This window comes from Hemitrygon akajei, chromosome 5 (genome assembly GCF_048418815.1).
Source record: "Hemitrygon akajei chromosome 5, sHemAka1.3, whole genome shotgun sequence".
NCBI lineage: Eukaryota > Metazoa > Chordata > Chondrichthyes > Myliobatiformes > Dasyatidae > Hemitrygon > Hemitrygon akajei.
Genome location: NC_133128.1, coordinates 32,593,540 through 32,881,897, shown reverse-complemented (window position 1 = coordinate 32,881,897; position 288,358 = coordinate 32,593,540). Strand labels below are relative to the sequence as shown.

General features: G+C 41.6%; 2 protein-coding genes and 1 non-coding gene across 13 annotated transcripts; 2 read left to right on the top strand and 1 right to left on the bottom strand.

Moving 5' to 3' along the window:
• The first annotated feature begins 37,365 nt into the window (after positions 1 to 37,365).
• Positions 37,366 to 151,864, top strand: LOC140727610 (type 2 lactosamine alpha-2,3-sialyltransferase-like). 7 transcript variants are annotated; one of them, XM_073045168.1, is made up of 12 exons: positions 38,528 to 38,624; positions 48,003 to 48,168; positions 53,850 to 54,018; positions 90,509 to 90,617; positions 115,049 to 115,120; positions 126,416 to 126,528; positions 130,179 to 130,242; positions 137,464 to 137,559; positions 140,562 to 140,748; positions 146,449 to 146,586; positions 148,823 to 148,975; positions 151,542 to 151,864. In XM_073045168.1, the coding sequence occupies exons 4-12, from the start codon at positions 90,520 to 90,522 to the stop codon at positions 151,629 to 151,631; spliced, it is 1,011 nt and encodes a 336-aa protein (XP_072901269.1). In that variant the 5' UTR covers positions 38,528 to 38,624; positions 48,003 to 48,168; positions 53,850 to 54,018; positions 90,509 to 90,519; the 3' UTR covers positions 151,632 to 151,864. The 7 variants fall into 7 exon arrangements, with proteins under 7 accessions (XP_072901264.1, XP_072901266.1, XP_072901270.1 ...); XM_073045167.1 differs by lacking the exon at positions 53,850 to 54,018; XM_073045163.1 differs by lacking the exons at positions 38,528 to 38,624; positions 48,003 to 48,168; positions 53,850 to 54,018 and adding an exon at positions 37,366 to 37,625.
• LOC140728644 (U6 spliceosomal RNA) lies at positions 76,380 to 76,481 on the top strand. Its single transcript, XR_012099133.1, has one exon. It is a non-coding gene; the product is annotated as a U6 spliceosomal RNA (small nuclear RNA).
• A 5,997-nt stretch (positions 151,865 to 157,861) lies between the features above and the next one.
• Positions 157,862 to 283,561, bottom strand: col8a1a (collagen, type VIII, alpha 1a). Of its 5 annotated transcripts, XM_073045157.1 has the most exons (5): positions 203,994 to 204,044; positions 203,489 to 203,530; positions 182,563 to 182,661; positions 174,615 to 174,918; positions 157,862 to 162,288 (listed from the first exon to the last, which is right to left on the bottom strand). In XM_073045157.1, exons 4-5 carry the CDS (start codon positions 174,913 to 174,915, stop codon positions 160,355 to 160,357), a joined length of 2,235 nt encoding a protein of 744 aa, XP_072901258.1. In that variant the 5' UTR covers positions 174,916 to 174,918; positions 182,563 to 182,661; positions 203,489 to 203,530; positions 203,994 to 204,044; the 3' UTR covers positions 157,862 to 160,354. The 5 variants fall into 5 exon arrangements, with proteins under 5 accessions (XP_072901258.1, XP_072901257.1, XP_072901259.1 ...); XM_073045156.1 differs by lacking the exons at positions 203,489 to 203,530; positions 203,994 to 204,044 and adding an exon at positions 283,455 to 283,561; XM_073045158.1 differs by lacking the exons at positions 203,489 to 203,530; positions 203,994 to 204,044 and adding an exon at positions 283,295 to 283,313.
• Positions 283,562 to 288,358: the final 4,797 nt, after the last annotated feature.

Sequence of the window (288,358 nt, the reverse complement as noted above, 5' to 3'; positions counted from 1 at the left end):
GTCAGACACCCACTGTCTGCGAGTCCGCAAGTCCACTGGAGACCTGGTGGGAGTGAGGACAGGGGCTTGTTTCGCTGTTGTTGTCTTGTTGCTTGTCGTGATCTGTTTTGTTGTGTTCTGTGCTGTTGTAGTGAACATTGTGTTTATGCTATGTCGGCGGAATGTGCAGCAACATTTCTGGGCTGCCATTAAACCATCATTAAGTGTGCTGGTTGTTAACGCAAACAACGTATTTCACTGTATGTTGCAATGTACTTGTGATAAATAAATCTAAATCTGCATCTGAACCATCTTCTTGCAGCTACCATCAGGCAAGAGGACTTATACAGACGATGCCAGCTACCTAGAGCCATTTGAAAAATAGTAGATGTTAGGTTTATTAACACAATTAATGCCTGTGGAATAAAATGGACAGTAGCAACTTGAACTCAGAAAATAAAGTTGTATTTATTATATGATACCTCTCAAATGATGATAAATTTCAGATATCCCTGTGTAGCAAATATGCTATTTTAATAACTGTTTAACTCTTCTTTGAAGTGCTTTCTAAATGTGCACAAGTAAGATTAATGCATTATTAATAGGGCTGTGTTTCATGGGAATATTGGTTTCATTAGATTGCCTTATTTTTTCATAGAAAGTTATGTTCTCATGCTCCCTCAAACAAAATGCATGGATTTACATGGAAAACTGAATTTGTATGATAGATTTGTGTCTGGCACATTTTCACCACATCAAAGGTCAGCTTCCAAATGACTCACACATGGGACCTGGTGTAGGGTGGAATGAGATCAAAGGACAGTTAGAGAAATAATAAATGGACCAACAAGAGGCTAAGATCATTAATGAAGCTAACAAGCATAGGGACATGGTAAGCTGGGAGATGCTGAACATTGCCACTAGGTGAGAGAGTATGGGTGACAAGATCCTCACTACACAGCAAACAAGTCAGAGAGACAAGAGGTAAGATGTCCTCCAAACAAACCTTCTGAAGTTAGATAGTCCTGGTAGTCAATATCAGAACGTGGCTCTGGTGTTGATCTATAGTATAACTGGAGGCCATACTGTATGAAGTTCAATAATCTCACTTGGTCAAGATAAGTAAAAATATTTTTGTATTTTTAGAACAAAGAACATTAAATATTGCAGCACAGTGGAGGCTTTTCTAACCCCCACTCCTTATCTAAAACCCATGCCCTTTGGTTTCATACATCACTGCTGTGTGGACTATTTTCTTTTGTATATCTACCCTATCAATGCCTTGCATAATTTTGTATACCTCAGCCAGATCCCTTCTCAACTACCTCTGCCCCAAGTTGTAAACTCTATATGCATTTCTGGAGCTGACACAGTTTTCTCTGAACTTTCTGTCACTTTCTGAACACTGGGAATGAATAATTCCCAAAAGATAGAGATAGAGAGAGAGAGAAAGGTGTACTCTGAGGATTGATTTAGGGCTGTGGGGAGAAACTGGGGGAGTAGTACTAGTTTGAACACAATCACAAAACTGTGGGAAGAAAATGCAAGGTGGTGAGATTAGTTCGGGGACTGACATAATGTTTTGGAAATAGAGCATGGCATTGTCATTATTTAGACATCAACACAGTGCTGTGGGGAGAGAGCCGGGCAGTGGCATATGTTTGGGTTCTAAAACAGTGCTTCCTGGAGGGGGATGCTATCTGGTATTAGTTTGGGAACCAACACAAGGCAGTTGTGTGGGAATGGGGCAGTGGGATGAGTTTGGGGACTGACACAAGGCTGTAGGTAGAGAGTGGGTTTACACTCCATTTTGCAGCAAATGGAGTGAGACGCGTTTTCACTGCGGCTCCAATTTTTATACCTTACATTCCACTGATAGATCTGTTTTAAGTTTTAAGATTAATTATTTTTGTTGAAGGATTTATGACTTAACTACAATGGCGGGAAGTCGATCCGGTATTGAATTGAGAAGCGGAAAGAACTTTCCTGAAATGGAACAAACGGAACAAATAAAGAAATCGGAGGAACTTGTTACTTTAGGAAAAATACTCTCTTCAACACAAGATATGAAACTTGAATTTGGTTCGCCTAACACTAAAATTGATAAACTGACGGATGCTAACGGAAGGCTTGAAAAATTTCATGGATATCCGCACAGAACCTGGTTTGATTTAATTTTTTTTGTCTTGCTTGTCTTAATATTAATATAGCTTTGGGTTTGATATATATTTTTTTGTTACTTTTTTTGTATGATTTGTAAGTTTTTTTTAAAGAAAACTTCAGTTGTAATATATCATTTGCTTGGATTTATTCTTTTCTGAATACATGATTAATATACTTTAGATGAATTTAAGATGGCCGTCGCCAGTTACGTTTTAACTATTGTTAGACATAACATTACAATATTTGAAATTTGGTCATCTCTTTTATTATGTCTAAAATTGGTGGGGTAAACATAACTTTGTTAATACAGCTGCAAAATGGAGATTGGGGTCAAGGGTCATAGGTTTAGCATGTGACCTTCCTATTGGGTCACTACTCGGGCTTTGGGGGAGAGGGGTGGGGCTATTAGAATACGTTCTTTTCTCGACTGGGCACTTCTGAGAGGTTACATTTTCTATCATGTCATCACTCCTGGTCAAGTCAGTGCTGTTTTTTTCCCTTTGTACTTTGTAGTTTGTACTTGCACAATAGCTTTCTTTATAAAATTTTAAATTAAATCTTAAACCTGGATGCTAATAAAATTAATATAATTTCTTGGAATTTAAATGGCATGAATCATTCTATTAAGCGTAAAACGATTTTTAAGAAATTAAAAACACTTCATGCGGATATTATTTTTGTGCAAGAAACTCATACAGAGACAGGATGAAGATAGCTTTTTTAAATTCTGAAAGGGACCTTTATATCATTCTTTATCAATAAATAAAGTTAGAGCTCCGGTGTAACGAAACCCGAATTAAACGTCGAGTTAAACCGTAGTCAATGAAAACAAGGTCGCAGTAAGATTAACCATTTACTGTTCACTCTTCACATTAACGTATGGTGAAAAAGCGGCATTATCAGGTGTTTCAAGTGCAGCAATGACAACTCGGTCCAGCATCAAGTCGTTGCCATCCTGCGACAGGGGCAGTAGGGCATCAAGTAAGGCCACCCAAGCAAGAGCTAAAGCAGAAGCCACCAATGTGCGAGCGCGCTTTGCCAAACGAGAAGTAGAAATAAAAATGGAAGCGGCTGCCAGAGAAGCCGAAAACCAGAAGGAAGAGGCTGCCAGAGAAGCCGAAAACCAGTTGGAAAGAAAAAGGGTAGAGGCAAAGTTAGAAGTGCTGAAGCTAGAACGAGAAGCAGCTGCTGCCAGGGTGGAAGCAGAGTTAATAGAAGATGCTGAAGAAATGCATGATCCGGTTGACGGAAAATCTACTTCAGAAAAGATCAGGTTGGAACGCACAAGAGACTATGTCCAATCTCAAATAAACTGTAAGACTTGTTCTTCCGCTCCACACTCATTTGATAACGCCCCACTTCATGAGGAGTCTCAGAGAGGCCCACCCGCATCACATCCATCCGAGGAAATCAATTTACGCGTGCAACTTCGCGACGAATCCAGGAATGAAAGGGCTCACGACAAGTACTTCTCGACACCAAACTTATCAGATTTTGGCAGAAGAGAGGCAAAGACCGAGTCCAGAACAGCGAATTCCATAACAGATGTACGCTCTCAGTCGTATACCCGCAGCCATGTTTCCTCAGCCCGCATGCCACTTGCAGTCGAACCCGTAGCACGGTATTTAGCACAACGGGATCTCGTCACTTCAGGACTATACCAGTTCGACGATAAACCTGAAAATTACCATGCATGGCACTCCACATTCACCAACGCTATCGACGGAGTCCAGCTCAGAGCAACCCAGAAGTTGGATCTTATGGCGAAATGGCTGGGCAAAGAATCATGCGAACAGCTGAGACGCATACGTTCAGTGTACATCAACAAACCCGAGCTAGCATTGAAGAAAGCATGGGAGAGACTTCAGGAGGGCTATGGGGCCCCCGAAATTATTGAAGCGGCGCTATGCCAACGTTTGGGAAATTTTCCTAAGGTGTCAGCCAAGGACCACACTAAGCTAAGAGAATTCGGAGATTTACTCATGGAGATTCAAGGCGCCAAAGAAGATGGCTACTCAGCTGGTCTAGTATACCTAGACACTCCAACCGGGATTAGACAAATCGTGGACAAACTTCCATTTGGGCTGCAGGACAGGTGGTTGTCCGTTGCCTCAGAGTACAAGGAAGATCACAGAGGTCGATTTCCTCCCTTTGAGTATTTCACTAGGTTTGTGTGCAAGGAGGCGAAGAAGCGAAATGATCCTAGCCTCATAGGTCCAGGAAGCAGTACAATTTACACCAAGCCAGATAAATCCTCTCCGAATAATTTCAACATTATTAAACCAGTCTCAGTGCTTAAGACTGAAGTCTTTACAACTAACAACAACCCTAGCAAGAATTGTCCATTGCATAACAAACCCCACCCCCTCAAGAAATGCAGAACGTTTAGGGAAAAACCCCTTGAAGAGAGGAAGGCCCTTCTCAAGGAGAAAAGACTATGTTTTAAATGCTGTTCCTCAACCTCTCACCTTGCTAGAGAGTGTACGATCGCCGTGAAGTGCCCGGAATGTAATAGCACTAATCACGATGGGGCCATGCATCCCGGCCCGTTACCGCAAACCGACAAAGCTCCTTCACCCCCACAACAGGATGGCAGGGAGGGAGAGGCTCACTCCAGGACAACTGTTGTCAGCTCGAGCTGTACAGAAGTTTGCGGTCAAGCTCAGGCAAGCCGTTCTTGTTCAAAGATCTGTCTCACTAAGGTGTACCCTAAGGGAGCCAAAGACAAGGCCATCAAAGCCTACGTAATTCTGGATGATCAGAGCAATCGCTCGCTAGTTAGTCCAGAGTTCTTTAACTTGTTCAACATTGAGAGTGAGCAGTTCCCATACTCCTTAGAACTTGCTCAGGCAACATGGAAACTTATGGAAGGAAGGCTGAAGGCTTCCAGATCGAGTCCCCGGATGGTAAAGTCGTCATCTGTCTCCCTCCACTCTTAGAGTGCAATGAAATCTTGAACAACCGCACTGAGATCCCGATGTCAAGTGCAGTGCTACACCAGCCACATCTCCACCACATCGCCAAACACATCCCAGAGCTGGATCCAAGAGCAGAAATACTCCTGCTATTAGGGAGAGATGTGCTCCGGGTACACAAGGTTAGGCAGCAGGTCAATGGACCACACGACGCCCCCTTTGCGCAACGCCTGGATCTGGGTTGGGTGGTGATAGGAGAGGTGTGTCTCGGCAACGTACACAAACCAACAGTTAACACACTCAAGACCAATGTGCTAGAGAGTGGCCGCCATTCAATTTTTCAACCCTGCACAAGTTTCATGCGTATCAAGGAAGCACGGCAAGGCTTCAACAAATGTAAAGTAACCAACAAGACGCTGGGTCAGTCAGTCTTCGTGCAAACTGAGCACAATAATAAACTTGCTCCGTCAGCTCAAGACTTCATTTTCTTAGAAATAATGGACACTGAGGTCTTCAGAGATGAAGCAAATAATTGGGTTGCCCCACTACCTTTCAGCGAACCACGCCAGCGAATGCCAAACAACAAAGAGCAGGCAGTCAAGCGGTTCACGTTCTTGCAAAAAACCCTGAAAGGGAAACCTGAGATGCAGCAACAATATGTAGCATTTATGGAGAAGATCTTCGCTAATGGACATGCCGAAGTAGCACCTCCACTGAGGGAAGGCGGGGAGTGCTGGTACCTCCCAACATTTGGGGTTTACCACCCACAAAAGCCCAATCAGATCAGGGTGGTCTTTGACTCCAGTGCTCAGTGCGCCGGCATCTCCCTTAATGACGTGCTCCTTACAGGCCCCGACTTAAACAATACCCTTCTCGGGGTCCTGCTACACTTCCGGAAGGAGAAGGTCGCAATCTTAGCGCATCCAGCAGATGTTCCATTGTTTCTTAGTAAAGGAGGACTATTGCGATTTCCTCCGTTTCTTATGGTACAAGGACAATGACATTAACAAGGAAGTCATCGAGTACTGGATGAAAGTCCACGTTTTCGGCAATAGTCCATCACTTGCCGTGGCCATCTATGGGCTGTGAAGAGCCAGCACAGGAGCACGGCGACGACACCGTTCAGTTTGTGGAAAGACACTTCTATGTCGACGACGGCTTGATATCACTACAGAAAGAAGACGAAGCAATCGATCTGCTCCAACGTACACAAGCCTCACTCGCAGAGTCAAACCTCCGCTTACATAAGTTTGCATCAAACTGTCAGGCAGTAATGGAGGCCTTTCCACACGATGACTGTGCTCCGGCAATCAAAGACCTAGATTTAGACGGAGAAACCATACCCACACAAAGGAGCTTGGGTCTCCTCTGGGAGATTACGACTGACTCATTCACCTTCTCCGTGCCGACCGTGATCAAGCCATTTACCCGCCGTGGAGTTCTCTCCACTGTTAACAGTGTTTTCGATCCCTTGGGTCTACTGGCACCAGTTACAATCCAAGGAAGAGTCCTTCTCAGAGAACTTAACTCTGAGCTCTCTGACTGGGATACTCCCTTACCAGAAGACAAGCTAAGCAAATGGGAAGCTTGGAGAGATTCACTTCAAGACCTAAAACAGCTTCATATCCAACGTAGGCATACTGCGACCTCACCCACCAAGGCAGCACACACAGAATTGTGTGTTTTTTCGGATGCGTCTACCAAGGCCATCGGTGCTGTGGCTTACTTGAAAGTGGTCAAGCAGGGTGGTCAAGTCGAAGTAGGATTTGTAACCGGTAAGGCGAAGCTCACTCCCCAGTCCAAGCCGAGGCTTGAACTGTGCGCAGCTGTCCTGACTGTGGAAATAGCAGAGATTATCCAGGACGAGCTAGACCTAGAGTTCGACGAGGTCAAGTTCTACACAGATAGCAAAGTAGTGCTTGGGTATATTTATAACGAATCAAAACGCTTCTACGTGTACGTTCATAATAGAGTTCAACGTATCCGCCTGTCTTCAAAGCCCGAACAATGGCATTATGTACGTACTGAGGATAACCCTGCAGACCATGCATCAAGATCCTTACCTGCATCCCACCTGGCTCAGACATCCTGGTTCACCGGACCCCCCTTTCTGTATCAGCCACCAACGGAAAAGACTCAAATGAGCGAGACATTTAAGCTGATCGAACCCGAAAGAGACTCGGAAATTCGCCCGCAAGTACAAACACGAGCCACCTACCTCGAAGAATCGACACGTACTAATGAACGCTTTCAACGGTTCTCCACTTTGCATTCTTTAGTGAGAGGACTTGCGTTCCTCGTTCACATGGCCAGATCACATAAACGTTCATCCCGAAACAGTAAATGTAGGGGATGGCACAAATGTAACTTACCTCGCGAATTGGCCCAGGCAAAGGACGTCTTCTTTAAAGCAACTCAAAGAGCGGCTTTCGCAGGGGAGTTTTCAGCTCTCCAAGTTAATAAACCAATACCAAAGGACAGCCCCTTGAGGAAATTCAGCCCGATCCTGAAGAACAATATCATCTGCATCAGAGGCCGGTTAATCCACTCCCAACTTCCAGCTGCAGAAAAGTGTCCAGTAATCCTGCCCAAAGACAGCCACGTGTCCTTACTGCTCACTCACCATCACCATGAACAGGTAAAGCATCAGGGCCGTCACCTGACGGAAGGAGCAATCAGGGCAGCGGGACTGTGGATCTTGGGAGGTAAAACACTGATCAATTCAATACTTCATAAATGCGTAACCTGCAGGAAACTGCGAGGCAGGTTGGAGGTTCAACGTATGGCGGACCTCCCACCAGAACGCCTCGAAGTCTGTCCTCCTTTTACATATGTGGGGATCGACGTAATTGGTCCCTGGACTATCACTACGAGGCGTACCAGAGGGGGACAGGCAGAGAGCAAGTGGTGGGCCACTATGTTTAGCTGCATGAGTTCGAGAGCGGTACACATTGAGGTCATCGAATCTTTGGATGCATCCAGCTGCATTAACGCTCTCAGGCGCTTCTTTGCGCTAAGAGGCCCTGCAAAACAGTTAAGGTCTGATTGCGGCACGAATTTTGTTGGAGCATCTAAGGAGCTGGGGATGGACAAAATGGTGCAAAAATACCTCAGTCAGCAGGGATGCAACTGGGAGTTCAGCACACCACACGCCTCTCACATGGGAGGTGCATGGGAGCGGATGATTGGTATCGCCAGAAGAATTCTTGATTCAATGTTTCTGCAGCAACGCACCCGATTGACCCAAGAGTTACTGTGCACACTAATGGCAGAGGTCACAGCCATTATAAATGCACGACCACTCCTACCCGTGTCTTCTGACCCGGAAAACCCCTTCATACTCTCGCCGTCAATGCTCCTTACGCAGAAGGCAGGAGCTGTCCCTCCACCAGGGGACTTCTCTGATAAGGATTTGTACACAAAGCAATGGAGACAGGTCCAGGCCCTGGCAAATCGGTTCTGGTCTCGTTGGAGACAGGAATATCTACCTTTGTTGCAACACAGACAAAAGTGGACAGAACCCCACAGGAACCTTCAAGTTGGAGATTTAGTCCTGCTCAGGGACAAGCAAATCACCCGCAACTGCTGGCCAATGGCCAGAATCACTGCCACATTCCCTAGTCGGGATGGACATGTCAGGAAAGTCAAGTTGAAAACTACTGACCAAGGCGATGTGAAAATTTACCAAAGGCCAGTTACAGAAGTCATTCTACTTCTACCTAATGACTGATTTAGAGACTGAAGTTTTGTATTATGTTCATTGTGACCTTACGAAGGTCAAGCGGGGAGTGTGCTGCCTTTATGGCAGTTATTTAGTTTATAATATTTTCGCTTAGTAATTCATTTGTTAGCATTTTTTAGTTAAAGTTAGGATTGTTTAAGTAAACTCATTTGTCTGTAATATATCGCGGCTGCGATGACGTCACATCCGGTTTCGCTGCGTCTTGTGGGAAAATACCGGTTTGGGATAAACGCAAGGGTGGGGTGCGCTCACATGTGGCAGTTCAGCGCAAGTTAAGGTTGTTCTCTACGCACCAGAGACACAGTGAAAGCAACGCTGTAAGTCATGAGATAATCGATATGTTGAATTAAAATGTTAACGCTCCCTGGCATAAGCCCGCTCTGTGATAAATGCAAGAGGGGCGTGGCCTCTCTCATCCATATGTACTGGCTCTGTCCTAGCTTGGAGAAATTCTGGAAAGATGTCTTCACTACATTATCAGGTATTCTGAATCAGCACCTAGAACCAAACCCCTTAATTGCTCTGTTCGGTTTTTGGGGCGAGACAGATTTATGTCTGGGTCCGACCAAATGCCAAATACTATCCTTTGCCTCTCTCCTGGCTAGACGCTTGATCCTCCTTAAATGGAGAGATGTTGCCCCGCCCACTCATGCGCAATGGCTTAACGACATTATGGCCTGCTTGGACCTCGAAAAAATTCATTATTCAGTTCTTAATTCGGATCTAAAGTTCCATAAGGTCTGGGGACCTTTTATCGAGTACTTTCATAACCTTCCTCCTCACTAGGGTTTTTTTTCTTTTTTTTTCTTCTTTTCGGTCCCTTGCTTTCAGCTCCCTTTTTTTCTGGTAGTAGGCATTATTATCCTCTGCTGCTAAGTGTATTCACAGTCTGGGAGTTTGACTATCCTGACCTATACTCTTTATACTGTGTTGTGGTCGGTCTGGAGTTGTTGTTGTTTTTTATCTTGTGTTTTGGGGCTTGGGGAGGACACTAAGCTTACTTGTCTTTAATTTAGGTGCTTTTTTGTTAAATTCTCTTCCTTTGTAGCATATTGTTATTGTACGCTTAATTTTGCACTGTATTAATGCTCCTCATTGGGATTTGGGGTTTTTAATTTGTAAAATGTTTTGAAAAACTAATAAAAAAATGTTTTTAAAAAAAATTTAAAAATGTTAACGCTGATTCTGTTAAAAGTAACGACGGTTGATAAGGTTTATGTTTTCGTTAGTTAAAGAGTCGGGATAGTTTGTGTTGAAGTGTATTTAAAGCAGTCAATGGAGCAGGTAGATTCTGACTGTATGCTGCACTTTAATGTAATGTAGTTATTGTAGTTTGACCTTTGCAAGTATTCACGATGTAAGTGTGATATTTAGAAGGAAACAAACACTGTACCAATCTTGTATTGTTTTATCAACAGTTTTCACCATACGTTAATGTGAAGAGTGAACAGTAAATGGTTAATCTTACTGCGACCTTGTTTTCATTGACTACGGTTTAACTTGACGTTTAATTCGGGTTTTGTTACACCCGAGCGAGAACGTTACAGTGAAAAAGCGGCATTATCAGGTGTTTCAAGTGCAGCGATGACAACTCGGTCCAGCATCGAGTCGTTGCCAAAGTCGTTGCCCTCCTGCGACAGGGGCAGTAGGGCATCAAGTAAGGCCACCAAGCAAGAGCTAGAGCAGAAGCCGCCAATGTGCGAGCGCGCTTTGCCAAACGAGAAGTAGAAATAAAAATGGAAGCGGCTGCCAGAGAAGCCTAAAACCAGAAGGAAGAGGCTGCCAGAGAAGCCGAAAACCAGAAGGAAGAGGCAGCCAGAGAAGCCGAAAACCAGTTGGAAAGAAAAAGGGTAGAGGCAAAGTTAGAAGTGCTGAAGCTAGAATGAGAAGCAGCAGCTGCCAGGGTGGAAGCAGAGTTAATAGAAGATGCTGAAGAAATGCATGATCCGGTTGACGGAAAATCTACTTCAGAAAAGATCAGGTTGGAACGCACAAGAGACTATGTCCAATCTCAAATAAACTGGAAGACTTGTACTTCCGCTCCACACTCATTTGATAACGTCCCACTTCATGAGGAGTCTCAGAGAGGCCCGACCGCATCACATCCATCCGAGGAAATCAATTTACGCGTGCAACTCCGCGACGAATCCAGGAATGAAAGGGCTCACGACAAGTACTTCTCGACACCAAACTTATCAGATTTGGGCAGAAGAGAGGCAAAGACTGAGTCCAGAACAGCGAATTCCATAACAGATGTACGCTCTCAGTCGTATACCCGCAGCCATGTTTCCTCAGCCCGCATGCCACTTGCAGTCGAACCCGTAGCACGGTATTTAGCACAACGGGATCTCGTCACTTCAGGACTATACCAGTTCGACGATAAACCTGAAAATTACCGTGCATGGCACTCCACATTCACCAACGCTATCGACGGAGTCCAGCTCAGAGCAACCCAGAAGTTGGATCTTATGGCGAAATGGCTGGGCAAAGAATCATGCGAACAGGTGAGACGCATACGTTCAGTGTACATCAACAAACCCGAGCTAGCATTGAAGAAAGCATGGGAGAGACTTCAGGAGGGCTATGGGGCCCCCGAAATTATTGAAGCGGCGCTATGCCAACGTTTGGGAAATTTTCCTAAGGTGTCAGCCAAGGACCACACTAAGCTAAGAGAATTCGGAGATTTACTCATGGAGATTCAAGGCGCCAAAGAAGATGGCTACTCAGCTGGTCTAGTATACCTAGACACTCCAACCGGGATTAGACAAATCGTGGACAAACTTCCATTTGGGCTGCAGGACAGGTGGTTGTCCGTTGCCTCAGAGTACAAGGAAGATCACAGAAGTCGATTTCCTCCCTTTGAGTATTTCACTAGGTTTGTGTGCAAGGAGGCGAAGAAGCGAAATGATCCTAGCCTCATAGGTCCAGGAAGCAGTACAATTTACACCAAGCCAGATAAATCCTCTCCGAATAATTTCAACATTATTAAACCAGTCTCTGCGCTTAAGACTGAAGTCTTTACAACTAACAACGACCCTAGCAAGAATTGTCCATTGCATAACAAACCCCACCCCCTCAAAAGATGCAGAACGTTTAGGGAAAAACCCCTTGAAGAGAGGAAGGCCCTTCTCAAGGAGAAAAGAATATGTTTTAAATGCTATTCCTCAACCTCTCACCTTGCTAGAGAGTGTACGATTGCCATGAAATGCCCGGAATGTAATAGCACTAATCACGATGGGGCCATGCATCCCGGCCCGTTACCGCGAACCGACAAAGCTCCTTCACCCTCACAACAGGACGGCAGGGAGGGAGAAGCTCACTCCAGGACAACTGTTGTCAGCTCGAGCTGTACAGAAGTTTGCGGTCAAGCTCAGGCAAGCCGTTCTTGTTCAAAGATCTGTCTCACTAAGGTGTACCCTAAGGGAGCCAAAGACAAGGCCATCAAAGCCTACGTAATTCTGGATGATCAGAGCAATCGCTCACTAGTCAGTCCAGAGTTCTTTAACTTGTTCAACATTGAGAGTGAGCAGTTCCCATACTACCTTAGAACTTGCTCAGGCAACATGGAAACTTACGGAAGGAAGGCTGAAGGCTTCCAGATCGAGTCCCCGGATGGTAAAGTCGTCATCTGTCTCCCTCCACTCTTAGAGTGCGATGAAATCTTGAACAACCGCACTGAGATCCCGATGTCAAGTGCAGTGCTACACCAGCCACATCTCCACCACATCGCCAAACACATCCCAGAGCTGGATCCAAGAGCAGAAATACTCCTGCTATTAGGGAGAGATGTTCTCCGGGTACACAAGGTTAGGCAGCAGGTCAATGGACCACACGACGCCCCCTTTGCACAACGCCTGGATCTGGGCTGGGTGGTGATAGGAGAGGTGTGCCCTGGCAACATACACAAATCGACGGTTAACACACTCAAGACCAATGTCCTAGAGAGTAGCTGCCATTCGATTCTTCAACCCCGCACAAGTTCCACGTGTGTCCAGGAAGCACAACAAGGCTTTAACAAGCGCAAAGTAACTGACGAGATGCTGGGTCAGTCAGTCTTCGCTCAAACGGAGCATGATAATAAACTTGCTCCATCGGCTCAAGACGCCATCTTATTAAAAACAGAGGACACCAAGGTCTTCAGAGACAAAGCAAATAGTGGGGTCGCCCCACTACCTTTCAGAGAACCACGCCAGTGCTTGCCAAACAACAAAGAGCAGGCAGTCAAGCGGTTCACGTCCTTGCAAAAAACCCTGAAAAGGAAACCTGAGATGCAGCAACGCACCCGATCGACCCACGAGGTACTGTGCACACTAATGGCAGAGGTCACAGCCATTATAAAGGCACGACCACTCCTACTTGTGTCTTCTGACCCGGAAAACCCCTTCATACTCTCGCCATCAATGCTCCTTACGCAGAAGGCAGGAGCTGCCCCTCCACCAGGGGACTTCTCTGATAAGGATTTGTACACAAAGCAATGGAGACAGGTCCAGGCCCTGGCAAATCAGTTCTGGTCTCGTTGGAGACAGGAATATCTACCTTTGTTGCAACACAGACAAAAGTGGACAGAACCCCGCAGGAACCTTTAAGTTGGAGATTTAGTCCTGCTCAGGGACAAGCAAATCGCCTGCAACTGCTGGCCAATGGCCAGAATCACTGCCACATTCCCTAGTCGGGATGGACATGTCAGGAAAGTCGAGTTGAAAACTACCGACCAAGGCGATGTGAAAATTTACCAAAGGCCAGTTACAGAAGTCATTCTACTTCTACCTAATGACTGATTTAGAGACTGAAGTTTTGTATTATGTTCATTGTGACCTTACGAAGGTCAAGCGGGGAGTGTGCTGCCTTTATGGCAGTTATTTAGTTTATAATATTTTTGCTTAGTAATTCATTTGTTAGCATTTTTTAGTTAAAGTTAGGATTGTTTAAGTAAATTCATTTGTCTGTAATATATCGCGGCTGCGATGACGTCACATCCGGTTTCGCCGCGTCTTGTGGGAAAATACCGGTTTGGGATAAACGCAAGGGTGGGGGGCGCTCACATGTGGCAGTTCAGTGCAAGTTAAGGTTGTTCTCTACGCACCAGAGACACAGTGAAAGCAATGCTGTAAGTCATGAGATAATCAATATGTTGAATTAAAATGTTAATGCTGATTCTGTTCAAAGTAACGACGGTCGACAAGGTTTATGTTTTTGTTAGTTAAAGAGTTGGGATAGTTTGTGTTGAAGTGCATTTAAAGCAGTCAATGGAGCAGGTAGATTCTGACTATGCTGCACTTTAATGTAATGTAGTTATTGTAGTTTTACCTTTGCAAGTATTCACGATGTAAATGTGATATTTAGAAGGAAACAAACACTGTACCAATCTTGTATTGTTTTATCAACAGTTTTCACCATACGTTAATGTGAAGAGTGAATAGTAAATGGTTAATCTTATTGCGACCTTGTTTTCATTGACTACGGTTTAACTCGACATTTAATTCGGGTTTCGTTACACCCGAGCGAGAACGTTACAGGGGTATCTATTTTTGTTAACTCTAAAATCCCTTTTGTACATTTTAATACCGTTACTGATCTGATTGGAAGATATTTAATTGTCACTGGTCTATTATGTGGTCAAAAGGAAGCTTTGGTGTGTGTTTATGCACCTAATTCAGACAGTCCTGAATTTTTTAAGAAGCTTTTTTCCGAGCTCCCGAATCTAAATGAATGCGTTGATTATGGGCAGTGACTTTAACTGTTGTCTTAACCCGTCGATTGACAGGTCATCAACCAATCCGTTGCTTCCTAATAAAGCGGCAACCTGTATTAATTCTTTTCTATTAGAATATGGCTTGGTCAATATCTGGAGATATAAGCATCATAATGACAAAGATTTTTCTTTTTTTCACACGTTCATCATAAATTTCAAGAATTGATTATTTTTTTCTAGATACACGATTGTTGTATTCCATTACTGATTGTGCTTATGATGTCATTGCACTGTCGGATCACGCACCTATGAAATTAACTGAGGCTAATTAAGTGAATTATTTCCTATTAATAACTATTTTGATCATTATGATCAAATACCTTTTAATATTGCTAAAATTATTTTACCTATCTTGGTATTAAAATTACTAAAAATTTTAAAGGTCTATATAAATATAATTTTTTCCTCTAATTGAATATACACAACAAACGCTTTCCAAATGGTCGTCTATGACGATGTCGTTAATTGGTCGTATAAATGCTATAAAAATGATGATTTTACTGAATTTTTATACACGTTTCAAGCTGTTCCATCCTTTGTCCCGAGAACGTTTTTTGATAGAATAGATTCTATTCCAGTCATATATCTGGAATAATAAGAGTTCTAGAGTGAATAAACCTTTATTGCAAAAAATAAAAAAAGATGGAGGCTTGGCGTTACCAAACTTTAGTTTTTATTACTGGGCAATTAATATTTGTTATATTACTTTTTGATTCACTGTATAGATAATCAGGACTGTACTTCATGGTTGGACTTGGAGGAGAACTTGGTAAGGGGGTTTTCTTTGGCTTCTTTACTGGGAGCTCTTCTTCCTTTTTTTGTTTTCTAGGATTGGTAGACAAGATCTTAGTCCCATTGTTAGACATACATTAAAAGTTTGGTTTCAGTTTCGCAGATTTTTTGACTTAAATGATTTTGTTCTTTCTGGTAATATCCATCTTAACTTTTTTTTTAAAACATCAATTTTGGATAAGTTCTTTTTAACATGGAAAACTAAGTGAATAAAAACTTTTCTAGATTTGTTTTTAGAGGATTGTTTAATGTCTTTTTCGCAGCTAGTGGATAAATATGATATATCTAGTGCACAATTTTTTAGATATTTACAAGTCAGGAATTTTTTTACACGATTTGTTACTGAATTTTGGAGAGATGTTTTTAGAACGTTATCAAAAGTCATAGGTTTGGACCTACAACCTAATTCACTTACGGCAATCTTTGGGATTATTCCAAAGGAAGCAGGAAGTGTTCCTGCTTCCACTCAATGCATGATAACTTTTTCAACTTTATTGGCTAGGAGAGCTATTCTATTGTATTGGAAACATTCCTAATCCACCTACTTTTTTTTTCTGGCTCTCCTCCATTATGTCGTGTTTAAGTTTGGAGAAAATTAGAAGTCAGACGTTTGATACATTTTTTTAAATTTAAGCAAACTTGGCGACCTTTTATTCAATATTTTCATATGGTCTAATTTTTTTTTACTTTTTCAGGTAATCTTTTTTTCTCCACGAAGTTTTAGATTTGACCAGAAGGATTTTGCCTTTTTTTTTAATTGTATCCTCAAAATGGACTGCCCAATCCCCCTTTTTTTTGTTTTAGGTTAGCTTAGTGTTTTTTTTTTCTCTCTCTCTCAATAATAGAAAATTTTAAGTCTTTTTTTTCTATGAATTGTTAAGAAGAGTTGCGGTTCTTTTTTTCCTTTATATTAGCTTAATACTATACTATATATGATTTTGACAGTGTATATTCCTTTCTTTCTTTGTACTATTATTGAACTATGTATTTGCGATAACTTCTCCTCTGACTTGTATTTATCCTTATCCTTTTAAATCAATAAAAAAAGATTGAAAATGAAAGTGGGTCAGTGGGATTAGTTTGGGGACCAACACAGGGCTATAGGTAGAGAACGGGGCAGTGGGTTTAGTTTGGGGACTGACACAAGGCTGTAGGTAGAGAATGGGGCAGTGAGATTAGTTTGGGGACTGACACAGGGCAGTAGGTAGAGAGTGGGGCAGTGATAATTTTGCGAGGCTTTGTGATCAGTTTGTGGACTGGCATGGCTATTGGGATGGAGCTGGGCAATGGCATTAGTTTAGGGACATGCAGGGTTGTGGGTGTGGAGTGGTCAGTGGACTGACAGAGGGCCATAGGGAAAATGTATAGCAGTGGAATCAGTCTTGGGATTAATGCAGGGTTATGGAAACAGTATGGGGCAGTGGCAGTCATTTAGAGATCGACACAGGGGGGCTGTGGGAAGACTGTGTGGCTTTTGTGATACCGTTTGAGCTATAAAATAGAGCTGTAGGGAGGGAGAGTAAACAGGGCTATGGAGTGGTTTGGGAACTGACACAGGTCTTCCAGGAGAGTGGGGTATTGGGATTGGTTTGAGGACTGACACCCGGTTTTAGGGAGTAAGTGGGCCTATGGGATTTGTTTGGGGAATGACACAGGGAGGTGGGTTAGAGTCAGGTAGAGGGATTAGTTTGACGACTGACACATAGTGAGTTCCTGGGTCTGATTTCAGGCTGAATTTGGAAATCTGAGTGAGTGAGTTCCGAGTTCTGATTTCTGGGCAAGCGAGAAGGCACGAGGATAGGGTTGAGAGGGATAATATGTCAGCCATGATGGAATGGTGGAGAAGACTCGATTGGCCACATGGCCTAATTCTACTCCCATGTTTTATTGTCTAAGTTACAATCTCATTCCTTTCTAATCTTTTTGCCTTTTTTTCTGGAGACTTTTGCAGCCTCTCCTGCATTCTCCTTTTATCTAATCCTCAGTTTTTGAAACCTTTTAGATTACAGATCCACTCCGATCCATCCCATTGAGTGCAATTTTGCCCTATCAACTGCCTTTTCATCCTCAATCTCACTACACACTGCATTTACTTGTCTAACAATTGCCCCTTCATTCATGGTGCCCATTCCCCTACCTGCCAAATTAACTTAAGACCTCCGCAACAGCTCTAGCAAACCGACCTGCACTCTTTTTGTACAGCCCATACCTTCCCCAGCTGAGATCCCAGTGATCTTGAAACACTGAAATTTGAAACACTGTCCCCTGCACCAATTTCTCAGCCACTCATTCATTTGCCAAATCACCCTATTCTTACCCTTGTTGGAGTAAGATTGCTCCCCTGGAGGTCCTGCTTTTCAGTTTTCTGCCTAACTCCTTATATTTTCTCTTTAGGACCTCATCCCTACGTCACTGCTAGTAATATGTTCCATGACTTCCGGCTGCTCACCCTCTTCCTTTAGAATGCTTTGGATCTGATCTGAGACATTCCTGGCACCAGAGAAGTAACATACCATCGGGGTGGGGTGTCCACAGATTTTGCAGTCTGTTCCTCTAACTACTGAATTTCCTATCACTACAACACTCCTCTTCTTCCCTTCCCTTCTGAGCCACAGAGCCAGCCTCAGATCTGCTTGCTTCAACTTACTCCTGGTCAGTTTTCCCTCCAACAGTATGCAGACCCCACCATCCTGGACGAACTGCCTGAACTTCCTCCTATCCACGACCTCAGTCTACCACCAACCTTCCAGGAGGTTCTATCAGCTGTCCATTCCCTTAAGAACAATAAGTCCCCTGGCACCGACAATATCCCTGCTGAGTTACTGAAGAACGGCGGGTACATGTGTATGTGCACCCTCTACCAGTACATACATCACCAAGGCCTGGACTGACGAGAACATCCCACAGCAATGGAGAAATGCGAACATCATTGTCATTTATAAGAACAAGGGTGATAAGGTCATCTGCAGCATAGTAGGGGCATATCACTCCTTTCTGTTGCTGGAAAGGTCCTGGCTAAGGTGATGCTTCAGAGGCTCATCATCAACATCACCGAGTCAATGCTGCCTGAATCACAGTGTGGATTTAGGAAGAACAGGAGCACGATCAACATGATCTTTACAGCCCGGTAACTTCAGGAGAAGTGCCTGGAGTGAACTCAAGACCTGTTTATGGCCTTTGTCGACCTCTCCAAAGCATTCGACACTGTGCAAAGAGAGCTGTTATGGGATGTTCTCCTCAGATTTGGCTGTCCCAATAAAATTGTTAACATCCTCCGCCAGTTCCATGATGGGATGACTGCTCGGGTGACCATAGGAGGACAAGAGTCCGAGCCCTTCATTGTACGCACATGGGTGAGGCAAGGGTGTGTGCTAGTGCCAGTGCTCTTTAACTTATTCCTCTTGTGTGTTACCAAGCTTCTTCACAACAAAATTGAGGATAGCAATGGTGTGGCGGTGGACGTCAGATTAGATGGCAACCTCTTTAACATCAGGAGGCTCCATGCAACCACCAAACTCCATGGAGAACGGGTCCTGGAGCTGCAGTATGCAGATGACTGTACTCTTGTGGCCCATACTCCGGAGGATCTTCAGACTGTGCTTGCTGTGGCGGTGAGAGTGTACAGCAGGATGGGGCTGACTGTCAATACCACCAAGACAGAAGTGGTTTGCCAATGGAGTACTAGTGTCCCACCCACCCTACCTGCCTTTTCTGTTGGTGATGAAAAGCTATCAGTAGTGCCATCTTTCAAATATCTGGGGAGCATTCTCTCTGAGGATAGCAGCATTGACAATGATATCCAGAGCCGCATTAAACAGGCATCAGCTGCCATTGGGGGACTTTGGTGTAGAATCTTTCAGAACAGGAACCTTCGTCGCTCCACAAAGGTCGCTGTATACCAAGCGGTCACCACCTTCCTTTATAGCTGTGGAGCTTGGGTAACCTCCAGCTGTCACATCAAGTCCTTGGAGTGCTTCTACATAAGCTGCCTTCAGCACAGCCTGGGAATTACTTGGTGTGAGTGGGTGCTTCATACTGAAATACTTGTAAAGACCAACTGCGGAAGTATTGAAGCCATGATCACCCAGCGTCAGCTGCAGTTGCTGGGGCACGTGATAAGGATGCCCCCATGCCGGCTACCCCGTAGAGTGTTATACGGCCAGCTACATCACAGTCGACGCTCAGCTGGAGGGCGGAAGAAGCGTTTTAAGGATCAGATGAAGAATGCTTTAAGGGAGTGGACGATTAGACCCGAGGACCTGGAGGATGTTGCTGCTGACCATAACACTTGGCGACAGCTGTGTAGGGACGGATTTTGTATTCTGGAGATGGAAAGAACAACCAGAAGACAGCATAAGAGAGCCAGGAGAAATGCCGCCAGAGTTACCATCACCACCACCACTACCACATATACATGTCCCATTTGCAATAGAACTTGTGGGTCCAGGATAGGACTGTATAGGCATCAAAGATCTCACCGTTAAAGGAGTGGACATCGTCATCAGATTCCGATGGACAACTGAAGAATCCAAAGTGGTATACTTACAATATAGGGGGATGGGCACAAGGGTTCTCTTCTCTATCTGCTTAATCCCTTTCCCTCTCCTGACAGTCACCCAGCCTCAGAATTCATTGTCCATCCCTGACTCTCTGTCTCACTCTGTCTCTGTCTCTGTGTGGAAGAAAATTAAGAGGAAAATTAAATTTTGTTGTCAAACGTGATTAGCTAAGTATTGTTCATTGTTTGGGTCATGAGGGTGACAAGATGCAGACACCGCCTTGCTTGTGTGAGCTAACAATAGCTAGCAATAGATCATATCACTGATAAGCATTGTTAACCTTTACCTGAGATTATCTAGTTAATATTTGAACTGACTGTAGATGTGAAATTATAATTTTGTTTATCGCGTGGGAACTTCGTAGACTTGCTGATACCTAACAAGTGCTTCTTGAAATTGCTAACCAAGTATGTTTAGCTGTTGGCTATTGCCCAAAATTTACCGTATAAATTTAAGATGTAACTTGACATTGGTAAGGCAATGGCTCCCTGTGATCATGTATTAATCCGTTAACTGTATACCAAGGTCTGTGTCTTTATTTCTTTTCCATAATGGGGTAAAGTCTCATACAGTAATTCTGTAATCCTGCGATGAAATTTTTACTGTAAAATGTGGTAACAGGGTAAATTCCCATTCATTTCCATTCTCTCCCTCCCTCCCTCTCTCCCTTCTCTCTTCTTCTGTCTACCTCAATCTCCATCCTTCTGAGGTGGTTCCCTCTTTGGTTGTTGGCCATGAGATTGCGATTCTGTTATGGGAAAAAGCTGTCACTGTCTCCCTTGGGTCTTGATGAGGTCACACCACCAGGTATGAACTCATTGTGACATTGCTTGGTGTTGTCAAGGTATCAATTGTTTCCAGTTTATATGTATTGTCCTCATTGTTACCTGATCTATAAGAACCTTTCTGTTCCTTTTTGCTGTTAGTCTCTACTGGTAGGCCATCCAACACATCTGTGTGAGCATAACTGTGTGTGAAGGTGTTGGGGATCTGGTTTGGAGGGACTGAGGTGTGCAGAAAGAACTGATGGGAGCGGACTGCCAAGGTGAAACAGAAACTGGGGCTGTGGGGAGGGTGCTCCCTTTCGATAACGGGCAAGAATCTGGTCATCAGGTGTGAGGTGCTCTCAGGTCTGTTGTACTTGGCGCGGGTATGGCCCATCCCCCACTCCTGCAGCTTGGAAATCATCATCTTCAGATTCGTCCGGGGATCGAGGATGGGGCGTGTCAGACGGGCCATCATGCACAGATCCCTGGACAATGGGGGCAAGAATGTCCCCAATGTCACCCTCACCCTGATGGCCAGCTTCGTGTGTGGCTGCATCAGGTTGTGTGTGGATCCCAGATACGAGGGCTCAAAGTACCACTATATGCCCAGGTTCTACCTGTCACCCTGGCTGCGAAGGATAGGTCTGGCCCCAGTCCCACGCAATGCCCCAGTCAGCTGGTCATTGCCGCCATACCTGTCCTTCGTAGAAAAGTTCTTCCAGGTCAACGCCTTTGACCACAAGGCTATTGGACAATGGTCGGCACGTAATGTCCTGCAGGCGATGCAGGAGAAGGACAAGATGGACTCAGTGGGGTGGTTCCCTGAGCAGACTGTCCAGTACATCTGGCAAATTGCCTCATCGCCAGACCTCACAAACAGGCACCAAGACCTCACCTGGCTGGCGGTGAGAGGGGCCCTCCCAGTCCGATCCCTCCTGTACGCCCGGAATGTCGTCTCCACACCCCTCTGCCCACGGGAGGACTGCAGAGAGGAGGAGTCAGTGACTCATCTCTTTGCACTCTGTGGGTTCGCGAAAAAGGTGTGGAGGAGGATGGAAGGGATGGTGTCAAGGTTCATGCCCAGCAGCTGCGTAACAGAGGACTCTCTGATCTACGGGCTGTTCCCGGGGATGCACACGGAGACAAACATCCGGTGCTGCTGGCAGATCATCAACTCGGTGAAGGACACTTTTTGGTCAGCCCGAAACTTGATGGTCTACCAGCACAAGGAGATGTCCGTGGCTGAGTGCTGCCAGCTGGCACATTCTCGCCTGCAGGAATACGTGCTGAGGGATGCACTGAGGCTTGGTGCAGCCACCGCGAAGGCCCGTTGGGGAAGGACCACAGTTTAAGGTTCATCACCCGCAGGAGTGGGAGGGGTCAGGTGGGGAGAAGAATACCCCTCATCAGCAGTGTGGATAGATGAGTCAACATGGTGCCCCAGGAGTGGCTGGATATGTATAGACCATAAAGGAACTTTGGTAAAGGAATGAGAGTCAATGCCTGGATGATTATTGTTAATAATTTTTATTTTATTGTAAATATGTCTTTAATCCTTGCCTAAAGTTTGAGAGTCAATGAATGGTTTATTGTAAACATCTTTATTTTGAATAGGAACAGAGAGCCAACACGTAATTTATTGTAAATAACTTTACTTATTGTATAAGGACTCAGATTTAACAAATGTTTTTTCTATGTAAATAACATTATTTTGTAATATTCCTGAATAAAGTATTTTTGGAAAAAGAAGAAAAAATAACTGCCCTGAATCAATGAGAGTCAACGCCTGAATGTTTATCATTAATAATTTTATTTTATTGTAAATAAGTCTTTAATCCTTGACTAAAGTTTGAGAGTCAATGAATGTTTTATTGTAAACATCTTTAATTTGAATAGGAACGCATAATTTATTGTAAATAACTATTTATTGTATAAGGACTCAGATTTAATGAGTGTTTTTTTCTCTGTAAATAACTTTATTTTGTAATATTTCTGAATAAAGTATTTTTGGAGGGAAAAAAACTGTGCCCTGAATCTGTCCCTTTACCCTTTCATTGTCGAAAATAATGTATCAGTGTCGCTTATATACTTAATTGCAGTATGAGAAATTGTTTTGACTAATTTATTATATTCCATTTAAACTGGCAGATTACAACCTACAAAGGCCCAGATCTCCTGAAGGTGAGATACATGAAAGTCAAGACCTGCATGAGATACAGGCGGTGGCTGTGGTATCCAGGAATGTGGCACTTGTAGTTGGGAAGACGGAACTTCCCAGCTACCAAGTGGAAAGTATGTCAGGCCTGAACAGGCAGACACCTCCCAGTCTCCTTCGAGCTAACAGGAGTCACCTGCTACTTGTTTCCAACTTATGACCTGTAGCCTATTTAAACTAGCTCTCATCCACAGTCCTGATTCACCCATCAAATCAGCCATTCTCAACTAGTTGGTCCTAGCCTTCAGTTACCTTGTTATGTTAAGTATCTGTTCTGTCTTATTTTGTGGCCCCTTGTGGCTTGTTGTTTTGAGTTTTTTTATTAAAGTAATAAAAATTGTTAAATTGTCTCTGCTGCTCTGCATTTGTTTCAAGCCTCCTCTACATTTCCTGACAGTAAAAGTGATCCAACAGAGTTTGTTTGCCCAAAGGAATTTGTCCACTGACATGACTACATCGACCACACGCTCGCCACACTCAACCAACTCTCTCTCTCTCGTTACTGCAACCCTGTGCAAGTCAACATCCTCCCTTGGAGCCCTGGATTCCAGTGCCTGAACGTTTCAACGGATCCCCAACCCAATGCTACAACTACCTGTCCCAGTGCATCTTGCACATCGAGCTGCAGCCATGCCTGTATCTTACAGACTGAGCCAAGATTGCCTGCGTCATCTGTCTCTTGATTGGCTGAGCTCTGACCTGGGCTGACAGGGACAATAAAACCGCCATCTGCAATAAATAGGAAGAATTCACTGCAAAGATGTGTTAGGTTTTGAGCATTCAGGACGTGGAAAGGAGATACTTCACCTGCATCAAGGCTGATGTTTGGTGATGGATTACGCTATGAAATATTGACCCTCATGACATATTGTGGCTGGAATGCAGAACTGCTGCAGGCCCATTAACATTATGGCTTCTTGGAGTGCTTGAAAGGTGAGCTATCTACCTGGGAGATGCCCACCGACCTAGAAAGCCTCATCACTTTGGCCCTCTGCATTTGATGAGTGTCTAATGGAATGACCCTCTAGATCACCACCAGAACTCCCGTTCCAATCCAGAACCATTCCAGGTTGCAGTACCATCATCAGCAACACCTCCAGAATACATGCAGTTAAGGAGTGCTCCCTAACTGAGACTACCTTGTACCCCTTCTGTATTACAGCCACTGTCAGATGTTCCTTGGGGCCTGGGATGGTCAGAGCGTGCACACAACCTGCACACATGAGCGTTGGAGAGCTTGGTGATCAACCTATTCCTCCTTATTAACTCAGCCAACACTCCCCTCATCTTGGGTTACCCTGGCTCTCAATTCAAAACCCTCACTTTGCCTGGTCATCCAGTTCACTGCTGAGTTGAGGACCCACCCGGCAGACCACCTGCATACAACGTTGGTTGACTTTACCCTGTAAATCTGCGGAAATGGGGAAAACCCTCAACCTCACCGGACTCCGGAAGGAATACCACAATTTAGCCATCACCTTCATTAAAATGGAAGCCAGCACTCTGCTTCCGCACAACTGCACATCAACCTCCTCCTGGCACCACTCCTCCCCAAGGTTGTCTGTTCTTCCCCTCATTCTAAGACACAAGCAATGAATGCCGAACTGCTACAACACAGCTTCATTCAACCATCCAAGTCCCCAGCTGGTGCAGGATTCTTCTTTGACATAAAGAAAGATATGGGTTTCTGTCCCTGCATTAACTACCGTGGACTCAACAAAATCACCATGAACTACTACCCTCTCCTTTTGATAGATAGTGCTATTGAAACACTCTATGGGGCCCAGATCTTCATCAAACTGAATATATGAAGTATGTACAATCTGATCCTAGGGGATGAGTGGAAGATGGTGCTCATAACACCCACTGGCCACTACAAATATTTGGTGATACTTTTTGGATCTTCCAACGGTCCAGCCATTTTCCAAGCCTTCATTCATTAGATCCTCCAGAACAAGCTACACAGTTATGTGTTCATCTATCCCAATGACATCCTCATCTTCTCCAAAGACCCCCAAGACCTCGTCTGTCACATCTGTTCAATGCTTTAGCATCTCCTTGAAAACAAACTGTACTGAAAGTTTGAGAAATACCCCAAGGCATAACCATGCACCAAGGGAAAGCGAGTGCTGTTGTTGAATGGGCCTGACCACGCTCCTTCTCATGGCTATAGTGCTTCTCCAACCTCTACTGCCATGCCATCAGAAACTATACTCAAATCGCTGCTCCTCTCACCTACTCATGGATAACTTGGTCTGCTACTGCTTTTGAGGAGCTCAAGAAATGTTTCACCAACACTCATTCAATGCCAGACATTTTGTGGTAGGGGTGGATGCACCTGATATGGACACCGGGGCCATCCTCTCCCAGTGAGGATTGGATGAGAAGATACACTCTGTGCTGCCTTCTTGCACAAGTTCAACCCCACATACCTCTGCTATAGAGTAGAGGATGGAATAACTCGCCATTAAGTAGGCCTTGGAGGAAAGGAGACGTTGGCTAATGGGAAACACCAAACTCTTCCTGATCTGGACTAACCACCAGAACTTCATATCCATACAACAGACCCACCAACTAAACCCACATCAGGCTTGCTTGCCCTCTTCCAGCAATTCAATTTCACCACCTCCTACTGAACCAGCTCCAAGACACCCTGTCATGACAGTTCGATCCAGCAGAAACAGAAATTGACCCTCAGTCCCTCATTCCATCTTCACAGATCCTCACTGCAATCATCTGGGATCTTGGGAAACTGATACACCAGGCCCTGCAGTATGAGCCTGCTTTGGCCGACATAGCTAACATATGTGCTGGCCATTGTGCTCTCTGAGGCAATCCAGTGGGCCCACCCTCACTCTTCTCTGGCTATCCAGGTGAAAAACAGTCCCTGGATTTACTGCAACACTGGTTCTGGTGGCCCACAATGATCACAAATATTCATCAATTTGTGCCCAATCCAATTCTTCCAACCAGCAGCCCTCTGGGTCCCACGACTTCTACCAAATCCCTTAGTGCCTGTGGTCCTACATTGCTATAGATTTCATTGCATATTTGCCACCTTTTGTTGAGTGATCACGACAGTGTTGGACCAGTTCTGCAAGGCTGCCCACTTCATTGCTATCTCCAAACTTCCATCAGCTTCTGAGATGGAGGATCTGGTTCTCCAACATATAGTTTACCTCTAAAGTTTCCCTCAGGACATTGTGAAAGACTGGGGCTTATGCTTCCTCTCCCGCTACTGGTATGCCTTCTGCTCCCTCTTCCTCATTTCAGTGAGTTTGTCCCCTGGCTATCATCCACAAACCAACAGTCAGTCAGAAAGAGTGAATCAGCAAGTGGAGAAGATTTTACAATGCTTTGCTGCCTCTAACACTTCGACATGGAAGAAGTATTTGCTTTGGGCAGAATTGTCCCACAATCTACACATCTCCTCTTCCACAGGCATGTCACCCTTTCAAGTGCTTCTTTGCTGCCAATCTCTGAGGTACCCTGTGGAGGAGCAAACTGTGGAGGTTCCATCTACTAGGTTCCTGGTTTGCCAATGCTGGAATACTTGAAAGAGGGCAAGGAGGGCCATCCTAGCTGCCAACTATGCCTACAGTTGCCAGGTCAACCACCATTGGTGCCCAGCCAGACTACTCTGGCCTGAAGACAGTGCCTGGCTGCCCACCTGATATCTATACGTGTGCACCAACTCCCACAAGCTCATGCCCTGTTTCATCGGTCCCTTCAAGATCACCCAACACATCAATCCAGTCACTTACCATCTCCAGCTGCCAACATTGCTCAGGATCACACTGATCTTCCATGTGTCTTGCTTCAAGCCTGCTGCGCATAGACCAACCAATCCATCTGAGCCTGCACCTCCAGAACCTAGGATGGTGGAAGGTGGTCCAGTGTACATGGATCACTGGTTGATGGATTCATGCCATCATAGTACCTGGTTGACTAGAAAGGGTGCGGCTCAGAAAGCCGCAGTCAGTTCGGATTGGCAAAATTATCTCCTCCACACTCTCCATCAGCACAGGAGCACTGCAAAGATGTGTGCTTAGCCTCCTGCTCTACTTGTTTTACATCTATGACTGTGTGGCTGAGTACAGCTCCAACAACCTATACAAGTTTTCTGATAATACATACACAACGCTGGAAGAACTCAGCAGATCAGACAGCATCCGTGATAAAAGAGTAGCTAACATTTTGGGCTTCAGGAGAGGGCAACCAGAGGTTCATGAGCCAGTAATCTTCAGTGAACCAGAAGTGGAGAGGATCAGTAACTTTTTCTTGGGTGTTACTACTCAGAGGACCTTCGGAGATTCAGCACATCATCAAAAACCTTGGCAAACTTCTATAGATGTGTCATGGAAAGTGTGCGGACTGGCTGCATTGGAGCCTGATATGGGAACACCAATGCTTTTGAGTGTAAAATCCTACAAAAGGAAGTAGATTCAGCCTAGTTCATCACAGGTAAAACCCTCACAACAATTCAGCACATCTACATGAAACATTGCTGTAGAAAAGCAGCATCCATCATCAAAGATCCTCACCACCCAGGCCATGCTCTTTTCTTACTGCTGCCATTGAGTAGAAGGTACAAGTGCTTCAAGACTCACACCACCAAGTTCAAGAACAGTTACTACCCCCCAACCATCATGCTCTTGAACAAAAGGGTATAACTACACTCATTCTAGTACTGGAGTTCCCACACCTGATGGTTTAATTTTAAGGACACTTCTATCTTGTAATTTCATGCTCATTATTTATTGCTATTTATTTATATCTGCATTCTCAGTTTGTTGTGCATTGATCCCGCTTACAGTTACTGTTCTATAGATTTGCTGAGTATTCCCACGGACAAAGAATCTCAGTATTACATGTGGTGACGTGTATGTACTTTGATAACAAATTTTACTTTGACCTTTGAACTCCTGACAATTTAATCTGCCCTCACTCGAACCTATCAGTGTATGGCTTGCTGCATGGCGACAGTGAAGGCTGTCACGAGCTTGAGGAACAGCCCTCACTGTTACCGTGCAGCAGGACATACATTGATACGTCTGTAAACATCATAGACTTCAAGCCTCGAGTCTGATCTCTATGTGTGTGTAGACGGCTTAGGATGGGAGGCAGTGAGCACGTGAGGCTCCTTTGGATGCCAACATAAGACCATAAGATTTAGGAGCAGAATTAAGCCATTTGGCCCATCGGGTCTGTTCTGCCATTTCATCATGGTGGATGCATTTCCCTCTCAGCTCCAATCTCCTGCTTTCATGCCCTGACTAATCAAGAATCTATCAACCTCTGCCTTAAATATACCCTATGCCTTGGCCTTCATAGCCACCTGTGACAATGAATTCCACAGATTCACCACTCTCTGGCTAAAGAAACTCTTCCTCTTCTCTATTCTAGATGGACATCCCTGTATTCTGAGAGTGTATCCCCTGGTCTTAGGCTCCCCCACCATAAGAAACATCCTCTTCAAATCTACTCTGCCGAGGCCTTTCAATATACCATATGTTTCAGTGAATTCCAGTGAGTACAGGCTCAGAGCTGTTAAACGTTGTTCATGTAATAACCATTTCAATCCCAGAATCATTTTCTTAAACATCCATTGAACCCTCTGCAATGTAAGCACTTCCTTTCTTAGATGGGCCCCAAAATTGCTCACAATACTCCAAATGAGGCCTCATCAGTGCCTTATGAGCTCTTAACAATACATCCTTGCTTTTATATTCTAAACCTCTTGAAATTAATGCTAACATTGCATATGTCTTCCTCACCACCAATTCAAACTGCAAATTAACATTTGGGAATCCTGCACAAGGACTCCCAAGTTCCTTTGCACCTCAGATTTTTTTGAATTTTCTCTCTATTTAGAAAATAGCTTACGCTTTTATTTATTCTACCAAAGTGCATGACCATACACTTCCGCACACTGTATTCTATCTGCCACTTCTTTGCCCATTCTTCTAATCTGTCAAAGTCCTTCTGTAGCATCTCTGCTTCCTCAACACGAGGTGCCCCTCCAACTATCCTTGTATCATCTGCAAAATTGGCCACAAAGCCATCAATTCCTTCATCCAAATCATTGACATATAATTTATAAAGAAGTGCTCCCAACACAGATACCTGTGAATCATCACTAGTCACCGGTAACCAACCAGAAAAGGCTCCCTTTATTCCTTCTTTGCCTCCTGCCAATGCTCAAATCCATGCGAGTATCTTTCCTGTAATACCATGGGTTCTTGAGTTGTTAAACAGCCTCATGTGTGGCACCTTATCAAAGGCCTTCTGAAAACATAAGTGTGCAACATCAGCCAATTCTCCTTTGCCTATCCTGCTTGTTATTTCTCCAAAGAATTCTAACAGATTTGTCAGCAAGATTTTCTCTTAAGGAAACCATGCTGACTTTTATCATCTACCTCCAAGGACCCCGAAACTTCATCCTTAACAATCGACTCCAACATCTTCTCAACCACTGAGGTCAGAGTAACTGGCCCATAATTTCCTTTCTTCTGCCTTTCTCCCTTCTTGAAGAGTGGAATGACATTTGCAATTTTCCAGTCCTCCAGAACTATGCCAGTATATAGTGATTCTTGAAAGACCATTACTAATGCCTCCACAATTTCTTCCGCCATTTCTTTCAGAACTCTAGTGTGTAGATCACCTGGTCCTGGTGTCTTATTTACTTTCAGACCTTTCACCTTTCCAAGCACCTTCTCTCTAGTAATAGTAACTGAACTCACTTTGTCCCCTAACACTTTGGAACTTCCACCATACTGCTAGTGTCTTCCACAGTGAAGACAGTCCCAAAATATTTAGTCAGTTCATCCATCATTTCCTTGTCCCCCCATTACTACCTCTCCAGCATCATTTTCAGGTGATTGGATATCTACTCTCGACTTTCTTTTACTCTTTATATTTCTGAAGAAACTTTTGGTATCCACTTTAATATTACTGGCTAGCTTATTTCTGTATTCCATCTTTTCCTTCTTTATGACTTTTTTAGTTGCTTCCTTTTGGTTTTTAAAAGCTACCCAATCCTCTAACTTCCCATTAATTTTTGTTCTATTATGCTACCTCTCTTTTGCTTTTATGTTGGCTTTGATATCCCTTGTCAGCTACAGTTGCGTCATCCTTCCTGTAGAATACTGCCTCATCTTTGGGATGTATCTATCCTGCATCTTACAAATTGCTCTCAGAAATTCTAGCCATTGGTGCTCTACCATCATTCCTGCCAGTGTTCTCTTCCAATCAATTTAGGCCAGTTCCTCTCTAATACCTCTGAAATTCCCTTACTGCACTATAATACTGATACATCTGACATAAGCTTCTCCTTCTCAAGTTGCAGGGTGAATTCTATCATTTTATGATCACTGTCTCCTAAGGGTTCCTTTATCTTAGGGTCTCTCATCAATTCTGGTTCATTGCACAATACCCAATCAGAATAGCTGACCACCATAGAGTGTTCCTTCCATCCTGACTGATACTAGCCAGACTCATGGTCAAAGACATTTTTCTGAAGCTAGTGTGGCAAAGACCAACAGAATGAAACATAGCACAACAACGAGGCCAAGTCCATCCTTTTCAAAGCCGGGATGGGTAGAATCTCAGCGTGTAGTGGTTTGCATACTTCAGCTGTATACATAGCTTGATGCAGCCACCCAAAAATGGCCATCAGGACAAGGGCAATATGAGGTGCATATTCTCCCCTGTTCTCTGGTGATTTGTGTATTGTGACTCATCTGAAACCTTTATGCAGCTTGCTCCATCATAGAAGTCCTAACTGCCACTGGAGCAAGTGTCCAAAGCATTTGCAACATTATCCGGGTGATAGTGACAAGTGTGGAGGATGGCAACCCATGAACTGTATGTTTTCCATCAAGAAAATAAATTTTTCACTGTAGTGGATTCCAATCACAGACATCCTCTACTTTCAGGACCTCCTAGGTAATTGGTAATGTACCTGTTCAGGGATGTTTCATGCTGTTGCAATCCTAACAAGAAAATAGTAACTGTTGCTTCTTAAAGCAGAGACCGAGCATCTTCCTAATACAGACGCTGACAATGCATGTGTGCAACTTGACATTTCAGTATTGGATATACTGATTTTACAGATAGGTTGATCAAGCAGGAAACCACATTAACTTCAACAATCACTTCATCATCTGACAAGCAATCCTTTGGCTGGTGTTATACACAAAGTATGTGGAAAGAAAGCCACCACCCACCCATCTTTCAGCTTTGCGATCAGAGGAAATCATGATCAACAAGTCCTCCCCTAGATTACAGCAGGGCTTTGCTCCTGTGAACTCTTTTCAACATCAACAGTTCACAAGTCAGAACTGAGTCCACAAAATGAGTTAACAACCAGCGCAAGAAGTCTACAGCAGATGGTAAATTCATCTCTCCAGTCTCAAATGCTCAATCATGTGTTAGAGTGAAGAGCAAGGATGGTAGGAATAGGAAACCCTGAATGAAGAGGGATATTGAGGCCATGGCAAGGATAAAGAAGTTATTGGTCACATAGGATCCTGGAGGAGTACAAGGGATCAGAAGTGTATCCAAGAAGGAAATAAGGAGGATGAAAAGGGGCATGAGATAACTTTGGCAGAGAAAATTAAGGTAATCCAAATGGAACGCAACAGGCCAAGCAGCATCGATAGGAAGAAGTACAGTCAATGTTTCGGGCCGAGACCCTTAGTCCTGACGAAGGGTCTCAGCCTGAAATGTCGGCTACCTCTTCCTATAGATGCTGGCTGGCCTGCTGTGTTCCACCAGCATTTTGTGTGCGTTGCTTGAATTTCCAGCATCTGCAGATTTCCTCATGTTTGCGGGTATAAACCTCTACCAAGTCTCACTGCTGCTTCCTGAGTTGCAAGGAAAAACAACTCTAAGCCTCTCTAATCTATTTTCCACAGCTTAAGCTGTTCACTCCTGGCAGCATCTTCATAAATCTTCTCAAAATCTCTACAGCGAATCCCTAGAAATACATTGATCAGAACTGTGCTTAGTAATCAAGTGATGTAACAAGTACTTTATTCTATTCTCTCCTCACATAATATTTCTGCTTCTGTATTCTATGGCTTAGCTAACAAAGGAAAGCATCCTACATGCTATTCTAATCATTTTATTTACTAGTCCTTCTACCTTCAAGAATCTGTGGACATATATCCCAAAGTATTTCTGTCTGTCAGTATCCTTCCAATTACTGTGTATTCCTTCACCCTTAACTGACTAAATTCCACCTGCATCTTCAGGTCATCTTTCCCATTTGCTATAGGTCTTGCATTTCATATATATCATTGAGTATCTCTCCACCTATTTTCTTTGTACTTTCCTTGCCCTGCCCTTCAGCTCTTACCAGTTTTCTGCCTTCCATTTGGAGTTCTCCTTTTCTGTCTTCTGAACCAATGTTCAGCTTGTCACAACTGGATAACTTAAACCTACAAATCTGCCTATGATGACGTTAGTAAGGTGCAACACACTTTCCCTGAATTGAACCCAATTCCTCATGAATTTACAGCACTCGCTTTGTATCATCACTCTTACCATTCAGCTGCTCCAACTTCTTTTTCTAAATGCTGTTATGCACAAGTAATCCAGAGGTTGTTATCGGAGAAATACAGCTTTTAAATCTTACACCTGATGCCTTATGTGTGGCGTGTGGCCAAGTGGTTAAGGTGTTGGACTAGCGATTTGAAGGTTGTGAGTTTGAGCCCCAGCCGAGGCAGCGTGTTGTTGTATCAGTGAGCAAGGCACTTAACAACACACTGCTCCAGTTCACCACCCAGCTGAAAATGGGTACCGGCAAAATGCTGGGGTTAACCTCGCGATAGACTGGCATCCTATCGGAGGTGGGGGGAGGAGTCTCATACTCTCAGTCACTTCACGCCACAGAAAACAGCATAAGCACCGGCCCAATGATCCTATAAGGCTCGGGACAGACTTTAACTTTTTATCTAATGCCTTATAATTGTCGCAGGACCTCATCCCTTTTTCAAATTATATTGACACTGATAATAGACAATGATGCTCATAGCCAGTCAGTGGTATTCTTGAAGCTGAAAGGAGGAGATAGGGTGGTAACTAGCTTGCATCACACATCGGGGTGCTCTCTTCAGTTACTTGATGAAGTAACCATAGCTGTTGGTCAGGGGCAGATATCATCAGGAGGTGCCCAAATTTCATTGAGTGTTCTAACCCTTAACTGCTACACTCTCCAGCTGGTGAGTCAGCAGTGTTGGCCAAGTCACTGTCCATCTGCTCCTGACTTCCAGCTCAACTCCTCTCACCTGCTCCATATCCAGCAGAGGCTCTTTCTGCTTCCTCCCCATCCTGCGAGCTGCTTGTTTCGTGCTCTTTTCATCAAGGCCCAGTGCAGACAGCAACTCCCATGCTAACGTTACCGGGAACCCTCTACAGTCGATCTCTACAGGGAATAGCGATGCCTGCCATCTTTTGTCCCTGCACTCCTGGACTAAGGTCTAGTACTTCAAGGCCTTCCTCTCATGAGCCTCCTCACATCCTTCCTCCCATGGTACTGTGAGCTCCACCAAGTGATTTTCCTGTCTTTGGTGGACCACAGTACGATATCTGATCAAAGTGTGGTTTGTACCACCTCTGGGAACAGTAGCTTCCTCTTTACAGTGACCCTCATTTCCCATGATTTGGCAGTTTGCAGCTCATTGGATTTAAGCCTCCTTGATATGACTGGCATGGCCCTCTCCTTGATGAAAATGGCTGTCCTTTTTGCTTCTCTGCCAGCTGGTCTCTTTTTACACCTCTCCCACTCCAGTGTGTCAGCAAGGAACAGCAGGACCTCGTTGTGTCACCACCTATACCGTCCTTGTGTTAAAGCTGTTTTGTATCCTGACAGTATGTGTGCCAGTGAACTCCACTGAGCACAGAGCTTGTAGATAGGGTCCTCTCTCAGACTCCATGTGTGCAGCTGTGATGGTGTAGGGAGAGTGTTGTAAGCAGACCGCAGGAGGAAAGAAATGTGGAAGGGCTCCAGGCTCCAAAGCTCTGCCCAAATCACCTTGCAGTTGGGAAGATCCCATTTTGTCTAGATGCACTGTGACCCCAACTCCAGTGCTTTCAATAACCACCTTTCATCCTTACGGTTCCATACCTCTGCCTGGACTATATCATGCCTATCCCTTGCACTTGCACTCCCCTGTCGTTGGAAGTGTACTGAGCCAAGGCCTTGCCGTCCCAGGCGTGGGTTGCCGATGATGTCCTCAATTGCAGGGAGCTCACTGCCTGGTTTAGGGCCAAGTTTGTGGCCCACTTTCAACCCGATCTTGTTGTGATTCTACTTGTGATCGGAGTCCCTCAGTGTTAACATAACTCTATACTTTGCCACTTCGAACTCCTCCACTACCGATGACAACGGGAGCTGTAGTTGGCCTGATCTTATGCAGAGCCCCACTGAAAAAAAACTTGGGGGTATTCCCAGCCACCTCCACAGGCACATGTTGACTTTCCTCTTGATGCCTTCTACAGTGGTCCTGGGGAACTCAGTACTGTGAAAAGCCAGAGCAGCCTTGGTAGAAGACCATGTTGGTACAACCATGTCTTAAATTTACTAGGGAGTCCAGAATTATATCTGCAACTGCTAAAATATCTTAGAATCACATCTATCCTGTGCTAGAATCCTATTTGATCCTAGAATCTGCAATCACTAAAATATCTTCTGAAATCACTATAACTGTTACTGTCTTGATATTTTTCTTCCTATAGCTGAAGCACAAAATAGCATGCTCTTGTCTTTTTTCAGAGAGTTCTTGTTAAACAGGACCCAGCATTCTCATGAATGTGAACATTGTGGGTGGGAAATCATTTCTCTCAAAGTCTTCATGTGTGTTGCTTAGATTTTAGCAAGGTCTTGGTTGACTAGTCTGGAAGATGATATTGCATAGGATCGAGGGTCAGCTAGCCAGTATGGGCACAGAATAAGCTTTGTAGAAGGAAGTAGCGGGTAGCAGAGGTTTTTTTTTTAAGATTGGAGGCCTGTAACCAGCATTGTGCTGCAGGGACCAGTGCTAGATGTCCTACTGTGGACAGAGAACTTGATCAACTGGGAAAATAAACAAGTGGAATTTAACTCAGGTAAGTGTGAAGTGATGTGTTTTAATAGGATATACACAGCGAATGGCAGGGCCCTATGCAGTGTTCTTCAACAGAAAAACTCAGGGGCTCTGATAGCTGTACTATAGGAAGAACGTGCTTTAACTAGAGATGGGGCGGAGAAGATTCACAATGACGTTGTCTGAACAGGAGGACTTGTGTTATAAGGAGAGGTTTGCTAGGCTAGGACCGTTTTCCCTGGAGTGAAGGAGGCTGAAGTTCAAAGTAAATTTATTATCAAAGTACATACAGTATATGCCACCATATACAACTGAGATTCATTTTCTTGCAAGTATACTAAATAAATTCATAATAGTATAATAATCAATGAAATACTGTGCCACTTTGGGTGTTCTGCCAGTGTGCAGAAGACAACAAACTGAGCAAATAAACAGCTAAGCAATAAATATTGGGAACATGAGATGAAGAGTCCTTGAAAGTGAGTCCATAGGTTGTAGGAACATTTCAATGATGGAGCAAGTGAAGTTGAGTGATGTTATCCCCACTGGTTCAAGACTCTGATAGCTGAGGGGTAGTAGCCATTCCTAAACCTGTGTGTCCTGAGACTCTTGTACTTTCTTCCTGATGGCAGCAGTGAGAAGAGAGTGTGTCCTGGGTGGTGGTGGTGGATGGGGGGGGGTTCCTATTTGATGGATGCTGCTTTCCTGTGATACCATTTTGTGTAAATGTGCTCAACGGTGGGAGGGGGTGGATTGGTCCGTACCCAGAACTTTTTGGAGGATTTTCCATATCCATATATAATTAATGTCATAATTTATAACATTATGGGGAACATAGATACAGTAGATAGGCTTTTACTGGGGGAGGGAATTCTAAATAAAGATAACATTGGTTTAAACTGAGGGGAAAGATCTATAGGGGATTTGAGGAGCAAGTTTTTTCACTCAGAGGATGTGTTAGGTGGAACAAGCTGCACAAGAATGTGATAGAAATAGGTACAATTACAATGGTTAAAATATGTGGACAGGGGAGGATTACAATATGGCCAAATGCAATTAACATAGCAAGGAATCTTGGTTAGCATAGATGAATTTGTTCGAAGAGCCTGTTTTTATGCTGTATATTTTTATGGACCTATGAGCAGCAAACAGGGTGACAGAAGATAAGAAACCCTCGGTATTAGAGGATTTTTAGCTGACCCATCTATTTTGCTAATATAAACGTTTAACCTGCTTAGATTTCAGATTCATTTGTTTATCACACGTACATAAAACATACGTGAAGTGTGGTCGTTTGCATTGTTACGAAGGATGAACAGCTCTGATGGGCAGAAGGGTACAGAGTTGCCCATATTCTCCCGCCCCGGGGAGAATCACAAACTGTTACTGTTACCACGCTGCTAATGAGAGAGAAAGAGAGACAAAGGGAAAACATACTGGGACTGGAACATCTGCTTCAGATAAGGGAGAGATAACACCGGGAGAGAGAGACTTGTTGACCCACCATATTATGACTCCTGAAAGACTTATGGCTCCGGAGAGGGCTGTTTACTTGGGGTACCATTCTGTTCATTAAAATTCCTCAGTGGACAGCCGGAGTGGGCTGGTTTGATGGACTAAGCCATTCAAAACTGATTGACATCTGAGACCCCGTGAGTGGGGATAAAAGTGAGGTCTGGGGAGACACCCCTCAGACACACCAGGAGACACACTATTGAGCACTGCTTGAGTGTTGGAACCCACGTGAAGGTGTGGGGCATCGGAGACCGAACAAAGGATCGGTCAGTTTAACTCACAGTGTTAGCAAGGCCGGTGGGGCTTGTGTGTGTGTCTGCCCTTGCCTGGGTGACGAGTCCACCACAGAAGAACAGTCTAGCTGAAGGACAGAGGGGTCATAACTGAATGGCCACAACACATCGACGGATCAAGAACATAAAGGAAGGTTTGCCTGACTGTAGCTGTCACTGTTTGCTCTCTCTCTCTCTCCAACAATTACAACACAATGACCAACATCTACCTCAGCACGTATGAACTGAACTGAACTTTATATTCACATATGACAATTCATTATCCCCTAGACATCGATAGAGCTTGTTTATTATTGATTATTATTATACCCACACTTTTAGGTTTAGTATTGCTAAAGTGTATTATCTATATATTTGCATTGTTGATATTGATTTGTATATTTTACTAATACACACTGTTTGAAAATAGTACCACCAGACTCCAACGGACACTTCTACCTTTGCTGGTAAGACACCCAGTTACGGGTACATAACAGCATTAACAACCAACACAAGCTAAGGTTATGTGGGGGCAACCCACAGGTGTCGCTACACATTCCAGTGCCAACATAACATTAACAAAAAGCAACCGTTGACACCCAAAATATCGGAGGAACTCAGCAGGCCAGGCCGCATCTACGGAAAAGAGTGCAGTCGACGTTTCCCAAGACCCTTCATCAGGACCCTAATCGGGTGGTTTCTTAATCGTTGGTGTTGGTATAACTACAAACAAAGAAGGATGCTTCTTTGTTTAATGACATGAATTTAAATATCCCCTTACCACAGCTGATCGATACCATGCCCGGAATCAAAAGCCGTGAATTCTATGTGCAAGACCAGTACTGCCGACGTGTGTGCAATTCAGGTGAGAGTACATTTAAAACAAACCATAATTCAAATTTTAGAGACGTTTCAGATAAAAGCCATGTGGATCATTCTCACTGTTAAGAGTAAAAGACAGGTTTCACACACTTTAGATCCAATGTGAGATTATTAAAGGTACAGTTACGTCAGAATAAACGGTCGTAGATCTGGATAACAGTTTCGATATACTTCACTTTATTGTCACCAAACTATTGATTCTAGAGCGTACAATCATCACAGCGATAGTTGATTCTGCGCTTCGCGCTCCCTGAAGTACAAATCGAAGTAAGTAGAATAATAATTTAAATTATAAATCATAATTAGAAAATAGAAAAGGGAAAGTAAGGTAGAAAGTAAATATAGGTTTGTGGGTCTCTTGAACTATGTTCTCAATTATTTATCACATGAATTTTCAAGTATACAATTTACATTATGTTCGCGGAAGTCAGCTTAGTAACTAAAGAACAGGCGCAGCTCAAAAATGTAACGTGATAGAGCCACATGACACAATCTTTTAAGGTCCTCGTATCTATCAGCCTTAAAGTGAAACTACGTGAGGAATTAAAGCACACGTTTAAAACAACTGAACGCAAATTTGAGGAAATAATATATTTTAGGATCAATATGTAGAACCAGCTAGCAGTGAAGCTGAAAACCCGGAGCCATTTAAGAACGGGCGGGAAAGGGTTAAAAGGAGCATAAAGCATGGATGGAATTCCCCCGAATAAAAAAAAGGTAAATTTAGAGTTTTTTCGCGACTTTAGAATTCCTGGCAGCGAACTTCATAGTCGTGCGAATCAGTGAACCTTGCATTGAAGCACACATTTTCTTGTCGGCAAAATAAATTGGGTAGCTAAGAGCCCTTTAATACTTGGGGATTTGTTAGCTCCTGTCATCGGTTTTCAGCTAATGACTTCAGAAGACCAGTCAGAAATGGTTGATAGGAAACGCATGCTCTCGCGCGTGATGAAATTAATTGCTTATAGGAAAATACCATAAGGTAAATATGATTTTAGTTTGTTTTTAAAAAAATATTTGTAAAAACTCGCGCTATTTGGACAAGAATATGATAAGTTTGTAAGCAAAACACAACGTTGCATTTCTCCACCATTTATACAGATTTTTGGGTAGTTTTTAACCAAAAGTACCTGCTTTTGACTTTGATGGCTGCTTACTTGTCGTCTTGGTGAAATCAAGGGCTGCAATTCGGTCAGCAGAAAACTTTCGCCCTGTGGGGCCGTGGTGGGAGTTCCAAGATTGAGAGTGGCAGAAAGTAAAGGGTTCCGTAGGTCGCATTTACTTTTGGTACAACAGCATAATTTTAATTGGTCTGTAACTGGCCAGTTTGCAAGGTGCATTTTTTTTAAAACTTAGATTCCACTCACTTTGAAGAGCTCTCCTTTTTATAACGGTATCGTTTTTATTTTTCCTTAACTGTTTTATTTTTGTTGTTGAATACTGTCTTCGGATTGTTGACCTCCGCTCTTTGTCCATGGTGAAAATAAGGCAGTGGGGGCCAGGGAACTTAAAATCATTGAAAAAGTTTAAAGCATGAGAAATGTCACAAACATAGGTGGGAAGCGATTGAACAAGGGGGGGGGGGATAAAACAGTGTCAAGGTATGCAGAAATGAGTTTGGTGGGGCAGGAGCAAGCTGAGACAATGGGTCTACCTGGACAGGCAGGTTTGTGGATCTTGGGTAGCAGGTAGAAATGGGAGTGCAGGGTGTGGGAACTATGAGGTAGGTGGCAGTGGATGGGAGATCCCCAGAGCTGATAAGGTTGGTGATGGTATAGGAGACAGTGGCTTGGTGCGCCTTAGTGGGGTCATGATCAAGGGATAAATAAGAGGAGGTATCAGAGAGTTGCCGCTGTGCCTCGGCCAGGGAGAGGTCAGTATGCCAGACTACAACAGCTCCCCCCTTATCAGCAGGTTTTATAGTGAGGTTGGGATTGGTGCGGAGAGAGCAGAGCGTTCAGAAGGAGAGAGATTAGAATTGGAACACGGTGTGGTGATTAGAGACGGTTGATGTCCCATTGGCAATTATCCATGAAGAAGAGGAGGGTTGGAGACGGGAGAAGGGGTCATTGGTGGGAGTAGGAGAGTCTTTGCCAAAGAAGCAAACTCAGAGACGGAGCCAGCGGAAGAAAAGTTCAGCGTGATGGCTTACGTGGAACTCGCTGAGGTGTGGGTGAAGGGGGACAAAGGTGAGGCCCTTACTGAGGACAGAGCGCTCTGCCTCAGAGAGTTGAAGGTCGGAGGGAATGGTAAAGACCCGGCACGGATGAGAGATGGGATTAGAGGGGGGAGGGAGGCTGGTGGTGTCGGTGGAGAGGGGAGTGTTGGGGTGAGAGGAAGATGGAGCCTCTGAGGGTCCAGGAGCTGACGATGGGATCTGAGGGAGAGGGGATTGCTGAGTGGTGGTGGGGGAAGGGGAGACGGGAGTCACAATCGCAGCATGTGAAGATCCGGCCTGGAGTTCAAGGCTGGAGTCGCAGTCGGTGGTTGCGCAATTGCTTTGAAGCTGTCCATGGTCATTGGGACCTGCGTTGCTGATGCTGGAGTCTGAGTTGTGAATATCAGCCGTCATTAATCGTCTCGACTTCACCACACCGTGTTCCAATTCCAACCTTACTCCTTCCGAACGCTCTGCTCTCCTCTCCCTCCGCACCAATCCCAACCTCACTATAAAACCTGCTGATAAGGGGGGAGCTGTTGTAGTCTGGCATACTGACCTCTACCTGGCTGAGGCACAGCGACAACTCTCTGATACCTCCTCTTATTTACCCCTTGATCATGACTCCATTAAGGTGCACCAGGCCACTGTCTCCTATACCATCACCAACCAAATCAGCTCTGGGGATCTCCCATCCACTGCCACCAACCTCATAGTTCCCACACCCCACATTTCCCATTTCTACCTGCTACCCAAGATCCAGAAACCTGCCTGTTCAGGTAGACCCATTGTCTCAGCTTGCTCCTGCCCCACCGAACTCATTTCTGCATACCTTGACACTGTTTTATCCCCCCTTGTTCAACCCCTTCCCACCTATGTTCGTGACACTTCTCACGCTTTGAATTTTTTCAATGATCTTAAGTTCCCTGGCCCCCACCATCTTATTTTCACCATGGACATCCAGTCCCTATATACCTCCATCCCCCATCAGGAAGGTCTCAAAGCTCTCCGCTTCTTTTTGGATTCCAGACCTAACCAATTCCCCCTACCACTACTCTCCTCCGTCTAGCAGAATTAGTTCTTACTCTCAATAATTTTTCCTTTGGCTCCTCACACTTCCTCCAAACCAAAGGTGTAGCCATGGGCACCCGCAGTGACTGCTAATTAATCTGCTCCCCTGCATATGTGTGTGCTTATCTGAGAGTCCTTGAAATGTTCCTATGCTATCTGCCTCTTCTACCACTGCTGGCATTACTGCGGCTCCAGCACTTTTTTTTTTAAAGAAAAAGGTTACTTGCACACCTCTTGTACTTTCCCACCCTTCACCTTAAATACACTAGACATCTTAGTGCTGGAAAAAAAGTTACTGGCTGCCTTGCATAATTTTTATAAAATTCTCGCAGATCTCCCCTCAGCTTCTGATATTCTAGAGGAAACAGCTTTTTCAACCTCTTCTCATAGGATATGCTCTAAACCAGGCAATGTCATTGTGAACTTCCTCTGCACTCTCCACCCCTTCCTGTAATACGGTGACTGGAACTGAATGCAATACTTTAAAATGTTGCTTAATCAGTGTTTTATAAAGTTGCAATGTAACTTCTAGCTCTTGAACTCAATGTCTTGACTAATGAGGGCAAATATACCCAAAGGTCTTCTTTGCTGTCCTAACAACCTGTTTGATCATGTGCTTGGACTGTAGATACAGTACCTCTGTTTATCAACATTGTTAATGATCCTGCGCTCCATTTATTGTCTTCCCCTATCCCCCAAGTATAGGGGAGTCTAAAACTGGACGACATAGGTTTAAGGAGGGAGGGTAACGATTTTAAAGGTACCCGAGAAACGACTTCACACACAGCAGTGGGTGTATGGAACAAAGAGCGAAAAGGAGCTGTAGAGATGGATATAATTGCGATATTTAGAATACATTTAGACAGATACCTAAATAGAAAAGGTTTAGAGGAACATGAGCAAGTGGGAGTAGCTTGGAAAGACATCTTGATCGGGGGTGGGAGAGAAGTTAGACTGAATGGCATGTTCTCTTACTGTACAACTGCATGACTCTAAAATGTTTACTCTAAACACTTTCAGTCAAACTACAAGGTCAGCCAGTATAATATTTCTGTGGCTGAAATACAGGAAGTTGTTTTGCACTTTTAAAAGTACAAATATTAATTTTAAAATTCTGTTTGTGGTTTACAGAAGTAGAGGATGGCCCAGGTAACTGGGCTTCATCATGAGTACCCATAAAGTTATACTATAACTCAATAAAGAAGTCAATCTGTGACCAGAAATGTATCATCTGTAACGTATTTTCAATCAAAGGTTTTGTATTTAAAGAGTTGTAAGTTAAATGTATTTGAAGGTGAAGGTAGAAAGGTAGCACCTTTAACTCTAGTTGTCTGCTGCTATAAATAATAATGCCATTACAATTATAGAGCGTAGAACAGTATATATTGCTGTGGATACTGTACTTGGAGTATAAAATAGTATGTTGTTTTGGATACTCTGGGAGGGGCAGAGATGACCTAGCAGAGAAGAACTAGCAGTGCAGCCAAGTTACTGGCACTGTTTCTGGCTCTGTGACTCAGAAGGGAAGAGTGCAGAAGAGATGAGCAGTGGTGAGAGGGATTCATTCATTAGGGAAACAGACAGGAAGTTCTGTGGACAAGAACAAGATTCCCAGATACATGCAAAAGTTTGGGCACCCTGGTCAAAATTTCTGTTACTGTGAATAGCTAAATGAGTAAAAGACCTGATTTCCAAAAGGTATAAAGTTAAAGATGACACATTTCTTTAATATTTTAAGCAAGAATACTTTATTATTTCCATCTTTTACTGTTTCAAAATAACAAAAAATGAAAATGGCACCCTGCATGGTCAGTACTTAGTAACACCCCCTTTGGCAAGTATCACAGCTAGTAAATGCTTTTTGTAGCCAGCTAAGAGTCTTTCTTGTTTGGGATATTTTCATCCATTCTTCCTTGCAAAAGGCTTCTAGTTCTGTGAGATTCTTGAGCTATCTTGCATGCACTGCTCTTTAGAGGTCGATCCACAGATTTTCAATGATGTTTAGGTTGGGGGACTGTGAGGGCCATGGCAAAACCTTCAGCTTGTGCCTCTTGAGGTAGTCCATTGTGGATTTTGAGGTGTATTTAGGATCATTATCCTGTTGTAGAAGCCATCCTCTTTACCTTCAGCTTTTTTTTTACAGACGGTGTGATGTTTGCTTCCAAAATTTGCTGGTATTTAATTGAATTCATTCTTTCCTCTACCAGTGAAATGTTCCCTGTGCCACTGGCTGCAACACAAGCCCAAAGCATGATCGATCCACCCCTGTGCTTAACAGTTTGAGAGGTGTTCTTTTCATGAAATTCTGTACCCTTATTTTTTCTCCAAACATACCTTTGCTCATTACGGCCAAAAAGTTCTATTTTGACTTCATCAGTCCTCAGGACTTGTTTCCAAAGTGTATCAGGCTTGTTTAGATGTTCCTTTGCAAACTTCAGATGCTGAATTTTGTGGTGAGGACACAGGGAAGGTTTTCTTCTGATGACTCTTCCATGAAGGTCATATTTGTGCAGGTGTTACTGCACAGTAGAAGAGTGCACCACCACTCCAGAGTCTGCTAAATCTTCCTGAAGGTCTTTTGCAGTCAAACAGGGGTCTTCATTTGCCTTTCTAGCAATCCTATGGGCAGTTCTCTCAGAAAGTTTTCAACTTGACCTCCACCATTCCTGTTAACTGCTATTTCTTAATTACATTATGAACTGAGGAAACGGCTACCTGAAAATGCTTTACTATCTTCTTATAGCCTTCTCCTGCTTTGTGAGCATCATTTACTTTAATTTTCAGAGTGCTGGGCAGCTGTTTAGAGGAGCCCATGGCTGCTGATTGTTGGGACAAGGTTTGAGGAGTCAGGACATTTATAAAGCTTTGAAATTTGCATCACGTGGCCTTTCCTAATGATGACTGTGAACAATCCATGTGAACAAGAGTTATCTGAGAGCTCAAATCTCTTGGGGTGCCCAAACTTTTGCATGGTGCTCCTTTCCTTTTTTTCATTCTAAAATTGTACAAAACAAAAATATTACACTAATCTTGCTTAAAATGTTGAAAAGAATGTTTCATCTTTAACTTTATGACTTTTAGAGATCAGTTCATCTTCTACTCACTTTACTATTCACAGTAACAGAAGTTTTGACCAAAGGGTGCCCAAGCTTTTGCACGCCACTGTAGTATGTTGCCTCCAAGGTGTCAGGGTCAGAGACAGTAGCATTCTTAAGGGGGCGTGTGAGCAGCCAGAGGTTGTGATCCACGTTGGTGCCAGTGACATAGGCTGGAAGGGCGATGCGGTCCTACAAATTGAGTTCAGGGAGGCAGGTTCTAAGTTAAAGGGCAGGATCTCCAGGGTGGTGGTCTCAGAATGGCTTCTTTTGCCATGAGCTAGTGTGGCTAAAAATAGGAAAACAATATATTTTGTCATGTAGTTCAAAAGTTGGTGCAGGAGGGAGGGCTTCAGATTTTTGGATTATAGGACTCTTTTCCAGGGATGGTGGAACAAGCTGCCAGCGTAAGTAACAGATGTGGGCTTGAATGCAACATTTATGTGAAGTTGGATATGTACATAGATAGGAGGGCTATGGTCCAGGTGTGGATCAATGGATCTCGGGAGAATAGCAGATTGGCATGGACAAGCTGGGTTTCAAGAATCTCTTTCTGTGCTGTAGTGCTCTATGACTTTAGAATACAGCACAGTACAGGTTCTTCAGCCCCTGATGATAAGTAGACCTTTTAACCTACAGCAAGATCAATCTAACCCTTCCTTCCTACATATGCCTTTTAAGACCCTATTAAATATTTTGAATGTTTCTGATTTTACCATCACCCCTGGCAGTGTGTTTCATGCTCATTTGTGTGTAAAGAAAAAAAAAACTACCTCTGAAATCCTCCTCTACTGTCCTCGAACCACCTTAAAAGTATGTTCTCTTGTATTAGTCATTGCTGCCTTGAGAAAAAAGTTCTTGCTGTCCACTCTATCTATGCCTTTTATCATTTTATACACCTATCAAATCACCTCTCATTCTTCTTCACTGCAGAGAGAAAAACCCTCTCAAGGCTTGCTCAACCTTTCCTCATAAGATATGCTCTCTAATCTAGGCAGCATCCTGGTAAATCTTCTTAACACCTTCTCTAAAGCTCTATAATGAGGAGACCAGAACTGTAGGCAATGCTGCAAGTGTGGTCAGACCAGAATTTTATAGAGTTGTAATATTACCTCACAGCTCTTGAACTGAATCCCTTGACTATTGAAGGCCAACACACCATATATCTTAATTACCTTATCAATTTGCATGACAACTTTGAGGGATCTGTGGCCTTGGACCATAAGATCCCTTTGATCCCTTTATTCCTTCACACTAACTCTGTATTCTGTCTTCAACCTTAATCTTTCAAAGTGAAAAGCTTGACACTTTTCTGTTTTGAACTCCCATCTGCCACTTCTCAGTCCCAACTCTGCATGTTTTATCCCAATGTCTCATTGTAACCTATGACAACCTTCTGCAGTGTTCATAGCTGCCTGAACTGTTGTGTCAGCTGCAAGCTTACTAGCCTACCCTTCCACTCCCTCATCTAAGTCACTAATAAAAATCATAAACAGCAGGGGTCCCAGAACAGATCCACTAGCCAAAATGCACTCCATCGTTTACCACCTCTGCCTTATGTGGGCAAGCCAATTCTGAATACACACAGGTTTCTCTGAATTGCGTGCCTTCTGGCTTTATGGATGAGCCTACTGTGGAGAATCTTGTCACACTCCTTATTAATATCCAATACACTGCTGTGCCTTCATCAATTCATTTTGTCACTTCTTCGAAAAGTCAGTCAGGCTTGTGAGGCACGACTTTCCCTTCTCAGAGCTCTGCTGCCTATCCCTAATCAAACAATACTTCTTCAAATACTTGTCAATCCTGTTACTAAACATACTGCCAATAATTTGCCCACCACTGGTTTATAATTCTCAGTGTTAATGCTATTACATTTCTTGAACATTTGCCATCCTCCAATCTTCAGGTACTCGGCTGGGCAATTAGGATGCAAAAATCATCACCAATGGTACAGCAAAATCTTCCCTCATTTCCCATAGTAACCTGGGGGTATATCTCATTCAGCGCTGGGGAGCTGTGTATCCTAACATTTTTCAAAAATCCCATATTCATCAAGTATTCATTAAGGACCTCCCTACCTCCTCTGTCTCCAGACATGCTTCCTCTTTTATCACTTATTAGATGTCACCTCACTCTAGTCACTCCCTTGTCTTAACATACATTTAGACCGCCTTGGGGTGTTCTTTGATCCTCCTCATCGAGGCCTTCTCACGTCCCATTCTATTGCTCCTAAATCCCTTCTTAAGCTCCATCCTGGCTGCCTTACTACTTTTCAGTGCCCTTTCTGATCTTTGCTTCCTAAACTTGAGTATGCTTCCTCCTCTTGACTAAATTTCCCACCTCTCTTTTCAACCACGGTTCCTTCACCTGACCATCCTTTCCCTGTCCCAGTGGGACAAACCCGTCTAGAACTCTGTGTGCTCCCTGAACAGCCAACACATTTCTGTTGTCCATTTCTCTAAGAACATCCATTCCCAATTTAAGCTCCAAACTTCCTGCCTAATAGCAACATAATTAGCCCTCCCTCAATTTAAATATCTTCCTGTGCATTCTGCTCCTAACCTTGTTCAAAGCAATGCCACAGGTCAGGGAGTATGGTCACTATCTCTGAAATGCTTACCCACTGAGGGGTTTTACGTCTGATCATTGTCTTGTACCAAATCCAGTATGGATTCTCCTGTAGCTGTCCTATCGACATATTCTGTCAGGTATCCTTCTACTGCATCTAAACCACTTCCACGAAGGAAGTACCTATCAATGTTAGGGAAGTTAAAGTCACCTGTGATAAGACCCTGTCATTTTTACACCTTTCCGAAATCTGCCTACTAATCTGTTCCTTCGTGTTCCTGTTGCCATTGTGGGGGCCTATAACACTGGACAACAAATTTTTTCAGAAGTGTTGCTTCCTCAGAATATTTTTTTGTTTATGATAGACTGCTGGAAGATGAACACAAATATAATTTCAGAATACTTGTATCACATAGGAATTTGGAGAAACAACAAATTAACTTTTATTGAATATAATGTGTTTAATTGCATAATGGTGCTGATACTTTGCAATAGTTCAACTAAGTTATAAATATTTTGTTAATGATTTTCATTTGTACTCAGTGTCTGAGGCTTCTTGCTTAAGTGTCCAACAATAATTTGCCATCATTGATGGATTCCAGTTGCCCTGGTATCTTTTCTCCATGATCACAATGTCCTGGTGAAACCTTTCACCATGCTCGTCACTAACAGCACCGAGATTTGCAGGGAAGAAGTCTAAATGGGAATGCAGAAAATGAATCTTTATGACGTGTTGCATTTCATGGTTTTATATGCTTGAAACATGCTTTCAACCAGCTGCATTTAGTTTGGTGCTCTGTAGATGCCGAGAAAAATTGCAACAACTTCCTTGAATGCCTTCCATGTGATTTTCTCCGGTCCCACTAGAAACTCTTCAAATTGCCTGTCATTGATGACCTGTTTGATTTGTGGACCAATAAAAATGCTTTCCCTAATCTTGGCATCAGTTATTCTGGGAATCATCCGTCTCAAATATCAAAGTCCTTCATAGAAATTTTTTGTGGCTGGTGATAGCAAATTCCATCCTTACAGTCCTGAACCCAATAATTATTACTAAAACCTGTCCTGCTATGCAGCAGCCACGCCGCCTAAGCATGACCATGCATACCTGGACAAGATAGGAAACTTTCCAGCTTACATTGTAGGCAACATTTTAATTGATCTGAATTATGAATTGAAATAATAAACATAAGTGATTTCAAAAAATGGTGCGTTATAGGAAAATTTCATGGTGATTTTCATGATCAGTAGCCCAAAATTCATAAGGTACACCTAAAGGTATTCGGGAAGCAAAATCTTTGTTGTCCAGTGTTATTTACTCCCAGTGGAATGAGTGCTCCCCATCTGTCTCTGACTTCTACTCACACTGATCTAGCAGATGACCCCTCCACAATGTTCTTCCTTTGTACAGCTGTGATACTGTCCCTCATCAATCCCTCATCTATTTTAACTCCTGTCTCTTGAGTCACAATCAGGCCTCATCGTGGCACAAGAGGAGGCCTAAATCCATTGTGTCAGAACAGGAATGGGAATCGTAATATAATTACAATACGGTATTTGGGCTTGGATCAAGCATGGATCTGTGGAGCATGAGGAGGCAGCAATTCTCAGTGTGCGACTGTGCCCCCAAGGTATGTAGTTCTTGTTTCCAAGTTTGAAACGGAGGTCAGGAGACAAAGTTGTGAATTCCCCAGAGACTAGATCTGCTGCTGTATATACAGATCCCTGGGACTTGTATCTAACAATGTGCCCAGGCTTTTGTCCTGACTGTCTCTTGAAGATGAGATTATTTACAGAAAAGTGCGGGATCTAGGGTCTCAGGGCAACGTCTTGTACGTTGTAACGAAAGTCTGCTCCTGGCAAGAGTGAGAAGTTTTTAGGAAGAAACATTTATCGTTTAGCTGGCATCTGTTTTAAATGTCAGTTTCCAACCAATTACTACTTGCTGAGGTTGAGAGCCCAACATCTGCTGGAAGTGTTTGCAGATTGCTGCAGGATGTGTGGAATGGAAAGAGGAAGTAGGATAGCAGTGATTTCTTTCTCATGTGATGTTATCATTATCCTAATACTGCAGTATTAATGCTGTAAAGTTACTGGAGTATCAATGAGAACACCTAGCATTCTGGTACTTCATTTGGCAGTGCTTTGCAGAAAACTGATTCATTACAGCACTCTTAGTTCCTGGAGTGCGTCCATCTCAACAACATGCTGCTGTGCCTGGAACCAAGTCAAATTCTTTGTCCTACACTGACATTTCCTGAGGAAACTGAGGTCCTTTAACATCTGCCGGACGATGCTGAGGATGTTCTACAAGGCTGTGGTGGCCAGTGCTATCATGTTTGCTGTTGTGTGCTGGGACAGCAGGCTGAGGGTAGCAGACACCAACAGAATCAACAAACTTATTGGTAAGGCCAGTGATGTTGTAGGGGTGGAACTGGACTCTCTGACGGTGGTGTCTGAAAAGAGGATGCTGTCCAAGTTGCGTGCCATCTAGCACAATGACTCCCATCCATTCCATAATGTATTGGTTAGGCACAGGAGCACATTCAGCCAGAGACTTATTCCACTGAGATGTAACACTGAGCGGAATAGGAAGTCATTCCTACCTGTGGCCATCAAACTTTACAACTCCTCCCTCGGAGTGTCAGACGCCCTGTGCCAATAGGCTGGTCCTGGACTTATTTCCACTTGGTATGATTAACTTATTATTTAATTATTTATGGTTTTATATTGCTATATTTCTTCATTATTCTTGGTTGGTGTGGCTGTAACGAAACCCAATTTCCCTCGGGATCAATAAAGTTTCTCTGTCTGTCTGTCTGTCTGACATTTGATTAAACAGTCAAGAGGTCCTATTGCTGTACAGCTGTGTGGACTGAACTATAGGAGCAGGGTGCAGAGATTGCCCTTGTGGCACTGATTGTGGGTATCAGGAAGGTGAAGTTGAGGAACACACACTAGTCCTCTTCAAGGGGTCAGCAATGCAAAAGGTGAGCAGTTTCAAGTTCTTGGGTGCCAACATCACTGAAGATCTATCCTGGGCCCAACATATTCATGGAGATGGTACGCCAGTGGCTATATTTCCTTAAAGAGTTAGAAGAGATGCGGTATGTAGCCCAAGACTCTAGCAAAGTTCTACAGATGTACTAAGGAGAGCATTCTAACAGGTTGCATCACCAACTGGTACAGAGGGGTCAGAATAAACTGTTGGGGGTTGTAGACTCAGCCAGTTCCATTATGGGCATCAAGTTCACCTTCAAAAGACTAAATAAGAACATATACCTCAAAAGCATGACTATACCTCAAAAAGGTGTCCTCCAGTATCGAGGACACCCATAACCTAGGGCAAGCCATCTTTTCATTTCTACCATCAGAGAGGAGTAACAGGAACCTGAAGACACACATTCAACATTTTAGGAATAGCTTGTTTTCCTCTGCCATCTGATTTCTGAACAGTCAATGAACCCATGAACAGTACGTCACTGTTTTTCTATCTTTGCACTATTTATTTAAACAACCTGCCAGTTTTAAGTGGGAAGTGACTGGCAAGGCTAGGACTTCACTGCCAATCCCTAAGTTTTGAAAGGTGATGGATATGCCAGTCCTACTGAGGAAGCCACGTGGTTCGAACTGAGCAATTGTGAAGAGGCAATGATCTAGTTCTAATTCAGAATGTGTGTGACTTGAGGAGAAACAAGCAGGCACTAAGCATTGGATCCAGTCTGAGAAAATCTGGATGTTTATCTGTATAGTATAACTCGGGAATACAAAACATTGTTTTTGAACCATACACACTGATTGCTCCAGTGTATTATTTTCTCTTCCTTTACTGGCACTGTTCCATCACTTAACCGACACCACCTGCTTCTTCCTGAAAGCTAATTTAAAGTCTTTGGTGGCCTAATGGGTGTTAGCATCACTTGATACTTAATTAGGGGTGGGTGGCAGTCAAGGATAGAGTTAAGGGGTCAGCAAAGCAGGCAATCTCGATGAAAGCAAGCAAATGAGAAGGAAATAATGTTTGCAATTGAGAACAATTAATTTTTACTTTGATTTTGGTTTTTGATGTCTATAAATGCCCATCATCCCCAGTGGATCTATTCATTGTCCTATTCTGCTCTGTTTCCTGTAAGACAGACTAATCTAAACTTTCTGTTGGGCATCTGTCAGGTTACCTGTCTTGAGGATGGGTAAGGTAAACTGTCCAGTCACCTTCTGCCCTCTTGAGATATCAGTAGCATTTAAAGCTGGTCAAAGGCTTTTGTCCTAAACCTCTCCTATCTGCATCTTAGTCTAAAACTCACTGTCATTGGCTTTATCCCATTCCTTCAAATGTAAATAACATTCTCATTTTGTTGTCACATTGCAAAATCAGTTTAGAGAAAGAGTTCATGGAATTCATCATTAGAAGAGTATTGTTGTTCCTCTCCGCACTGTGTAGTGCCTCGGTGGCAACCTTTGCTGTCTCCTTAGCAGTTGTCTGTTTTTTACGAGGCTGAGTTACTAGCCTGATGCTCAACCCAACATGAACAGAAAGTCTGCAAGGAGCTGACTAGATTCGAACCCAGAAGCACTCATCTCAGAGTCTGGTGTTGATGTCACTACACTGTCAGCTGGCGTAAAATAGAATGGCAAGGGAAGAATGATTGTATTGTGATGGAGTTTGATTTTGGGAATGATAGGCTGACCATAATTAGACAAGTCAAAGCTAATTACTGAGATGCATGGTATGCTTGTTGAGCTACACTGGGACATTGGACTGGTGGTTATGATGCTAGTTTAGCAATGGAACATATTTAATTAATTCATAATGGCCAGTGATATTTGGAAAAACTCTTTGAAATGTGATTCAGCAATGACTAGCAAGAGATCAGAACAGAGGATTTAAATACAGGGAAATGAAATTCTTATTGTAGCTATACTGAGCCAAGCGAGACTACACTATGTATAGCTTTGTGTATAGTTTTTGGTTCTCTTTTTATAAGAAAGAGTTACATGCCATAGCGGGAGAGCAGCCATTTCACATTTATGCAATCATAAAGAAGGCATGCCAGCAAACTTTCTTTGGAGTTTGAAGATAGTTAATGTCATCTAATTCTGTTGTAAATTTTTACAGATGAAGTTTGTGGCAGAGCATTCTGATTAGTTACAAAGAGGCTGCAGAGGGCTGTAGACTCAGCCAGCTCCCTCATAGGCACACACTTCCAGTTATTGAGGACATTTACAAGAGCAGTGCTTCTGGGGAATTGGGGATATAAAAAAATCATTTTTAAGAGTAATTGGGACTGAATAGGAATTTTTGAACTGAAGTAAACTCTGACATCAGCAGTAAGCTAAGACAGCCTCATTACCAGTTCTCCTCGGCTTGCAGAAAGACATTGAAAGTTTGATAACATTGTACTCTACCCTCGTTTGTGTAGGCAGAAGAGGACTCACTGATAAGGACAAGAATGAACATCCATCTGTAATTAAGTCCGGGCCTAGCAAAGGGAATAACTTATAAGGACTGGACAGCACATCCACCTGTAATTAAGCCTTGATCTAGCGAACTCTCTTATCTGTAACTAAGTTTCTCACCAATAGACTTGGTGGACATACCAGTTCAAATGACATCTTAAAACAGTAATGTGTGGGGATTACTATGTATAAATATGCGGCTGTAACCGGAGAGAGGGGGCCCTCTTGTCGGATAGTGGCAGTACTTGCATGCCTTACCTCTCATAACTGGGTCTCAAACTCCTGCAGGAGGATGCGCAATAAATAGTTGTAACTATAAGAAGCTGGTCTCCCGAGTTTTATTCAGATTCTACTTTAACACCTCAGCAAGGTGATATCCATCACCGAAGACTCTTTCCATCCGGAACATGCCTAGTGGCATTCATGATGAAGTGCTTTGAGAAGTTAGTCATGACTAGAATTAACTCCTGCCTGAGCAAGGACCCATTGCAATTTGTCTACCTCCGCCATAGGTCTACTTGCATTTGCTTGCAATCTTACTGGCTTTCCACTCGGCTTTGGTGCACCTGGGCAACACCTATGTCAGGCTGCTGTTTTTTGATTACAGCTCTTCTTTCAATACCCACTAGTCCTGATCAACAAGCTTCAAAACCTGGGCCTCTACCTTTTTCAATAACTGAATCCTTTACTTCCTTATTGAGAGAGCAGTCTGTGCTGATCAGTGATAACATCTCCTCCTCACTGACCATCAACACAGGCATACCTTAAGGATGTGCACTTAGCCCAGTGCTCTACTCTACTCCAAAGCACGTGACGATGGCCGAGTACGGCTCAAATGCCACCTATAAATCTGCCGATGATACCACTGTTGGCAGAATCATTGATGGTGATGAGGTGTACAGGAGCGAGATGGTTCAGCTGATGGAGTGGTGTCACAGCAACAACTTTGCACTCAACATCAGCAAGACCAAGGAATTGATTGTGGACTTAAGGAAAGGGAAGTTGGGAGAATGCACACCGGTCCTCATTGAGGGTTCAGCAGAGGAAAAAGTGGGAAGCTTCAAGTTTCTGGGCATCTGCATCTCAGAGGATCCATCCTGGGCTCAAAATATGGATTATGTGGTAAGAATTTGAGGCTATTTGGTCTATCACTGAAGATTCTGGCAAATTTCTGACCGGTTGAGAGCATTCTGACTGGTTGCATCACTGCCTGGTACTGAGATTCCAATGCACAGGATTGGGAAAAAGCTGTGGAGGGTAGTAGTTTTTCAGTCAGCTCCATCACAGGCACAAGCCCACCATCACATACATTTTCTCTTTGTTTTAAGAAGGCAGCGTCCATCAGTAAGGACCCTCATCACCTGGGACATGCCTTTTTTTCATTGCAACCATCAAGGAGGATGTACAAGAGCCTGAAGATTCACACTCAACATTTTAGGAGTGGCCTCTACTCCTCTGCCATTGGATTTCTAAACAGTCCATGATCACTACCTCATTATTCCTCTTTTGCCTTTATTTATTTTAAAATCAAAGCTTATAGTATTTTTCAAGGTCTTGCACTGTGCTGCTCACACAAAGCAATAAGTTTCATGTTAGTGATAATAAAGGTGATTCTTATTTTACTACCATCATGGAGATATGAGGTACAGGAGCCTGAAGACAGATACTCAATTTCTTAAGAATACCATCTTCTGATTTGCCATCCAATTAGTGATTAGTCATGAATTCTATCTTGCTGTTCATTTTTGTATTAATTTCTTTTGTAACATCGTAATTTTCATGTTTAGCATGTCATGTAATGTCATATTAATTTGCATCTTTTCATCTCCTGTTCTGTCTTTTTGTATTTGTGCAGCTTCTTGTCTTTTGGATGATCAGCCAAGTTGGTGTGGTCTTACATTGATCCTGTTACGGATTTATTGAGTATGCCTGCAAGGAAATGAAACTCAGGGTTGTATATGGTGACATAAATATGCTTTGAACTTTATAATTGCTGCTACAAGACAATAGATTTCATAACATATGTAAGTGATAATAAATTAGATTCTGATTCACAAAGTTTTACTGAACTCATTCAATGGCAAATACATACTTAAGTAAGCAGAAATCAAGGGGTCTGGCATGGTATTCCCTAGTGTTTAGAAAATTGGAAGAAAATATCAAACATATACGTAAAAACTCTTAAAGGGCTTGGCTGGGAGCATGATTCACCTACCTGAGGAGGGTAAGATCAGGGGGCACAGTTCAGGAAAAGAGACGTTCATGAGCTTCAGGAGAACTCACCATTCACATCCCATTTATATTGGCAGTATAGCAGTGGAAAATGCAAGCAGTTTCAAACTCGTGGGAGTGTTCGTCACACATCTCTCATGGTCCCAGGAGACATCCTGCACAGAAAGGTCACTGACACCTCTATTTTCTAAAGAGGTTTTTCTCATCCACATTCATTTCATTCTATGATGTTCAGTAGAGAGCACTGTGACTAGCTGTGTGACTGCTTGATACGGAAACTGTACTGCTGCAGATAGGAAGCCTCCACAACAGGTCGCCAAAACTGACAGGTGCATTACAGTCATGGACTTTTTGTCCCACTCCCATTGGGAGGGGATGCGCTGCATAGTATCCACTCCAGAACCATCAGACTCAAAAACAGTTACTTTCCCCAATCAATAAAGCTGAAAAAACACCTCCACCCACTAACTCCACCACTATTTTGTTATTTCTTGTCAGTCACCTTATGTACAGCCTAGCATCATTTTATGGACATACAATCAATCTATGTATATAAGCTACCTTTTGTATCTGTAGTTGTGTTTTTTTTATAACTTTTTTATCTTATTGTGCTATTTCTGTGCTGCATCGGATACAGACTGACAATTATTTTGTCCCCTTTATGCTTGTGTACAGGAAATTATATTTAAAAAATCTTGAGGCAGTTATGGATTTAGCTGTGAATTTCAGAATGAAATCCTCCAGGCCAGAGGCTGTGAAGGATCAAGTTTTTATGTTTATTCAGAATAAAAGTAAATAGATCAAACACAAGGAAATCTGCAGATGCTGGAAATTCAAACAACCCACACAAAATGCTGGTGGAACACAGCAGGCCAGGCAGCATCTATAAGGAGAAGCACTGTCGACATTTCGGGCCGAGACCCTTCATCAGATCCTTCAAAAATACATAGATATCTGTTCATCAAGCTTGTGGGGTTAGTGCTGGAAAATGATTGTGTGGCAGAAGAAAGTTGTTCAAAATAATAAGCCAGAATCTTGCAAGAAATTTTGTAAAATTAGCAAAAGATGGGCAGGAAATTGAGAAGACAAAAATACAATGGAAAATTATCTAGAAATACAGATGGAGATTTGTATGAACTTTGAGAAATATGCAGAATTAAAGATGAACTAAAATGAGTATGGATCCTTTATGGAGAAATATTAATAAGAAGAGGGCAGAAACATTAGACAAATATTCTGCATCTCTGTCTTCACAGAAGAAAGTAGAACATGCTGGATATTATGGGAGAAAGCTTAGGCTAATGAAAACAAGGATGTAATTGATGTGAAGACACATATTTCTGTACTATATTTAGCATCCCCTTTGAATGTAGTCAATACCCTGGAGGTAATTTTTTGCAATTAAGGCATGCAAAAACAAGGATGTATTGATATTGACCTTCCAGGTTTTAAATTAGTCCAGTGAAGTGAAAGTTAGCAATTATAATACTCCAACCCAAGAAATGATGGAAAGATGAATCAGAGAAAAAGCAGTTTAGTTCATCATTAATAATTGAAAAGCTGCTAGAATCTGTTGTGAAATGCATGCTACTACTCAACTTCCACTGTCACTATTCATCTACCTGCAACACAGTTTTGTTTGCGCTCTCGGTTCTGGTCAAGAATATTGGTGGACTACATATTAGGGTGAGGCTGAGGACTTCAGTGGTCATTTAACCAAAAAAAAATTGTGTGTTTTTATATTGGGAAATGTACATTTATGTTATTTTGGTTTATTTTTGGACAATCAGATTTTATTTGCTTTTCATGAAACTACATCTATCTGAAGAGTTGGATAGTTAAAGTCCCTGTCAAAAAAAGAGAAGAAAATGGATTGAGAAGAATAAATGCATACCTCTGGATTTTTAAATCGGCATTTGATAAAATGTCATATATCAGGTGGTTAAGAATAATACTGGGATTCAAGGATTTGTAATTAATAAATCATCATCATCATGGATTAAGGATCGTTTAAGGAAGAATACTGGAAATCAGATTACAGGGAACAGTAGAGCACAGCAACAGGCCCCTTGGTCCACAATGTTGTGCTGAACCAGTAACCAGTAGATCAAAAAAACCCCAAAAACTAATCTCTCCTACCTACACAATGTCCATATCCCTACATCTTCCTGAATTAGTAAGGTGTAACCAAAAAAATTCCACAAGTTAGTGCTTGAGCCTCAGCTTTTAGCAATTTATACCAGTGATTTGAATGAGGGAATTAGATTCATTGAGTCCAGTTTTACTTGTAATACCAGGGTGCATTGAAATACCTATGAGGGTGTGAAAAGCTATGGTACATTTCTGATTGTGAAGAGGTTGGTAGCTGAAGTATAATAGCGTCAGCCAATAATCAAATAATGGGAAAAAATCCATTTAGTAGAAGGAAAGGGGGGAAAAAACAACTGATTTTGCTAGATGTGACATATGAAGGATTCTGCACATAAAATTAATATGTGGGTTCAACAATTACTCTAAATCAAATGCTGTGTTAGCTTTACATGGAACTGAAGTATAGATGTAGCAAACTCTTGTGCTAATCTAAGGTTTTCATGTTGTACACATGATTTATACATTATGTACTGTCTCCATTTCTGTATCTTAGCACTGAAAAACCTAGCTTTGGAGGGTCATGATCCTGAATTGACATATTCTCTCATGAAGTGAAAGAGCAATCTTTGCAAAATGTATATTATGGAAACATAAAATTGTTACTGTTGGATGCCTAGAGGCCGCTTCCTCAGACAAATGTATCTCGATCTATAAGGGATTATAGTTTCAGGATATGGGAATGGCCATTTTCCTAAATAAGGTGAACCTTATGGATTAAGAGTATTTGGAGTTAACAATCTCAAAGAACTGTGGATTTCATTCAATGTGTATATACATGACTGAGATGCTACTCACAAAAATCCTGGTAAATTATAATGGAACCATTTAAAGTAAGGAGTTTGAAACCAACTGAAGTTTTCTTGTGTTAGATCTAGTCAGATGAATGTTGTTCTCTCCTTATTTCAGATTGTAGTATGTAATGTGCACTGTTCCAATTCTGCCTTTATTTTGAGTCAAGGTTGTGTACCATAAACGTATAGTATTCAATCTGTGAATTTTAGATCTGTGGTGCAGCTAGCTATTAGTGTGTCCAACTTGGTGGAAAATCTGGATGGGCTGATCTTAGCTCTTGGATCTAAGTGTACAATTTTGGAGCAAGACCTTGGCTTCCGATGGTGTCTTTTTGAAAGGTGCTCATCACCCGGGCCAGGATGGTGGAAATGAAATTCAGGTGGTGGGGTTTGGGAAAGGGTTTAGATCAGACATGGAGGGTCATTAAGGCGAAGTGCCATCAATGTAATGTTCACTGCTGGTGGAAGAACTGTTAGCTTATCATGTTTTATGCCCAAAAATGTCTATAAACCATGAAAGCACTTCTACCTCTCAACTTTGGTTGTACAGTATCTGACACATATTCTGAAATTTTGAATTGTTCATTTTGTGGTTTGGTTCAGAATGGTAATGTAAATCTGTTAAACATTGTGAAGCTATTTATTGACACTTTTTGTTTATTTCCTTAACCTAAATTGTTTTTGGAAAATGGTGTGTTGCCAGTATTTTGATTGCAAATCCTCCGGGTATATTAGCTATTTGCATCGAGCTGCAGCTGCTTACAGACTGCATTAGGGAACTGGAGCTAGATGACCTTCTGATCATTCAGGAGGTGGAAGGGTTGATAGGAGATACAGGGAGGAAGTAACAGCTAAGGTACTGGACATAGGTAAATAGGTGACCATCAGGATAGGAAAATGGAATAGGCAGCTAGTGCAGGGTACCCCTCAATAACAAGTTTATTGTTTCAGATATTATTCTGGGGGGCAACCTAGCAGAGGAAGGCCCCAACAATCAGGTCTCTGGCACTGAGGCTGGCTCTGTGATTCAGAAGGAAAGGGGGTAGAAGAGGAGAGGAGTAATGATAGGGTATTCATTGGCTTGGAGTACAGACAGGAGGTTCTGTGTTCAAGAATAAGATTCCTGGATGGTATGTTGCCTCCCATGTGTCTGGGTCAGGGATATCTCTGATGGAGACTGTGGCATTCTTCAATGAGAGGGTGAGCAGCCAGAGCATGTGGTCTATATTGGTACCAATGACATAAGCAGGAAGTGTAAGGGTGATAAGGTCCTGTGGAGTGACTTCAGTCAGATTAGTGCTAAATTCAAGGACAGGACTTCCAGGGTGGTGATCTCAGGATTGCTGCCCATGCCATGCACCAGTGTGCCAGAAATACAAAGATAATACAGTTTAACACATTTTTGAAGGAAGAGTTCAGGAGGAAGGGCTCAGATATTTGTTTCGTGGAGCTCTTCCAGGAAAGGTGGGACCTACACAAATGGGATGGTTTGCATCAGAACTTGAGGGAAACGAGTGTCCTTGCAGGAAGATTTGCTGGTGCTGTTCTGGGGGTGGGGGGTGTGCTTTAAACTTGAGTTGCAGGGGGGTGGAAATTGGCGATCAAGGGCAGCTAATGGAGCACAATGAGGAAAGGAGATGTTAAATTTACATATAAAGACAGAAACTAAATTTTGAGCATGGTGGGAATAAGGTGCTAAGGTGCATCTATTTCAGTGCAAAGAGTATTGTAGGTGAGTTTAGAACCTTGATCAGCACATAGGATTATGACATCGTAGACATTAGTGAAGGTTAGTTAAAGAAGGGGAGGACTGGCAGCTCAATGTTCTGGGATTCTGTTGTTTTTGACATGATAGAAGGGGAGCTTCTAAAGGGAGATGGGTGTCATTATCAGTCAGGGAAAATGTAAACAGGAGGAAATCTGCAGATGCTGGAAATCCAAGCAACACACACAAAATGCTGGAGGAACACAGCAGGCCAGGCAGCATCTAGAGGAAGAAGTACAGTCGATGTTTTGGGCCGAGACCCTTCGTCAGGACTAACTGAAAGAAGAGATAGTAAGAGATTTGGGAGGGGGAGGGGAAATCCAAAATGACAGGAGAAGGCAGGAGGGGGAGGGGTGAAGCTAAGGGCTGGAAGGGTGATTGGCAAAAGGGATGCAGAGCTGGAGAAGGGAAAGGATCATGGGACAGGAGGCCTAGGGAGAAAGAAAGAGAGAGGGGAGCACCAGAGGGAGATGGAGAGCAGGCAAGGAGTGATTGTGAGAGGAGTAGAGAGAGAAAAAAAGGGAGGGGGAATAAATAAATAAATAAGGGAAGGGGTAAGAAGGGGAGGAGGGGCATTAACAGAAGTTAGAGAGATCAGTGTTCATGCCATCAGGTTGGAGGTTACCCAGATGGAATATAAGGTGGTGTTCCTCCAGCCTGAGTGTGGCTTCATCTTGACAGTAGAGGAGGCCATGGATAGACATATCAGAATGGGAATGGGACATGGAATTAAAATGTGTGACCACTGGGAGATCCTGCTTTCTCTGGTGGACAGAGTGTAGGTGTTCAGCGAAACGGTGTCCCAGTCTGCGTCGGGTCTCACCAATGTATAAAAGGTTGCACCGGCCTTTTAAAATGTAATAGCGGTGCTCAGACAGGACAGACTGAAGACCTTGTCTACTGAGGCTTTGTTGCTGCAACTGAGAGATAAGAAAGGGATGACCAAGTTATAGTGATTATATTATAACCTGCCCAAGTGTCAGCAACATTTAAAGGAGCAAATTTATAGAGAGGGAGCAGAAGGTTGCAATAAAAATAAGGGTTGTGTTAGTTATTTTAACTTTTTCACATTGACTGGGACTCCCATACTGTAAATGGACTGAATGGAATAGAGTTTGTCAAATGTGCTCACAAAAGTTCCCATGATCAATATGGGGAGGTCCCAGCTAATGCGTGTGATATGAGATCTCTTATTAATATAAGCAACAGAGCAGGGGACAGAAATGTGTACAGGGAAACACTTTGGATCTAGTGTACATAATTGCTTTAGCTTTAAGTTAATTATGGAGAAGGATAAGATTGGTCCTCAGGTTAAGATTCAAAATTGAAGAAAGGCCAACTTTGATGACATTAGAAAGGACTTTGCCCTCAAAAGTGAATTATGGAGAGTACAGAGTTTGTGCACTTTTGTTTTTAGAGTAAAAGGCAAGACTAACCAGTTTAGGGAACCTTGGTTTTCAAAGCATCCTGGTTAAGAAGAAGGATGAGGTGCCTAGCAGTATAGGAATAAATGAGATGTTTCATGAGAAGTACAGGAAATGCAAGCGAACATGTAAGAGGGAAATCAGGAGGACTAAAAGAAGGCATGAAGTTGCTTTGTCAGACGTGGTAAAGAAGAATCCCAAAAACGTCTACAGTGATATTAAGAGCAAAAGGATAGCAAGGGCCAAAATTGGTCTACCTGAAGATCAGTGGTGGTCATCTTTCCGTGGAGCCCAAAGAGATGGGGAATATGATGTGGTAAATTGGATCAGCATAATTGTGATGACAGCAAGGTTGTCAGTGTAGAGGGCAGTGAGGAAGGCTAGCAGCACTTGCACTGGGTTCTAAGCCAGCTAGAAGACATGTGCTGGTAAAATAGCAGACGGAATTTAATACAAAAAATTTGAAGAGGATAAACCAGAGTAGGATTTACAGGGTGAACAGAGGGATCTGAGAGTACGTATCCATGGTTCCTTGACAGTAGCGTCACAGGTAGATGAGTTTGTAGAGAGAGCAGTTGACCTTCATAAGTCAAAACACTGACCACTGGGATGTTATGTTGAAGATGTATAAGATCTTGCTAAGGCTAAATATGCAGTATTTGTTCTGATCATCCACCTACAGGAAAGCTATCAATAAGATAGAGAAAATTTACAAAGATGTTGCCGAGACTTGAGGACTGAGTTATGAGGAAAGATTGAAAAGATTAAGACCTTATTCCCTGGAGGGTAAGAGAATGAGGGGAGAATTGATAGAAGTGTACAAAATTTTGAGGCGTACAGAGGTCATAGGTTCAGGGTAGGGCATCTGAAATATTAGGGGGAGCCTGAGGAGGAACATCACTCATGGGAATGTGGAACTCGCTGCAAGTGGACGTGGTGGATGTGGGTTTGATTGCAACACCTGAGAGGTGTTTGGGTAAGTACATGGTTTTGAGGGTGTGTGCTGAGCTGTAGCTCAGATACAGATCAACGAGATGAGACAGAATAGCAGTTTGTCATGGATTAGATGGGCCAAAGGGCTTGTTCTGTTCTGCAGTGCTCTTTGACAATGACTATAAATTGTTGAACAACAGTGGTCTCAATCCCAATAGAACATTCCTCCCCACTTCCTTGTACTTAAATAGCTCTTCCTTACTTCCATATAGACTTAAAGCCTTATAGACTTATAGACTTAAAGCCATTCAACAATCCATTCTGATGCTTGTCTCCCTAGATCACATTCTCAAACGTTATTCGTTAGTCTTGAAATATTATCATTCCTTGGTCTTGCTTCATCCTTCTTGAATCTAAATATTAGAGTAGCTGTCTTAGAATCGTATTTATTATCACTGATATGTATTATGAAACTTTTAGCTTTACCAGTCCTTAGGCACCCTAACTAATTTCTGATACTTCAGGAAATATATGTATTTTTGTGTTCTTTCATTTAAAATCTTCCTTTACTATTGTAAGTGCACCCATTATTTATATTAAGTTATGCATACAACACAGGATGCATGTTCATCCTTTTAAGGGACCTGCTACAACTTTGCATGACATTTCCCAAATAAGATTGAATTTCAATAGTGTAGATTGGATTTAAATTTGAAATGTGTTCATCTAAAATTACATGTAATACAAATGTTTGCATGGGCCCAGTCAATAGTCACACAATAAGGGGATGCAGAATAAGTCTATTGAGATGCTAAAGTGCTTATATACATAGAAGCCTTGGTAATGTGTTTGAAGAATGACTAATTGTAAAGAGAATTAAACTCAGACTTTGCCAGGGTACTCAGGAGCCTGCATAGAAATAAGCCCCTCCTCCTTGCACTAGAACATATATGTCAAACTCAAGGCCCGCGGGCCAAATCCGGCCCGCGGTGGAATTATCTTTGGCCCGCGAGATAATATCTAATTACTATTAAAGCTGGCCCCAGTAATTGAAGCGCCTATGGTGTATGATATGGCTAATGCTGAGTTTATTCAGGTACCAGGTTTTCAGGGTTTTTTGTGTTTATTCGGCAGTCTTGCTCGGCAGTCTTCTTCATAAGAAACGGAATTTGTAAAGTGAAACACTTTGTAGTTATAGCAGAGACTGAGACACATGAGAGCAGGCTGAAAAAACGGAGGCAACGAAAGCTGCGTTCGCACGCGTCCGACTGATCTGGCCCGCATAAAGCTGCATTTTGCTCAATCTGGCCCGTGACCTAAAATGAGTTTGACACCCCTGCACTAGAAGTTCATGGCCGTCAGGTTATGATCGGATTTGACTTGGTATGGGTGCCTGCCTTGCTCAAAAGGCCCACTATTTGTTATTGTTTTCAAAAGTAACTGTAAATTTCACTGAGGTACTGGATAACTGCATGACTCCCGGTGCAATAGCTCAGTGCGAATTATTTATGGCAGGAGGAACAGCCAAATAGTGAACTCATCACATAATGCGACTGGATAGTGAGCAGTGTGGTATTTTTTCAATATTTTTCACAAATTGGGCGGCATGGCAGCATAGTGCATAGCGTAATGTTATTGTAGCGCCAGTGATTATTGCTATATTTCTTCACTATTCTTGGTTGGTGCGGCTGTAACGAAACCCAATTTCCCCGGGATCAATAAAGTATGTCTGTCTGTCTGCCTGATCCAGGTTCAATTCCGTCACCAACTGTAAGGAGTTTGCACATTCTCCCCACGACTGTGTGAGTTTCCTTGGGGTGGTCCGGTTTCTCCCACTTTCCAGAGTACAGGTTAGCAGATTAATTGGTCACATGTGCTGTACCTCTAGAATTAAGATACTAAAAACCATAAGCCAAAATAACTAAGTGCTTTATTTTGCTCTCAATCTTCCATTGCCTGATGTAACATTCTTCCCTGACTGCCTTGTTCAACTTAATGGAACTGCTTTTAACACCGAGATAAGGTTCTGACTGCGTGTAATGTTCTTTTGAGGCAAATTTTTTTGTTGGGGGGAAAGGAAATAAACAAAATGGTGTGGTTGTCATGCTGCCCACAGTATTCTGTTGCCTCCAGATAAGAGAAGTGCAGCAAAAGTCAAAGAGGAAGAGTTGTAAAAGTCTGTTCAAGAGAATTCTCTCTGGGTGTTTACAGTCCTGTGAATTTTCTGTATGTGGTTTTGAGAACCGTGTACGTATATTCAAAGTCCATTTATTATCAAAGTGTGTATAAACTGTACAACCTTGAAATTTGTCTCTGTACAGGCAACCACAAAACAAGAACTCCTTTTTTAAAAAAAAGACTAACAAACACCCAGTGGGCAGAGAGAGGGACAAAAACACACACATTTTGCAAACAACAAAAGCCAGCAGTATCGTTCAGAACGAAAATGAGTCCACAGACACAAAGCCTGGAGCAGGCCCGAAGCCTGAGCCTCTGTATCACACAGCGGAGCAAATCCTCACAACACTCAGTTGCAATCAGTGATCACATTGTGGTGAACTAGATATACCTGTCTGACTGCTCCTGTGGCTTCTCCCACAGACCCTGCTGACTGCTCCTGTGGCTTCTCCCACAGACCCTGCTGACTGCTCCTGTGGCTTCTCCCACAGACCCTGCTGACTGCTCCTGTGGCTTCTCCCACAGACCCTGCTGACTGCTCCTGTGGCTTCTCCCACAGACCCCTGTATAAAGGCGACTGTGGGCTGCTGCTCTCCCTCATTTTCCCCAGGATGTAGTGTTGTTTATTCTTCCAGTCAATAAAAGCCGATATCTCGCTTCCTAAGTCTCAGCGTGAGTTATTGATGGTGCATCAATTTTATTGACTGGAAGTTAAAACATGGAAACCATTTTACGCCCAGAACACTTAGATTTGGACCCCCAAGACCCTGAAGCAGCTCTTGCCTTTGAACACTGGCTTGTATGCTTCCAATCATACTTGGAGGAGGTTCGTGCCACCGACTCAGCTGTTAGGCTCAGACTTCTCCTCTCGAGGGTCGCCCCAAAAGTTTATTCATTCATCAGGGACATCTCGACCTACGAGGGGGCGCTTGACGCCCTCAAAAGACAGTACCTGCGGCCGGTGAACGCAGTTTATGCCCGGCATCGCTTGGCAACACGAAAACAGCGGCCTACGGAGTCGACTGCTGAATTTCTCCGAGCTCTACAGGCACTCGTGCGGACTTGTGACTGCAAGACGCTCACAGCGGAACAGCATGCGGAACTCTTGGTCCGAGACGCTTTTGTGACTGGAGTCAGGTCAGTGTATTTGCGCCAGCGGCTGCTGGAAAAAGCTGATCTTACCTTACGCTCAGCGATAGAGACGGCTGATACGTTGGAGGCTGCACAGCTGTACGCCGAGGCGGTCCAGCCGCGCGATTCCCCGGTTCCGAGCGAATTCGCCAACGCCGCTGCCAGTCGCGGTATCATGAACTCCTCGAATTCGCCAGGCATAAAACTCTGTTACTTTTGTGGGCTTCAGAAACATCCCAGAAACAGCTGCCCGGCTTGCGAAGCGACTTGTTCCAGCTGCGGGAAGAAGGGCCATTTCGCCAAGGTCTGTAAATCTAAACCGCGCCCGGGGTCGAGCAGCACTGCATCTGAGACCTGGGGGCCACCATTTTGCATGCCCGGATGTGGACAACCATCTTTGCCGGCGTCACCATGCCCCTACCTACCTACCCGTGTGCGACCTGGGAGCCGCCATCTTGCATGCCCGGATGTGAGCGGCCATCTTTGCCGGCGTCACCAGGCCCCGCCCCCGACTCGCCCCGTTCAACGCTGGCTACCGTGACCCTCGATCAAAGCGCTCCGCACCAGCTCGCAAGGTTGATGATGGACATCCTGGTGGAGGGGCACAGGACTAGCTGCCTGTTTGACACAGGCAGCACTGAGAGTTTTATTCACCCGGACACGGTGCAACACTGCGGACTCGTGACACGGCCGGCACGTCAGAAGATCACCTTGGCTTCTGGGTCGCATTCCACAGACATCCGGGTGGGTTGTGTAGCGACATTGGTGGTGCAGGGCACAGAATATCGGAACTTTGCGTTCCTGGTCATGCCTCGACTGTGCGCACCTGTGCTGTTGGGGCTCGACTTCCAGAGCCATCTCAAAAGTGTGACTATGGCATATGACGGGCCCCTCCCACCACTCACTGTCAGGAATCCTCAGTTTGGTGGGACTTCGCCATATACTCCGTTACCACACGCACATACACACCGAACCACACATCCCGCCCAGCACCATGCCGATAGCTGTGCTACTGACACTACTTGCAGCCTCTCCACCCTCAAGATCCCTCCCCCATCGCTGTTCACCAACCTGACCCCCGACTGTAAACCGGTGGTGACTAAAAGCAGGAGGTACAGCGCAGGGGACAGGGCCTTTATTCATTCAGAGGTGCAGCGGCTGCTCGGGGAGGGGATCATTGAGCCGAGCACAAGCCCATGGCGGTCCCAGGTGGTTGTTGTTCGGACTGGGCAGAAAAATAGGATGGTTGTGGACTATAGCCAGACCATCAATAGATTCACGCAGCTTGACGCGTACCCCCTACCCCGCATCACGGATATGGTCAACCAGATAGCTCAGTACAAGGTGTACTCGACAATAGATCTGAAATCCACTTATCACCAGCTCCCCATCCGCCCAGAGGACCGCCCCTACACCGCCTTCGAGGCGGGCGGCAGGCTCTATCACTTCCTGCGCGTCCCATTTGGTGTCACAAATGGGGTCTCAGTCTTCCAGAGGGAGATGGACCGGATGGTGGACCAGTACAAACTGAAGGCCACATTTCCCTATCTAGATAACATCACCATCTGTGGTCGCGACTGGTCGGATCACGAAGCCAACCTCCAACGATTTTTCCAAGTGGCCGAAGCTTTGAACCTCACTTATAACAAGGACAAGTGTGTGTTCAGAACCACACGACTCGCTATCCTTGGGTATGTCGTGGAGAACGGGGTCATTGGCCCTGACCCCGACCATATGTGCCCCCTGTTAGAACTCCCTCTTCCCACCACTCTCAAAGCCCTCAGACGGTGCCTGGGTTTTTTTTCCTATTACGCCCAATGGGTCCCCCATTACGCAGACAAGGCCCGCCCCCTGGTCAGGTCTACCACTTTTCCCCTCTCTGCCGAGGCCCGCGCAGCCTTCAGCTGCATTAAAGGGGACATTGCCAAAGCAACGATGCACGTGGTGGACGAGACCATTCCCTTCCAAGTAGAGAGTGACGCCTCTGACGTCGCGCTGGCTGCTACCCTCAATCAGGAAGGCAGACCAGTGGCGTTTTTTTCTCGTACCCTTCAAGGCTCTGAACTTCGGCACTCCGCGGTGGAGAAAGAAGCCCAGGCCATAGTGGAAGCTATTAGGCACTGGAGGCACTATCTCGCCGGCAAAAGGTTCACCTTGCTGACCGACCAGCGCTCGGTTGCGTTCATGTTCAGCAACCAACAGCGGGGCAAAATCAAAAATGATAAAATTTTGCGATGGAGAATAGAACTCTCCACCTACAATTATGATATCCTGTACCGGCCTGGCAGGCTCAATGAACCCTCTGATGCCCTATCCCGGGGAACGTGTGCTAGTGCACAGCTCGACCAGCTGTATGCCCTTCATGCCCATCTTTGCCATCCGGGGGTCACCCGATTTTACCATTTCATTAAAGCCCGGAACCTGCCGTACTCCCTGGAGGACATCAGGACGATGACCAGGGACTGCCAGATCTGCGCTGAGTGCAAACCGCACTTCTACCGTCCTGACACTGCGCAGCTTGTCAAAGCCACCCGCCCTTTTGAGCGACTGAGTGTTGACTTTAAGGGCCCCCTTCCCTCCACCGACCGCAATGTCTACTTTCTCAGTATTATTGACGAGTACTCGCGATTCCCCTTTGCCATTCCCTGCCCCGACACTACTACCACGTCGGTCATAAAAGCCCTGCGCCAGCTCTTCACTCTGTTCGGATATCCCTGCTATGTCCACAGTGATAGAGGGTCCTCCTTTATGAGTGACGAGTTGCACTGGTTCCTGCTAGCTAGGGGCATTGCTACTAGTCGAACCACGAGTTATAATCCCCAGGGGAATGGCCAGGTGGAGAGGGAGAATGCCACAGTGTGGAAGGCCACACTTTTAGCCCTTAAGTCAAAAGGGTTGCCGGTCTCCCGATGGCAGGAGGTCCTCCCTGAGACACTCCACTCTATCCGCTCCCTGTTGTGTACGTCCACTAATGCCACCCCTCACGAACGCCTATTCTCTTTTCCCAGGAAGTCTGTCACTGGGACCACCCTACCAGTTTGGCTGACGTCCCCGGGGCCAGTGCTGCTACGTAAACATGCGAGGAGTAATAAGTACTCCCCGCTGGTCGAGAGGGTTCACCTCCTGCATGCTAATCCCCAGTATGCCTACGTGGTCTTGCCTGATGGGCGGGAGGACACGGTCTCTGTCCGCGACCTGGCGCCCGCCGGAACAGCAGACCACTACCCCGAACATTCCACGGTAACTATGAACCCTGTACCCGAGGTGACACCGCACACACCGTGCCACACCCAGACTCCTCACGACGCTCATGTACCGGGCATCTCGTACGCGTCTATTCCGGGGACCTCGCACACACACGAGGGATCCCTGACACCTCCAGTTGGGACAGAACCAACCCGCTCTCCGCCTCCGGTGCAAACAGCACCTCCGGCACCTGTGCAATTGCAGCCGGAGCTACGTAGATCGCAGCGACAGATTCGACCACCTGATAGACTTAACCTGTAAATATACTTGGGGACTTTTTTTAAAACAAAGGGGGGGTGAATGTGGTGAACTAGATATACCTGTCTGACTGCTCCTGTGGCTCCTCCCACAGACCCTGCTGACTGCTCCTGTGGCTCCTCCCACAGACCCCTGTATAAAGGCGACTGTGGGCTGCTGCTCTCCCTCATTTTCCCCAGGATGTTTATTCTTCCAGTCAATAAAAGCCGATATCTCGCTTCCTAAGTCTCAGCGTGAGTTATTGATGGTGCATCAATTTTATTGACTGGAAGTTAAAACATGGAAACCATTTTACGCCCAGAACACTTAGATTTGGACCCCCAAGACCCTGAAGCAGCTCTTGCCTTTGAACACTGGCTTGTATGCTTCCAATCATACTTGGAGGAGGTTCGTGCCACCGACTCAGCTGTTAGGCTCAGACTTCTCCTCTCGAGGGTCGCCCCAAAAGTTTATTCATTCATCAGGGACATCTCGACCTACGAGGGGGCGCTTGACGCCCTCAAAAGACAGTACCTGCGGCCGGTGAACGCAGTTTATGCCCGGCATCGCTTGGCAACACGAAAACAGCGGCCTACGGAGTCGACTGCTGAATTTCTCCGAGCTCTACAGGCACTCGTGCGGACTTGTGACTGCAAGACGCTCACAGCGGAACAGCATGTGGAACTCTTGGTCCGAGACGCTTTTGTGACTGGAGTCAGGTCAGTGTATTTGCGCCAGCGGCTGCTGGAAAAAGCTGATCTTACCTTACGCTCAGCGATAGAGACGGCTGATACGTTGGAGGCTGCACAGCTGTACGCCGAGGCGGTCCAGCCGCGCGATTCCCCGGTTCCGAGCGAATTCGCCAACGCCGCTGCCAGTCGCGGTATCATGAACTCCTCGAATTCGCCAGGCATAAAACTCTGTTACTTTTGTGGGCTTCAGAAACATCCCAGAAACAGCTGCCCGGCTTGCGAAGCGACTTGTTCCAGCTGCGGGAAGAAGGGCCATTTCGCCAAGGTCTGTAAATCTAAACCGCGCCCGGGGTCGAGCAGCACTGCATCTGAGACCTGGGGGCCACCATTTTGCATGCCCGGATGTGGACAACCATCTTTGCCGGCGTCACCATGCCCCTACCTACCTACCCGTGTGCGACCTGGGAGCCGCCATCTTGCATGCCCGGATGTGAGCGGCCATCTTTGCCGGCGTCACCAGGCCCCGCCCCCGACTCGCCCCGTTCAACGCTGGCTACCGTGACCCTCGATCAAAGCGCTCCGCACCAGCTCGCAAGGTTGATGATGGACATCCTGGTGGAGGGGCACAGGACTAGCTGCCTGTTTGACACAGGCAGCACTGAGAGTTTTATTCACCCGGACACGGTGCAACACTGCGGACTCGTGACACGGCCGGCACGTCAGAAGATCACCTTGGCTTCTGGGTCGCATTCCACAGACATCCGGGTGGGTTGTGTAGCGACATTGGTGGTGCAGGGCACAGAATATCGGAACTTTGCGTTCCTGGTCATGCCTCGACTGTGCGCACCTGTGCTGTTGGGGCTCGACTTCCAGAGCCATCTCAAAAGTGTGACTATGGCATATGACGGGCCCCTCCCACCACTCACTGTCAGGAATCCTCAGTTTGGTGGGACTTCGCCATATACTCCGTTACCACACGCACATACACACCGAACCACACATCCCGCCCAGCACCATGCCGATAGCTGTGCTACTGACACTACTTGCAGCCTCTCCACCCTCAAGATCCCTCCCCCATCGCTGTTCACCAACCTGACCCCCGACTGTAAACCGGTGGTGACTAAAAGCAGGAGGTACAGCGCAGGGGACAGGGCCTTTATTCATTCAGAGGTGCAGCGGCTGCTCGGGGAGGGGATCATTGAGCCGAGCACAAGCCCATGGCAGTCCCAGGTGGTTGTTGTTCGGACTGGGCAGAAAAATAGGATGGTTGTGGACTATAGCCAGACCATCAATAGATTCACGCAGCTTGACGCGTACCCCCTACCCCGCATCACGGATATGGTCAACCAGATAGCTCAGTACAAGGTGTACTCGACAATAGATCTGAAATCCACTTATCACCAGCTCCCCATCCGCCCAGAGGACCGCCCCTACACCGCCTTCGAGGCGGGCGGCAGGCTCTATCACTTCCTGCGCGTCCCATTTGGTGTCACAAATGGGGTCTCAGTCTTCCAGAGGGAGATGGACCGGATGGTGGACCAGTACAAACTGAAGGCCACATTTCCCTATCTAGATAACATCACCATCTGTGGTCGCGACTGGTCGGATCACGAAGCCAACCTCCAACGATTTTTCCAAGTGGCCGAAGCTTTGAACCTCACTTATAACAAGGACAAGTGTGTGTTCAGAACCACACGACTCGCTATCCTTGGGTATGTCGTGGAGAACGGGGTCATTGGCCCTGACCCCGACCATATGTGCCCCCTGTTAGAACTCCCTCTTCCCACCACTCTCAAAGCCCTCAGACGGTGCCTGGGTTTTTTTTCCTATTACGCCCAATGGGTCCCCCATTACGCAGACAAGGCCCGCCCCCTGGTCAGGTCTACCACTTTTCCCCTCTCTGCCGAGGCCCGCGCAGCCTTCAGCTGCATTAAAGGGGACATTGCCAAAGCAACGATGCACGTGGTGGACGAGACCATTCCCTTCCAAGTAGAGAGTGACGCCTCTGACGTCGCGCTGGCTGCTACCCTCAATCAGGAAGGCAGACCAGTGGCGTTTTTTTCTCGTACCCTTCAAGGCTCTGAACTTCGGCACTCCGCGGTGGAGAAAGAAGCCCAGGCCATAGTGGAAGCTATTAGGCACTGGAGGCACTATCTCGCCGGCAAAAGGTTCACCTTGCTGACCGACCAGCGCTCGGTTGCGTTCATGTTCAGCAACCAACAGCGGGGCAAAATCAAAAATGATAAAATTTTGCGATGGAGAATAGAACTCTCCACCTACAATTATGATATCCTGTACCGGCCTGGCAGGCTCAATGAACCCTCTGATGCCCTATCCCGGGGAACGTGTGCTAGTGCACAGCTCGACCAGCTGTATGCCCTTCATGCCCATCTTTGCCATCCGGGGGTCACCCGATTTTACCATTTCATTAAAGCCCGGAACCTGCCGTACTCCCTGGAGGACATCAGGACGATGACCAGGGACTGCCAGATCTGCGCTGAGTGCAAACCGCACTTCTACCGTCCTGACACTGCGCAGCTTGTCAAAGCCACCCGCCCTTTTGAGCGACTGAGTGTTGACTTTAAGGGCCCCCTTCCCTCCACCGACCGCAATGTCTACTTTCTCAGTATTATTGACGAGTACTCGCGATTCCCCTTTGCCATTCCCTGCCCCGACACTACTACCACGTCGGTCATAAAAGCCCTGCGCCAGCTCTTCACTCTGTTCGGATATCCCTGCTATGTCCACAGTGATAGAGGGTCCTCCTTTATGAGTGACGAGTTGCACTGGTTCCTGCTAGCTAGGGGCATTGCTACTAGTCGAACCACGAGTTATAATCCCCAGGGGAATGGCCAGGTGGAGAGGGAGAATGCCACAGTGTGGAAGGCCACACTTTTAGCCCTTAAGTCAAAAGGGTTGCCGGTCTCCCGATGGCAGGAGGTCCTCCCTGAGACACTCCACTCTATCCGCTCCCTGTTGTGTACGTCCACTAATGCCACCCCTCACGAACGCCTATTCTCTTTTCCCAGGAAGTCTGTCACTGGGACCACCCTACCAGTTTGGCTGACGTCCCCGGGGCCAGTGCTGCTACGTAAACATGCGAGGAGTAATAAGTACTCCCCGCTGGTCGAGAGGGTTCACCTCCTGCATGCTAATCCCTAGTATGCCTACGTGGTCTTGCCTGATGGGCGGGAGGACACGGTCTCTGTCCGCGACCTGGCGCCCGCCGGAACAGCAGACCACTACCCCGAACATTCCACGGTAACTATGAACCCTGTACCCGAGGTGACACCGCACACACCGTGCCACACCCAGACTCCTCACGACGCTCATGTACCGGGCATCTCGTACGCGTCTATTCCGGGGACCTCGCACACACACGAGGGATCCCTGACACCTCCAGTTGGGACAGAACCAACCCGCTCTCCGCCTCCGGTGCAAACAGCACCTCCGGCACCTGTGCAATTGCAGCCGGAGCTACGTAGATCGCAGCGACAGATTCGACCACCTGATAGACTTAACCTGTAAATATACTTGGGGACTTTTTTTAAAACAAAGGGGGGGTGAATGTGGTGAACTAGATATACCTGTCTGACTGCTCCTGTGGCTCCTCCCACAGACCCTGCTGACTGCTCCTGTGGCTCCTCCCACAGACCCCTGTATAAAGGCGACTGTGGGCTGCTGCTCTCCCTCATTTTCCCCAGGATGTTTATTCTTCCAGTCAATAAAAGCCGATATCTCGCTTCCTAAGTCTCAGCGTGAGTTATTGATGGTGCATCACACATAGTAAGGCTTAGATTATTAATGGAGAAGGGCAAGGGGAGTTTGAATAGAATTTCTGTAACTGGAGGAGATCTAACTTCAAAGAGACTAGTTTGCATATGGTTGGGATAGAACCCCAATCAAGCATTTTCAATTTGTTCCAAGAACAGGCTTGGAATTCCTTCACTGTACAGGGATAGAAACATAGAAAACCTACAGCACAATACAGGCATTTGCTCCCCAAAGCTGTGCTGAACATGTCCTTACTTTAGAAATTATCTAGGGTTGCCCATAGCCCTCAATTTTTCTAAGCTCCACGTACTTATCCAGGAGTCTCTTTCAAAAATCCTATCATATCCGCCTCCACCACTGTCGCCAGCATTCCATTCCACACACCTACCACTCTGTGGAAAAACAATAATAATAATTTACCTCTGACATCCTCTTTGTACCTACTTCCAAGCACCTCAAAACAATGCCTCCTCCTGTTAGCCATTTCAGCCCTGGCAAAAAGCCTCTTGACTATCCACATGATCAATGCCTCTCATCATCTCGTACACCTCTATCAGGTCACCTCTCATCCACCGTCGCTCCAAGGAGAAAAGGCCAAGTTCACTCAACCTATTCTCATAAGGCATGCTCCCAATCCAGGCAACATCCTTGTCAATCTCCTCTGCACTCTTTCTATGGCTTCCACATCCTTCCCATGGTGAGGCCACCAGAACTGAGCACAGTACTCCAAGTGGGGTCTGACCAGGGTCCTATATAGCTGCAATATTACATCTCGGCTCCTAAATTCAATTCCACAATTGATGAAGGCCAATGCACTGTATGCTTTCTTAACCACAGAGTCAACCTGTGCAGCAGCTTTGAGTGCCCTATGGACTCAGACCCAAGATCCCTCTGATCCTCCACACTGCCAAGAGTCTTACCATTAATACTATATTCTGCCATCATATTTGACCTACCAGAACGAACTACCTCACACTTATCTGGGTTGAACTCCATCTGCCACTTCTCAGTCCAGTTTTACATCCTATCAATGTCCTGCTGTAACCTCTGACAGCCCTCCACACTATCCACAACACCCCCAACCTTTGTGTCATCAGCAAACTTACTAACCCATCCCTCCACTTCCTCATCCAGGTCATTTATAAAATTCACAAAGAGTAGGGGTCCCAGAACAGATCCCTGAGGCATCCCACTAGTCACCGACCTCAATGCAGAGCATGACCCGTCTACAACCACTGTTTGCCTTCTGTGGGCAAGCCAGTTATGGATCCACAAAGCAATGTCCCCTTGGATCCTGTGCCTCCTTAGGATGGAAGGGTAAGGGAGCCAATGTCAAAACTGAAAGACAAAAAGGAGAAAGAATATTATTAAACAAGATGTGGTGAAGATTAAGTGAACAGTTTAGGTTTGAGACAGGTTTAGTAAAAGGAGAGGGGAGTTGGAAAGAAATTAAGAACTGACACTAGAAAAATTTGGCAAAAGCAAGAGCCAAAAGTCCTTGGTCAGCTGGTAACTGTTGTGTGTGTTTGCAAGAGGGGCCGAGCTGAGTAGGGACCAATACAATGATTTACAGATAAAGGGGGATAGCATGATTGATACTAAATTAGAATTTTGAATTGGTCTGGGCCTTGTAAGAATGGTGCCAACATCTTAATCGGATGGGAGGCCATAGTGGTAATAAATGGGAAGAACATTGCCACTTAAGAGGCTGACCATGGTTAAAGTAAATAAATTATCTTCAGATTGGAGTTTATCCTCAGTTGTTATTGGGCCACAGAGGTGGTGATTACAAAAGAGGTTTACTGTAGTCTTGGATACAAGAAAGATGTTAGTGGAATTAGAAATGGCAATTGGGACAATAGGGATATACAGAGATCCAGTACAGGTTTAGAAAAGGAAATCATACTTCATTAAACTGAATTTTTTTGATATCCCAGCAGAAAATATTCATAAAGAAACAACTTAATCATTATGATGTGGATTTTCTGAAGGTTTTAGACGATGTTTCACAAACAATTTTAACAAAATTAGGATACACAGAATAAAGGGTCAATGGTTGCATGACTAAAGATGTGAAATGGGATTATGTAATAGGGAAGAAAGGAAATAAAATCTTTAAAGGTAAAAATTAAAGATCTAGCTTAATTTGTCATGAGCATTGAAAGATAGTGAAATGCCTCTTTCATCAAATCAAATCAGAGAGGATTGTGCAAGCATCAACATTGTGTGGCCACAGCTCTCCCTAACAGTACATCTTTGGAATGTGAGAGGAGATCGGAGCGCTGGAGGAAACTCACTCGGTCGTGGGGCAGAATATACATACTCTTTACAGACAAAGGCAAGAATTGAACCCTGATCTTGCTGCTGTAAAACATTGCACTAGCTAAGTGTTTTACCTTTGACAATTGAAGCAGACATGAGGAAGTCATTTAAAAGGGAATGAGTTAAATGTGTGAACAAAGGCGGTGCAAAAGACTCTATAAGAGGGAAAACATTTACTAGCTAAATGTTAACTATTTCATCTCTTCCATCATAGGTGCATTTAGCATTTTCTATTTTAATAATCAAACCAATTTGTTCACTCAATTAGTGGATTTCAAGTAACAGTTGATTTTGAATTTTTATTTGAACAGTTGATGCTGAATTTTATACTTTTATTGGAACTGATGAAAGAACTGTTATTGTACAAGTACCCCTCCAAATCAGTAAAGAGGAGATCTTTCTGCTCAGCCCCATTTCCCCCCCACCCCCCCAAACCACTAGAGGGCAGGCCTTTCTGACCCAGCCCCACTTCTCCCCATTCCCGCCCCACCCTTCTCCAGACCACTAGAGGGCAAGACTTTCTGCCCCAGCCCCACTTCTCCCCATTTTCACCCCACCCTCCTCTAGACCACTAGAGGGCAGGTCTTTCTGCCCCAGCCCCACTTCTCCCCATTTTCACCCCACCCTCCTCTAGACCACTAGAGGGCAGGTCTTTCTGCCCCAGCCCCACTTCTCCCCATTTTCACCCCACCCTCCTCTAGACCACTAGAGGGCAGGTCTTTCTGCCCCAGCCCCACTTCTCCCCATTTTCACCCCACCCTCCTCTAGACCACTAGAGGGCAGGTCTTTCTGCCCCAGCCCCACTTCTCCCCATTTTCGCCCCACCCTCCTCTAGACCACTGGAGGGCAGGTCTTTCTGCCCCAGCCCCACTTCTCCCCATTTTCGCCCCACCCTCTTCTAGACCACTGGAGGGCAGATCTTTCTGCCCCAGCCCCACTTCTCCCTTCCCCCCCCCACCTCCCAAACCACCAGCTAACCTCAAGTACTCACTGCAATCATCCTGATTGATTCCATTTTGCATTGTTTTTTTAAAAGTTCAAAACTAGCTTGTTGTCATTATTTGTAATGGAGCTGAACTCCCCTGTCACTAATGTGAATCAAGACCTACAGGGCCACAAGGTTACAAGATTTTATTGCAAGTATTTTCCGATATGCATCATATTTCCAATATTAGTAATTTGCAGCCTCACCTCACAGTAGGGTTTTCCAAGCTCTAACTGCACTATCCCACCCACATACTCCTCTTGTGGTCCTTCCCCTTGTCCTTGTCACATTTGCCTTTCCATATTTGCATATATTTATGCTTTTTGCCATTTGCCCTGTACCTTTGCTCAGCCTTGGCAATCAACTTGAGATTAATCTGTGCACAATGCCAAAGAGATTTGCTAGTACTATGCTGGAATTGTTTCTTCACTTCATCATTAACACTGCTCTAAAGTTGAGAGAGTAGAACTTAAATCAATTATTTCAGCCTCAACATTTGAGCACTTGGGAACGTTGAATATTAAGTGAATAACAAGACACACACTAAAACTGAAATGATACAGAGAAAATTAGTATTGTCCCTGTGCAAGGATGATAGACTGATTCATGAAGAGTTCTATTTTTTTGGACTGAAAATTAATTGCAAGATTACATGTGCAATAAATATGCTGATTAGTTTTAAAAAAACAATGAAAGCATTTTTTTTTACTATTTGGACAAGAAATGCATTTTTCTTTTAAGTCTGCAGAAATATTTTTCTTTTGGTTAATACTGATTTATGTTTTACAATGCACTAAAGAATGTATCACAATCTTATGGGTGGGCTTGCCAGTAACTATACTTGTGGAATATGGAAGTGAAATCAGTATGTGTTGGATTCTAACAATCTTACTCTCCAGTACTGTGCAAAAGTCTTAGGCACACATAAATAGCTAGGATGCCTCAGACTTTTGCACAGTACTGTAGTAATTTTATTTGTTGCATTTTACTGCTGCCACAAAAACAAAGCCACACATTTCATGATGTGTGAGTGATGATAAACCTGATTCTGATATGGGTCTTTATTGTGGGCTGAGAGTGGGAAGCGGGCAGGAAGAGAGGAATTTTGGTTGGGAAAAGAGGAAGGGGGGGGGGGAGCAGGAAGCACCGAGAGAGACATTCTGTAATGACCAATTAACCGATTGTTTGGAATCAAATGACCTTGCCTGGAGTCTCAGGGCTGAATGTGTCTGCACCCGCGCACCCCCCCCACCCCCAGCCACTCCACCCTCGCCATTCCCAACATCCTATACTCCCGCCAGATTTACCAACTCTCTCTCTGCTCCATGCTGACAAATACAGTACTGTGAAAAAATCTAGCTCTATTTATGAGACAAAGATTTTTCCACAGTACTGTAGGTCCTCCCCAGCTCATGAACTGTAGACTTGTATGTAGGCCATACATACGAACAAGAATTTGGGAGACCTGGCGGCGAGGATTTATTGACTGTTGTGGGGCTGCAGATATCTTCTGCCTGTGGGAATTCTGTGCCTGCATTTTGGACTTGCAAACTGCTCGTTTTATGGACATTTCACGGGATTGGAAGCCTGTAGCAATCAGTGGAGGACCTGTACTAGGAAGCAAAGCAGACTGCATGGATGTTCCATTGGATACAAGTAAATGAACTTTGCTTTTGTTATGGCAGATCCAGGCAATAGAGTGAATGTGTTAGTGTTGAAGGGGCATGGGAGCAGCTAGCAGGCACTTGGGATTGAGAAATGATAATAAATAAAAACCAAAACTTCTGAAATGGTCCAGCAGAATCTTTGGCAAGAGAAACATTTGGTTTTTCAAGTTGCCTTCAAATTGGAGACAGTTGGGATAAATTTTGTGATGCAGAAAAAGTGAAAGGATTATTTTTGGAAGCATAAATATTGAAAGGCAAAAAGTCAGTTGCTGCTTGGACTTCTGGGCCCACTCCTGAGTAGTTCCGGCCCATTCTGGTGAGACTGACACTAGATTAAGAGCTTTCCAGGACCTATACGTCTTCACGGCCAGAATTTTGTAATTCGGCCTGATCCTGCTGAGGATCCGCTTAAAAACTTGGCACAAACTTGATAGGGAGCCATTGAGTTTAATTTCACAGAAGAATAGTTTGAGATAGGAAATTTATTGATGTACATAAGATATTGTGGAAATTTCTGATCTGGAAAGTTTTTCTTCTAGAATTCAGATTCCATTTTCTTGGTTTCTGAAAATGCTATATAGAATATCACCCCTATGAGCACATAAGTAGCATATTTGAAGTTACTCTGTGAGTTTACTATCAACTTTGCAAGTTTTATAATGTCTGTTTAAAAACCTTAATTCACAATTTCAGCCTCAATCTTGGTTGGCTTTATCCAAATCTGAAATCTAAACATAAGAATGAGCTCTATCACGTTAATACACAGTTAGAAAAATCATTACAATGTTAGACATAACTAGGCCTTGCTGGTGCTGTATGTTAATCAGCTTTTCTAAAAGGGAAGTATCTGACACTCGGCCATCCTCATTGAAGTAAGCCCCAGGATTGTGCACAATTGCTGTGTGTTTGATATGTCAAACAGATTTTCCTGTCATCTTGCCCGTCAAACAATTAATTGGATTCTCTAGCTTTCTGCTGGGAATTACCACTTGAATTTTGAGCTAGATTAGTACTGTGGCAGCATACAACACACCACTGATTTAAATGGAGATTATAGGCCTACTGTTTAGAAGGCAAAAGGAAAGGTAATTTTATTTCTGGAAAAATTCACATTTTTATAATTTTGCTTCAGATATTTTTATATTTTGCTTGCCATTTCTAACTCTGTGTTTTTAGCTATTAATTATTTATGTCAGTTTTAATAGGTTTAAATCCTTTGAAATCTTTAAAATTGAACTCAACCTACACCCCTTGTGGAGCCTTACTTACTGATAGGGCCCATAGCATGTTCTCAGAATAGAGCCTCTGATTTACTCTGGCCAAAAGCCCCTCACTGCTGAACTTGTCTGTAGTAAACGGGCCCTTTGCGTCTGGTGGGTGTGTGGGGGCTGAGTGCCTCATCGAGAATGGTCCACTCTTTTGGGCCTGCATAGGGTTGCTGCTGGTTTCTCTGCAGCAAATATGGTTGCATAGGAGGTCAATAAACTAAGGGCATACAATGAAACACCTTGGAGCAAATAGGGGTTTGAAACGGCCAAATTAAGTTGACGCCTTTTTCTCAAATATTGAGATCATGCAGTGGAATTCATTGTAGTGCAGAAAATGAGTCAGGTGCTAAGCAGGGCTTGTATATTCTAAAGGGTTACTGGATCTACAGTCACTATCATGGGAGTAAGGTCAGTTTTCTGGATGGTGAACCCATGGAAAGCATTAGGCCATGTCTGTAGAACCTGTGTGGATTAGCTGGCAGGGTATTTGCAGATGTTTTTTTAACCTTTCCCTGCTTCAGACTGTAGTTCCCTCCTGCCTTAAGAAGATCACTATCATTCTGTTATCCAAGAAAAACAAGATAATGGGCCTTAATGACTCTTATCCAGTGGCTCTGACATCTAATATCATGAAGTACTTTGAGAGGCATGTTCATGGCACACATCAATTCCAGCCTCCCAGACCACGTTGACTCACTGCATTTCAACTACAGCTGAATTAGGTCTATGGCAGATGCCATTTTCCTGGCCCTATGCTCATTTCTGGAATGTAAGGACTTCAAAGATACCCATGTCAACTATTGTCCATCGACAACAGTTCTGCCTTTAGTGCTATAATTCGAGGCAAGCTTGTCACCAAATCTTAGACCGTAGGAGTCAATGTCTCTCTTTGCAACTGGAACCTTGGCTTGCTGACCAACAGATCGCATTCAGTAAGCAATGTTGCTCCACAAGGTTGTGTCCTAAGACCCTTACCCTACGCCCTGGATACTTGGCCAGATTCGGTTGTAACTCCATCTACACTGCAGGGATTGTCAATGTTCTTATGCCATGGACCAATACCATTAAGCAAGGGGTCCGTGGACCCCAGGTTGGGAACCCATCCCATGTAGGGATTTACAGATGATACAACCGAAGTGAGTCGTATCTCAATTAACGATGAGTCGGAGCACAGGAAGGAGATAGAGAGCTTAACAACGTGATGTCATGACAACCACCTTTCCCTCAATGTCAGCAAGACACAAAAGATGGTAATTGACTTCAAGAAGAGGGGTCAGTGCACACTCTCCTGTCTACATTGTTGAGTCTGTGAGCTTCAAGTTCCTAGGAGTGAACAGCACTAATAACGCATCCTAGTCAAACCACATTGATGTCATCACCAGGAAGCGAAAAGAATTTGGTATGTCTCCACTGACCCTTACCAATTTTTATTGATGCACCATAGAGAGCATCCTGTCTGGATGTATAATGGCTCTGCATGTAAATTGTATGGAATTGTGGACATAGCACATCATAGGAACCAGTGTCTTCTGTACGGACTATACTTCCTACTTCAGTAGAGAAGCTGGTGGAATCAAAGACGCTACCCAACCTGTACATTCTCCCTTCTCCCATTGAGTAGAAGATACAAAAGCCTGAAGGCATATGCCACTGAGCTCAAGGACCACTCCTTTCCCACTCTTGAACAGACCTCTTGTACGATAAAGTGGACTTTCAATTTCACAATCTACCTTGTTATGATCTTGCACTTTATCGTTTACCTGCATTGCACTTTCTCTGTAGCTTTCACACTTCATTCTGTACGGTTATTGCTTTAGCTTAATGCATTGTGTAATGATTCTGATCTGTATGAGCACTATGTAAGTCAAACTTTTCATTATATCTTGACACATAAAATCAACCAAAACCGAGGCTTCTAATTTGGATAAGACTGACTAACAATGTGATGAGACAGGGTTTTACATTGTAAACTGTGTGATTGGCTAAATTGGCAGACATTTATGCATTTAGCGATGTTACTGGATTGGTGTAAGGCAGATACACTTCACTTGCTAAATAAAATATCATGGATGATTACAGAGAGAAGGAACAGTATAAGACTAAAGGAAAATGTACTTTAAATGCAAAACAGAATTAGTATTAACCCTGGTAATGCCAGTAAAAAGATGAGAGTTAAAGGGATACTATCATTGAAAACTAGGGCTTTTTCAGGATCTGGCAAGGCTCTTTTTGCCCTGAGAAGGTGGTGGTGAGCTGCAGCCTTGAACTGTTGCAGTCCTTGTGTTGAAGGTACTTCTGCAATGTTGTGGGAATTTTTGGGACTTAGACCAGAAAAGTACTAATGAATCAGGTGGTTGCTCTTACGGGTTCACTCTCTCACTGCAGTCCCAGTCTGACGTCTGTGTCCTTCAGAGCTGGAGCTGGTGCTAATGAACGTTGAAGTCCCCCACAGTTTGAGAAAAGGGGTCTTTGACTGGAAGCTTTTAATTCTATTTCTGTAGTTACTGCCTAACCTGGTGAGTGTTTCCAACATATTCTGTTCTTATTTCAGATTTCCAATATCTGCAAGTTTTTGATTCTCCTAATTTATACACCAGTCCCTAGCTATCTCAGGACCCTCTAGGCTGAAAGTGACTGTGCCATGTTAGAATTTGCTGTTTTGTGCATGGCAAGTGGTCCATCTCGCTTTATTCTTTCTGTGCATATACTGGTAACTGTGTGGTTAGTGAGACCATGTCAGAGTGCTTTAGAAGGATCTGGAAAACATTAATCAATCAGGTAGAAATTTATGACAATTAATTTAGTTTTGTTCTACTTTTCCAAAATCCAGAGGGTCAACTGAATTTAAATTTCACAGCTGTTGTTATAATTTGGATTCAGTCATTGAGTTGTTTGTTAGCCCAGGCATCTTGAATTACTAGCTGAGAAGTTTAACCACTGCTCTGTATATGAATTTAGAAAGAGGGGCATTATGCTGGAAATTCAAGGGTTGTCGTGTCAAACTAGGGCACGAGCTTCCCAAAATTAACACAGAAAAGAAAATAATTGGATCTTATGATCAAAAAGTCTATTCAAATCCTTGAGTAAATAGACAATTGTTTTTGTCTTCAACTGTAAGATAAATCATTCAGAACACAAAAAAAATGCTGGAGGAACTCAACAGTTCAGGCAGCATCTACAGGGGTAAATGGACAGTCAATATTTTGGGTCATTTGGGTTTGTCAGTCATAACTAAAGCCATATTGGTTCTGTGATTAAGTTTTACTAATTTTCAGTCAACAGTCTAGAATTACAGATTCAATGAGATTTTTTCAATAATAGATCTTGGTAACATTGATGTATAAATAATTTTGTTCTTCAAAAGTGTGTATAATTTTTCAAACTAGAAAGGCAGTTTATGGATCAAGAGAACTTTGCATGTGCTCGAATTAACTTTCAAGTTCTCCGTTAGATCCTGACTATCTTGAAAATATACAGCGGGTAACAAAAACAGTCTGCATGATTTCAGTCATGATGGATTTCAAATTTTTGACTTTCATTAGGAGGCAAAATTAAATGTGAGTGAATATTATTCTATAGAACCATAGAACATTACAGCACAGAAGGTTCTTTTGGCCCTTCTTGGCTCTGCTGAACCATTTTTCTGCCTAGTCCCATTGACTTGCACCTGGCCCATATCCCTCCATACACCTCTCATCCATGTGCCTGTCCAAGTTTTTCTTAAATGTTAAAAGTGAGCCGGCATTTACCACTTCAACTGGCAGCTCATTCCACACTCCCACTACTCTCTGTGTGAAGAAGCCCCTCCAATGCTCCCTTTAAACTTTTCCCCCTTCACCCTTAACCAATGTCCTCTGTTTTATTTTCTCCCCTAGCCTCAGTGGAAGAAGCCTGCTTGAACAGAACTGAGTTTCAGAAGACACAGTCCCTTCAAAAAGACTTGGTGAAGTTTGAAACCCAATGAAAATCAAATTGTTGACCTGGTGAAATAATGGCTGATTAGTAGAGCAGAGATAATGGAGGTACTCTGATTTGTTGAAAACAGTCGAGAGGGGAACCAATAGAATCTGTTTTGGGTGGCAATTATTTATAACCTTGGTAAGCCTACAATTATAAAGCACTGAATGAGCAAATAATCCAATAATGTCAAGGTTAATAGTAACATTAATAAAGGGAACTAAGTATCTTAGACCATAAAACATAGGAGCAGAATTAGGCCATCCAGCTCATTGAGTCCACTCCGCCATTTCATCATTGCTGATCCCAGATTCCAATCAACCCTATACACCTGCCCTCTCACCATGTCCCTTGATGCCCCGACCAATCAGGAATCTGCCAACTTCCGTTTTAAATATACACATGGGCTTAGCCTCCACCGCAGTCTGTGGCAGAGCATTCCACAGGTTCATCACTCTTTCGCTAAAAAATGCCTCCTTGCGTCTGTTCTAAAAGGTCACCCCACAGTTTTGAGGCTGTGCCCTCAAGTTCTGAATACCCCCACCAGAAGATACACCTTATCCTCGTTATATGTGACTTCAGACTATGCAGATTCACAGTTATGTGAGGAACCTATTTCTACCAATGTCTCCTTATATGCATCCAATACTCACAGTTATGCGAGGAGCACTGCTTTCCCACCAACACAAGTCACGAGCGCACACCTCACAGTTTCACTGTTGGGATGAGAAACACTGCTTTCCCACCAATACAAGTCAGGTGTGCGCGCCTCACAATCTCACTCTCGCCAGTCTCGCATTGGTTTTGGCAAGGTGTGGATGTGCGATCTTGCACTCTTAAACTTTTGTTGGTTTTACCTACGGTGCAGTGATTTTGTGCTTGAAATATTTAACTGTGCCTCCTAAGTGTCCGATGTCATGTCCTGGGCCATCAGCAAAGCGGCAGAGAACCACTTTAATGCTCGGAAAAAAAAGTTGGAAATTATAAACAGCGCGGCATCAGCTGAAGGTAACACAGCTCTGGGACGCTACTACCGGTAACAGAATCTTGCCTTTAAAGTTCTTTTGTTGCTTGACAATGCGCCAGCCCATCCTAAACATTTGGACAGCATTCATTCTAACATAACAGTGTGTTTCCTGCCGCCTAACACAACATCGCTGATTCAGCCACTCGACCAAGGTGTGATCCACATTCAAGGCGTATTTTATTTATGGCGAACTATCTCTCAGATGCTGCAAGCAACAGACGATTTTGAAAATCCTGGGAGTTTACCAACGGTGAGGGAATGGTGGAAGCTGGAACTCTTGCCACAAATGGCGATGGACATGGACCCAAGTTTAGAATGGATTCAGCATTTCCGTTGTTCCCTGCCGTCAACCCTTCTTCCCTACAAGCAAATTTATGCTGAAAAACAAAATGCTGCCAAGCAAACAAACCTTGCCACTTTATTCAAACTGGTGTCATCTACTGCTGCCGGCAGTTCTAAGAGTTCTGTGAGTCTTCCTTCACCCCTTGCTGTGCTTGATATGATCCCAACACCACAACACCCACTCCTCTCCCGGAGCAAACACACCTGCCACTGTTAGTGAGTACTGTAATCCCGAGTATGTTAACTTTCAACTTGCACTGAATATTACCTTAAATCGGATGAAATATAATACAAATGTTTCCTTGTAGTACTGCTTTTGTGTCATATTGGTATGAAAATGTGAATAAATTACAGATAAAACATATTTAGGAAGCCCTCTGGAACGCATCCCAGTTTTCTTCATTTACATATTTATTTACATTATGCATTTTCACATTATGCATCGACTGCGAGGAACATATCCTCCGCACATAACGAGGATAGGGTGTACATTCAACATTCAAAGGGTTTCAATGCGTTTCCCCACACATTCTTCTAAATTCCAGTGAGTACAGGCCCAAAGCTGTGAGACGCTCCTCATATGTTAACCCCTTCTTTATTTGCAGAATCATCCTTGTGAACCTCCTCTGTCATCTCCAATGACAGTACATCCTTTCTGAGATATTTGGCAAAACTGTTGACAATACTCCAAGTGCGGCCTGACTAGTGTCTAATATCCTTGTTATCTGCTTGTTTTTATATTCTATTCCCCTTGAAATGAATGCCAATATTGCATTTGCCTTCTTCACCACAACCTGTGAATTAACCTTCTGGGAGCCTTGCACGAGGACTCCTAAATTCCTTTCCACCCCTGATGTTTGAATTTTTTTTCCCCATTTTGATAATAGTCCACACTATTGTTCCTTTTACCAAAATGCATTATGTTACATTTCCCAGCACTGTATTCTATCTGCCACTTTGTTTTTGCTCATTCTTCCAGTTTGTCTAAATCCTGCTGCAGTTGCCTTGCTTCCTCAGAACAACCTAAAACTCCACCTGTCTTCATATCATCCACAAACTTTGCCACAAAGCCATCAATTCCACTATCTAAATCACTGACAATGTGAAAAACAGCTGTCCCAATACTGACCCCTGAGGAACACCACTAGTCACTGACAGCCAACCAGAAAAGGTCCCTTTTATTCCTACTCGCTGCCTCCTGCCTGTCAACCATTCTGCTATCCATGCCAATATCTTTCCTGTAACACCATAGGATTTATCCTATGTGAGGCACCTTATCAAATGCCTTCTGAAAATCTAAGTAAATTACATCAACTGCCTTTCCTTTGTCCACCCTACTTGTTACTTCCTTGAATTCTAAGAGATTTGCCAGGCAAGATTTTCCTTCACAGAAACAATGCTGACTTTGACTTATTTTATCATTAGTTTCCAAGTACCTCGAAACCTCATCCTTAATAATGGACTCCAACACTTTCCCAACCACCGAGGTTAGGCTAACTGGCCTATAATTTCCTCTCTTTTGTCTTCCTCCCTTCTTAAAGAGTGGAGTGACATTTGCAAACTTCCAGTCCTCTGGGATCATGCTAGAATCAAGTGATTCTTGAAAGATCATGAACAATGCATCCATTATCTCTTCAGCAAACTCACTCAAGACTCTGGGATGTAGTCCATCTGGTACAGGTGGGTTATCCATCTTAAGAGCTTTGAGTTTGCCTAGCACATTTTCATTTGTAATAGCAATTGCACTCCCTCCTGCTCCATAACACTCACAGACCTCTGGCATATAGCTAGTGTCTTCCATGGTGAAGACAGATGTAAAGTACCCATTAAGTCCATCTGCCATTTTTTTGTCCCAATTACTACCTCATCAACATCGTTTTCCAGTGGTCCAATATTAACTCTCACCTCCCTTTTATTCTTTATATAGCCAAAAAATCTTTCAGTATCCTACTTTATATTATCAGCTAGTTTGCCCTCGTATGCTAGCAAGCATATTGGTTCCCCCTCCACCCCCCCCCCCCCCCCCACCCAAATTCGTGCAACTGGTCCTTTTTGTGTTTTCTAATCTGTGTAAACATAGCTGCAGGAGTCCAAAGAGGGCAATGGTGTTGTTTTACAATTATCGTTAGAATGTCATAGAAGTACTCAACTAAAAAGTCTTCATTGACGTGAAACTAGATAAAGAGTTGAAATTAGACTGTTAAGCTGCAACTGACCATTCCAGATAAAATCTTTCATCACAGCAAATGTTGATTCACCAGAACCCTTCAAAGTGTAAACAGTAAGAAGGATGCAAGGAAGCGTGTGATTGTATAATCTGATATCGTTAAGGAGGGAACCAGTTGAGTGGGTAGATTTAAAACACTTTTTCTGCCAGTACAGAAAGTCCAGGTCCTGTCTGACTGCAGAGATCGGAAAGAGGAAAAAGGTAGAAATAACTCTGAATTTTCTTTTGATGGAAATGATGCAAAGTCTGTCTGCAGTAACAAGTCATATTGAGGAATGCAATGGTGAGTGAGTTAATTGTTTGCCTGCCTTGATCTCATTTAAAGGAATGATAAATGTGGAGTTATATAGTAAACTTGCTAACTCTCATCCTTTAAATCTAGAGTGGTGTTTTCTACTTGAGCGCTCTTTTGATTTAAAGTAGTATAATAAAACCAAGAGAGCAGAGTATGCCCCTATACCAAGTTTGTATTGGAAAAGGAGGGCACTGTTTTGATGTATTTCTTTGTACAAGAATGGTTATTGTTCAGACCTTGGCTAGCGGTTGCTTTTAAGGCTCAACTTGGAAAGAATCCATTTCTCTCCTGCAGAGAAATCCAATTTATCAACTTATTTATAGCTATCAGAGTTCATGTCACGATGGAATAGTGTATGGTTTCAGGTCAGACACAGACTATGATGCCTAAATGTGTTTTATGTTAAAGATCACCATGTTTAGAAGAAGCAAATAATTGGATAACACCAAATTTTATTTAAGAATATTGACTGCAATTCTTTTGTTTTGACAACTCCAATTTTTTTTGAATCAGAATCAAAAGCAGGATCTCGACCTAAGATATTGACTAACCCTTTGATCCGCTGAGCTGTTCCAGCAGGGTATTGTTTGCTTCAGAATTCAGTATCTACAGTCTCTCATGCCTCCACTTGCTCCTCTTGCCCTGTTTCAAGTGTTCTCTAAAAGTATTGCCTTCTCTGTTTTATTTCTTCTGTGAATACTTAATTGAGTTTAAGAAAAAAATCTGTCCTGAAGAATAAAATTTCCTCCAGATAATATTACTTAACAGGTTCTCTACTTTTACTTTAGTTTGAAGTCATTTGTTTGTATTACCTCCATGAAAAGAAGAAATTGATCAAGTAACTTTAATTAATTGGAGAAAAGGAAACAAAATCCTTTAAATACTTGAAGTGGTAGTTTTAAATCCTAGTAACACAACTGGTTTTCATTGATGTTTTATGTTAGTTACATGGAATCAGTAAAATAAGAGAGATTTGGGGGTTTTTTTGGGGCGCAATATTGAATTAACAGTCACAGCAATATAGTCACAGATTTAAGTTCTACAAAACCTGTACTTTTATGGTAACTTGGTTGAATCTTTTCCAATCATTTCATGGGCACCATATTAAAGTTTATTTTTTTTAAGAACTGTCATTATTCAAATGATACATTTGCCATAAAGTTTACAGCATGTTTATTTGGAAATCATGATTTACAATGGCAAATATCATGGTCATATGTTATTGAGCCCTTTTAATTATTTAGGCTGCCGTAACTCATTATTTATGCATTTGACCTTCATACAGAAGTATGATAACCTAATTTTCTTAATCATCCATTACATTCTGTAACTAAACCTCCATATTAAGGCTGAAACCAGTTAGGACTGAAGTGTCTGGTTCAGTATCAGAGGGTATAAATACATTTTTTTTTCATTCTTTCATTCACTGTATGTGCCTTGTTTTTTTAATTACCACTGTAAACAAGTAGTTTATATGGTGATAGATCAAATGTCTGAGCCATCTGTTTGATAATATGATTTACTGTGTGAAATATTTCAGCATTGAATTTAAATATGTTGTAATCTGATGAATGGCAACTCACTGCTTCCTGGTAACCGTGTTGAGGATATAAACAGCAGAACTAAAATTTTGAAGCTATACACTGCTGTTGAGGAAATATGGCTGCTCATTGCCCATGCACGTCAGCACCATAAGACACAGGAGCAGAAATAGTCCATTTGGCTTATCAAGTCTGCTCCACCTTTCCATCATGGCTGATCCTTTTTCCTCTCAAACCCATTCTCCTGCCTCCTCCCTGTAACCTTTCACGCCCTGAATGATCTGGAACTTATTAATACCCGCCTTAAGTACATCAAATGACCTGGCTTCCATACCCAGCTGTGGTAATAAATTCTGTAGTTTCACCACCCTCTAGCTAAAGAAATTCCTCCTCATCATCCTCCTCCTCTCTGTTCTAAATGGATGTTCCTCTATGGAAAACATCCTCTCCACATCCATTCTGTTGAAGCCTTTCAACATTCGATAGGTTTTGATGAGATCCCCTCTCATTCTTTTAAATGCCAGTGAGTACAGACTCACATCCTTCAAACACTCTCATATGATAACCTGTTCGGTCCTGGAATCTTTCTTGTGGAAGTTCTCTGAGCCCTCTCCAATGTCAGCGTATCCTTTCTTCAATAAGGGGCCCAAAACTGCTCACAATACTGCCCAAGTGAGGCCTCACAAGTGTTTTATGAAGCACAGCATTAATTCCTTGCTTTTATGTTCTAGTCCTTTTGAAGTAGATGCTATTGTTGAATTTGCCTTCCTTACCACTGACTCAACCTTTAGGGAATCATGCGTGAGAACTTCCAAATCCCTTTGCACTTTATTCCTCCGCAACCATGCCAGAGTCTGTTGATTCTTGAAAGATCATTGCTAATGCCCCCACAATTTCTTCAACCATTTCTTTTAGGTCCCTGGAGTATAGTCCATCTGGTGACCTATCTACCTTCAGACCTCTCAGCTTCCTAAGCACCTTCAATAGCAACTGCAACTGCGCTCACTTCTGCCACTGACACGTTTAAACAGCAGGCGTACTGCTATGTATTCCACAATGAAGTTCCTTGACCCCATTACTATTTCTCCTGCGTCAATTTCCAGTGGTCAGATTTCTACTCTGACCTCTCTTACTCTTTGTATATCTGAAAAAACCTTTGGTATCCTCTTTGATATTGTTGGCTAGCTTACCTTCGTATTTCATCTTTACCCTCTGCATAGCTTTTTTTAGTTGCCTTCTGTTGGTTTTTAAAAGCTCCCTCTTCCTCTAACTTACCACTTTTTTTTGCTGTATTATTTGCCCTCTTTTTTTGTTGGCTTTGACTTCCCATGGTTGAAACATCCTGATTTTAGAATCCAACTTCTTTGGGATTTATCTATCCTGCACCTTTGGAATTGCTCCCAGAAACTCCAGCCATTACTGCTCTGCAGTCATCCCTGGTAGTGTTCCATTCCAATCAACTTTGGCCAGCTCCTCTCTCTCGTATGCCTCTGTAGTTCTTTTTATTCCACTGTAATACTGGTACAGCTGACTTTAGCTTCTCCCTCTGAAATTTTAGGGTGAATTTGATCGTACTATAAATCATTTGCCTCCTAAAGGTACCTTTACTGTAAACTCCCTAATCAAAACTGGTTCATTACACAACCCCCAATCCAGAATAGCTGATCCCCGAGTGGGCACAGCCACCAGCTGCTGTAAAGAGCCATTTCATCTGCATTCTACAAATTCTGCCTTGGGGTCTTGCACTAACCTTATTTTCCCAATCTATCTGCATTTTGAAATCCCCCATGACTATCATAACATTGCCCTTTTGACATGCATTTTCTATCTCCCGTTGTAATTTGTAGCTCACTGTTTGGGGGTCTGTATATAACTCCTATTGGGGTCTTTTTTACCCTCACAGATCCTTAACCCTACACACAACAATCGTACATCATCCAGCCCAATGTCACCTCTTTCTAAGGATTTATTTTTTTATGAATCAGGTCACCCCATCCCCTCTGCCTGTCCTTACAATACAATGTGTATCCTTGGATGTTAAAGCTCCTAGCTATGATCATCTTTCAGCCGCCACTCAGTGATGCCCACATCATACCTGCCAATCTCCGAATACACAACATGATCATCTACCTCACTCCCTGTACTGCGTGCATTCAAATGTAACACCTTCTAAGGCATTTTGAGTACGCTGTCTGTTGGTTTCCTTTCTTAATCTTAAACCTTTAAAGTTGATCGTAAAATTAGATTGAAGTATTGGTTTTCCAAGTAATTGATAGTTTTTGGTTTGCTGATTTCCTGATGAGTATTTTTTTTCCCTCTTTCGTTTCAGTTCTTGGAAGCATGAAGAGGCAGCGATACATTAAGTTGACGATGGCGTTTCTGGCGGTTCTATCCCTATTCTTCTATTACATATTTAATGATAAAATTAAATACATGGGGTATGTTATTCTACAATGACTTATCAGTGTTATTTATAATGTATGGATGGGGTACTGCTCCCCTGCTCCTGTGTATATTGTCAGTAGCAGTTGCATCTTTTTACAAAACTGGCCTAACCCCTATTCTAAACGGTAGCTGCATCAGTAAGTAAATTGGTCATTGATTATTTCTCTTGAAGGTGCAACTTGTGATTCCTTTGCTAAATTATTGACAATAAACAGATATTACTACTTGGGGTAAATTCCCAAGGAATCTTTGTAAATGTGCCGTGAAATGTTTTGACTTGATCTTCTTGGTTGATGTTTAAAATAACTTTTACTCTACTTTTACAGGGAATGCTTAATGGTAATTCTATCTTAGTAATGCCCTGTATGAATCGGTTTTATTTGTATCCAGGCAGATATTGGATCTGTTAGAACTCTGGAGGAACTGTGGCAGTCTGAATTGTTAGACTGAGTAGTTACAGGTTACTCGGCTACAATAGGTTAAACATTGTATCATACAAGTATTTGTTATAGAAGAATTTAGAATACTACAGCACAGTACAGGCCCTTCAGCCCTCGATGTTGTGCTGACCCATATATTCCTAAAAAAAAGTACTAAACCCACACTGCCCCGTAACCCTCTATTTTTATTTCATTCGTGTGCCTGTCCAAGAGGCTTTTAAATACCCCTGACGTTTTAGCCTCCACCACCATCCCTGGCAAGTCATTCCAGGCACTCACAACCCTCTGTAAAAAAAAAACTTACCCCTAATGTCTTCCCTAAACTTCCCTCCCTTCCACTTTGTACATATGCCCTCTGGTGTTTGCTATTCGTGCCCTGGGAAACAGGTACTGGCTATCCACCCTATCTATGCCTCTCATAATCTTGTAGACCTTTATCAAGTCCCCTCTCATTATTCTACGCTCCAAAGAGAAAAGTCCCAGCTCTGCTAACCTTGCCTCATAAGATTTGTTTTCCAATCCAGGCAACATCCTGGTAAATCTCCTCTGCACCCTCTCCATAGCTTCCACATCCTTCCTATAATTGAGGTGACCAGAATTGAACACAATACTCTAAGTGTGGTCTCACCACAGATTTGTAGAGTTGCAACAGATAGATAGATAGATAGATAGATAGATACTTTATTCATCCCCATGGGGAAATTCAACTTTTTTTCCAATGTCCCATACACTTGTTGTAGCAAAACTAATTACATACAATACTTAACTCAGTAAAAAATATGATATGCATCTAAATCACTATCTCAAAAAGCATTAATAATAGCTTTTAAAAAGTTCTTAAGTCCTGGCGGTTGAATTGTAAAGCCTAATGGCATTGGGGAGTATTGACCTCTTCATCCTGTCTGAGGAGCATTGCATCGATAGTAACCTGTCGCTGAAACTGCTTCTCTGTCATTGACCGTAGCCTACTCAGCGCCCTTCGCTCAGCTACCGATGTTAAACTCTCCAGTACTTTGCCCACGACAGAGCCCGCCTTCCTTAGCAGCTTATTAAGACGTGAGGCGTCCCTCTTCTTAATGCTTCCTCCCCAACACGCCACCACAAAGAAGAGGGTGCTCTCCTCAACTGACCTATAGAACATCTTCAGCATCTCACTACAGACATTGAATGACGCCAACCTTCTAAGGAAGTACAGTCGACTCTGTGCCTTCCTGCACAAGGCATCTGTGTTGGCAGTCCAGTCTAGCTTCTCGTCTAACTGTACTCCCAGATACTTGTAGGTCTTAACCTGCTCCACACATTCTCCATTAATGATCACTGGCTCCATATGAGGCCTAGATCTCCTAAAGTCCACCACCATCTCCTTGGTGACCTCTCTACTCTTGAACTCAATCCCCCTGTTAATGAAACCTAGCGTCCCATAGGCCGCCTTAACTATCGTATCAACCTGTGCAGCAACCTTAAGGGATGTATGGATTTGTACCCCACGGTCCCTCTGTTCATCCACACTCTTAAGTAACTGACCATTAACCCTGTATTCAGCCTTCTGGTTTGTCCTTCTGAAATGCATCACCTCAAATTTTTCCGGATTGAACTCCATCTGCCATGTCAGTTACGTCTGTTGAGAAAAAAAAGTGTCACAGATTGTTGCTCTTTGCATCTCTCCCTCCTCCCCAACCCCCACCCCCCTTGCTAGTGCTGCGAAACCACTGCAGGGTCTCGCTGGCACCTGCTGTGACCTTGAAGCCACTCCCCCCCCCCCCCCCCCAGTGACGTCTTCATTGTTGGTAGTGACTTCAGTTATGCTAACTCAGAAGCAGTCCTGCCAAACATGACCAATTTGCAACCAGAGGAGAGAATATATTAGATCCAGTTGATAATCAGTGCCTGTGGAGATTACAAGGCGGCCCCACCCCCTGCCCTCAGCTTGGATACTCAGGCCACTTCCTGGAAGCTGTCCAGTTTGATGGCGGCTCACTTGGAGGCAGTGGCTTCCATAGGCCAAAGGTTGTGTTGTTGTCTTTTCTGAACGTATTTTCTATGATCGCAAGCCCTTCCTGGACATTAGGAGTTTAAAGTACTGCTCGTTGGTGGAGAAACTGAAGGAGCTGGACTTGCAGGTCATTCTGCTGCCTGCATTGGAGACTCTTAAGTCGGTGCTCAAAGGAGGTGCGTAGTTTATTAGCTGGTTGCTTTTCTTGTGATAGCAAGATCCTGTCAGATATGGTATGCTGCAAGTCTCATTCATTGATTTGTTGGCAGACGGTGGGGGAGCTTTGTGGCCCCAGTTGTGGTGAGAGTTGGAGTCAGAGCTGTCCTCCCTTGTTCGCTTGGCAGAAGACAAGATGTATCGTGTTTGTAGACTGCTACAACATTCATGGTTTCCGGGACTTGGACTATATTTTTTTGTGTGACTGCATTTTACTGCTATCTTGTATGTACTATGTGTGCCTCATGCTGTGTGTGACTGTTGGTTATGTTTTTCACTTGGTTCCACTGTTACATTTGGCTGCTTTCATGGGTATTCTTGTATGGGTGAATGATAATTAAACGTGAACTTGTCCGTTTTTGCTAATCGCTGCATAAGTCATACCAGATGACAGGGCGGTTGGAGAAGGTGCCACCTCAGTGCTGCAGGACTGTTTTGAAAGCACTGACTGGAGCATATTCAGGGAGTCGGCTACCTGAAATCATCACATCAGCATTGATGAATATGCAGAATCGGTGATTGGTTACATAAGAAAATGCATTGTGACGTTCCCATGATTAAAGACTATGCGGCTGGGGCAAAGCAAAAACTATGGCTAACTGTAGAGGTTCATGCATTGCTTAGGGATAGGGCACCTCCTTTTGGTCGAGGGATAGGAATATTCTAAAGACACCAAGCGCTGCGTTCTCCCATGCCATCATTAAGCCAAATTGTGAGTATTCACAGACACCTCTGTAACACCAGGACAACATGGCACATGTGGCAAGGCATACAAACCACAAGTCCTCTGTCCCTGCAAGCTTCAAGACAGCCACCATCATTCCAGTGCTTAAGAGGGGATGATGGTAACTGGCCTAAATGATCAGCGGCACTGACTTCAATAATGATGAAGTGCTTTGAGCTGCTGGTAATGGATTGTATAACATCTCACCATTCAGCTACACAGGACCTTTTCTAGTTCACCTACCACTCAGACTGGTCTACTAATGAAGCATAACCTCAGCCCTCCACTCCATCCTTTCCCGACTAGAAAATGATGACTCCTATGCCTGGATGTTGCTCATCGATGTCAGCATGGCATTTAACATGAACATCCTTCAGAGGGTGGTGGGTGAGCTGTCCTCAGTGTACCCCTCTCTGTAACTGAATCCTGGACTTGACGGTGGAAAGACCCCAGTCAGTCTGAATCCAGCAACATCACAAGCTGCATTGTGCTGAGTACTGGTGCCCCCCAGACTTGTGTGCTCAGTCTGCTGCTGTTCATCTTGCAGACTGCCAGATTCAGCTCAAGCCACACATCAAGTTGGCCAATGATTCAACAGTGGTTGGCCTCATCAGCAACAATGATGAGTCAGAATACAGATATGAGGTAGAGAGGCTTGTCAAGTGGTTCAAGGACAAGCCAAAAGAGATTGTGGACTTCAGGAAGGTGTAGGTCGACCATTCTTGATTGCATATCAATGGTTTTGCCATGGAGAGAGTGAAGAGCACACAGTTCCTTGGTGTGCACGAAATGGATGATCTAACTTGAACCCAGGACATCACCTCATTCGTCAAGAAGGTACAGCAGCGTCTATATGCTTTCTGAGGAAGCTGAGGCATGCAAAGCTCCCCACCCCCATTCTAACAACTTTCTATAGGATCACCGTGGAAAGTGCTCTGTCTAGCTGTGTCATTGTGTGGTACAGAAGTTGCAAGGCATCAGAGTGCAAGACCTCCTATCTCCCTTCCTCCTGTTTGTGACAAATAGACCATAAAACAATAAGATATAGGAGCAGAATTAGGCCATTCACCCATCGAGTCTGCTGCACCATTTGATCAAGACATCCATTTCCCTCTCAACCCCATTCTCCTTCCTTCTCCCTGTAACCTTCCGCACCCTGGCTTATCAAGAATCTATCAACCTTTGCCTTAACTACACCCATTGACTTGGCCTCCACAGCTGTCTGTGGTAGTGAATTCCACAGATTCCTCCTTATCTCTGTTCTAAAGGTTTGAAATGGGTGTCCCTCTATTCTGAGGTTGTGCCCTCTTTTCCTAGACTCACTCACTATAGGAAACATCACCTCCACATCCACTCTATCTAAACCTTTCAAAATTTAATAGGGTACAATGAGATCCCCCTTCATTCTTCATCAAATGCTCCTTATATTGTAAGCCTTTCATTCCCAGAATCATTTTTGTGAACCTCCTTTGAACCCTCTCCAATGTCAGTGCATCATTTCTTTGATAAGAGATCCTCTTTAATATTATTGGCTAGCTTACTTTCGTATTCCATCTTTACCTTAATAACTTTTTAGTTGCCTTTTGTTGGTTTTTAAAAGCTTCCTAATCTTCTAACTTCCCCTTAATTTTTGCTCTATTATATGCCCTCTTTTTGGCTTTTATGTTGGCTTTGACTTCTCTTGTTAGCCATAGTTGTGTCAGCTTGCCTTTTAGAATACTTCTTCCTCTTTGGGATGTATATATCCTTTGCTCCTGGATGGCTTTCTGAAATTCCAGACATTGCTGCTTTGCCGTCTTCCCTGCCAGTGTTCTTTTCCAATCAATTCCAATCAATCCTCTCTCTTGCCTCTGTAATCCCTTTACTCCATTGTAATATTGGTACATTTGACTTTAGCCTCTCCTCAAATTTCAGGGTGAATTCGATCATATTATGATCACTGGCCCCTTAGAGTTCTTTTACCGTAAGCTCTCTAATCAATTCCATTTCATTGCACAACACCCAATCCAAAATAGCCGATCCCCTGATGTGCTCAACCACGAACTGGTCTAAAAAGCCATCTCGTAGGCATTCTAAAAAACTCCTCCTCTTGGAATCCAGCACCAACCTGATTTTCCCAACCTACCACCATATTGAAATCCCCCATGACTATTGTAACATTGCCCTTTTGGCATGCATTTTCCATCTCCTGTTGTAATTTGTAGACCACACAACCTTATTATTGTTTGGAGGTCTGTATGTAACTTCCATCAGGTCCTTTTTACCCTTGCAGTTCCTTAACTTTATCCACAAAGATTCAACACCTTAGAACCCATGATTTGATTTTTTACTAACAGAGCAACGCCACCCTCTCTGACTGCCTGCTTGTCCTTTCAATACTCATACATTAAACTCCCAGTTATATTGTTATTTTAGCTATGATTCAGTGATGCCAATCTGTAACTGTGTTACAAGTTCATCTACCTTATTCCATATTCCATGTGCATTCAAATCTAACACCTTCAGTCCTGTATTAACCCTTTTTGATTTTGTCTGCCTTTTACATTGCAACTCATCCTGTTGACTGCAATTTTGCCCTATCATCAGCCTGTCCTTGCTTGGAGTCTTACTACACATTGCTTCTGTAAGCTAACCAATTACCTCATCTTCAGCACTATTGGGTTGTGTCATCCTGCCTTTAGAATACTTTAGGATGTAGCTTTCTGCTTTCCACTTCAGCTTTCCGAATTGTTCTCAGAAACTCCAGCCATTGCTGATCTACTGTCATTCCTGCTCATGTCCCCTTCCCATCAGCTTTGGCTAGTTCCTCTCTCTCATGCTTCTGTTATTCCACTGTAATACCGATACATCTGAGTTTAGCTTCTCCTTCTCAGTTTGCATGGTGAATTCTATCATATTATGGTCATTACCTCCTGAGTGTTCCTTTACTTTAAGCTCCCTAATCAAATCTGGTTCATTACACAACACTCCATCCAGAATAGCTGATCCCTAGTGGGCTCAAACACAAGCTGCTCTAAAAATCCATCTCGTATCCTTTCTACAAACTCTCTTGGGATCCAAAATCAGCACCACCTGATTTTCCAAATCTACCTGTATATTGAAATCCCCTGTGACCATTGTAACATTGCCCTTTTGACATGTATTTTCAGTCTTCTGTTATAATTTGTAGCCCACATCCTGGCCACCTCCAGCCCACAGTGGTCTGAATATAACTCACATCAGGGTATTTTTACCCTTTCAGTTCCTTAATACTACCCACAACAATTCTACATCTTCCAATCCTATATCATCTCTTAACATCAGATCCACCCCACACCCTCTGTCCGTTTGATACCATATGTATCCTTGGATGTTAAGCTCCCAGCTATAATCTCTACCGGGAGCATTGTAGACAAAGGGCATTTTTGAGATCCCTACCACCCATCCCACAATCTCTTAGACCCATTACCTTCAGGAAGGAGGTACTTGAGCATCAGGACTAAGCCTGCCAGACTGGGTAACAACTTCTTCGCTCAGGTTGCAAGACAAACAAATACCCGGCCACCACAGAGGTCTCATCTCTAGGACAGTGAGCTGTTTACTGTTTATCTGTGCTGAACACTGCATGCATTTTTGAATTATATTTCATTAAACTTATTTAAGGTAATATTTTGTTTTATGTTCTGTGTGATGTTTTGTGGGTGTACAGTGTTCCTGAGGAACGTTGTATATATGTACAGTCAAAGAACTGTATATATGTACATATTGTATCTATGTGGTCAAAGAACACTGAGGCTGTCTACAAGAAGGGTCAGAGCCATCTCTATTTCCTGAGGAGACCAAGGTCCTTTAACATCTGCTAGACAATGCTGAGAATGTTCTACAAGGCTGTGGTGGCCAGTGCTATCATGTTTGCTGTTGTGTGCTGGGACAGCAGGCTGAGGGTAGCAGACACCAACAGAATCAATAAACTCATTCGTAAGGCCAGTGATGTTGTGGGAGTGGAACTGGACTCTCTGACGGTGGTGTCTGAAAAGAGGATGCTGTCCAAGTTGCATGCCAACTTGGACAATGACTCCCATCCACTCCTTAATGTACTGGTTAGGCACAGGAGTACATTCAGCCAGAGACTCATTCCACCGAGATGTAACACTGAGCGTCATAGGAAGTCATTCCTGCCTGTAGCCATCAAACTTTACAACTCCTCCCTCAGAGTGTCAGACACCCTGAGCCAATAGGCTGGTCCTGAACTTATTTCCACTTGGCATGATTAACTTAATATTATTTAATTATTTATGGTTTTATATTGCTATATTTCTTCACTATTCTTGGTTGGTGTGGTTGTAACGAAGCCCAATTTCTCTCGGGATCAATAAAGTATGTCCGTCTGTCAGCTGACATGACAATCAGCAAAATGTTATTTCTAACTCTCTATTATGTTTTGTTCTAATGTAGACACTATAATAAAATCTTCTAAGTCTGAAGTTGTTTTCTTTCCTTGCACTAAGTAATACAACTTTTTGGACAGCTTTGGAGAACTTGTATCTCCCATTTTCATTACTGCTGTTTAACCTCGCCACTCCTTTTGATTTTTCTGCTGAATAACCCCCTATGCCGTTGTTCTGGCTCCAGGCACACAGTTTGTTTTAGATTAGCCTCGTTTCCTGTACAAGTGCTGTTTTTATATCATTTCCTGTCTAGGTTTACTTGGATTTCACTTTGAAGCATACTCACAGTGAAAGGTTATCTATCTACGTCCTCGCTGTATTTGTCCTTGAACCAGCAATATCTATTTGTCTTAAGGAGGTATAATATGTTTATTGTTTATTATAATTAAGGTATCATTGCAGCTGGAGTTTATATGTAATGTGTAATCTCGGCACGAAGCTCCCAGCTATAATCTTCTTTCAGCCATGATTCAGTGAAACCTACAACATCATATATGCTAATCTGCAACCGTGCTATAAGTTCATCTACCTTATTCCGTATACTTCACACATTCAAATATAATACCTTTAGTCCTGGATTGTCCTTTTTTTTATTTTTGTCTGCCTTTTACGTTGCAACTCATCCTGCTGACTGCTCTTTTGTCTTATCAGCCTCTCTTCATTACACTTTGCCTCTGTTTGTAAACCAGCTACCTCATCTTCAGTGCTATCATCCGCCCTTGTTATGAAATAAATGCAGCTCAGGACTCTAGTTGCACCATACTTATGATTCCTAACTTTTCCTGAGATCGTACCAACATCTGCCTCCACAACCTCTCCACTAACTGTTCTGGCAGTCTGGTTCCCATTACCTGCAACTCTAGTTTAAGCCCCCACCATGCAGCATTAACAACCCTTCCCGCTAGGATATTAGTCCTCCTCCAGCTCAGGTGCAAACCATCCTTGTACAGGTCCTACCTTGCCTGAAAGAGAGCCCAATAATCCAAAAATTTCATACATTCCCTCCCTCCAACACCAACTCCTTTGCTAGGATTAAACTGTATAATCTTCCTAGTTTTGGCCTCACTAGCACGAGGCATGGGTAGCAATCCTGAGATCACAACTCTGGAGATCCTGCCCTTTAACTTAGCACCTAACTCCCTGCACTCCCAGTGGAGACTCTCGTCACTCATCCTACCCATATTATTGGTACCTACATGGACCATGACTTCTGGCTGCTCACCCTCCCAGTTAAGAATGCTGTGGGCTTGATCCAAAAGATCCTAGACTCTGGCACCTGAGAGGCAATGTACCACCCGGGAATCTTGTTCTCGCCCACAGAATCTCCTGTTAGTTCCCCTAACTAACAAATTCTCTAACACCACAGTGCGCCTCTTCTTTCCTCTTCCCTTTTTTTATTAATTTTTTTATGCATTTCTACAAAACAACTACAAAAAAAACCCATCAACAAAATGAAGATTAATACAGTGCAGAACAAATGTATCTAATATATAATTCATAACAATAAGGAAAAAGCACCCAAAATAAAATCATATAAAGTTAGTATCCTCCCCACCCTCCCACTATGAAACTCCAGGCCAACCATTACAATATGTAAATAAAAAATAATCGGAGTGTTCAACCCCATAGAGCTGTAAACATATATTTTAAAAAATAATGCCTGCTACCAAAACTATAATGTAATTCCCATCAAAAAGAAACTGTAAAACTTACAGGAAAAAAAGCCGAAAGTAAGGGATTATGGTACAGTAAAAAAGAATAAACTTAAATCTAAAGAGGAGTTATGAAAGTATTAAAGAAAAGGTCTCCACACCTTATGAAACTTTATGTCTGAATTGAGAAGTGAATAATGAATTTTTTCAAGGTCTAAACAGGACATATTATCACTAAGCCATTGAGCATGAGTGGGTGGGGCAACATCTCTCCACCTGAGAAGAACTAAGCGAAAAAGAGGGGTATCTCAAGAAATTTGGATAATAAAGGGTTAATGAAATGTCTAATTTGAAGGTATCTAAAGAAATGAGTATTAGGGAGGTTAAACTTTACAGACAGTTGTTGAAAAGTTGCAAAACGATTATCTATGAAAAGATCTTCAAAGCGCCTAATGCCCTTTCTATACCAATCATGAAATGTTGAGTCTTGCATAGAAGGTAGGAAAAGATGGTTGTGTAAAATAGGACGAGAGAGAGAGAAACCATGAAGGCCATTATATTTTCTAAACTGAACCCATATTCTCTTCCCTTCTGACTCCGAGAGCTGGACTCGGTGCCAAAGGGCTGACCACTGTGACTTCCCTGTTAGGTCAACCCGCTCCTGCCCCCCCCCCCCCCAGCAGTATCCAAAGTGACCTACCAGTTAGTGAGGGGGATGGCCAATGGGGTACTCTGCATTGGCTCCTTAATCCCTTTCCCCTTCCTGACTGTCACCCAGTTCCCTGTGTCCTGTATCTTGGGGTAATTATCTCTCTAAATGTCCTATCTATCACCCCTTCAGCCTCCCAAATGATACGGAGTTCATCCAGTTCCAGTTCCAACTCCAACTCCTTAACGTGGATTGTTAGAAGCTGCAGCTGGATGCACTTCCCGCAGTTGTAGTTGTCAGGGGCACTGGCGGTCTCCCTGCCTTCCCACATCCTGCTAGAAGAGCATTCAGCTATCCTGCCTGGCATCTCTACTGCTCTAGCTGATCAGATATAAAGACGGGAAGAAAGAAAAAACTGAACCTTGAGCTTTTCTTTTCTTTGCTTTCTCAGACTGAAGCCTCTCTTCGTTGAAGCCTCGAGTAGCTAAAGTCTTAAGATCACCACTCTGACTCTGTCCACTCTGACAGCCACTGCATTTGTCCCTGCCTTCCTTTAATTTGCTCCCAAGTGCTGATTGGGCACTGGTCAAAGCTCTCTTTTGTTTTAGTGACCTGCTACTGGCTTTTCTTCTTGGACTGTGGACTTCAGTGAAATCCCCTCCTTCTGATATCTGGATTGGTCTCTGGTCAAAGCTCTTTTTCACTGTAACAACCTGCTGCTGCCTTTTCTAATCATTGCCTGGCGCGCAATGATTCTGTATCGAATTTAATACATATACTTTTTAACTTTCTGCAGTTTTGCAAGTAAGAGCTCATTAAAAACTGAAGAAAGCTTCCATCTCAGGTGATTTTTTGAGAAGGTGTTTAATTTGCTGCATAGCTTTTTATATCAGTGTTGCGAGGACAGTAGAGTGAAAAGATGACTCGTCTTCTGAGGCTTTGTCCTCTGACTGGAGAAGCATCTGAAGGTCACCGTACACGACGGGGTCAGTTTCCAACCTGAGCCATGTCGATTGCCAAAACCTGGAATTGGGTCAGAAAGTGGCACGTCAATCGTGACTTTGTGACACTCGAACAAATCCACATTTAACATAGCTGCAGCGTGAGCTTACGGCAGAGCTGAAGCAGAATGAGAGCGGCTTGTGCTAAATGCGAAGTTGAGATGCAGACAGAGGAAGCACGCATAAATATGGAGAGAGTACATGAGGCTCCATTCAATGCACTCGAGGAGCTGAGCTGCCTTCGCAGAAGTGAAGGTGTATGGAGCAGCAGCTGACTAGACAGTGGTAAATCTGCAGCCTGAATCTGTCATGCCTTGATGTCACAAAAGAACATGTCCAAGTGCATCTTGACTATTCAAAAAACAGTACTCCAGTCCTTCAATGAGAAGCTGCTCACACAAAGCAGTCGACATGCCTTTCACATGGTCCATGTATTGACAGTCAAGGTCTACAGCAGCAAAGACCCACAACATCTCCTTTTGCAGTTTCATCACAGCAAAAATCTTAGTCATGAGTTGCGATTGACACTACCCCCATTTGCAGAGACATGGACGACTGAGCTTCCATCTGTCCCAGGACACACATTTGGCAAACCGATCTCCATAAGGCCTGCGTTCAGGAGCTGCGGATGCATTAGATTTGGCTCGATGTCTGGCTTGTCGAAAACTAGTCACAGCCGTACTAGAAGTGCTCAACAACCAATCTGACAGTTATCTGTCCTGGAAGCCAAGTTTCAACAATGCTTTGGAAGGACTAACCTTGTGAAGAGCTGGGCCTTCTCTGTAAGTGGCTTGATGGAGAGTTGTTGCAATGGGTTAGGGCATTTCTCATCAATCATTCGTCTGCGTGGTTACAAATGCTGTGGCAGAGGCTGGACAAGTGCTGTGGCTCTTCAGAGGCGGTTGAAGAATCTCTCTCCAGCTAGACTCAACAGTTTTCCGGAGCTCTCACACTAAGAACCTTGGAAGCTACTGGTGCTTGCAGATCTGTTGTCGGCACAGCAAGCTGCAAAAAATGAGCGTTACCTACTAGGACTATCACAAGAGGAATAAATACTCCGGTGTAGAAACGACCAAACAATATCCAAGAACAGCAAATGACCAAAGATTTCAAGTATAAAATGAATCAGTGTGTCCTCTATCCAACATTTTTATTCTTTATGGAAATTCCTCTACTGCCACACAGAAATGTGAAATGCCCCTGGTTTTATACTCTCAGCTTTCAGCAGCACCTTATTCAAAGAGAGGTCTCCAGCAAAATAAAACTGAATCCCCTATCACGGTCTACAAAACAGAGGTAGAAAATTTCCATTGTGAACCCAATAGACAAAGCCCTGTGCATTTAAAAAAAAAACTTCACCTCTTAAGGAAATGCAGAGGATTCAGAGAACAGCACACCAAGCAAAAGATGGTAAAGCGATCATGCACTGCACCTGAGTGCAACAGTAACCAGCAGACATCAGCACTTCATTCAGGGGCTGCATCCAAGGCTATTTCTGGTTCCAGCGCACAGCAGCAGAGCACAGTGGACAGCTAGTTGAGCATCCATCAGATGCAGCTACTTTCTCATGCACAGAGGTTATTCATGCTCTTAAAATGTGTCTACATCTACCCAAAGGGACATCCTTAGTGAGCAATAAAGGCACATGTGATATTGGGTGATCAGAACACTGGCATTTACAAAGTCATCATTCAGTGATACATTCAGTATTCAAGGTTCAGTTTCCCTGTACACGCTGAAGACATGTTCTGGAAAGTTGCTGGAAGAAGAGCCTGTGGATTTGTCATGGAGTCAGTAGGAGGGGTGGTTTGCTTACCCTTGCAGACTCTCAAAGAATGTGACCGTATTCCCAACAGGGATGAAATCCCAGCTCCTGAACCTGTCCACTGTCAGTTACATCTTGAGGCCATAGCCAACAAGTTTACCCCACTAGACTCTTCTGAGATTCTCCTGTTGCGTGGCAGAGACACCATCTGTGTGCATAAGGTACGTGAATAGCATAATGGTCGACACAATGTTCCTTACGCCCAACGGCCGGACCTGGGTTGGGTCACAGTGGGTGAAGTCTGCCTTGATGGTGCTCATTGGCCCCCTGTCAGCACGTTTAAGCCCAGTGTCCTGGAGAACAGGCCCATGCCTTTTCAGACCTTGTGAGAGTGGAAGCTGTGAGCAAACCAAACACTCTGACATACTTACCCTGGCTCAGTCAGATTTGGGCAAGTTGGCCTTCTGCCACTCAGAAGATGATTATAAGCTGGCACCTTCCATCGAAGATGAGCTCTTCCTTCAAATCATGAACAAAGAGCTTAGCAAAGATGAGTCAAACAGTTGGGTAGTTCCCCTTCCTTTTTGCTCTCCACAACAACTACCATCAAACAAACATCAAACAAGTCAACAAATTCAGATATCTTGGCAGTCAAATAACAAGTGATGGTAGGTGCGACACAGATATCAAATACAGAATAGCAATGGCAAAAAGAGCTTTCCAGAAAATGAAGACCATATTAACAGACAGAAAGATGAGCATGTAAACTAAAAACAGAATACTGCAGTGCTACATTTAATCTATCCTGACTTATGGAAGTGAATGCTGGACCATTTCCCCAGCAATGGAAAAGAGACGAGAAGCAGCTGAATTATGGTTATACAGGAGAATGTTAAGAATATCATGGACCACACACACATCAAATGAAGAAGTTCTCAGACGAGCCCAGGCAGTTAGATCACCCATACTAACAATAAGAGAAAGACAACTTAAATTCCTGGGACACATCATGCGGAAAGATGAACTAGAAAAACTCATATTCTCTGGAAAGATCGAGGGGAGAAAACCAAGAGGAAGCCCTCGGCTTATGTACATCAAAAGCCTAGCCAGGTGGCTACACATCGAGGAAATGGAAGTCCTCCAAAGAACAAGGGATAGATCTGTATGGAGAACCATGGTCACCAACATCTGCATCGGATATGGTACCTAGACAGATTGACAGACAACAACTACCAAACAAAAGAGAGCTGTCCCTTAGTCGACTCGTGTCCCTCAGTCAGACATTGAGAAAGAAACTGAAATGAATTATCATTATGTGGAGTTCATAGTCATAGAGAAGTACAGCACAGAAACAAGGCATTTGGCCAATCTAGTCCTTGCCAAAGCCATTTAAACTGCCCACTCCTATTGACCTGCATAGCCGTCCATATTCCTACTATTCATGTACCTATCCAAACTTCTCTTAAATGTTGAAATTGACCCCACATGGATCACTTGTGCTGGCAGCTCATTCCACACTCTCATGACCCTCTGAGTAAAGAAGTTTCCCCTCATGTTTCCTTAAACTTCTCACCTTTCACCCTTAACCCATGAACTCTAGTTGTAGTCCCACCCAACCTCAGTGGAAAGGGCCTGCTTGCATTTAATCTATCTATACCCCTCATAATTTTGTATACCTCCATCAAATCTCCTCTCAAACTCATACATTCTGAAGAATGCTGTCCTGACCTTTTCAACCTTTTCTTATAACTCAGGTCCTCAAGATTTGGAAACATCCTTGTAAATTTTCTCTGTACTCTTTCTACCTCGTTTACATGTTTTCTGTAGATCGGTGACCAAAACTGCACAATGGTAAGTCCAAATTAGGCCTCACCATTGCCTTATACAACTTCAACATAACATCTCATCTCCTGTATTCAGGATATTGATTTACAAAAGCCAATGTGCCAAAAACCTTCTCCATGACCCTATATACCTGTGACAGCACTTTCAATGAATTATGGACCTGTATGCCCAGATCCCTTTGTATTACCACACTCTTCAGTGGCCTACCTTTTACTGTGTAAGATCTACCCTGTGTTGGTCCTTCCAAAGGGCAAAACCTTGTACTTGCCTGCATTAAATTTCTACCATTTTTTTAGCCCATTTTTCCAGCTGATGCAGATCCCTCTGTAAGCGGCGATAGCCTTCCTAATTGACCATTACACCTCCCCCATACTTGCTGTCATCCACAAATTTTCTGATCCAGTTAACCACATTATCATCCAGATACTTGATATAGATGACAAACAATGGAGGACCCAGCACTGATCCCTGCGGCACACCACTAGTCACAGGCCTCCAGTCAGAGAGGCAACTTACTATGGTCACTCTCTTCTCCCTCAAAAAGCCAATGTCCAATCCAGATTACTACCTCATCTTAATGCCAAGTGACTGAACCTTCTTGACTAACCTCCCATGCGGGATCTTGTCAGATGCCTTATGGAAGTCCATGTAGACAACATCCACTGCCTTGCCTTCATCCACTTTCCTGGTAACTTCCTCAAAAAAAAAATTGGTTAAATGTGACTTACCATGCACAAAGCCATGCTGACTATCCTTAACCGGCCTATATCTATCCTAATACTTATATATCCAGTCCCTTAGAATACCTTCCAATAACTTTCCTACAACTAATGTCAGACTCACCAGCCTATAATTTCCTGGTTTCTGTTTAGGGCATGTTTTAAACAGCAGGACAACACTGTCCTCCAATCCCTTAGTCCTCTGTCACTAACAATGTTTTGAATATCTCTGCTAGGGCACTAGCAATTTCTGCACTTGCCTCCTTAGGGTCCGAGGAACAGCTTGTCAGATCCTGGGGATCTATCCGTCCTGATTTGCCTGAGGGTAGCAAACATCTCCTCTATAACCTGTACAGGGTTCATGAAGTTGATGTCGCTTTGCCTCACTTCTGTCGACTCTGCATCTGTATTTATTCAGGAGACAGATATAAAGAATGCAGTTAAGATCTGCCCCCTCTGTTCTGCCTCCACACATGGGTTACCATTCTGGCCTTCCAGAGGACCAATTTAGTCCTTTGGAATCCTTTTTGCTCTTAACATATCTCGTGGAATCCTTTAGGATTCTGCGTTACCTTGTCTGCTAGAGCAACTTCATGCCTTCGTTTAGCCTTCCTGATTTCTTTCGTAAGTGTTATCTTGCATTTCTTGTACTCCAAAAGCACCTCATTTGTTCCAACTTGCCTATACCTGCTAGGCACCTCCTTTTTTTCTCTTAACCCAGGCCTCAAAAATTTCTTCAAAAACCAAGGCTCCCTACACTATTTATCTTTACCTTTTATTCTGATAAGCACATACAAGCTTCGTACTCTCAATTTTGTGTTTGAAGGCCTCCCACTTTCCAAGTACACCTTTGCTAGAAAACAGCCTGTCCCAACCGACACTTGCCAGATCATTTCTGATACCATCAAAACTGGCCTTTCTCCAAGTTTGAACCTCAACCTATGGACCAGATCTCTTTTTGCATATTTGCTTTGAAACTAATAGCATTGTGGTCAATGGATGCAAGTGTTGCCCTAGAAAAACACTTTTGTCACCTGCCCTGTCTCATTCCCTAATAGAGGATCTGGTATCAGAAGTTCTTGTTGGGACTTCTACATACTGATGAAGGAAATTTTCTTGAAAACAGTCTTACTGCAAAAATCTTCAACTGTTTAACCATTCTCACTTTGAACATACCAGCCTTGTTGATGTTCTGTGGAGAAACTCTTCAGGAACAATCATGCTGCTCCACTGGATCCCAACCAAGAAAACTGGTATTTGCCCAACCTTTGTGTTTACCATTTGCCAAAAGCTGAACAAGTATGAATTGCCTTTGATTCAAGCACACAGTTCAAAGGCCTTTCACTGAACAATGTGCTCTTGCAGTGTCCAGACCTCAGTAGCAATCTGCACAAGGTCCTCAGCTTCCTAGTGAGAGAGGATCATTGAGACCACTTCAGGATCTTGTGGTTTCTTGACCACCAGCTGGACAATGAGATTCTGGAGTACTGCTTCAGAGTTCATGTATTTGGTAACTTCCCTTCACCAACTGTGGCAATCTATGGCCTTAAGAGAACAGCTGGTGGGGGAGTGAAGGAATTCGGTACTGAAGCATTGAGGTCACTAAGAGAGGCATTTCTCTGTTGATGATGGTCTTAAATCATTCTCTAGTGCAGAAGAAGCAGTCAATGTATTGAAAGCAGCATAAGGCATCTTGGCACAGTCTAATCTCAGACTGCATAAGATCATATCCAACAGCGCTGAGGTCATGCAATATTTTCCATCTGAAGATCTACCCTAGAAACTTATTTTGGCTTCTGCCTCCTCCCTCTCTAGCCCTCATGAAGGGTCTTGGCCCAAAATGTCAACCATTTTTTACTGTCCTTAGAAGCTGCTCAACTTGCTGAGTTCCTCTAGCATTTTGTGGGTGTTGGACACATACATTGATCAGAAATGTCTGGTGTATATAGCGGCAAATGCAACTATCTTAGATAGGCATCTTGACTGGTATGGATCAGTTAGCCCTAGGGCCTGTTTGCATTCTGTGTATGGTATGACTCTTGGAGCAATTGTCTCCCACGTACTTTTGCTGCAAAATCATGAGAATTGTCATTTTAAATTCATAAACTGTGTTCCTTTAGTGGCTGACAAAATAATTTTTTTTTTCAAAATCGTACTACCTATTCAGAATGGCGACAGTTTAATTATGTGTAATGTTCGGGTGATTATTCAATGACATTAGTCTATAGAAAGTCAACGTGTAGCACTACAGTATGGGTATCGAAAGGAAATGGCTGGTCTGACTTACAGCAAAATTGATTTATGGGAATCCTTGGAATGGGGCTGCCTGTCCCACTTGTGAATCCAGTTGTCATGCTTGGTGTGAAAAGGAAATATCAGGGTTATTGTACCAGCTTAGGTCAAGAGAATTAAAAGGTATCTTTAAAGTAAAGAAGTTTCTAAGTTAATTACCTGAAATTGTCAAAATCTTTGTACGTCTGAAAGTTCTGTTATGCATCACATGTTCAGCATATTTTGTGATGTTAAAAATTGATTACCCGCAAAACTTGACTGAAATAGGATTGGCTGTTTTGTGTCAATCCAACATTTGATCTTGTAATGTCTAATATTAGATGTCTTTTTGAGTATCATCGGGGACAATAGACTGAGTTTTCTTGGGGGAGGAGAAAAAATCACTGTTCACTCCTTGATAACTGTCTTCACCCTACTGCATTGTATCGGGACCTCTGTGAGAGAAAAAAATAAAGCAAGTCTGTAACTTTAGATCTTTTCTGGTAGCTCCCATTGTCTGCCATATGGTCTCTCCAATTCTTCCACCTCAATGATGCACACACACAATCATGTTTATTATCAATGACGTGTCATTAAAATTTGTTATTTGTTTCTTTGACTGGAGGTTTTTCCAAGTCCCTTTATCTCTAATTCTCGCATTTCACAACTGGGATATCATGTCAAAGGTACAACTGAATTTTTCATTCCCGCACCTGAAGTGAACACAGGGTCTCGGCAGCATTGCCCAAGTGGCACACTATGTCAGTGTTCTTTGACTTGTGATTATGGATGGATGCAGACTGTGGGTGGATTTTCATTTGTAGTCTGTGTAGAATAAATTGGAGCAGGATAATTAAAAAAGAAGAGCTAAATGACGTTCAGTATTCCTGACCGCTCACTGTCTCTATGTCACAGCGTAGGAGTTTAGCATTGGATGAGCACATGTTTCTTCTGCTTACAAGCTTAGTCCTTGATCTCTGACACCGCCGTCCTCTGTCCTTTCCCTGATAATTGCCTCAAACTGAACCAAACATTCCAAACCCTTTAGTTTCAGTAGCTACATTTAATCTCAGAGAAATGTATACAATACACATTCTGAAATTCTTTTTCTTCACAAACATCCATGAAAACAGAGGAGTGCCATAAAGAATGAGTGACAGTTAAATGCTAGAACCCCCCACCTCCCCCTCCCATGCACAAGCAGCAGCAAAGCAACACACCAGCAGAAAAACATCGGCACCCTCCACCCAGCACTCAAACGTGCAGCAAAGCATCAAAGACAGACTTGCAGTACCCCAAAGACTACTCATTCACCTGGTATTTGACATACCATATACTTTCTCTCTCCCTAATAAGGGAAAAAGAGGTGTCCCTGTTTCACAGCGAGAGGGGAGACATAACAAAACAGCTCACTGATTTATGGTGTTAAAAGTCTGTTGCATCACTTTTTCCGAGTTCTGTGCCCTAAGAACTCGGGTCCCTGGGCATACTGCCAGCAGCCAGCTGGCTGCTTTCGATCTCCCGTGTACTCCCACGACACATCAGGCAGCAGCACTGGTCTTGAATCAGCCCATTCCCGAGCCATGAAAATCCAGCACCCCGAAAGCATGCAAGTCTTCCAGGCCGCGTCCTTGGCATACCAAAAAGCGTCCGGTCGTGAGGCACTCAGAGCAGGTCCCATTTCTGCAAGGAGAGAAGAAAGATATCAAAGGTAGAAATAGAGTTATTTCCGAAGATGCAAGTGAAGAAGTTGCTGTTCGGTGTCATCACCTTCCCAAGCTCCGCCCCCTCATCACCTCAAATATAATTAGAGGAGTAAACGTTATTTTTCATTTGTTAAAATCAAGATCATTAAATGCACATTTTGATAATGATTATCCAGTATTCTCATAAGAATGCCAAGCAGTCCACTTCTTGTATATCATTATCAAATCACAGCAAATGGGCTTAAGTTGACACTGGGTGCAATACACATAGAAATGAGCCCTGAGCTAGACATTGCCAGACCAGAAAGGTATTTTTAAAAAATAAAATAATATTAATTCCTATAGTTAAATCCTATGTCCGTTTTGATTTTTTTTTGGGTGGTTGTCAATTGGGTGAGAGGCTTTGATTTCTGATTTGTCCACTTAATGAACCCTGCAGTGATGATGATACTCTGATATGCCTCCAGCATCCTTGATATGTGACTTTCAATTGAAATACTTTCGTCTCTGAACCAATTTACCTATCTATGCATTATTTTAATTATGTTTAACGAGTAAAGCATGCCTTTCGAACCCAGAGAAAAATCATGTCATAACTGGATTCTGGATGAGTATAACATGTGGTAGCTGAACTTCAAACACCATTTGGCAAGGATCCATTCAGTGTTTCTAACTTGGGTCAAACTCTGGGATTTCTTGATCAGTCTTTGGTATAGATGCCAGCAGTGGTCTTGGATAGTGAACCAGCATTTTTGCTCTTGTATCGCACTGCAATGTGGGTAGCTATAGGAAAGAACCCAGTGTGACTCACAGCAAAATTGACTTGTAGATAGTTCTTGGAAATAGAAGCCTTATGAAACCTAGCACTGTGTGCAACTTGTCATGCTTGTTGTCAAAAGACAATAATGAGGTTATTGACTAGCTTGGATCAAGAGATAGAATTAAAGGACATCTTAAAAGAAAGAATTGCTTTTCTTAAGTTAATTATTTTAAATTCAAAATCTTTCTGTGTCTAAAAAGTTCAGTAATACATCACATATTCACTGTATTTTGTGATTTTAAGAAAATGATTTCCTGGCAAACTTGACTGAAATAAGGTTGACTGTTTTGTGCCACTCTAAACATTTGACTTGACAATATCTGCTGTTGAATAACTCACACACGCCTTTTGGAGTGTTGTGGGACGACGTGGATCAAGGTCCCTTGGGATCAAACGTCACTGTTTAGTCCTGGATTACTACCTTCATCCTGCATCATTGTATTGGGACCTCGAAGATTTAAATAAAGCAAGTCTCTAACTTGCCTTGAATCTTTTCTGGTAGCTCCAAGTGAAACCTGTATAACTTCTCCAATTCTCTTACATCAGTGACACATACTGATGATTGTACAAACCCCATTTCCAGAAAAGTTGGGATATTTTCCAAAATGCAATAAAAACAAAAATCTGTGATATGTTAATTCACGTGAACCTTTATTTAACTCACAAATGTACAAAGAAAAGATTTTCAATAGTTTTACTGACCAACTTAATTATATATTGTAAATATACACAAATTTACAATTTGATGGCTGCAACACACTCAAGAAAAGTTGGAACAGAGTTAAAATAAGATTGAAAAGTGCACAGAATATTCAAGTAACACCGGTTTGGAAGACTCCACATTAAGCAGGCTAATTGGTAGCAGGTGAGGTATCATGACTAGATATAAAAGTAGCGTCCATCAAAGGCTCAGTCTTTGCAAGCAAGGATGGGTCGTGGCTCACCCCTTTGTGCCAAAATTCGTGAGAGAATTGTTAGTCAGTTCAAAAGGAACATTTCCCAACGCAAGATTGCAGAGAATTTAGGTCTTTCAACATCTACAGTACATAATATTATGAAAAGATTCAGAGAATTCAGAGACATCTCAGTGCGTAAAGGGCAAGGTCGGAAACCACTGTTGAATGTGTGTGATCTTCGAGCCCTCAGGCAGCACTGCCTAAGAAACCATCATGCTACTGTGACAATTATAGCCATCTGGGCTCGGAGTACTTCGGAAAACCATTGTCACTTAACACAGTCCGTCGCTGCATCCAGAAATGCAACTTGAAACTGTATTACGCAAGGAGGAAGCCATACATCAACTCTATGCAGAAACGCCGGCGAGTTCTCTGGGCCCGAGCTCATCTCAGATGGACCGAAAGACTGTGGAACCGTGTGCTGTGGTCAGATGAGTCCGCATTTCAGCTAGTTTTTGGAAAAAACAGGCGTCGAGTTCTCCGTGCCAAAGATGAAAACGACCATCCTGATTGTTTATCAGCGAAAGGTGCAAAAGCCAGCATCTGTGATGGTATGGGGGTGCATCAGTGCCCACGGCATGGGTGAGTTGCATGTATGTGAAGGTACCATTGACTCTGAGGCGTATATTAGGATTTTAGAGAGACATATGTTGCCATCAAGGCGACGTCTCTTCCTGGGACGTCCATGCTTATTTCAGCAGGACAATGCCAGACCACATTCTGTATGGGCTACAACAGCGTGGCTTTGTAGACACAGAGTGCGTGTGCTTGACTGGCCTGCTGCCAGTCCAGATCTATCTCCTATTGAAAATGTATGGCACATCATGAAGAGGAGCATCAGACAACGGAGACCACGGACTGTTGAGCAGCTGAAGTCTTATATCAAGCAAGAATGGACAAAATTTCCAATTGCAAATCTACTACAATTAGTATCCTCAGTTCCAAAGCGATTAAAAAGTGTCATTAAAAGGAAAGGTGATGTAACACAATGGTAAACATGCCTCTGTCCCAACTTTTGTTGAGTGTGTTGCAGCCATCAAATTCTAAATTTGTGTATATTTACAAAATACAATTAAGTTGGTCAAAACTATTGAAAATCTTTGTACTTTTGTCAGTTAAATAAAGGTTTACATGAATTAACATAACACAGATTTTTGTTTTTATTGCATTTTGGAAAATATCCCAACTTTTCTGGAAATGGGGTTTGTACTTATAATCATGACATATGTCATTAAAATTTGCTGTTTCATGAAATTTATTGCTCTGACTGGAAGATTTTTCCAAGGCCGTTTTCTCGTACCTTCACAACTAGGGTATCGTGTCTTTTAGCACAACTAAAATTTTGTAGTGAAGTTCCCACACCCGAACTCAACTCTGGATCTCGGCAGCATTGCCCAAGTGGCAAACTTATGTCAGTGTTCTTTGACTTGTGATTTTGGATGGATCCAAACTGTGGGTAGATTTTCAATTGTAGTCTGTGTAAAATAAATTGGAGCAGGATAATTAAAAGGAAGAAGAGCTAAATGACGTTCACTATTCCTGACAGCTCACTGTCTATATATCACAGCACAGGGATTTAGCAGTGGATTAGCTCATAGATCTTCTGCTTATAAGCTTAGTCCTTTATTTGGTCTTCGCTCCCTGACACTATCATCCTCTATCCTTTCCCTGATAATTGCTTGAAACTGAACCAACCAGTTTGAACCTTGAACCTCCAGGTGAGGCTTGTACCTGGAATATAATTTGTTTTCCTCAGAGAGGGTAAACTTAGTTTTTTTATTTTTTTAAAATCAAGCTCATGAAATGCACATTTTGATAATGACTGTCCAGGTCAGGTTGAGTACCCCTTATCCGAAATTCCAAAATCCAAAAACCTCCAAAATTCAAATGGAAATATCTGCAAGGTTCTGGAAGGGTTCCTAGGTGATGCACGGGTTAGTGCACACCGCAGACAGTTCTAAGAAGTGACCTCACATAGGTAATGAACAGAAGTAAATGAAATTTAGAAAAACACTGCATAAAACAAAAAATGAAGATTTTTGAATGTGTATTGAAAGAGTGGATTCATCAGTGTTGGTGTGAATGTAAGCCGCTTAAGGGAATGCTGATCAAGAAATAAGCAAAGATTTATCACAATGAACAACATTGCTGATCAAAGCAGCAGAAAAATTCATTTAGTTTATCAAGATTGTTGCTGTTGAAAATCTAACACACTGAATGGCTGCATCAGTACAAATGTGCAATGAATATGTGGAAAACAAAGATAGCTTACCGGTAGCACATAAATTCAGTCAGAAATGATGGTGATCCCTATCTGTCTCATTATATATTCCAACATCCAACATACCCAAAAACAAAAACACTTCCAGCCCCGAGCATTTCAAATTCAGATCAAATTCAAATTTAATTATCATTCAACCACGTATAAATACAGCCAAACAAAACCGTGTTCCTCTGGGGCAGATGAGGAGTACTCAACCACTATTCTTACAAAAATGCCAAGCAGTCCAATGTTCTATATCAAGTTGTCAAATCACAGCAGATGGGCTTAAGGTTGACACTGGGTGCGATACACATATAAATGAGCCTCGTGCGAGACATTGCCAGACCAGAAAGGACTTTTCTTAAAATAAATAGAAAAGCCCTATGTCAGTTTTTTTTTTGTTAGGGTGACCCTTGGGGATGAGGCTTTAGGTTTCTGATTTGTCCAATTAATGAACCCTGCTGCAGGGTTGCTGACACTTGGCTATGCCTTCGGCAGTCTTGATTTGTGACCTTCAATTGAAATAGTTTCTTCTCATAACCAATTTACCTATCTATGCATTATTTTAATTATGTTTAAAAAATAAACCAGTACTTAAAAGGGGAAAAATCTGTCTCTTTCTGACCCAGAGCCAAGGACTTCAAAACACTTTAGATCCTTTTGATCCTTTAGATCCCTAGTATTTGGGGGAGGAGGTGCAGGTGTGGGGAGAGCGTTTGTCTTTCTTGACTGTTATACGTAGCAGATTTAGGTTGACAGCCTTAAAATTCAAGTCAATGTGTGTTTCTTTGAATAAAATCTTTGTACTTTGCATGCTACACTGCTAATGTCTTTTTTTTAAATAAAAAGTCTGTGAACACATTTATTCATTGTCTGGCTTTGCTATATGTTAAAACAGCAGAAAAGAGGTTGCTTTTATAGATGATATCTGAATGTCATGTGCTTGTACCACTTATGTTACAACCATTACTTTCTAGTGGTGTTTACGGTGGGAATTTCACCTGGTTTCTGCGGTCTTCTGGATTGACGAAGACTGATGTTCCTCCAATGTAAGTCATTTAAGGCTGCTACAGATGAAAGTAGTTATAAATGAATGAAAATGCTTGCCTCAGTACTAACCTCTGGATTTTTTTTTTACCGTATCATTTCTTGTCAGAGTCACCTTTTGTACTGACATAGGAACAGAATTAGGTCGTTCAACCCATCAAGTCTTCCCTGACATTCCATCATGGCTAAATTTATTATCCCAGCCAATTCCATTCTCCTGCCTTCTCCCCATAACCTTGAAGCCCTGACTAACCAGGAACCTGCCAAACTCTGCTTTAAGTATGCCCAGTGACTTGGCCTCAACAGCTGTCTGGCAATGAATTCCACAGATTCACTACCCTTTCACTAAAGAAATTCCTCCTCATCTCTGTTCTAAGTGGACGTCCCTCTATTCTGAGGTTGTGCCCCGAGGTCCTAGACTCCCCTACTATAGGAAACAACCTCTCCACATCCACTCTATCAGGACCTTTTAACATTCAATAGATTTCAATAAGGTCACCTCACATTCTTCTAAACTCCAGGGAATACAGGCCCTGAGCCATCAGACGCTCTTCGTACATTAACTCTGTCATTCCAATAAGCGTTGCTATGAACCTCTGAACTCTCTCCAATGTCAGCACATCATTTCTTAGATGAAGGGCCCAAGAGTGCTCCAATACTCCATGCAGTCTGGCCAATGCCTTATAAAAGCTTCAAAATTACATCCTTGCTCTTATATTCTAGTTCACTAGGAATGAATGCTAACATTGCATTTGCCTTCCTTAATACTGAACCTGTAAGTTAACCTTCAGGGAATCCTGTTCGAAGACTCCCAAGTTCCTTTGCACCACTGATTACTGAATACTTTCCCTGTTTAGAAACTAGTTTATCCCTTTATCCTTCTGTCAAAGTGCATGACCATATACTTCCTTCTACTCCATCTGCCATTTTGTCCATTCTCCCAATCTGTCTAAGTCCTTTTGCAGACCTCATGTTTCCTCAGCACAGTCTGCCCTCCACCAAGGAATACGTACACAATGCTGGAAGAACTCAGCAGGTCAGGCAGCATCCGTGAGAAAAGAGTAGCCAACATTTCGGGCCGAGACCCTTCATCAGGAATGGGGGTGGGGGAAGAGAGGGCCGAAGCCCAGTAATAGAGATGGGGAGGGGGTAGGGCCTAGAGGCGCCAGGTGGAAAACCAATCAGAGGAAAGATAAAGGGGGGAGGGGATAAGCATGAAAGAACCATAGAGATAAAGAAGCAGAAAATTGAAAGGGGAGAGAAGTAGAGAGGGACCTGGGATAGCAGAAGGGGGAGGGGGAGGGAATTACCAGAAATTGGAGAATTCAATATTCATACCACCAGGCTGGAGGCTACCCAGACAGTAGGTGAGGTGTTGCTCCTCCAACCTGAGTTTGGCCTCATCATGGCAGTAGAGGAGGCCATGTATGGACATATGTAGATGGGAATGGGAGGCAGAGTTGAAGTGGGTGGCACCCGGGAGGTCCTGTCTATTGTGACGGACGGACAGAATGGAGGTGCTCGATGAAGCGATCCCCCAATCTGCGTCGGGTCTCGCCGATGTAGAGGAGGCTGCACCGGGAGCACTGGATGCAATAGATTACCCCAACAGACTCGCCGGTGAAGTGTTGCCTCACCTGGAAGGACTGTCTTGGGCCCGGATGGTGGTAAGGGGAGAGGTGTGGGGACAGGTGTAGCATTTGTGCTTGCAGGGATAAGTGTTAGGTGGGAGTTCTGTGAGGAGGGACGTGTGGACCAGATAGTCACTGAGGGAACGATCCCTGTGAAAAGCTGAGAGGGGTAGGGAGGGACAGATGTGCTTGGTGGTGGGGTCCTGTTGAAGGTGGCGGAAGTTGCGGAGGATAATGTGTTGGATCTGGAGGCTGGTGGGGTGGTAGGTGAGGACAAGGGGAACCCTGTCCCTGTTGTGGTGACGGGAGGATGGGTTAAGGGCTGAAGTGCAGGAAGTGGAGGAGATGCGGGTGAGGGCATCTTTGATGACGCCAGAAGGGAATTCCACAGATTCACCGCTCTGTGCTAAAGAAATTCCTCCTCATCTCTGTTCTAAAAGGACGCCCTTGTATTCTAAGGCTCTGTCCTTTGGTCTTAGACTCCGCCACCATAGGAAACATCTTCTCCACATCCACTCTATTGAGGCCTTTCAACATTCAATAGCTTTCAGTGAAGTCATCCCTCATTCTTTTAAATTCCATTGAGTAGAGACCGAGAGCCATCAAATGCTCCTCATATAATGAGCTTTTCAATCCCTTAAAGCTCCTTTGAACCCTCCCACCCTTCCTTAGATAAGGGGTCCAACACTGCTCACAATATTCCTAAGTGAGGGCTTACCAGTGCTTTATAAAACCTCAACATTACATCATTGTTTTTATATTCTCGTCCTCTCGAAATGAATGCTAACACTGCATTTGCCTTCCTCACCACTGACAACCTTCAAATTAACCTTTAGGGAGTCCTGAACAAGCACTCCAAAGTCCACTTGCACCTCAGATTTTTGAATTTTCTTTCAATTTAGAAAATAGTATGCTTCTATTTCTTCTACCAAAGAGCATGACCATACAATTACTGACACTGTATTCCATCTGCGATGACTTTGCCCATTTTCTTAATCTGTCTAAATCCTGTAGCCTCTCAACTTCCTCAGAACTACCTGCCCCATCACCTATCTTCATATAGTCTGCAAACTTGGCCACAAAGCCATCAGTTCCATTATCTAAATCATTGATGTATAACGTAAAAAGAAGTGGTCCCACACAGACCCCAGTGGAACACCACTACTCACCAATCAGAAAAAGCTCCCTTTATTCTCATTCTTTGTCTCCTGCCAATCAGTCACTGCTTTATTCATGCTAGAATCTTTCCTGTAATACCATTATGTCTTAACTTGTTAAGCAGCCTAATGTGTGGCACCTTGTCAAAGACCTTCTGAAAATCCAAGTACACACCATCCACCGATTCACCTTTGTTTATCCTGCTTTTTATTTCTTCAAAGAATTCCAACAGATTTGTCAGGCAAGATCTTCCCTTAAAGAAACCATGCTGACTATGGCCTATTTTGTCCAAGTACTCTGAAACCCCATTCTTAACAATTGACTCCAGCATCCTCCCAACCACTGAGGTCAGACTAACTGGCTTATAATTTCCTTTCTTCTGCCTCCCTCCCTTGTTGAGGAGTGGAGTGACATTCGCAATTTCACATTCCTCCAGAGCCATGCCAATTGATCGTTTGATTCTCGACAGATCATTGCTAATGCCTCCACAAACTCTTCAGTCACCTCTTTCAGAACCACCTTATCTACCTTCAGACCTTTCAGTTTCCCAAGAACCTGCTCCCTGATAACAGCAATCTCTCACATTCTGCCCCCGACACTCTTGAACTTCTAGGATACTGCTAATGTCTTCTACAATGATGACTGATGCAAATATTATTCTTCTATTTGCATATCCTTTACCTAATCAGAAATATGGGAGTTTCCAAAATGCAGACCAAGTAATAGTGAAAGATGTGCAATATATTTCCAAATCATGAATTGGAAGGGAATCTATAGGTAGCAGTTTTCCCATTTATTCTAATCAATGTTTTCTATTCAGGTAAAAGGAAGTATTTGATCCTTTGTATTCATGTACTTCTGGGTCCAGAAATTGCAATGAATGGTGATCTTCCAGCCATGCAGGAACTTGAAGGGAAAATGCTGACATTTGGAGTTGCCATGCCAGGCCTCTCAGCAGGGCCTACTTTTGATGAAATAACATCACATGGGGTGGGGTGGGGTGGGTGGAGAAGTACTATCTGGAGATTTTGATACGGAGCATGTATACATCTTCTTTACTGAGCTGACTCAAAAATTCTAATGTGTTTTAAAATGAATTTATATATATCTTAAAAGTTCTAGTTTTTTAAAATGAAATGGTGTTAACCAGTACCAAATCTGAACTATTCTCCTCTATTGAAACAACAGCGAACCTGTCCTGGCCCCAGTCCTGCCTGGAGTAGGTTATACATGTGGGTTCCCCACCAAGCGCTTTAACAACAAAACTGCTGCAACTGCATGATTCCATATTAATGAAAAGTTGCCAAACACATCTGACTGCAACTTTCATTCCACCAAATTTCTCAGTTTAAAGAAATGTCAGTTATGTTATTTTAACATAGCCTACTTACGGAGTCTCAAGATGGTGCTCATGGAGTAAACCGCTTCTAGGCTTTGCTCCAAACCTTTTACGTCTTTTTAACCTACAAACACCCCTTAAAGGATCTTCTTATACTTATTCTAAAGGGGTCTAAACATACAGAATTTTTCTTTTTAACTATTTGAATTATTCTCAACTTGCTGAAATGTCTAGAGCAAAAGAATCGAAACAGACGAAAGAACCGATAACTTTAGAATCAATTGTGAAGCTTATAGAAGACAAATTTGAAGAACTGGAGAGAAAAATAACCGTAAAGTTTTTTCGGTTTGATGAACGTTTGAAATTAGTTGAAGAAAAGCTCCAGACACTTTCATTGGAATCACAAAAACAACAAGCAAGTATTTTGGTTCTTGAAGAAGCCGCTCGCAAGAAAGATCGTATAATTGAAAAAATACAAGAAGAGCAAACTTCGACTTCTCCACAGATGAATCGTTATAAAGTAAAAATTACTGATTTGGAAAATTGCTCTCGAAGACAAAATCTTCGATTAATTGGGATTCCGGAAAAATTTGAGAGCGGTGATCTTACCGTTTTCTTCTCTAAATTTCTAATGGATGTCTTGGGTCCAGAGGTACTGGACTCTCTCCCGGTAATCGATCGGGCACACCGTGTTTCCCGTTTTCGGTCTGATTCAAGTTTGAAACCACGACATGTAATTCTTCATTTCCATTACCCTCATACCAAAGAACGTTTGATTCGGGCGGCTCGAAAAAAGGGTATGATCTGCTATCAAGAGTTTAAATTTTGTATTCTGGAAGACTATAGCCCTGAAGTCTTAAGGGCTAGAATGGCTTTTAGATCGGTTATGTCAAAATTTCACCAGAAAGGCTGCAAGCAAGCGCTGTTATTTCCAGCACACTTGAGAGTCACTCTTGATGATGGAACTTTTCGGCTGTTTAAATCTCCAGCGGATGCTCAAAGTTTTCTGGAACAATGACATTCCATCGGGCTGACTAATGTAATTTAGCCTATAGAATTGGATCTGTTACAGAATGATGTTTGGGGTTTTTTTGGGTATGGCTTACATGTATTTCTTATATACGGGTAAAGATCTTTTTGCTCGGTTTATTTTGACTTTATTATTTTTCCATATTATTAATCTATTAGCGTTGAAAATAACTTATTAGGGTTTTTTTCTCCTTTTTGCTTTTCTTTTTAAGCTGATATATGCTTTTTTATACTCTTAACATTTAAATATTAAGATTTAAAAAAAAATAAAATGTCATTTCTTCTTCCCGACAGACTTTAGTGCTTGGAACGTCATATCTGTTTTGATGTGTTTGAAAGTTTTAAACTTTCATTTAAAATACCAATCCAGTATTAGTCATTTATGGGTTTTATCATTTTAATTCTTTTTTAACCCTTTTGTTTATATACATTTATAATACTAATTTTATATTTTAACTTTTGTTATACCAACCCTCTCTTATAATGTGGGTTGTTTGTATTTTTTTTAACTTTGTTGTGTCTGAGTTGCCGTCTTGAGACACGGGGGTAATTTTAGTATTAGATTGCTTGCTTGCCTCTTTTTGGCTTTTTTCCTGGGGTTTTGAGGGTGGAGGGAGGGGGATTTTTCTTTTTTCTTTTTGCCTGCTTTCTGCTTAGTTTTATTTCATGGGCTTATATGAAACTACAAAAATGGCCGCAGTGCAGTGACTTCCGGTTTCTCCTTGAACTTACTTCCTTCTTCCGGGTTCATGAGTTCACTTTTTTTTCAAACTTATGTGTTAATTGTAATAAATATTGTCAATATGGATAGAACTATTAACTTTGTTTCTTGGAATACTAATGGTTTAAATCATCCGATCAAATGGAAAAAAACATTCAAAGTATTCCATAGAATGAATGCTAATGTTATTTTTGTACAAGAGACTCATGTAAGGAAGGTGGATAGTCAACGGTTGTTTAGGTTTTGGAAGGGCCAACAGTATCACTCAAATTCGCAAGCCAAAGTAAGAGGTGTTTCTATTTTTATAGATTCATCAACTTCTTTTATACATCATGAAACAATTTCAGATCCGCAAGGTAGATTTTTGCTTATTACTGGTCTACTTTTTAATCAAAAAGTTGTTTTAGTTAATGTTTATGCTCCAAATACTGATTGTCCTGAATTTTTTAAATGTTTATTTACATCCTTTCCTAATTTGAATCAATACAGATTGATAATGGGTGGGGATTTTAACTGTTGTTCAAACCCTTTGATGGATAGATCCAAGCCCACCCAAACTCTTCCGAATAAATCGGCTTCTCTCATTAACTCTTTTATGATTGATTCAGCTATTTGTGAAATTTGGCGTTTTTTACACCCTAACGACAAAGAATTTTCATACTTTTCCCATGTTTACCATAATTACTCAAGAATTGATTACTTTTTCATTGATCACCATTTACTTACAGATGTTATGGATTGTAAATATGACTCTATTACCATATCTGATCATGCACCATTGAAGTTATCTATTAAGATGACGGATTCATATATTAATACTAAAGGTTGGAGGTTTAATCCTGTTTTATTGCAGGATCCTGACTTTGTCAACTTTATTAAACAGCAAATTGATTTGTTTTTCTCAACAAATTTTACAGCAGAGATCTCTAGTGGAACTTTGTGGGATACTTTTAAGGCATATATTCATGGACAGATTATTTCATATTCTGCTGGAGTTAGGAAATGAACTAATTCTAAAATATTAACACTAGTTGATAAAATCAAAGCAATTGACAAGATTTATTCAATGACCCCTAGCAAAGAACTTTATAAAGAAAGAGTGGAACTTCAAATGGAGCATAGCTTACTATTATCCTCCTCGATTGAAAGTCAGTTAATTAAATCAAAAACCCAATTCTATATATATGGAGATAAGTCTGGTAAATTACTAGCTAACCAATTGAAAATTGTTTCGGATAAACGACAGATTACTAGGATTCGTAAACAAGACGGTACTTTGATGATCGATTACAAAGAGATAAATAAAGCCTTTCAAGATTTTTTTAATTCCTTATATCAATCAGAATGTACTAAGGACTCTTCTATAATAAATGAATTTTTAAGGAAATTGAATATTCCAAAAGTAACTGTTGAGGATAGTGTATTTTTGGATACACCTATTACGGAGTCTGAAATAGAAAAGGCTATTTTTTCAATGAATTCGGGTAAAGCTTCTGGTTCAGATGGTTTTTCTACAGAATTTTTCAAATCTTTTTCTTCCATACTTTCTCCTTGGCTTTGTAAAATTTTTAAAGCTGCATTAAGTATAGGTAAACTACCACAATCTTTTTATGAAGCTTCTATTTCTTTAATTCTTAAAAAAGATAAAGACCCTACTGAATGCGCATCCTATCGGCCTATATCCTTGTTGAATACGGATTTTAAGATTTTTAGTAAAATTTTGGCTATTAGATTAGAAAATATATTACCTTGAATTATTTCTGAAGATCAGACTGGATTTATTAAAAATCGCTACTCATCTTTTAATATTAGAAAATTAATTAATATTATTTATACCTCTTCATCTAAAATATCAGAATGTGTCATTTCTTTAGATGCCGAAAAAGCATTTGATAGAGTCGAATGGCCATATTTATTTAATACAATGCAACATTTTAATTTTAGTTCAAAATTTATTTCATGGATTAAATTAATATACCATAAACCCTTAGCTTCGGTTTTTACCAATAATCAAAGATCCCCTTTTTTTCAGCTATTTCGTGGTACAAGGCAAGGTTGTCCTTTAAGTCCTTTATTATTTGACATTGCTTTAGAACCCTTGGCTATAGCTATTCGTGAATCACCCAATATTTTTGGTATTACCCGTGGGGAGACAACGTATAAGGTATCACTATATGCGGATGACTTGTTATTATATATATCTGACCCTGAAAGATCTATTCCTGCTATTTCTTCTTTGCTCGCTCAATTTAGTAACTTTTCTGGTTATAAATTGAATTTTAATAAGAGTGAACTATTTCCATTAAATATGCATGTTCCAATTTATAATCATGTACCATATAGAATTGTTACAGATTATTTTACTTATTTAGGTATTAAAATTACTAAAAAACATAAAGATTTATTTAAAATTAATTTTCTACCTTTAATCGATCAAATTAAGCAACTGGTGGTCTCCATTATCTTTGTCTTTGGTAGGCAGAGTTAATGCCATTAAGATGATGATACTACCTAAATTTTTATATTTATTTCAAGCATTACCAATTTTTATTCCTAAATCTTTTTTTGATATGGTTGACTCTAAAATATCTTCTTATTTGTGGCAGAACAAAAATCCTAGACTAGGCAAAAAATATTTACAGAAGCCTAAGAAGGAGGGCGGCTTGGCTCTACCAAACTTAAGATTTTACTATTGGGCAGTTAATAGACGGTATTTAATATTCTGGACACAAGAATTGACTACAGCTGCTTGCCCACAATGGGTAAATTTGGAATGTAAATCTGTGCAAGATTTTTCACTGATCTCAATCTTAGGATCTTCACTTCCTTTTTCATTATTCAAAATGAATAAACAGATAACTAATCGTATAGTCAAGTATACATTACGAATTTGGTTTCAATTTCGTAAATTTTTTGGCTTGAATAAGTTTATGCTGTCATGTCCTATAATATCTAACTACTTTTTTCGGCCTTCATCTATAGATCAAGCTTTTCTTTTATGGAAAACAAAAGGTATAACATGTTTTCGTGATCTGTTTTTGGATGATAACATTATGTCCTTTGAACAGCTATCTAATAAATATAATTTACCTAAAACCCATTTATTTAGATATTTGCAAGTCAAAAATTTTCTGTATAATGAATTAAAGTCTTTTTCGAAAGAATGTCCATTGGACATTACAGAAAGAATTTTAGCCCTCAATCCTTGTCAAAAGGGTTTAGTAGCTATCATTTATAATATGATTATGAGTGTACAGCCAGATGTATCAGGAAAAATTAAGAAGGAATGGCAAAAAGAATTGCATTGTCCTATATCTACTGAGGAATGGGAAAAAATTTTATCATTGGTAAATTCGTCCTCTATTTGTGCTAAACATGCCCTAATACAATTTAAGGTTGTACATAGAGCTCACATGTCTAAAGATAAAGTTGCTCGATTTTATTCTTATGTTAATTCAACCTGTGACAGATGTCATTCTGATGTTGCTTCATTGACCCATATGTTTTGGTCTTGTCCTTGTTTACAAAATTATTGGAAAGATATTTTTAATATTATTTCAAGAGTTTTAAATATCAATCTCCAACCACATCCTTTTACTGCAATTTTCAGTTTACCAATGATAGATAATAATCGTCTATCCGCTTCATCTCAACGAATGATTGCATTTGTTACATTAATGGCTAGAAGATCTATTTTACTGAATTGGAAAGAAATTAACCCTCCAACTGTATTTCAGTGGTTTTCTCAAACTATTTCTTGTCTGAGTTTAGAAAAAATTAGAAGTGTGGTTTTTGACTCTTCAGTTAAATTTGAGGAAACTTGGAGACCATTTATTCAACATTTTCATATGAGTTAAATGGTCTGATCCTAAACCTTACTGTTATTATCCTTAATTATTTAGATGGAGGTTCGGAGTTATCGGCACTACTGTATGTATTTAACATTATGCAATTGCCCATGTTGGTTAGTTTTTTTAAAAAGTTTTCTTTTAGTTTTTGTTGGGGTTTTTTTTTTCTCTTTTTCGATTCTTTTACATTAATACTATGAGTTTGGGAGGCCTTATATATTGATTATTACGTATCTGATTATCTATTTAAACTATTAATTATGTACTCTCAAATGTTTTGTATTCATATTTCACTAATGTTTTTCTTAAAATTAATAAAAAGATTTAAAAAGAAAAAGAAATGATTACATCATTTAATCGCCTGACATTCTATGAAATTGATATAGATAGATAGATAGATAGATAGATAGATAGATACTTTATTCATCCCCATGGGGAAATTCAACTTTTTTTCCAATGTCCCATACACTTGTTGTAGCAAAACTAATTACATACAATACTTAACTCAGTAAAAAATATGATATGCATCTAAATCACTATCTCAAAAAGCATTAATAATAGCCTTTAAAAAGTTCTTAAGTCCTGGCGGTTGAATTGTTAAGCCTAATGGCATTGGGGAGTATTGACCTCTTCATCCTGTCTGAGGAGCATTGCATCGATAGTAACCTGTCGCTGAAACTGCTTCTCTGTCTCTGGATGGTGCTATGTAGAGGATGTTCAGAGTTTTCCATAATTGACCGTAGCCTACTCAGCGCCCTTCGCTCAGCTACCGATGTTAAACTCTCCAGTACTTTGCCCACGACAGAGCCCGCCTTCCTTACCAGCTTATTAAGACGTGAGGCGTCGCTCTTCTTAATGCTTCCTCCCCAACACGCCACCACAAAGAAGAGGGCGCTCTCCACAACTGACCTATAGAACATCTTCAGCATCTCACTACAGACATTGAATGACGCCAACCTTCTAAGGAAGTACAGTCGACTCTGTGCCTTCCTGCACAAGGCATCTGTGTTGGCAGTCCAGTCTAGCTTCTCGTCTAACTGTACTCCCAGATACTTGTAGGTCTTATGTAAAGGCCTTGGGCTCCAGGGGCAGCTTAGGCCATCAGGTCTGATCCACCATGCAATCATGGCTGATTTTCTTTTCAGTCCCCATTCTCCCTCCATAACTCTTTTACCAACCAAGAACCTATCAATCTCCACTTTAAATACACTTAATGACTTGCCCTCTGCAGCCCCCCCTATGGAAATTAACTACACTGATTTAGCACCTGCTGGCTGAAGAAATGCCTCATCTCATTTTAAAAGTATGTCCCTATATTATGAAGCTGTGGCCCCAGAAGCTTGACTCTCCTAGTACTAGAAACATCTTTCCCACGACCACTTATTGCAGTGTTGATAATTGATATGATTGATGATTGAAGTAATTTTATAACCCAGAATGCATTTGGTCTCATACGAGGTTGTATTGTTGGTGTCTTCATAATGTTATGTTCTTGCTTGACCTAATTAGTGTAAAAAAAAATTCAGATTTTGCTGCTTCATTCTCATTTCCTTCCAACTTTTGCTTTTCAGTAAGTCTGAAAACAGGAACCCGTTCTTGTGTCCTTCAGACGTCAGCTTCAAAAGTTGGCCTGCTAATATGAAGACCATGCCAGAAACCCTGCCATTTGGCACATTGAGCGCAGGTATGCATGTCTTTTCAGAGAGGTAGGTCACTGGTAAAATTACATCATTTACAGTGCCTATAAAAAGTATTCACGTCCCTTGGAAGTTTTCTTTCTTTTTATTGTTTTACAACATTGAATCACGGTGGATTTAACTTGGCTTTTTTGACACTGATCAAGAGAAAAAGAACCTTTTGTGTCAAAGTGAAAACAGATCCTCTATAAATTGACCTAAATTAGCTACAAATATAAAAAACTAAATCCGATTACTCGTAGTGCCGTATCCTATTTTGATCAGATCCTACATAATAGAGCTCGGGTGAATACTGCAGGTTTAAACAGGCATGGGTGGATGAATTGGGTATAGAACTGACAGAGGAGGTCTGGGATGAGTGTTTAAAGAGTATACAGGATTGTTCGGTCAACGTCAGACACAGACTTATACAGTTTAAAACAATACATAGATTCCATTATTCCAAAGAAAAGTTGCACAGCTTCTATCCTGATGTTTCACCAGTTTGTAATAGATGTAAATCTGAGAACAGTAACTTGTCACATCCATTCTGGTCATGTTGTAAGCTTTATGCATACTGGAAAAGTATTTTTCACTTTCTCTGAGGCTTAAGGGAAGCGGTGGGAACCAGACCCACTCATAGCCATCCTTGGAGCAACAAGCTTCCCTCTCTTCAGCCAATAAGTATGAAAAGGTGGCTGTATTGTTTGGAATGGTGATTGCTAAGAAGTTAATCCTGCAAATGTGGAAAATGGACTCTGTGCCTACGTATGATCTATGGCTGAGAGAACTGGCAAATACTTTACATATGGAGAGACTGAGACTATGTAATGAGGACAGAGGGGACATCTTTGAAATGATATGGGGCCCTGTATTGGACTTTCTTACGGGGTGAGCACTGAGGTTTTTTTTGGTGTGGTGCACCTCTGCTGTGTATGTTTACTTTTGCCTTTATATTATTCTCCCTTTTGCTACTCAATATTTAATTTGATTCTGTTATGGTCGTGGTTTTTGTGGATGTGCTGTATTTTTTCGTTGTTGTTTGTAGAAAAAAAATTAAAAATATATTTTAAAAAACACTAAATAATTGTTTGCATAAGTATTCACCCCCTTCAAGTCAGTATTTAGTAGATGTACCTTTGGCAGCAATTTCAACCTTGAGTCTGTGTGGATAGGTCTCTATCAGCTTTGCACATCTGAACACTGCAATTTTTCCCCATTCTTCTTTACAAAACTGCTCAAGCTTTGTCAGATTGCATGGGGATCATGAGTGAACAGCCCTTTTCAAGTCCAGCCACAAATTCTCAATTGGATTGAAGTCTGGACTCTGACTTGGCCACTCTAAGACATTAATTTTGTTGTTTTTAAGCCATTCCTGTGTAGCTTTGACTTTATGCTTGGGGTCATTGTTTCGCTGGAAAACAAATCTTCTCCCAAGTCACGGTTCTCTAGCTGACTGCATCAAGTTTTCTTTCAGGATTTCCCTGCATTTTGCTGCATTCATTTTACCCTCTACCTTCACAAGTCTTCCAGGGCCTGCTGCAGTGAAGCATCCCCACAGCATGATGCAGTGAAGACCATGCTTCATGGTAGGGATGGTGTTTAGCTTACACCGAACATAGCACTTAGTCTGATGCCACCAAGCTCAATTTTGGTTTAGTCAGACCATAGAACCTTCTTCCAATTGACTTCAGAGTCTCCCACATGCCTTCTGGCAAAATCTAGCCAAGACTTCATGTGAGTTTTTTCCCACAGTGGCTCTCTCTCTTTGCTACTCTCCCATAAGGCTTGACTGTGAAGCACCCGGGCAACAGTTGTTGTATGCGCAGTCTCTCCCATCTCAGCCACTGAAGCTTGTAACTCCTCCAGAGTTGTCATAGGTTTCTTGGTGGCCTCCCTCACTAGTCCCCTTCTTGTATGGTCACTCAGATTTTGAGGACTGCCTGCTCAAGGCAAATTTATAGTTGTGCCATATTCTTTCCATTTCTGGATAATTGACTTAGCTGAGCTCAAAGGGATATTCAGTGACTTGGAAATTTTCTTATATCATTTCTGACTTGTGTTTTTCCATAACCTTTTCTAAGAGTTGCTTGGAGTGTTCTGTCTTCATGGTGTAGTTTTTGCCAGGATACTGACTCACCAGCAGTTGGACATTCCAAATATAAGTGTATTTTTACTACGGTCAATTGAGACAACATGACAGCACACAGGTCTCCAAAAACAGATTTCCATTTAACTAGTTATGTGACTTCTAAAACCAATTGGCTGCACCAGTGCTGATTTGGTGTGAAATACTAAGGGGGTGAAAACTTATGCAATCAACTATTTGGTGTTTTATATTTGTAATTAACTTGGATCACTCTGTAGAGACTTGTCTTCATTTTGACACGAAACAGTCTTTTTCTGTTGATTAAAAACTCAAAAACCCAAATTAAATCCACTGTGATTCAATGTTGTAAAACAATAAAACATGAAAGCTTCATGGGGGGGAGGGTGGTGAACACTTTGAAAGGCACTGTAAATTGAAAAAAAAGGCAAGATTGGTGCAGGCTACAGGTTGTCTTTTTGAACTAAAAAACATGAATATCTGTTGGAAAATAACAGTTGGATAATGGAAATTGTTAGTGATTTGATTTAAATAACATACTCTTTCTTGCACCTGTATTAATGACAAACTTGATTTTACTGGCCTCATCACATCATGATAAATAGATCTTGCCTGAAGCACATGAAACAAGTCTTGACCCAACATAATCATGGCATATTCTTACTAAGATTGCAGAGGGTTTGAAACAAATTATACAATAATTGTGAAGTTATACAATACAAAAATATCATATAGGTCACAGCAGAGAATTACCATCTGGTGTGTTAATTTTTTTTGTTGATACTCAAATTAATATTCCTTAATGTGAATTGAACAACACATTGCAGTACAGGCTGTTCAGCCCATGATGATGTGCATTGACTTTAATCTACTCCAAGATCAATCTCACCCTTTTCTCTCACATAGTCCCCCCATTTTCCTATCATTCCTGTGCCTATGTAAGAGGCTCTTAGAATGCCCCTAATGTATATGCCTGTACCACTACCTCTGTGTTTAAAAGGTATAAGGGTCCAGAATTAGGCCATAGGTTTAGGGTGAGACGGTAAAGAGTTAAAAAGGCCCTGGAGATTTAAAGGGCCTATCATTGGTACAGATGCTTGTGGAAGGACAAGTCTTTGGGTCAATGAGTCACTGATCAATAATTCTTAGAGTTGTTCCTATTAGTTTTCGGGAACAAAGGAATAACATTTGCCACCTTCCAACCATCTGACACTCCTCCTGTGGGCAGTAAGGATGCAAAGGTCATTGCCAAAGGCGCAGCGATCTCTCCCCCAACTTCCTGAAGTAACCCGAGGTATATCCCGTCTGGCCCCAGGGATTTATCCATCTTAATACTTCTCAAAAGTTTCAGCACATCCTGTTTCTTGAAGACAGATCTAGAAACCTGTCAGCATAGCATGTTGCTGATGTGTTTCTATCTCCTTTTATGTTTGCTACAGTTTGATGTTGAATGGAATTTCATTTCATTGCTGGCTTTGCTTAATGATACATTATTTACCTTAGGTGCTTCATCTGACTTTTCAACATATAGATTTTCTATTTATTTTCCAGAAAGATATTTCCTAGAAGCTCTTGGAAACTTGCAGCGTTGTGATCTTCCTGATCAACTGAAGAAGTGGGTGAACTTTCCAATTTAATTTTGGACCTTGTAGTTAACAAAAATTGCAGCTTCAGTGCATATAACATAGACCCATAACCCCTGTTTTGATGTGGAGAGCGGTAGAGGTCAAAGCCTATCATGGAGTGGGACAAGGGCAGAGGTAGAGGAAGTTACAGAACAGGCAGGAGCACCAACAAGATCATTAAATAAGAGAAACAAAAGAGATTTTGGAAATCCAAAACAACTCACATAAACGTGGAGAAACTCAGCAGGCCAGGCAGCATCTATGAAAGTGAAAAAACAGTCAATGTTTTGGGCTGAGAACATTCTTCAGGAATGGAAAGGAAGGGGAAAATGCAAGAATAAAAGTGGGAAGAGGGGAAGGAGGATAGTTAGAAGGTGAAGCCAGTTGGGTGGGAAAGGTGAGAGGCTGGAGAGGAAGGAATCTGAGAGGAGAGAAGAGTGAACCATAGAAGAAAGGGAGGTAATAAGCAGGTAAGACGAGGTAAGAGGCCACAGTGGGGAATAGAAGTAGAGGGGTAGGGGAAGGAGAATTTGTTTATATTGGAATGAGAAATTGATATTCATGCCATCAGGTTGGAGGCTACCTAGACGTAACATAAGGTGGTGTTGTTCCTCCACCATAAGCATCGTGCCACTGCCGGCCGGTGGCATAGTGGCATCAGCGCCGGACTTCAGAGCGAAGGCTCCCAAGTTCGAATCCAGCTGCCCCCCTTGCACGCTTTCCATCCGTGCCGGGCTGAGTGTCGAGCTAGCAACTCAGCCTCGTAAAAACAAGAAAGCCTGCTTTAAAAAAAACACCACCACGACAGCGTCCCAATGACTCCACTCGGAATTAAGGGCTTTCTTCTTCTTCATCGTGCCACAAGAGGACACCATGGACTGACATGTTGGAATGGGAATTAAAATGTTGCGTCACTGGGAAGTGCTGCTTTTGGCAGATAGAGCCAAATGTAGATGAGGCCATATCGGGAGCATTGGATACAATAGATGACCCCAGCAGAATCACAGGTGAAGTGTTGCCCAACCTAGGAGGACTGATTGGTGCCCCATATAGATGTGAGGGGAGAAGTGAATGGGCAGGTATAGAACTTCAGCTGCATGCAGGAATGTTCCTGGAGGCAGATTAATGGGGAGAGAAGAACGGACAAGGGAATCACAGAGGGACAATCCCAGTGGAAAGTGGGGAGGGGGTGGGAGCTAACAATTTTTGATTTTATGTTGGTTGGAGAGGCTCATGGGGTGGTAGATGAGGACACGAGGTTCTTCCCCTGTTAAGGCGGTGGGAAGATGGGATGAACGCAGATGTCCGGGAAATGGAGGAGATGCAGGTGAGGGCAGCATCAATGGTGGAGGAAGGTAAACCTCATCCTTTGAAGAAGGAGGTCATCTCTGATGTCCTGGAAAGGAAAATCTCATCCTGGAAATTGCTGCAGTGGAGACGAAGGAACTGAGAAAAGGAAATAGTATTTTTGCCAGAGATGGTGGAAAGAGCTATAGTCAAGATAGTAGTGGGAATTGATAGGTTTATAAACAATGTTGGTCACAGTTTATCTCCAGAGATGGTAACAGAGAGATTGAGAATGGGGAAGGAGTCAACATTTCAGGCTGAAAGTCTTCATCAGGATTGGAAAGGAAGGGGGCAGATGCCTGAGTAAAAAGGTGGGAGGAGGGCAAGGAGGACTAGCTAGAAGGTAGTAGATAAAGCCAGGTGGGTGGGAAAGGTAAAGGGATGGAGAAGAAGGAATCTAATAGGAGAGGAGAGCGGAGCATGGGAGAAAAGGAAGGAGGGGCACCAGGGAGAAGTGAGGAAAAAGGTAAGAGGCTAGAGTAGAGAAAAGAAGAAGGAAGTGGGAGGGGAAGAGAAAAAGTACTGGAAGGAGAAATTGATGTTCATGCCATCAGATTGAAGGCTACCTTGATGGAATATGAAGTGTTTGCTTCTCCACCTTGAGAGGCCTCATCTTAGCAGAAAAGGAGGTCATGGACCGTCAGTGGGAATAGAGATAGGAATTAAAATGTTTGGCCACTGGGAAATCCTGCTTTTGGTGGATGGAGCAGAGGTGCTTGACATAGCATAGAAATTATGAGCTAAAACCAGTCTACATTCTATCTTTGATCTATTAGATTGGTCTGACATTTTTCTGCATTAAGTCCATACCTTTTGATTTGTACATTTTTCTCCTTGTTTATAGGAAAGACTCGGTTAAACTGGAATTTGTGCAGAAAAATATTTACAAGGACGTTGCCAATACTAGAACACCCAAGTTACAGGGAGAGAGTGGCCGGACAGGATCTTTATTCCTTGGAATGTAGGAGAATGATGGGTGGCCTTGTAAGAAGTGTTTAAAATTATGGGAGACATAGATAAGGTGAATGGTAAATCTTTTCCCCAAGGTAGGGGAGTCTAAAAATCGGGGTCATAGGTTTAGAGTGAGATGGGAAAGATTTAAAAGGGACCTGAGGATTTAAAAGGCTCATTGTTAATGCAGATAGTTGTAGAGGCCCAGTCATTTGGTATACTTAAAGCCGAGATTGATAGGTTCATGATTAGTAAGGGCTTCCAAGGTTATGAAGCGAAGACAAGAGAATGGGGTTGAGTGGGATAATAAATCATCCATGATTGAATGGCAGAGCAGACTAGATGGGCCAAATGGTATAATTCTGCTCCTTTGTCTTATGGTCTTATAGAGAGTGCTGAACATATTGAGTGTGCTGCCAGTGGAAATGATTGAAACATGTACCATAGTATCATTTCAGAGCATATAGATAGATATCATCAGGGGTGGGGTTTGCAGGAATATGGGTTGAATGCAGAAAATTGGGAAGAGATGGCTGGGCAATGAGATCAACTTGTGCATCTTTGCCATGTTGCTGGATAACTCTGATGCCTTCAGTGTCTTAAAATCATTGATCTCTGTCGTGGATCAAATCTCCACAATCGTGTTGGAGGAAAAGTTCCAAATAATCTCATGGTAGAAATGTCAAGTACTAGAAGACATACTGTTAAAGTGAGAGGGGGAAAGTTTAAAAGATACGGTATGTGTGGGTAAGTTATTTTTACACAGAGTGACAGGTGCCTTGAATGGGTTGCTCATGGGGTGGGGTGGGGGGTGTGAGTGATGAAAGCAGACACAATGGTGGTAAGAAGCTGTTAGCCAAGCACCTGAAAATGCAGAGAATGAAGGAATGTGGATCAGGTACAGCCAAAAGAAATTTATTTAAATTTGGTGTTGTGTTTGCCACAGTCGGTGTGGGCTGAAGGCCCTTTTCTTGTCTTGTGCTGTCCTGTCCTATGTTTATTCACTACACTGTAATGCCCTGGTTAAGATTTTTACTGCTATTCCATAAGTATTTAATTTTAGCTGTTCTGCTTTTAGCATGCTTGGGCTTGATCTAAAGATAAAGAGCTACACCATTCAGCTTGAGAGTGTTGCGTCAGCCAGTCAGGATGGTGGAATTGGGAGAAGGTTCTAGGGAACGCTGGGTAGAGAGGTTCTTGGTGGTAGACACTGGTGTGGGTTGAGGCCTTTTTGGCAGGAGCTGGGAGAAAGCAGGAGGGAAGATGACTGAGAGTGCCGTTCCTGTTGCACAAGATGCTTTGTGCAGATGAATGGCTTCAAGGAGGAAGGACCGATATTCCCATGGGGGAGACCATTTGTTCAAGATGAATTCTGAGTGACATTTGGAAGGTTGTGTGTGCTTTCACACAGACCGTGGGTCCAGTGCATGAGTTACAGACAACTTCAAGATAAGCTCCAACTTGTGTGTGCATTTGGCCCTTTTTATTTTCTTTTTCCTACTAACTATTCAATAAAGCTGAAATTTGTAAATATACTTTCTTTATAATTGTATGCAGTGTACGATCTGTTATTTCTTGCCGATGGGTAGTTGCAAGTGGGCAGCATTTACACAGCATTCACTCAGATTGGGGTGCGGGTGGTTGAAACATCCTGGCTCTCCCGGTCTCATCGTAGACATACAGAGTTCAAGAAAAGTGGTTTTCTCCACTGGCTTGTTAGCAAGGGGATAACCAACCATGTTTCTAGAGACGTCCAATAAAAATGGGTTTCAACACTGTATTGAATAATTTCTCCGAATGACTGAGGCATTATTTTATGAATGAAGAACCTGGGTTCTAAATACGCCAGCCAAGACCATTGTGAGTTCTGTATCTACTAGGTCTTTTAAAGAGTTTTATACATTTCTAGGGATCTCTTCAAGTTATAGAGCACTAACAAGCACTCCAGCCAATCTAGTCCATGCTGAACTGTTGTTATGCCTAGATCCATCAACCTGCAGCTGGACTATAACACTCCATACCCCTCCCATCTGTGTGTTATCCAATCTTCTCTTAAATGTTGGATTTAAGCTGTATTCCTCAGTTCCTTCCACACTCACACCACCCTCTGAGTAAAGAAATTTCACCCCTCACCCTTCACCTATAACCTCTAGGTCTCAATGTCAAGGGAAAAGACCTTATCTATACCCTTCATAATTTTGTATCTCCTTATCAAATCCTATCTCATTTTATATGTCAGGGAATAAAACCCTAACCTATTCAAACTTCCCCTATAAGTAACGGCAGCATCCCTATAATTTTTCTCTGTACTCTTGGCAGATACGTATGCTCTAATCAATATACATATACTGTAGTTTATTTATTTCATCTTCAGTATTATGTATTGCATTGAGCTGCTGCTGATGTTAATAAATTTCACATCATGTGTTGATGATGAACCTGATTCTGACATCTTTCCTGTAGGTAAGTGACCAAAACTTTCTTTTAAACTGCAGAGAGTACAAGCAATTCCCTTCCTCATAAAGCAGCCTGCCATCCCAGAACTCAATCTTGTGAATCTTTGTTGCACTCTATCTATCACTCCCTCTTTAGTCACAAACCATGCCTGAACATAACATTCTAGATCAGGTCTTCATATCATAATGTCTCTGGTTGTATTTGAACCCTGTAACAACAAAAGCCAATGTGCCATTTGCCTTTCCGATATCCTATTGTAATGGCACATTAATTTTCAGTGATTTATGTACAAGGACACACAGGTTCCACTCATCAGCACCTTTCAATAGAATCATAGAAAGCCTACAGCACAATACAGGCCCTTCGGCCCACAAAGCTGTGCTGAACATGTCCTTCCCTTAGAAATTACCCAGAGTTCCCCCAGCCCTCTATTTTTCTAAGCTCCATGTACCTATCCAAGGGTGTCTTAAAAGACCCTATCGTATCCACCTTCACCACCATCACCAGCAGCCCATTCCATGCACTCACCACTCTCTGCGTAAAAACAGAGACATCTCCCTGACATCTCCTCTGTACCTGCTTCCAAGCACCTTAAAACTGTGCCATCTTGTACTAGCCGTTTCAGCCCTGGGAAAAAGCCTCTGACTATTCACACGATCAATGCCTCTCATCATCTTAAACACCTCTATCAGGTCACCTCTCATCCTCCAAGGAGAAAAGGCCGAGTTCACTCAACCTATTTTCATAAGGCATGCTCTCCAATTCAGGCAACATCCTTGTTAATCTCCTCTGCTCCCTTTCTACGGCTTCCACATCCTTCCTGTAGTGAGCCGACCAGAACTGAGCACAGTACTCCCAAGTGGGGAATCTGTCATCCTTTTAAAAAGAAAAGTTGACTTTATATTTTTCTATCTGAAAAGATGAACCATGTCATGTTGAATTCCTTCCATATTTTATTTTCCATCTGCCATATCCATTTACCACAGCCATTTGTTCTTATTGGGAACTTCTCAACTCCCAGCTTCTACCTATCAGCTACTAGCTTGTCCAACCCCCCCCCCCCCCCGGTTCTTATTCTGGCTTCTCTCCCCTTCCTTTCCAGTCCCAAAGAAGGATCTCAGTTCGAAACATCAACTGCTTATTCATTTCCATGGATGCTGCCTGACCTAGTGAGTTCCATCGGCATTTTGTGTGTGTTGCTCTGGATTTCCAGCATCTGCAAGAATACCCACTAATCCTCTTTTTCATCCCCCTAAAGCTGCTTGCAGCTTCTTCGCAACCAACACTGCCATCTTCTGTTGTATTACTAACAAACTTGGTTACATTACATTTGATCCCCTCATCCACTGAAGCTCCAGCCTGGATTCCTGATTAGCTTCTCTAATTGCAATCTCTTATCGCAAAAATGATTCACTTATTCCCATCCTTTTTCTGTTTATCAACAAATCCTCAATTTGTGCTATTCCTTCCAATCCCTTGCACTCTAATATTTGTTTAATGAGCAACAAACAACATGCTGGAGGAACTCGGCAGATCAAGTCTGCAGAATCTCTTGTGTTCTTTAATGAAATCCAAATGCACTGCCTTGACTGCCTTGATTGTTGTCTCTTCTGCTGTTTACAGTCTCAGAGATCTGAGAAAGATGAATAAAGTGCCCTTTTGAGGAGACAAATTTTGGCCATTAGTGACATTGAGTTACAATCAGTCGCAGCCAGAAACATCAACTGTTTGTTCATTTCCACTGATGTTGCCGGACCTGCCAAGTCCCTCAAGCACTTTGTGTGTGTCGTCTTGGATTTCCAGCGTCTGCAGAGTTTCTCCTGCTGCCCTACAATTAGGGTGTGGCTGTCACTCAAATTTGTGGGGAAAAAATGTTGGACTCCTTTTTGAGGAAGAGCTTGTGATATCTAATGATACCCTTGTATCAAAGGAAGAACCAGTGATCTTAATTTAAGACATTTTTTCAAAATTCTGATTGCTTAATAGTTCAATAAAACTGGTTCCTGTTTGACCACATACAGGAATGGGATGTGTGGTGAAGTGTGGAATTTTTTAGGTTGTGGAAGTTGGAAGGCCCATATTAATTTTCAGAGTGCATTAGGGGTGTGGGGCTCATCCTGGCATGATGAATTATCAGGGGAAGAGGCTTGGGCTGTCCATACAGAGCAGTGTGAAGTGAGCAGAGGTATCTAGATTGGTTAAAGTAGTGGGAAAAGGCTTGGTGACAACCAAATATGTTGTTCTGGACAAAGATGATTATCTAGATGCTTTTTAAAAATTATCTTACATTGCCAAACTTCATCAAAGCAACAGGACTTAACATTAGCCAGAGATGTTGCTCTTAACTTTTTGTAGCTCCTAGTTTTGCCAACAAGTTTGTATTTGCTTATGATTCAAGCTCTCTCCGGACAATAAATTGGAAGTGTATTTTGATGCTTGTTTCCTCCCTTTAATAGCTCTCCTTTTCTGAAATGTATCGTTATTGGCAATGGAGGAGTACTTCGAAATCGGAACTTGGGGGAAAAAATCAACTCCTATGATGTTGTCATCAGGTACTTTTTGGCTCAAGATTGTTAGCTGAAGCAAATTACTTGGTTTTATTCTCACGCTTTTTGAAAATATTTCTCATTATAAAACACTAAATCATGAAGCTAGATGTAGTGATGCTCCATAAGTAGTTTTTTTTTAAGGTGTATATACAATTTTGTTAATGCAAGCATTCCTTTTCTCATTGGGAGTGGTGTTCACTTTAAGGATTTCAATTGTTGCCCTTTTCTTGTGAATGCATGTACTTGCTCTGTAATTGTGAGAATCATAATCTGCTCTTTTATGCTGTGATTGCATTGTGTTTTGATAACTTTTTAAAAACAGAGTCCTTGAGGTTTCCATATGAATGCCTCTGTCATGAAATACGCAGCATATTTCTTCTGTTTCGAGGATGTTTGCGGAGTGTAAGAATTTCAAGCTGTATATTCTATATATTCTCTAATATTAAATGGTGTTATTGAACTAACAGAACATCTTAAAGGACATTTGCAAAGTGACTGCTTCTTGTGGTTGTATCTAAGAATATCTGAGTGCTCTAAGAGAGAGAGATAGCATCTTAAAAGGGAGACCAAAAGCATGGGGATAAAGAGAATTTTGGGAAGCTTAATGACCAACAATGGATAGTTAAATGGCTTGAAGTGTGTGTTGAGCAATTCTAATTGGTGAATTTTTAAATGAAAACATGGAGATTTCTGGATTTGTTGATATTTTTTGAATGTGGAGAATTGATCACTGATGCTTGTCATGTAACTGTACAAAATAGTGATGTGAAAATTAGCACTTTAATTGACAAGAGAGTATGATATTTACCTTTTGTAACAAATGAGATTAGAACTAATCTTTAGGGGAAAAAAGCACATTTCTGAAGATATGTTCTTGTTCACCCTGACCATTTTTATTTGAAAAGCTATACATCAGCTGTGTGATTGATGATTCTTATCAATGAAAACTTGATTTTCTTTATAGGTCATGAAAACACTAATTGTAGGAGCAAGAGGATTTCAGAATGGGAGGCGGGGGTTGAGAATTTTGAAAAATTACTACTATTAATAAAGAAGCACAAGAATTAACATTTCGTGATCTCCCTTTTAAAGTAGTTCATAATCAATTTACTTGGGATTACAGTCACAAGGAAGTTTAAAGATTTCTTTCGTGAAAATTTTGCCAATCTTTCATATACTATTAAACAGAGTCTGTTACAATGGTCACCTCTTTCTATGTCTTTGGTAGGTCATAATAATGTTGTTAAAATGTATGTTCTCCCTAAACTTTTATATTTATTTCAATCAATCCCAATTTTTATTCCTAAATCTTTTTTTGATTCCTTAGACTCTATTATTTTGTCATATCTGTAGAAGAATAAGCGCTCTAGAATTAATAAAGGTTATCTCCAAAAATCTAAAAAGGAGGGTGGCATGGCTTTACCTAGCTTTCGTTTATATTATTGGGCAGCCAATATATGTTGTGCTACCTTTTGGTCTTTTTTTCATGGCCAACCCGAGTGCCCTAATTGGGTGGCAATGGAGTTGAGTTCCACTAAAGAATTATCTATCTCTGCACTTCTTGGCTCTGTACTCCCTAGTAGTTTGTCCAGATTAATAGTTAATCCTCTTGTTAGACACACTCTGCGTATATGGGCTCAGTTTAGGAAATTTTATGGTTTCCATGGTTTTTCCTTTTCTAGCCCTATCATACATAATCACTTTTTTTTACCTACTACGTATGACTCAGTATTCCATGATTGGTATAGGAAGGGCATTAGACATTTTGAAGATCTTTTTATTGATAATCGCTTCGCTTCTTTTCAACAGCTCTCTGCTAAGTTCAATCTGCCCAATGCTCATTTTTTTAGATATCTCCAAATTAGACATTTTATTACTCCTTTAATTCCTAACTTCCCTGAAATGCCTGAGAAAAATGTTATGGACTTATTTCTTTCTATTAATCCACTAGGTAAAGGTTTAATATCATTTATTTGTGATAAATTAGCAGCCTTACGACGTGCCCCTGTGGATAAAATTAAAATGGCTTGGGAGCATGATTTAAATACCTCCTTATCTGATGAGACTTGGGACTCGATTCTCAAATCGGTTAATTCAACCTCTCTTTGTGCTCGCCATTGCCTTTTACAGTTTAAGATTGTTCATAGAGCCCATATGTCTAAATCTAAATTATCGTGATTTTACCCTAACATTAGTCCGCTTTGTGATAAATGCAAAAGGAGCGAGGCCTCTCTCATTCATATGTACTGTCCTAGCTTGGAGAAATTTTGGAAAGATGTCTTCATAACGTTATCGCATATTCTGAATCACCACCTAGAACCTAACCCTTTAATTGCTTTGTTCGGTTTCTGGGGTGAGACAGATTTACGTCTGAGTTCGACTAAGTGTCGAATATTATCTTTTGCCTCTCTCCTGGCTAGACGTTTAATCCTCCTTAGATGGAGAGATGTTGCCCCGCCCACACATGCTCAATGGCTTAACGATATTATGGCCTGCTTAGACCTTGAAAAAATTCATTATTCAGTTCTTAATTCGGATTTAAAGTTCCATAAGGTCTGGGAACCTTTTATTGAGTACTTTCATAACCTTCCTCTTGACTAAGGTTTTTTTTCGGTCCCTTGCTTTCAGCTCCTTTTTTTTGTTGGTAGTAGGCATTAATATCTTCTGTTGCTAAGTGTATTTACAGTTTTGGGGGTTTGATTGTCCTGATTTATATTCTCTATATTGTGTTGTGGTTGGTCTGGAGTTTTTTTTGTTGCAGGGCTTGGGGAGGATACTAATTTTACATGTCTTCAATTTGGGTGCTTTCTCAATTATCTTTCTTCGTATCATATTATTATTGTATGTTTATTTTTGCACTGCATCAATGTTAATTTTGATCTGAGGTTTTTTTATCTGTAGTTATGTAGAAAATGTATTAAAAAAACTAATAAAAAAATAAAAAAAGAAAAAAAAGAAAAATTACTACTGTCATTAACTTGGTTTATTGCTCCCTTCCCTCTAAGATTAAACAAGGGCCCGGTGACTGGATATGAAAATGATGTTGGGAATAAAACAACATTTAGGTTCTGTTACCCAGAATCTTTCTTTAATGACCATAGCCAGCATGATGTCAACACAATAATGGTCTTCATTCCCTTTAAGTCTATAGATTTGAGATGGTTGAAAGAAGTGCTCTTAAAGAAGAAAGTGGTGAGTTTATTGAAATTGTCCTTTTAATATAGCAATATTCATCTTGGGTGCAAATGATAGCCATCGCTGAAGTCTTTTTTTATTCACTTGAACTTGGTACAGGAACTTAGATGCCGCAATGTGCAGAAAACAGAATTCTTGTATAGTATGATGCCTTAAAAAAAAAACTGGCCATGTTGTTATGTGAACTGAATTTTTTTTCCTCCTCGTCAATGAGTCTACCTCCACAGTTCTCTAGAATAAAGAACTCAAAAGGTTCTTGGAGGCATGAAATTCCTTCTAATTTTTGTCTAAGTAGTAAGGCGTCACCCATTAAAACAATGTTACATTGTTCTAGACACACATAGTAGGGGAAAAAATCTTTGCTCACCCTGTCAGTCCACTTCAAAATCTTGTAATGTTTCATTTAGGTCACCTTTTGTTTTTACATTACACCACTGGCCGGCTAGCCTGTCATTAATGTCGATGCTAAATGTCAGAGATTCCAGCACTGATCTGTGGCATCTTACTAGTTATTTGCTAATTCATTTACGCCAACTACTGTATTTACTCTGGATTAACCACCCCAGCCCTGTTATCTTGTGTAGTGACATTGGCATCTTGTCAAGTGCCTTCTGGAAATCCCAGTACAGTTCAGTGTACTTGCTGGTTCCCTTTTAATCCACTTCATTTGTTACATCCTCAAAGAACTACTAAGTTTGTCAAATATGATTTCTCTAATATAAAACCATTGACTCTTTTGATTGTCTAAATGTTTGAGTATTACGTCCTTAATGATGGATGCAAGTATTTCCCTGTCTGTAATTATTAGCTGAGTAGTCTTATTCTCCTCTTTTCTTTCTCACTCACTTCCTGGATGCTGGCAATGTTTGTGCAGTTTTCTCATCTTTGCGCATCTCTCCAGGATTTGGGGAAATTCAGATTGCAGCCATGTTCTCTAATACCAGAAGGATACAGTTCTTCCCTTCTTCGTCCATATGCTCCTGTTGGTGTTGCGGATCACATTCTGCTTGCTCTCTAAATCATCTCTTTCTCATTCTTGCCTCCCACCTTCATCTCTCCCACAACCTATCCACCGATTGTGATAATATCGATCATTACATTTCTATGTGAGCCTCCACCACAGCTTCATGTTTGTTCTGGGTGTCAGCTGTGGGATGTCCAGGTGACTCACAGATGGTCACATCTGCACCCGGTGCATCGAGATGCAGCTCCTCAGAGACCGTGTTAGGGAACTGGAGCTGCAGCTCGATGACCTTCCGCTTGTGAGGGAAAGTGAAGCGGTGATGGGCATGAACTACAGGGAGGTAGTCACCTCATGGCTACAGGAAACAGATAAATGGGTGGCTGACAGGAGAGGGAATGGAGAATGTCAGAGCTCCCCTGTGACTGTCCCCCTTAACAATAAGTACTCCATTTTGAGTACTGTTTGGTTGGGGGGGGGGGGGGCTACCTGGGGGAAGCAACAGCGGCCATGCCTCTGGCACTGAGTCTGGCCCTGTGGCTCAGAAGAGCAGGAAACTGAAGAGGATGGCAGCAGTAATAGACGACTCTACAGTGAGGGGGACAGACAGACGATTCTGTGGATGTGAAAAAGAAGCACAGATGGTAGTTTGCCTCCCAGGTGCCAGGGTCCACAATGTTTATGAACACGTCCACAATATCCTGAAAAGGGAGGGTGAGCAGTCAGAAGTCATGGTACATATTGGTACCAACGACATGGGTAGAAAAAGGGAGGAGGTCCTGAAAACAGAATACAGAGAGTTAGGAAGGAAACTACAAAGCAGGACCTCAAGGATGGTAATCTTGGGATTGCTGCCTGTGCCACGCAACAGAGTGAGGTGGAGGATAAATGCGTGGCTAGAAAATTGGAGCAAGGGGCAGGGATTCAGATTTCTGGATCATTGGGACTTCTTCTGGGGCAGGTGTGACCTGCACAAAAGGGACAGGTTGCATTTGAATCCAAGTGGGACCAATATCCTTGCAGGTAGGTTTGTTAGAGCTATTAGGAGTGGTTAAAACTAATATGGCAAGAGGTTGGGAACCTGTATGATAGAACTGAGGATGAGTCAGCTGGTTTACAAGTAGATGATGGGTGTAATGTGAATATAAGGAAGGACAAGCCAATGATTGTGTACAATTGTAGACAGAGCAAAGAGTTAAGTTGTACCACAGAGGCAAAATTCAAAAGGGCAAAGAATGCAGGACTGAAGTTGCTGTATTTAAATGTGCATAGCATTCAGAATAAGCTGAATGAACTTGCGACCCGATTAGAGATTGCTCGGTATGAAGTCGTGGGCATCACCGAGTCATAGCTGATCTCATCTTTAGTTAAGAGCACTACCCCACCTCCCTTACCTTCCTGGTTATCCTTCCATATTACCTGATATCCTTGGATATTTAATTCCAAATCCTCCGCACTCTGCAACCACATTCAGTAATGGCCTTCTGAATCATACCCCTTTGCACTGACCTTGTTTTGAAGACTACGGGCATTCAACTAAAGTGCCCTTACAATCATTGTGCTTTTAAAATGTTGTAATCTTTTTCTCTTTTGCATTTGACTTTTCTTTACTCCACTCTTATTTTTCTCTTTTTATTTTTTGCTTTTACTTTATCTTTATCCACACTTCTCTATTTTACTTTATCCATGCTTCTCCAATCTGTTGACCCCCCCCCCCCCCCACTACTTAGTTTAAAACCCTATCCACATCCCTGGTTATGTGATTCACTAGGATCCAGGTCCCATCACGGTTCAGGTGGAGCCTGCCCCATTGGTACCGCTCCCTCCTTCCTCAGTACTAGTGTTAATTTCTCATGAATTCAAACCCACTCCTCCCACACCAGTCCTTGAGCCACACATTTAACTCTCTGATCATCTTGACCCTATGCCAATTTGCATGTGGCTTATGTAGTATTCCAGGGATTACTACCTTTTCGGTTCTGCCTTTTAATTGAGTTCCTAGCTGCTCAAATTCCCTCAGCAGAAACTCTTTCCTCGTCCTACCTATGTCATTGGTACCCACATGGACCACAACAACTGGATCTTTCCCCTCCCACTGCAAATTCGTCTGCAGGTCAGATAAGATGTCCCAAACCCAGCACCAAGCAGGCAACACAGCATTCGAGATGCTCTATCCTCGAAACAGAGAACTCTGTCTACTCCCCTGACTGTACTATCCCCAATTATTGCTATATCTCTCTTCTCTCCCCCTCTTGAATGGCTCCCTGAACTACGGTGCCACAATTAGGTTGCTAATCCTTCGTAAAGCCCCCCCTCTCATCCACACAGGGAGCAAGAATCTCAGACCTGTTGACAAGCTCAAGGGTGGAGGCTCCACCAGCACTGTCTCTTGGATCCCACTACCTGCCTCACTCTCTGTCACATCCTCTTGGTTCCCTGATGTACTGCAGTGTTTGAAGCTCAACTTTGAGCCTGAGTTCCTCGAGCAGCCAACACTTGCTGCAGCTGTGGCTACCAGGAACCACAATGGGGGTCCACCAGCTACAGCACATTGCCTGACCCTGCATCATCCCTTCTTTAACTTAGCGACTTTTTATTCAACCACTACAGAAGCCTTGCCTGTGCCTCCTGTCAAAGCCTCAAGTTCCCACTCCTGCACTGGTCCACACAATGGCTGCTCTGCTTTGACCCTGCTTAATAGACAATAGACAATAGGTGCAGAAGTAGACCATTCGGCCCTTCGAGCCTGCACCGCCATTTTGAGATCATGGCTGATCAACTACTATCAATACCCGCTTCCTGCCTTGTCCCCATAATCCCTTGATTCCCCTATCCATAAGATACCTATCTAGCTCCTTCTTGAAAGCATCCAGAGAATTGGCCTCCACTACCTTCCAAGGCAGTGCACTCCAGACCCCCACAACTCTCTGGGAGAAGAAGTTTTTCCTTAACTCTGTCCTAAATGACCTACCCCTTATTCTCAAACCATGCCCTCTGGTACTGGACTCTCCCAGCATCTGGAACATAATTCCTGCCTCAAGTGTGTCCAATCCCTTAATAATCTTATATGTTTCAATCAGATCCCCTCTCAATCTCCTTAATTCCAGCGTGTACAAGCTTAACTTCTATTTGCTTTTGCTAATGGGTCGCTAATTGATTGGTCCGCCACTAATGTGCTGAGCCCGTGTTTTTTAAACTCTTCTCCCCGCTTTCTCCAAAACCCTCTCCTTTCTCCCCCCCATCCCCCTATCCCACTCTCCCTTTCCAGCAAAGTTTGCAGATGCTACGAGGATCCATGGACTTGTAGGTAGTACTAAGGAAGCAGTGTGATTGCAACAGAATTTGGACAAATTGGAAGAATGGGCAAAAAAGTGGCAGATGGAATACAGTGTTGGGAAATGAATGATGATGCATTTTGGCAACAGGAACAGTAGTGCTGACAATTATGTAAATAGCAAGAAAATTCAAACATCAGAGGCACAAAGGGACTTGGGAATCCTTGTGCAAGACTCCCAGAAGGTTAATTCACAGACTGTGGAAAGAAGGCAAATGCAATTCTGCCATTTATGTCGGGGGAATAGAATATAAAAACCAGGAGATAATGCCGAAGCTTTATAATACACTAGTCAGGTTGAACTTGCAGTATTATCAACAGTTTAGGGCCCCATATCTCAGAAAGGTTGTATTGCCATTGGGGAGAGTCAGGGGAGGTTCACAAAGATTATTCTGGGAATGAAGGGGTTAACGTATGAAGAGCGTTTGGCAGCTTTAGGCCTGTACTCACTGGAATTTTGAAGAATGTGTGGGAATGTCAGTGAAACCTACCGAATGTTGCAAGTACTGGATAAGGTGAATGTGAAGAGGATGTTTCCTCTGGTGAGGGTATCTAGAACTAGAGAGCACAGCCTCAAAATTGGGGGGGGGGGGGGGTGACCCTTTAGAACAGAAGTAAGGGGGGATTTTTTTTAGCCAGAGAGTGGTGAATCTGTGGAATGCTCTGCCACAGACAGTGGTGAAGGCCAAGTCCATGGGTATATTCAAAGCAGAAGTTGACAGATTCCTGATTGGTTAGGGCATCAAAGGATATGGTGAGAAGCCAGGTGTATTGGTTTGAATGGGATCCAGGATCAACCATGATTGAAATGGTGGAGCAGACTCAATGGGCTGAATGGCCTAATCCTGCTCCTATGTCTCATGATCTTCTTGAATTAATCTCTGACCAAACCACACTGGTTGCTTATGTGGCATACTAGTTGCATTTACATTAACCATTGTCACTTGTATGGGCTATTAGATGCTCTCAGGCTGAGTCACAGCCTATATGATTGTTATACTGATGGAAAATTCTGCTGGACAATTGTGTCGCACTCACCCATGATCCTCTGGCCATTTGGCCATTATTGACCTTTGTTAACTACTCATGGAATGGTTACAAATGCATGTTTTATTTTCTCTACTGAACTACAACTCAGCAACTTTGTAGCAAATAAGAAAGGTTGTTGACTGTGTGCAGCACTGACCTTCTGAAACTTTTGAGATCAGTTGTTGACTTATTTTCTTTGACAAAAATCAACAATTCTGACCCTTGCACTAAAGTTGGAAGATTCGCTGCATGCAGAAAGGTTGGCCTTGTCAATTAAGTTGAATTCCTTTTTAAGTAGAAAGCTAATATAAGATAATTATCATTTTGCAAGCTTGCAAACTATTTGGTGATTTGCTTTTTTATCTGATTACAGTCCTTGCGTGGCTTCTGGAAAAAACCACCGTTGAATCTTATTTATAAGAATAATCAAATTAGGATACTAAACCCTTCTATCGTCCAGAGAGCAGCTTTTAAATTACTGAATCTTCCAAAAGCGGTTCCATGGCCAAAGGTAGGCTGGTATCTGTTCAGATTTCTGTATGAAGTGTCAGGGAAGAGTGAGATCAGAGTATTCATAGTAAATTATTAAAATTGGACATTTTGATACACTCTGAAATGTTAGAAGCTAAAATGGCTTCAAAATATTACAATTTCCTTGTGTGAAGAAGGGAAAAGATATTAGCGGTGAGGTGCTAGTTTTGAACATTTAGTAGTTTCGACATTACAGGCTTTTTCAGACCCTCGACTGATTTGTAATGAGGGGACAAATATTTCCTCTATTGCTTTTGCTTGCGTTCTCTTTCATGTGAACATGTTGGAAACCCCCTTACTCGCCTCATATGTACTTAAGTCTGGACAATTTCAGATATGAAACACCTCAGATTTCATGTGTGCTTCAGTGTACTGTAGAAAGATCTTACCAGAAAATTCTAGTTAGCCCCTCACTCTTTTTTTTTCTCCTCCCCTGCCCATCACCTACCTTGAGTCCTGTCCTCGTTCCATTTCTTCCAAGCTTCACTGTCTTCTCCTCTTGTATCCGATCTTCTTCGGCACGTTACCTCCTCCGCATATCACCTCCTAGCTGCTTACTTCATCCTCACCAGGTTTCACTAGCTTGTTCTCTTACCACTCTTCCATCTTCTTCAACACGCTACCTCTTCCACGTATCGCCTCCCAGCCTGTACTCCTCACCCTCCGCCAAGCTCTTACTCTGGCTTTCCCTTCCTTTCCAGTCCTGATGAAGGGTTTTGACCAGAAGCATCAATTGTTTACTCTCCTCTATAGACGCTGGCTGACTTGCCGAGTTCCTACAGCATTTTATGTGTGTTGCTCAAAATCTGCAGCATCTGAAGGATCCCTTGTGTGTGTAGTCTCTTGGCTATTTAAGTGGAAATGACTGCCACTCTTTAAACAACAGATTTATACACCACTGAATAGAAGTATTGAATATCTCTGATATATTCATCATTTCACAATTGTTAGTTTAGGCAATTTATGCGATGCCATTTTTGTGTTTTTTTTTAATTATTTATTTTGAGTTTTCACCTTACTCCATTGCTTTTTAGAGAAGCCAAAGCATCTAAAGGAAATCATAATTGCATTGTTGGTAAGCTTGGTCAATATTCAGACCACTGCATGCACGCAGTGGCCATTTGGTTAGTCACCTACTTGTTAATGCAGATACCTAGTCAGTCAATCATGTGGCAGCAACTCCATGCAGAGAAGCATGCAGACATGATCAAAGGGTTCATTTGTTGTTCAGACCAAACATCAGTGTGAGGAAGAAATGTTATCTTTGTGATTTTGACCGAGGTATAATCGTTAGTGCCAAAAGGGGTGGTTTGAGTATCTCAGAAACTGCTGATCTGGGATTTTTATGCACAGCAATCTAACGTTTACAGAGAATGGTGTGAAAAATATACAGTGATTGGCAATTCTATCTGTGAAATTGCCTTATTAATGAGATCGGTCAGAGGAGAATGGCCAGACTGGTTCAAACTAACAGGAAGGCGACAGTAACGCCAATAACCACATGTTACAACAGTGGTGTGTAAAAGAGTGTCTCTGAATGCACAACATGCTGGACCTTGAAGTAGATGGGTTACAGCAGCAGCAGACCGTGGACATGTACCCAGTGACCACTTTATTAAGTACAGGGACTACCTAACAAAGTGGCCACTGAGTGTAGAGTCCAATCACAAACAAGAGAGAATCTGCAGATGCTGGAAATCCAAGCAACACACACACACAATGCTGGAGGAACTCAGCAGGCCAGGCAGCATCCATGGAAAAGAGTACAGTCGACATTCCAGGCCAAGACCAGTCCCGCCGAAGGGTTTCGGCCTGAAACATCGACTGTACTCTTTTCCGTAGATGTTGCTTGGCCTGTTGAGTTCCTCCAGCATTTTGTGTGTGCTGCACTGAGTGTAGAGATCTGCTTTGTTCTGGTGATGATCCATCCACACAGGGAATTGGATCAAAATCCTTTTCATTCATTCATTCATATTTGAAGTATAGAATTTTCACTGTCTTTTCTCCTCAGATCTTAATCCCTTGTTAAACACACTGTATTGTGATGATTATGCTCTTTGCTCTGCTTCTGGAGGCTACTTTCATTATCTTACTCAAGCATATGTTGTAGAATGACTTGAAGAATCATATTCAGCTTCATGCTTTTCATCAGTTCTGCTAAGATGTTTATTTCCTTAAGCCCTTGCAAATATATTTTTATTTCTTGTTTCTGACAGCCACCTCAATACCCAACTACTGGAATCATTGCAATATCGATGGCTTTTACCATGTGTGATGTGGTTCATGTAGCTGGCTTCAAATATGATGCTAAGAATCCTAATAGCACTTTACATTATTATGGGGAAGAAATTATGTCAGCTATGAAAAAGGTAGGTCTCCAAATAAAGAGGTTTTGGAAACTTGTTAAGAAATAAGATTTACATAGATGACTTTTTATTTTGGGGAAACAGAATACTTTCTACTTTTGCAACAGCTCCAGAGGTCCCACAGGTCAGCAAAGCTGGTCAGGGGCAAATTTCTGCAGTCAGAACTAGTACATGGGGATCGCTGTATCCATGTAGCATGTTTGTTGAATTCTGTATAGCAGTTATACAGAAAATTTCAGCTTCTAAATAACACAAATATGCAAAATAATTCTCTAATGTTTACTTATTTTCTTTGACAAAAGTCAAATACTGAAGGGAGTTTCATAGAACGGCACAGAAATAGAACTGGCCCATGCTACCAGTCAAAACTAATCCCATCTGCCTGCACAAGGTCCATAGCCCTCTATTCCTTTCTGTTCATTTCTTTATCATTTTTGCATACATTGAAATGCTATGAAACGTGGGTCACAAAAGCAGTCGAGGCAGTTTTTCCACCGCTAACTTCTGAAAACATCAGTGAGGTACAGGTCAGTTAATTGCTTTTGGCGGCTGAAGAGGGAACCAATCTCATGGGAACCAACATCGATTTGGACCCCTGAAACAGAAGCGCCACTGTCAACAACACCTCCCTGTCAGAATTTGCCATCGGGGATACTAACAGACCTTGCACCCACAACCTTGAGATGGATGTGAGAAGGCCACAAATTTAACTGAACTGTCGCAATATTCCTTCTCTCCACTTTCTCTGATGACTGAGAGAGATTACTATTTTAAAGGCAAACCCAAATTTGTGATTAGCAATGTGACTTGAGAGGTAGAATACACAGAATGAATGTTAAATCCCTTGTGCTGATTTATTAGGCACATGGTAGAACAGCTGTTAATGTGGTCAGTTAACAATTCAGGGATTAGCATTTAATCCCGATCATGAGTGCAGTCTGTGCAGAGTTTACGCAAGAACCTACAGCACCACAAGGTTTCATAGTAACAGGAACTGAGACAAACTTACATATCAAGATTCCTTATTTTATTTCCCCTCAGCTGGTTTATAACATGGGATGAAAAATGAGATTGGCGTGGACTCTTAGTCTTGTAATTACAGTATGTGACTTCTGACATCCAAAAATTGGTAATGCATTCACTACTGATCTGTCAGGAAAAGGGTGAACTTATATGGTTTTACAGCAAATGTGGCTCAAAGTAAATGGATTAATTTTAAATTGGGAGGGATTTTGAAAAACCACTATTTTATATAGCATTTAATAAGAGATCCACGTATGTTGATAACATTCTTAGATTTCAGTGTGTGGACAGACTGGATAGGATGACAGAATACTGCTTGTAATATCAAAGACATTTTAAAGGAAAACTTCCAGCAAAATGGACATAGCCTCTTTAAGTAATTGAATGAGTGAGGATAATGAGTTGGTGAGTGGATATCATATCATTGAAGAACATGCACTTTTTAAACAACGTGCTGGAATGCAATGGAACATTTGAATTGAAACATAAGCTGACTTATTATTAATCAAAGGCAACACGAGTGAATCTGCAGATGCTGGAAATAAATAATAAACACAAAATGCTGGCAGAACTCAGCAGGCCAGACAGCATCTATGGGGGGAGGTAATAACGACGTTTCAGGCGTTGTTATTACCTCCTTCCATAGATGCTGTCTGGCCTGCTGAGTTCTGCCAGCATTTTGTGTTTTTTATTATTAATCATTTCATTCTGTACAAAAATTCTGTTTCAGTAAAGATGGGGAGTTGTAGTCCTTTATAAATTGTGAAGGATTTTTAAAGTGGGATGCTTTGCCCAAGTGAGAGACTGCAATTCTCTGGTCGTACAAGCCTTCCAGGCGTTCGATCTTGGTCATTAAGAATTAGCATTTTTCCTTTTTACTTTTATCCCCCATTTTAAAGCTGCCACTGTCAAGAGAAGTTAGACTCCTGGTGATTTCAGATCCAAAAAACAGTTGTACGATATTTCTATTTTATAACTGGAGTTGTTACTGGAGAAACATATTTGAGTAGTCAAAACAGCCCAAGGCATCACAGCACCAGCCTACCTGCCATCAAGGACATGTAGATAGAAAAGTGCCAGAAAAAGAGCCGGTAATATCATGAAGGATCCCACCTAACCTGCTTATGGACTGTTTGTTCCACTCTCATCAGAGGAAAGGCTACGCAGCATCAACACCAGGACCACCAGACTTAAAAACAGTTACTTCCCGCCAAGCAGTAAGGCTGATCAACACCTCCACCCAGTAAACTAACTTCTTTATTATTTACTGTCGGTCACCTCGTCTACAGTCACCCCCTATGCCTAGCTTCACTTTATGGGTGTACAATCAATCTGTGCGCTGTATACAAGTTGTCTTATTTATTTATGTTTATTGTGTGTGGTTTTTTTTGTGCTGCAAAGGATCCAGAGTAACAATGATTTTGTTCTTTAAGCTTGGGCACTAGAAATTACATTGAGCAATCTTAAATCTTGTATCTTGAATTTAGTATGTTGAAATGTCCTGACCTGATTTAACATTCTATTAATTGCACTGTTGAATTTGCAGATGGTCTATCATAATGTTACTGCTGAACAACTACTTTTGAATGACTTGAAATCATCGAATAGAATCTTTGATTTGACTGGAAATTTTTGAAAAAACAGTTTGCCGTTCATCTTGACAAAACCACTATGGCACTAATATTGATGGACCATAGCATCTCATTGTCTTGAGCTTCCTTCACCTGTACTGAGAACACAAACCTCGCTTTACTGGACTACAGAAATGTTGGCACAGATGACTGGAGCATGCACTTCACGGCTTGGAGGTTGACCAAAATTGTTGAGGTTGAAACAGGATTTTTACTATTAAAAACCTTTTAAAAATGATTTAACTAAAAATGATGTTGTCTTTGTCTCTGTAAATGATCTAGAAATGTTTACGATTGGTGATTATGTCAAGTTGGTTAGAGTACAGTGAAAGTGAATCTGCGCAAGACAGACAGTATTTATTTATTGTATTATTCCAAGCAAAATTATTGAATATAAAGCCCCAGTGATGACTTAAAGAGTAATAAGTTAATGTCAAATTAATTTTATAAAAGTTTTTTAATTAAGGTAAAATGGTGGAACAGTTTTAAATACATCATAAAGATATGATATTCCCTGAGTGGAGATTATCTCCTGATGATATACACTTAACTTTACAAGGCTATGGGGCACTTGCTGTTCCTCTTTACTGTTGCAAGCTACCTATGAGTGGTAGCCATAGTTCTGTAAATTGTTTAGCAAGATAGACTCTGAATTTTTGTAGCCTGATCTGTTGAATATTTTACAGTATTTTGTTGTCTTTAAATTGGAAATGACAGTCCACCTGTTTTCATTCTGAATGAAATGCATCTTTTAACAAAAGTGGGAAGTTGTGAAGAATTTGGGGCATGCCGTGTCAAATCAAATGCCCAAAATCAGAATACTGAAATAGGCTCCAAACTCTCTCATAGGAGAATATAACCTGGTGGATAGAGAAAAGATTCAGCTCAAAACTGCTGGGGGTCTCTGGCTCACAACTGGAAGCGGAGAAGGAACATGCAGGATTATAATGAATCACAAGGCCATACAACAAAAGCATGCAGGTTCCCTATCTACCCATTTAATTGCACTGAGACACCATAAGTCCCAGTTGCTTGATTCTACAATTTGCTTCAAAGCCAACAAACTGAAAGTAAATCAAATTCAAAGTACTGCTTTGTCATCCTCTCATAGTAAGGTAGAAGTATAAGGATGCAAATATTCAACATAATGTGATGTGTAAAAAAAAAAATTAAATATCCTCTCTTTTAGTTTCCTGTCCAATTAAGCCATAATTCTCATGCATAATGTTGCATGGCTTCTTGACAACCTATCAAACTGGCGGCTTCCTCTACAGTCTGAGAACAAAGCTTTCACGTTAAGAAGTCTGGTCTATCTCCAGTTATATTGTGAGTGGCTCTTTGCATAGAATCTGCTAATTAATAAATACATTCAAGCCTCCAGTGAAATAAAGCTCCAAATGTTAATTTAAAATGTGGCAGAAGGACAGTTTGATTTCAGAAATGAGGTTTTTTTAAAAGATAACCAATGAAATCTTGAAAAAGTGCTTGTAATTCTTATTAATATATCAATTTTAATTCAACAGATTAGCACTTTCATGGTTTCCTCTTTGTTTCAATAGACAATAGACAGTAGCTGCAGGAGTAGGCCATTCTGCCCTTCTAGCCAGCACCGCCATTCACTGTGATCATGGCTGATCATACACAATCAGTACCCCGTTCCTGCCCTCTCCCCATATCCCTTGACCCCGCTATCTATAAGAGCTCTATCTAACTCTCTCTTAAATGCATCCAGAGACTTGGCCCCCACTGCCTTCTGGGGCAGAGCATTCCACATATCCACCACTCTCTGGGTGAAAAAGATTTTCTGCATCTCTGTTCTAAATGGCCTACCCCTTATTCTTAAACTGTGGCCTCTAGTTCTGGACTCACCCATCGGCGGGAACATGCTTCCTGCCTCCAGTGTGTCCAATCCCTTAATAATCTTATAGGTCTCAATCAGATCCCCTCGCATCCTTCTAAATTCCAGTGTATGCAAGCCCAGTCGCTCCAACCTTTCAACATATGACAGTCCCGCCATTCCGGGAATTAACCTTGTGAACCTACGCTGCACTCCCTCAATGGCAAGAATGTCCTTCCTCAAATTTGGAGACCAAAACTGCACACAATACTCCAGGTGGGGTCTCACCAGAGCCCTGTACAGCTGCAGAAGGACCTCTTTACTCCTATACTTAATTCCTCTTGTTATAAAAGCCAGCATGCCATTAGCTTTCTTCACTGCCTGCTGTACCTGCATGCTTGCTTTCATTGACTGATGTACAAGAACACCTAGATCTCGTTGTACTTCCCCTTTTCCTAACTTGACTCCATTTAGATAGTAATCTGCCTTCCTGTTCTTGCCACCAAAGTGGATAACCTCACATTTATCCACATTAAACTGCATCTGCCATACATTTGCCCATTCTCCCAACCTGTCCAAGTCACCCTGCATTCTCATAACATCCTCCTGACATTTCACACTGCCACCCAGCTTTGTGTCATCAGCAAATTTGCTAATGTTACTTTTAATCCCTTCATCTAAATCATTAATGTATATTGTAAACAGCTGCGGTCCCAGCACCGAACCTTGCTGTACCCCACTGGTCACAGCCTGCCATTCCGAAAGGGACCCGTTAATCACTACTCTTTGTTTCCTGTCAGCCAGCCAATTTTAAATCCATGTCAGTACTCTGCCCCCAATACCATGTGCCCTAATTTTGCCCACTAATCTCCTATGTGGGACTTTATCAAAAGCTTTCTGGAAGTCCAGGTACTCTACATCCACTACATTCACAATCAACTACATTCATTTTAGGAATCTGTAAATATCTAATGGAGGAGAGTTCACCACATAAAAGGGCCCCATAATATAAGTGTTTCAGAATTCATTCCAAGATAAAATGTCACAGTGTGAACACTAGGGGAATGGCTAATGTTATCCCACTTTTTAAGAAAGGAGGGAGGGAGAAAACAGAGAACTATCGACCTGTCAGCCTGACATCGGTGGTGGGAAAGATGCTAGAGTCCATTATTAAGGATGAAATAGTGGCATATCTAGATAGCAGTGATAGGATTGGGCCGAGCCAACATGGATTTACCGAGGGTAAATCATGCTTGACTAATCTGTTGGAGTTTTTCGAGGATGTAACCAGGAAGTTAGATGGGGGAGATCCAGTGGATGTAGTGTACCTCGATTTTCAGAAGGCATTTGATAAGGTCCCACATAGAAGATTGGTGGGTAAAATCAAAGCTCAGGGCATCGGGGGGAAGGCATTGACATGGATAGAAAACTGGCTGGCAGATAGAAAGCAAAGGGTAGCGGTGAATGGGTGTTTCTCGGAATGGCAGGTGGTGACTAGTGGGGTGCCACAGGGCTCGGTATTGGGACCACAGCTGTTTACCATTTACGTTAACGATTTGGATGAAGGCATAGAAAATAACATCAGCAAATTTGCTGATGATACTAAGCTGGGTGGCAGTGTGACATGTGATGAGGATGTTAGGAGAATTCAGGGTGACTTGGATAGGCTGGGTGAGTGGGCAGATACTTGGCAGATGGCGTTTAATGTGAATAAGTGTGAGGTTATCCACTTTGGGAGTAAGAACAGGAAGGCAGATTATTATCTGAACGGTGTAGAGTTGGGTAAGGGAGAAATACAAAGGGATCTCGGAGTCCTTGTTCATTAGTCACTGAAGGTGAATGAGCAAGTGCAGCAGGCAGTGAAGAAGGCTAATGGAATGTTGGCCTTTATTACAAAGGGAATTGAGTACAAGAGCAAGGAAATCCTCTTGCATTTGTACAGAGCCCTGGTGAGACCACACCTGGAGTATTGTGTACAGTTTTGGTCTCCAGGGTTAAGGAAGGACATCCTGGCTGTAGAGGAAGTGCAGCGTAGATTCACAAGGTTAATTCCTGGGATGTCTGGACTGTCTTACGCAGAGAGGTTAGAGAGACTGGGCTTGTACACGCTGGAATTAAGGAGATTGAGAGGGGATCTGATTGAAACATATAAGATTATTAAGGGATTGGACAAGATAGAGGCAGGAAATATGTTCCAGATGCTGGCAGAGTCCAGTACCAGAGGGCATAGTTTGAGATAAGGGGTAGGTCATTTAGGACGGAGTTAAGGAAAAACTTCTTCTCCCAGAGAGTTGTGGGGGTCTGGAATGCACTGCCTCGGAAGGTAGTGGAGGCCAATTCTCTGGATACTTTCAAGAAGGAGCTAGATAGGTATCTTATGGATAGGGGAATCAAGGGATATGGGGACAAGGCAGGAACCGGGTATTGATAGTAATTGATCAGCCATGATCTCAAAATGGCGGTGCAGGCTCGAAGGGCCGAATGGTCTACTTCTGCACCTATTGTCTATTGTCTATCTTCAAATGCTGAAATTGGTTCCTTTTAATGTCACTGACATGGCGGTAGTTAAACAGCATATTTCAAAGAACAAATACGAGGAAGTCTGCAGATGCTAGAAATCCAAAGCAATGTACACAAGATGCTGGAGCAGCTCAGCAGGTCAGGCAGTGTCTATGGAAAAGAGTGAACAGTGGACGTTTTGGGCCAAAGAAGAGTCTCAGCCTGAAATGTGGACAGTTCGCTCTTTTTCATTGATGTGGCTTGACTTGCTGAGTTCCTCCACCATTTTGTGTGTGTTCATTTGAAAGAGTATTTAAAAATGCACTATCCTCTCTAAGTTATACTGTGAAGCTGATCGGTCAGGTCTGTGCCTTAGGTGCTACCTTTTGACACATAATTTGACACGCCACCTAAAACTTTGACAAACTTCTATAGGTATGTAATGGAGGGGAACATGTTGGAACGCTTGATCGCCAAGGGCCCCCACCATCCAGGGCATGCTTTCTTCTTATTGTTGCCATCAGGAAGAAGGTATAGAAGACTCAGGATCCACACCACCAGTTTCAGGAAAGGTTATTACCCCTCAACGATCAGGCTCTTGAACCAGAGGGGATAACCTCACTCACTCGCATCAATGAACTATTCCCACACCTGTGGACTCACTTTAAAGAACTTTTCTTCTTATGTTCTTAATATTTATTGTTTTTTTTGTATTTACACAGTTTTTCCACATTGTTTGTCCATCCTGATAGATGTTGTCTTTCATTGATCTTATTGTGTTTCTTGTATTCATTGTTGATTGTCTGCAAGCAAATGAATCTCAGGATTGTATATTGTGACATATGTACTTTGATAGTTTACTTTGAACTTTAATAAATCCAAACTGTGTTCCTGTGAAAATAAGGTTAGTGACAAAATGTTTCAATGACTGGGTATTAGAGCTAACAATGCAAACAATAGAATCATCATTGTGAAACCTTTAAACTGGTAATGGATAAGGGAGACTTTAGACATTTAAGCCAGAAATCTAACCAAGTCCTATATGGGAAATTATGTGTAATAACTGCACTGCTCAGGTATGTTCTCTACCACCATTTTGTCTGTTTAAAACTGGAATTTTATGCCTCTATAACTTTCCATCTCCCTGTCTCCTCAGCATGCTTCCCAAGCCCACTAATTTGACCAAGTGTTTGAACATACGTGGTTCATTTTGCTCTTTCACCTGAGAAAGTTTGGTGAATTACATCTACTTAAAATATTTTTAAAGAGAATAAACAAAGAATTTGATTGCATTGAGCTGATGAAATAATTGTTGAAAAATTATGGAGGTTACCCTGAGCAGCGGTACTTCTGTCAAATTGATGTAGTTACTTTGCGAAAATCCCTCAGTCCAGTACCAATGTGTGCTTAACTTAGTGGCAATGATTTCTATGTTTCCCACAAATTGAACAGGGCAGTGTGAATGTACTGGGAAAAAATTATTTTTATTTAATACCATTGGCTTAAAATGTACTTAGTTGCCTTTAAGTTCTTAAAGTGGGTGTTCTTGAATGCTAATGAATTGGTTTTGAAAATCACAAAGGGATGTGGCCTTTGTGCAAATGAGAACTACTCTGTGATTCCTCAAACAAAGTGAGACATCATCCTTGTTCTGCTGAACCAAACCCTTGTCCAGGGAGCCAGCCTGCCAGAGTGAGGCTGGGACCATGCCAGCAGAAACGAAGTACATGGTAAGTGGCCTTGGTCAATGGCAGATCCCAGCCTATTGATCTTGTAGAAGTTGAGAAAGTGACTAGACAATTATAAGTGAAATTTAAAAAATATATAAATGCCAAATTGAAGGTTTGATTGCGGAAAGAATGCCCTTTCAAGTTACTTTTGGAATAATAAGAAAGATCCTTGAAGCTGAAAATATTTTTTAATTTCATACAGTAATTCCTAATTTGGTACAAAATCTTTTTAATAATACAGAACAAGTGTTAGTTACGGGCTTAAAGAAGTATGTTCCATTACATTCAGAGTGTTAATGCAATTTTTCAAAAATGAAACATTAGTTCTGACTGATAATTCACCAATATGTTGTCTTTTTTTTAGATGTGTTCAATTCACAGCTCACATTGAACTTTTAAGCTACTTTATTTTTGCATTTTTTTCCTGATAGTGCCCCTCAGCATGGAAAGGTAGGTAGAGGAATTGATTTTGAATTCTGGTTATGGAGAGAAGTGATTAATTCCTCTTACCTTTTCAGTCTGCCCTTTCTCCAAGGGGCTTATGTTTGGAACAGCAGTAGATGAAGATGTGGTACAAGGTAATGTAGGTCATGGCATTGTATGTTCATATAATAACCTATCTGTTAAAAATATCACTGACTACTTAGTTACTGTTGATATTGTAAAATCGTGATCTGATAAGAGCAAAAAAAAATCTTATAACTGCAAATCATGATGCAAAACAAGGCTTCTAAAGATAGAAGCATCATCAATTATGCAATGTTGTTGGAATGAAAAGCTTGCTAAAATAAAATGAGCAGTGAAAACAGAATAAATAGATTGTGATGCAGCTAATGACTGTTGATTGCAAAGTGATGTCAAGAGAAATTAATGCAAATAAAAAAAGACAGAAATTGCCAGAGTTTACAAGTGGTTTATGTGAATTTTATTAATGTTTAAATACTCCTTGGCTTTTATGGAAAATTAATTGAATGTAAGTCTAAGCAACACGAAATGACAAATATTTATGAGTTGTAGAGCTTGGATTTAAAGTGAACGAATATTTTTCACATTATTTAGATTTTAGGGCAGCTCTTCTTCTCATACTTAAATTTGGATAATAAAGAACCAAATAATATTATTGGTGAGCAGAAAATAGCATTAGTGGCAGAATGACAACAAAGCTATGATTATTCAATCCCAACTATCATGATAGGTTCAGGAAAAGATGAATAAAACATTTTGACTTTTGATCATAGGACTGTATGATGTTTTTCTTTCACTCATTTAAAGGTAGCTTGAAATAAAAAAGGAGGTACAGCTTGTTTTATGCATCCAATGCTGGACTTTGTTTTGTATATAGTTGTTCGAATCAAGCCCATTACATGAAACATTCTCATACTATGCTGGTGTCCTTTTGGCAACTTTGAAGGTGTAATACTATTATGTTCCCTCAGTGACAAGAAAGTTGGCCCTGAAATGAGGCTAAAGTGGATAAACACTTAAAGATACCAGGTCTATGGAGACTACAAGAAGAGCTTTTTGATTGATTTGACATTGTATAGCAATGAGTTAACACAATGTGCCAAAGCGACTTTTTCTGCACTTTCAGGTTCTGGACTGTTAAGATAAAGAAGTATAAAGTTGCCCAACTGTACATTTACAAAATATATTACCAGCATTATTCTCCATTATGAAAATAATGGGTGAGAGAGCAGAAAGTTTAAAGCTATAGGAAACTATGCATAATCCTTTATTTTCACAGTCCAGGAAAAAAACAGTCAACAACTTGATGTTTTACATTAACTACTGTTCATTTGATTTTCATCAGCATCCAAGTCATCCTGATTATTTTAATTGTTTTAAACTGAGCTGTTAAATCTTTATGGTAAGTTCTTGTTAACTGATAAACACCTATTAATTCCCCATTCTCCCCAAGATGAAGTAGATATCACAATACATTATACACAATTGATCATATTTCATTGATTAGAAATGATCTTTGAACTCCTGTCCCTCGTCCACAGACAAGGATGGCTCCGTTGTTTAAGCATGTTTCCTTAAGCAATTATTTTCGCAAATTTTCTCTTATAAAGAGGCATGATTGTTTCTGGGAAATTAAACACTTTCCATGTTGCACCCAGTAACACTTTCAAGTACACCTGGCTTAGGTATAAAATATAAACAATTGCAAAGCGCACTCCTTATATTAATTTGAAAAGTTATCACAATTTCAACATTGACCAATTGAATTATTTTGCATTCAGAGTTTAATACTTGCATTCTGTCTGCTGTTATAATTTTAGTATTGATTGGGAAAATTAGCTTCAATTGTGCAAGACAACGCTCTCTTGAAATATAGTCCAATTGGACCAATGTGGAGGTTCTTGGAATCTTACACTTGGAACTCTGATGAACCTTTCAGAACAAGAAAACTTTTTTTTTGAGATGACCACTGGTTCTTGGAGTACTATTGTCTCCAAATGCTTGATGTGCAATTGTAACATGTAAAACAGACATGGTCTACTCTTTCTTTGGATATACCTAACAGTAGCCTTCCAGTAAAGAAAGAAAGACAGTTAGCAATTCAGCAAACTTCAGGCATTGCTTTTTTGTGGTAAAAATGTAGCTTCCATAAGGTAACAAAGATTGTATTTTAAAAGCTTTACATGTGTACATTTTTTTACATTGGATACAGTAGAAATCCCGAGAACGAGGAATGCACGTAAGGACCTGAATAAAGTCCTGCTGCTTGTTGAGACGGGAGTTGCATCCAGACTCTGTCTCCGTGTGTTAGTTCAAGAACTGAGCTCCCTGAAGCCTGATCGAGAATCCCTTTCTTGTATTCGTCGTAAGTGTACATCTGTGGCTCATTATTTTTATACAATGCTACCCATACATTAGCACCTTTACAATGAATATGATATGAAAAGTAATAAATTCCCGGTATTTCACATGTAAAAACTCCAGTTTGTGGATTGTAACTTTGCCTGCCGTTGTACAGGATTTTATCAAACTTGACAGGAGATCCTACCGGTGGAAAAGGTACTGTAAGTTTAGCCGTAAACGCAGGCATTTCTGGTTTAATTCCCATCGGCATTCCTTTTTTACTTGGCTGACCAATGTATCCCTGTGGCGTCTTTACACCGTCAATTCCTGGACCCATTGCTGGAAGTTGAAACTGTTGTATTTCTGGTTGAACAACTGGTGGGCCGGGGGGGCCAGGAGGGCCGGGAGGGCCAGGTGGCCCAGTCATCCCATGAAAGCCTTCTGGGCCAGGCTTGCCAGTTGGTCCTATGTGTCCCGGAATTCCAGGTTTTCCTATACCAGGTAACCCAGGAGGTCCTGGTAATCCTCTGTCACCTTTTGGTCCTGGAAGACCTGGAGGGCCTATTGGACCACCGGGACCAGCAATCCCTGGTATTCCGACAGGGCCTTGGATACCCTTCTCTCCGTGAAACCCAGGCTCTCCTTTTAATCCTGGTGCTCCATGTGGTCCAGGTAAACCAGTTGGACCTATGTGCCCTTGCTCTCCTTTTGGCCCGATTGGTCCAGGCAAACCTCTTAGCCCGGGTTGTCCTTCTGCACCAGGATACCCTGGTGCACCTGGCATTCCCTGCAGACCAGGTTCCCCCTTTGGGCCTTGAGGACCTTGGGGGCCAGTTGGCCCGTGATCTCCCTTCAGTCCTGGGAAACCCAAGCCACCTGATGGCCCAGTTTGTCCCGGGAGCCCAGGTAATCCCTGTTCACCTTGTGGACCAGGAATTCCGGGAGGACCAACCGCTCCAGGTTCGCCTTTTTGTCCCTGTGTTCCTGGTGGTCCACTGTGACCACGTTCACCTTTAGGTCCAGGAAACCCTGGTTTTGCTATTCCTGGCATACCTGGCTGCCCTGGCATACCTGGGAGCCCTTTATCACCTTTACTCCCTGGAAATCCATGTTGACCAGGAATTCCATCTAGACCTGGTTTTCCCGCACCTGGCTTTCCAGGTGGTCCCTGAACACCCTGTTGTCCTGGAAAACCTTGAGGTCCTGGCTCACCTTGGGGTCCTGTTTTACCGGGTACTCCTGGAGCTCCAGGGAGACCATTTAAACCTGGCTTTGAGATACCTGGAAGTCCTGCAGGGCCTGGTTGCCCAGGTAATCCTGGTGGGCCCTTCAATCCTGGCAAACCAGGAGCACCAATTCCTTGTTGTCCTTTAGGTCCTGTTGGACCTGGAATACCTGGAAATCCTCTCTGTGCGGGTTCTCCCCTTAGTCCTGGTTTTCCTGGTAATCCTGGTCTACCTGGCCTTCCTAATCCAGGAAGACCTGGAGGACCTCGTGCTCCTTGTGGCCCTGGTGGTCCCATAGGTCCTTGCTCTCCCTTTGGTCCCATATCACCCTTCTGGCCTGGCAATCCCATTCTTCCTGGTTTACCTGCTATTCCTGGCATTCCAGGCTTCCCTAAACTTGGAAGGCCTGGTTGGCCAGGAAGACCTGGTGCTCCTGTAGGTCCTTGAAGACCCCGACCTGGTAATCCCGGTGGCCCAGGTGGTCCTATTGGTCCTCTTGCACCAGGTTCTCCTGCTGGACCTTTCTCACCTTTCATTGCACTTGGGAATGTTGGTATCAGTTCTAGAAAAGAAAAAAAAGATAATATGTTTTTCCATTAACCATGTGGAAAATAGTTCTGAATTTGAAAATACGGATATTTGTACTCTCATTTAAGTTCAGCTAAACATTGAAAAATTACCAAAGAAAACCATTACTTGAAGTCTTCATTATTTAAAATGAAAACAACGATTTCTTAATGTTATTTTCCCGACTATTATTTTCTGTGAGATATTCTTCCAAAAATTGAACTTTAAACTGCGACTCACTCTGTTCTGATAGGTTAAGATATGTTCTTTTGAACTCAGAATAAATTCTGTAGTACAGATGGGAAGATTAAAACATCCCCATGCTTTGCTCAATAAACAGCTTGGAAATTCCCCAGTGTTCCAGCATATATTCATCCATTCCCAAGAGACTAATTGGTGATTCATTGTATTTATTGCTTTTGAGATGCTCTAAAAACCAGCTGCCTTGTTTGTCTATCCCCTTCAGTTTGCTGATTGTGTTAAGTGTTAGATTATTCTAAAAATATGAAGGTTGTTTGTTTAATTTTAGTCTCATAAAGAACCATTTGATGTGTGGGTTGAACAATTTACTGACAAACAGTTCTTTCGTGAAGCACTTCAATCCCACACCCACGTAGTGTTCATCTGGCAGCTAAATGATGACCAGGATCCTGCCCTCAGCCTCTGGACTGAATTCAAGTTTAACAACTTTTCATCTTAACCCTGCTGAGACTAGGTAACCTGTTATAGATGAAACCTGAACTTGCCGTGGAAATTTGATACTGTTTAAAAATTAATTTTCTACCTTTTTACCTCTCAATTGTTTTCCCCATTATCTTGAGTGTGAACATTTAGAGTATTTTCTTGGCTAGCTTTCAAAATAAGTTGGTTGATTTTAATTTTTAGTATTTCGTTGCCAAGAATAAAACACAGAAACACTTATTTGTCACAAGGTTTTGACCATGTGACAGGCAACAACTTCTGAATTTTAAGTCATAAAGCTTTCAACACGCTTTATGTAACTTTTAATTGTGTACTTTCCTATTTGTAGTAAGTGGAAGACAAATGTTATGACTGAATACAGTTGCAGGAATGATTTATTTGGCAACAACCAATGTGGGTGTTTCAGATCTGTAGTTCTAAGAATTTCAGATTTCAATACCATTCAATCTCAGAACATACATTTCTAGACATAGTTATTGCTGTTGATCTTCAAATTGCACATTTTATTTGTATTTTGATATTGAAGTTATTGTCAGATTGTGTGCAAAATTAAAATGTCTGAAGGTAGGAAACCAATTCTTTAGCAAACCTTTATTTTTTTCTTTCTATAAGTCTCACTCAACAGAAGAATATTTAGATTCCTGTTGAAGGAATTATGTTAACCTATAATATATGGTTCACTGATGTCAGTGCTAGGTGACTGAAACTAGACAATGCACACAAAATGCTGGAGGAACTCAGCAGGTCAGGCAACATCTATGGAAAAGAGTACAGTTGATGTTTTGTGCTGAGACACTTCATCAGTTGACTGTACTCCTTTCATTAGATGCTACTTGGCCTCCTCCAGCATTTTGTGTGTGTTGGCTTGCATTTCCATCGTCTGCAGATTTTCTCTGGTTTGTGATTGAAACTAGACTTCTCCTGAAGTGAAATTTTAATAGTCCAGAAACAGTCACTATTTCACAGTGCTGTAGTTCTATAGGGCTATATCCAAGTCAAATAGTGAATATTGTCCCAAATATTGGCTGCAGAGCTAAAATAGCCTGTCAAGTATGTTTCATATTCAACTTGAGATTCCCACCCGAAGTACCAACACTCCAAGCTATTGATCCCACTCCAGTTGACTGACCATTTAAAGTGCCCAGACCTTGCTAATCAATAGCATTTCTCTTCCTCAGACCAATATTTTGGCTGGCTAGTCAACCACAGCCATCAGCATCCACCACCAGCCCAAAAAGTGTTGCATACCATATAATGGCTCAATGCCTTCATCCTATTCCACCAAGACTTTTTCTGGTCATTCATTTCACAGTAGTGAGCTCTGATGTAAATAAGTTTCCAATGAATTGCATTGATAATCCCAATTTCTTAATTTTTAATATTTTCCTTCTTATTTGAACCTTCTGCTATTGTCTGTGGACAGTTATATTAGGACAGAATTGGAATGCTTTTCTCTTTTCTGAAAAAAGCAATTTATCTAACTACCTCAGTATTGTTTTCTTTTAAGTAAAATGCCCTTGCCTCTTGTATTGAGCTCTAATTTCATTTTCTATTATCTTATTGATGGTGAGAGCTTTTGTGACTCTGCAGAAATGCTACATGACATCAGCAGCAGAGGGGCAGATCATTTCTCAGTGCATTGGTATACTGCACCTCAGCATATACATAGTACAAACACAAAACTTTGCAGATGCTGGAAATTTTGAGCAACACATGAGAGGATCTCAGCAAGTCAGTGGGCATCTACGGAGGGAAATAAACAGTTGCCATTTCAGGCCAAGACTCTTCATCAGGACTGGACTTCAGTCCATATATGGTGTATGACTTGCTGAGTTCCTCCATCATTTTGTGTTCTTCACCAACGTTCCCTCTAATAGTTTTTTTTTTACGGTTGCACCAACTAACGAGTGTTCTGAGCAGATGATTTTTATAGGGCCTGAAAACTGCGCAGCACTTTAATTTTTTTTGTAATATGCATACTATGAATATTTAGAATGAAAATTTAAAAATCATATACTTTCAATTTTATTTATTGAAAGGTAAATGAAATACAGTTCAACAAAGAAAATTTTCACATTTCATGATCTTATTCTCATCTATCTTTATTACAAATCCATGGCCTAAAAACACTGTCTAGATTAAACTCACATCCAGATGAAAGATGCATCGTAATCCTCAACAGATTATCTAAATGTTCCACTTCTCCTCTGTTTCTAGTCTGATTGAATTCAAAAGATTGAATTCACATTCACAGTCAGCACTAGAAACTTGAAATGTTCCAATGATGTCAACAAGAATTGACAGTTCTTCAAGTTCTTTGTTTTTAGACACTTAGTTCAACATATCAGTGAACATCTTAATCGAACCAGCCTTAGCTTCTCAAAAATGGCACAATTGAAATCATCGTATTTCTATGATTTTTTTGAGGTAGTACCTTCATCATAGTGTGCTGAGTATTTTTATTTGTTATTCGTACACCATTCTCTCTTCCATATTTAAAATTATATTAGCATTATTTCAAAATTAACATGTATACGAAAGAAAATTCTAGCTGCACGGCAACCACAGTGAGATACGCAGGAGCATTTCCATACTGTGCACCTGCACAGCTCACAGGGAACAGTGTTCCTCACTATAGTTACAATAGTATATGAGGGGTGATCAATAAGTTCGTGGCCTAAGGTAGAAGGAGATGAGTTATACAGCTCTCGTTACACGCACACGCAGTTCAACTCTTTGAGTGATTATTGCAGGAAGTTTGAAGTTAATAACTCATCAGGGGTGATTGATAAGTTTGTGGCCTAAGGTAGAAGGAGATGAGTTATTAACTTCAAACTTTCTGCATAAACCGCAGTGAACAAAACTATTCTGAATTTTCTTATGGTACATTTCTTACCAACTATCAGTGACAAAGATCACTACTCTTTGAACACAAACATACGTTCTTCCAGGTTGAAGAAGAGGGTGGGGAACATCATAAAGGACTCCTCCCATCCTGCGCACGGACTGTTTGATCTGCTTCCGTCTGGTAGGCGCTTCAGATCCCTCCAGACTAAGACTAATAGGCACTGGAGAAGTTTTTCCCTACTGCGGTCACTTTGCTGAACAGTTAACTGCCGGCTAACTATTACTTGGATTGCACTACCTGTATGTATAATCTATATTTTCATTTATATTTATCATTATTATTGTTATGAGCAGAGAGACAACATCTGCCGGAAGTAAATTCCTTGTATGTGCATAGGTACTTGGCGATTAAAGTCTGATTCTGATTCTGATTCTGATAACTGATGCTAGTTAGAAACTGTTCAGCAACAGTCTCCTGTCTGAATTAAATGGCATAGTGTCCCAAATAAACTAAGGGAATCCCAGCTATATTCTCAAGTAACTTTTGTTCTTTAAGAGTCATCCCAAGTAACTACTTCAATTAACCAATGGTGCAATTAACCTTTTAAATTTTTAAATAATTTATCAATCATTAGGGACTCCCACCACTCAGGGCGTGCTCTCTTCTCACTGCTGTCATCAGGAAGATGGTACAGGAGCCTCAGGACTCACACCACTAGGTTCAGGAACAGTTATTACCCTCAACCATCAGACTGTTAAACCAGAGGGGAAAACTTCATTCAACTTCACTTGCCCCATCATTGAAATGTTCCTACAACCTATGGACTCACTTTCAAAGACATCTCATGTTCTCAATATTTACTGCTGATTTATTTATTATTATTTCTTTCTTTTTGCATTTGCACAATTTGTAGTTTTTTGCATATTATTTGAATGCCCAAGTTGGTGTGGTCTTCCATTGAATCTATTATGGTTATCATCCTATTATGGATTTATTGAGAATGCCTGCAACAAAATGAATCTTGGGGTTGTATGGTGACATATGTACTTTGATAATAAAGTTACTTCGACCGTCGTCCACTATATTTGCAATCTCTTGTACTCTAGATGTGTATACCGCTGCTATTTCCTGTATGTTGTTTGTTTCTTGAAGACAAACACAATATGTTTGTTAAACTTTACTTTATTTCTTAAACATAAATTCTGTTAGTGTTGGCGCATGGCCTAGTGGGCAAGGCATCAGACTAGTAACCTGAAGGTCACTGGTTCGAGCCTCAGCTGAGGCAGCGTGTTTGTGTCCTTGAGCAAAGCACTTAACAACACATTGCTCTGCGACGTCACCGGTGCCAAGCTGCATGGGTCCTAGTGTCCTTCCCTTGGACAACATCAGTGGCGTGGAGAGGGGAAGGCCTGCATCTTGGGCAACTGCCGGTCTCCCATACAACCCTGCCCAGGCCTGCGCCCTGGAAACTCCAGGCGCAGATCCATGGTCTCTCGAGACCGATGGATGCCACTACCACAAATTCTGTTAAGCATAAATCAGACCATAGCTGTTGCAGCAGGAAAATACGATCAAATGATCAGTGCTGTGAGTGCTGTCAAAATTAAATTCCTCTAAGTGCCTGTAATAGGAACAGAACATTTAGCCTTGTTCTTCTTTTTTGCCTATTCACTTTTGTTTTGAATATTGTTTGCCTGTCTTCAAGCTGTTTCTGGTGTGTGTCTTGAAGCTAGAAAGAAAATAAGGAGGCAGTGGCAACACCAATACAGAATTAGCCAAGAGTTAGAAAGCAAAAGTACTGAAGACTGGAGGGAATTATATGGGATTATTGTACACATTTCTTCAATAAGTGTTAATCAGACATCATAGATACAGAGCAAGATTTCAATGTGTGCAGATGACACAAATCATGGAAAAATAGTAAATAGGATAGAAAGGTATAAGAATATTAGCAGACGAGTTGTTATAAGCAGAAGGAATAAGTCCAAAGTGTATTTTATGGGAGTAAGAAACATGTGTAATGCTTTAAAATGTTTTATTGGAGGTGCAGGAACTAAGGTGAGAAACTGTGATGGAGGGTGTAAGGTGTCAAGGTTATTTATAATAGCAAGGACACAGTATGCCTTTTTAAAGTGGTATGGATTGTAAAAGTAGGAAATTATGATTAATCTTTCCCAATTGTGGGCTGGGTCCCAGCTGGAGAAACGGTATATTCTGAGCATCGAGCTTTAGCGAGGAAGATTTACTAGAACACCTATGGAAATGGGGAAATATTTAAAAGGTCAGCAAAGCTTATGGATATTTAGAGACATTTAAAGTTGCATCAATTTTAGTAACTTTGAAAATAAAATTAACACTAAAATGTATGACTTAAATAAAACACACAAACCATTCATTAATGACAGGTTTTTGTCCTACAACTCCCATAATATTTAAAGTACTCACTGAGAAGACCTGGCACAAAATGTGAGATGTGATTTCCCCAACATAATCTTAAGAAATCTCAGCCACAGCGACCTTTGGTACTGGACATCATGTGTACTCTAGCAGTGGAGCAAACATGTGGCTTTCAGAACCTGTAAGTGGACGTGGACTTTCACATTTAAAAGCACAGAGATATATCCCTAAGACTTTGTTACCGTACTTTAACTGCTGAACAAACAGTTCTGATTGGAACCACTGGCAGGATACTACCTGTTAAAATGTAACCCTGCCAGAAGTGATCTATTTACATCTACAATATTTCCTTTTTTAACAGCAAAATGAATTGTTTGCTTATGTTGAAGAAGCAGTAATTACAATATTCTGGACCAATCTGGTAAATTTTATCCATAGCTAATCTAAGAGTAATGGCTCAATGTCTAAAATCCTCGAGTTAATATTACATAATACTCCCAAATGACAGGAATTGGAATAAATGAGAGAGATGCAGACACAACATTTAAGTTTCTCTGGACAGAATAGAATAAAGGTAATGCATATGGAAAAAGTGCTGAATAAATCTTCATGATAAACTTAGAACAATATCGTAGACAGGTGTGTTTCCATAAAAAAATGCAGCCTGCTTGGTTTATATCTGAGAGACTGAATTGGGCAAATCTTTGGCACATTGACAGCATAATTAATGAAAACCAATGACCTTAAACTAGTTAGAATCCATTACAAATTAATAAGAAATTGTAAACAAGGGCACTGAACTGTAAAAGGTCAAGATTCACTGAAGTGAAAAGAAATCAAATGAGAACCAAAACAGCAGACCTGGCCATCAAAAATAATGACAAAATTCTAGAAATACTGAGCAGGTCATATCACATTTGTGGGAAGAGAAACCGAGGGGAGTTGGTAATAAAATGTCGACGTGTAAATGGATTCTGAGGACATTTTACAGTGAAGCTGCTGTTGCTGTCTAGATAGTCAGATGGAAAAGTATGTGATAAAATTAAGCTTTTTATTAAACTGGTTTATTATTTGTAGATAATGTAACAGGAAAACAAGAGAAGATTACAAAGCTTAACAAGAAATAAGGCAGGTCTACAGACAAAAAAAGTGGAAATTTAGTACATTTATTTAAAAAATCATGAGAAGGAGAGAGAAGAGTTTAATAGAGTAACAGTGAACAAGACAGCACGGTTTGGGCCCTTTGGCCAAAGCCATAGTACTAAAGAGTATAACCCTACCCCACGATCAATCTAACCCTTTCATCCTATACAGCCTGTAACTCTCCATTTGCTTCTATGTCCATGTGCCTATCCGAGAGTCTTTTAAATGTCCTTATGATATCAGCCTCTACCCCAAGCATCTATTCCAGCCACACGCCACTGTTTTCTTTAAAAAAAAACACTACCTTTATCACCTCCCCTAAACTTGTCTTTGCTCATTTTAAATGAATGTCACCTGGTATTGGCCACTGCTGCTGTGGGAAAAAAATTCTGGCTGTTCACTTTATCTATGCCTCTCATTATCTTATGCATCTCTGTCAAGATGCCTCTCATTCTGTTGCTGCAAAGAGAAAAAGCCCCAACTCTCTCAACATTTCATCATAAGTCAGGTTATCTATTAAAGGCAACATCTTGATAAAAGTCTTCTGCAGCCTGTGTAAATCTTCCACGTCCTTCCTAATGAGGCAGTGAGAACTGATCATAACACTGTGTGGTCTAACCACAGTTTTATAGAGTTGCAACATTACTTCTTGAAGGTTAAACTTAATACGATTGACTAATGAAGACCAACGCACCATATGCCATCTGAACCACCTTATCAGTTTGCAGGGCATCTTTCAGAGAGCTACGAATTAGATTAAGGACCTAATTATTTAGGACCTCCAGCAACCAGAACATGCCCTTTTCTCACTGTTACCATCAGGTAGGAGGTACAGAAGCCTGAAGGCACATCTTCTTCCCATCTACCATCTGATTCCTAAATGGACATTGAACCCTTGCACTTTTTAAATATATATATTTCACTTTTTTAATATCATTTTTAATATAATTTTTAAAAATATATCATTTCTGTTTTTTGCATGATTTTTAATCTGTTCACACATATACCATAATTGATTTACTTATTTTTTTCTACTATATTATGTATTGCATTGAACTGCTGTTGCTAAGTTAATCAATTTCAGGACACCTGCCAATGATTATAAGCCTGATTCTGAACTTGGACCCTAAGATCCTTCTGTTCCTTTATACTGCTAAGAATTTATCACTTCACTTTTCCTGACTGAACCCCACCTGCCACTTCTCAGCCTGACTCTGCATCCTGAGAACATCTCTCTTTCTAATCGATGACAACCTTCTACACTATCCACTACACCACCAACTTTGTGTCATCTACATACTTAACTAACCTACCCCTCCGCTTCCTCCATGAAGGTCATATATATATTAAATAAATCAGAGTAGCAGTCCCAGAACAAATCCCCGTGGAACACCACTGGTCACTGACCTCCAGGCAGAGTATGCTCTGCAATTAAGTATTTTAGAATAGTTTTTTTTCAAATGAGTGGCTTGTGGGGAGAAAGATAGCCTAAAATGAAATGTGGCCTCTTCCAAATAGAATTCAAATGCAAGTTGGATGATAACTTTGTAGAATAATTTCATTCCATCTCCAAGGGCAATCTGAGCTTTGCCACTTTAATTCTCAATCCTGTTGCCATTCTGACCTTCACACTCCTCCAACAAAGACCAACACAAGGTCAAGGTTCCGCACCTAATTCTGTCAAAGAACAGTGCAGTTCCTTTGCAGGTTTCAATAGTCAGAGTAGAAATAGGATATTTCAGATGAATACGTGGCTTGAAAAATGGTGCAAGGGGGAGGGATTCAAATTTCTGGGGCATTGGAACCAGTTCTGGGGGAGGTGGGACCGGTATAAACAGGACGGTCTGCACCTGGGCTGGACTGGAACCAATGTCCTAGGGGGAGCATTTGCTACTGCTGTTCAGGAAGATTTAAACTAATGTGGCAGGGGGATGGGAACAAGTGCAGAGAGACAGAGGGGTGTAAAATGAGGGTAGAAGCAAAAAGTAGTAAGGTGAAAAGTAAAAGCGGCAGGCAGGCAAATCCAGGGCAAAAAGCAAAAAGGGCCACTTTTCAGCATAATTGTATAAGGGCTAAGAGTTGTAAAAACAAGCCTGAAGGCTTTGTGTGTCAATGGGAGGAGCATTCGTAACAAGGTGGATGAATTGAATGTGCAGATAGTTATTAATGAATATGATATAGTTGGGATCACAGAGACATGGCTCCAGGGTGACCAAGGATGGGAGCTCAACATCCAGGGATATTCAATATTCAGGAGGGATAGACAGGAAAGAAAAGGAGGTGGGGTAGCATTGCTGGTTAGAGAGGAGATTAATGCAATAGAAAGGAAGGACATTAGCCTGGAGGATGTGGAATCGATATGGGTAGAGCTGTATAACACTAAGGGGCAGAAAACGCTGGTGGGAGTTGTGTACAGGTAACCTAACAGTAGTAGTGAGGTTGGGGATGGCATTAAACAGGAAATTAGAAATGCGTGCAATAAAGGAACAGTAGTTATAATGGGTGACTTCAATCTACATATAGATTGGGTGAACCAAATTGGTAAGGGTGCTGAGGAAGAGGATTTCTTGGAATGTATGTGGGATGGTTTTCTGAACCAACATGTCGAGAAACCATCTAGAGAGCAGGCCATTCTAGATTGGCTATTGAGGAAGGGTTAGTTAGCAATCTTGTCGTGCGAGGCCCCTTGGGTAAGAGTGACCATAATATGGTGGAATTCTTCATTAAGATGGAGAGTGACATAGTTAACTCAGAAACAAAGGTTCTGAACTTAAAGAAGGGTAACTTTGAAGGTATGAGACGTGAATTAGCTAAGATAGACTGGCAAATGATACTTAAAGAGTTGACGGTGGATGTGCAATGGCAAGCATTTAAAGATCGCATGGATGAACTACAACAATTGTTCAAAAGAATAAACCAGGGAAGGTAGTGCACCCGTGGCTGACAAGGGAAATTAGCGATCATATCAAGTCCAAAGAAGAAACGTATAAATTAGCAAAAAAAAGCAGCACACCTGAGGACTGGGAGAAATTCAGAGACCAGCAGAGGAGGACAAAGGGCTTAATTAGGAAAGGGAAAAAAGATTATGAGAGAAAGCTGGCAGGGAACATAAAAACTGACTGTAAAAGCTTTTATAGATACGTGAAAAGAAAAAAATTGGTCAAGACAAATGTAGGTCCTTTACCGTCAGAAACAGGTGAATTGATCATAGGGAACAAAGACATGGCAGACCAATTGAATAACTACTTTGGTTCTGTCTTCACTAAGGAGGACATAAATAATCTTCCGGAAATAGTAAGAGACCGAGGGTCTAGTGAGATAGAGGAACTGAGGGAAATACATGTTAGTAGGGAAGTGGTGTTAGGTAAATTGAAGGGATTAAAGGCAGATAAATCCCTAGGGCCAGACGGTCTGCATCCCAGAGTGCTTAAGGAAGTAGCCCAAGAAATAGTGGATGCATTAGTGATAATTTTTCAAAACTCCTTATATTCTGGATTAGTTCCTGAGGATTGGAGGGTGGCTAATATAACCCCACTTTTTAAAAAAGGAGGGAGAGAGAAACCAGGGAATTATAGACCGGTTAGTCTGACATCAGTGGTGGGGAAAATGCTAGAATTGGTTATCAAAGATGTGATAACAGCACATTTGGAAAGAGGTGAAATCATTGGACAAAGTCAGCATGGATTTGTGACAGGAAAATCATGTCTGACGAATCTTATAGAATTTTTTGAAGATGTAACTAGTAGAGTGGATAGGGGAGAGCCAGTGGATGTGGTATATTTAGATTTTCAAAAGGCTTTTGACAAAGTCCCACACAGGAGATTAGTGTGCAAACTTAAAGCACATGGTATTGGGGGTATGGTATTGATGTGGATAGAGAATTGGTTGGCAGACAGGAAGCAAAGAGTGGGAGTAAACGGGACCTTTTCAGAATGGCAGGCAGTGACTAGTGGGGTATTGCAAGGCTCAGTGCTGGGACCCCAGTTGTTTACAAGATACGGTATATTAATGATTTAGACGAGGGAATTAAATGCAGCATCTCCAAGTTTGCGGATGACACGAAGCTGGGCGGCGGTGTTAGCTGTGAGGAGGATGCTAAGATGATGCAGGCTGACTTGGATAGGTTAGGTGAGTGGGCAAATTCATGGCAGATGCAATTTAATGTTGCTAAATGTGAGGTTATCCACTTTGGTTGCAAGAACAGGAAAACAGATTATTATCTGAACGGTGGCCGATTAGGAAAAGGGGAGATGCAACGAGACCTGGGTGTCATTGTACACCAGTCATTGAAGGTGGGCATGCAGGTACAGCAGGCGGTGAAAAAGGCAAATGGTATGTTGGCATTCATAGCAAAAGGATTTGAGTACAGGAGCAGGGAGGTTCTACTGCAGTTGTACAAGGCCTTGGTGAGACCGCACCTAGAATATTGTGTGCAGTTTTGGTCCCCTAATCTGAGGAAAGACATTCTTGCCATAGAGGGAGTACAGAGAAGGTTCACCAGATTGATTCCTGGGATGGCAGGACTTTCATATGAAGAAAGACTGGATCGACTAGGCTTATACTCACTGGAATTTAGAAGAATGAGGGGGGATCTTATTGAAACGTATAAAATTCTAAAGGGATTGGACAGGCTAGATGCAGGAAGATTGTTTCCGATGTTGGGGGAGTCCAGAACGAGGGGTCACAGTTTAAGGATAAAGGGGAAGCCTTTTAGGACCGAGATGAGGAAAAACTTCTTCACACAGAGAGTGGTGAATCTGTGGAATTCTCTGCCATAGGAAACAGTTGAGGCCGGTTCATTGGCTATATTTAAGAGGAAGTTAGATATGGCCCTTGTGGCTAAAGGGATCAGGGGGTATGGAGAGAAAGCAGGTACAGGGTTCTGAGTTGGATGATCAGCCATGATCATACTGAATGGCGGTGTAGGCTCGAAGGGCCAAATGGCCTGCTCCTGCACCTATTTTCTATGTTTCTATGTTTAATACTGAATTCTACAAATCCAAATAATTAGCTTTTCCTGTCTGTTAGAGCTGGCCATTTTATCTCTCATCAAATGATACCTAATCTGCTGAGGACTCCCAACACATTCTCTTCCTAGTTAAATTGACAATTACACTTTCACAGTAGCACCTTTGTCATTTAGATAAATCAGACCGAATCCAGAAAATCCTGATGTCTTCCACACAAAAATGAAATATTGACTTTAATCCTCAATTTAATATAATTCTTACCTTTTGCTTCCTTCTGAGGCATCACATTCTTTCCAAACACATGCATTTGAGGAACATCTTTCCGATAGTGAGAGGTATATGGTAAATCCTTTCCATACACTGGCAAGTGTGGCACCTCCTTGCCCATGTGTTGCATATGAGGTCCCTCTTTGCCAAGTTGTACCATGTGGGAGACTTGTATTTGTGGCAACTGCTGTGGACCCTGCTTCATTGGATAGTAACCACCCCCATGAACAGTTCCAGCCAGTAACAAATGGACAGTCATTGTCAGAAACTGTAGAGGGAGGAGAGGCACAGCCATGATCTGAAACAAAGCATATGAGACAGTTTCACATTTTAATAGTTCTTGTACCTCTCTTCTCCTCTTGTGGTTTGTGTGACGCAGCATTAGACAAAACATATCACGTGTTGGGACTGCCCCCCCCACCTTCTTTCTATCTCTTCCCCTCTAAAGGGGCACACTGTTCTGTCATTTTAAAAAATCTGTAAATGCCCTACCTTTTTTTAAAAAAGTCTATTCAAATGCATCAATCTGGGAAAGCAAAGTCCAAAAATAAGATGGTTATGCTTCAGTTACACAAGGTTACATCTAGAATATGGTGTACAGAATTCATTACCATATTAAAGAAAGGATGTATATACACTGGAGGCAGTTTTGACTATTATCAAAACTGGTGTGTTGTCTGTCTAAAAGATTTAAAGAATGAAGGCCACTTGATCAAAGCTTTAAAGATGCTGAGGAATGTTGTCAGGAGGTTACATAAAGACTCTTCTTTTATGGGAGAATCTAGAACTACTTTCAAATTCTAAGATTTATCTACACTCCACAAAATCTAGGGGAATAAACTCACTGATTATATAGCAGTATCTCATGAAAGAAGTACTGACATCTACTTACCTTACATTGTTTTATTTTGACATAAGATTTTCTCTGCATCATTTATGAAGGAACTGTATCTTTTTAAAAAGAGCATGTAGTTGTCGTGATTGTGCTACAAACTGTTAACAATACATCTCATTTTACTTCATGGGGCATTCATTTTTCAAATAATGTAATGTCTCTCAAATAGAGCCACACAGCACAAATACCAAATCCTTTAGCCCACCATGTCCATACCAACCATCAGTTACCTAAATATACTAATCTCATTCACCAGCTCCTAGTCTATAGCCAACCATACTTTGATAAATCAGGTTTTTGTTTAGAGGCTTGTCAGTATATTCCAGATTGTAACCAATCAATGGGTGAAAATATTCTTCCTCAAATGTCCCTCAACTCTCTTAACCCAAAATTTATACCCTGGTCCTGCTCATCTCTCCACAGAGAAATTTTTAAATAATTACCTCATATATGCTTCTCATAACTTTGTACATCTCCCTCAGCCTCCTCTGCTCCAAGGAGACCAAATGCACCCAAACAGTCCTCATAACTGGAACATTCCATCTCAGGCAACACCTTGGTGAGTCTCTTGTGCACCTTCAGTTCAATTGTGTCCTTGCTAAAGTTTGGAGACCAGAAATATATGCAATATTCCAGCTGTGGCTTAATGTTTAATAATGTTGTTTAGTCCTTCCTGCAGTCATATTCTATGCTCCAGCTAACAAAGGTATGCATCCCATTTGTTGTCTTCACCTCCCAATCACCATACTGCCACCTTCAAGGATTCTTGGAGTTGGACATCAAGGACTCCATGTTCCTCAATACTCCCTAGAGCTTTCCCATTCTTGGAGACCATTTTTGCCTTTGTTCCAGTAAATATTAACCTCATTATTATTGATGCAACAAGATAGAGATCAGATGGAAAATTGCACAGAGCATTAGAAGATGGAATTTAATCCAGGCAAGTTTAAACATAGAAATCTACAGCACAGTACAGGCCCTTCGACCCACAAGGTTGTGTCAACTATATAACCTACTCTGGAATTTTGCTTCTCTAGAAAACTGCCTAGAATTTCCCTACCACATAGCTCTCTATTAAGGTGATATATTTTGGGAAGTCAAATATATACAGTAAATTGAATTGACTTTATTACTAGTATCATTCATATACACGAGGAGTAAAAATCTTTGTTACATCTCCGTCTAAATGTGCAATGTGCAATTTATAGTAATGTATAATAAATAGTATGTACAACAGGACAGTCAATATAACATCAGAATACAATTGTATCAGCATGAATTAATCAGTCTGATGGGCCTGGTGGAAGAAGCTGTCCCAGAGCCTGTTGGTCCTGGCTTTCATACTGCGGTTTGGGCCCTTTTTCCATTTTTATTTTTTTTTTAAAACACACCTGACTTTGTAAATGTCCTGAATAGGGAATTTCACAACACTGTGCTGTCCGCACCACTCTCTGCAGAGTCCTGCGATTGAGGGAAGTACAGTTCCCATACCAGGCAGTGATGCAGCCAGTCAGGATGCTCTCAACTGTGTCCCTGTAGAAAGTTCTTGGGATTTGGGGACCCGTACCAAACTTCTTCAACCGTCTGTGGTGAAAGAGGCGCTGTACAGACCACAAGATCCTCAGTGATGTGTATGCCAAGGAACTTAAAGCTGTTCACCCTCTCAAACCCTGATCCACTGATGTCAATAGGAGTTACCCTGTCTCCATTCCTCCTATAGTCCACAACCAGCTCCTTTGTTTTTGTGACATTGTGGGAGAGGTTGTTTGCTTGACACCACTGTGTCAGGGTAATGACTTCTTTGTAGGCTGCCTCATTATTATTTGAGATTAGGCCAATCAGTGTAGTATCGTCAGCAGATTTAATTAGCAGAGTGGAGATGTGAATGGCGACACAGTCATGGGTATACAGAGAGTAAAGGAGGGGGCTTAGGTCACAGCCCTGAGGGGCTCCTGTGCTGAGGGTCAGAGAGTTGGAGGTGAGGGATCCCACTCTTACCACCTGCTGGAAATCTGACAGGTAGTCCCAGATCCAGCTGCCCAAGGCAGGGTGAAGGCTGAGGTCTCTGAGCTTCTTGTGGAATCTAGAGGGAATTATGGTGTTGAATGCTGAACTGTAGTCCAAAAACAGCATTCTCACATAAGCATCCTTCTTCTCCAGATGTGTAAGGATGGTATGTAGAGCTGTGGCTATTGCGTCGTCTGTCAGTCAGTTGTGTTGGTAGGTGAATGGTAGGGTGCCAGGGAATATTTATGAACAGAAGGGCCTTGGGATTTAAGATCATAGATTGCTGGAAGCAATATACAGGTAGGTAAGGTAGCAAAGGAGGAATATGGCACGCTTACCTTTATGGGTTGGGACAGACAGTAGAAAATATAAGTCTGAGTTATTATCCTGCAACTCTACAAAACTGTTTTGAGTGAGCCTGCAGTTTTGAATGCTATACTATAGGGAAGTTGTGCCTGCACTAGAAAGAGTGCAGAGGGATGTTGTCCAAATTGAAATACTATAGTTATGGGGAGAGATTAGATAGGCCAAGTTTATTTCCCCTTGAATAAATCAGGTTGAGAGTTGAGGTGAACAGACAGAGATAAGAAGCAGAGGTTGGGTCAATAGTCAGAATCTTTTTGCCATTGTAGGGGTATCAAAAACAAAAGGGGATTGTTTTAAGATGGGCATGGTGTTTTGAAGGGTAATATTTTCTAAATGACACAGTTGTCATTATCTGGGCTTTCTCCCAGGGGAGAGTGGAGTCAGAGGCCACCGCTCTGTTTATTTATTTAGAGATAGTGTGCGGAATAGGTCCTTCCTGCCCCACGAGCCATGCCATCCCAAGCAACCCAAATTTAACCCTAAGCTAATCACAGGACAACTTACAATGACCAATTAACCTACCCTGTACATCTTTGGATGATGGAGGACCTGGGGAAAACCCTTGCATCTCATGGGGAGGACGTACAGAGACTCCAATGCCCTGAGCTGTAACAGCATCATGCTACCCACCTCATTACCATGCCCCCAAAAATTAACATTTAAAAGACATTTAGACAGGCACTTAAATGGGCAAGGATACAGATCTAGAGCAAGCAAATGGAATGAAGAGATTGGCAAAAAGGAAGACTAATAATTGCTGAACTGAAATAAATAGTATGTGTTTCATAAGAATGTATTTATCCCTACTCTAGTCATTTGTACTGAATATCTATTAAAGCTCAATTACAGTTAACATTCAGACTGATGATTTGCTTATTAGTCAGAAGCCTGAAACATTAATGTTTTTTTTCCCTCTCTCCACAGATACTGTTTGACATCCAGAATAGTAGCAAGCATTTTTGGTTTTGTTTCCTACTTACAGCATCTATTTATATTTCCAGCATCTACAAAATGTTCCTTTAGATTATAAGAAATAAGATGTTATTTTAAATCTATTATTACAAAATTTTGGCTTTAATTCTATTTTAATCTATAGTATGTCTCAGATTAACAACTTGCAGGAAGGTGTTAATGGGGGAAAAGTAAATTGGCAATAATTTTGTATTTCGTCCAGCAACTGAGTACATCAGAAAGGACGTTTCATTCCCCACGAAATATGCTCCCTCTCCCAAAAATAATCCATTAAACTGTTTCTAGCATGCCCAAATCCATTTAAGTATTTAAACTTGGTTTCAAATGCTGTTTTTACACTCAGTTTACTTTCTACTCTGAAAATCCGTGGGATCTGGTTCTCCAGCTGCTAAGAGTATCACTTTATGGATAGAAACACCTTATACTGTGATTCCAGTTTGTTTCCGTAAATACAAAATTTTGAAGTACTCTACTTACAGAATATTACATTTTCCAGATATTTCCTGAGTTCTAGACAGTAAAGAATGTTCTGTAGCTCTACAAAATCTCCTAATTTTATAGATCAAGAAAGACTTGTGTCTTCTTACCTTTTCTCTTCTACTTATTAATGGTACAGGTTTTGAAATAGAGAAGGCTGGCCTCAATCTTGAGACTTTTTCTTGTTCATATGAACATGACAGTGTATATAAAAAAAAAACCCAGCAATTATCTCAAGTTGACTGCTGAAAGTGTCACGTTTTGTAATCTTTGCCCTGACTGTTGTTCACAAAACAAAAGTTTGTTCCTTTTGTTAAGCTGTTCTTGTGCTGGAAACACTACAGGTGTCAGGTGGGTCAGCCATAGATTCAGTGGTGAAAACAGCGATGACAGCAGCCTGATTAAATTGACTGCGCTATTTAACCAAAGCCATGAAACAAACACCATTCTGAATCAGAATGAAATAAGTCAGGAGATTCAGGAAGGGCAGGTCATGTTTGACAAACTTACTGGAATTCTTTAAAGACATAATGAGTGCAGTGGATAGAGGGGAACAGGTGGACATCGTGTACTTGCTTTTCCAGAAGGCATTCAATAAGGTGCCGCGCAAGAGACATAAATAGGATACGGATGCATGCAGTAGGAGGAAGTGTATTGGCATGAATAGGGGATTGGTTAACCAATAGAAGGCAGAGAGTTGGTATAAATGGGTGTTTCTCTGGTTGGCAGTCAGTGGTGACTGGGGTGCCACAGGGGTCGGTGCTGGGCCCACAGCTGTTTACCATTTACACTGATGATTTGGAAGAGGGGACTGAGTGTAGCACAGCAAAATTTGCTGATGATTCTAAACTGAGTGGAAAAGCAAATTGTACAGAGGATGTGGAGAGTCTGCAGAGGGATATAGGTAGGTTAAATGAGTGGGCCAAGGTCTGGCAGATGGAATACAACGTTGGTAAGTGCAAGATCATCCACTTTGGAAGGAATAATAGAACAACAGATTATTATTTAAATGGTGAAAGATTGTAGCATGCTGATGTGCAGAGGGACATGTGAGTGCTTGTGCATGAATTGCAAAAAGTTGGCTTGCAGATACAATTGGTTATTAAAAAGTTGAACAGAATGTTGGCCTTCATTGCTAGAGGGATTGAATTCAAGAGCAGGGAGGTCATACTGCAACTATACAGAGTACTGGTGAGGCCACACCTGGAGTACTGTGTGCAGTTCTGGTCTCCATACTTGAGGAAGGATATACTGGCTTTGGAGGCTGTGCACAGGAGGTTCACCAGGTTGATTCCAGGGATGAAGGGGTTAACCTATGAGGAGAAATTGAGTCACCTGGGACTATACTCTCTGGAATTCAGAAGAATGAGAGGGGATCTTACAGAAATATATAAAATTTTGAAAGGGATAGATAAGGTAGAAGTAGGAAAATTTTCCTCTTTTTCCCAGAGAGTGGTGAATCTGTGGAATTCTCTGCCCAGGGAAGCAGTTGAGGCTTCCTCACTAAATATATTTAAGAAACAGTTAGATAGATTTTTACATAGTAAGGGAATAAAGGGTTATGGGGCAAAGGCAGGTAGATGGAGCTGAGTTTACAGACAGATCAGCCATGATCTTATTGAATGGTGGGGCAGGCTCGATGGGCCGGATGGCCTACTCCTGCTCCTATTTCTTATGTTCTTATAAAGTCATCTTATGTTTTAAAAATGGAAAGCGGATTGCAAACTATGATATCATTGTGTCACTGTACCTTTTTACCTTTAGGTATTTTTTACTATTTGAAAGCATATTAATAAAAACAGAGGGTAAAGTTCTGCGGAGAGCATGTTTATCTTGTAACCCTCCTGAGTACTAATCAAGACATTGAGAAAGGCTTTTATTTTCTCTCTCTTTTTGGCCCACTTTTAATCCCAGTGAGGAGATGCTCCTTTATGTCTACTTGTCAATACCCCAGTTAGTTTATCTGCTTTTAGTTAAAGTTTTGTTCTACAGTATATATTATTATCATTCTTCTCAACATTGTTCCACGGTAGCTGCAATAAAAAAAGAAATATTCAGACACATCCCAAGAGGCATTGACAGTCTTAGGGTGTGGGTTTTTAATTTTTTTTATGATTGTGGACACATTCTTAAACTGCTACCTGCTGGGAGTCATCTGCACAACTGGTTGATCAGAGTGGGATTCCAGCTAAGCCAACGTGTCTCAGCATAAAGTCTTCCCAACAGAAGTCAAGAGTCTGCAGACAGCTGGCAATACTTTGCTGTTCTGACAAAGGTTAAGAGAATATACTGTATCTTTTCAATAATTGTTTCCACAGTTAAAAGCGGAGCTATGGTGAAATACTTCTGAAACAGAGTTGATGGTAAAATAACTAATACAAGAGTTAGAAAACAAAAGGGTCTCATTAATTACTCCCTATAAGGACTAGTCTAAATTGTTTGGAGATGAAATCTGATAACAATCTTTTTGGTTAACTTGCAAGAATTTAAGGCAGCTAGGCCTCATAATAGCAGTAAACTAACATCATTGGCCCAAGGGTCTGTTCCTACACTAACTATGTTCTATGTTGTATCAGTACCCGAATAGGCAATTCATGTTGCAGGTTTTGTGACATGAACAGGTCACCTATTTGCACAATACTTCACCTGAAATCTCAATTGACAAAGCAAAGAACTGAACCGTTAGAGATATCATCTTTTGGATAGGATATGAAACATCTCTAGCATCTTGGGTGGAGTTAACAACTAAACAGAGCACCGCTTGAAATAATACAAAGCTCTCCAATATCACATCAAAACAATGCCGAATCTAGTAGATGACTGGAAAAGCAGTAACTTAAAAAGCTGAGCCCACAATGCTCAGCTCCCCTTTGTTTTGTGAGGTCAAAGTGGTATTGCTGCTAATGTTAGATAGAAGCATCCGTGTTATAATTTGAAATGGCCAGCTCTCCACCTAGAAGTAGGCTTCCTCCATCTCGTCTCATATATATCAAAACCAGATGGACACTTTGAAAATAGATTGACATCAGGAATGAAAGGTACAGCATTTTCACATCTCATATGAGCCAAACTCTCACATAAAGTTAACATTTGACCAAGGTTGGTAGTTTCAAAAGGAATAACATTTTGCCATCTTAAATAAAATGACCCAATGAAAAACTATTCCCAAAGCTCCATGTAGTAAAAGAGAATCTTTCTACTTACTTTGAATGCTACTTTTCTTACCTGACAGGAGCTACAATCAGCAGCACTCTCTTTTAACTACCAGCAGTGTCAGGAAGAACAGGATCAGACTTCCAGGATTTCCCGCAATTCAGATCCAATCTGAAAAATAAACAAACACGAAAAGTTCTGTAATGTCAATTTTTCACTCTCTGGCTGACAGCTCAAAACAATAGGCATAACTTCAATACTTATACTTACTATTTAAACCTGAAAATTCAGGAGATGTAATTTTTTTACACTAGAGTGTGCCATCATTTCTGAAAACATTCTTGAAACTAGTGGACATAGTTCAAGGGAAGGTATGAACTCAAAAGAGAGAGAAAAAAAAGAATCACAGGTACCCAATGGCAGTTTGTATTCACACTCCAGCATCAATGCAACGTGTAAAATTTGATCCTCTCATGAAAATTTTTACTAAGGAGATTAAATAAATGAATTTTTTTATAAATTTACATATACCACAAATATAGAATGACCATCCATCTATTTGATTTATTAGTTATGACAGTTTCTTGTATGATAAAGTTATTGTTGAATTTCCACATGTATTACTTAGTTTATTTTCCTGCTGTGAAATACATTCTAATTGGGGACAATTGGTAAAAAGAGCTCGGGTCCTGAAAGACTTCTTAGCAGCCTTCAATCAGAGAGGTCTATTAGTCACTTGGCAAAGGCCAATAAAATGAAGTGAGGGGTGAAGAGAGCAGCCAGCCATTGCACGAGTGGACAGTGTTAGAGTGGTCAGGCTTTGGTTCAAGAGGCTTGGGTGAGAAGGGCCAAAAGCTCTAAGTAGGTTTCTAGTAAGTTTTGACTGTTAGTGCATGCTAGTGTGGGGAGAATGGATCCAGGGTTAGTGGTATACTCTTTGTGTGAGATACGGGAACTCTGGGAGACCCCCACCAGTCTCCCCGATAACTGCATCTGCACGAGGTGCTTTGAGCTGTGGCTTGTATGGGAGAATGAGGAGGCGATAGATAACAGAATTAAAGGGAGGTAGTCACCCCTAAGTTGCAGTAGACAGGTACCTGGGTGGCTGACAGGAGAGGGAAAGAGGAAAGGGAGCCAGTGTAGAGTACCCCTGTGACCGTTCCTCCCAACAACAGGCATACTGCTTTGGATATTGTTGAGTGGGATGACCTTATACGGGGAAGCTTCAGTGACTGGATCTCTGGCGGTAAATTTGGCACTGTGGCCCTGGAGGAAAGGGGGGGGGGGGGTGGGAAGAGGAGTGCAGTAGTGATAGAGGATTCCATACTTAGAGGAGCAGAGAGGAGATTCTGTGGATGTGGGATCAGGGATTCTTGGATCGGGTCCACAGCATTTTAAAGGGGGAGAATGAATAACCAGAAGTCATGATACATGTTGGTACCAGCATAGGTAGGAAAAGAGATGACATTCTGAAGAGAGAATACAGGGAGTTAGGTAGAAAGCTGAAAAGCAGGATCTCCAGGGTACGAATCTCTGGATTGCTGCCTGTGCCTCACACCAGTGACTGTAAGAATATGATGATTAGACAGATCAATGTGTGGCTGAGGAATTGGCGCAGGGGGGCAAGGTTCCATGATTTCTGGATCATTGGGATCCCTTCTGGGGAAGATTTGACCTGTACATTGAGGATGGTTTACACCTGAACTTGAGGGGGACCAATATACTATGGGCAGGTTTGCTAGAGCTGTTGGGGAGGATTTAAACTAATCTGGCAGGGGAATGGGAAGCAGCTTAATAGGTCTGAGAATGGGGCAGTTGGTATACAGTACTGTGCAAATATCTTGGGCATACATACTGCATATAGCTAGGGTGCCCAAGACTTCTGCATAAAACTGTATTAGTCAACGTCAAGTTTGTAAGTTTGGCTGCTGGATGTTGGGAATGGCAAGGGTGGAGCTCTGTGGGTGGGGTGTGGAGGAGAGCTGGCTAAAGTTGATTGGAAGGAGACACTAGCAGGGATGATGGCAGAACAGAAATGGCTGGAATTTCTGGGAGCAATTTGGAAGGCAGAGGATAGACACATCCGAAAGAAGTAGTAGTATTCTAAAGGGAGGATGTGACTACCCTGTCTGACAAGGGTAGTCAAAGACAGCATAAAAGCAAACGAGAGATCCTATAATATAGCAAACATTAGTGAGAAATTAGAGGATTTGGAAGCTTTCAAAACACAACAGAAGGCAACTAAAGGGCCATAAGGAGAAAAAAGGTGGAATATGAAAGTAAGCTAGCTGGTAATATAAAAAAGGATACCGAATGTTTTATTTTTCAGATATTTAAAGAATAAAAGAGGCAAGACTGGATATCGAGCTACTGGAAAATGATGCTCAAGAGGGAGGAATAGGAAAAAGATGATGGACAAACTCAGTAAGTACTTTGTATCAGTCTTCACTGTGGAAGACTCCAGAAGTGTGCCAAAAATTTGAGAGTGTCAGGATGCAGCAGAGAGTGTAGTTGCTATTACTAATAAGGTGCTTCAGAAGCTTGAAAGGTCTGAAGGTAGACAGGACACCTGGACCAGATGGACTACACCCCAGGGTTCTGAAAGAGGTAGAAGAAGAGATTCTGGAGGCATTAGTACTGGAATTCTGGAATGATTCTAGAGGACTGCAAAATTGCAAATGTCACTTAAATTGCTGAGGGAGGGAGGGAGCTTAAAGAAATGAAATTATAGGCCAGTTAGCCTGACTTCAGTGGTTGGGAAGATGTTGGAGTCCATTATTAAGGATGAGGTTTCAGGGTACTTAGAGGCACATGATAAAATAGGCCAACATCAGCATAGTTTCCTTAAGGGGAAATCTTGCTTGACAAATCTATTGGAATGCTGAGGCTTTATAAGGCATGGTCAAACTGTACTTGAAGTATTGTGAACAGTTCTGGGCCCATTATATAAGAAAGGATGGGCTTGCAAATGGAGAGGGTGCAAAGGAGGTACACAGAAATGACCACGGGAAGGAAAAGCTTAATGTACAAGGAGGATTTGAATGCTCTGGGTCTGTACTCACTGGAGTTTAGAAGAATGAGGGAGGATCTCATTGGAAGATCTATTGGATGTGGAGAGGATATACTCTAGAGTGAGTGAGTCTGGTACCAGAGGGTACTATAGCTTCGGAATAGAGGGGCATCCCTTTAGAACAGAGATAAGGAGGAATCTCTTCAGCCAGAGGGTGGTGAATCTGTGGAATTCTTTGCCATAGATGGCTGTGGAGGCAAAGTCATTGGGTATATTTAAAATAGAGATTGATAGGTTCTCCATTGGTAAAGGTGTCAAAGGTTATGGGGAGAAGACAGGAGAATGGGGGTTGAGAGAGATAATAAATCAGCCACGATGGAATGGCAGAGCAGACTCAACCAGCTGAATTGTCCAATTCTGCTCCAACAGTATGACTGATGGTTTTATGATCAATTCAACAAGCACTGCAGTAACCAGAGAATTTGTCCTAAATTATTTCAATTAAAATTTCAAACATGGCTGTCAGAGCATCTGTACAGTTCATGGTACTCACAGTAAGCAAGCATTTTAAATATCTCAGTGAGATTATCTCCAAACCTTACAATAGGCAAGAACAATTTTAAAACATATGGATCTTTGGAATGTGACAAGCATGTATTTGGAATTATAAACAGATATAGAAGAGAAAACAAGGAAGTCATGACGACCCTTTGTAAAACACTCGCACTTGGAGTATTGTGTCCAATTACAGGTGCTACGCTTTAGATGAGAAGATCTTGATGCAGAAGAATTTTACCAAAATTACTCCAGGGATGAAAAACTTTAGTTATGTGGGTAGAGTGGAGAAGCTGGGGATGCTTGGAGCTGATGAGATTGCAAGAGGATCTTACATAGGTATCAGGAATCATAAGGGTAAAGACTGACAAGATAAAGTAAAATGATTCCCATTAGCAGATGACTCAAGAACTCAGGGAATTTGAATGAAGGATGTGAGGAATGCTTTGTAAATAGTCAGGTCTGAAATGCCCTTCGGGAGGAAGGAATAGAGGCAGTTCAAATGCAGCATTTTTAAAGAGTTAACTAAATACCTGAAAGTCTGCAATTAGCAAGGCTATGGTGAGAAGACAGGGGGGTGGGAGGTGGGGGTTGGAAATGAGTTTGTTGGACACAATGGACCAAATAGCCAGTTTCTGCGCTGCAGTCATTCTATAGCTCTGTAGTGGTCCTTTCAGTAACGTAAAGCAAGCATAAAAATCAAGTATGATTTATGAAGTATGGATTAAGAATCAACTAGAAAATTTCACCAGCTGTCATGTTAAATAATATTGCTCCCCTAAAAGTAAGACATTCAAGTATCAGTGCAATCATAGTTACCTTAATGCTTCAAAGTACATCCAGAATAAATATTCCCATCAAAAATTCCATGCTAAAGCAGCAAGCCAGCACTGTCTGCTTCTCAACAAGCATAATATGCAGCTTCCTCTGTGGACAGATCAGTATGCAAGATCTGTTGGTTTTAATACCTTTTTGCTGTGGTTTTAGTCCTTGTATTTTAAAACCCAGTTCTTTGATCCAAGGAAATCTAGGCCAAACTAAACATCAGCTATGTGGTAACGGGGAGACACGGATGGCAGCTTTGTTTTTATAGGCCTGTCCCAGGACGGTTTATGTGTTTATGGAGCACAGAGGCTGAGATTTTGAACTCCAGCAGCCCTATAAAAGGAACCTAGACCACCTACCCCACCACAACACTTGTCTACTGCTACTTTAAAGAGACTGCAATTTGCTAAACCTTAACGGGCTAATAAGACTGTGAGGTTGTTTCATACAATTTGTTTACACTGCCAGATAACAATTGTTCATGACTGGTGTAGCCTGTGTTAGAAGAGAGAATGTTGGGGACCAGTGTTCAGGGAAGATTACAAATGAGAAATGTTAAGCACCCTGCACTGTTGGGCATTCTGAAGCCTCCTTCTATTGTCCTAAGAGTCCATAGGATACTTGGAAGTGACTTTCCCTTCCCCTTATGGTCTATAGGTACATCAAATAAGCCACCTTATCCATAGAGTATAAAGAATGTCGAAACTATTCCTATCCTGACTAGAATCTACAGAAGATGTCAGACTTACCTCATTACCCATGGTACACATCCCACCTCTCCTGGAAGTTCCAGGAGTCTCCCACATATTGATAGCGGCTCCCTGACACCCGCTAATTATATACAATATCCCGGAAATCGATTTTTTTGAGAGTGAGTGAGCGAGAGGGAGAGAATTAACAAATTCATTGACACAGACTGCTATGAGGTTGAGTCTTCCGGCAAAATGCTCAAATCTGCCAAGCAAGCCACATCACAGTACAAGGAAAGTTTGCAAAAGTAATAGAAAAGCTATTTGCATTAGCATTTAACTATTAGCATTGAGACTGCCAACAAAATACTTAACAAGGTGTGTGTATATATGTGTAAATAGTTTCAATATGTGATCAAATAAATTGTTGTGTTCTTTCATAATCAAATGTCCTGTATACATACACCCTTGGAGGTCGACCGGGCAGGGGGTGGGGTGGATATGGGGTTGCAGGGGGCAGGGGTGGTGGTGCTACCTCCCTGAAATGAGTTTTTGCAGGGTGGGATGTCTGCCATGGTGCCTTTAAATTGTTGGAAATCTGTTCACCTTGTTCATAGAGTCCATACATTTCATAAAAATATTTGAGAATTTTATTAGCGTAGGCTAATTTAAAGAGTCTTTGCCCTCTTCAAAAAGCCGGTAACATAATTAGCCTGTCCATTTAACCCCGTATGTTTGGAAGATTCATTCTGACCCGAGTGTTCACCTGTTACTCTGTCCAGTGGTCTACTGTCCTATTTCCCGATATCCAAGGAGGCTAGTCACAATTCCATGGAGACTTTTTATTTGTACATTAGTCATGGTGGGCATCAATAAAAGGCCAGCACTTACTCCCATCCCTAACGGCTCTTGTACTGAGTAACTTGCTAGGCTAATGAAGAATCAAACGTGTGTTATGGATTGAGTCATGTTGGAGACTAGTCTGCTCTGTTTTGTACGTTTCCAGCAAGGATCAGTAGAACAGGACGTACAAACAAGCTGGATGAACTCAGCCAGTCGGGCAGCATCCGTTGAAATGAGCAGTCAACATTTCGGGCCAAGACCCTTCATCAGGACTGAAGGAGGAGGGGGGCAGGGGCCCTATAAAGAAGGTGGAAGGTGCCAAGTGAAAAACCAATCAGGAAAGATCAAGGGGTGGGAGAGGGGATAGACCGGAGAGGTGAAGAAGGAATGAAAGGGGAAAGCACTATGGGTAGTAGAAGAAAGCAGAATCATGAGAGAGGTGATGGGCAGCTAGAAGAGGAGGCAGAGTGAAAGTGGGATGGTGGAAGGGAGAGGAACGGAATTACCAGAAGTTGGAGAATTCGATGTTCATACCAAGGGGCTGGAGACTACCCAGCCAGTATATGAGGTGTTGCTCCTCCAACCTGAGTTTGGCCTCATCATGGCAGTAGAGGAGGCCATGTATGGACATATCTGAATGGAAATGTGAAGCAGAGTTGAAGTGAGTGGCAACCGGGAGATCCTGTCTGTTATGGCGGATGGAGCGGAGGTGCTCGACGAAGCAGTCCCCCAATCTGTGTCGGGTCTCGCCGATGTAGAGGAGGCCACACCAGGAGCACCGGATGCAATAGATTACCCCAACAGACTCACGTGAAGTGTTGCCTCACCTGGAAGGACTGTTTGGGGCCCTGAATGGGAGGTGTAGGGACAGGTGTAGCACTTACGCTTGCAGGGATAAGTACAAGGTGGAAGATCTGTGGGGAGGGACGTGTGGACCAGGCAGTCGTGGAGGGAATAATCACTGCAAAAAGCAGAGAGGGGTAGAGAGGGAAAGATGTGCTTAGTGGTGGGGTCCTGACGAAGGTGGAAGAAGTTGCGGAGGATAATGTGTTGGATCCGGAGGCTGGTGGTGTGATAGGTGAGGACAAGGGGAACACGGTCCCTGTTGTGGTGACAGAAGGATGGGGTGAGGGCTGAAGTGCAGGAAATGGAGGAGATGCAGGTGAGAGCATCATTGATGATGTCAGAAGGGAAACCACGATTCTTAAAGGAAGAGGACATTTGAGATGTCCTGGAACGGAAAGCCTCATCCTGGGAGCAGATGCGGCGGAGATGGAGGAACTGGGAATAGGGAATAGCATTTTTACATTTGGCAGGGTGGGAAGAGGTATAATCGAGGTAGTTATGGGAGTCAGTGGGTTTATAGAAGATGTCAGTGGACAGTCTGTATCCAGAGATGGAGACCGAGAGATCGAGAAAGGGAAGAGAAGTGTCCGGGATGGACCAAGTGCATTTGAGGGCTGGGTGAAAGTTAGAGGCAAAGTCAATGAAATTGACGAGCTCAGCATGGGTGCAGGAAGCAGCACCAATATAGTCATCAATGTATCGAAGGAAAAGTTGGGGAGCAGTACCAGTATAGATTTGGAGCATAGACTGTTCCACGTAACCCACAAAGAGGCAGGCATAGCTGGGGCCCATGCGAGTGTCCATAGCTACACCCTTGGTCTGAAGAAAGTGGGAAGAGCCGAAAGAGAAGTTATTATGTGAGAGTACCAGTTCCGCCAACCGGAGGAGTGTGGTGGTGGTGGGGAACTGGTGAGGTCTATTGTCAAAAAAGTAGCGGAGGGCTTTGAGGCCTTCTTGATGGAGAATTGAAGTGCATAAGGATTGGACATCCATGGTGAAAATGAAGCAGTTGAGACCAGGGAACTGGAAGTTATTGAAGAGGCCGAGGGCATGGGATGTATCCCGGATGTAGGTAGGTAGGGAACTATGGGTGTCAAAATGGAGTCCAGGTAGGCAGATACAATTCGGTGGGGCAGGAGCAGGCCGAAACTATAGGCTTACCAGGACCAGTCTGGCTTGTGGATCTTGGGGAGGAGGTAAAACCGAGCAGTGCGGTGTGTTGGAATTATGAGTTTTTTAGCTGAGGATGGAAGGTCTCCAGAGTTGATAAGGACAGTGATGGTACGGGAGACAATGTTTTTTGGTGGGGTCCTGTTCCAGGGGTAAGTAAGAGGAGGTGTCAGAGAGCTGCTGTTTGGCCTCAGTGAGGTAGAGGTCCGTCCACCAGACTACTACAGCACCACCTTTGTCTGCGGGTTTAGTAGAACAGACTGTCCTTTTCTGGAAACTCCAGCAGTTTTGTGATCTCCATTACTAATGATTTTTTTACATTCATTATTAATTTATATTCCACTGCTCCTGCATAGAATTTGAGTATTTGTGCCTGTCATTAACTTAACCACCATAGTACTAACTATCTCTTACAGTGAGACCTACAACACATTCTGCTAGCAAGCCAGCCATTCTCTCTGCCAATGAAAGAAATTGTAACCTGCAGTATTTTCACACTGGGCTCCTTACAGACTGACTAAGGTGACATCCTTAATGCAGTCAAAGAGACCCAGATGCTCTCCTAGCCATCAAATTCATAATATGTCCCACAGAGCACAGCAGAATAAAAACTTTCACAGCTTGCTTCCAAAACAGTCTCCCCAAAGTCTGAAATCAGTTAATCGTGTCCCTTTGAAAAATATCAATAGTTCAGCAGAATGAATAGGAATTGTATACACGATGCATGAACAAAGGCGGTGTGTCTGGTAGCTGTAGCTGAATCTAAGGCCTGAAAACATTTCATTATTTATATGTAGTGTACTCCTCATTGAGGCTCACTTGCTGAATGTTTTCACAAAGTTGAAAAATTTGCATGTTCTGCAAGCAAAATTGAGAGACTCAGTATCATTCTGAACATTTAACCTTCTTATTACCACTCAAAATTCACCCCATTGTGCTTCTATGCTGTTGTACTTAATGTGAGCAATCCTTCTTTAAATATTTGCAGTGAAAAGTTATAAGATATGATATATGTAAAATAGCAAGTCAATGGATAGGTAAGCTCCTACAGAGGACAACTATAATCATCACATTTTCAAATTAAATGCTAATATTCAATGTCATCAAAAAGACTAGATATTAATTGATTTACTTGCTAATAACATTTTTAAAGCAACATTTTAAGCTATTGATTAGAATAGGTTTCTAGTTTTCAGTTTATTTTTCAGAAAAATCAGGGTTTTTCATTGTAAGTAATATAAATATCGACCTCAAAATGTAGTATTCTTTGAAGTTTTATTAGCAAGCTGCTAAAGAATGAAACTAACACAGAGGCTGAACAGAGCTGCTGTGAAAAGGGTAACATTTGGAAGGGGAGACCTCATCGTGAGCGCTGAGTGGAATGCACCGGGTTGGAGTAAAGGTTCAGTAGATTAGAAACAAAGTTCAGAGATTTGCTAGTATAACTTTAACACTCAGCAATGCAGTGGAATGGAAGATAGGCAGCCTGCCTGAATGTGACCATTCCAACAGCTAGATCTGAATTATTTTTCACTGGTGATCTGTCCGTGTGTTTCCAGTGCTGAAGGCTCCAACTGAGCAAATGAAGGCACATGCATGGGTCCATCCCCCAAGCTCTCAGTAAGTTAAGGTTTTCACCAATGTCATGGAGTCACCAGAAAAACCTGTATTTCTCAGAATTCTCCAAATTACAACCAAGAGAAAATCTGCAGATGCTGGAAATCCAAGCAACATAAACAAAATGCTTGGATTCAGGAACTCAGCAGGCCAGGCAGCACCTATGGATAAAGTGCACAGTCGCTGTTTCAGGCTGAGAAAAAAAGACAAAGGATAGAGTTAAAAGGTGAGGGGAGGGGAGAAAGATACAAGATGATAGATGAAACTGGGAGGGGGAGGGGTGAAGTAAGGGCTGGGAAAATGATTGGTTAAAGAGAGACAGGGCTGAAGAAGGGGAAATCTGATAGGAGTGGACAGAAGGTCATGGGGGGAGCATCAGAGGGAGGCAATGAATAGGCAAGGAGATAAGGCAAGAAGGGGTAAAGGGGATGGGGACTGGTGAAGTGGGGGGGGGGGGTGTCAATACTGGAAGTTCAAGAAATTGATGTTCATGCCATCAGGTTGGAGGCTACCCAGAAGAAATAAAAAGGTGTTGTTCCTCCAGCCGGAGTGCGGCCTTGGATAGACATATTGGAATGGGAATGGGAAATTAAATTAAAATTGGTTGCCACTGGGAGATCCTGCTTTTAATGGGAAATGGAATTAAAATGGTAGCTTCCAAACTGAGAGCGTGAACATCAATTTCTTGAGCTTCCGGTGCTGGCTCCTCTCTCCTTCACCATTCCCCATCTCCTTTTCCCTTTCTCACCTATCTCCTTGTCTGACCATTGCCTCCCTCTGGTGCTCCTCCCCCCTTTTCTTTCTTCCATGGCCTTCTGTCCTCTCCTATCAGACTCCCCCTTCTCCAGCCTGTATCTCTTTCACCAATCAACTTCCCAGCTCTTTACTTCACCCCTCCCCCTCCTGGTTCCACCTATCACCTTGAGTTTCTGTCTCCACTCCACCCCCCCACCTTTTAACTCTACTCCTCATCTTTTTATTCCCTCCAGTCCTGCTGAAGGATCTCAGCCCAAAATGTCAAACAGTACTGTTTTCCATAGATATTTCTCAAAATTATATCTTGCCACTGTGTTCCCATCTACTGATTACATTCTACGTCCTTCTTAAAAAAAGCTTGGCCAAAGGTCTTTAGCAGGTGCTCATTATTTTATTCAAATTTCTTATGTTTGATTATTGAAGAAATAGAAACAACACTATATTAAACATAACAATTGCTATTTTACCGTTTATCATGTTTGTACAATGCATCTTCTCGTAAAATTCTTTGCTTCACTTGACTATTTTATCTTCCAATAAATTAAAACAAAATAGGTATCTATCCAAATACCCTCTCCCAAAATACTCAGCAGTTGTACAAGAACAGGTGGAAAGCATTTAGACCCTTAAGCTTGTTCTGCCATTTAATGAGATCATGGCTCATTCCTTTAACTTTTGTTAACAAAAATCCATCAATCACCACTTTTAAATTATAAATGGACTGTGTATCAGTGCTGTTTGCATAGGAATGTTCCCAACGAAAACAATTGAATGTAGAAGTTATCCTGATATTCCGGCAAAGCAGCTGGTTTTAATTTTTTAAACCATTTTTCCATCCTAGTATGGGCCAATCAGTAAATAGGTTTATCTGTGCAAAGAGTACAAGTCACTCGTAATGTCCAGAAAACGTTGACCAGATTCACTTCAGTCTATAGGAAAGTAGCATCCATCATCGGAGATCTCCATCACTCAGGCCATGCTATTTTTTTTCCCTGATGCCTTCAGGTAGAAAGTAGCTCAGGACTCATACCACCAGGTTCAAAAACAGTGCCCCACAACCATCAGGCTCTTGAACAAAAGGGGATAACTACACACACTTGCCCATCCATTGAGTTGTTCCCACATCCAATGACCTCACTTTAAGGATTCTTTATCTTGTTATCTCATGTTCTCATTATTTATTGATATTTGTTTCTATTTGCATTGCACAGTTTGTTGTCTTTTGTACCCTTGTAGATTTTTCATTGATCTTGTTATAGTTACTATTGTGTAGATTTACTAAGTATGCCCACAGGGTTGTATATGAAGATGTACTGTCTGTACTTTGATAATAAAATTTACTTTGATCTTTGAAATTCCAGTAAATACCTTAAACGGTGTAATTTTTTCTGAAAATGTAAAACCGAATTCACAGCTGAGGAAGTGGACTCACATCAGTCTGTTTACATGCAATCATAGGAAATGCATAATGTCTATTTTGAAACTCTTGCACACATTTCCTGTTGAAGTACCACCCATCAGGAAATGTTGCAAACACAGCTTTCCCTATTCACTCTGATGCATGTTTCTCTTCTCCTGTCATGTTTCATGAATGTAGTTACATTATCAACACACGTGGCTCATTTTAATCACAATGAGAAACTGGATATAAAGGTCTGTTATAAGGAAGTAACTGAACTGTTCATGAATTAAAATATGCAGCCTCCAGCATAATATAAAAGTATGCACTGTGATTTTTATTATACCAAAAATCAGCGTCAGCAGCCATATTTTGCAACTGTGGCAATATTTCATTAGCAGTTTGAGGAGATTGAGTATGTCACAAAAGACGCTTGCAAATTTCTACAGATGTACCGTGGGGAGCATTCTAACTGAATGAGGGGAGATTTGACAGAGCTATACAAAATTAGGAAGGGCACGGACAGAGTAAATGCAACCAGGCTTTCTTTCCCCACTGAGGCTGGGTGAGACTAGAACTAGAGGTCGTGGGTTAAGGGTGAAAAGTGAAATGTTTAAGGGGAACATGGGGGAACTTCTTCCCTCAAAGCATGGTGAGTGTGGAACAAGCAGAAATGGTGGATGTGGGTTTGATTTCACCATTGAAGAGAAATTTGGATTGGTACATGGGTGGGAGGAGGATAGAGGGCTATGGCGTGGGTATCTTATATATGTGAGGGCTTGACCAAAACCACTGTTGCAGGATGCAGTAATGGAGTTTACACATCTTCTGGATGCCACCACACATCTTGGCCACTGCCTCCCAGTGTTTTAAATACTAAACCAAAAGAAAATAGGTTTGTTCTTCATAAAAGGGAAAATCTTTCAATGAAATTCAAAGGATAACCTCAAAATTTACTTTTATCATTTGGAACAGCTTTCACATTTGATGAAGGGTGTCGGCCCGAAACATCGGCTGTACTTCTCCCTATAGATGCTGCCTGGCCTGCTGTGTTCCACCAGCATTTTGTGTGTGTTGCTTCACATTTGAGAGCTGGTATTTGTGGACTGTTGTAATTTTTAACTGAACAAAAGGAAAAAATGGAGGGGTAGGTACATAAACCTATCACTAAATCATAGAAAAATGAAGCAATGAAGAAGTTCAATTGGATATTTATACCTGTGCTAGCACTTTCAAACAGCGGATCAATTGAACCTACTCTTCCACTCTTTCAAAACTGCCTGGTATGTTTTTCCCTCTATCTCTCCAATATTTCTTAATCTAGTTTTTGTTACTGTGTCCAGTACATTGTAAGTGAAGAACTGTAAGGAGACAATATGATCTTGTCCAACGTCCTGTACAAATTAAGGTTGAGATGCAAGTCCTGAGGTTTCGCACTCTACGGTTTCAAGTGAGGAGCTGTGCAGTGGCAAGATCTTTTACTTTTCTCTGTAGTCCCAGTGGAGGTGACAGTCAGGACAGCTGTATGCTCCTCCTGGAGAATATGGGAGATCACAGAAACTTACAGAGTCACTGGTGACTGCAGGTCCCAACTGGGCAGCTGGAGATGCAGTTGGATTCGTTCAGGAGCATCCGTGATGCTGAATGCATCACAGGCAAGAACTTAAGTGTGACTACCTCACTGAAGGAGCAGGCACGATGTCATCTGGTGACCATTAGGAATGGTCGCAGAGGAAGACGGGCAGTGCAAGATTCTTGTGTCCATTACTATCAGTAATAAGCATATCATTTTGGATGTTGTTGGGGTGAATGTTTAAGTGGATTGCCATAGTCTTTTTCCAATAGGAGTGGAGTCTATAACTAGAGGGCATAGGTTTAAGGTGAGAGAGAAAAAGCCATAAAGAGGGCCTGAGAATCGCAATTTTCACACAGAAAGTGGTGGGTAGATCTATTGAGCAAGCTGTCAGAAGAAGTGGTAGAGGCAAGGATGAATACAACATTTAAAAGACATTTGGATAGGTACAAGTTGAAGAGGGATTTGGGTCAAATGTCGGGAAATGGGATTGGCTGAAGGAGGCACCTTGATCAGCATAGAGGACTGGGCTGAACTGCCTGCTTCACTGCTGTACAACTCCGTCTAGACAATCCGTGACATTGTCTTATTTGACTGATCGTTTGGTCACTCCACCCAACTATTGCTTCTTGGCTTAAATACCAGGTTATCTTGTGAAACAACTTGGAATTGGAATAAACAAGATATGATTAAGCTTCAGTGCTTAATTATTAGTTTGTTCACCTTTTACATTGGAGGCATGGGTTTTAATCTAATTAATTCTGCTGTTATTCTTCAATGATATAGAACCATAAAACATTACAGCTCAGAAACAGGCCTTTTGGCCCTTTTTGGCTGTGCCAAACCATTTTTCTGCCTAGTTCTACTGACCTGCACCTGGACAATATCCCTCCATACCCCTCTAATCCAAATACCTGTCCAGGTTTTTCTTAAAAGTTAAAAGTGAACCTGCATTTACCACTTCATCTGGCAGCTCATTCCCACCACTCTCTGTGTGAAGAAGCCCCCCTAATGTTCCCTTTAAACTTTTCCCCCTTCACCCTTAACCCATGTCCTCTGTTTTTTTTTCCTCCCCTAGCCTCAGTGGAAAAAGCCTGCTTGCATTCATTCTATCTATACCCATCAAAATTTTATATACCTCTATCAAATCTCCCCTCATTCTTCTATGCTCCAGGGAATAAAGTCCTAACCTATTCAACCTTTCTCTGTAACTCAGTTTCTCAAGTCCCGGCAACATCCTTGTAAACTTTCTCTGCACTCTTTCAACCTTATTAATATCCTTCCTGTAATTCGGTGACCAAAACTGCACACAATACTCCAAATTCAGCCTCACCAATGCCTTATACAACCTCACCATAACATTCCAACTCTTATACTCAACACTTTGATTTATAAAGGCCAATGTACCAAAAGCTCTCTTTACTACCTTATCTACCTGTGACGCCACTTTTAGGGAATTTTGTATCTGTATTCCCAGGTCCCTCTGTTATACTGCACTCATCAGTGTCCTACCATTTACCTTGTATGTTCTACCTTGGTTTTTCCTTCCAAAGTGCAACACCTCACACTTGACTGTATTAAACTCCATCTGCCATTTTTTAGTCCATTTTTCCAGCTGGTCCAAATCCCTCTGCAAGCTTTGAAAACCTTCTTCACTGTCCACTACACCTCCAATCTTTGTATCATCAGCAAATTTGCTGATCCAATTTACCACACTATCATCCAGATCATTGATATAGATGACAAATAACAATGGACCCAGCACTGATCTCTGTGGCACACCACTAGTCACAGGCCTCCACTCAGAGAAGCGATCCTCCACTACCACTCTCTGACTTCTCCCATTGAGCCAACGTCTAATCCAATTTACCACCTCACCATGTATATCTAGCGACTGAATCTTCCTAACTAACCTCCCATGCGGGACCTTGTCAAGGCCTTGCTGAAGTCCATGTAGACAACATCCACTGCCTTCCCTTCATCCACTTTCCTTGTAACCTCCTCAAAAAACTCTAATAGATTTGTTGAACATGACCTCCCACGCACAAAGCCATGTTGACTCTCCCGAATAAGTTCCTGTCTATCTAAATACTTGTACAAATGTAGATCCTATCTCTTAGTACTCCTTCCAATAATTTACCTACTACCAACATCAAATATACCAGCCTATAATTTCCTGGATTACTCTTAGAGCCTTTTTTAAACAACAGAGCAACATGAGCTATTCTCCAATCCTCTGGCACCTCACCGTCGGTATATGTCAGGATACCGACATTTCAAATACATCTGCCAGGGCCCCTGCAATTTCAACACTAGTCTCCTTCAAGGTCCGAGGGAATACCCTGTCAGGTCCTGGGGATTTATCTACTCTGATTTGCCTCAAGGTAGATAGCATGCACCTCCTCCTCTTCAATCTGTATAGGGTTCCATGACCTCTCTACTTGTTTGCCTTATTTCCATTGACTCCATGCCAGTTTCCTTAGTAAATACAGATGCAAAAAAACATTTAAGATCTCCCCCATTTCTTTTGGTTCCATACATAGCCGACCACTCTGATCTTCAAGAGGACCAACTTTATCCCTTACTATCTTTTTGTTCTTAATATACCTGCAGAAGCTCTTTGGTTTATCCTTCACCTTGACTGCCAAAGCTACCTCATGTCTTCTTTTAGCCCTCCTGATTTCTTTCTTAAGTTTTTTTTTGCACTTTTTATACTCCTCAAGTACCTTATTTGTTCCCTGTTTCTGATATATGTCATACATCTCTCACTTCTTTATCAGAGTTCCAATATCCCTAGAGAACTGTGGTGAACTACATATACCTGTCTGGACACGCCCCCTGATGACTGCTCCTGTGGCTCCTCCCACAGACCCCTGCTGACTGCTCCTGTGGCTCCTCCCACAGACCCCTGTATAAAGGTGATGGAGGTCTGAGCCCGGCCTCTCAGTCTCCAGGATGTAGTATGGTGGTCACTCACTGCTTGTTCCTTCTTCCAGTCAATAAAAGCCAATATCTCGCTTTTACGTCTCAGAGTGAGTTATTGACGGTGCATCAAGAACCAAGGTTCCTTATTCTTATTCACTTTGCCTTTAATCTTGACAGGAACATACAAACTCTGCACTCTCAAAATTTCTCCTTTGAAGGCCTCCACTTACCAATGGCATCCTTGCCAGAGAACAACCTGTCCCAATCCACGCTTTTTAGATCCTTTCTCATTTCTTCAAATTTGGCTTTTTCCAGTTTAGAACCTCAACCCGAGGACCAGATCTATCTTTACCCATGATCAAGTTGAAACTAATGGTGTTATAATTACTGGAACCAATGTGTTCCCCTACACACACTTCCATCACCTGTCCTAACTCGCTTCCTAATAGGAGATCTAATATTGCATCCTCTCTAGTCAGTACCTCTATATATTGATTTAGAAAACTTTCCTGAACACATTTTACAAACTCTAACCCGTCTAGACCTTTAACAGTATGGGAGTCCCAATCAATACGTGGAAAATTAAAATCCCTGCTATTACAACTTTATGTTTCCTGCAGATATAATCCAATTCTGAATTTTAAGAAGTCTTTTCCTATCTAAAACTATTCAGTTCAGAATCTAAGATAATTTTAAAAAGTGAAACTTTGTATTGACATATAACTTCAATCAAAAAAAAAACAAAAATATTCCCAAGACCACAACAGTGAAAAAATACACATCATTCTATTTTCATTGGTATTATAAGACCATGATGAACTGATATGTCCATCAAGATGGAGGTTATGTAAATAAAGTCTCCTACCTTGGATAAAATGCAATATCATGACAGAATTTGTCCTCTCTACAAAAATATCCAGATTGCTATGGAGTACTAAGGACTGCTATGGAACCATCTCACGTCAAAGCCAATCCTTCCTGATAGCATAATTAACTATAAGAACAGTTCAAACTAACATATCAAAAAATGGATAAATAAGTGAAAGGAAAACTTATAGCAGCAATCTTGATTGTAGACGTACTAACAGGCTGGAGGAACTCAGCAGGTCAGGCAGCATCCATTGAAATGAGCAGTCAATGTTTTGGGCCGAGACCGTTCGTCAGGACTTTCATCAGGACCCTCCGTCCTGATGAAGGGTCTTGGCCCAAAACATTGACTGCTCATTTCAATGGATGCTGCCCGACCTGCTGAGTTCCTCCAGCTTGTTTGTGCATGTTGATTTGACCACAGGATCTGCAGCATACTGTGTGTTATCTTGACTGTAGAGATAACTCTGCAAATGAAGGTGTCTTGTGGTTAGTGGTAAATTTTAATATTAGGCAACCAGGACTAACAAGGGAAGTCAAAGCCAACACAAAAGTCAAAGAGAGACCATATAATAGAGCAAAAACTAGTGGGAAGTTAGAGGTTTGGGAAGCTTTTAAAACCAACAGAAGGCAACTAAAAATGTTATTAAGGAGGAAAAGATGGAATACAAAGGTAGGCTAGCCAAAAATATTAAAGCTGATACCAGAAGTTTCTTCAGATACATTAAGTGTAAAAGAAAGATGAGAGTGGATATCGGATCACTGGAAAACAACACTGGAGGGGTAGTAATGGGGGAGAAGGAAATGACAGATGATCTGAATAAGAATTTTGCATCAGTCTTCATGGTGGAAGACACTACCAGTATGGTAGAAGATCCAGGTGTTGGGGCATGAAGTGTGTGAAGTTACCATTTCTGCAGAGAAGGGTCTTGGGAAGCTGAAAGGTCTGAAAGTAGTTAAGTCACCTGGACCAGATATTGTACAACCCAGGGTTCTGAAAAGGATGGCTGAAGAAACTGTGGAGGCATTAGTAACGATCTTTCACGAATCACTAGATTCTGGAATGGGTCTGGAAGGCTGGAAAATTGCAAATGTCACTCCATGCTTCAAGAAGAGAGAGAGGCAAAAGAAAAGAAACTATAGGCCAACTGGTGTGAGCTCACTGGTTGGGAAGATGTTGCAGTCGATTATTAAGGAAGAGGTCTCAGGGTACTTGGAGCCACATGATAAGATAGGCCATAGTCGGCATGGTTTCCTCAAGGGAACATCTTGTCTGACAAATCAGTTGGGATTCCTTGAAGAAATAACAAGCAGGATAGACCAAGGTGAATCGGTAGATGTTGTGTACTTGGATTTTAAGAAGGCCGTTAACAAGGTGCCACAGATGAGACTGCTTAACAAGCTACGACCCCATGGTATTACAGGGAAGATTCTAGTATGGATAAAGCAGTAGCTGATTGGCAGGTGGCAAAGTGTGAGAATAAAGGAACCTTTTTCGGTTGGCTGCCAGTGACAAGTGGTGCTCTGTTTGGGAGCTATTCTTTTTATATGTCAATGATTTGGATGGTGGAATTGATGATTTTTTTTGTTACACAGTTTGTAGATGATATGAAGGGGCAGGTAGTGTTGAGGAATTGGAGGAGCCACAGAACGACTTAGACAGATTAGGAGAATGGGCAATGAAGTGGCAGTTGGAATACAGTGTCAGGAAGTGTAAGGTCATGCACTGTTAGAAGGAATGAAAGGGTAGACTATTTTCTAAATGAGAAAACATACAAAAATCTGAGGCACAAAGGAACCTGGAAATTCTTGTGTAGGATTCCCTGAAGGTTAATTTGCAGGATGAGTCTATGCTGAGGAAGCCTCAGAATAGAGGGGTGTCTTTTAGGACAGAGATGAGGAGGAATTTCTTTAGCTAGAATGCACTGAATCTGTGGAATTCTTTGCCACAGGAAGCTGTGGAGGCCAAGCCTCTATGTATATCTAAGGCAAAGGTTGATAAATTCTTGATTGATCACAGCACGCAGGAGATTGGGGCTGAGATGAAAATTGGATCAGCCATGATGAAAATGGCCATTGATGGGTCACATGTTCTAATTTGGCTCCTGTATCTTATGGTTATATAACTAGTTATCCACTGGAGTATCTTATGTTATCCTAACTAGATACTGCTGCTTGGAACGAACAGCCAAAATCATCTCATAAAGATAAATCTGAGCCAAGAATACAGGTTCGATTCAATCATTCACAATCACTTGTAAAACTTCCTTGTCCAAAAACAATACATAAAAAGGCATACAGTGTTCCTGAATGCTCTTGGACATTGGATAAAGCTATGGCTCACTGACAGATAGCTGTGTAGCCATGAACACTCACTGTCATCAAAAGCACATGTTTTGTTTTCTATTGTATTGATTTATTGGAAGGATAATTTGTTGAGCTGGAGCTTTTACAAATTGGACATTTCTCAAATTCTGACACAGCAGTATTCTGTTCCACGTAACATTTTTACCTAAATAAGCTTTCACCAATCAACACAATGCAGACTGATCTTTAGCTTTAAGTTCCATCTAAACATCTCCTAATAGAATAAATTATTGACTTGTGCAAGCTGCTGCAATCCACCAGCTCTTTGCCCCATTTCTTCTGTAGAAGGAAAGATGAAAATGAATTTATCGGTGGATTATGAAATCTCAATCACCAGATCATTAGTTTATGGTGAGACAAGACTAGATGGGATCTATGCCAGGTGTGTTACCATAACATAATGTAATTGAATCACAATCCCCGGTACAACTTTGTAAAACTATGATTAGGGCAGAGCTGAAGAACTGTCTGTCATTCTGGTCACCACACTATACAAAGACCATGATTGCACTGGGGAGGGTACACAGGAGATCTACTGCAATTTTGTCTGGAGTGGAACATTTCAGTAATGAGGCAAGTTTGGATGGGAGGTTGAGGGGAGGATCTGATGGAGGCATCCAATATTCCAAGAAGCATAGATAGGGTTGAAAGTAGAAACATTTTCACCATGGCTAAGCTAGGTGGTATGGGTTTAAGGTGAGGAGTAAGAATTACAGAGGGGAACAGAAGATGATTCTTTTCCCCTCCAGAGATGGTGAAACCTGGAATATGAGGCTGGTACAGACAGGTACTCCCACGACTTAAAGAAATATTGGTATGAGTGCTTGAATCGCCAAGGCAGTGGGGGTGAGTAGAATCAGCATAGATGGGGATTTGTTGATCAGTGTAGGCATGGTGGGCTGAAGGGGCCATTTCATGCTTTATAACGATATCTCAAATATGCTAGAATGAATAAGGGAGTCACAGTCAGCTGATGTTAAATGTGTAGAGTCTTCCACTGAATGCAAAGTGGATAACACTAAAAAGTGGTAAAGATCACATTAGGAGATGCACTTACAAGTTGATCTCCCTTTGTCCCCTATTGCACCACTCCAAGCTGCTCTGATTAAGATACTCTTCTAAATGTGAGATCCCTTTCAAATAGGACTTTTATCTTAAATGATTTTATTACCTCCAAAACCTTGATTTTATGTTCTTGACTGAGACCGGGTTAACGCCAAATGAATACACATGGTTAACCAAACTGTCCTCCCTAGCCTTGACAGTTGCAGAGCGGGCTTGCCTCCATGTTCAAAAAGCATATTTAGGTGCAATCTACTGTCTGTCAACAATTTTTCGAGATTTGAGGTAAATGTGTTTAAAATTTGTGGTACTCTGCTTTATTATTTATTGCCTCGTAAGTCCAATGCCTGGCTCCTCTCAGAATTCGTATCCTCTATATTGAACTATGACAGGATTCTCAACTCTGCTGATTGCAATATTCATATCAATGATCTCTCAAATGCAAACCCTATAGCAGTTGAGTTCATAAATTTACTAGACAACCTAGATCTTACCTCAGCATGTCACTGAGTTTTCCCATCAACTTGGAAAGACACCTGATTAAATAATGATGAAAGAATTAAAAATTATTAAAGCAACACACACTGTAATATTGTCATGGAAAAACTAGGCTCATTTAATGCTGCTATATGCTCTGCAAAAAGAGCCCATTTTCCCAAGATTTTTACTGAGGACAGTGGTGAGTAAAGAATATTGTTCTCAACTATAAGCCAACTGTTCAACCCTGTCCCAACCTATAAGGTCTTCAGTCAAGCATCTGCCACAAAATATGAGGAATTCACAATATTTTTATTAAAATTTCTTCTATTAGGGAGAGCAGCATCAAGAAACTTGTTTTAAACTGTAATTTCTTTTATGGTCTTGGTTCCAGGCAGGATACACACAAATGATTAGAGAAATGCTATCAGACAGAGACATGTTAATAATATTTAACAAACCAAGAGAAAATATGCAGATGCTGGAAATCCAAGCAACACACAAAATGCTGGAGGAACTCACCAGGTCAGGCAGCATCTATGGGGGAGAAAAAAACGTACAGTTGATGTTTTGGGCCAAGACCCTTCGGAAGGACTGGAGTCTTTTCCATAGAGCTACAGATACTGGTAACCTGTATAGACAGCCTCTTAAAAAGACAATATCATGTCAAACTTTACATGCATTTCTATATAAGTTTGTTACAAAGAGTAAACTATCTACTTGCTGTCTCAACTCTGTCCCTACCACAATTTTAAAAGACTCTTTTAATAGGGTTTTCAATTCTGTTAGGAAAATAATTAACATATTCCCCGAAAGCCCCCTACTTTAAAAAGTCAAATCTTAATAGTCAGGTACTAGTTAACTGCAGGTCTACATTAAATCATCCCTTCTGGCGCAAGATTCTTGAGAAAGCAATTTTCAAGCAACTCAACAACTTTCTGAATGAGTACAGTATTTGGGAGAAGTTTCAGAGCAAACCACAACATGGCAACGCCTTACCAAATGTGTCAGTGACCTTAAGGCTCAGCGCTGATGCTGACAGAGATTCAGTTCTAACTCTACTACATCTAAGAGCTGCCTTTGACACAATTGACAACATTCTGCTTGATCGCCTTGAGGACTGGGTTGGCCTCTCTGCTAGTGTGCTGAATTGGTTTTGTTCGTACAGTGTATCCTAGAGAGATATTTTCTTTGTCTGTCTTGGAGACCCATTTTCTAAGAGATACAGTACAATGTACCTTTTGGTGTTGCTCGGGAAGCTAGCTTGTCCCACTACATTCTCCCCTTAGGAGGCAACATCAGAGAGCATAAACATGATTTCCACCGTTATGCAGATGACACACAATTGTATATCACAGTCGAGCCTGATGATGTTAACAATCTATCTTCTCTGACTTCCAGTATGGCTGCAATAAAGAAATAGATGAGCAATCATTTCCCAAAACTACTGTAAATAAGATGAAACCGGTCCCAAAGTCAAAAGAGATAAACTTGAATGCAACACGAGTGAATCTGCAGATGCTGGAAATAAATAAAAACCCAAAATGCTGGCAGAACTCAGCAGGCGGTATGGGAGGAGGTAGTGACGACATTTCGGGCTGAAACCCTTCATCAGGAGTGAAGTAACATGGGATGGTCGAGGGGGGATAAGAAGTGGGGGGAGGGATGAAGTAGAGAGCTGGGAAGTGATAGGCTGAAGGGAAATGGGCTGGGGGGAAGGTGGAGAATTATGGGAAATAAAAGAGAAAGAAAGATAGGGCTGGGGGGAGATTATAGTGAGGGGGAATAAGAGAGAGAAAGAGAACCAGGCTAAAATTATAGATAGGGATGGGGTAAGGGGGGGCAGGGGTATCAACGGAGGTCTGTGAGTTGAATGTTCATGCCGGCAGGTAGGAGGCTACCTAGGCGGGAGATAAGGTATTGCTCCATCGACCTGCGTGTGGCCTCATCTTGACGGTAGAGGAGGCCGTGGACAGACATGTCAGAGTGGGAGTGGTCTGTGGAATTGAAGTGTGTGGCTACAGGGAGACTCCCTTGTCCATTCATCCCCCCCATCCCTCCCCACGACCTCCCTCCAGGCACTTATCCCTGCAAACGGAAGAAGTGCTACATCTGCCCCCACACTTCTTCCCTCACCACCATCCCAGGCCCCAGACAGTCCTTTCAGGTGAGGCACCACTTCACCTGCGAGTCAACTGGGGTGATATTCTGTATCCGGTGCTCCCGATGTGGCCATTTATACATTGGGGAGACCTGCCGCAGACTGGGAGACCGTTTCGCCAAACAATGGCGCTCAGTCCTCCAGCAGTAGTGGGATCTCCCTGTGGCCACACACTTCAATTCCACAGACCACTCCCACTCTGACATGTCTGTCCACGGCCTCCTCTACCGTCAAGATGAGGCCACACGCAGGTCGATGGAGCAATACTTTATCTCCCGCCTAGGTAGCCTCCTACCTGCCAGCATGAACATTAAACTCACAGACCTCCGTTGATACCCCTGCCCCCCCCCCCCTTACCCCATCCCTATCTATAATTTTAGTCTGGTTCTCTTTCTCTCTCTTTATCCCCCCTCACTATAATCTCCCCCCAGCCCTACCTTTCTTTCTCTTTTATTTCCCATAATTCTCCACCTTCCCCCTAGCCCATTTCCCTCCAGCCTATCACTTCCCAGCTCTCTACTTCATCCCTCCCCCCACTTCTTATCCCCCCTCGACCATCCCATGTTACTTCACTCCTGATGAAGGGTTTCGGCCCTAAACGTCGTCGCTACCTCATCCCATAGATGCTGTCTGGCCTGCTGAGTTCTGCCAGCATTTTGGGTTTTTATAAACTTCTTGAATGGCTGGTCCCAAAGACAAAAGAGATAAATTTCTTGATAAACTTGGGAACTTAGCACTCCTTATAAAATCCGAAGTAACTGACCTTGATTCAGACTTGAATTTTAAATTCCAGATAATGAAAGTGACCAAAGCAGCATTTCTACACTGAAAAAATTATTGCAAAGGCACATCCATTTCTGTCATGTAATGAAGCTGAAAAATATAATTCACACCTTTTTATCGATGAGACTATATTTCTGCAATTCACTTTTTTTAAACTGGCCTTCCAAAGCAATCTATTGACAAACTTCAACTGAATCAGAATGCTGCTGCTGGGCCTTTAACCAAAATCAGGATGAGGGAGCATATCACTCCCATACTAGCTACCTACCCTTCATTGCTTCCTGTATCTTTTAGGATTGATCTTTATGTTATCTTACTTGTTTTTAAAGCACTTAATGGTCTGAGACTGGAGTACAGTACATCACACAATTGTTTTTGGTTTATACTCCTGTTCAAGCTCTCAGATCTTCTCCTGCTGGTATCTTAAATTTTTACTAATTCCCTCAAAAGATAATTGGCAGGTCAGCTTTTTTTGAACTAAGCTCCTATACTGTGGAATTTAATACCTAAAACTGTAAGGGATGCAGACTCAGTTGACACTTTCAAACAATACACACAAAGTACTAGAGTAACTCAGCAGGCCAGGAAGCATCTATGGAAAAGAATAAACAGTCGACATTTCGGGTTGAGACACTTCATCAGGACTCCTGCTGAAGGGTCTTGGTGCGAAATGTCAACTGTACTCTTTTCCATAGATGCTGCCTGGCCTGCTGAGTTTTCTGGCGGTCTATGTATGTTGCTCTGATTTCCAGCATTTGCAGATTTTCTTTTGTTTGTGAACAGAAACTTAATATGTTCCTCTTTCGTGCCCTTGAATACATTTGTACTGTTCACCTCAACTGTTCCTTGCGGTAGTTATTAATGATAAAAGGTAATATGATTATACAAAACAGATGTCTTTTCACAACATTGAACTTTTTCCAACAGTTGAGACAATGCTGGCTTCCCATCATAGACTATAGCTTTGCAGAAACCAGCTCTCCTGGTGCACTGTTCCAACTATCTCAACTGCAGACAATCCCTCCGATAACCAAAGCAAAGCTCCAACAAACAAAATAGAAACGCAAAGACATCATTTACTTCTTCAGTTGTGTAAATATTAAATTCTGTTGTTGCATCCCCAAAGACAAGTATATTTAAACTTGGCTGTTGAGGTATATTGTTCAGAAAATTTCTTGATATTGATAGATCAAGATTTCTAAAAATATGCATAAATAATCTTGAACCAGTGTACTCTTTGTCTGAGGATGATATCAGATTGAACTGAGCCATGAAGTTATTAATATCTTAACAAAATTTTAGAGCGTGATTTCAAACTTACCAGGTTGCTGCCTGAACTGAAGATCCTGCCTCACAAGGATACATTGATCAACCTAGGGCCTTTCTCTTTGGAGTAGAGTAGGGTGTAAGGTGTCTTGATAGAGGTGTATAAGATGATAGGAGGCATAGATCGAGTGGACAGCCAGAGATATTTCCGAGGTTTGGGGGGGGGGGGGGGGTTAATACGAGGAGCAGGAGTTTAAGGTGATTGAAAGAAAGTATGGGGGGGGGTTAATACAAGGAGCAGGAGTTTAAGGTGATTGAAAGAAAGTATGGGGGGGGAGGTTAATACAAGGAGCAGGAGTTTAAGGTGATTGAAAGAAAGTATGGGGGGGGTTAATACGAGGAGCAGGAGTTTAAGGTGATTGAAAGAAAGTATGGGGGGGGTTAATACGAGGAGCAGGAGTTTAAGGTGATTGAAAGAAAGTATGGGGGGGTTAATACGAGGAGCAGGAGTTTAAGGTGATTGAAAGAAAGTATGGGGGGGAGGGGGGGTTAATACAAGGAGCAGGAGTTTAAGGTGATTGAAAGAAAGTATGGGGGGGGTTAATACGAGGAGCAGGAGTTTAAGGTGATTGAAAGAAAGTATGGGGGGGGTTAATACGAGGAGCAGGAGTTTAAGGTGATTGAAAGAAAGTATGGGGGGGAGGGGGGGTTAATACAAGGAGCAGGAGTTTAAGGTGATTGAAAGAAAGTATGGGGGGGAGGGGGGGTTAATACAAGGAGCAGGAGTTTAAGGTGATTGAAAGAAAGTATGGGGGGGAGGTTAATACGAGGAGCAGGAGTTTAAGGTGATTGAAAGAAAGTATGGGGGGGTTAATACGAGGAGCAGGAGTTTAAGGTGATTGAAAGAAAGTATGGGGGGGGTTAATACAAGGAGCAGGAGTTTAAGGTGATTGAAAGAAAGTATGGGGGGGGTTAATACGAGGAGCAGGAGTTTAAGGTGATTGAAAGAAAGTATGGGGGGGGGTTAATACGAGGAGCAGGAGTTTAAGGTGATTGAAAGAAAGTATGGGGGGGGAGGTTAATACAAGGAGCAGGAGTTTAAGGTGATTGAAAGAAAGTATGGGGGGGGTTAATACGAGGAGCAGGAGTTTAAGGTGATTGAAAGAAAGTATGGAGGGGGTTAATACGAGGAGCAGGAGTTTAAGGTGATTGAAAGAAAGTATGGGGGGGAGGGGCGGTTAATACGAGGAGCAGGAGTTTAAGGTGATTGAAAGAAAGTATGGGGGGGGTTAATACGAGGAGCAGGAGTTTAAGGTGATTGAAAGAAAGTATGGGGGGGGGTTAATACAAGGAGCAGGAGTTTAAGGTGATTGAAAGAAAGTATGGGGGGGAGGGGCGGTTAATACAAGGAGCAGGAGTTTAAGGTGATTGAAAGAAAGTATGGGGGGGGTTAATACGAGGAGCAGGAGTTTAAGGTGATTGAAAGAAAGTATGGGGGGGGATGGGCAGGTGTCTGAGTCAAGTTTCTTTTAAACAGAGTCTGGTGAATGCGTGGAACTCGTTGCCAGGGTAACGGTAGAGTCAGGTATATTAGGGACACTTAAGAAACTCTTACATAGTCACACGGGTGGTAGAAAAATGGAAGGCTATGTAGGAGGAAAAGGTCAGGAAAATCATGGAGCAGGTTAAAAGGTCAGCACAACATCATGGCCAAAGGGCCTGTACTGTGCTGTAATGTTCTGTTATGTCTATCTGATATCTTTACATGGATAATTAAAAACTGATCAAGCAGTTGTATTTGAATGCACTAATAGTTTGCATGCTCTCACTGCAATTTCAAGGCTTAGAAACATAGAAAACCTACAGCACAATACAGGCCCTTTGGCCCACAATGCTGTGCCGAACATGTATTTACTTAAGAAATTACCTAGGGTTACCCATAGCCATCTCTTTCTCTAGACTCCATGTACCTATTCAGGAGTCTCTTAAATTATCCCATCGTATCTGCCTCCACCATTGTTGCCTGCAGCCCATTCCACGCACTCACCACTCTCTGCATAAAAAACTTACCCCTGACATCTCCTCTGTACCTACTTCCAAGCACCTTAAAACCGTGCCCCCTCGTGCTAGCCATTTCAGCCCTGGGAGAAAGCCTCCGACTATCCACACGATCAATGCCTCTCATCATCTTATACACATCTATCAGGTCACCTCTCATCCTCTATTGCTCCAAGGAGAAAAGGCCAGGTTCACTCAACCTATTCTCATAAGGCATGCTCCCCAATCCAGGCAACATCCTTGTAAATCTCCTCTGCACCCTTTCTATAGTTTCCACATTCTTCCTATAATGAGCTGACCAGAACTGAGCACAGTACTCCAAGTGGGGTCTGACCAGGGTCCTATAAAGCTGTAACATTACCTCTTGGCTCCTAAACTCAATCCCACGACTAATGAAGGCCAAGTCAACCTGTGCAGCAGCTTTGAGTGTCCTATGGACTCGGACCCAAGATCCGTTTGATCCTCCACACTGCCAGGAGTCTTACCATTAATACCATATTCTGCCATCGTATTTGACCTACCAAAATGAACCACCTCACATTTACCTGAGTTGAGCTCCATCTGCCATTTCTCAGCCCAGTTTTGGACTGCAGTAACCTCTCACAGCCCTCCACACTATCCACAACACCCTAATCTTTGTGTCATCAGCAAATTTACTAACCCATCCCTCCACTTCCTCATTCAGGTTATTTATAAAAATCACAAAGAGAAGGGGTCCCAAAACATATCCCTGAGGCACACCACTGGTCACCAACCTCCATGCAGAATATGACCCGTCTACAACCACTCTTTGCTTTATGGATCCAGAACTGGCTTGTCCACAGAAGGCAATGTCCCCTTGGATCCCATGCCCTCCTTACTTTCTCAATAAGCCTTGCATGGAGTACCTTATCAAATGTCTTGTTAAAATCCATATACACTACATCTACAGCTCTGCCTTCATCAATGTGTTTAGTCACATCCTCAGATATTTCAATCAGGCTTGTAAGGCACAACCTGCCTTTGACAAAACCATGCTGATTATTTCTAATCATATTATGCCTCTCCAAATGTTCATAAATCCTGCCCCTCAGGATCTTCTCCATCAACTTACCAACCACTGAAGTAAGACCCACTGGTCTATAATTTCCTGGGCTATTGCTACTCCCTTTCTTGAATAAGGCAACAACATCTGCAACCCTCCAATCCTCCAGAACCTCTCCCATCCCCACTGAAGATCCAAAGATCATTGCCAGAGGCTCAGCAATCTCCTCCCTCGCCTCCTACAGTAGCCTGCAGTATATCTCATCCAGTCCCAGAGACTTATCCAACTTGATGCTTTCCAAAAGCTCCAGCACATCCTCTTCCTTAATATCTACATGCTCAAGCATTTCAGTCTGCTGTAAGTCATCCCTACAATCACCAAGATCCTTTTCTGTAGTGAATACTGAAGCAAAATATTCATTAAGTACCTTCGCTATTTCCTCCGGTTCCATACTCACTTTTTCACTGTCACACTTGATTGGTCCTATTCTCTCACATTTTATCCTCTTGCTTTTCACATCCTTGTAGAATGCCTTGGGGTTTTCCTTAATCCTGTCCGCCAAGGCCTTCTCATGTCCCCTTCTGGCTCTTCTAATTTCATTCTTTAACTCCTTCCTGCTAGCCTTATAATCTCCTAGATCTCTATCATTACCTAGTTTTTTGAACTTTTCATGAGCTTTTCTTTTCTTCTTGACTAGATTTTCAACAGCATTTGTACATCATGGTTCCTGTACCCTACCATCCTTTCCCTGTCTCATTGGAACATACTTATGCAGAACGCCACCCAAATATCCCCTGAACATTTGCCACATTCCTGCCGTACATTTCCCTGAGAACATCTGTTCCCAATTTATGCTTCCAAGTTCCTGCCTGATAACCTCATATTTCCTTAGTCCAATTAAACGCTTTCCTAACTTGTCTGTTCCTATCCCTCTCCGGTGCTGAGGTACATTGATGCTTGTACCTTGATGTTACAGAAAACCTACAGTATTAACCATCTGCACTCTAATATTTTAGTTGAAATTCTCTGCCCTCCCCTACTGTGAATTTATTCTCCGTTAGTGGAAACAACACCCATGAAGACCAAACAAGAAATATTTGCATTTATAGTCACTTAATTGTAAAATGCTAAAGCAAATGTACTTGAATACATTAAAATACATTTTAATTAAATATAGAAGGCAAATTCATGTAGATGTATTTTAATTTTTAATATAAAAAGCAGAGTGGCAAACACATTTCCACCTGTTTACCTCACTGTAATTTTATGGGATCAACCACATGAGAAAGTAATTTTCTTTGAAATTGAAATATAGTTTTAATTCTTAAAAAAAATACTAATTTGGACAAGATAAGACAGCTGTGCTAGACAATATACATTTGTACAGGGCTTCTGCAAAATAAGGCCTAATTTAGTGTCTTCACATCATGAGGAGAACAAAAAGAGATAGTGGTCTCAAATTTTACTTGCTGATTTATTGCTCCAGCAATGTTGGTGATCTGACATTTGTCTGAATGAGATGGAGGCTTCATTTAATCTACGATTTAACTCACGGAATCAGGAATATAGGAACCTGGATGTAGGCCCTTTGGCCCAACAAGACCATGCTGACCTTCAAGCATCATTTTGCACTAATCCTAGTTTTGCTTCCCTCCCCCCCCCACAACCTTCCTATAATCTACCAGTTGTCTACAGGTCAATTTACAACTGCCTTTGCAAATTACATGCCAATATACAGTGGTCCTAAGAATGTAATATTACTTGGTGAGGTAAGGGTGGCATCTCGGCCATTTGAAGATTTTTTTCCCCTGTAAGCTCTGACCTGTCCTTCAACAACAAGAAGCAATATGAGCATTCAGTACCTCCTGGCTCTTTTCAGAACAACACCTCCCTTTCTTCACTGATAGTTAAAACCATTCTTATGACGATATATAAATAGGTGTTGATCAAGAGTTGAAAGTATCAAAACTCAGTGATTCTGGACTAATCTGGTTTCCTGCTTTCATCAAGTCCAAATCTACACTGGGTTAATATATGTGACATACTTAAATGAATGGATATTAAGTTTAGATCCTAACCAGAGAAACAGAAGATTTAAATGCAAACATTGCTCTGATTCCCTTACAGGACTGGAGACCATTTGATCCATACAATTCCTGTTGGTTCTCAAAGCAAGCCCATCCATGCCAACCTTCCTCTAGTTTCGCTGGTCCCCATTCTCCCGGACAACAAGTTAGAAAGCTGAACTGAAATATTGTCTTACACAAGCCAGAAGGCAAACAGATTAAAATACATTTGTATTGCAATTCAAGTAATGTTTGATATTAATAGCTGTAGAATTTTAACAAATAAAATCTTATATCCTGAAACAAAACATAACAAAGAACAGAAGACTAAAAGAGGCCGACAAATTCTAATATGCAACAAATTACCTTAGCAAAATTTTATCAAAGGCCAGATCATTGATCACAGTACTGAGCTTCAACATTCTCTATCTAGACCCTCTGTGCTCATTGTGAGATCATTTACACAGAGGCCTCAAGACAGACCTAGTGATGTCAAAATTCATTTGAACATAGAACTTAGAACATAGAACAGTACAGCTCATTACAGGCCCTTCGGCCCACAATGTTGTGCCGACCCTCAAACCCTGCCTCCCATATAACCCCCCACCTTAAGTTCTTCCATATACTTGTCTAGTAGTCGCTTAAATTTCACTAGTGTATCTGCCTCCACCACTGACTCAGGCAGTGCATTCCACGCACCAACCACTCTCTGAGTGAAAAACCTTCCTCTAATATCCCCCTTGAACATCCCTCCCCTCACCTTAAAGCCATGTCCTCTTGTACTGAGCAGTGGTGCCCTGGGGAAGAGGCGCTGGCTGTCCACTCTGTCTATTCCTCTTAATATCTTGTACACCTCTATCATGTCTCCTCTCATCCTCCTTCTCTCCAAAGAGTAAAGCCCTAGCTCCCTTAATCTCTGATCATAATCCATACTCTCTAAACCAGGCAGCATCCTGGTAAATCTCCTTTGTACCCTTTCCAATGCTTCCACATCCTTCCTATAGTGAGGCGACCAGAACTGGACACAGTACTCCAAGTGTGGCCTAACTAGAGTTTTATAGAGCTGCATCATTACATCACATCTCTTAAACTCTATCCCTCGACTTATGAAAGCTAACACCCCATAAGCTTTCTTAACTACCCTATCTACCTGTCAGGCAACTTTCAGGGATCTGTGGACATGTACCCCCAGATCCCTCTACTCCTCCACACTACCAAGTATCCTGCCATTTACTTTGTACTCTGCCTTGGAGTTTGTCCTTCCAAAGTGTACCACCTCACACTTCTCCAGGTTGAACTCCATGTGCCACTTCTCAGCCCACTTCTGCATCCTATCAATTTCTCTCTGCAATCTTTGACAATCCTCTACACTATCTACAACACCACCAACCTTCGTGTTGTCTGCAAACTTGCCAACCCACCCTTCTACCCCCTCATCCAGGTCGTTAATAAAAATCACAAAAAGTAGAGGTCCCAGAACAGATCCTTGTGGGACACCACTAGTCACAACCCTCCAATCTGAATGTACTCCCTCCACCATGACCCTCTGCCTTCTGAAGGCAAGCCAATTCTGAATCCACCTGGCCAAACTTCCCTGGATCCCATGCCTTCCGACTTTCTGAATAAGCCTACTGTGTGGAACCTTGTCAAATCCATGTAGATCACATCCACTGCACTACCCTCATCTATATGCCTGGTCACCTGCTCAAAGAACTCTATCAGGCTTGTTAGGCACGATCTGCCCTTCACAAAGCCATGCTGACTGTCTCTGATCGGACCATGATTCTCTAAATGCCCATAGATCCTATCTCTAAGAATCTTTTCCAACAGTTTTCCCACCACAGACGTAAGGCTCATTGGTCTATAATTACCTGGACTATCCCTACTACCCTTTTTGAACAAGGGGACAACATTCGCCTCCCTCCAATCCTCCGGTACCATTCCCATGGACAACGAGGAGATAAAGATCCAAGCAAGAGGTTCAGCAATCTCTTCCCTTGCCTCATGGAGCAGCCTGGGGAATATTCCATCAGGCCCTGGGGACTTATCCTAATGAAGTGTGTTCATCATCACTTGTACAAAATAAAATGTGGATTGCGATCAAAAAGAGCAGATACCTCAAGAATCTTACTTTAAGAGGAGGAATTAGACCTCTTTTGCATTAGTTACAGGCTTAGCTCTGTCTTCAATCGATCTACGCCACTACTAGGCAGCCTGAATCAATGATCTTCCTCCTTTTGGGTTCCAGGAATTTTTCATTACTGCTGTGACATTGATGTACTTGTAAACAATTTTTTCCCCCACACTTGATGGATCCACAATAAAAGATACATTTATAACATCTATATATAACCATATAACAATTACAGCACGGAAACAGGCCCTCAGCCCTTCTAGTCCATGCCGAATGCTTACTCTCACCTAGTTCCACCTACCAGCACTCAGCCCATAAACCTCCATTCCTTTCCTGTCCATATACCTATCCAATTTTTTTTCTTAAATGACAAAATCGAACCTGCCTCTACCACTTCTACCAGAAGCTCATTCCACACAGCTACCACTCTCTGAGTAAAGAAGTTCCCCCTCGTGTTACCCCTAAACTTTTGCCCCTTAACTCTCAACTCATGTCCTCTTGTTTGAATCTCCCCTACTCTCAATGGAAAAAGCCTATCCATGTCAACTCTATCTATCCCCCTCATAATTTTAAATACCTCTATCGTCCCCCCCTCAACCTTCTACGCTCCAAAGAATAAAGACCTAACTTGTTCAACCTTTCTCTGTAACTCAGATGCTGAAACCCAGGTAGCATTTTAGTAAATTTCCTCTGTACTCTCTCTATGTTGTTGACATCTTTCCTCTAATTCGGTGACCAGAACTGTACACAATACTCCAAATTTGGCTTCACCAATGCCTTGTACAATTTTAACATTACATCCCAACTCCTATACTCAATGCTCTGATTTATAAAGGCTAGCATACCAAAAGCTTTCTTCACCACCCTATCCACATGAGATTCCAACGAGATTAGCACTATCATTTAGAGTTGGATCTTGCTTACTTATGACAGGAATCAGAATATTATGCCAAGTGAACAATTCTTATGCATGTTAGCTTCACCACGAGGGAAGTTGACAGGAGGTTGTTAAAATGAAGAGTTGTTTTAAACTAGCACTAAGAGTTCTGTTTAAAAAGAAAGACCAGAAGGTAGGCCAGAACTACAGGCCGGTTAGTTTAACATTTATTGCTGGCGATATGCTAGGGTCAATAATCAAAGAGAAAATAACTAATCATTTGGGGAAGCTAAACATAATCAGGCCCAGGTTTCCTAACCTGCAAAACATACTTGACAAATTTTCTTGAATTCTCTGAATTATATGACAGGGGAAGTTCATAAAGGGGGACCTCAAGGATATGTGGTTAGCAACGTTCTACTCTACACTCAGGACAGTTTGGCTGAGCACAGCTATAAATTCACAGAACAGAAACAGAATCAGGTTTAAAATTACAGTTATGTTGTGAAATTTGTTGTCTTTGTGGCAATAAATACCGGTAATAAAGAAACTGAATTACTATATATAAAAATAGTTAAAAAGGTAGTACAAAAATAAAATTTTTAAAAAGTAGTGAGGTTGTGTTCATGGGTTCAATGACCATTCAGGAATCTGATGGTAGAGGGGAAGCTGTTTCTGACTTGCTGAGCGTGTGCCTTCAAGCTCCTGTACCTCCTCCCTGATGGTAGCAATGAGAACAAGGCATGTCCTGGGTAATGGGGATCCTTAATGACAGATGCTGCCTTTTTGAGGCATCTCTCCTTGAAGATGTCCTGGATACCATGAAGGCTAGTGCCCATGATGGAGCTGACTAAGTTTATAACTCTCTGCTGCTTACTACGATCCTGTACAGTAACCTCCACCCCCGCCCCATATCAGAATGTGATACAACCAGTTATAATGCTCTCTCTGCTACATCTGTAGAAATTTGTTGTGTCTTTGGTGATATACAAAATCTTCTCAAACTCCTATCAAAATATAGTTGTTGTTGTTGTGCCTTCTTTGTAGCTGCATCGATATGTTGGGCCCAGGGCAGATCCTCAGAGGTGTTGACACCCAGGAACTTTCTGAAGTCCACCACTAATTCTTTGGTCTGATTGACATTGAGTGCAAGATCATTGCTGCAACACCACTCAACCAACTGATCTACGAGATCCAAGGCCACGTGAGGAGTCAATGAGATCATCTCCATCATAGACTTATTGCGTCGATGATGACGAGGAGACATTTGGAAGAGAGAAGGATCGGCTGGTTGAGTGGCGTCGCAATAACAACACTGCAGTCAACGTCACCAAGATCAAATAACTGATTGTGCCTTTCAAGAAGGGGAAGTCAAGAAAACACGCACCAGCCCACTGAGGGGCCAGTGGTGGAAAGGGTGAGCAGCCTCGGGTTCTGGGTGTCAACATCCAGGAGGATTCTATCCTCTGTTGCAATCATGAAGGCATGCCACCGCTCTATTGCATGAGGAGTTTGGGGAGATCTGGTACATCAAAGACTCTTGAAAAGACGTATAATGAAGAGCATCACAGCCTGGTATGAAGGCACCCGTGCACAGGATCGCAAGTGGCTGCATAGGGCTATAGACTCAGCCAGCTTCATCACTGGCATAACCAGAGGTCATCTTAGAGGTGCTGCCTGAAGGCGGCAGTGTTCGTTACTAAGACCCTTACATCTAGAACATTCTTTCTCCTCATCACTTCCATTGCAGAGGAGGGACAGGAGTCTGAAGACCCACACTCAATGATTCAGAAACAGCTTTTTACCCTCCACCATCAGATTTTTGAATGGCCCGTGAAAATTAAATCATTATTCCTTTTATTGTGTTATTTAATTTTGTAGATTTTAGTAATTTTATGCCATTCCACTGTAGCGCTGCCACAAGACACAAATGTCATGTCATGAAGCCCAGATCATTAGATACATTTAAGGTGAAGATAGATAAATATTTCAAAGATTGAGGAATGAAGGGCTATGGGGAACTGACTCAGAAGAGTAATCGAGACCAGCATAGACCAGCCATGATCATATTGAAAGGCAGGCAAGCTTGGCGGGTCAGATGACCTCCTTCTGCTCTTGGAATGATTTTAAGACCTCTAATAATGCACAGGAGTTCTCAAAGGGTGATTATCTCTATGTTCATGAAATCTCCATTATTGTAAAATAAGCCCACACAAAGAAGCCTGCTAAAATTCACCTAAAATCATTGTTTTGGGACTACTTCTCACTTTCCATTTTCTTTTATTCACTCCAGATATTCTATGTGATGGCCTATAGTCAATTTACGTAAAAACTGGAGGATTTCGCATCTGGTGAGAAATACCAAATAAAACCTTTTGAACATGATTGCGTTCCTGTTTTGCTATTGGCCCTTATTCAAGTGAATAATGTTTTCCAGGTTGAGTCCTCTAAAGGTTCTCTAAGATTCCTTTGTACTTTTGTTACACATAATTACCATGGATACACAAAATGTTTGTGATATAAATCTCTAGCTTGGTTCTTTAAAATGTCAGCTTTGTTTTGAAAGGTCATTGACATAGAAATTCAGGAAGTGTAGAAAAAGTCCTACTAACTGTTTCACTAAGCCTCATGCAGAAACTTCATCAGTTCATGAGGCCCAAGGCAATGCACATGTACTGGTACCTTGCTAAATACCAGAAGCACTTCCAGGAACAAGAGTGTTGATGGAATTAATGCTAAAAGCAGTCAAAGTAGCATGGCTTATTCACAGATATAAACACGAGAAAGTCTGCACATGCTGGAAATCCAAAACACACAAAATACTGGAGGAACTCTGTACGTCCTGAAGAAGGGTCTTGATCTAAAACATTTACTTCTATAGATGCAGCCTGTCTCATTGACCGATATGCTGCCATTCAGGGAGGATGGCTTAGGTCCTGCCCCCATTGTTTGTGTTGTGCCACAAATCTGGTAAATGCCCAATGCACTGCTATTACTTACATTTTTTGTACATGGTAAACTATGCAATTTCTGCCTCCTTCAATGTGTGTGATAAATACAGAAGAGGACAGACTTCTCAGGTGCAGGCAGCACTGAAAATCTGAAGTACAGCATGTAGCACATCTTGGCAACCCAGTGATAAAATATATTGTAATTTCTTCTGTCAGTGTCACATTTTTACAGACTTATCAAACACTGAGCTCTCTCCACACATAACGGAGTATTCAGGGACACTCCATTTAGCTCTCTATATTACACAGACATCAGACATGCATCGTTCCAACAGATTGGAAGTTGTTTCAGTGGTTCGGTTATATTGGCTCAGCAACCTTCAACAATTCTTCATTTGTCTTTGTTTAATCATGATTAAAACTTTGCCTTTTGACATATGTTGGCACAGTAGAAATAAACTGGCAAGGAAGCCATTCTCAAACTATGTAAAGCATCATTCTTGAAAATGGGTAATATAATACAAGGGAGAGAAACTGAAATCACACACTAGACACAGGAAGGCAAGGTCTGAGTACTGTGACACGCCATTACATATACATAAAAAGAAACTTGTTTTTCGGATTCCCATTGGAATTTTGCATCTTGCACAATATAGAATAAAATTAAGTCTTTTTAAACATCTCTTGTACACCATGTTTAATTAGAACATAAATGAAGAGGAAATATAATCAAAGTTCACTTTAGACCAGGGGTGTCAAACTCATTTTAGGTCACGGGCCGGATTGAGCAAAATGCAGCTTCATGCGGGCCGGATCAGTCGGACGCGTGCGAACGCAGCTTTCGTTGCCTCCGTTTTTTCAGCCTGCTCTCATGTGTCTCAGTCTCTGCTATAACTACAAAGTGTTTCACTTTACAAATTCCGTTTCTTATGAAGAAGACTGCCGAATAAACACTAAAAACCCTGAAAACCTGGTACCTGAATAAACTCAGCATTAGCCATATCATACGCCATAGGCACTTCGATTACTAGGGCCAGCTTTAATAGTAGTTAGATATTATCTCGCGGGCCAAAGATATTTCCACCGCGGGCCGGATTTGGCCCGTGGGCCTTGAGTTTGACATATATGCTTTAGACAGAAACTGCATGTCAGAAAGTCAAATGGAATGTATCTGGAATGCACAGTATATCAATCAAGCCAAGTGAGATTTTGAAAGAGTTAATTTATGAAAGTTTGACTAAACATTCAAAGTCTTAAGGATTCCTCAAGCTTTGTTTAATGGCTTATGTTAATTTCTCTGTATTTTCTCTCTATTTATGCACTATAAAATTCTTTGCTTCTGCAAGTTCTCTTTGAACCAATTTATATTTTCTTTCCACTTAGTCTGTAGTCCAATTGTTTTCAGCTTCCACCATTTATTTTTAGTTTATCTTTAGTACAAGTAATTAATAGATAAATAAAGATTTCATGGTAGGAACACTTGTTTCATTCTACTTTGCACTCCAATAATTATTTGAAAATTTAGTCCAGGTTGCAAAGAATCAAATAGAACTATTCTGAATTACTGAATCTGATTGGACTATGAAGTTTGGGGCAAAAGTTCTTTGATATTTGACATGCCTGGAAACCACAACTCTTGTCAAGACCACGGAAGGCTTTGTCTTGGAGTGCTAATGGTGAATGTGCCAATAACGTATACAACTCCTGAAGGAGAGAGTAACGGCACATAATACCCGTCATTGTGCATAGTAAATGTTTGTTCAGTGTTACAATAAGCAGCAAGGCAAGAGCCCTCACTCCATTTTTGTTTCTTTTATTCTCTATGGAAACCTCTCTACAGTGACCTCATTTATGTTGTTCACAAGGTTTTTATTTGAGGCTTTCTTCTTAAATGAATTGAACCTCAGACATTAAATTCTTGGACCGAACATCAGTCATGCTAGTTGCCAGAAAAAAAATTCTCAGACTCTCACAAACACAATGTCCTCCTAGGTTCTGTGGGAAGAGTTCAAGAATGCTTAACAGCTTGGAATGAAATACCAGCACACACTCTTTTGAAGGTATCTATTTCACAAATTGCCACTTCTGAATCAAATTAAATCAAGTCCTTTAGAAAATATGTGGCTTAGTTTACCCTCGGAGACCCCGGTTACCTTTATTTATGTTTCAAGAACATCAAACAAAAGATACACACACTTTTGACAATGCACAGTCTGTGTGACATGATCTACCTATTAAATATCTGCAGTTAACAGTTCCTTATTATCCAATGTCCATGTGCAAATGAGATTCCCACCCGACCTCCTACCCTCAACAATCACTGCTCCTGTAACTTCTCTTTGGCTTTGTGGTTCGCACCCATGCATTTATCAGCAAAGCTATTATAATCAGCTGGCTCCAAACTAAAACGTCTGTTAAGTCCAAAAACAAGCCCTGTTGTGAAAAGATTGGATCTATAAAGCTGGATTGCGAAGCTTATATATTGCAAGGAACTAAGGAGACTTGAGAGTAAGACCTGTTGTGAATATAGAACTTAGAGCACATCAGAAGACAGTGATATGCTAAACTGGTCAGTCCAAAAGATTTCATGTTTGGGTAAAGGCCATCGTAGCATAGCGGTTAATGTGACGCTATTACAGCTCAAGGCAGAGTTCAGAGTTCAATTCCAGTGTTCTCTGTAAGAAAGTCCATATGTTCTTCCGTATGTATGCACATTTTCTCCCACATTTCATAGAGGATGGTTAGGGGGTTAATTGGTCATTGTAAATTTTCCTGTGATTAGGATAGGGTTAAATCAGTGGGCCAGAAGGACTTGTTCCATGCTGTATCTCTAAATAAAATTAATTAATTAATTAAACTGACTTCCGTTCATGTTTACCCAGTATCTTGTCACATATCACCTGCCAGCCACAACATAGAGAACATCTGTGCCAAACAAAATCCCAAATTAAAATAAGTCTCCTTTCCCTGTATACAATTCATATCGTTCCATTCTCTGCATGTTCACAGATCTAAAATTCTCTTAAATGTCATTATCATAGCTGTGTCCACCACTAACCCCTGGCAGTACATTCCAGGCACCTTCAACTCTCTTAAAAATAACTTCCTCCCTTTCATCTTGTATGTCAGTCTCAACACGTCAACTCACCACAATTATTACTGTCCCAAGCCGGTATTCACACTGGTCAACATTTCCCCTTGACACAGTCTCGGAGATGATTAGTGCATTCAGAATCTGGGTGAGATCTCGAAAATGCACGAGGACCCTTTTTCTTCAACTTTCTTAGGCATGTTCCATTGCCAGTATTAGGATTAGCCTCTTCATTTGTATGTGACCAATTTCTAAGCCTTGGTCTTTGACCCATTTATATTGCTTAAGACAGCTGCTTTATCCCGGTTGGAAAACTGCAACTCATAAAAATGTCGCAATCACAGAATTCAAGAGTAACAGGGAGCCAAATTAAGTAATAAAAGTTTATTTAGCCACAGCGCATATGTTACTCTTTCTCATGACCCAACGTCCAGATGTAAAATGTCTCCATCATCCCAAATTTTCTGTTTATTTTGTTCTTTTTTGCCTTCTACAATTCTCCTTTCATACCCAAATAAACTTGTTATTACAGTTTATACAATTACAGGTCAACCTTCTATAATGCAGCATCATTGGGACCTGAGGAGTGCCGGATTAGTGAAAATGCCGAATTACAGAAGGATCACATTAAGCAATAGCTAACCGCCTCATCATACCTTTAAAATGTCATGTAAATCAGTACAAGTTAGATAATAATGAAACAGAAATATTAAATGAGTAGCAAGTGAAATTTTAATAAAGTAATACAGGCACAGATAAAATAAAGGGTACAGGTAAATGTACAGGAATTAACTTATACAGAAGAGTTGGGCACTTCCGCTTCTAAAGTGAGACGTTTAATACACCTTCAGGCAAAGTTACATGTCTGCAAGTTTGGGGTTGTCAGGATCATCAACATCTTCATCTTGCAAAATGAGTGAAGCATCAGGAACTGGTGCTGAAACTGGCACAACAGTTTCTTCAAAATCTGTTGATGACGGTAGCGGCACATCTAGGTGAGCAGAAGCAGAAGTTGGAGAAAGGAGGTCTTCTATATGCAACATTTCACGTAACCACCAGGCAGCCGGGGATTTGGTGGTGGGCTCTTCCCTCTTCACTCACAGTTACTGAGGGAATTCTCATTAGTTTCTTTTCCTCTGCTTAGTAATATGCTTAAATTCAGTGGGTCTGAGCTGAGGTCGTAGACAGAAGAGAACAGAGCGCCGGCTGGGTGACGTTGGAGAGCAGTGCACGACTGCCGGCAGGTGGGCAAGAGGGCGGACCGACCCAGCGCGCGCCAGCTCCCCCGCCGCTGGCAAGTGAGATGGGCGGGTGCCAGGCGGCCACGCCTCACGCAAGTGATATTAATAAATGGAGGAAAACAAGCAGGAATCGCCTGTCTGTGTTTACAGGAGCGCACCAACACATGAACAGATCAAGCGCAACCAAAACAATGCGCAGCAGATTGGTAAGGTGGCCCGGGAAACTTTAAATTACAGTTGCGTGGAAAATTTGAAACCAGTGCCGGATTATCAAAGGAACCGGATTACAGGTAGTCAGATTAGTGAAGGTCGACCTGTAGTAATATTTTAATAATATACCCTTTGAGGTGCACTGTGTGAACCAAATGAATACAGGGGGAAAAAAAACAGGAAATGGCTCTTTGGCACCTGATGTCTGTTCTGCTCAACAGAGAGTTGACAGAGAGGACATACACGCCAAAGAAGAGGCCACAGTGTAAATTAAGAACCCAAGACGTTAGAAGTACGGTAGCATAGATTGAAAACTGACACTCATGTAGCAAAACAAAAGGTGGAATGTGGGACACAACTAGAGGAATAGCTCAGGAATCAGTTTGTGGCCCTCAATTTTGTATCATTCATCTTAAAGACTTTGAGGAAGGAACAATGTAATGTTTACAAGTTGCTGATGACACAAAAATAGGTGGAGTGGCACGTTATGATGAGAGCATTACGATTCAATCATGGGATATATATAAATCGGGTGACTGGACAAAAACTTGATTGCTAGAGCTTCATGTGGAGAAGTGTAAGTTTTTACATATCAGTGCAAGGAAGCAAAAAGATAGATTACAGTATTGTCCAAATGGAAGGGTGGGTGAGGTAGGGGGAGAGACAGACAATGAGTGACCTTCAGAGACATCTAGGTGTTCTTGAACACGAACTGTGAAGAGTTAGCAGGCAGGTCCAACAAGTGCTTAAGAAGACAACGGTATTTTGGTCTTTATTGAGAAGGGATCAGGGTGTAGAATTATTATTTTTCTTGTAGTTAAACTTTCTGATGCTTGCCTGTATTTTTATATAATCACCTATGTATGTGAAATTGTTCAATGATTTTTCCAGTAATTACAATACAGCTGATTCTCCATTTTTCTATAAACTTCTTAGTCAAGTCACTTTTTATTGTCATTTCGACCATAACTGTTGGTACAGTACGTAGTAAAAACGAGACAGCGTTTTTCAGGACCATGGTGTTACATGAAACTAGACAAGTACAAAAACTAGACTGAACTACGTAAAAAACACAGAAAAAAACTACACTAGACTACAGACCTACCCAGGGCTGCACAAAGTGCACAAAACAGTGCAGGCATTACAATAAATAATAAACAAAACAATAAGGCAGTAAGGTGTCAGTCCAGGTTCTGGGTATTGAGGAGTCTGATAGCTTCAGGGAAGAAACTGTTACATGGTCGGGTCGTGAGAACCCGAATGCTTCGCAGCCTTTTCCCAGATGGCAGGAGGGAGAAGAGATTGTATGAGGGGTGCGTGGGGTCCTTCATAATGCTGTTTGCTTTGCAGATGTAGCGTGTAGTGTAAATGTCTGTAATGGCGGGAAGAGAGACCCTAATGATCTCTGCTGTTGTTATCAGCAGGTATCATGTCACATGAATCTGGCTATTTTATAGATTCATAGTGATGGCTGGATTTTTTTTTATCTCTAGTGTGAGTTTGAAAAGTTTTAAAGTCTGGTCTTTGTTCACTCAATGCTTCTTCTTGTTCTTGTAACATTTAATAAATTGTCTTGTGAGCAATTAGTTTAATGCCTCTTCTTACATCCAAAGAACCTTTAGATTGCAAAAGCATCAGGGTTAAGATTAGGGAGGTGTCATACAGGGTGTTGGTAATGTCACACCTTGAATACTGTGCACACAGTTTTGGTCCCCTTACGTAAAGAAAAAGGATTGAGCAACAATGGATGCAGTCCAAATGATATCAATTCAGGCCAATTCCTGGGACGAGAGGTTTGTCCTAGCAAGAGATGAGAGACCGTTTTCTCAGAGTTTCAAAGAAAGAGGAGTGACCTTATTGAAATTGATGCACCATCAATAACTCTCTGAGACATGAGATGAGATATAGGCTTTTATTGGCTGGAAGAAAGAACAAGCAGCAATTGACCACCATACTACATCCTGGAGACTGAGACCAGGGCTCAGGCTCCAATTGCCTTTATACTGGGGTCCGTGGGAGGAGCCACAGGAGCAGTCAGCAGGGGGGCCATGTCCAGACAGGTATATGTAGTTCACCACAGAAGCATAAGGCTCTAAGATGACTTGACAAGGTAGATGTAGAGATGTTTTCACGAGAGGGAATTATGAACAAGGGGATGTAGTTACAAATAAAAGTGAAAAGAGGTTCAGTCAGTCATTTAAATTTCTCGTCTCAGAGCTTAGTGAATCTCTTCCTCTGAGTGAGATGGAAGACTTATCATTAGATGTAGTTAAGGTGAATTTCTCTTATAGTATGATGGGAGCACATTCGGATACAGCGACCACTTTGTTTTAAAGCAATCGCAGAACAATGCTGGACTTTAAGAACTTCAGGTACTGCAGATGGTGGAGGAGCAGGAAGCAGGATCTGGTGTTACTACCAGCTACAGGAAGGCTAAGGTGGTGTGCAACCGATCTGCAAATAATTGTTTTGAATGTTTCTCTTGCAATTGCAAGACCCAGTTGGACATTGATAATATAAAATGCTGCAAGTCTGTTTCTCTTGAGACAGGTGGTGGGGGCCTAGGCCTCAAGCTGTGGGCTTGCCAATGCAGCAGTCCAAGTGAGGAGATGCGGGATGCAGTACAGCATGGCGTCCATGCTGGGTTAAGACTGCCCTCTAGTATTCGATTGGTGAAATGGCAAGCTGGGTTGCGTGTATGCATACAGACAAACAGACATACTTTATTGACCCCGAGGGAAATTGGGTTACATTCTTCTGCAGACTGCTGAGAGCTGCTTGTTCTTGCCAGTAATAACCAGATGATATGAAGATTGGTGGAGGGGCAGGTAGTGTTGAGAAAACAGGTAGGCTGAAGGAGGACTTAGATGAGGAGAATGGGCAAGAAAGTGGCAAATGAAATACAATGTTGGAAAATGCAAGGTCATGCACTTTGGTAGTAAAATCAATGTGCTTTTTTTAAAGCTGGGTAAAAAATCCAAAAATCTGAGATGCAAAGGGATTTGGGAGTCCTTGTGCAGAACACCCTAAAGGTCAACTTGCAGTTGATAATCAGGAAGGCAAATGTATTGTTGACATACATTTCATGAGGTCTAGACTACAAGAGCAGGGATGTGATGCTGAGTCTTTATAAGGCTCTGGTGAGGCCTCACCTTGAATACGGTGAACAGTTTTGGGTTTCTCATCTAAGAAAAGATGTGCTGGCATTGGAGAGGGTTAGAGGAGGTTCAGAAGAATGATTCTGGGAACGAAAGGGTTCTTGCCAGTAATAGGCAGTAATATCTCATTGAAACCTTTCGAATGTTGAAAGGCCTTGACAGAGTAGATGTGGAAAGGATGTTTCCCATGGTGAGGGAATCTAGGGACAAGAGGGCACAGTGTCAGGATAGAGGGTGCCCATTTAAAACAGAAATGCTGAGAAATTTCTTTAGCCAGAGGATAGTAAATTTGTAGAATTTGTTACCACAGGCAGCTGTGGAGACCAGGTTGTTGGGTGTATTTAAGGAAGAAATTGATAGATTCTTGATTGGCCACTGCATCAGAGATTACAGGGAGAAGGCCAGGGAGCGGGGCTGAGGAGGGGAAAAAAGGATCAACCATTATTGAATGGTGGAGCAGACTTGATGAGCCAAATGGTCCATTCTGTTCCTGTGTCTTATGGTCTTTAGCCATTCTTCTGTTTATAGCACCCCATCTATATTTTCCACGCTCTCAGACAATGCAAGATCCACAGTTATTCAAGTAGCCCACTCCACTTCCTTCCTGACTCTCACTGGCACTCTTTCCCTGGATTCACAACACCAAGCACTCTTTTAATATTTTCCACAACCCTCACCTCTCATATCTGAGTCTCTCCACGCTCTTTTCACACAAGACTTCATTCTTGGAATTCTTGGTTCCACAGTAAGAAGAAATAGGTTCATATAGTCCATAGAAATTCCACTGGAAATGATTATCACTTCTGTCCCAAGCGCCTTCTTGATTTTCACTTCAAAGATCAAGCTAGGTGAAAATTCACTCCAGACCTACAGTCCTGTACTTACTGAATTGCCTCAAGAGACAACCAAATTCTACTCAAAATAAGAACTTTATTCCAGGCCTTTTTTAAAAAAAATGTTCTACTAATAACAATCATTATTACGACTATAAAATAACAATACAATTACACAAAAGTTTATATAAATGTTTTAAGTAATTAAAGCTTTTGTGCTCATTATCAGGTTTATGGGATCTATTTGTGTCCAGTGATCACACAGTTAATTTCCTGCGGCTAAGCTTCCCTCTACACTGGCATCTGTCCGCGTGTCAAATGGGCATACTTCTAGTTGGGAATGTACGCAAGCTTCTTGGTTAACTTTCTGGAACCTTGTAGTCCAAGATGCACCTGAATACACCACTCATTGATTTCTATCCCTTAGTTTGCTCATTATTTGTGAGCTCAGCACCGACTTTTTTTCTGTACCAATACGTTTTCTGTAATGGTGCTACAAATTATTTTGTGCAGTTGTAATTTCTACAGGTGTAAGTTTACTGGTCCAAGCAATAAGCTACATATAGAAAGGATTCTCTAAAAATTACAGCTTTCATTTTGCAGTTAAAAATTAAGGAAGGGAAGTTTAGGGGAGACATCGGGGTAAGGTTTTTTTTAAAAAAACAGAGGGTTGCGAATGCCTGGAATGACTTGCCAGGGCTGGTGGTGGAGGCTAAAACATTAGGGATATTTAAGAGCCTCTTGGACAGGCACATGGATGAAAGAAAAATGGAGGGTTATGGGGTAGTGTGGGTTTAGCACTTTTTTTTTTTTAAAGATTATATGGATCGGCACAACATGGAGGGCTGAAGTGCCTGTACTGTGCTATAGTGTTCTATGGTTCCTGTTGAGAATTGATAATATTAATTTTAAATAATCTTCAGGCCATCAGTTGACACCCAAAAAAAGATCTCACACACACACAAACACACACCTACCTACCTACCCCTGGAGGAACTCAGCAGGCCAGGGAGTATCTATGTGGGGACCCCGGTTAGACTAGGAAACAATTCCATGAACGCCCAAGGATGTAAAGTCCGCATGTTCTGTTACTGTCTAGTGAAGTTCCATCCCATTGACCCTTTACACCTGGTTAGCATAGACAAGAATCTCTCGCACTTTCTCATCAAAACTTCAAAATAAGTTGTAAGGAGAACTTCTTCAATTGACCTGATATAACTGGTAGAATATCACTGTAGATACTGGTGAAGTAACTTAAATTCTGATTTTTTAAGGTTGTCGCAGATTTTCCAGCAAATATTTTATCACAGATCATGCCCATTTATATAAATTTATTGAATTCCAGATTCATTACATTCTGACGGTATCTCATTCCATAAGCTTAGAAAATACCAAATCAATTTTATATGGTGGTGCTAGAAAGTTTGTGAGCCTTTAGAATTTTCTCTATTTCTGCATAAATATGACCTTAAATGCGATCAGATCTTCATACAAGCCTTAAAACCAGATAAAGATAACTCAATTAAATAACAACAGAAAACATTATACTTGTTCATTTGTTTATTGAGAAAAATTATCCAATATTACATGTATTTGTTGGATAAAGTAAGTGAAACTCTGGGGTAATACCTTTTACAAAAGCTATTTGGAGTCAAGTGTTCCAATCAATGAGATGAGATTGGAAGAGTGGGGTGTAGACACACAAAGTCAGGTTACTGACAGAGCTTAAACTTCAAGAGTGATCTGTTTATGTGCACCATTCCTTGATCAAAACAACTTTCAGAGGACGTTAGAAAAAGAATTATAAAGATGCACGAAGCTGGAAAAGGCTACAAAAGCATTTCTAAAGACCTGAGTGTTCATCAATCCGCTGTAAGAGAAATAGGCTACAAATGGAGGAAAGTCAGTACTGTTGCTACTCTCCTTAGGAGTGGGCATCCTGCAAAGATCACACCAAGAGCAGAATGTGCAATGCTGGAGGACGTGAAAATCAACCCAAAGGTAACAGCAAAAAGACCTGCAGAAATCTGTAAAACTTGCTGAAGTCTCTGTTCATATGTCCACCATAAAAAAAAAATACTGAACAAGAGTGGTGTTCATGGAAGGACACAGAGGAATTACTGTTCTCAAAAAAAAAACATTGCTGCATATCTCAAGTTTGCAATAGACCAGCTGAATCTTCCACAATATTTCTAGGACAATGTTCTGTGGACAGAAGTGACAAAAGTTGAACTTTCAGGCAGGAATGCACATTGCCATGTTTGGAGGAAATGGGGCACTACACACCAACACCAAAGCCTCTTCCCAACTGTGAAGCAATGATGGAAGGAGCATTATGGTTTGGGGCTGCTTTGCTGCCTCAGGGCCTAGACAGCTTGTAATCAGTGAGGGAAAAATTAATTCAAAATTGTATCAAGACATTTTACAGAAGAACATCAGGGTGGCAGTCCGTCACCTGAAGCTTAATGATCCAATGATCCAAAAGACAAGAGTAAATCAACAACAGAATGGTTTGAAAAGAAGAAAATTTGTGAGTTTAAATGGCTGAGTCAAAGTCCTGATCTTAATCCTGTAGAAATGTTATGGAAGGACTTGAACCAAGCAGCTCATGCAATGAAGCCTATCACAATCCCAGAGCTGAAGCAATTTTGTAAGGAGGAATGGCCTAAGATTCCTGCAAGCCAAAGTGCAGGACTGATCAACAGTTACCAGAAACATCTGGTTGAAGTTATTGCTGTACAAGGTGGTCACACCAGTTACTGAAAGCAAAGGTTCACATACTTTTTCCCCATGCAATTTTGGATATTTTTTCTCAATAGATAAATGAACAAGTATAATTTTTGTGCTATGTATTTAATTGGGATCTATTTATCTAGCTTTAGGACTTATGTGAAGATCTGATCACATTTTAGGTCATACTTCTACAAAATGGAGAAAATACTACAAGGTTCACAAACTTTCTCGCAGCACTGTACCTGCATCTTAAAGGACAGTCACTATTGTGAAGAATAGTCCATCACAGACTATCACAGTAAAAGCCCTCCCCAACATGAAGTTCATTTACATGCAGCACTGCCACAGAAAGCAGCATCCATCATCAAAGACCGCACAATCCAGACTGTGCAAGCTTCTCACTACTTCTAGTGGACAGGAGATACAGAAGCCTTAGGTCCCATACCCAATGGGTTCAGGAACAGTTAATACCCTACAACCATCAGGCTCCTGATCTAGCATGGATAATTTCACTCACTAGGACTCTGGACCGACTCTACACCATGCGGACTCACTTTCATGGACTTGACAACTCGTGTTCTCACTTTTTATTTGCATGGTGTTTGTTTTCTTCTGCACATTGGTTGTCAGCCTTTGTCTAATTCTGTGCAGTTTAGCACAATTCTATTGTACATTTTTCCTGTAAATGCCTGAAAGAAAGTGAATCTCAAGGTAGTATATAGTAACAAGATTATAAGACATAGCAGCAGAATTATGCCATTCCATCATGGCTGATTTATTATCCCTCTCAACCCCATTCTTCTGCCTTCTCCCCGGAATCTATGACTAATCAAGAACCTATTGACCATCCCTTTAAATATAGCCAATGACTTGGCCTCCACAGCCATCCATGGCAAATAATTCCGCTGATTCAGCACATTCTGGATAAAGAAATTCCTCAACTCTGTTCTAAATGGACATCCCCCCTATTCTGAAGCTGCGCCCTCTGGTCCTAAACTCATCCATTATATTAAACATGCTTTCAACATTCACTCTAATTGACTCTCTGAGTACAGGCCATACATTCCCCTGCACTTTATTCCAAATGCCACTCTGCCCATTCTCCCAATCTGTCCAAGTCCTTCTGGAGACTCTCAGCTTCCTCATCTCTACCTGCCCTCCACTTATCTTCATATCATCCACAAACTGGGCCACAAAGCCATTAATTCCATCATCCAAATCATTGACATATGATGTGAAAAGTAGCTGTTCCAAAACTGGACCCTGAAGAACACCACTAACCAATGGCAGCCAAGTAGTGCAGACACACTTTATTTCCACTCTTTTGCCTTCTGCTAGTCAGCCAATTTTTCTATCCATGCTAGTATCTTTCCTGTAATACCATGGGTTCTTACCTTGTTAAACAGCCTCATGTGTGGCACCTTGTCAAGGCCTTCCGAAAATCCAAGTAAACAACATCCAGTGACCCTTCTTTGTCTATCCAGCCTGTTATTTCCTCACAGAATTCCAACAGATATGTCAGACAAGATTTCCCCTCAAGGAAACAAGGCTGATTTTAGCCTACTTTATCATGTGCCTCCAAAAATACCCCAATACCCTTCCTTAATATTGGACTCCAACATCTTCCCAACCACTGAAGTCAGGCTAACTGGCTTTTCCTTTCCGTCCCTTCTTAAGTTGACTGATACAATTTTCCACTCCTCCGGAACCATTCCAGAATCTACTGATTCTTCAAAGATCATTACTAATGCCTCCACAATCTCTTCAGCCACCTCTTTCAGAACTCTGAGATGTATTATATCTGACCCAGGTGACTTATCTACCTTCAGACTTTTCAGCTTCCCAAGCATTTCTCTTTAGTATTAGCAATTACTCTCATTTCTGCCCCCTGACACTCTTGAACTTCTAGCATACTGTTAGTGTCTTCCACAGTGAAGATTGGTGCTAAATACTTCAGTTCGCCCGCCATTTCTTTGTTCCCCATTACTACCTCTCCAGCATCATTTTCCAATGATCCGATATCCACACTTTATATATCTGAAGAAACATTTGGCATCTACTTATATTTTTGGCTAGTTTACCTTCATATTTCATCTTCTCTCCTTATCGCTTTTATAACTGCCTGTAGCTAGTCCCAGTCCTTTAGCTTCCTACTATTTTCTGCTATACTATACATCTTCTATTTTGCTTTTCTGCTATCACTGATTTTCCTTGTCAGCCATGGTTGTCTCATCCCCCTTGAGGATACTCCTTTATCTTTGGGATGTATATATCCAGCACCTTCTGAATTGCCTCAGAAATTCTAGCCATTGCTGTACTGTCATCATCCTTGCTCATATCTCCTTACAATCAACTTGGGCTAGCCCATCTCTTGTACCTCGGTAATTCCCTTTACTCCACTCTAATACTGTTACAGCTGACTTTAGTTTCTTCAGAAATTGCACATTGAACTCTATCATATCATGATCACTGCGTCCTCTTACCTTAAGTTCCCTGATCATCACCCAACACCCAAACTAGAATTACCTGTCCTCTTGCGGAATTGACCAAAAGATGCTCTAAGAAATTATCTTGTAGGCTTTCTATAAATTCCTTCTTGGGATGCAGCACCAACCTGATTTTCCCCAATCTACCTGCATATTGAAATCCCCCGTGTATTTCACAACATTGCTCTTTTTAACACGTCTTTTCTAGCTCCCACTGTAATTGTACCCCACATCCTGTCTACTGTTCGGAGGCCTGACTATGACTCCCAGTGTCTTCTTATACCCTTACAGTTTCTTAACTCTACCCACAAGGATTCTACATCTTCTGATCTTACATCACCTCTAAGGATTTGATTTCAAAGGTTCAATTTAATGTCAGAGAAATGGATACAATATACATCCTGAAATGTTTTTTCTTTGCTAAACATCCACAAAAACAGAAAAGTGCCCCAAAGAATGAACGACAGTTAAACGTGAGAACCCCAAAGCCCCCCTCTCCCCATACGTAAGCTGTGGCAAGCAACAATCCTGCCCCCCACCCGCCCCACCGGCATTTTGTATTTTTACGAACAGAGCCACACAGTCTCCACTACCAACTTGCCCATCCTTTCGGTACAATGTGTATCCTTAGATGTAAAGTTCTCAACTATAATCTTCTTTCAGCCATGACTCAGTAATGCCAATAATGTCATACTTCCCTATCTCTAACTGCATTATAAGATCATCTCTTTATTCTGTATACTGTGTGCATTCAAATACAATATCTTCAGTCCTGTATTTGTCACGCTCTTCGAATTTGTCTCCATTGGGGGACGTCACGTGATGACGTAGGATCGAGACGCTGGAACCCAGCTCTCCCGTAAAAAGTCAATAAATTAATGTTTAAGTGAAGAAAAGTTAGTCAATACTTTCTAAAAGTTACTTATAAACTACTCCGGATTGTTTCAAGCTATGCCTCGAAAACAGAAAATGAAGAAAACTAATACCGGGAAGACAACGCAAGTTGGAGCAGGAATAAGGCCCACTTTTACCAAAGAACCGCGGACTCAGGTACATTATACCACCGGCGATACGGAACAGGAAACTGCAGCAACATCGGCCATTTCTAAAGGAAAAGACCAACAAGAACTGCACAAACGTGAAGGAAGGAGCATGCGCAAACGGGAGCAACCAGAACTACAAAGCCCAGTTACGACTGCAACCGAAAGTGAAAGTGAATCTGAGGGAGAGTCAGATTCTCTAGAAAGATCAGACAAAGGGGGAGATAAAAGTTCTTCTGGAAATATAGAAAAGACTTTGAGGCAAATAATGCGTAAATTAGACGCATTAAAAGTAATTAAAAGTAATCAAAAAGTACAAAAAAAAATGGAGATTATGCTTGATAAAATGACAAAGAGACAGGAAAAAATGGAAAAGAGAATAATGGACTTGGAAACTAAAACGGAAGACATGGTTGAAAGAATGGACAAAATGGAAAATGAGAATACTGTTTGGACATCAGAAAGAAAACAATTTATGGAAAAAATTGATAAGCTTGAAAATTTCAGTAGACAAAATAATATTAAAATTGTTGGACTTAAAGAAGATATAGAAGAAGAAGATCCAATAAAATTTTTTCAAAAATGGATCCCTGAAAAATTGGAAATGGAAAGAGAAACTCCAATTGAGATTGAAAGGGCTCATAGATGCTTAAGGTCAAGACCTCAAGCTGATCAAAATCCACGATCAATTTTGATAAAATGCTTAAGATACCAAGATAAAGAAAAGATCCTGAAGGTGGCTGCCCAAAGTGCCAAAAATAGAAACGGGCCATTGATGATAGAAGGGAAACCAGTTCTTTTTTATCCTGATATAAGTTACAACCTTTTGAAGAGAAAGAAGGAATTTAACCCAGCGAGAAAAGCCTTATGGGAAAAGGGTTATAAATTTATAATGCGTCACCCAGCAACACTGATAATTTTTTTGGAGGAGGGAAAAAGATTTTTTTCCGATTATCGAGAAGCGGAGGAGTTTGCACAAAAACTTTCATCTATTAGCTAATTACACATAGAGACTTCCAAACGTAATGGATTAAAGATGAAGATAGAGTCAGCGAACAGAAGTGATGGACATTTACGGATATTATAGAGGAGAAAAGCAAAATTTTAGAAATACTAATTGAGAATAGTATTTTTTTCTTCATATATATACTTTTTTATGTTGTGGGGGGGCTGGGGAGCTTTGGATCGGTTACTGCGGGATTCACGTGTGTAATCATGGCGATTGCCATGACCCGTACAACAGAGGGGGGTAATGTTGTGTTTTTTTTTCACAACATTAGTAGGGGGGTATTTTGTTTTTTTCTTTATATTCTATTTTTCTTCTATCTTTCTGCCTGGATGATTGGTGGGGACACACATAGCAACATGGAGACTTTTAGAAAGATTTCCCTGGATACCACGAAAGTTGAAAGATTAGGTATTATTATAGATTGGAGTAATATAATTTAAAAAAATAATGACTAATCTACTGAATTTTTTAAGTTTTAATGTTAATGGGCTTAATGGGCTGGTAAAAAGAAGAAGAATTTTAACATACATTAAAAAAATGAAAACAGATATAGCTTTTTTACAAGAAACTCATTTAACAGACATAGAACATCAGAAATTAAAAAGAGACTGGGTTGGAAATGTTATTGCAGCTTCATTTAACTCAAAGGCGAGAGGAGTTGCAATTTTGGTTAACAAAAATTTACCAATTAAAATACAAAATGTATTAATTGATTCGGCGGGGAGATATCTAATTATACATTGTCAAATTTTTTCAGAACTATGGACCCTTATGAACATTTATGCACCAAATGAAAATGATGTAAATTTATACAGGAGGTCTTTTTGAATTTGGCTAACGCACATGATAAAATATTAACAGGTGGAGATTTTAACTTTTGTCTAGATCCAGTTTTAGATAGATCAACAAAGGTTGTCACAAAATCAAAAGCAGTAAAATTAACTCTATCATTGATGAAAGACTTAAATTTGATTGATATATGGAGAAGAATTAATCCAAAAGAAAGAGATTATTCATTTTATTCAAATAGACATAAAACATATTCAAGGATAGATTTTTTCCTATTATCAATGAATATTCAAGATAGAGTGAAAGATGTGGAATATAAAGCAAGAATATTGTCAGATCATTCTCCTTTAATAATGACAATGATAATGATAGATAAAGAGGAATCAATTTATAGGTGGAGATTTAATTCAATATTATTAAAACATCAAGATTTTTGTGATTTTATGAGAAAGCAGATTCAGTTCTTTTTAGATATAAATTCACATTCAGTTGATGATAAATTTATAGTGTGGGAAGCAATGAAGGCATATTTGAGAGGTCAGATAATAAGTTATACTTCTAAAATTAAGGAGTATATGATAGAAATAGATCAATTGGAAAAAGAGATTACAAAATTAGAAAAAGAATCTCAAAGAAATATGACAGAAGAAAAACAAAGACAACTTATTAATAAGAAGTTACAATATAATACACTCCAAACATATCGAACAAAAAAAGCAATTATGAGAACTGAACAGAGATATTATGAACTAGGTGAAAGATCACATAAGGTTCTTGCATGGCAGTTAAAAACAGACCAGACTTCTAAAACAATAAATGCAATCCGAACAAGAGTAAATAAAATTACTCATAAACCTTTAGAAATTAATGAAGCTTTTAAGAATTTTTATTCTGAGTTGTATAAATCAGAATCACAAAATGACAATGTCAAGATAGAAAGGTTTTTTATCACAAATAACTCTTCCAAAATTAAATACGGAAGAACAGAAGGGATGAGATATGCCTTTTACATTGAAAGAGGTCGAAGAAGCCCTAGGATCATTTCAAAGTAATAAATCTCCAGGAGAAGATGGTTTTCCACCTGAATTAAAAACTTTAAAGATTTATTAATTCCTCCTTCTATGGAGTTAATACACCAAGCGGAAAGAACGCATAAACTTCCAGAATCTTTTTCGACAGCTATTTTAATAGTATTGCCAAAAAAAGATAGAGATCTTTTAAAGCCAACATCATATAGACCTATTTCTTTATTAAACACTGATTATAAAATAATAGCAAAAATCTTATCTAATAGATTATCTAAATGCTTACCAAAATTAGTACATATGGATCAAACAGGATTTATTAAAAATAGACAATCGGCAGATAATGTAACTCGGTTATTTAGTATAATTCATTTAGCGCAAAAGAGGGAGGAAATGAGCGTGGCAGTCGCTTTAGATGCAGAAAAAGCATTTGATAGATTGGAATGGAATTTTTTATTTAAAGTATTGGAAAAATATGGATTAGGAGTATCTTTTATAAAATGGATTAAAACCTTAAATACTAATCCCAAAGCTAAAGTAGTGACAAATGGTCAAATTTCAACACCATTTCAGTTAACAAGGTCAGCTAGGCAAGGTTGTCCATTATCACCTGCTTTATTTGTGCTGGCGATAGAGCCATTAGCTGAATTGATTAGAATGGACCCAGACATTAAGGGTTTCAGAGTTAATCAGGAAGAATACAAGATTAACTTATTTGTTGATGATGTTCTGCTTTATCTAACAAACCCATTGCACTCGTTGTGTAAATTATCTTATAGATTAGAAGAATATGGGAAAATATCAGGTTATAAAATAAATTGGGATAAAAGTGAAATTTTACCTCTTACTAAAGGAGATTATAGTCAATGTCGATTAATAACCCAATTTAGATGGCCGGCAAATGGTATAAAATACTTAGGTTTAAGAGTTGATAATGACATAAAGAACTTATACAAATTAAATTATTTACCACTATTGAAAAAAATTCAAGAAGATCTTGATAAATGGATGGTATTACCAATAACATTAGTAGGTAGAGTAAATACCATAAAAATGAATATATTCCCTAGATTACAATACTTATTTCAATCACTACCAATACAATTACCCCAGAAGTTTTTTCAAGAGCTAAATAAATATGTGAGGAAGTTTCTTTGGAAAGGTAAGATGTCAAGAATATCGTTGGAAAAATTGACATGGAAATTTCATCTAGGAGGGTTACAACTTCCAAATTTTAAGAATTATTATAAAGCAAATCAACTTAGATTTATTGCATCTTTTTTTGAGAAAGATAAACCGGCATGGATTAGAATAGAACTAGATAAAATAGGAGAAAACACACCAGAAGATTTTATATATAAATGGGAATCTAAATGGATACGGGAAAAGAAAGAATCTCCTATATTAAAACATCTGATTGTCTTATGGAATAAGATAAATGTTGACGATGAGACAAAGAAATCCTTATTAGCAAAGAGATCTTTAATTCAAAATAGACTTATTCCTTTTACAATGGATAATCAACTTTTATATAATTGGTTTCAAAAAGGGATTAGATATATAGGAGATTGTTTTGAAGGAGGTATATTAATGTCATTCGATCAATTAAAGAATAAATATAAAGTATCAAACAACACTCTTTTTTGTTACTTTCAACTAAGGGCTTATTTAAGAGAAAAATTAGGTCAAACAATGTTATTGCCAAAATCTAATGAAATAGAAACTTTAATTCAAAAAGGAAAGATTAAAAAATTTATCTCTTGTATGTATAATTTGATTCAAAAACAGGCAATTAAACAAGGAGTCCATAAGTCAAGACAAAAATGGGAAAGTGACTTGAATATTAAAATTGAAAAAAAAAAATTGGTCAAGACTATGTCTTGAGAGTATGACAAATACAATAAATGTCCGATTAAGATTAGTGCAATACAATTTTTTACATCAGTTATATATTACACCACAAAAAATAAATAAATTAAACCCAAATTTATCTGATCAGTGTTTCCGATGTAACCAAGAAATTGGTACTTTTTTACATTCTACTTGGTCTTGTTCTAAAATTCAACCTTTTTGGACAAATTTAAGAGTTTTATTGGAACAAATTATTGGAATACAGCTTCCACATAATCCAATATTACTTTTACTAGGTGATATTGAAGGGATAAAACCGATATCCAAATTGAATAAATATCCAAAAGAATTTATAAAAATTGCATTGGCAGTAGCCAAAAAGGCTATTGCAGTTACTTGGAAATCAGATACATATTTAAGTATAGATCGTTGGAAGAAAGAAATTTATGGCTGTATTCCACTTGAAAAAATTACTTATAATTTAAGAGATAAATATGAAACATTTTTGAAAATTTGGCACCCTTATTTACAAAAGATAGGATTAAATATATAGGTGCTCCGAAGATGAAATAATTGGTTACTTGGGGAAAGAAATAAATATATATACTAAAGTTATTATGAACTCCATGGAGCATGTGGGGATCTTCCAATATCCAGGCATTCTTTCTTTCTTTTTTTCTTTCTTTCTTTCTTCTTTTTTTTTTCTCTATAGGGATGTTAGGGGGGGGAGGGGTTAAGGGGAGGGGGGATGGGTAATATACATTTTCTTTTTCATACACTTTTATTCTGTAATTACTTGAAAACACAATAAAAAAAAGAATTTGTCTCCATTACATTTACAATCATTGCACTGACTGCAAATTATGCCCCATCATCTGCCTGTCCTTCCTCAGTCTCACTGCACACTGCATCTACTTGTATACCCAACTGCCTCATTGTCAACCCTACCACTCCAGTTCCCATCCTTCTGCCTATGCAGTTTAAATCCTTTCCAAATTCTAAAGCTAGCACAAAGAGGTATAAAACTCTGACGGAGATTTAATATTGGAGAGAAATGCAAAACCAGAATGTAATTTACTACCATCCAATTAAAACAGCAACAAACTCACACATTAGATTTTCTGCTAAATACCAATACATTTTCTGTAATGGGGCCACAAAGTATTTTACATAGATCTCACTGTTATAGATACAAGCATCATCAACATATGATCAGCCAATATTTAGAAATGATTTCATTTTCTGCTAGGACACTAAGATGCTTTCTTTGATCCTCACCTTTCAATAGTTTCTATCCCACTTACGGCTCTGTGAAATGATATAACAAGATCAGGAACATCTGGACCGCAAAGATGCATTCATCAGGACACTCTTCATTGATTACAGCTCTGCATTCAACACAATCCTCCCCTCAACACTAATCAAGTCCTCAGCCTCAATTTCTCCTCGATTCCCTCACTTGCAGACCCCAGTCAGTGTGGATTAGCAACTTCTCTTCCATAATCACCATCAGCACATGAGCACCACAAGGCTACGTGGTTAGACCCTGCTCTACTCACTTTATACTTATGACTGTGAGGCCAAATACAGCTCCAATGCCATATTTCAGTTTACTGACTATGCTACTGTTGTGGGTAGAATCAAAGGTAGCAACGAATCAGCTTCTAGGGTGGGATTGAAAACCTGGCTGAATGTTACCTCAACAACCTCTCACTCAGTGTCAGCAAGACCAAAGAGCTGATTATTGACTACAGGAAGAGGAAAACGTAGGCACATGAGCCAGTCCTCCTCAGGGGATCAGAGGTAGAGAGGGTCAGCAACTTTAAATTCCTTGGCATTATCATTTCAGAGGATCTGTTCTGGGCCCAACATGCAAGTGCCATTAAAAAACAGCAAAGCAGCATTTCTACTTTCTTCAACACCGACGCCCTTGAATGGAAATGCCTACAAAAAGAAATGGATACAACCCAGTCCACAGTTAAAGACCTCCCTCCTCCCCCATTAAGCACATTTCCAAGGAGCACCATCATTGGGATCCATGAAGAATCCCCACCAACCAGGCCATGCTCTCGTCTTGCTGGTGCCATCAAGGAGGAGATACAGGAGCCCCACATTAGGTTCAGAAACCATTATCACCCCTCAACCATCAGGCTCTTGAACCAGAGCAGAAAACTTCACTCACCCCAACACTGAACTGATTGCACAAACTATGGACTCACTTATAAAGGACTTTACAACTCATGACAATATTTATTGCTTATTTATTATTATTTTTATTTGCACAGTTTGTTGTCTTTTGTACATTGGTTGTTTGTCTATCTTTGTTGTGCATGGTTTTCAATTGACTCTGATCAACAGAAAATGAATCTTTCATGTCAAAGTGAAAACAAATTTCTACAAATATCTAAATTTATTAGATATTAAAACACAAAATAATTGATTGCATAACTATTCACACCCTTCAAGTCAGTATTTAGTAAATGGACCTTTGGCAGCAATTACAGTGTGAGTCTATGTGGATAGGTCTCTACCAGCTAAGGTTTGCCCCTATTCTTCTTTACAGAACTGCTCAAGCAGTGTCAGTTTTTATGGGGATCATGAGTCAACAGCCCTTTAAATCCAGCCACAAATTCTCAATTGAATTGAGGTCTGGACTCTGACTTCGTCACTCAGGGACATTAACTTTGAGTTTTAAAGCCACTTCTGTGTAGCTTTGGCTTTACGCTTGGGGTCATTGACTTGCAGGAAAACAAACCTTCTCCCAAGTCGTAGTTCTCTTGCCTAGTGCATCAGGTTTTCCTCCAAGATTTGCTTGTATTTTGCTGTATTCATTTTACCCTGTACCTTCACAAGCCTTCCAGGGCCTGCTGCAGTGAAGCATCCTCACAGCATGATGCAGTCTCCACCTTGCTTCATGGTAGGGATGGTGTGTTTTTGATGATGTGTGGTGTTTGGCTTACGCCATACTGTGTAGTCTGATGGCCAAAAAGCTCCGTTTGGTTTCATCAGACCATAGAACCTTCTTCCAGCTGACTTCAGAGTCTCCCTCATACCTTCTGGCCAACTCCAGTGGAGAGTTAATGTGAGGTTCCTTCCCCACTCCCCCAACAGTGGCTTTCTCTTTGCCACTCTCCCATAAAGTTGTGACTGGTGAAGCACCCAGGCAACAGTTGTTGTATGTGCATTCTCTTCCATCTCAGCCACTGAAGCTTGCAACTCCTCCAGAGTTGTCATAGGTTTCTTGGTGGCCTCCCTCACTAGTCCCCTTCTTGCATGGTCACTCAGTTTTTGAGGATGGCCTGCTCTAGGCAGATTTACAGCTGTGCCATATTCTTTCCATTTCTTGATGAGTGACTTAACTGTACTCCAAGGGATAGTCAGTGAGTTGAAAATTCTCTTGTATCCATCTCCAGACTTGTGCTTTTCAATAGCCTTTTCATGAAATTGTTTGGAGTGGGGTTTTTTTTGCTTTCATGGTGTCATTTTTTTCCCAGGATACTGACTCAGCAACAGTTGGACCTTCCAGATACGGGTGTATTTTTACTACAATCAACTGATACACCTCAAATGTACACAGGTGATCTCCATTTAACTAATTACGTGACTTCCAAAACCCACTGGCTGCACCAGTGATGATTTGGTGTGTCATATTAAAGGGGGTAAATACTTATGTAATCAATTATTTGGTGATTTATATTTGTAATTAATTTAGATCACTTTGCATAGATATGTTTTCACTTTGACATGAAAGTCTTTTTCTGTTAATCAGAGTCAAAAAAGCCAAATTAAATCTGCTGTGATTCAATATTGTAAAACAATAAAACATGAAAACTTCTGGGGGGGGGGGGGGGGCGGCAGCTGTTTTAACACTTTTTGTGGGCACTGTATGTATGGATGTCATATAAAATAAAACATCTCATTGTACTATAGTACATGTGAAAATAATCAATTTATCTAATATCAGATTTTTCTGATAGTTTTGCGTTCGGGGTTTATATGACCTTTCAACCCACAAGAATTCAGCTCGAATTGATGTTGAATTTTAATGAATTGCAAGTTCCTCAAAAGAAGCACTCTAAGCAAAACTTTATATGTGACAGGACAAATTAAATACTGTTCAAGAATATGAAAACATCTTTAAAGTGGTAAGGTGCCAAAGGTGCCAAAAAGAGTCTTGCCATCTTCAGAAGTTTTCTGATGACTCTGCCATAGTTGGATACATCAGCAAGGGAGATGAGGCTGAGTACAGGGCTACGGTGGGAAACTTTGTCACATGGTGCAAGCAGAATCATCTGCAGCTTAATGTGAAAAAGACTAAGGGGCTGGTGGTGGACCTGAGGAGGGCTAAGGCACCGGTGACCCCCGTTTCCATCCAAGGGGTCAGTGTGGACGTGGTGAAGGAATACAAATACCTGGGGATACAAATTGACAATAAACTGGACTGGTCAAAGAACACGGAGGCTGTCTACAAGAAGGGGCAGAGCCGTCTCTATTTCCTGAGGAGACTGAGGTCCTTTAACATCTGCCGCTCAATGCTGAGGATGTTCTACAAGTCTGTGGTGGCCAGTGCTATCATGTTTGCTGTTGTGTGCTGGGGCAGCAGGCTGAGGGTAGCAGACACCAACAGAATCAACAAACTCATTTGTAAGGCCGGTGACATTGTGGGAGTGGAACTGGACTCTCTGATGGTGATGTCTGAAAAGAGGATGCTGTCCAAGTTGCATGCCATCTTGGACAATGACTCCCATCCACTCCATAATGTACTGGTTAGGTACAGGAGTACATTCAGCCAGAGACTCATTCCACCGAGATGTAACACTGAGCGTCATAGGAAGTCATTCCTACCTGTGGCCATCAAACTTTACAACTCCTCCCTCAGAGTGTCAGACACCCTGAGCCAATAGGCTGGTCCTGGACTTACTTCCACTTGGCATGATTAACTTATTATTATTTAATTATTTATGGTTTTATATTGCTATATTTCTTCACTATTCTTGGTGCGGCTGTAATGAAACCCCATTTCCCTTGGGATCAATATAGTATGTCGGTTTGTCTGAAATATTCCAAATTGCTTCTAATGAGTGCAATAAAACAAATGAAGAACTAACCTGAGAAAGAGTGAAGCAAAAGGGGCAACCAAATATAAGGCAAAGAATTAATTCCAAATCAGAAAATAATAAAAGTACACTGAGGAAGACAGCAGCGGCAGCCAGCGGTGATTTTCTTTATCAAATTTCATAGTCCCAACAGCACTCAGTTATTTTCACATGCAGGTATCTTCAGCATCTCCAACAAGATTATTCCTGTTCTAATGAAATGTTTCAACCCAAAATGTTACATTCACTTCTTTCTTCCCCCCACAGAACATACTTTTCTTGCTGAGCACATTTTTTCAACAAGTTCAAGTTTCTGGTATCAACGTTTTTTGATTCTCAAGTGCTACTATCATCCACATTTGTTCTTCCATGGAAAAGCCTCATCCCGTCAAAAAGCTTTTCCAGTCATCCACATTGTCACACAGAGAATGCTAGTTAACACGTTCAAATAGTCTCAGTTCAGGAAACATAAGTGATTTCTATTTTGCTTTCCCTTTTCTGATACCCATTTCCAGCTCTGTGCTTGGCAGAAATCAGACTGATCATATAGCAACACACACGAAACGCTGGAGGAACTCAGCGGGCCAGGCAGCATCGATGGAAAAGAGTAAATGGTCAACATTTCAGGCTAAGACCTTTCATCAGGACCAGAAAGGAAGGGGACAATTCAGAATAAGACGGTGGAGGAGGAGAGGAAGAAGTACAAGGCGACAGGTAATAGGTGAAACTAGGAGAGGGGGGAGGGCTGAAGTAAAGAGAATGTTATTTTACAACTACTGATACATTTTATAAACCCACTGGACTCTCATAGCTATCTGAGCTTTACTTTTTCCCCCACACTGTCATTTGTAAAAATACCATCCCCTTCTCTCAATTCCTCCATCTCTGCCACATCTGCTCTTGGATGAGGGTTTTCATTCCAGAACAACTGAGATGACACCCTTCTTCAAAGAAAGGGGCTTGCCTTCCTCTACCATCAAGGCTGCCCTCAACGGCAACTCTTCCATTTCATGCACGTTTGCTCTCACCCCATCCTCCCACAGTCACAACAGGGATAGGGTTCGTCTCACCCTCACCTACCACCCACCAGTCTCCATGTCCAGCACGTAATTCTCTGTAACTTCCGCCATCAGGAGCCCTCCACTAACCACATCCTTCCCTCCAACCCCACTTTCTGCAGGGATCGCTCCCTGCGTGTCTCCCTTGTCTATTCGTCCCTCCCCACTGATCTCCCTTCTGGTACTTTTCCAAGCAGAACAAGTGCCACACCTGCCCCTATACTTCCTCCCTCACTACCATTCAGGGTCCTCCCAGGTGAGGTGATATGTCACCTGCAAGTCTGTTGGGGTCATCTATTATACCTGGTGCTCCCGGAGTGGCCTCCTGTATATTGGCGAGACCTGATGTAGATTGGGAGACCACTTTGTTGATCACCTCTTTCCATCCGTCACAAATAGCAGGCTTTCCAGTCGAGCCACCCATTTCAGTTCTAATTCCCATTCCGATGCCAGTCCATGGCCTCCTCTATGATCATGGTGAGGTCACACTTAGGGTTGGGGGAGCACCACCTAATATTCCATCTGGGTAGCTTCCAATCTGAAGGCATGAACATAGATTTCTCAAACTTCCTGTAATTTCCCCTCCTCCTCCCTTCTCCTTTCCCCATTCCCGTTTCCCTCTCACACCTCCTCTTCTTACCTGCCTTTCACCACCCTCTGATGCTCCTTCCCCTTTTTCCATGGTCTGCATTCCTCTCCCATCAGATTCCCCCTTCTACAGCCCTTCATCTCTTTCAACAATCAACTACCCAGCTCTACGTCACCTCCCCCCCCCCCCCCCCGGTTTCACCTATCACCTGCCACATTGTACTTCTTCACCACCTGATTCTGACTTGTCCCCTTCCATTCCAGTCCTGAGGCAGGGTCTTGGCCCAAAATGTCCACTGTTTACTCTTTTCCATAGATGCCGCCTGGCCTGCCGAGTTCCTCCAGTATTTTGTGTGTTGCTCGGATTTCCAGCATCTGCAGATTTTTTTGTGTGAGGGTGATCATCTAACCTGATCATATTCCCTCCCACTTCTGAAACAGATTTTTGCTAGCTAGGAGTTGGAGCTAGCAGCAGGGTCAGAGCCGGAGAGGAGATTCCATTCATCTGGTAATAAGTGAGAAAGCTAACTGTATGTTTTGCCGATCAAGCTGTTTCTTTTAACGCAGCTAGCTTAGGTTTCTTATCCAATCTCCAGTTGTAGGCAGGATTATGACTATAACCATTTTTGGTATTATCTACAACTTATTAATCATGTATCAACATTCTCATGCAAATGATTATTCTCTCTCTCTCTCTCTCTCTCTCTCACACATATATATATAAGACCCAGCACCAATCCTTTAGGCAGCCCATTGGCCACAGGCCTCCAATATGAACACAACATTCCACTACCACCACAAGACAGAAAATACTGCAGGAACTCAGGTCAGGCAGCATCTATGTCAGTCAGTGTTTTGGCTGAGAACCTTCTTTCAGGACTGGAAAGGAAGAGGAACGTGGAGGGGAATAAGGACCAGCTCGAAGGTGATAGGTGAAGCCAAGGGAGTTGGAAAGGTAAAGGGCCGGAGAAAAAAAGGAATATGATAGGAAAGGAGAGTGGACCATGGGAGAAAGGGAAAAAGAGGGGCACTGGGGGGGGGGGGGGTGGAGAGATATGATAGGTAGGTGAGGAGCAGAGGCAAGAGGCTATAGTAGGGTCTCATTTCCATAATAGCTGTATCACAATTCCAAGTGCTGATCCATTATTTCAGTTCATGTGAGGCCTCTTACATTAAAGTAAATGCAGTTTATCCCATCAGACTTCCACTCTATGTCCTGCCTCTGTCTGGCTGACCTAGTGGACTCACTTGTCTGATCCTTCATGTTTCTTTTCTGGTACACCTCGACTTTGAGTCTCTCAGTCATTGCTGGAGTGTAAACTTGCTTAATGAATGGAGTGAGGGTCATCATTAAGTAAACCAAATTAATTTCACTGATAATGAGAGCCACTCACCTGCTCAAAATAGAACTTGCTTGAAGAAATATTTGGGGCACTGGTGGGATAGAGAAATTGAAAAAGAAAATCACTAGTGTGGCTTTGTGTTGGGTTGAATTTCCAGTCCTAGCAGTCAGGAGGTGCAAAAAAAAAAATGTTGAGTTCAGATAGTAGAGAACAGTAGTACTTCTGGAAACTGGAGTTGCAGTTCAGAGAAAGCCAGCAGCATTGTCTGTGATTTATATTGAGTTTTTGGGACCTTACTGGATGGTCAGCTGTTTCTGTTGGCAGAATGAATCAAAAACAGATTCTTTTGGGTTAAGTATGCAATAGGGAAAAAAAATGCTTACAAGAACCCAACCAGTTTCCTGTCTACATTTTTGCATTCAGTGTTTCCACTCAGACTTTCCATTCATTGAAATGTCCTGGTTCAGGCCAAGCCAACACTCAAAAATGAGAGCTACACAGAAAAGAATTTAATAACCAGGAACCTGAGGCTGCACGCTCACATCAGCTGGGGGGGAAAAAAGACTGCCCAGAGCTCGTAAAGCAGATGTGAAATGAATAGTGCAAACTACAAATCCCAGGCATAAAACATCCCCCACCTACTTGAGGATTTCCCTGGCAAACAAAGAACCAGATGGTTGATTTAGAGTTTTGTGCTACCAGTTGCTTCACAAAGGTAGAACGCTAATTTCTTTTTCAGGTCAACCCAACAAAACGAGTTAACATCAAGAAATGTGAAGATTAGAACATAGAAATCTTCAATTAAATAAAAAAAAAACGTGGAGTTTTGTCATAATGAAAGCTTCCACCCAGGAAGAAAAATAAGTGACAGCTTCAGAAGCCAAAAGAATCCAGAAGAGGTGTCATTGGAACAAGATTAAATGCAAGACACAAGAGGTCATGGGTTAAGGGTGAAAGGTGAAATATTTAAGGGGAACACAAGGGTGAACTTCTTCACTCAGAGTGTGGAACAACCTGTCAGCTGAAGTGCTGAACCAAAGGTTCGATTTCAACGTTTAAGAGAATTTTGGTTAGGAGGCATACAGAATGCTATGGACCAAGTCAATGGGACAAGGCAGAATAATAGTTCAGCATGGACTAGGTGGGCAGAAGGGCCTGTTTCTGTGCTGTAGTGCTCCATGGTTCTGACTATTTCAAACAGAGCAAAAACTTCTGTGGCTCTGGGATTCACTAAAGGTTGAATGGTTGAGACAGAAATAAGATGCGAAAAAGGCAAAACAATTTGTCTTAAAGTGGTGTTGAATAGCTTTGCATTCTCATCCTGAGAAGAAAAAGACAGGTACAAAGGATGGAGCAGCCAAGAAAATACATCCAGAATAGCAAAGGAAATAAAAGCCAAAAGTCAGGAAAAATTCAGTGACAGGCAAGAGGAATTTAGAATGTTCAGGAAATAACAAAGAAAGTTATTGAGACATACACGGGCAGTATTAAAGATTAACTCCAAAATATTTATAGGGCAGAGATTAAGAAAGAAAAAGCGAATTTTGACTGAATTCTTTGATGCAGATTTAAGACAAAGTGATACACAAAACCATTTATTAATAAAAAGGATGACGGGAATTGAGGAGTAAGTTGTGCAATGGATAAGGAACTGGTGCAGTGAAACGGCAGCAGAGTAATCGTTATCGACTACCAGGTATATATTTTGCAGTAGGTTTCTTCAAGGGCCAATTTTTGTTCCATGACTTTTCAGTTTTAGTAAATGACACCATCTTGGGAGCAGCATTACAAAGTCCACAGGTGTCATAAAATTTGGTGATTGACTCAGTAATGGGTTTAAATGCAGACTTCAGAATGACCCAACTTAGGAATGGCTTTCAATGAGTAAAGCTGTGAAGTGAAACCCTTTAGGATGATTAACATGGGATCACAGTTGGCATGATTTTGAACGGTGAATGTGTAGAGAGACGTGACATTCACAAATTATTAAAAGTGGCAGGACAAAGTAGTAACATGGTGAAAAGGTCTTCCTTGCTCATCAGGTCTATGAATGCAAAGAATATCAAAGCAGAAAGATCCAAGGAAGATCTTTATAAATACCCGATGGGGTTTCAGCTGGAATATTCTTCAAAAAAGACAAAGGCTTTTCAAAGTATTCAAAGGTCATACACAGCAATGTTAACACATATGAAAGAACTAATTTCAAGGTTAGAATAGCTAGGTTTGTTTAATTTAAACTGTGAAGGTGATGTGCTCCGAAAGAGATTTTCAAGATCTTGAGAGGGTTTTGTAGAGTATTGTAAAGAGATAATTCTTTTTGATGAATGGGTCATGATTTATGGAAGAAGACATTGGAGCGACAAGAATCTTTTCAGAAACTTACTATGATCGGCAATGCTCTACTTCAATGAATTTCCATGCGTAACTGGAAACAAATTAATAAACAAAAGATTTATTAACCTTAATAAAGATGCTGGAAATCCAGAGCAATGCACATGAAATACTGACGGTACTCAGCAGGCATCTACGGAGAAGTATAAACAGTCAATGTTCAGGCCGAGACTCTTCACCAAGACCCTTTGTTTTCAGTGAGTTTCTCCAGGATATTGTGTGATTAACTTCGGAATTAAGTTCACTGGCAGAAGTCTAAACTACGTATGAATCAAATAAAATTTAAAAACTGATACATGAAAGACATGGACCCGAAATATTACCACATAGTACAACATTTGTCTGTATTATGCTTTCACAGTATTTTGAAGGATAAATGGTTAGAGGATTTATACAAAAACATCTGATTTCAGCCAGAACTCATGAAGAGTTACGTAAGAACAAGCTAGAAATTAGAAGTCACATGATGCGTTTTAATTTCTGATTGCTTAACAAAATGGAACTGCAATTAAAATTAATATATAGTATACAATAGATGTTGTTTCCTTTTCAAAAAATTGTTCCATTAAATTTCGTCATGTGTCAAAATGGAAATTGAAGCACTTGCCTAATTTTCAACATCAGGTCCAAAGAGAAAAAAGCAGCGATTTTCCAGGTTTAATTTAATGCCACTGGATATGTATCAAGTGTGTCCTGAGCTGACTGAATTTTTTTTTTTTTTTTTAAAATAAATTTGCCCTTTCTCTCTTTGGAGAAACACCCAGCTGTTAGCAATTACAGGCACAGCTCCAGGAACAAGCACCATGCCTGTGAAGAGCTCTACACAAATAAACTCATAATATGTGCTTAGGATTTTAATGTCTTTAGTCTTGCAGTTTTAACAGGCAAATTGAATAATTTATTAGAGCTGAAAACATTGTTGCACATTTTCACTTGTAGTGGGAAACAACATAAAGAGAATTGTGTGTAGCTGTTAGCTCTCAGTTAAAACCTGACGTGTTTCACAGCTACCAGCTTTCCACAGTTGAATAAAGTTGTACGGAGGAGCAGACTGCAAATGAAATATGATTTTAAAGACCTGAAAGCACACAACACACCTTATAAAATTTTAACCATGTTCACGAGAACAGTGCATTTAGTTATCTGGTTTTCGGAAAGTAGCTTATGTTGCAGATGGAGAGATAGCCTGCAAGATATTGAAGTTAGGAATTCATCTTTGAAGTTAGGAATCATCTTCCAGCCTTTCTACAAATATTGCAACCAGTTACAGGGTAGGAACTTTTTGAAACCTTGCACTATGTGATTTGATCTATTTTTCTTTACTGCAGACTCGAAGAATATGATAGCATACACCTGATCCACTTACCTTGCAGTGACAATGCCTTTAATTTTAAAACTGCAAAATGGCTTATTACTAATGATGTACAAGATCTTTTACTTCATCTTTTTTCTGCACTAATTGTTGCTTTGAATAGCCAACTCCTCATTTTGATATTGTGCCTTTGGAGAATTCATGCAGTAAAATATCAACTCTGCAATAACTTGTCAGGCCTTAAGAATTTTGTACATTTAAATTAGAGTTTCTCTCATTTTTCTACATTTACGAGAACACAGGATTATTCTGTGTGACCTCTCCTCATTCATTAAACACACCATCCCAAGAATCTGATGAACCTTTGCTGCACGCTTTAAATTCAAGACTCAGACTTTCTTAGGAAGCGAGACCACATCTATTTATGATGTTCCAAATGTGGTCTCACCAGGGCTTTATATAATTTGAACAACTATTTTTATTCAAATTTTCTTGTCAAATATGGTTTGCCTCTCTATTTGCTTGCTGAACCTACTTACTAACTTTCCATGATTTGTTCAATCAATATTTATAAAATACTTCGACTTTTCATGTTTTAAAGTGCTGTAGATAAGACATTCAGATTCAGTTTATTGTCATTTAGAAACCACAAATGCAATGCAGTTTAAAAAATGAGACAACGTTCCTCCAGAATGATATAACAAAAGCATATGACAAAACAGACTACACCAGAAAATCCACATAACGTTTGGCAATCCCCAATCCAGAGTCCGGAGAGGCTGCTGCGTATTAATATCGCGCTACTGTCTTAGCGCATTTCCCGGAAAGGAGCTCCAAATCCACCAGACAAACAAGACCAAAAACTAAAGCTACAAGACCTGCACAAAACCACATAGTTACAACAGTGCAAACAATAGCATAATTGAAAAAAAACAGACCACGGGCACTGTAAAAATAGTCCAAAGATGTTAAAGGACTACAAGTTCAAATGAAATCACCACACAGTTTCCACAAGTCCCCAGGGTCCCGATAGACTCGCCATCCCACGCCAGCGGCAGAAGGGAATACCCCCGCTATGGACTTCCACGGCGCCGCCCAACTCAGCCTCGCAGACACAGCACACAATGAAAGCTCCGTCGAACCCAGCCTCGCAGACGCAGCACCCTTTCCCAACAATGTTCAAAACAGTATGCTTATTATTGAGGGGAACGGTCACAGGGGTAATCTGCATTGGCTGCCTAATCCCTTTACCTCTCCTGACAGTCATGCAGGTACCTGCCTCCTGCAACTTACAGGCAACTATCTCCCTATAGCTCCTATATATCATCTCCTCATTCTCCTGTATGAGCCGAAGGTCATCGAGCTGCAGCTCCAGCTCCTTAACACGGTCTCCAAGTAGCTGCAGTTCGATGCACTTTCTACAGATGTAGTAATCAAGGAGACTGGAGGACTCCCACAGGTACCACGTCTCACATGAAGGACACGTCACTAATTCTGGACCCATTCTCAATGCACCAATAGACAAGGAAAAAAAAGACCTTTTACAGAAACGTAGAATCTCTGCCTGTGTTGCCCAAGTCTGTTGAGCCAAGGCCTTCTGCTTTAACACTGACCCATTCCAACAATGGTCTCACTCTTAGCCATATTATAGTCCATCTGACTGGTCCATATTCCTGAGATTTTTCTGCATTCTCTTCACATATGCAGTTAGAAGTATGGTGAACAACCGGAATGACAGTATATCTGCTTGAATTCTATTAAAAACAGAAAATGATGGTAATCATTTTTATTTCATCACTTAAAAAAATTCATCATTCTGAAACATCACCTCCACTTCTGTCTTCAGAGTTGTACATCCATTATTTTCTTTTTTTAAGATTTCCAGCAGCTGCTTTTGCGAGAGACTGTGCACACTATAGGCCGGTAGAAAGGGAAGCCAAATGGCTGATGGCTATTAACACAGGGAAGTTTGAAATGATACAGTTTGGCAGAAGTGAGGAGACAACCAAATGGTAAATTTCTAAAAGGAATTCAGGAATGGAGAGATATGGGTGTAAATGTATACAGCTCCTTGAAAATGGATTGGTAAAGTAAAGCATGTTCATCATGAACCCTGTAATACAAAAATAGAAATCTACAGTATATTTCAGGCCCTACGGCCCAGATGTTGAGCTGACCATGTAACCTACTCTAGAAACTGCCTAGAATTACCCTACAGCATAGTTCTCTATTTTTCTAAGCTCCAGATACCTATACAAGAGTCTCTTAAAATACCCTATTGTATCTGCCTCCATCACAGTCACTGGCAAAGTATTCCACGCACCCACCACTCTGTGTGAAAAACTTACCCCTGACATCCCACCTGTATCTACTTCCAAGCATTTTAAAACTTTGCCCGCTTGGGGTTAGCCATTTCAGCCCGGGGGAAAGCCTTGGGCCATCCACATGATCAATGCCTCTAGAAATTCTAGAGTTTCTGTAGAAACTTTAGAAAAACTCTAAAGACAAAATATAAAATCTGCCATATTTAACCTTTATAAAATACTGCTTTGATCACAACTGGAACATGGCATCCAAATCAAATATCCATACTGGAGGAAATATGTACAAATCCTAGGAAGGGTACAGAAGAAGTTTACTATAATGTTTTCAAAAATAAGGGCTTCAATTATGAGATTAGACTGGTGTATTTTATTTGTTCTCAGCAAATAAATGTTGAATGGAGATTTCCTAGAAAGGTTCACCATTAGTATTGCTTTAGCTAGATGCGTAGTGTGAAGCTGACCCCATGACCAATGGAACATAGACCTGGGAACAAAGATTTAAACACTGGGGCAAAAGTGCGTATGAGGAAAACTTTTGTTTTCAAAAACCCAGGAATGGCTATGATTTCAACCTGGTCAATCATGGAACAGAGAGAAAAAAAAATAAAAAGCCCAACATGAGGAGAGATGGTTGAGCTTAAAACAAAAGCAGCGAGCACATATTCAAGGGAAGACACAAACAAGTTAAAAAAAATAAATCAGAAGGAAGAATTTGCAGATTTATAAAGAGCGAGTACAGGGTGATAAACCTGAATGAGTGCAGGGTGACAATAGGCCAAAGGATGTGTCACAGTGTGGTCCTTTTTCAGATTTTTCCAACTGCTAGAACAGTTTTCTAACAAACCTGGCGATGGTGTTCCACCACTTGTACTCACTACTGCAGAGCAGGGAAAAAATGACAATGGATAAACTAATGCAAGATGGCTTTCATAAAAATGAAAGACAAAGCCAGATCTGCATTCCTGGGCTCTCGTGTTTTCTTTTGAATTAAATTTAATGTTCTGAAGTTACAAAACCTAATAGAAGAGCTTGCTGTCTTGAGGCAAATTAGGGTGGATAAATCCCAAGGGGCTGGCAACATGTCCCCTCGGACCCTGTGGGAGGAGAGAGCAGTAATTACTGGGGCCCTATCAGAGGTATTTAAAACATGCTTAGCCACGGGTGAGGGCTGCCTCTCTGACTGGAGGCCTGTGACTAGTGGTGTGCCACAGTGATCGGTTCTGGGCCTATTGTGGTTTGACATCTATATCAATGATCTGGATGATAATGTGGTTAACTGGATCAACAAATTTGCAGATGACACCTAGATTGGGGGTGCAATGGCAGTGAGGAAGACTATCAAAGTTTGCAGTGGGATATTCATCAGCTGATGAAATGAGCTGAAAAATAGCAGATGGAATTTAATGCAGACAAGTGTAAGGTATTGCACTTTGGGAGGAACAACCACGGTAGGTCTTAAACGGTGAGCAGTAGGGCATTGAGGGGTGTGCAGTAGAGCAGAGGGATCCGGGAATACAGAGTCATAATTCCTTGAAAGGTGCGTCACGGGTAGTTAGAGTCATAAATATAGCTATTGGCATATTGGCCTTCATAAACCAAAGTATTGATGGGATTTTGGATGTTATGTTGAAGTTGTACAAAATGTTGCTGAGGCCTAATTTCGAGTGTTGTGTGCAGTTTAGGTCACCCACCTACAGGAAAGATGTAAATGAGATTGAAAGAGTACAGCGAAAATTTATCAAGATGTTGCTGGGACCCGAGGACCGGCATTATAGGGAAAGGTTGAATAGGTTAGGACTTTATTCCCTGGAGTGTAGAAGAATAAGAGGAGATTTAGGCAAACTGTAATAATCAGCCAGCTGAACTACATATTGTCCAGGTGATCCAAGGCAGAGTGGAGTTAGTGAGACTGCATCCATTGCAGACTTATCGTGACGATAGGGAAATTGCAGCGGGTCCAGACAGCATCTGCTGCAATTGTCAATAGCTCTGATCAGTGTGCACAGCCAGATACCAGGGCTCTTTCTGTAGGCTGTAAAGGACCCCATCTAAAAAATAAATCAACCTCTGATAAACCAGGGATTTTTATTCATAATGACAGAGAGATGAAATCTCATGCTACAAGTCAATATTGAGTAAAACACTCTATACTTCTATTTTTGTGCAAGGAATCACAAGATATTGACCTGCTTTAATCGAAAACATTACCACTCCCGACCACTTGAGAGAACCCAGATGGTTATGTAGAGCACAAGTAAATTACTTAAAAATCATTTGCATTTTCATGGATAAATTAACTTTTTCTACTATTTCTTCTATCACAACATTTAGATTAAATAGCGACTCATATCTGCTACGTTTTACTTATAAACAGAGCAAAAGAGAGAAAAAGGGCTTTATTGTTCAATACTGATCCTATGTCCTAGTACTGATCCCTTCAACTGCGTCACATGAAATTCTCCAGTCCTGCTATTCCTTATCATGAAATGAACAAAAGACCAGTTAAAAAAGTGCCATAAAAAAACTTAACAGTGTCTGAGTGAGTGTTTACTATTTAATTTACTTGATAGGGGGATGTAAGTGAGTAATATCATAATAAAGAAGGCTTATAAAGTAGCTATAATTGAAGCAATCTGTCACATAGGAAAATTTAATATTTTCAAAAATATTCATTTGGGAATATTGAAATATTGCTTACATTTCAGGAATCAGCCTCATTTTAATTAACAAAATAACCTCTTGAAATTTGGAGAGCATTTATGTTTTTATGATGTGAATCACACTAAAAGTTCAAGAAGCCTCTTAAATTCTAAAGAAATAAATCTTGCAGGGCAGTAGATAATCAAGTGAATAGTACTTTTATTCTCAAAGTGTTTTAATGCCCAGTCCAGACTGTTGAGGGGGTTGCGGGGGGTGATAAAAGTAATTTCAGTCTGCTATCTGTAAGAACTGACCATAAAGTTATTTATTCAATTCCTATAAAAGGGACAATGTGAATCTGTCCTAAATTCCAGTCAAATTAACACCAGACTAGCAGTCTTACCTGAAGAGTTTGAGGAATAGGAAAACAAAAGGTCTGTGGTACAAGAGAGTGCCATTTTTCCACAATGGTTATAAAATATTCGATGAATTAATTCTTCTACTAGCTTTCAGTTTTGATTTAGGGTTTAGATAAATTTCTACCAGCTCAACATGATCATTAAATCGACAAATTATTAGGCAGTGATCAAAAAAACTTTAAAATGACATTTGCATTTAACATTCCTACTCATTAAAATCAAACTAATGACAGTATTCACACTACCAACAAAGAAAAAGGAAACAACATTTTGTCTGGAGATATGTACAAACTTAAGATTGTGATATTCAATCTAAACAAGTTTTGATAGACATCCTTGGCTCTTTTATTGATTTGAATTCCACTGAAATATAAGAGGGGGTAACTTGTTAATAAATCAACCAACTAAGAAGGAAGGCTATGCTGGTCTCGGGAACAAAAATGCTTATTTAAAATTGCGTTGGGAACACCTGATATAACAATACACAAACTATTGGATGTTTGATTAAAAGATATAAAATGTACCTGGATCATGGAAAGCAGATTTTTTTTTTAAACTTTCATTTAACTTTATGTGTTGAGGTGTTGCAGAGCTTTTTACAGCTAATGGAGATATTTTCCCATCGTGGTCACTGATCTACATAAATCAGTGCATTATCACAAACAGCAAGAGGGTAATGACCATTTAATTTGTTGTAGTGACGTTGGTTTAAGCATAATTATTTATCAAAATTTTAAACCATGTCTTTACTTTTAATTTGTGAAAACTCACTCTGCTCAGAATATATACTTCTTATACTACTGGGCAATAATATATCACAGCAAGAATTACTGATTTCCTCAGAAAGCAATATACCAAGTTTTCCCCACAATGGGGAGGATGTTTTGTATTAGCAGAGCGTGCTACTTTGCATTTACCCTCAATATACCCCACTTGCTAGGGTGCAGTATACTGAGAGTAAAAAAAAAGCTACATTGCTAACCCCCAAAACAAGAAAACCACAAGTACTTTTCCTCAAATCAACATCACAAAAATTGATTGAGAATATCCTTTGTGCAAATTGTCTGCGAGGTTTCCTACATCACATGCTTTAGAATTACCTTGCTAGTTGTAAGAGGTATAGAGATATGGTTAACATATCCAAACCCATGGAAAAAAGGGTGTTGTTTTATTTTAGAATGTTACCTAGAGCATGAAAGTGAAATATTATTTAAGTAGGTTCCTCTGCTCATTAAAGCAATTTGATTTTAGGTGGAATTACACTAATACAATTGCATCGCCTGCCTCTTGCTTGTTATTGCTCACACTCCTGTAAAGAGCTTTGAAGAGAGTGTAGGGAGCACTATAACAATGGAAGAGATAGCACTAACTTCCAATCTCGATGCCCTTTTCACCGGATCAAATCTATGCACTGCATTAGTGCTTTCTTCCTGGGCATCTGATGGAGATATTCACTATATTCAAAGTGGAGATGTTATATTTAAAGTTCCCTTTCAGCTGTTGAGCAGCATACATATTGCCTTGATACAGGATTTTTGGATATGTCAATTTTATACACCTTCCAGGGTCTGAAGTTTTCTTTTGGGCTTTCTTTTGTCCAATATAAATATTTCCTAGGTCCTTTGTCTCCTTAGATGTCTGATCTCAATACAACTTCCATTTCTCCAGTTTCAGAGTTGATTGTAAAACTGGAAGATGATGCTCAACTCACTGGCTTCTTCCAGAACTATGTTCTCTGTCCCCATTCCAGCAGCCAGTTTCTTTTGTCTTCTGGACTTCAGTCCAGTTTACAATGGTTACTGTGATTTTTCTGTGATTTAGGCAAATGATACCTAAATGTTTATAGATACTTTATCGATTCCAAAGGAAATTACAGTATCACAGTAGCATTACAAGTGCACAGAGACACAAACATTAAAAGAGAAGAAAGAATAAAAATAAGTTACTTTAAAATTAAGATGTATAAGATTTACAAGTCAAAGATAACAAGACTTCCAGGTTCACACTGATAAGATGGTAGTGAAAGAATTACCATAATATTATATAGTTGTGGGTGCACATTCACACCATCCATGTTATACAATGCAAGTCAGACTGTTGAATTGGCCTATAGAATTGTTATTTTTTCCTTGTAGTTTAACTTTCCTATGCTTGCCTGTACTTTTAAATAATTATCCATATACATGTAACTGTTCAGTGAATTTTCCAGTAAAAACGGTACAGTTGCCCCTGTATTTTTCTGGTACCTTCTTGTGACAGTGCCACCAAAGCCATCAGTTGAATCTGGTTATTTTATTGGTGAACTTATCAATGGAATTTCTGTTACCTCAAGTCTGGCATGAGAAGATCAGAACTCTTGACCTGTTTTTCTTGTTCTCTCAACATGTCTCCTTTTTTTGCTCTTATAACACTTAATGAAACAGATCATAAGCTACAATTTCTTTCAAAGACTCACAAAAGCATCAGGCTACAACACATTAATTAACTCCCAAGGCTATCAAGATATCGTGGGAACCCCTTAAAAAAATGTTCGAACTCAACCTGAAATTTCAAAATAATTTTAGTTGAAGCTGCATTCCTATCATTTATTGGGTGCTACTTCTCAGTTTGAGGATTTTCATCTGCTTTCTTTTCATAAGAAAGCAAGATTGGCAACATGCTGTTCGTGTATAGGTCAAAGGAATTACATGTAATCTTGTTGAGTTGGGATTATTACTTGATGACCAGTAAACCCATAGTCAAAACACAGAAGCATCTGTACCTTGCATGAAACAATGTTAGGCCTTTTCAACCCAATAAATAGGCTTAAACATGCTTTAAAGTACACAGCCAAAATCAAATTCCTCCAAGAAATGTTGCTGCCAGTTGGTATCGAGCCTGCTTTGCTCAGCATTTTCTGGGTGCAGCTGTGGCCCAAGAATTGACAATGCTTTTATTTTTAAAAAGTTTGTGCTGTAGCAGGAGTGTTTTTTGCTTCTTCACAGCACTTCCAAGAGCTGCAATCAGGGCATCTCTCACAATCTCCACCCCCACAAAAGTACTTGGGCCAAGCTTGTCCGCTGAAATGGGCAAGCAGACCATGAGGTTGAACAGGTGCTAGTACCCCACCTAGATGAGGTTCCAACGTTAGGGCAGCCTTATTTTCCCCCCACAGTGAGTGTTGCAGTAGATAGTTTGCATGGTATTGCAGTAATCCAGTACATTCCTGCTCATCTTGTGTTCCAAGTAACAGGACGAAGTTGTTTTATCAGTCCACTCTAGTGCTGTTTATTAGATGACTCCAAAAAGGAACACTTGGACTCGCTTGCTTTAAAGGCCAAGGTACATCTACTTTTTATGTCGGGACTGCAGAAATCCTAATTAACAAACTAGCTTAATGCAAGTGCAACATTCCTTGTGAAATTAGTTTCACATTAATTAGGGCTTTACTAATTCGACTTAATCTGAAAGAATTCTTAATTGAACAAAGTGTGTGAGTTGAACTTCAACACCAGAATAATCCTGGCAAGTCACAATTATCCTAGCCTACAACAATGTTACTGAGCATTTATCTAGTGTTGAAGTTTTGTTTAAATAAATGAGAAGCAGCTCATTTGTCAGCATTGAGAAACAAATTTCTGGCTGAAGTGCAGAGAATGGGACAGGAAATTCTTTGTGTAGCTTACAAAAATAATTTTCTACAAAAGGAACTTAAGCCAAAAACCAATCACTAATCACAATTTTGGACATGGGTCACACCACCTCTCACATTTGTTCCAGGTCTTCCATGTGAATGACATACTGGATGTGCATGGGTCTTGCCAGCTGTGGATTGTGAAATAAATGGTGTGCAGATATTGACGAATGCCCACAAAAAACCCAATCCGTGAATTCTCGCACCCCAAATATGCAGGCATTGATCAACACAGCTCAGCCCCATTTCTTCAGTACTTATGGCTATTTAAGTCTGAGGTGTTGATCTTCTCTCAGATGAATACTGTTTTTAAAAATTTTCTAGACTTGCTTGCTCCCACCTCGTCACTCAGACCACCTGCTTGCATCTCAGTCAGACCCGACCCCATTCACTTCTCCAAGAAATCCATCTGAAAGTGATTATTTTTCACTGGTCCACGTCATCCTTTCATATGGCATCAGCCTTTGATATCGCATCCATTAACGCCTTGACTCAAGGTCCCATTCATTGATGATACATAGTCCCACCCTGTTCCAGACCTGACTCTCCAACTGCATTTTCTCAAACAAGAGAAAAATCTGCAGATGCTGGAAATCTAAGCATTTTCACAATCTAGCCACATCCCCCGCTGATCTACAACCAACCTGATTACCATAGCTACCTTTAATTCTGAGTTTTCTGTGAAGTATTGCTACGTAGAGGGTCTGCACAAAACTAGCAGGGCACATTATGCATTGTTTTAAAGAGCTTCCAATCCAAAGAACATGTAGCCACACTCAGTCAGTTGTTTCAAAGTTAGTTACAGAAAGGGAGAAATCCATCTTACTGGCATGAGCGGATGGGCAGAAAACAGTGGAAAAAATTCTTGAGCTTGCAGGTAGAACACATACATTGTGCAAGATTCTGCCGATCTTGAAAATCTTGAGGAACACAGTGCTGGAGGAACTTGGCAAGTCAGATAGCATCTATAGAGAGGAATAAGAATAGTCTGTTTATTTCTCTCCATAGATGCTGCCTGACTTGCCGAGCTCCCCCAGCAGTGTGAGCGCGAGCGCGTGCAGTGCATCTTCAATTGAAATCCCACAAGCCTGCTGGAACCCACCATTTACCCAAGTAACTGAATGGATGTGCAGGGTTCCTGTGCCAACAGGAAAAACCTCAAACATCTACTTGGATGATCACTGATTCCAGGACAACTGTAGTCATATCTCGCACTCCTGTAGAGTCCAGCGTGGAAACAAATATTAGCAGTGTTTTGACACTCTGGCATGAAAATGTGTCAGCCAAACCTGGAAGGCACAATTCCAACAGGACCACGCATCTCAAATAGGGAGAAACCGCTGCGGGGAGAAGGGAGACAACTCTGCAGATGCTGCGATATGGAGCAAAGAAAACTACTGGAAGAACTCAATTGGTGAAGCTGTTCTTCCAGTTATATCCCCACAGATACTGCTTCATTTGTTGATTTTCCTCAGCAGTTTGTTCTAAAGAGGGATAATGGCTGTCTTCACGATAATGCAGCTGATTTAAATATACTTAATATTCTTCCTGGTGCTTTAATTCTTCATATCTTTTCAAACATAAATTAATTTTACTTAGTTTTTCCTTTACATTTTTGAATATCAAAGCAATTCACAAATATTCCAGCTCCATCATAGTTGTTACAGCCAATAAGCCTGGAGATGGATTGTACCCGGCTGAAGGCATCTTCTTCTTAATCAGTGCCTGGGGATTAAGAATCATTTGCTTTCATTCCATTTGAAGGTTCTATGGTGGCTAATGAGGGTAAAATGGAAACTGTGGACAACACTGAGAAGCAGGAGGAGACGGGGTGGAGTTGTCCATTTTGCCTTCATTAGGGTGAAAAAGTAGGTAATTTTATTTGGGGATACAGCACAGTAGAAGGCCTTTCCAGCACAACGAGCCCACCCAATTACGCACAGGTGAGCAATTAAACTGCTAACCGTACATCTTTGAAACGTGGGAGGAAACCGAATCTCCCTGAGGAAACCTACGCAGTCACAGAGAAAACATTTACATCTCTTACAGACAGTGGCAGGACTAAACACAGATCACAGGCACTGTGATAGCATTACACTAACCACTGTAACCCTGCTGCACCTGTAAAAGTTATAACAAACAGCTTGTGAAGTGGTGAACTCCCGCATGCCCTTGGAAGTACTTAATATTGCTCCGAACGGTCACAAGCCAGAAACTTCCACGGGAATCACTGGTAATGCTACACTTCTTCAAACAACCTTTGAGTACTTCCACTCATTGCTTTCTTTGTCCGCCTGGCAATCTTCTCCCAGACAGAAGCCGCCAGGGGCAAGTCCTGACAAGTACGTTGAGAAGCCCCATGCTGTGCTGAGCCTTGCCGGTCAACTCAAAGCTGGCTTTCCAATGGAAGAGCGAATTGTCAAGGGCACACTCCAAAACACATGGGAGAAATGTTGCCAAGTTGCTGTAGTGCATCCAGTGAATATAGCACAGAGAGAGAGAGACAGATGTTAGATTAGTGGATGAGATGCTGATTGTGCAGAACACTTTTCCCCTCGGTGCTTTTGCAGTTTCTGACCATTATTGCAGCTGCGAAAGTTGGAGGAGATGCATTCCATCATGTTCCTGTCTCATGTCTGTAGGTTCAGTGACAGATCTATCCTCGTCAAGGAGCCATGGCATTAACCTGTCTGCTCCTGTTGCTTTTTTTTTTCGTCAGTTAGTCCAGAAAAACAAATTTCTAAATTGCTTATTGGAATCACAAAGTACAGTTTTACTTCTGTTCTGCATTTAACGCATTAATTATCACATCACTATTGTGTCGATTGAATAACTCCCACAAAGGAATCAAGTTTGCAGCCAAACCAGTAAAAAACATTAAATTTTGAAGTGATTGTTTTGACATTTGTTTTAAAAATACTGGCCGGGGTTTTGCAGACAGCCATGAAAAATATCACTTTGCATTTACTACACTTACACACAGATGATTTGTTGGGTTTTATACCAAAACCTGCAGTTAAAGTGCCAAAACAAAGTAGCTGTGAATACTGAAGCAAAGTATTCATTAAGTACCTCTGCTATTTCCTCCGGTTCCATACTCACTTTTCCACTGTCACACTTGATTGGTCCTATTCTCTCACATCTTATCCTCTTGCTCTTCACATACTTGTAGAATGGGTTTTCCTTCATCCTGTCCACCAAGGCCTTCTCATGACCCCTTCTGGCTCTCCTAATTTCATTCTTAAGCTCCTTCCTGCTAGCCTTATAATCTTCTAGATCTCTATCATTACCTAGATTTTTGAACTTTTCATGAGCTTTTCTTTTCTTCTTGACTAGATTTTCAACAGCCTCTGTACACCATGGTTCATGTACCCTGCCATCCTTTCCCTGTCTCATTGGAACATACTTATGCAGAACGCCACCCAAATATCCCCTGAACATTTGCTACATTCCTGCCGTACATTTCCCTGAGAACATCTGTTCCCAATTTATGCTTCCAAGTTCCTGCCTGATAACCTCATATTTCCTTAGTCCAATTAAACGCTTTCCTAACTTGTCTGTTCCTATCCCTCTCCAGTGCTGAGGTACATTGATGCTTGTACCTTGATGTTACAGAAAACCTACAGTATTAACCATCTGCACTCTAATATTTTAGTGCAAATCCATGGCACCGTATGAACAAAGCTAATAACTTCCCTCGAAATTAGATCATGTCCATTTTTAATGAGTTAAAACATTGTGTATTAGCATTAAATTCAGCAATGCAAAACAGTGTCACACAAATGTCTAAAATCCAATTCAATTTAGACTTAAATTGTAATGTAAATTAAAGGCAATGTAGATTACAGTATCTACATGGTTACTGACAGGATCTTACCCTGCAGTGTATCTACTGGCTTTTTGACAGTCTAAAAATGGAGGGAAATCACTTCCACATGTATTCATATTCCCATGTCTAGGCTGCTATCTAAAATCTTGCCACACAACCTTTTAAATGCCTGTGGCAAATCTCTGTTGTGTCTCCCAAGTTAGCTGCTCAGTGCAGCAGAGAGGTCATCCACTCTGTATTTTTGAAGAAGTTACTTCAGCTACTTTTATTTCGACAAGGAGCAGCCAGGCACCTCGGCCAATGGCATTTGTCAGCAACGCTGGATTCCATGACAGCAGGCAGACATTGCTAGTCTCCGCATCTCATCAGGTCTCATATCCAGAGCTTTTCACCAACAGTTTACTTCCACAATGTAAAACTTGTTATGAATTACAATTTTTTTTAAAAAAAACTTGTTTAGAAATCCAGCGTGGTAACAGGCCCTTCCAGCCCATACGCCAAATTACACCCATATGACCAAGTACCCTACAAAACTGTACGTTTTTGGAATGTGGGAGGAAACCAGAGCACTTGGAGGTCACAGGGAGAGAGTAGAAACTCCTCACAGACAGTGGCAGAATTGAACCTGGATCGGTGGTACCGTAATAGGAACGTTAGACATATGAGCAGAATTAGGCCATTCACCCCATCGAGTCTGCTCCCCAGTTCCATCATGGCTGATTCCAGATCGCACTTAACCCCATACACCTGCCTTCTCACCTTATCTTTTGATGCCCTGACCGATCAGTTTACGATGAACTTCCGCCTTAAATATATGCACAGGCTTGGCCTCCACTGCAGTCTGTGGCAGAGCATTCCACCGATTCACTACTCTCTGGCTAAAAAATTTCTTCTTCATCTCTGTTCCAAAAGGTCGCACCAGTTCTGGATGCCCTCATCCTCTGCACATCGCTTACTCTAATAGCGTTACTCTAACTGCTGTGCTACGGTGCTGAGAGAGAAAAAAAAGTCCTCAGCAAATGCCATGCCTCTGTGAAGTACAAGTGATTATGACACAACAGTACTGTTCAGAGGTTCCGGTATGCTGAAGGGCCACTGATAAAAGACTCTTTGTAGCCAGGCCGACTCTCTCTTCTGCCCAGAGGCCTCTGATCTACTGAATGGGCAGCTGTATCAATGATTAACATCTCAATATTAGAATTCCACCAATAGCTTCTTTTTTGAGCTGTTCCTAAAAGGAGCAAGTAAATCAAAATTCAAGGTTGTTTTTTTATTCTTTAGTACACAAGTGTAAAGAAGGGCAAAGTGATTATTTTTTTTATGCTGCACAGATCTGGAATAACAAAGAGCACAATAAATACACAAGATTAGCTTAAATACATATACTGATTGTGTGTATGTAAAGTAACACTAGGTACAGAAGTAGCTGTATGCAAGGGAACTGACAGGAAATGACAGAGTACTGGTGGTGGTGTGGGCTAATGGGTGGAGGTGTTGCTCAGTCGATGGCTTGGGAGAAGTAACTATTTGAATCCGGTGGTCCTGGTGTGGATGGTGTGTAGCCGCCTCCCTGATGGGAGTGGGACAAACAGCCCATGAGTAGGGTGGGTGGGATCCTTCATATTGCTGTGAAGTGCCCACTGTTGCTTTAATACTGTGGTGAACTACATATACCTGTCTGGACTGCTCCTGTGGCTCCTCCCACAGACCCCTGTATAAAGGTGTGGTGAACTACATATACCTGTCTGTAAATCACTCTGAGACATAAGAAGCGAGATATCGGCTTTTATTGACTGGAAGAATGAACAACACTACATCCTGGAGAATGAGGCCGGGCTCAGGCCTCAATCGCCTTTATACAGGGGTCTGTGGGAGGAGCCACAGGAGCAGTCCAGACAGGTATATGTAGTTCACCACAAAAGGCGATTGAGGCCTGAGCCCGACCTCATTCTCCAGGATGTAGTGTTGTTCATTCTTCCAGTCAATAAAAGCCGATATCTCGCTTCTTACGTCTCAGAGTGAGTTATTGATGGTGCATCAAATACACTCTGGATCGTAGAGCAGTTTGAACTGCCTGCTTTCTGTTCTGAAGCTGCACAAAGAAAAGCTAACCCCTCCCCAGTATCAGCAGAGCATCACTACCACAATGTTCTATTTAGACATCACAATGGAACAGAAACCCCATGGCAAAATGAGTGGAACTCTCCAACTTTACAGCTGGCTCTATTTCACCATGAGTTACCTTAATAAAAATCAAAACTGGATCACGTGGCACCTGAGAACAAGGGACATCCAATTATTTCTTGTCCTGTGCTTCCTCCTTAACCAGTTTGAAAAATCCTTTTCCTAACATTTTAAGCTTCCAAAATTGAAAGCATTCAGGTAAGATAGAAGTATTAAAATCCCCACCAGGAACCTGTCAACTTCTGTTTTTCATGGAGGTAGGCCAAGAGGGATGGAACTAATTAATCCTCCTCCAGCAGGTGGGCTGGTTACTACAGATTTTTTAAAGGAGTCTGTATGCTTCTTTTGGAACTGTTGGGGAGGAGTGGGGGAGGAGTTGATTTTCTTTGTGTAGCTTCAGAACAGACTGTAGGCTGCTCAGCTGTTGGAACTGTGTTTTTTAAAAAACCTACTTTGACTGAAATTCACAGGTCCCGGAAAAATCCAGAAGATAGAGTGTTTAATGCCACTTTCTCAAGTGCTGGCCTTGCTAAGGACGTTCCATCTCTTATACAATTCAAAGACAAGGCAAAGAAATGTAAGTAGGCGTGCTTATAGAACTGCTTACAGGACAGGACTAGACTCAACACTTCACTGATCACAACACCCCCATCTCTATGGGGTGGCAAGGTAGTGTGGCAGTTAGTGTCACCTTATTACAGCACCAGTGACTCAGATTCAGGCTCAACAGGCCTGAAGGGCCCGTTACTATGCTGTATCACTAAAATAATAAATATCATGCAGCCCCATAATCTTTAACCAGATATTTCCTAACATTTCCACCTGGTCTCTTCAATCTCTAACATGCTGGTATACCCTCCCCACAACTTCACTTGTACCCAGAAGCAAACTTCACTTTACCTCATCTTTGCTCTACCCACTCTAACCCTCCCCATCCTCTCCATCACAGCACCTCAAACTCTTGACCAAGTTCTCTAGGCACCACAATATACACCCAGTGTTTGGCTACAGCACTTCTCTGCTGATCATTAAGTCAATTCAGCCAACTACCAGCTTTGGGATACTTTTTTTTTAAATCTGCACATCCTGAGGATAACACTTTATTTGCTCAGCATTGTACATCGTTCTGGTGTCAGTGTTCAAAGCAAATACTGCAAGCTTGGATTAATTTTAAACTCCACTGCAATTAAAATGTGGGAAGAATTAAATATACTGTACAATTGTAAATTAACTTGTACTGAAAACAAAAAAATAATACCCATCTTAAACATTCAATTACCTGAATATCTTGATTTTTTTGGTACATTTAGTGAGTATTAGCCACTGGTAGATTCAGCAGATATCAGGTGGTGTAGTGGTATCTGCACTGTCAAGTCATCACTTCTATTGTCATTTCAACCATAACTGCTGGTACAGGACATAGTAAATATGAGACAACGTTTTTCAGGACCATGGTGTTACATGACACAGTACAAAAACTAGACTGAACTATGTAAAAAACACAGAAAAAAACTACACTAGACTACAGACCTACCCAGGACTGCATAAAGTGCACAAAACAGTACCGGCATTACAATAAATAATAAACAGGACAGTAGGGCAAGGTGTCAGTCCAGGCTTCGGGTATTGAGGAGTCTGATAGCTTGGGGGAAGAAACTGTTACATAGTCTGGTCGTGACAGCCCAAATGCTTCGGAGCCTTTTCCACAGACGGCAGGAGGGAGAAGAGATTGTATGAGGGGTGCATGGGGTCCTTCATAATGCTGTTTGTTTTGTGGATGCAGCGTATAGTGTAGATGTCCGTGATGGCGGGAAGACAGACCCCAATGATCTTCTCAGCTGACCTCACTATCCGCTGCAGGGTCTTGCGATCCGAGATGGTGCAATTTCCGAACCAGACAGTGATGCAGCTGCTCAGGATGCTCTCAATACAACCCCTGTAGAATGTGGTGAGGATGGGGGGTGGGAGATGGACTTTCCTCAGCCTTTGCAGAAAGTAGAGACACTGCTGGGCTTTCTTTGCTATGGAGCTGGTGTTGAGGGACCAGGCGAGATTCTCCGCCAGGTGAACACCAAGAAATTTGGTGCTCTTAATGATCTCTACCGAGGAGCCGGTGATGTTCAGTGGGGAGTGGTCACTCCGTGCCCTCCTGAAGTCAACAACCATCTCTTTTGTTTTGTTCACATTCAGAGACAGGTTGTTGGCTCTGCACCAGTCCATTGGCCACTACACCTCCTCTCTGTAAGCTGACTCGTCATTCTTGCTGATGAGACCCACCATGGTCATGTCATCATGGGGTTTGAGGCGAGTGGTCCAGGGTTCAAATCCGGCTGGCTCCTTACATGCTTTCCACCTGTGCTGGGTTGAGCATTGAGCTAGCAACTCAGCCTTGTAAAAAACAGACAAATGCTAAAGAAATGGCAAGGTTGCTGCACGATGCACCACAAGGCACAGAGAGAAACAACAAGTGGGTATCAAGCAGGTAAATTAATGTATTGCTGTTCCATGGTTTTAAATACCAAGTCACTTGGAAAGATGCTGTTATAATAAGTTTCTTATTCTTAAGTCAACTTAAAAATCAGCTTCAGTTTCTACCTGTAACTGCATATGCACATTAGTAGAAGCTGCCGTCTGATTTACTCACAAAAGGCAATTGCAAACTACCTCACCTCTATTCTTACTGTAAATCCTGGGACAATCTCCCAACAATAGAACTGCATAAATAATCCAGATGACGTTATCTCTGAAACACTGGAAAAATCCAAACAGCTTTGACATTCAATAGTCCAGGAAGGCAAATCAGTACCATCCGAGTGGGCACCAATTTGTTTTTAGCAACAATGCCACATCTCAAATTTCAGGAAGTCGCCTATGCTTTGGAAAGTCTGATCACCTGGCTTTACCTACTCCCCAATTACAGGCAGAGACTGAAGACTGCAGCACCAGTAGTGAGGACCAAGAAGGTATGGGCAAGGGAAGCACAGGAGGGCTTACAGGACTGTTTTGAGTCAGTGGACAGGACTGTATTCAGGGATTCATCTTCAAATCTGGATGAGTATGCCTCAGTTGTTACTGACATCATTAAAGTTTATGATGATAAGTGAGTGCCTACAAAAACTTCCTGTACAGTCCCAAACCAAAAGCTGTGGGTGAAGCAGGAGGTTCAGTATCTGCATTGGGCTAGATCTGTGGCAATTAAGTCTGGCGTCCCAGATCTGTACACGAGAATCAGGTATGACTGTGGAGGGCCATTTCAAGAGCGAAGAAACAATTCCAGGTGAGGTCAGAGGCAACATCGGATGCATGTCAACTCTGTAGGAGGTAATGTCCTGCAAAACCTGCCAAAGCGAAACCCAATAGCATGAATGGCAGTGATGCTTCATGACCAGATGAGCCCAATGCCAACTAGAGCTGTGAAGATCTTTGCTAACCTGGTCCCAACATATCGAAGCAGCTATAAAGAAGTCAAGACAGCAGCAATATTTCAGAAGAAGTTTGAAGAGATTTGGCTGTCACCCAAAACACTCAAAAATCTCTACAGATACACTGTGGAGAGCATTCTGACAGGCTGCAACACCATCTGGTATGGGGAAGGGCTACGGCACAGGATCAAAAAAAGCTACAGGAAGTTGTAAACTTAGTCAGCTCCATCTTGGGTACTAGCCCCTGTAATTCCCAAGACATCTTCAATGAGCAGTGCCCAAGAAAGGCGGCGTCCATTAAAAAAGGTCCCTCATCACTCATGACATGCCCTCTTCTCACTGTTACCTTCAGGTAGGAGGTACAGAAGCCTGAAGTCACACATTCAGTGATTCAGGAACAGCTTCTTCCCCTTTGCCATCTGATTCCTAAATGGACATTGAACCCATGAAAACTACCTCACTATTTTCATATTATTTCTGTTTTGCATTATTTTTAACTTAACTATTTAAGACACATATACTTACTGCAATTGGTTTAATTATTTATTGTACTGCTGCTGTAAAGTTAACAAATTTCACAGCATATGCCAGTGATACTAATCCTGATTCAAAATGACTATTTAAAACTAATTTCCCCACTCACAGCACAAAGGCTTTTTGAATGTTTGAGCTATTGAGCTTGGAATGTCAAAGCTCAAAATAAATGTGTTATCAAAGAACCCATATTACCATACACTACCTTGAGATTCATTTTCCTGCAAGGATTTACAGGAAAAAATACAATAGAATTTACCCAAAAAAAAACACCACACTAACAGAAAAGACTGACAAACAACCAATGTCCAAAAGGCAAACTGCAACTACAAAATAATAGTGAGAACACAAGTTGTAAAAAGTCCATGAAAGAGACTCTATAGGTCATGGAATCAGTTCCGAGTAATTGAAGCCATCCACACTGGTTCAGGAGTCTGATGGCTGATGGCTAATAAGTGCTCCTGAACCTGGTGCTTGAGACCCAAGGCTTCTGTAGCCTCCTGCCTGATGGTCGTAGGGAGAAGAGGGCATGGCCTGGTATTAGCAAGAACTCAGGGTAGTAGCTATCATTAAACCTTTACATCCATTTTATTGCCAAGAAATTACAATCACAAAGTTATTCTGATTTTTTTTTAATTTCTTGCTGTTAATTCACAAAAATCAATGTGAACGTATTTTTTTTTATTATTCTGCCCAAAATTGTTCTGCAAGATCTTCTTTACAGCTTTTCCTTGTCGCACTTGCTGCCAGATTATGAATGGGTTCACCGTTTTATAGGACCAATCTTGTAAAAAGCTGATCTGTTACTCAATAGAAAGTAGTTTTCTAAAACTGAAGGGAAATGCAAGCATGAGATAAGCAACTGAATCGGTTCGAATTACACTGTAAACTGCTTTTGTTAATTATCCACGTATTCTAATATTATCCCATTAATAGTATTTGATTTTGTATTCTGCATTTTTCCAAATCAAGCAGGCAATCTGCACAGTCCAGTTATGAAAATACTGAGTAATTAATATGACCTCCTCCCCCATCCCACCCAACTCCAATTTTAACATGCAGATGGCAAGGGAGGTCCTTCTCGATTAGGCTCTGCAATATCAACCAGAAGCCAGAGCGAAGGAACCTGCCAGACCTGCTGGAAACCAGAGCCGGAAGAGGCCCAGCAAGGTTCTGATTATTTTTACTATTTGATCAGTTCCTTTGTACGGCAAGACAAACTTTTCCCTGGAAGGGCTTACTTACCAAATGGAAACTGTAGCCTCCCCCCACCTCACCTCCATCTCGGAGCATTCTCCTCCTTCCCTCAACCAGAATTACCCTACTGAAAATTAACAGGCAAACATTTGCTCCCCACTGCTTGAGGCTTTGATGTTAGCGTCGATGAAGTCTGCCTGCTGCCACCCCACCTGCATCCAGCTGGTCAGGTTGATCACTTTCTCAGATGCAGCTCCACTCAGCTACCAGCTCCATGTTTGTCACTTCATCCTCCCTCCCTCACCAACCTACTTCCCCAGATAAGGGCTATCCATTGGCATCGATTACCCAAGCTTTTAAGAGATGCAGTTACAATTGATAAGAACAGGGGACTGATTAAATCTTAAAACCAAGGTATTACATAAAGAATACTGTATACTTAGAGGAGATTGCAGAGCTTTACCATTTGCTACAAAACACATGAAAGAGATCAAGTTTACAGACTAAAATTATTTGGGAGTAGCTACATAGTTGAACCATGGCAAAACAAAATCATTACAACCTAAAGATATGTAACTGCTATTGGCAGAGAAACAAATAGTAACTTTTATTATGTAAAATGAGATAACAATCTACAGTAAGCAAAACTAAAAGACCAAACTTTTTCCTTCATGACTTCTGGAACTTAAAATTAGTTTCTGCATGTTATTTGTCTGAAGTTTTGCAAACCAGTGAATTTAGAGTGTAAACATCAGTCTTTGTTTATTCTAATTTCTTTCTTTTTCTGTCCTTTCCAAACTTTGGCAAGTGCAGAGACTGAACCACATGCTGAAACACAGCGTACACACGTACATACGCAAACCAACAAAGTGATCCAAATTGAAATAATTTAGGAAACATGCAGACGTCTAAAGTGCCATATACTGTATAATTAAGATTTGGGATTTAATAACAATTACTTAATATGAACAGTTAGCAAGAGCAACAGTGGTATCTATTCCAATTTCCAATCCACCACAATTTTATTGTTCGATTTTATAAAGAATTTAATCCCGTTTGATCTATCTTTGGAAATGTCAAGTTAAACACTTAATACACCAGCTTTAGTAAATTCTGGCAGAAAGATAGTATTCATATTCCATACTGGATATCTCCAAGTTAATGTCTTCATATCAAGAAGATTTAAATCCAGCGATTCCTGACAGCACTGCTGAATAAGGTAACAAGGTTTAAAAAGTAAGGTTGTATAATTTTCCCCAATAGGTTATAGCATGTCAAATTCAGCAAAAATCAGATTTTAGATATTTGAGTTTTGTTGCCACACCCTGGTTATAAGTGTTTTAAAACTTAAAATATTACTGATAAAAATATTTTATCTCCTGCCATCATTGAATTACATTTAATATCTGCATCTATCTTTGTAAATAATTGGTCTACTATTGCTTTATCAATATATTAAAATTATTTACCGAGGTTTGCTACACATTTCCTTTGTTACGTACCCCATAACTGGGTTAACAAACCAGCAGAAATGGAATGATACATTGGAGTCTGGTGGTACTGAAACTAAAGATGTTTATTAGTAAACTAAGTAATACAGTATCAAAAATGCGAGGGGGGGGGGGAAGAGATCACACAGGTCTGCCTTCATCCACCGTGCTCCGGACTGATTCTCCTGGCCCCCACCTTCCTGTGGGTGCACAACACTCTTTCAGTGTCCACTGGTGTGTCTGAAGGTGCCTCCCCAGACCCGTCTTTTATTCCCACTGACGGGGTATCAGCCATCCATCAACTCCACATGTCCATCAAACGAGGCCACTCCCTGCTGTCTCAGCAAGAATGTTAACAAGCAAAAAAGTGTCCTTGTTGCAAAAGATTGTTTACCTTTCCATCAGTGAAGAGGCCATAATACCAAATCATTTTCTCTCTCCCCCCCCCCCCTCCCTCCCTCTCCCCCTCTCATTAGCAGCATAGTTCCTGGGGGGGGCAGCTCTGAACCCTATTTCCATCTGGTTTGTTCAGCACACATAACACCTTATACTGACTTATTTTTGACAAACGTTGATAAATGTGTGCTGGAGAGCCTACTGATTGGCTATCACAGCCTGGTAGGGAAACACCAATGCCCCTGAATGGAAAATCCTTCAAAAAGTAGAGGATATGGCCCAGCTCATCACTGGTTAATGGAGCCCTTCCCTCTATTGATCATATCTACATGGAGTACGGTCACAGGAAAACAGCATCCATCATCGGTCATGCTCTCTTCTTGCTGTTGCCATCAGGAAGGTGGTACAGGAGCCTCAGGACTCACACCACTGGGTTCAGGGACAGTTATTAATCCTCAATCAACAGGCTCTTGAACCTCGAGTGGATAACTTCAGTCAACTTCACTTGCCCCATCACTGAAATGTTCCCACAACCTTTGAACTTATTGAGAAATATACCTGACATAATCACTATATATACCTGAAATATAATCACTACGTACTAGCTATTTACTATGTAATCACTCCTATGTACTGAATATTACTATGTATTATTTTACTAGACACGTTTTACTATGTATTGTTTTACTAGATACCTTGTATTCTCTTAGCTACATACTATGGCAGTTAAAGAACATCTGTTTATCCTTAGCAGCACTAATTAGCTGAAATGTACTCCACATATTATACAACAGAATGGCTTATGAAGAGATAACGGTGTCAGACAGGATGGTACGAGCAGGAAATGGAATGTGAGGGAGGTTAAGGAGATTGACTGAGAAACAGCCGTGGCCAGGAATGAGGCCCAAGATGTGAATGGAAAGAAATACTGGTGGCGCACCAAGAGCTAGGCAAGAGCGTTTGATTAGTTAATGTATAGATGATATGCAACCAAAGAATGATTGGGTATGCTGATAAAACTGAAATGTAATCAAGATAAGAAATTACAATAAAGAATACTGTACACCGGAGCTCGGTGGGCTTTCGGTGACAAGTTCATTGATTGCCTCAGCCTTTGTTTGCAAATAAAGGTTTAAACTTCTCGAAGAATCGTCTGTGTCTCCTGGTCATTTCAAGTAACCACGACAAACTCACTTCCAAGGATTCTTCATCTCAAATTCTCAATACGTATTGTTGCTTCCCCCCCCCCCCCCTTTTTTTTGTATTTGCAGCTTGTTGTCTTTTACACATTGGTTGTCTGTTCCCTGTATTAGGGCAGTCTTTCAGTGATTCTATTATGGTATTCCCACAAGAAAATAAATCTCAGGGTTGTATATAGTGACATATGCACCTTGAAATATATAATACTTAAGAAATATTTCCCATTTTATTTGATGAAATCATTGTAGCTACTCCAGATAAGCTGTATTAAGCATTTATGCTTGTTACATGTTAAGTGAATTAAAAACAGAAGCCCATTTTAGTAGCATTTAAGATTTAATGTAATTTCCACACTATCAGGATTCATTTTCCTTTTAAACAAGCAGCTTGTTTCGCCCCTTTCAAAAAAATGCCAGATGATTAACCCAAGAGGTGTAAATCATTGTAAAACTAATTTCATGACGGAAAAGCAAATCTTTGAAGTGGTGTGGTGAACTACATATACCTGTCTGGACTGCTCCTGAGGCTCCTCCCACAGACCCCTGTATAAAGGCAATTGAGGCCTGAGCCCGGCCTCATTCTCCAGGATGTAGTGTTGTTCATTCTTCCAGTCAATAAAAGCCGATATCTCGCTTCTTACGTCTCAGAGTGAGTTATTGATGGTGCATCAATTTTATTGACTGGAAGTTAAAACATGGAAACCGTTTTATGTCCGGAAAGATTGGATTTGGACCCCCAAGACCCTGAAGCAGCTCTTGCCTTTGAACTCTGGCTTGTATGCTTCCACTCATACTTCGAGGAGGTTCGTGCAACTGACCCCGCTGTTAGGCACAGAATTCTCCTCTCAAGAGTCACCCCAAAAGTTTATTCATTCATCAGGGACCTCTCGACCTACGAAGGGGCGCTTGACGCCCTCAAAAGACAGTACCTGCGGCGGGTGGACGCCGTCTACGCCAGACATCGCTTGGCCTCGCGCAGACAGCGCCCTGCGGAGTCGTCCGCCAAATTTCTCCAAGATCTACAGGCACTCGTGCGGACTTGTGACTGCAAAACGCTCACGGCGGAACAGCATGCGGAACTCTTGGTACGAGACACCTTTGTGACCGGAATTAGGGCAGTGTATGTGCGCCAGCGGCTGCTGGAAAATGCTGATCTTACCTTACGCTCGGCGATCGAGACGGCCGACAAGCTGGAGGCTGCTCTGCACAACGCTGATGCTGTCCAGCCGCGCGATTCCCCACCGGTTCCGTGGACACCTCCAACCCTGCCGCCACCGGTTCCCGCGAGCGAATTCGCCAACGCCGCTGCCAGTCGCGGTTCCACATACTCCCCGCTGATCGAGAGGGTTCACCTTTTGCATGCTAACCCCCAGTATGCCTACGTGGTCTTGCCTGATGGGCGGGAGGACATGGTCTCTGTCCGCGACTTGGCACCCGCAGGAGCAGCAGACCACTACCCCGTACACTTCACGGTAACTATGAACCCTGTACCCGAGGTGACACCGTGCACACCATGCCCCACACAGACTCTTCACGACGCTCATGTACCAGGCATCTCGTACGCGTATATTCCGGGCGCCTCGCACACACATGAGGGATCCCTGACACCTCCAGTTAGGCCAGAACCAGCACAACCTCCGACTCCTGTGCAATCACCACCGGCACCTGTGCAATCACCACCGGCACCTGTGCAATCACCACCACCAGCACCTGTGCAATCACCACCAGCACCTGTACAATCACCACCACCAGCACCTGTGCAATCACCACCGGCACCTGTGCAATCACCACCGGCACCTGTGCAATCACCACCACCAGCACCTGTGCAATCACCACCAGCATCTGTGCAATCACCACCATCGGCATCTGTGCAATCACCACCTCCGGCACTTGTGCAATCACCACCACCGGCACCTGTGCAATCACAGCCGGTGCTACGTAAATTGCAGCGACAGATTCGACCACCTGATAGACTTAACCTGTAAATATACTTGTAAGAAACTTCACCACCTGGGGACTCTTTTTAAAACAAAGGGGGGGTGAATGTGGTGAACTACATATACCTGTCTGGACTGCTCCTGTGGCTCCTCCCACAAACCCCTGTATAAAGGCGATTGAGGCCTGAGCCCAGCCTCATTCTCCAGGATGTAGTGTTGTTCATTCTTCCAGTCAATAAAAGCCGATATCTCGCTTCTTACGTCTCAGAGTGAGTTATTGATGGTGCATCAAGTGGTATCAATTTCCACATGCATCATTAATTCTAGTTTATGTTCTCAGTTGCAAGAGAACTTATAAAACTGCCAACAGCCCCAAGAGATGTTACTAAAACTCTGAATGTTTATTCTTTGTGTGCCTAACACAGTTTTCAAAACATCTGATGTGAAGCTTGGGTATTTCACCATAGTGTACAACAGCAGTGCACAGGAACAACAGTCAAGTCCCAAGTACTCCAGTGCTCAGGGTTCAGCTGCATTTATTGTCCATTTCCAAGTACTCTGGAGAAAGTAGTGTTAAATGACATTCTTCAACAGCTGCTTTCTTGTTTCTAATGTTGTTGGGTAGGGTACTTAGATAATAAATTTACTTTGTTACTTTCAGCAGTTAGATTTTAAAAAGTTGGTGATATTCTCAAATCAGGACAACCCATAAATTATAGGGGAACCTACAGATGGTAATGTTCCTACATACTTGAAGTCCTTGACCTTCTTGACAATCAAGGCTGTAGGTTTGTGTTGTGCTGTTGGAATAGCCAGAGTGAATAATTGCATTGCCTTTTGTAGATGGTATGCACTTCAGTCACTGTGAAAGGAATGCATATTTGTGATGGATATGTTGCCGTTAAAGTAAGCTTAGTTTTGACCTTACTGAACCTTGTTGAAGCTGCACTCATCCAGACAAGTGGAGAGAATTTTATGCTCCTGTACTTTTGAGAAGGTCGGAAGACTTGGAGAGATGGGAAAGAGCCACTCACCACCAGATTCCCTGTCTCTACAGATCTTAATAGTCCAAATCTTCATGTGACTAATTCAGTGAGAGGTTTCTAACGTGATGACCATAAGATTTAGGAGCAGAAGTAGGCCATTTGGCCCATAGGGTCTGCTCTGCCATTCAATCATGGGCTGATCCAATACTTCAAGTCATCCCCACTCCCCGCCTTCTCCCCGTACCCTTTGATGCACTGACTAATCAAGAACCTATCTCTGCCTTAAATACACCCAATGACTTGGCCTCCACAGCCACTTGTGGCAACAAATTCCACAGATTTACCACCCTCTGACTAAGTAATTTCTCCATATCTCTGTTCTAAATTAATCAATCCTGAAGTTGTGCCCTCTTGTCCTGGACTCCACTACCATAGGAAAAAACTTAGCCATATCTAATCTGTTCAGGCCTCTTAATATTCAGAATGTTTCTATGCAATTACCCCCTCATTCTCCTGAACTCCAAAGAATACAGCCCAAGAGTTGCCAGACATTCCTCATGCAGTAACTTTTTCATTCCTGGAATCATTCTCGTGAATCTTCTCTGAACCCTCTCCAATGTCAGTATATCGTTTCCAAATTAAGGAGTCCAAAACTGCACACAATACTCTAAGTGTGGTCTCACGAGTGCCTTATAGAGCCTCAACATCACATCCCTGCTCTTATATTCTATACCTCTAGAAATGAATGCAAAAATTGCATTCGCCTTCTTCACCACCAACTCAACCTGGAGGTTAACCTTTAGGGCATCCTGCACAAGGACACCAAGCCCCTTTGCATCTCTGCATTTTGAATTCTCTCCCCATCTAAATAATAGGCTGCCTGTTTATTTCTTCCAAAGTGCATGACCATACACTTTCCAACATTGTATTTCATTTGCCACTTCTTTGCCCATTCCCCTAAACTATCTAAGTCTCGCGGTAGGCTCTGTTTCCTCACACTACCCACTCCTCCACCTATCTTTGTATCATCAGCAAATTCAGCCACAAATCCATTAATCCCATAGTCTAAATCATTGACATGCATCGTAAAAAGCAACGGTCCCAACACCGACCCCTAGCACACACAATAATGATATTGCTTTCAAATGTCAAGGATAAATGATCAGTCCTTTGTTTTGTTGAAGTTAGTCAGCTCCTGGTGGTTGTGTGACATGAAAATTTCTTACTGTTTATCAGACCATGTTGACATTTTTTTCCCCAAACTTATTTTATCTCTTGACTCAAGATGTCACACTTTGAAATATCACTTAGAGACTAGTGGCCACTTTTTGGTACCTCCCGTTCCTAATAAAATGGTCATGGAGTATAGGTTGGGGGCACCACGCTTTTTAGTACAGACAACCCCAGTTTAATTCCCACCACTGCCCGTAAGGAGTTTATACATTCTCCCTCTGAGTTTCCTCCCACAGTCCAAAGATGTACCAGTTGGTAGGTTACGTGGTCACTGAACTGTGATTAGGCTAGAGTTAAATCGCTAGAGTTAATTAGCCCGTGATTAGGCTAGAGTTAAATCGCTGGCGGGTGAGGTGGAGGGCTCAGTCCGGCTGGATGCGTCTATTCCATGCTGTACCTCAATAAATAAATGCATTTTCTGTTCCTGGCTAAATGCTCACAGGTCCTGATGAAGGGTCTCAGCCCAAAATGTCAACAGTTTACTCTTTTCCAGCATTTTGTATGTTGCTTCGGATTTCCAGCATCTGCAGATTTCCTCGCGTTGCTGAATACAGCATTTTTATCTGAGTAGACACAAGAGACTGCAAGTGCCGGAACCAGCAGCAAAGGACAAACTGCTGGAAGTTTATACGGGATTTGAGGAAGAATTCTTTCACCCAAGAAGATGGTTGAAATCTGGAATCTGAGAAGCAGAACTACGCGTATGAGAAGCTTGAACTACGCGTATGAGCACCTGAATCAGCAATGCAGTGTAGGCTACAGACTGAGGAAACAGACTTTAAGCATTTCCGGTTCAGACCCTTCATCTGGGCTTAAAGCGTAGAGGGGTGATGGCTAGTATAAAGAGATGAGGGTGAGGCATGTGGCAAGAACGAGCAAGCACTAGGCAGATCCGGGTGACTGAGAGGGAAGGGTGAAAACAGTGCCAGAAACTGGCAGGTGTTAGATGAAGACAATTGTTGCTGATGATGAAATCATTGATTAAGATGGTTGGGGACAAGACAGCCCATTGAGGAACTCCTACAACTTATGCCCAGAGCCTGGGATGATTCACCTTCCAAAATCTACAAACAGTCTTATGTACAAGCTATCTTACCAAGCAGCAGAAGACTTTCAACATGATTTCCATTGACAACTGCCTTACTAGGATACAATTAGATGCGGTCTGTACGGAGTTCACTTTAATCACCTTTTCTTTTTATTTTTGAACTAGAGTTAAGGAGTTTGAAGCCAAGAGGTCTTGCTAAAACTCAACCCGAGTAGACAATTAGCCTATTGTAGCACTGTGCTGACAATTGGGAATTGGGCAGTTGGATCCAGTGACTAGTTAGTGAATCCAGGTGCAAAGTTCATATTCTGCAAGTGATGTAAACAGACGAAAATAAAAACACTTGGCACTCCTCCACAACAGTGTCAGTCGGGAAAAGAATTCCAACTGAAGGAGCCAATGGAATGGAGAGAGCAGGAAACATACTGAAACAAGATGGGACTACTAAAGGAGCAATAGTGGGTCAGTGTTTTCTCAAGCCTTGAGATAAGCATTTGAATGCATGTGTGAATAAATCTAAAGTTCAAAATTTGAAATGCCTGCATCAAAGTTGAAACAATGAGGCCAATGTGCGAGCAGTAGGCAGGAATCCCTGGGCCAACAAAGGATACAGATGTGTGGAGCATTGTTTTCATGGCACCACCAGGCATCAAATAGGTACCACCTGCATCAGACCACTCTACTGGATACCTTGGTCCCACTACCTACTCCCAAAGCCAAGCATACAGAATGAAAACTCAAAAGAATATTCTATTCCATCCATGGACTATCAGCAACAATGACAACATGACCATTATGCTTTTCTTTCCAATATGGCTAAATGACAGCCTTAAAAGATTTAAAAGACTTTAAATGACACTTAAAAGATGGAAGACCCTGTCATGTCAAGTAAATTATAGTTAAAACTTATCAATTCAGCACAGAATCCCTTCAAGACAGAAACAAATGTCTTGAGAGACATTTTGAATCACAAGGATTTTGTCAAAGCGTTGCTCCTCAATATGAAGATATTGAAAATATATAAAAAGATATTGCTGCCTTCTCAGAACCAGCTTGGATTTTGATATGTTTGGTTTTCACTAGACCTCAAAGGTTTAGTGCGGAACTCAACGGGTCGACCAGCATGTGTGAGACGAAGAGAATTGTCGACATTTTGGATCAGAATGCTGCATCAGGATAGACTTAATGATTGTATTAAAATCAGCTTAAATTACAATAGGGGTCCCCAACCTTTTTATGCTATGGACCAACACCATTAAGCAAGGGGTTCATGGCCCCCGAGTTAGATTATTTCCGAAGTTAAAAATTAATTTTAGCTTAGCTCAGATCACTTTGGTTCCACATTATAAAATTTATAACCTTCCTGGCATAAGCAAAACATTCTCATAGCTACTCTTAAGAAATAGTAAATTTACTTAGCACTATTCTTTAAAAACACACACATACAAAAAAGCAGGTGAGAGAGGTGGAGTAAATCAGAATATCATAATTGTTGCATTTCATTGATTCTTTAATCTGGTTCTCTGATCACGTAAATCACAATTATAATCTCAGAATCAGATTTATTATCACCGGCACGTGTCGTGAAATTTGTTAACTTAGCAGCAGCAGTTCAATGCAACACATAATATAGAAGAAATAAATAAGATGTATTATTGAGCCTTTATCTATATTTCTGAAAGCAATACATTGTTAATTGCATCTTTGTTTAAAAAAAACTCTGCCCTGTTTATCACATTTACAGCATCTTTGTGGAGTCCATTTTAATTTTCCCCATTTGGCATTAATAACCTCAATATGACATTGTTGGCTTTGCCACTCCATTAACAGTGACATTGGAGCTAGCTCTATTTGAACAGGGGCTTACCAGAAGGAGTGCAAAGAGTCTGCCCACTCAAGGAACTAGGCCAACTCCTTACACAGAAATTCTGCTCCAATTCACTAAATTGGATCCTGCTTGCCTTCTTATGTAGTCACTGCTCAGAGACTACATGATTTATGGAGTAAGAAAGGGATCTCCAGAATTTAATGCTCTGCCATTTCAATAGGCTCTAAAGGAATGCAAGTCACGACCTCATCCACCACAGACTTGGCCCCATTCTCAGTGCTCAGTCTAGCCGACTGCACCACAATTTACCTGGCAAATTTAAACAGGGCCACAGCATGAAAATTGTGGCTTTTTAAACCGCTAGAATGGGGCAGCCAACTAGCTCCGTCCATCTCTGCAGTGGCCAGCAACCAAGCTGCCTTTTACATTGAGAGTAAGAACAAGACTTTAGCATGGTCACCATTGCCATTTTCTGCAGCAAATGTGCACTAGTTTTATACCACCATAACTTCTTTAAAAAAAAACATTTGCTCATTTTGAGTGTAAACAGGATTGATTAGTATTTGTTAACAGTTTTTGGATTACATTCACTACAAGAAGTATGAAATAAATCAGACCAGCACTGGGTGCCACCATTAACTTGGAATCAGAATCAGGTTTATTATCACCAGCATGTGTCGTGAAATTTTTTAAACTTAGCAGCATCAGTTCAATGCAATATATAATATAGAAGAAAAAAGCAAAATAAAAAGTAAATCAATTACAGTATACATATGTTGAATAGATTAAAACTCTTGCAAAAAGTCCCCCCCCCCCCAGAAAATATATATTTAAAAAGTGAGGTAAAGTCCAAGGGTTCAACATCCATTTAAGAATCAGATGGCAGAGGGGAAGAAGCTGTTCCTGAATCGCTGAGTGTGTGCCTTCAGGCTTCTGTACCTCCTACCTGATGGTAACAGTGAGAAAACACATGCCCTGAGTGTTGGGGGTCCTTAATAATGGATGCTGCCTTTCTGAGACACTGCTCCTTGAAGTGTCCTGGGTACTTTGTAGGCTAGTACCTAAGATGGAGCTGACTCCATCTTGGGTACTAGCCTACAACAGTTAATAGACAAAATGTAAATGACAGTTAGTAATACTCAAGGTGTATCACACTTCCAAAACAAAAAATTATGCTGTCCAAACAACAAGAGCTCTGCTTTGCATTTTGTTTTAAAAAACTTTACTTACACAGGACCAAGGCTTGGATTTCAGGTGTCCCCACAGAAATGTTAATGTAATATTCCTTAGATCTCAGTGAGATCCATAGTGGGCTTATTTCATGTAACACAACCCTCCAAATGAAGATGACTAATCTGACTGGGACAAGGTCAGCCTCACATTAGTGCGCACTTGCTTTTGAATAATACTGACAGTAGCCATGTTGAAAAGCACTGATAAGGCCAAGTATATGTAGCAGCATCTAACCTGTGATATTAGGTGAGTGAGAAAAATTCATAATATCTTTTGTGAAGAAAGAAACATCGTTAATATGTCCAATTAATGTTCTTGGTCTGAAACGTTAACAGTTTGACTCTCCATCTGGGCTGCCTGATTATTCTTCACCTTTTGGTTCCAATTCAGATTTCCAACAGTTCTGAAGTAACTTGTTTTTTGTATACATGTGTACCCATGCCAGCAAGGACCAAAGGCAAAATTTATATTTTGCCATAGGTAAAGAAATCCCAGCGTTGCCAGACTGGATTGAAAGTGACATAACCCTCTAACTTTTAATGCCCCACCTCTTATGTACTGATTGTCGTCACACTCACCTTCTCAGAACATGGGTTTTGCAAGGGTAGATGGTTTGTTACCCAACTGGGTGATATTTGAATATAACAAGTCAAGCTACTTTTCATATCTCAGTTTTTATATCTACTTAAGCAACATAAATGAAACAAGAGAAATTCTTTCAAAGAACAGAAGAATTTTTCTTCAGGGTTGCCAGGACAAGTATCCCTGAAATTAATCTTCAATTCCTGGAGACTGTTTGAAATAATCCTTGGAGGGCTGGCAAGTACCTTGAAGCCTTTAAACTCAATCTACATTCCAGTTTTTCCACCTTGTTTCTGTGATCTCTAATTTCACACAAGAATGAAAGAATGAGTTCACACATTGCAGATGTTATGACTTAGCTGCAAAATTCCTAAGGAAATTGATTTCCCCCCAAAGAAATGCAGCATAAGGGAGACCACACCAAAGTTTCAAATTCTGCACCTTCATAAAGGGCTTTTGTTGAAGCACGCATGACGAAAGGAAGGGGGTAGGGAAGGGTGGCTTTAGGAACACCATAAAGTTAATTGAAGAGTGCAACACACCGCACTGACTGGACTCTGGCTTTTCACAGAAGTACTAAAAATCCAGTTTGTGTAGTCTTTTGGCCAGACCCTGTGCCAGGTAAGCATGACAATTAAATAAAGCCAAACCTCACAGCCAGTAAGAAGACACTCTTCTGGGCTGATATATCCAAATGTGTCTGCAAAATACCATTGTGCAAGGGAATTCACAAATCAAAGCAGAAGCCTACTTCAAAATGCAATTTTGATAAGTTATCATGTGATTATCAACCTCTGCCTTTCTGTTAATAACTTGCTTCCTAAAGCAGAGTATATTCAAGCTTCCTTTTTTGTTATATTGCCCTTCTAAAAATATTTGTCAAAAGTTATCCAACAGTTAATTTCAGTCTTATCTCTACACCGTGACCTGTCAAGACGTTAGTGTCCTTGAAGACTGTAATCTCAACTGTGCTGATGGTCCTTATGAAACAGGTATTTTCATAAGAATGTGGTACCATAAAGTTTATTTCCCCTTGATTTCCTGAGTGTGAATTCTTCCACTACAAGCAGAAGACATAACTGTAAGTGACTGTACCTGCTGCCTTTGGTTCATCCACCTTTTCGCGTTTGACAGCTACAACAGCTAAAAGGAGAGTCACAGAGACAACTTTTGAATAGGACCGACGTGGTTTTAATAGCTGACGGCCGCATACTTAGCAATTTGAACAACAGTGTTTGATAGCTGCAGAACTTACCTTGGGCTAAGCGTGATGAGATGACAGATGTTCACTGGCTCACTACGGCACCGGACTGAGAAAAGGCTCTACGCGGCCCCTGTCAGCAACGTGCTTGGCTTATATGTGTAAATGGGAGGAGCCGTTCGCCGTAGGGAGGTGGGCAATCGACCGGGCAGACTGACTTCAGGACTTGCGCCTTTCCAAGGGATGAAAGGACTAAATGGAATGTATGGGGGCGGAGTGCTACTCAGGAAATCTAGATGATGACTGATTTAAAAGCACTTTATCTCTAATTCAATCGGATGATTTCTTACTCTCCCTCCTACTATTTGCCGCAGCCAATTCAAAACAACCGTTGGCGCTTCGGGAAGCAGCTGTGTCTTCTGCGGGCAAAAAGCACAGTCGATTGAAAAGATGATAGAAATAAAATGCGACTGAGATAAAAGCGAAAGTGTAAGAAAGAATGTAAAACTCGTGGGCTGAAAGTGAAATTAGCAATAATAATTGATGCACTTGAACAACAAGCTGTTACTGCAGTAATTAATTTAAATGCAAGTAACATCACGGAGAGAACTAAATATTGACAATTAATGCTAGATATATTTTAGGCTACAATAATAATTACTTCCAAATTTGGTCCAATTAATTACGTAATAATAGCCAAGGTTATGAAATCCTTTGAAAATCAGTTCTTAGTTCATTTAATTATTTTTACAAGTTCTTAAGCCACACAACTTGTTTACATTGTCTAACGCCTCCAGAAATGACTGGGGACTTATTTCTTTTTTTTTAGAGCCAACAATTGAAGATAGGACAAGCTACCTCTTAAGATGAATATAAGCAAATTTGAGGGAAACCTTGTGAATGTACGGCTAAAACATGCATCTACGTGTGTGTGTGTGTGTGTGTGTGTGTGTGTGTGTGTGTGTGTGTGTGTGTGTGTGTGTGTGTGTGTGTGTGTGTGTGTGTGTGTGTGTGTGTTTTTGTGTGTGTGTGTGTGTGTGTGTGTGTGTACACGTGTGCGCATGCGCATTTGTTTGCATGTACAGTATGTATGTGCGTATGAACGAAAATATAGTATATGCCTTCTTAAAAAATAATTGACTTGGAACAACATTCATAAGTCCAGTCCAAAGTCTGATAACCTGTCTTTACTTTCTTTACTTTTATCCAAAAATGCATGTTGTTCACAAAACACCCATCTATGAAAATGGGTCAAGGCATCGTACAAATCATGAGATATTTACTTAAAATATGTCATCCTGTTATCAAATTTTTCAGTTGCAAAAGTTCTGTCAATGACAAGTTTGTTGCACAGGACCCAGCCCCTGATCATCCAGTGTGGGAGGATCCAAGACTCAGAGACCACCTGCAGAGCTGGTCAAACTTCAGTGTAACCCATGTTTTGACATTGTCAGTAATTAGCCCTGCACCTTGGAAAGTACCTGTGTACAAGAGAGACTTTTTGTCTGGAGTAAGTTGATGCAGATACAAAGGACTAATAGTTGGTGTAATTTGGGGCTAAAAAAGCAAATTGCTGGAGAAACTTAGCAGACCAGGCAGCATCTGTAGAAGCAGAGGGTCAGTTGATGTTTCATGTCAGGACCCTGCATCTGCTGTTGTTTCCTGATCTGCAGAGTTACTCCAGCCGTTTATTTTGTTCATGGAGTTGATGATCTTCCAGCAATGTGAAACAACTTCTAATTGGAAGGTATACAACAGGTTAATGTACAGAGAGCCCAAGTCCTCTATTTCGAGCAAGAAACAGTGTGCTGGGGGAATTCAGTAGGTCATGTAGCATCTGTGTAAAGGAAGGAAAATGTCAATGTTTCAGGGCAACAGACTGGCTCTTCAGAATCCTTTCTTGCCTCTCCCCTTCTCCTCTTTATGCCAGCCACCTTGCCTCTCTTGATTCCAGCATCTGCAGTCTCTTTTATCTCGCTACCTTGATGTTTTCAGCTGGAAACGTATTTATTTATTTGTTGATACGCAATGCGGATAGACCCTTCCGGTCCTTTGAGCTGTACCACCCAGCAACCCCCCGATTTAATCCGAGCCTAATCACGGACAATTTACAATGACCAATTAACCTACCAACTGGTTCACCTTGGACTGTTGGAGGAAACCCACACGGTCACGGGGAGAACATAAAATCTCCCTGTGATTTTAAGTTTTCTGACAAAAACTCAAAAGGTATATATTTAGTAGTGCAGTGATGATAGTATTGGACTAGCTTCCCAAATGATCCAAAGGAGGAAAGTTGAAATCACACCATCGCATTTTTCATATTCAAATTCAAGTTCATTTCCAAAAAATTGGAAGTAAAAAGCTTGTTTCTCTCATTTGGAAGTTTGAAAGCTGTTCTGGACCTTCCAAAGTGCACAGCGGTCACTCAAATTAACGTGGCATGTTTTCTCCAGCATTTGGCTGGAGTTAACATTTGGACACTGCCAGCAAATGTCCAGTACTGCTAGTGTTGTTATGCCGAACCACATTGGGTGAGCCAGGGTCTTTGCAGCAGGATGCAAAGATATGCTCAGGTGCCCATGGACAAAAAGCTCACTCTCAAAAGTCTTCAGAGACTTAATCTGTCTGTTGAACAATGCATTCATGAGTTTAGGTCTTCCAAGCTAGTCATCACTCAGATATGTAACAGTCTGTGGAAAGACATTTAGTCAAGTTCTCATGTCTGACTGCTCTAACCATGGAATTCAAGGTTATATATACATATATATCTTTTTTATCTCACTCTCTCCCTCTCCCCCGCTCCCCCACACTCTCTCCCTCTCCTCTCTCTCTCTCTCTCTCTCTCCACCCCTCACCCCCCTCCAATAATCCAGCCTCGTTGAATTTTGATGCTACATCACTGTTACATTTTCCACCCCAATACAAATTTTGTTCAGGTTTTTGTTGGTGTTACATGGTTATACATTTTTCAGGGTACCCAGAGAGTTTAAAGGGTGTGTGAGAAATAAGAACCCCAGGTGATATAAAGGAGGCATGGGATCAAAAGGATTAGTGAGGTTAAAGAGAATGTGATGAATGGGGTCCCTAGTTAGAGTGTGGAATCCTTGGGGATATCATCAGGTGAGTCAGGTGCTAAACTACAGTACTGTACCCTCCCTAACACACACACACACACACACACACACACACACACACACACACACACACACACACACACACACACACACACACACACACACACACACACACACACACACACACACACACATCTGGTAGCTGCAGAAATACTGTAAACAGAGCATCAAAAATTAGACCCAGGCAGTGAATGGATCCTCCAGGGGCTAGGATAGTGGGCCTTTCTCAAATAATGAGAAGACAGAATACAGGAATTCAGAGAGCCCAGTGGCATGGCAACAATCTTTCCCTCAAAGACAGCAAAACAAAAATTAAAACAGCTGGTCACTGATTTCAGGAAGTGGGGCAAAGCACAGCCTCTCCCTTTATGTACTATTGGGGTTGAGGTGAAGACAGCTGAGAGCCGCATTTTCCAAGGAGTAAACTTCACCAGCAGTTTGTCCTGGTTCAACCATGTAGGCGCTGAGGCCAAGAAAGCACATGAGTGCCTCTATGTCCTCAGAAGGCTACGGAAATTCAGCATGTCTCCGTTGACCCACACCAATTTTTTATAGATGCATCATAGAAAGCTTCTTACGTCAATGCATCACAGCTTGGTATGGTAGCTGCTCTGCACAAGAGTGCAAGGAATTGCAAAGGCTTGTGAACAATGATCAGTGATGCACCATCAATAACTCTCTGGGACGTGAGGCGAGATATCGGCTTTTATTGTCTGGAAGAAAGAACAAGCAGCAATTGACCACCATGCTACATCCTGGAGACTGAGAGGCAGGGCTCAGGCCCCAATCACCTTTATACCGGGGTCTGTGGGAGGAGCCACAGTCAGTGGGAGGAGCCAAGGAGCAGTCAGTGGTGGGGGGGGGGGCGTGTCCAGACAGGTATATGTAGTTCACCACAATCAGTCTATCCATCAAGTTTTTTTTCCCTTGTACTTTTTACGCAGAATTATGAAATGTGTGGATAGCAGGCAACACAGAGGTTTTCACACTATCTTGGTACATATGTTCATCTATACTAACCCTACTTATCAGAACATGGTCCATAGCTTTCTCAGCCTCAGTGGTTTCAGTGCTTGTCTAAATACTTCCTAGATGTTGTGAGAGTATTTGCTTCCATCACCAACACAGGGAGTGCATTCACATTCCAGATGTTCTCAATATAAAAATATTGAGGATTCCCCCTAAATCACTTAACCTTCCACAAACCTATGATCTCTAGTTTTAGGTACCTCTGCTGTGGAGAAAAGTCTCATACAATCTGCCCTGTCTATACGTCTCTTCTTTATAAGGTCCCTAACGCCCCAGCTCACCCCCAACCACCCCCTTGTCTCTTCTCATGTGAAAAGCTTCATCCCAGGCCACAGCATCTACTCTGCATTTTTTCTGCTGTTAAAATGAGTTATGTATGAGCTCTTGTTATCAGAATCGTTTTTTGAGCATCCAACACACTGAAAGTCTAGCACTACTCTGATGTGGAAAACTATCTTTTATGGTCTTCGTAGGGTAGTATGTGGTCTTCAATGATGTTTGAGTCTTGGTTGCTGCCTGATTTCTTGACACATATCAAGTTGTATATCCATAGTCTAGGTGCATCTACTGGGGCAACTTCATTTTGAGAGGTCTAGACCATGGCTCGGTCGGTGCACGACTGGCCACTTCTTCTATTACAGGAATAGATAATGCTTGCCTTCTAATTTCTTTGTTCCATGGGTCAATATTCACGACTTTCTTCTGAGTAAACATATTAATTGTGTTGCAAGGTGCTGCTTCAACATGTAAGTGTGACAACAGAGTACCACAATGCAATCCACATCATGATTA

Bases quoted from the DNA above. Each gene is read 5' to 3' on its own strand.
- LOC140727610 (XM_073045163.1), top strand. From the start codon at position 37,520: ATGAATTTAAATATCCCCTTACCACAGCTGATCGATACCATGCCCGGA. The intron at 126,529-130,178 runs GTATGCATGTCT...TTTATTTTCCAG, and splicing joins ATTTGGCACATTGAGCGCAG to AAAGATATTTCCTAGAAGCT. The intron at 140,749-146,448 runs GTGAGTTTATTG...ATCTGATTACAG, and splicing joins TGCTCTTAAAGAAGAAAGTG to TCCTTGCGTGGCTTCTGGAA.
- col8a1a (XM_073045156.1), bottom strand. From the start codon at position 174,915: ATGGCTGTGCCTCTCCTCCCTCTACAGTTTCTGACAATGACTGTCCAT. The intron at 162,289-174,614 runs GTAAGAATTATA...TTTCTTTTCTAG, and splicing joins GCCTCAGAAGGAAGCAAAAG to AACTGATACCAACATTCCCA.